Here is a 288,358-nt window from a genome sequence, read left to right on the forward strand (position 1 = left end):
ACTGGGATTTGTTTGAGTTGGGCTTAGTGAAATATGTGAATCAGGCCTTGTGGTTTTGCAAACAATGCTTTATTGTTCAGTGTAGATGATCCCAACCTATTGTGTCTTTTTCAACGAGAGCTGAGGCTTAGCTCAAGGTATGAATCACACCTGTCTCTGGCAGAGAAGATCTGCCTGTAATAGCCAAAGAAGAGTAGCATGGTTTGTAGAAAGGGTAGACAATTTTTAAATTCTTGAGCAAAAAAACCCTGGGTTCATGCGTTGTGCTAAATTGTAGCTTACTGAATAAGCCTCAGATGATTAGATTCATATCCTGAGCTATATACCTTGTCCTACAGCCCATAATGGCCAGCAGATGGTTGAATAATGTTTGCAAAAACCAACCAGTAATTTTCCTGTTCAATGTGCAAACTCTTTGCTGCATGTATCCACCCTTAATTTCTGATAGCTTTTCCATGTTTCAAAACATTTGCCATCCGAATTCCTTTTCCATAATGGTCAACCTAGAAGCCAACAAATTAGCATCCCTCCTAATTTCATGGACAAATGCTGGAAGAGCAGATAAAGTAGGAGATGACCTGGCTGAGCGTGAGGGAGGAGGAGTCAAACTTTGGTCACCACAAGAGATCTAAGTCCGATCCTCTTGAATTCCTTTGAACCTTATCTACTTCCAACTCGCTTTGACAGTTGGTAGTTCAGAAATTTGTAGAGACTGTTAGCATACAATTCACTTGAACAGCCTGGATTCCTGATATATCTGTGCTTGACAGATACTAGGTTTATATTTCAGTATTGTCAGTGGTGGAATTGTGGTTGTGTTGACATCAACAAATTCCAAAGAAAGTGCAATTCCAGAAGTCATCCGTCCTGAGATTGTAGACAATCTGAAACTTCAAGCAAAAAAACGGTGCCTTTAATTGAAAGCTTCCTGTTTCTAGGGTTTTGTTTCTTAGACCAGGTGCAGAATTGCTAATGAATTGTCTCTTTTTCTTTTTAAATATTTACAGCCCACCTTTTTAGATTGCAAGTGCTTTGTGAGAGGCTCAAAGCTAAAACATGAAAGCTATACAAAGCTTAAGAAATACATAAAACAATAGCTGTCGGTTAAGGCAGATGAAACAATATGGAACTCAATATATAAAAGTGTATTTAGTCGGCCTTTGTTCCCTATGGCTGCGTGGCAGAAAAAGTATATTAAATGATTGGTTTCTTTCCATTTTTCTCCATCTTCTCTTCTTCATTTCACATCAAAATAGGGCGATTGTGCCACAAGTATAACGCAAATATAGATGGCAGAGAACAAAAGCTGGCAAAATAAGAAGCAGTCAACATTCATCTCTCTCTCTCTATCTCTCCCAGCCCATGTACACAAAAAAGTAATGTTGTGGAAGAGGAATGACATTTTTCCAAGAAGCAACGGAAGACCCTTAGCCACCGAATTTGATGGATACAGAGCTACATTCGTGTGGAATCTCCATTTTTATTTCTGATGGTTGCAAGGGAGCCTGCCACAACCACCCTCGAAAATTCAACATTCAGTTGCAAGTTGTCCCAGAAGAATGGGGAGGAAAAGCATCAGAGTTACATCTCACAGCCCCATCTTTACCGCTGTAGAAGGGTCAAGATGATGGCATATTTGGGTCTCACTTAGTGACCATGGTGGGGACCTACAACTCAGTTGTTCAATGAAGCAGTCTCTAAGGGAAACCACGAGAGTGCTTATGACCTGCATTCAGCTTTCCTTTGCAAACCTGTGATGGTCATCAGTACAAGGAATTGGTTGCAAAATGAGTTTTTCATCACCGTTGTAGCTTTTGGTGGAATTTTGCTCCAGGTCAGTGCAGGAATTCATTGCAGAGGGCACTCAGGTGAGATTACCTTTTGTGCAGGTATTAATGAAAGATTTGTGAGCAAAACATGCTGCGTTTATTGCAGAGAAATTCCCATTTGATGGCGGTTTTAAAGAGTAGAATATCTTATGCATGGTTTTAAAGGATGTTTTAATGCCACCTTTCTGCTTAATAAAACTCTCAGGGTGGCTTACAATAATCATAAAAGTAATACCATTACTTTTTTTTTTTAAAAAAAGACTAAAATCTGTGCCAAATCACAATGTAAGCCAAGCTGGTAAAAAAATCATCCAATTAAAGCAGCTTTAGTTGAGCCTGCTAAAATCAAAAGTCCCTCGACCAGCATAGATCATAGAGCAGGCAAAGTTAACGGGGGGGGGGGGGGGAAGCACCACTTTTGATCCCCCTGAAAAGTGATTAATTGGGCCGAGAAATGAACCCGAAGCCAAGATCTGACCCAATATTGAGGAAGACTTAGCTGGGTCACCAACGTTTCTAGATCTACGTTGATGAATGTTTTGCAGACTGAGTTTATAACGCACCTTCGCAGGTTGACACCTACATCATTTTTTTTGCAAACTTCCCACTGCAACTTCCTTTCTTGGTTTCCATCATCTAATTGTCCTCAAAACTGATTCTGAGATTGCAAGCTGGACCTCAGTGAAAGCACAGAAGCTCTTTGCTCCCCGAGCTGTGTGGTGACTCCTAGGAAGGGAGGGGCATTGCAGGAGGGGAGGGGCCAGGTGGGTGAGGCCAACCAGGGGTGGAATTTGTGGGTTCTCTGAACTGGGCAGATTCTTAGCTGCATGCCCACCCTTGACTGTGGAACTATTAGAGAACCTCTTTGACCTTGGCATCTGATTCTTTTGATGAAGAGATACCACAACGATGGTTGCAACGACAACGGAAAGATTGTTCTCTGCTACTCTAGGAGAAGAGATGGGCATGCATGGCCAAACAAAGACCTCTTCCTGCTCTTAATCGAGGTAGCCAAAATTCATCTCCCTTACAAAACCAAGTATTTTCGGTATTAAAGAACAGATCTGAACATCGCGAAAGACTTTTCTTTTGAAAGTAGATAATGGGCCACAGTTTTCTCATGTTGCTTTGCAAACAGACAAGTGATTACCGATCTTCTGAGTGTGGGTGAAGTCTAGCAAAGCTGCTCATAAGCTAAGTCCCACACAAGCTTGCCACCTGTTGCAACTGAGTTGATGCCAAACGCATAAATTTGGTTGGGAAAAAAACCTTAGAAAGACTCACTGGAGGGCACTCCTACGTGGTTTTTGATCTCTCCTAGACGTTGATCATTTTATATTGGGGTGTCCTTCAGTAGACTGAGCAAGACTGAAAGTATACATGAGTCAATTTACAACGGGGAGCACATCTAAGCAAACTGAGTTTAGGAACCTTTCAGGAAATCTGGTTTGGCTAAAGTTTAGTCTCCTTTCTATGGATAACACAGGCAGGAGGACATCTGAGGACCATCAACAGAAGATGACCCAACTTCTGACTTTCATTGAAATAACGTGGGGGTTAAAAATCTACACAGTGTCAGGCCTGCAGCCATCTTTTCTTTTGGATCTTTGACCTGCCACACTTTCTATTATCCTACTATGCATTTTCTATTGTACAGAGTTAGATGATATGTATCCATAACAAAATTCTTTCTAGAAAGCCAAGGTCATCCTTTGTCTTTGCACCTGACCTGAACTGGATGGGTGGAAGCTGCCAGCATGGCAGTGGGAGATTGGACCATGGGATGGACTGGTGGGTGTGGGGGCAGGATCTTGAACTTTCAACTGAGTGGGGAAAACCGGGAAGTCTTCAGATTCGGGTTTTCCCAGATGTGCCAACATGGCTCTCTTCATCAATTGGAACTTTGAGGAATACTTTGCCTTGGACTGTGGTGTACTTTTGGATGCTATTTGGAACCCTGACCCCCAGCTCTGAACCCCCCGTCCCAGCTTACATAAAGCTGTATCAATACAATACAGTACAATACAATAGCAGAGTTGGAAGGAACCTTGGAGGTCTTCTAGTCCAACCCCCTGCCTAGGCAGGAAACCCTATACCATTTCAGACAAATGGCTATCCAACATCTTCTTAAAGACTTCCAGTGTTGGGGAATTCACAACTTCTGGAGGCAAGCTGTTCCACTGATTAATTGTTCGAAATTTCTCCTCAGTTCTAAGTTGCTTCTCTTCTTGATGAGTTTCCACCCATTGCTTCTTGTTCTACCCTCAGGTGCCTTGGAGAATATCTTGACTCCCTCTTCTTTGTGGCAACCCCTGAGAGATTGGAAGACTGCTATCATGTCTCCCCTAGTCCTTCTTTTCATTCAACTAGACATACCCAGTTCCTGCAACCGTTCTTCGTGTTTTAGCCTCCAGTCCCCTCATCCTCTTGGTTGCTCTTCTCTGCACTCTTTCTAGAGTCTCCACGTCTTTTCTACATCGTGGCGACTGAAACTGGATGCAGTATCTGAAAGGTAGAAGGTGGTTTGACAAAGCAGATGCATTGTTCTCTTTTTCAAAGAAGGATCTTTTCACCTGTCAAGCCACCAGCCTCATCTCTGAGCTGTTGTATCGTATTTGTTGTGATGGTATCTGTTAACTTTTGTGTCGGTTTGATACAAATATGAAGCAATTTTCCCAGCCGACAAGAGGGAGGTAATGCCCTGATATTCTTTCATCTCCTGGTGGGGTTTGACAACTGATGTTCCTGTTGCCCTCCTCTGACACTAATGTCATCCCTGCAAAGGAAAACGGAGCGGTAATTGCAAGACACCGACCGATCCTTGAAATGTGTGATTCAGAAAGTGGCTTGTATTTGTTCTGTCTCCCCAAATGGCAGGAAATTGCCACAGACGAGGTGGGATCCCACTCCCATCTGGCTTAATCCTGTCTATGCTCACTTGCTTTGACACTGCAGGTTTTTCAGTTGGAGGCTGTCCAAAATCTGTCGGAAAGTTTTGGGGAATGGATAGGTAACGCATACCGTCCTTGTGGGATCTTGATTGGTTCTTCACCTATCTGAATAATGAAAAGGGGCACGGTGGCTCAGTGGCTAAGATGCTGAGCTTGTTGATTGAAAGATCAGCAGTTTGGCGGTTCGAATCCCTAGCGCCGCGTAATGGAGTGAGCTCCTGTTACTTGTCCCAGCTTCTGCCAACCGAACAGTTCAAAAGCATGTTAAAAAATGCAAGTAGAAAAATAGGAACCACCTTTGGTGGGAAGGTAACAGCGTTCCGTGTGTTGAGTCATGCCGGCCACATGACCACGGAGATGTCTTCGGACAGCACTGGCTCTTCGGCTTTGAAATGGAAATGAGCACCATCCTCTAGAGTCGGGAAGGACTAGCACATATGTGCGAAGGAAACCTTTACCTTTACCTATTTGAATAACCAGTGATCTTACTAATTATTACCAAATTTTAATGATGAAAGTAAGGAGTGAGCCAGGATCAGTGATAGAGTTTCTGCTTTCATTATCCAAGGTCCAGTGTCAGACAATCAACTTCATAAAGTAAGGTTGGATTCCCATGTTAATGGGAAAACATGGTTTGTTTAACCCCAGTGTGCTGAATAAATCTCCATGTCCAATTTTATGGCAGAAGGTACTTGTGAGACTCCTGTATTTATTTACCCAAATGTGCTTTTTCAAGAGGCAATTGGACTTTCTGATTTTTCTTTGAAGACATTTCGCTTCTCTTCCAGGAAGTTTCTTCAGCTCTGAAAAAGCACCTTTGGAACAACTATGACCTGGTTGACTGAGAACCTCCATAGACATATTTATTTACGCTCAAAAGATCTAAGCACAGGTATCCAACCTTGGCAACTTTAAGACTTGTGGACTTCAACTTTTGGAATGCTAAGAATTAAGATCTACAAGTCTCAAAGTTGCCAAGGGTGGACAGGCCTGATCTAAAACATGAGTTACTCACAGTGATTCATGCTTGTCCGCCCAGTTGGATAACTATGATGCGCCATGCATAGATCTGTCTTGAAGAGCATTGGGAAGCTACAACTGTCCACAATACAACAGTGAAGGCATTTGGGGGTATTCCAGGATATGCTCAGGGAATATCTCTGCTCCATGAGCGATACCAGTTCAGCTCCAATGACTTGTGATGAATGAGAACCAAAACACCAAGGTGAATTCATGAATTAGAACTTGTTAAGAAAGCAGAGGTGGGGACAAACCGCATCTTACATTATAGCTTTATAGCTTATTTTAGTCAAGACTCTTGGACAAACCATAATACTACCTTGGTTTGTACATTGTGATAAGCCAACCACACATCCTTTATAGATTTCACATCCCTCAACTGAAGGAATGAGAATTTGGGGAGTTGGTCCACATATTGAGAGTACGTGCCCAGGCTGGGAAACAATCTCCTAAGCCATAAATCATGATTTATGAGCCACAATTGGCTGGCTTTCACAGCATGCTAAAACCGCAACAGCAGCCTTAGAGCTTAGTGCAGTGTGTAAATCTGAACAAGGTTGTGTCACTTGGATTTCCCATTCAGGCGCTCTTAAGTCTTTCAGCAGCAGATAAAAGTCCAGGGAGCTGGCCTCTGTGCCTTGCCTACACGTAGTTTTCCCTCTCTGCTTTTCTTTTTAAAAGGAAAAAAGAAAACAACAAATTATGTTTAATAAGATGGGCAAATTAGTTTACACTTGTCGGTCTGCTCTCTTTGACATGCCATCTTGCAGTTCTGATTATTCCCTTGGCAATCAAAAAGCAAACAATTACCTCCATTTTTCAAGCCTCTTTTTTAGCAGAAAGAACAGTTAATCATCTCAAATTATGTTGCGTGTTATGACAAAGGGGCATTTTCAACCAAAGCATTTTCTAGTATTTTAGGTAAAATGAAGTTACTGGTGGAAAATAATTGGGTTTCCCCCTCCCTCCAATTAGCTGAACCTCAGGCACCTTTCATTTAGTCTCTTTTTGTGTCTTCCTCTCCCTTTCCCAGTGTTGCCTCTTGTGAGACTATCACAACAAAATCTTCACATAGATCCTCTCCTGGGTGGCTCTGTGAATAATTAAATATAGAAGGGAGAAAAAAAAACATTGCACGGGCTAAGCTAAATTTCTGAGGATTGCATTTCTATCCATGGTTTTAACAACATGAGCAAGTAAGATGGGGCTGATTTTGCAAAGGTAGTTAGTTCAGCCTTCCTGGCATTTCGTGGGAATTATTTTCTAACTCAACGCTCAGCACACAGTCAATCCTGGACTTAACAACCATTTGAGTCTTGAGGTATCGATCTGGGAGGAGTTTGACTTGGTTGCCATCGAGGATTTGGACAGATTGCGTGGACGACTGCAACCCACCACATGTTTATTGGACCCGTGCCCCTCCTGGCTTGTACTGGCATCCTGGGAGGTTACACGAGACTGGCTCCTGGGCCTAGTGAATGCTTCGCTGAGCGAGGGGTCTCTCCCGGCCGCCTTGAAAGAGGCGGTGGTGAGACCCTTGCTCAAGAAGCCTTCCCTGGACCCTTTGGAGCTGGCCAATTATCGTCCTGTCTCCAACCTTCCCTTTTTGGCGAAGGTTGTAGAGAGTGTGGTGGCCTACCAGTTTCCACGACATCTGGAGGAAAATGATTATCTAGACCCGCGCCAGTCCGGCTTCCGCCCCGGTCACAGCACGGAGACGGCCTTGGTCGCGTTGGTGGATGATCTCTGGAGGGCCAGAGACAGAGGTTGTTCCTCTATCCTGGTCCTATTAGACCTCTCGGCGGCTTTTGATACCATCGACCATGGTATCCTGCTGCGCCGGCTGGAGGGGTTGGAGGTCCGGGGCACCGTTTTGCGGTGGTTCGGCTCCTACCTTTCTGACCGGACGCAGCGTGTGTTGGCAGGAGAAGAGAGGTCGACCCTACGCCCCCTTACTTGTGGGGTGCCACAGGGGTCGGTCCTCTCGCCACTCCTCTTCAACACATATATGAAGCCGCTGGGTGAGATCATCCGTGGTTTCGGGGTGGGATACCATCTGTACGCTGATGATACTCAGCTGTACTTTTCCACCCCGAACCACCCCAACGAGGCCATCGAAGTGATGTCCCGGTGTGTGGAAGCCGTACGGATCTGGATGGATGACAACCGACTCAAGCTCAACCCCTCCAAGACGGAGTGGCTGTGGGTACCAGCTCCCCGGTTCAGCCAATTAATTCCATCATTGGCCATTGGGGGCATTCAACTTGCCCCCGTGGAGCGGGCGTGCAATTTGGGCGTCCTCCTGGATGCCCGGCTGTCCATGGATGACCATGTGACAGCCGTGGCAAGGGGGGCGTTCCACCAGGTTCGCCTGGTGCGTCAATTGCGCCCCCTACTGGACCGGGACGCCTTACGCACAGTCACTCATGCGCTGGTGACGTCTCGCTTGGACTACTGTAACGCTCTCTACATGGGGCTTCCCTTGAAATGCACCCGGAGGCTACAGTTGGTCCAGAACGCAGCTGCGCGGGTAATTATGGGGAGTACTAGGTACTCCCATGTGACACCGCTCCTGCGTGAGCTGCACTGGCTTCCTGTGGTCTATCGGGTGCGTTTCAAGGTTTTGATAATAATCTTTAAAGCGCTCCATGGCTCAGGACCTAGTTACTTGCGGGATCGTATTCTGCCCCATACATCCCTGCGACCAATTCGCTCGCACAGAGAGGGCCTCCTCCAGGTGCCGTCCACTAGACAGTGTCAGGGGGCGGCGCCTGGGAGTAGAGCCTTCTCTGTGGCGGGCCCAGCCCTGTGGAATGACCTCCCTCCGGATATTAGGAATACCTCTGACCTCCGCTCCTTTCGTATTAAGCTTAAGACCCACCTATTCCAAGCAGCTGGCCTGGCTCAACTTTGATCCAACCATATCGCTCCTGACGGGTTTTTACTGGGTATTTTAATTATATTTAATTATCTAGGGGTTTTTAAATACTGTATTTTAATTGTTTTATTTATCAGCCGACCTCCTCCTTGTGTATGTCTCGGTATATGTCTCTGTTATATGTTTGTTTTGTCCACATATTTATTTCATATGTTTCATTGTACGCCGCCCCGAGTCCTTCGGGAGAGGGTGCGGCTAAGAAATAAATATTTTTTATTATTATTATTATTATTATTATTATTATTATTATTATTATTATTATTTTTATTGTTTAGCAACTGCTTGAAGTTAGTATGGTGCCGTAAACAGTGATTTACAACCAGCCTTTGTGGTTATGGCCATTCCAACCTCCCCGGGGTCATGTGATCAAATTTGCATGCACATAATGTTGGAAAAACCCAGAAACCCCTGCAGATGATATTATAATCCAAAAAATTCTGGAATGTGCAGAGATGGATAGGTTAACCCTAAGAATTGAAGGAAAAGAAGATTTAGATTATTTTATAACATGGGAACTATTCTACAAATGGTTAAATGACAGATATTGAGGTTAAGGGAGTGGAATTAGGTGAAATATGGTCTACATGAGAAAGAAAAACCAATAAGTAAATACTTTGATGGCTATACAATCGATACTATAATGGAAGACTCCCTCGAGAAGAGCCACGATGGAGGGCAAAAGAAGAAGGGAATGACACACAGAATGAGGTGGCTGGATGGAGTCACCGAAGGAGTCGGCGTGAGCTTAAATGGACTCCAGGAGATGGTAGAAGACAGGAAGACCTGGACGAACATGATCCATGCATGGGGTTGCGATGGGTCAGAGACGACTTCGCAACTAACAACAATAATGAAAGTTAGTATACATTTTAAAAATGTTTGATATTATTCCATATTTGTTTATACATTACCACATATTTGATGTATGTATGTATGTGTGTGTGTGTGTGTGTGTGTGTGTGTGTGTGTGTATATATATATATATATATATATATATATATATATATATATATATATATATATATATATATATATATATATATATATATATATATATATATATATATATATATATATATATATTCACGGGTGTAGGTATGCTGGTTTTGTCGTATTCGGGTCTTTTCCCGTGTAAGGTTGAGATTGTCTTTGCAACGTTTCGGCAGGATCTCACCTGCCATCTTCAAGCGTGGGCTTAAAATGGGAACGGAGTTGCCGTCTTTCTGTAAGTCTTGGTGGGAGGGGATGGGGTGCTGGCTTTGTTTCAGTAAGTGGAATGATTGGTTGTGTGGTTGTATCATGATTGGTAGATTGGTGCTGATTGATGCAGGCTGTGTGTGCATTGTTGTTTTGCATTGTAACGGCTTGGGTGGTGGGTGGTGTTCGTTTGTTGGCTAGGGCTAGTTTCCAGATGTTTGGTAGGCGGGAGGCATCATCATGTTTGTTCATGCTGTGGGGGTGTTTCTCTATTTCGATGGCTTCCATGATTATTCTCTTGTGGAGGTGTTCTGTTTTGGAGATTAACCTGGCTCCTTCAAAGTTGATTTCATGTCCTGTAGCTTTAAGGTGCTGGAAAAGGGAAGAAGTTTTTTCTTTTTTTCTTACTGCGTTCTTGTGTTCTGTGATGCGTGCATTTATCCTCCTGTTTGTTTGTCCTATGTATATTGCTGGGCAGATTTTGCATGGTATTTTGTAGACTCCCTGGTTTTCTAGCTGGATTTTGTCTTTGGGGTTAAGACAGGAACCGAGACACCACTCCTCTATGGTTGGGGGTCACCACAACAAGAGGAACTGTATTAAAGGGTCACGGCATTGGGAAGGTTGAGAACCACTGTTCTAAGGAAATCCCCCAACTTGATAGTTCCAGATGGATCAGGATTTCATGTACAAAGTGGTCCATCAGCCCGTTCAGGAATTCTGGGAGCTTTAGTGGTGCCAATCAGTGGTGAAATGTAAATTTTTTACTACCGGTCCTGTGGGCGTGGCTTGGTGGGCATGGCAGGGGAAGGATACTGCAAAATCTCCATTCCCTCCCCACTCTGGGGTCAGCCAGAGGTGGCATTTGCCGATTCTCTGAACTACTTAAAATTTCTGCTACCGGTTGTCCAGAACCTGTCACAACCTGCTGGATTTCACCCCTGGTCCCAATCGCTTTGAAGATGCCCAGGTTGGCCTGGAGTCGACCTCTTTCGTAGAACTGCTTTGAAATCTACGTTCAGGGGTTCAGCTGGTGGGCATGATTTTCCTCCAGAGGGTCTTGAGATGCTACATTCTGTCCAAATGTCTGTTGGGGACACGCCCCTCCCATTCCCACTGGTCCAAATGTTATTTTGAGTTTGGTTTCAATTTCAACCCCAAACATTTGAGGTCCGTGGCTTTGGCCTTTGGCAAGCGAGTTGGCTTCCCCTGTTTTCATGTCTTCGGAGTTGTGTATGTTTCCCATAGACAGCAAAGTAAAAACAGTGTTTACTTGTGTTTACATGTTGGGGGATAAATGAGAGAGGGGAGGAAAAACACCCCACCCTCAAGCATGCCTACTCTTACACACACATACACAAACCCTTCCACATTTTTTAAAAAAATGTATTGGTATTTTTCTCCCCCTAACCACAGTAAAAAGAACCCCTGTGGAAATGTGCACATTTCTCTGCAAAGGGGAAAATTAAAAGGAGGAGGAGGAGGAGGAGATAGAGGAAGGGAAAGGGGGGGGGGGGGGAGAAACAGCCTTATTTATTTTATTTGAAGTGGGAAAGAATCCAGATCCTCCACCAGCCAGCCAGTCCACCTTTTCTAGGCAGTTTCCGCCTGCTTTTCCTCCTCTTTCTCTCTCTCTCTCTCCCCCCACCCTCCCCAAGCATCCTCCTGGATGCTGTCTCTTGCACTGAACTATTTCGCTGGCCAGTCTGGGTGGAAGAACACAACGCAGTGCCGCGCCCGCCTCCCTCCCTCCCTCCCCAAAGCCGGGACAGCGCAGGGATCTGCTTGCTCCTGCCCGCGTGCTGAGGCTGGGACTGTCACTCATTCTCTGATCGGCTCCCGAAAGCAGCTCGGAAGCCGCTGGATAAAATAATAAAAAAGGGGGGGGGAGAAGAAAAAAAAAACCAAACTCATTTCTCCCTCCCGATAGCTAAGAAACGGGGCAGGTCTGCAGAGCGAGGTCGGTTGGGCCATTCCGGAGGTTTTGCTTCCCCCCCTTTTTTCCTCCCCCCCTCTTTCCTCCTCGCCTGGCATCTCTCCCGGGTTGACCCACCCAGGTCCCTATTGAAGAAGGGGGAAAAGAGACCAAGCCGGCAAGAGCCGCAGCTGTAGCTGTCCAGGGAAAAATAGCATCTATGCAGCGCAACTCCCGCGGCGGCCGGCCGGTGACCATGCTCCGATGCACGGACCTCGTCTGGACTTGGCTTCTCCTGGGCACCGCAGGTACCTCTCCTGCTTTATGGATGCGTGTGTGTATGTAGGGGAGGTGTATTTGCCAGAGGGGGCGACGCCGGACCCCCTTCCCTCCCGTGCCAAGCCCCGGGGGATGTTGGCTTCGCTGCCCGGTGGCGCCGCGGGCGCTTTGCAGGACGTCTCACCTGGGAGGCAAGACGCTGCCTCTTTTGGGGCGGGGGGGGGGGAGAGGGAGACCCCCTTGGCTTGCCTCGCCCTTGTCCCGTCCCCCCCTGCTTCCCTCCCCGGCTTGGAGGCTCGGTGCCATGCCAGGGCGCTAGCGGGCTTCGGAGGGCAAAATCTGGGACCGACCCCTCCTCTCCCTTCCTCGCCTGATCGTGGGGAGAAAGCCGCCCTGGCATCTTGAGCGGAAACAATGGCCTTGGCACCTGGGGGGGAGGGTTGGGGGGCACCCGTCGTGCCGTCCACCGGGCTCCGCTAAACGGGCTGCAGAATTGCACGCATCTTGCAAGGCGACCCCTCCCCCAAAGTGGGTGCGGGCGCAGCCGGCAGGGAAGCAGGGAGGACCCTCGGGACGGGGGCGTGGGAGGGGGGTTGGGAAACCCCGGCGCACCCCATCCACCCCTATATCCACCCAACCCCCGGCGTGCTGCTGGGTGATGCCCCGCTCCTAGCAACGTAGCCCTCATTCAAACCAGCATGCAAAATTGAGGGATTGGTTGGGACCGGGGGGTGGGGCGGGGGATGCTGGCGCGCGGGGGGGGCGTTTGACAGGCGAGGGCGGGGTGAGGGGGCTGAGAAGGGCGTGCAACAAGGGCGTGCGCGGGGCGGGGGGGGGGGGCGGGAGTGGAGACGGCCCAGGCGCCTTTTGGGGTGTATGTGTCTGTGTGTGTGTTTGTGTCTCTGTGTGTAAATCAGCTGCGCGTTTGTAGGGGGCAGGTGCAGATGTGGGGCAGGGGATTAGCCCCTCCGTGCGCGCGGGTGATGCCGAGTCTGGCTCGCGTGCCAACTGCAGACAATGGAGGGAGGCGGCGGCGGCGGCGGCTGCGTGGAGGGGTTCGCGGTGCCGCCGTGGAAGAGGGCAAAGGGCTGCCTTTCCATCCCCCCTCCCCTTCCCCCTCCCCGCCCCTCGGGTGACTGGCGGATGATCCCTTCTCCCCCCCACAGCCGTTGTCATTTCTCAGCGTCCAATTATCTGTAATTTAATTCATTAGCGGGGCTTGCTGGCAGAAGCGCCCACCTTGGCTTTGGGGAGGGGGTGGCGGCGGCGGCGGCGGGCGATTCCCGGGTGGGAAGAGAAGCGGAGGGCGGGTTGGAGTTTGCAAAGCGCTGGGCGAGGAATGTGGGAGGTGGGATTGGGTGTGTGGGGGTCTCCGGGGTCGGCGCCGGCGAAGCCAAAGGCGAGGGGTGGGGTTCAGCCGAAGGGGGCGCGGGGAGAAAAAAAAACTCCGTGCAAGCGGGACTAAGGCGAAAAGACCCCCTCCCCAAATCTATGCGGGGGACGGAGAGAGCAATAACAACAACAAAAAGGGCTTGTCGGAAAAGATGCGCGCCCCCGAGGCCGCCCCTCCTGGGTCTTGCGAGCCGAACCAGGCGCGCGCCTCCGCCGCGGGAAGAGCGAGCAAGCCCCGGGCCCGGGGAAGAAGAAGAGGGGGTGGGGTTAGGGGCGGGAGAGCTGGGCGTTTTTGACGGTTGTCTGGGCCAATCAGAGCGCCTCGGCGGCCGGGCGGGAAATGCCGTTGGGCTCCGCAGCTGCTGCGCTCGCGCCGCCGCGCCCAGGGTCTGCCCGAGCTTCTCCAAGTGGGCGCCCGCCTGAGCAAAGGCTCCCAGCTCGGCTCCTGCGAGCAGCTGAGCCTCTGTGGGAGGGGGAGGCATGGCGAAGACTTGCTCATTTGAGGGGGGGGGGACACACAAACAAAAGGACCTGTCAAGCGTCGCCCTTCCCCTTCCTCAAGGGGTCTTCTGGGCATCATTCAGAGCCCCTTGGCACCCCAACAGCTGGGCAAGCGAAGACATAGGCAATTGCCGCCACCACCACCTGTCTCCAAGATACCCCCAACCCCGAATTGGGTCTCCCCTGGATTAGCATACTTGGAGGGGTTTGACTGGAGTGGTGACCCCCCTCCCTATGGGACTCACCAGCAGGGCCAGTGAGGTTTCCTCAGATTGCCCCCTTCGATGGGAAGGGCTGGAGAGGTGACTCCCAGTCATCTTTCCATGGGCATAGACCCCCGCCCCCAAGTGCCCCTTTGACAGTCCTAGCTGGCGAGGGGGCCTTCCACCCAACTTTTGATGGACAAGGCCAGAGAGAAAGCCTGCAAATTGCCCTTCTTGGACAGGTGACCTCTCAGCCACGCCCTTCCCCTCCCTGGTGCACCCACAGCCCTAGTTGTTCTACTCCCACTGGGCTTACCACCTGCCAGGTGGGCCTGATATATCAGTGCCAGTCTTCCATTCAGTGCCATGGTCAACTTGCAATGTGGTGGTAACTCCCAAGCCTTCTCGTTGCGCGAGAGTGATGCACACGTCCCACCTGATACAGGTAAGGGCATTGTACAACTGTGCGTTGCAGCCACTGGCCTGTGTTGGAATTGTGTCTTGTCCCAAAGGTCCTTTTTTCAAGAGGCAACTTGAACTTTCTGGTTTTTCCTTGAAGACATTTCACTTCTCATCCAAGAAGCTTCCTCAGCTCTGATTGGATGGTGGAGAATGGAAGGATTGATACTCCTTGTAGACAGTTGGTCATTTGCATCCTTTTAGAGGGTCGTTGAGGCCACTTGGAAGCTTATCTGTGTCCTCAGGGTCACCTGAGTGGTGCAAATGGTTCCTGTGGTCTGCTAGGACCTTTAGCTATACAATTTGGGATGGAAACCCTTTGAATGGTTTGGGAGGAGGAACGGATTTTCAGAGGAAAAAAATACAGGAACCATTTGCACCACTCAGGTGACCCTGAGGACACACACAAAGCTCCAAGTTGAGATATTGGAACTCTGCTATCATGTCTCCCCTAGTCCTTCTTTTCATCAAACTAGACATACCCAGTTCCTGCAACCGTTCTTCCTATGTTTTAGCCTCCAGTCTCCTAATCCTCTTTGTTGCTCTTCTCTGCACTCTTTCTAGAGTCTCCACATCTTTTCTACATCGTGGCGACCAAAACTGGATGCTGTATTCCAAGTGTGGCCTTACCAAGGCATTATAAAGTGGTATTAACCCTTCACCTGATCTTGAATTAATGTTTGATAATTGTTTATGTGGGCATTGTTGGCGTCCCCTTACATTATTTGAGGACGTTGAAAATTTAAGAGAGTGGCCTATGTTATTGACTCTGTCCATGTGCCCTCCAAAGCATATCAGTTGGGAAACCCTTGGAGGGATTATCTCACACGGCTGATTGTTTATTTGGTTTTATTTTTTTTTCCACTGGAAGTTGCTTCCATTGCTTCTTATCAAGTCTACCGGAGTTCTTTGACATTATCTGCTAGCAGGCACAAGGTGGTTGATAGGCTACCCATGGTCCACCTGTGGTGCAGAGTTGGCTGCGCACTCGCAGGTTACGTAAAAAATTTGTACGTCAGTTAGCTCTAGCCTCTGGTGGCGATATCTCTTTGCAGCTTAGTATTTTGTTTGTTTACAGTTGATGTCCCAAAGGTGCTTTTTCAGGAAGCAACTGGACTTTCTGGTTTTTTTCTTTGAAGGCGTTTCGCTTCTTATCCAAGAAGCTTCTTCAGCTCTGAACTGGACAGAAGGGAAGGGAAGGATTGATACTCCTTGCAGACAGCTGGTCCTTTGCATCTTTTGAGAGGGTCGTTGAGGCCACTTGGAGAGATTTATCTGTGTCCTCAGGGTCACCTGAGTGGTGCAAATGGTTCCTGTAGTCTGCATTTTTTTCCCTCTGGAAATCCATTCCTGCTCACACCCCATTCAAAGGGTCTTCATCCCAAATTGTATAGCTATAAAGTCTGTAGAGAATTCTGAAAAAAGCACCTTTGATACAACCATGATCTGGATGGCTGAGAACCTCTACAGACTTTTATGGTTGATGGTACAGGTAGTCCTCAGTTGACAAGCATTTGTTTAGTGACTGTTTGAAGTTACACCGAAAAAAAGACTTATGATCATTTTTCACACTTACGACCGTTGCAGTATTCCCAGGGATACATGATCAAAATTCGGTGGCTTGATAACGGGCATGTATTTATGACGCTCGCTGGGTCATGTAGTCATCTTTGCGATCTTCTGATAGGCAAAAGTCAAAGGGTGAAGCCAGATTCACTTAACGACCGTGTTACTAACAGTAGCACTTAGACTTATATACCACTTCACAGTGTTTTGCAGCCCTCTCTAAGCGGTTTACAGAGTCAGCATATTGTTGACTTAACAATTTCCGTGATTCACTTAACAACTGTGGCAAGAAAGGTTGTAAAACAGGGGAAAGTTCACTTAACAACTGTCTTGCTTAAAGATGGAAATTTTTGGCTCAATTGTGATCATAAGTCGAGCATTGTGTATACCAAGAAAATACATTAATCTAGCTAGCAATCGTGTTCAGCAAGCTTTAGGTATCCAGCTCCTTCATGCTAATCAATTACTTTCCACAATATGGACAAATCAAAAAGATAATAGGAATAAGATGCTACTGTATCAGAAAGACACCGTTGTAACAGAAATCAACAAAACTAAATAAAAATGCTATAATTTAAAAAAACACAAACAACTCCTTGAAATGAGAAACATGCATTGTTGCATGAGCTTTTGTGGATCCTGTTGTCAAAACACAAAATATGTTACTGATTTTCTTCCCCTTGGCCTTTGTTACAATATCTAACCTTGTTGCGATCTGCACTTACACATCCCCAGGGGCCCTGATGCAGCTGCAGATTGATTGTGTTGTTCACACAGGTCTTCCTTCACTCCACATTGATAGTGTGATTGTAAGGTTGTTATTGTAATGTAGGGACTGATGAGTCAATATGAAATGCTTCCATCTACCTCTGCTCGCCTTTGGGCTGTATTGTTCAAATTATACGGTTGCTCTTTCTTGCTGCTTTATTTGTTGTCAAATAAAAGTTGTACATTTTGTGTATGCTATCATAACTGGGTACGTCTAGTCTTATGAAAAGAAGGACCAGGGGTGACATGACAGCAGTGTTCTGATATCTCAAGGGCTGCCCCAAAGAAGAGGGAGTCTAACTATTCTCCAAAGCAAACAAGAAGCAATGGGTGGAATCTAATCAAGGAGAGAAGCAACTTAGAACTGAGGAGAAACTTCCTGACCAGTTAGAGCAATTAACCAGTGGAACTGCTTGTCTCCAGAAGTTGTGAATGCCCCAACACTGGAAGTTATTAAGAAGACGTTGGATAGCCATTTGTTTGAAGTCATGTAGGGTTTCCTGCCTAGCAAGGGGTTGGACTAGAAGACCTCCAAGGTCCCTTCCAACTCTGTTATTCTAAATTCTAAATCCAGGCAGGGTTTCCATAGGATAAGGTTTAAAAAAAGTCAACCCATTAAAAGACACAAAAAAAGAAGCAGAAGTTTGATCAGTGAATAAGCCACAGAGGTCTTATATTTTCAGGGGATGGGAATGAATGGCACGTCCTATAAATTTCAGGTTGTTTTGGACTCTGGGACTAGGACCCCATCATTGGCAGGATGGTGAATATGATACCCAAGATTGGCCTCAACATGACATTTTTGCATGGAAGTGTTGGGGGAGGGGGGAAACAAAGTCCCAGGTTGGCACTAAGAATTGTCAACTTATTTTTCTTCTTGAAAGAAAAGCTAAACACAGATTGCATTCACTCTAGAGAGGTGTTGGCTTCTAAATGTGTCAGCTTCTAGATAATTTTAAGAACTTGGAATCTAGCTGATAACGGAAGAATCTTTGCAGGACAGGAGGTTTAGCCGATGTGAAGAAAATATGCACGGTATGATGATTCAATTGAAGGAATGATTCTTTTCCAGGGTTGTGAATTGTGCAGGGAGTCGAGGCAAAGTGAAGCATGACTTTTGCTCCAGGGAGTTGCCCTCCCCAAGCTGTTAGCATGCTTCTCTCTGTTTTTTTGTCATAGGTTTTGGGTCAAGTGAGAAAAAGATAGCTTGGCATAGGATTTGGGTAGATTGTGTTTTGTCATAATGGTGGAACACCAATGTAGATGCAAGATACAGTTCTGTGTTCTCCTAAAAATTAGCCATGGGCCAATAAAGGGGAATACCTGTAGCTCAGGGCTGAATGTGGGGTCTTTGGTGCTCTCTGAGCATGGTGGTTTCCTTCCAGACGTTTCATGACCCAACAGTGCACTGATGATGTTACTTAGTTGGGTCATGAAACGTTTGCAAGAAAGCAACCAAGCGGCCCTCAGATTACCATGGGGTGTGTGAGAGAAAGTGGGGCCTGGTTGGATGGCACCATTTCTCCCATGTTTCTCTGTCTAGTTTCACCATTTTCCTTATGCTGGGAATGAAGTACACTGTTTTGTTATGTGTGTTGCACAAGGCAGGGCTTCCAGTTTAACAGATTAACAGAGCTGGAAGGGACCTTGTAGGTCATCTGGTCCAACCCCCTGGGGCCCAAGCAGGACCATTACGCCATTTCTGACAGAGGCCAGTCCAGTCTCTTCTTGAAAGCCTCCAGTGATGAATCTCCCACAACATCCGAAGGCAACTTCTGTTCCATCTGTTGATGGTTCTCACTGTCAGAAAATTCCTCCTTATTTCTAGCTTAAATCTCTCCTTGGTCAGTTTCCATCCATTATTCCTTCTCTGGCCTTGTTCTTCTGATGTTGCCGCCCCCCAAATCCAATTGTATTCTTAACAATACACATTGTGAGAAGTCACCTGGGTCTCCTGCTTACTTTGGGAGACCCAAAATGCATGTGATAGACTTGCTAAGGGTACCAATGATTGTGCAGTTGTGGACCTGCACACTTCCTGAGCAGAAGGCTTTTAAAAAAACTGAATCACTTGAAATGGGGTAGGGGGGGAAGGGAAGGAATCATATGCATAATAATAAAGTATTTGGAGGACAGGATCCTGGTTTGAAGGGTGCTAAGCCATCTGTCTTGGGGAAGAGAGCGGAGGGCTTCTCTTTGAAGAGGGGAAGGGAGGCAGAGCAGCAAAGGAGCACCCCCTCAAGGTCATGATGTAATTAAGAAAAGCAGTCTGTCTTATTTACAGTAGGGTAAAGAAAGCCGAAATCTTGGTGGTTATTAGCTTTGATGGCAGCGTGACTGTCTTTGAAGGCCATCTGCTGGGTGATTGGTTGGCCTTCTGGTACAGTTGGTTACCCATTGCGAAAACTCTTCTGGACTAGAAGGGCCAGGGATCTGGTCCTGTAGGGCAGTGCTTATGTAGCAGCCCTGTTCTTAAGTAGGAGATAGAAGATGATGTGGTAGGGAAGCCTTCAGTAGGACTATGATCTTTGCTGGATGCCCCCTCTTGCCTCAACAGGATTTTGAAACCATTTCCCTTTGGTTGATGTGTTCTGTGTTCAGGGATATGGACACCCCAAGGTAGCATTCTGAACAACAACAACAACAAAATGCCAGCCTTTAATTTATGGATGCAGCAGGTGGGCTCTTCCCTTTCCATCTTCCCATTGAGCACTCTCTATATGTTCTTAACTGACAGAGATATTTGGATATATTGACATACAGATTTGGAAATCTCGGTTTTGTCCAGGTAACTTTTGAAAAGGACACTTCACTTAATGCTGATGGATGAATCTTAGTATTTTAAAGCAGGGGTCTCCAACCTTGGCAACTTTTAAGATTTGCGGATTTTAATTCCCAGAATTCTCCAGCCAGCAGAGCTGAATTCTGGGAGTTGAAGTCCACAAGTCTTAAAGTTGCCAAGGTTAGAGACCCCTGTTTTAAAGCATTCAGGGCTTTAAAAGACAAATTCCTTGTGTGTCCGATCACACTTGGCCAATAAAGAATTCTGTTCTATTCTATTCTAATTTCTTATTCTATTCCTATTCTATGCTATGCTATGCTATGCTATGCTATTCCATTCCATTCATTCCCTCTCCTCTCCTCTCCACTTTCCTCCCTTCCCCTTCCCTATCCTATCCTACATTGTAAGTGCTACCATCAATCTAAAGCAGGGGTCTCCAAACTTTAAGGTTTGTGAAATTCAACTCCAGAATTCCCCAGCCAGCATGGCTGATTGGGGAATTTTGGGAGTTGAAGTCCACAAGTCTTCAAAGTTGTTAAGTTTGGAGACCCCTGATCTAAAGAAGGAGCAAACAACCATTCCATAAGACAAAATCAAATTGCAGTGATTTAAAGAGAACCAGCCATCCTTTTGTTTATTGACCACCAAAGTTATTTGAAAAGTATGCAGGATTCTCTCTGTTTTTGTGACTTCTTGAGCTGATATCCACAGAGGTGTTTTGGGGCACAACCTGGATTTATATCTATTCCATATTCTCAATCCCTATTGATTTTAACTTTATTGTACCATAAATAAACATTAGATTTCTGTAGTCTGTGAGATACTCTCTTAGTGGATACCGAATTTCAGGCTAATTTACCAAAGCTAGTTCATTCAGATCACAAGAAAGTTTGATAAGTTCATTTACAAGGTGGTGAGACATTTACAAAGTCATTTTCTGGATAGGAAGTGTCGCTCAAGTGTCAGGATAAATAAGCAGAGATGTTTTGTGAAGAACAGATGAGTGCAGATGTAATAATAATATATAGCGTAGTATAGGTTCTCCTGCTTGATCATGGGGCTGGACTAGAAGACCTCCAAGGTCCCTTCCAGCTCTATTTTCCTCCTCCTCCTCCTCTCCATCACCAAAACCATTTCCTCCTCCTCCTCCTCGAATCTCCTGGTGTTTCCTATGGGAATTACTTCTGGTCAGGCTTCTAGGCTTCTGGTCCATCTCCAGTACATTTTGGGGCATGTTTGCAAATATTTCCAGTTTGGAAATATCATCCTTCACCCATCATTAGGCTGAGTTGTTTTTTTTTTTGTTAGGCAGAAATCCTGATTAGATTGTCCTGATAGCTGTCTTCGTTTTGTTAAATATTCAAAGCACTGGCATAAAATGGGACGGTGAGATTTGTGGTGGCTCGTATCCTTCCGTCTGAGAAAATACCGCACAGGGCTGAATCTTTGCTCATATAAAGGGATGCAAATGAATTGGAGTTTGTTGGTGGTGGTATTAAAGCCTTTTTTTCTCTCTATGTTGAAACGTTGCTTCTTTCTTGCAGCTGTTCATTAGGGACTTCGCCTTTGATGTTGCCACGAGTGCCAAATGGCAGGCTTTCAAATGCTTTTAATATGCTGCCTTTATAACTGTACCACAAAGTCTCTGCAAAGTGTCAGAACTTTTAAGTATCTGTCTCTATCTCTAACCTTTCGGTTTGCAGTGCAGGGGTCAGAATCAGGCTGCCAAAATGGCCAGGGACAATGTGACAAAATAAAAATAATAATAATCGTGGCTCACATGGTTTCCATAACCAACAGTTGCACTTAGATGGGGGAGATAAACACCCATGGCAATAGTTTTACTCGGTGACCATAGAGTATTTATTTTGCATTGTTTGAGTTGTATTTTTATGCTTTAGGATGTATGCCACCCAGAATCAATGGTTGAGGTAGGTGGCTATTGAAATAAAATGAATTAACTAATTATTTACTTCATTACTTAAGCCCGAGTTCAAAGGTTGTTTCCCACTTCATGGTTGTAGCCAGACATTCTCCTGATGTGGGTTTGTGCGAGTTGGGGGGCATGAGACCAAAAACAATTGTTGGGGAGGAGAGAATTCGAAGATAGAATAAAATAGAATAGAATTCTTTGTTGGCCAAGTGTGATTGGACACACTAAGACAAATTCCTTGTGTGTACAATCACACTTGGCCAAAAAATAATTCTGTTCTGTTCTGTTCTGTTCTGTTCTATTCTATTCTATTCTACTCTACTCTACTCTACTCTACTCTACTCTACTCTACTCTACTCTACTCTACATTCCTCTATTCTACTCTACTCTACATTTCTCTATTCTATTCTACTCTACTCCACTCCACTCCACTGCTCTACTCTACGTTGTAAGTGCTACCATCAATCTAAAATTAAAATTAAAAAATAATAATCGTTGCTCACATGGTTTCCATAACTAACATTAGGTTGTTTTTATGCTTTATGATGTACGCCGCCCAGAATCAATGGTTGAGGTAGATGGCTATAGAAATAAAATGAATTAACTAATTAGTTACTCCATTAATTAAGCCTGAATTCAAAGGTTGTTTCCCACCTCATGGTCGTAGCCAGACAGCTCTGCTTTCATCCTGACACATGCGAAGTAGCACACCAGCCTCTTGACTGACAAATTAATTAATAAATACAATTGATTGAATAAATAAATAAATTCTGCTTTTATGCTATCTGGAGCAGTTATATTTCTGATAGGAATGAAAATGGCAGGAGGAGCCAAAATAACCTTGGCTTTACTTTATTTTATTTTATTAGCAAAAATGTCAGTGTAGTTTAAACCAGAGAAAAGGTGGCCAGGCCAGCTCAAGGCAAGTTTGTTTATTTCAGTCTTCAATCAAACAGACGAAAGCTTTGGAAAACAGCATTATAGCTATCTCATAATGTAGCCTAAATGTTACAAAAATTGGCTAAAACATATAATCTCTCACACATACAGTATGCAAGTATATATCTCTGTGTGTAGAGAGATAGATAGATAGATAGAGATAAATATAGATAGCATATGTATGGATATGAATATATTCTTTTCAGAACAGGCACCAGAATTTCATTTCTTAAAGTGTGCCCGTGTGTTCACAGAGAAAAAGTGACAATAAAGATTGTCTTAAATTATAAAATCATGGCACTAATACAATTTTAGATTTAGCTTAAAAGACTTTATACGCTAGAGTGAATATCAATGGGTAGCAAACAAATTTCATAAATAAATAGAATAAAAATGCACGTTCGATTTTAACACTGTGCCTCCCAGAAGGGGGACCGGAGGCTAAGAAGAAGGGCTTACCCATCTTCTGCAGAAAGTCTGATAATCTTATTCCTCTAATGGACGGGGTGGGGGAGGGGAGAACACCTCCCTTATTAGAAGTTATTGGTGCAGATTGCAACACATTGGGAAGTTGAGATTTCCTGCTGGTTCCTATGTAGAGCAATAAAGGAGCCGTAGAGATCCGTGAAATAAGAGGGGGTCAGCCTGCTCTCGAAAGCCCTTGAAGGCAGGACACGAAGCAACGGGTGGAAACTAATCAAGGAGAGAAGCAACTTTGAAGTAAGAAGAAATTTCCTGACACAGAGAACAATTCATCCGTACTTGCCTCCAGAAGTTGTGGTTGCTCCATCACTGGAAGTTTTTAAGAAGAGATTGGACAACCACTTGTCTGAAATGGGATAAAGTTTCCTGCCGGAGCAAGGGGGTTGGAATAACAGAGGGGTCTCCAACCTTTCGGACTTCAGGAACCACTAAATTCATAATTTTAAATCCCGCGGACCACTAATACGAATTTTTAAAAAAGATGAAAAGTATTTAGGTAAAGGTAAAGGTTCCCCTCGCACATATGTGCTAGTCGTTCCCAACTCTAGGGGCCGGTGCTCATCTCTGTTTCAAAGCCAAAGAGCCAGCGCTGTCCGAAGACGTCTCTGTGGTCATGTGGCTGACATGACCAAATGCACAGAACGCTGTTATTTTCCCACCAAAGGTGGATCCTATTTTTCTACTTGCACTTTTATACATGCTTTCAAACTGCTAGCTTGGCAGAAGCTGGGGCAAGTAACGGGAGCTCACTCGGCTACACGACGCTAGGGATTTGAACCGCTGAACTGTCTACCTTTCTGATCGATAAGCTCAGCGTTTTAGCCACTGAGTCACTGCTCAGTGCAAAATTTAGTGCAATATAAAAAATGCAAATAAATATTTAGTGCAATGTAAAAAAATGCAAATAATTTTTCTGTGGACCACCAAAATTTTCTCACAGACCCCTGATTGGTGACCACTGGACTAGAAGCCCTCCAAGGTCTCTTCCAGCTCTGTTATTTTCTTATTTTTCTATTATTCCATTAAGGCCTTAGGACGGAGGCAGTGAAAGTGCATGAGCACCACAAGCAGCATCAGAAGGTGCAGAAATCTTGCAGCCAGGAAGTTGTGCGCCTCTTTTTTCGTAGCTCAGGGAAGGAATGTTTGAAAGACCAAGGACTTCTCCACCAACTGTTCCATGGGGCTCTGGGATTGGAGCCAAATTGCTGACACAGGAGCCTCCACAATGGGAACCGAATCCTCACAACTGGCAAGCTGTGATTGTGTTACTGAGTGGTGGTTAGACAAAAGTTCATGTTTTTCACAATGGTATTCTGTTGAAAAGAATGAGATAAGAATGTTTTACACTCCTCTTTTTAAAAAAAAAAGAATAGAGAGGAATTGTATATGGCAATTGGGGTTTTTAATTCATAGTGAAAGAATGATCTAAGAATAGCAGCATTGGGATTTCATCACTGTTAATCTAGGTAAGCACAGTGTATGCATTTCCAGAGTTTCTTGCAGCTTCTCTTTAGTTTCTACGCAAACTGAAAAAGAAAAGAATAAAAAGAAAAAGAGAAAGTACGGGAGCTGAAGTCCACAGGTCTTCAAGTTGCTAGGTTGGACACCCCTGTCTTAGATGAAATATGTCATGTGTTTGATGAGAAGCAGCTGTCGGCAGCCGAAAGCCACTCAAAACTCTTCCAGCCACAGTTGCTGAAGATCAATAGCAGAATTTAGGGACATTTGATGGATGACTATGGAGATTCTCCGTCCTCCAGGTCCTAGTTGTCCCAAAGGTGCTTTTTCAGGAGGCAGCTGGACTTTCTGGTTTTTCTTTGGCAGCTGGTCATTTGCATCCTTTTATATCCTTCCATTCCCCACCATCCAGCCAGAGCTGAAGAAGCTTCTTGGATAAGAAGCGAAATGTCTTCAAAGAAAAACCAGAAAGTCCAGTTGCCTCTTGAAAAAAGCACCTTTGAGATGACTTTGATGGATGAAATATATGAAACCTGTAAGGTATGGAAAAATGGCTACATTTCCCCCCAATCTCCAAGGAGAAACTTCCACCGGAGTACTAGACCTGCCCATCTAGTCTCCTTTCCATCATTGTTGCATGCAGGCAGCAAATACATTTAACAAATACAGTGGTACCTCGGTACTCTTCCTTAATTGGTTCTCGCTGCTGCGATCAGTACCAAAAACGACGAGTACCAAACAATTTTTTTCCTATAAGGAATAACCTAGTGAGTCATAAGGCAGCCGACAGAGACAAGTTTTAGCTTGTGTGTTGAATACCAAACAAACGATGAATAGTGGGACAAAAATCTTTGCATCAAAATGCGTCGAGTACCAAATTCAATTAGTTTCAAAGCACTTGGGAACCAAGATACCACTGTAAATGAAATAAATAAACTCTGCCCCTTCCAAAACTCTGGCCCCAAGCCAAAAAAGGAGAGCCTACCTCTGCTTCTCACAGAGAAGGTGATCTTGAAAATATGGTATGGAAGAAGAATTCCAAGATATGGAAATTTATTCACATTTTTTTTAAAAAAAAAACCTCCGGTACTGAATGGGTTTCCTCAGTTGTCACATCTGTTGTAGAAATCCTAGGCTGCCATTCTAACCAACCACTCCTTGCATGATGCCTAGTATTAAAATCACCACCATTGTCCTGTGTTTTGTCACCACAAACACTTTGAAGAAATCATCAAACATTCATAAACAATCCTCATTAGCATATTGATATTTAAATGCACTTTCTTGCAGTAATTCAAATATGAAATTGCATATTTGTTTGGGGAATTAGCCGTAGCTGGATTTGCTTTGTTGGATGTAAAAAAGATTAAACAAAATAAGCGAGTTGACGTGTGTTTACAAAATATTGACAAATTGGCATCTCTTGGTTTGGTGAAACTGAATGATCTTGCCCGCGAAAAGGAAGGGTGCGAATAATTGAAGAAAATGTGAGTTAAAAACAACAACAACAACACCCTTAAAAGAAATGCTCCGTGGTTTTCATGTGCTTTGGAGAAAAGCAGCCTCCCTCTGCATATTAATTGTGGCTTGAAAAGCGCTTTTTTCCCCATCCACGGAGAAGACCCACAATGTACAGAGGAGGGGGGGGGGAAAACAGGGCAGGAGGGGAGGGTGATTGTTTTTCTCAAAGGGGTTTTATTTCATTGGAGGTTCTTTTTTAAAAAAAAAAAGCTGAAAGGCAGAGAATTACTGCAATGTTTTGTAGGTGCAAGAGTGGCCAGTTGGTTGCTGCGTTTTACTAAGAGCTCGTAAGTCGCCTGGAATGCAGAAATGGCAGGTCAAGAGGATAGCAGGATGGGGCGCCTGCAACCCCTTGATGCAGGACAATTCCCCCCTCCCCAAATGTTCCATGGTTTATGTTCCCTCTCCATGACAACTGCTCCGTGATCTCATTTACAGCAGGTTTGGGCGAGCGATACCTAAAGTTATACTTTAAATAAATTTTTCGCCTCTGTATCACAGGGAGCCTCAATATTTGTGCTAAGGGACGGCTCTCGTGTTGGGCTTCCAGAGAGGAGCAAAATGCAGAATGAGTTTTGACAGAGCTACTATTTTGCCCATTGAAAGTCAGATTTCTTTTTTAAAAAAGAAGAAGAAGAAAGAAACGGGACTCCTGCCAGCTGCCTACAAAGTCCTGGAGAGCTCCAAGCTAAGTCTGAGAACTCCTGAAATCAGAGCCTTAACTCTCAGAGAGGTAAATAATAAGAGAACGATGAAAAAAAAAATCGTATGTGGGAAACGGTCTACTAACATCTGTGTGCCATTTCCCTCTCCAGAATTCCCTGAGCAGGACCTTTGATTCCTCTTTTGGCAAGAGCGATTTCTCAATATTTTTAGTGCTCAATATCTCTAACACTAAAATGTTTGCTCTGTCCTCAAACCTCTGCATTTCCTCTCTCTTTTTTGAACCCTAAGGCCAACTCCAGCCATTTCGGAGTATCGTATAAAGCTGAAACCAAGAGGGTAGAGGGGAGTGGGTTTCTACAGCCATGCGAACCACAGGAAAAGTTATTGGGGAGGAAGGAGATAATGTTGATTGGAGAAATTCAAGAGGGAAAATGTTTGTGGATTAGATCTACCCTTTGGGATCCAGGATGTAATGGCATTCTACTTTTTCATAATAGGCTGAAAGATTGCCAGTTTCCCCTTTCAGTTAGCAGAAAACGAGACTGTGGTGTTTCCTCAAATGCCCACAAAAAGAAGTTTGCTTCGGTTGAAGAACAGGAAACAATAGTTTACTGTACAATGAAGCCGAAAGCTGTGGATTCCCTTCCTTTGCGAGAGTGGGGGTAAAAAAGCCTTGCATCCAATTACTCTTAGTTGTCCTATGGCTGTTCACCTGGTACAATTCAACTTGTACTTTGTATTTATTAGTTTGCCAAACATGTACAAGATAGCAGGCATAAATATGAACATGGGCATGAACGAAAGAAATGAGTGCAAATAAATGGGGACCATAAGACAGGGACGGAAGGCACGCGGGTGCGCTTATGCACGCCCCCTTTACGGACCTCTTCGGAATGGGGTGAGGTCCACAGTGGACAGTTAAAGGTTGAAGCTGTGGGGGGTTTGAGGAAGTAACAACTAAGTCAGGTAGAGCATTCCAGGCATTGACCACTCTGTGACTGAACTTCCTAGCTTGCTCTGGTTCCATGTCTGGTGAGAACCTTTGATTTTCAGCTGGTCTGCAACTCTAATAAAGATTGGTGTCATCTGAAGGTTGGTTTTTAAGTGCAGGAAAAACTTGAGAAATTCTTGCACCATTCTTCCTCCTTCTGAGATGCTTCTATATTCCATATTAACGAAGGAGAATACTTGTAGCTCAGGGTTGAAATGAAGGATCTTTGGTGCTTTCTGAGCTTGGCGGTTTTCTTGCAAACTTTAAGGTGAAGGTTCCCCTCGCACATATGTGCTAGTCGTTCCCAACTCTAGGGGGCGGTGCTCATCTCTGTTTCAAAACCAAAGAGCTGGCGCTGTCCGAAGACGTCTCCATGGTCATGTGGCCGGCATGACTCAATGCCGAAGGTGCATGGAACACTGTTATCTTCCCACCAAAGGTGATCCCTATTTTTTCTACTGGCATTTTTCATGTGCTTTCGAACTGCTAGGTTGGCAAAAGCTGGGACAAGTAACGGGAGCTCACTTCGTTAAGTGACATTAGGGATTCAAACCGCCGAACTGCCGACCTTTCTGATTGACAAGCTCAGCGTCTTAGCCACTGAGCCACTGCGTCATTCCTACAGAATGACAATCCCTCTTTAAGAACATGCATTAAAAATTCAAAGCCATGAAATATATGAAAGTGAATTTTCTGGATGCACCTGAAACAGAGGCCTGCTGCTGTAACCGTTTCATTAATTTTTATGCGTTGGATTCCCGAAAACAGCTGCACTGTTTGTTCAGGCTCACACAGAAGCTTGGACAAAAAAGTCAAGGAATTGTTTTCAGGAATGGCAGGGAAGTGTCGCCTTTCAACAAGGCCTGAGTTATTTTTGAAGCATGCATACACCCTTAAAAGAAAGTTCATCCCAATGGCCAAGGGTGCTGATGGGTCGCAAAGCCATAATTTCCTCAGCCCTGTTCTGACCGAGGCTTCCCAAGAACATTTTTTTCGTCCTGACAAAAAAACCCTTTTATTAATTGACGGTGAATTCTGCTCGTTCACATCCAGCAAAGTCTTTCGTGGGAGGATTTACGATCACAGACTTTATTTGGCTGGGAGAGCTGCCAGGCCGATCGCTGCAGAACTTGGCAAAGAGCCTCGGAGAGTCACGAACCCATTAAGCGAACTAATTGTCTCCTGCAAACTCCACTCCCCTTTCGCTGATCGCTGCAGAACTTGGCAAAGAGCCTCGGAGAGTCACGAACCAGCCTACTGGGAACAGGCTCCAGCTGTTCGTCTGCCTCACTGATGTCTGACTCCAAAGGCAGCTGATAACTGGCATAGGGCTCTGACCTCCTCTCTGCCTCTGACACAGAGCCCTCCTCAGAGCCTTCCCCAGACTCCAGGACTGGCCCATCTTCCTCCCCAACCTCCTCACTGTCCGAATCTGCTGCCAGCTCTGCTGGGTGCTGGCGGGCCACAAAAACCCCACATCATGATTAATGAGATCCATGGCAACTTTTGGAGATGAGTGGCAACTGTTTCCAGGAGCCAAGAACAGGTTATTAAAAGGAAGAAGAGTGATTTGAGATTTAAAATGACAACGATGTTGAAGGTTGATGTACTTGGTCGGGGTGATGTACTTGGGACCAGCAATGTTTGTTGATGTCTACAGTTGGAAATGTGGCTGGGGTGTACTATAGTACAGGGGTCTCCAATCTTGGCAACGTTAAGCCTGGTGGACTTCAACTCCCAGAATTCCCCCGATGGCTGGGGAATTCTGGGAGTTAAAGTCTGTCTGGCTTAACGTTGCCAAGGTTGGAGACCCCTGTACTATAGTACACTGTTTCTCAACCTTGGTCACTTTAAGAGATGTGGACTTCAACTCTGAATATCATTTCCAAGGGCTTCATTCTTGGCTCATGAGCTCTTGAAGGAAAGGAGTTTATTTTGCTTGATCATAAGATCCCGTGTTTCTTTTCTACACCAGCCATTTGGGTGGTCTCTAAATCTGTTGGGAGCCCAGATCCCGATCCACGGTGGCTGGAAAAATCCTCTGGATTCAAAACCAGGGCTTTTCGAAGATTGCTCTGTGCACCCTCTAGTCCTCAGGGAACACAACTCAGTTCTCGGAGGGCTGTTTGGAGACCAACTGTCTGCCGTGAAATCTTGGCGCACAAGGCCAGCCCAAATGTAAATGAGTCTCCAGAGGAGCGACGTAGCAGGGCCTATCTGGGTCTATTTGGCTTTGTTGTCCCTAGCTCATCAATCAGACACAAAGGCGGCGGCAGTGGAGTGGGGGCTGGGGCTGGGGGGTGGGGTGGGGAGTTTGGAGGATGTTGGGGACAAATGGAAGGGTTGTTTTCTTGAACAGAAGGTTGGAATGCCAATTTATTATCTGGCATTGATGCCGGGTGGGGGTGGATGAAACAGATGGAAAACACATTCTCTTTTGAAAACGCGATGGGCCCTAACTTACATCTTATCTTATCTTTCTTTCCGTAACATTTGTTTCTTTTAAGCCTGTCTTAAAAAAGAAATTCTTTAAAAAAACGTTTCACTTGAAATCTCGGATAATTGCATGCCTGGGATTTGGTCCCGAAGCAGGGAGATGGTAGGGAGGAAATTAAAAAGAAAAACACGAGTGATTATAATTTGCAAGGGTTAAGCGTTTCCCTGGATTGCCAGCATTTGAGTTAATGGTGTCTGACTCACTCGGCAGCCTCCATGATGGTTTTAATGCATGCAACCATTTGTAATAAAGAGCTACTTGCACGCAGCTCTCCCATATGGCACGTTATTTCTTTTAGGGTTGAGTGTGACTTTTTTTTAATGGGTAGATAAGAAATAAAACTGTTATTTGCAGAGATTTCTATTGTGCTTCCATCTCCCATGGTGCCTTATTCAGCTTTTAAAAAAAATACCCAGCTTGTTCTGTTGTGGTAATACCTTGTTTATATGTTTCATGTAATCTGCCATTTCAGTAAGATGAGAATAATAGCTGCGCCTTTCTCGTGACTGCTCAGCTAACCAGGAATCGTGGTGTAATGATAGGGAAGTTATAGTTCCTGGAGCTTATTTGGATGGGTTGACATGACAGCAGTCTTATTCACCACTTCCCCGTGTGCTGTAAGATTACATTGCCCAGGAGTTTGAGTCTACTTTTAATGTGGACGTGTATTCTGGAAATGATATATCCATGATATAACAGTGGTGTGAGAATGGAGGAGGGCTGCCGGCAAAATGATATCTTAAAGCAGAGGTCCCCAAACTTGGCAACTTGAAGACTTGTGGACTTCAACTTCCAGAGTTCTCCAGCAAGCATAGAAGTTGAAGTCCACAAGTCTTCAAGTTGCCAAGTTTGGGGACCTCTGCCTTAAAGCTTATTTTGCTTTTTCCCCCCTGAAGATTTTCCACTGTCTTCGGTTAGGAAGTCTCACAATCTAGTTAAAAAGGTGTGTTGGCCATTGGAACACCACGGGCGCAAATGTCTCTTTCCAAAACTCTCATTTGGATGTTGAGTTCTTAGGGAAGCAAAATGAAGGAGGAAGAGGAGGCAGCAAGGGACTGAACCAAGTCGGGCCAACAAATCTGCGGCAACATGAGGCTCAGGATTTATCCGGCAGCTACTCCTCTCTCTCCGTCCCTCTAAACTCAATGGAAGGAAATCATGGTATGTAGGTGGCAGCCTTCAGTTTTAACATCACCGCTTTGGGTACTGTTTGAGATGTGCAGAGCACAGATGTTCACAATGCAGGGACAGCCACAATTCCTGTGTTTCCTTGTTTACAGTAAGTCTGTATGGTTCAGAGGCTCAACTAAGTCATTGATTCTCTGTCCTCTATTGTATATTTTTGGTCTGGTGGCTATTAATGTTTAATTCCCACAGTAAGGAGATGTTTTTCTCCTTTGTGGAGGGATAAGAGGTTGGTGCTCCCCCGCACCATTTCTCTGTCTCTCTCTGTCTTTCTCTGTCTCTCTCTGTATATCTCTCTCTCTGTGTGTCTTTCTCTCTCTCTCTGTCCCTCTCTGTCTTTCACTCTGTCTCTCTCTCTCTCTCTCTCTCTCTCTCTCTCTCTCTCTCTCTCTCTCTGCCTCTGTCTCTCTGCCTCTGTCTCTCTCTGTCTCTCTCTGTCTCTCTCTTTGTCTCAGTTTCCCTCTCTCTCTGTCCCTCTCTGTCCCTCTCCGTCTCTCCATTTCTCTCTCTCTCTCTCTCTCTCTCTCTCTCTCTCTCTCTCTCTCTTCTCTCTCTCTCTCTCTGTGTTTGTATGTGTTCAATGAAAATTGGAAGAGTAAGGCAAAAATGTAGGTAATGCAGTTCCTCCTTGTTCAAAGCTTAGCAGGTCATCTGATGAGCCTTGTCTGATTCATTGTAGATCACTGCTTTAGAATTAGCAAACTCTGTTATAAATCCCAATCTCATTCTGAGCTCATCAAATCCAGGCCAAAAGAGCCGTGGGATTCCTAGGAGGGCTGCCCTTCGTGAACAGCTGGGTCTTGAGTGGCAATCAGGGCCCACGTGGAGACGGGCAGGTAGCCATGCAATCTGATGAAACTTTTTCTCCAGCCCCCAGACTTAATTTTTCACAGGAGGGGCACAGCCTGGAATAAGCAAAGGGAAATCATAAGGAAGAACAGCTCAGTTGTCACTCGAAAAGAAGAGGATTCTTAAAAGCTATAGAGAAGGAAGAAAAGTCTACTTTGTTGGCCAAAGAGTTGTTGCTGCAGGAGGCTTGTCAGTGGGAGGAAGGGCTCCTTTTTGCCATTTGACAAAAAGAGATAAAAACCAGGACCTTAAGGAATTAGGTTCTACATCCTTCCTGGCCTTTCTTTCTTAAAACTCCTAGGCAAAGAAAAGAAATTAGCCTCTGTGAATAGAAGTGATGGGACCTGTCAGTCTATGGAGATTCTCAGTCATCCAGGTCAAAGGTGCTTTTTCAAAAGGCAGTGGGAGTATGTTTTTCCTTGAAGATGTTTCACTTCCCATCTAAGAAGCTTCTTCAGTTCTGCTGGTATGAAGAAGGCAAACAGTCAGTGGAACAGCTTGCCTTCAGAAGCTGTGGTTGCTCCAACACTGGGGTTTTTTATGAAGAGACTGGACAACCTTTTGCCTGAAATGGCATAGGGCTTCCTCCTGAGCAGGGGGTTGGACTAGAAGACCTCCAAGGTCCCTTCCAACTTGTGTTCTATAGGCTAAGTGCTGGAGTGTCCCCCTGTGTCATTGGAGTAGGGTGGGATTAGAGAAAGAAGCCGGCAGTGTATTTTCAGGGATGGCTAGTCCAGTGAGTTCTCATGTGGCGTTGATTTATTAACTCTCAAAGATCAGAGGGAACTTGCGTTGTGCAGATTATTCACAATTCCAGATACAGGAAAGACGGGTTACAAAAGGGGCTCTGTCTCTGAAAATACTATACTGTATTTGTTCCCTGGAAACGTGGACCTTTGCAGATCTCATGATTTTGAAATATGCCTCCGAGGGATTTCTGACTCAAGCTATAAAAATGATGCAAGAGGGAGGAAACAAAATGGCAGGTTGAAGCTTGGTGGAGGGAAGATGGCAAGCCGCTTGAATAATAATAATAATAATGCTGAATTTTCCCTGCAGAATTCAAGCTGTGTCGGTTGATGTAATAACAGTCTTGGGTTGTCTTTGTTTTAGACCAGCTCTCTGCAACCTTAATTCTCTGGCATACTGTAGAAATGACCTGGGTCTCAAGGATGGACCTTAAACAGGGCTTGTATCTCTGTTTCTAAAGACAGAGTGACTGATTTGGAAACCTTTCTAGAGCATTGAATTTATGTTTTACCGAGAAAGAAATAAAGGGAGACTCGTCTGTATTGAAAAGCTTTGTGTTATTTGCTGTATGGCGGAGAGACCGCCAAGACGGTTTCACCATGTTCAATTAAAAATTAAATAAAATAAAATAAAAGGAGACTAGCATGGATCTATTTCAAGCTATTTAGCTCTCATCAGCTAGGATTCGAACCCAGGCTACTTACATGTTAGCTAGAATGTATTAACCTCTAAGCCACAGGCCCTCCTGCTTTTGTCGGCTATACCAGGGGAAAGAATAAGTGTTTTTTGTCAGGGCAGCCGGGTCTACCCAATTATGGGATGGAGCATACTGCTTCCATTTTCACCTTTCAGCCCCAATCCAGGAGCCTTCACAGGCAATTGTTTTTGCGACAAACTATTTTTGTGTTCAATTTATGAATCCGTCCCATAATTGGGTAGACCAGGTTGCCCTGACGAAAAACACTTAATCTTTCCCCTGGTATAGCCAACAAAGCGAGGATAGCCCGTGGCTTAGAGGTTAGTACATCTACCTAATATGCAAGTAGCCCGGGTTTGAATCCCAGAAGGGCATGGCTACCTGATGAGAGCTAAATGGCTTGAAATAGATCCATACTAGTCTCCCTTTATTTCTTTGTCAGTTAAACATAAATTCAACAGAAAAATAGTTCGTCGCAAAAGCGACTTCCTGGATTGGGGCTGAAAGGTGAAAACGGAAGGAGTATGCTCCATCCCATAATTGTGTAGACCAGGCTAACCTGACAAAAAAACCCCACTCTTTCTATAGTAGGGACATCAATCTGTGAATGTTTTTAAGGCCGAGTATGCTCCTTTCCCAGGTTTAATTAAGTTTAGAAGAGAATGAAGGAGGCACCAACCTGGAGCTCTTATTAAGAAGAACTCTTGAAGATCCAAGAGGTGAGGGGTGGCCATTCTCCAAAGCCCCTGAGGGCAGGAAAAGAAGCAACAGATGGAAACTAATCAAGGAGAGAAGCAACTTAGAACTAAGGAGGAATTTTCTGACAGTTAGAACAATTAATCAGTGGAACAGAAGTTGCCTCCAGAAGTTGTGAAAACTCCAACACTGGAAGTTTTTAAGAAGACGTTGGATAGCCATTTGAAGTGGGGTAGGGTTTCCTGCCTAAGCAGGGGGTTGGACTAGAAGACCTCCAAGGTCTCTTCCAACTCTATTCTATTCTAACAGACTTTTCCCATCTTGAGGCACCTATTTTGAGATATTTGGGTGACACCAAAACTAATGAAGAAGAAAAAGGGCCGCAGATCCTTGCTTGGCATCTGAGCAATTGACTCTCACCAATATTAACCTCAAGGGTGACTTCTTAATATTATTCTAAGGCAGTGATGGATGACACAAGCAGGCATTGTAGGCATCAGCAACTGTTTTGCTTCTTTCTCTTGACAGTATCAATATAGACATTGTCTATGTGTTGTTGTTTTCATTTGAGAGGATGGGAAATAAAAAAATGCTGGGACCCACTGACAAGGATCAACGCACTGGCTACAGTTATGGAAGCAGAAATCATTTGAAGGCCCAGTTTACAGGAAGCTGGAGTGAGAGCTTCCGTTTTATTTTTCTCTCACTTATAGAATTGCATTCAGTTCCACGATGAGAGTTTATAATTGTCCCATTGGACAGAAACTGATAATAAAAAAATCATCCTATGTTATTTTATCCATCTTATTTAATGAGTCAGAGACGCAGTGGCTCAGTGGCTAAGATGCTGAACTTGTCAATCAGAAAGGTCGGCAGTTCAGCAGTTTGAATCTCTAGCGCTGTGTAATGGAGTGAGCTCCCATTACTTGTCCCAGCTTCTGCCCACCTAGCAGTTCGAAGGACATAAAAATGCAAGTAGAAAAATAGGTACCACCATTGGTGGGAAGGGAACAGCGTTCCGTGCGCCTTTGCCGTTGAGTCATGCCGGCCACATGACCACGGAGACGTCTCCGGACAGCGCTGGCTCTTCGGCTTTGAAACGGAGATGAGCACCGCCCCCTAGAGTAGAAAACGACTAGCACATATGTGGAAGGGGGGAATCTTTAACCTTAATGAGTTTTATAGATCATGTATGTGGGTGAGTATAAAACAAGTCATTTTTTCTGATATGTATTACCATATTACCTACGTAACGCAAATATTTAGCCTTAAAGCTGCGTCACTGGGAGGTAGCTTCTTGGGTGGGCGACCCCCCCCCCCTGCCCACTGTTTACTAGCAAAGATTTCTAAGTGTCCTTCTCTACCTTTTCATTTGGGTTGGATGTTTCCCCCTCCCACTATCCTGGGGAAAGTGCTTTAAATTGCATGCTAAATTATTCAAAATTTAACGATGCCTTCTCAGGAACAAAGATGGAAAGCACAATGACGTGTGCCCTCTATTTACCGCCTAAGACCCAAAGTCCCCCTCCCCTTTGTGTGCCCTGAACTTAGAGCACTACAAAAACAGGACTCTTCAAAGGCAGATTGAATGGCAAACTAAACCCTCCTCCTCCCCCGTTGCTCAAGGAGTAGGAAGCAAGTAGAAATGACTCTTATTGAAATGCAGTTTAAATCTTGATAAGAGTGCCCTGGGTAAAGAGAAAGATTGGAGGCACTTCAGCTGGGAAACCTGTCATCCTGGCAATTCTGGAACTGCCTTTCTCAGAATGCAAAATCACAGTGTGGTGTTTTGTCCCCCACCCCCACCCCACCTCTGTGCCGTGTGACTTTTTAAGGATCAGGCATGCCAGATGAGATTGGCTTTGCAACTTTTGGGCTTGTAGGTTGTTTTGCAGAGTGAATGTGCTCAGCTGTGCCATCCCTAACTCTCACCCATTAACCAATGTCAGGATTGGCATCTTGTGCTTTGAAATCCAAGACACTCCTTGGAATTCTAAATCAATCTAGTGTCACAAAGAGGAATTACCTTTTTTTTGAGTCGCGGGAAAGCTTAAATCTTGCATGTCAGGTAAACATGAGAAAATGAAGAGGTGGGGAAGCACCAGGTGGCAGGTTTAAGAGAGGCTGCCCTGAGACTAGAGCAGAGGTGGGATTCAGCCGGTTCCGATGAGTTCTGGAGAACCGGTAGCGGAAATTTTGAATCGTTTGGAGAACCAGCAAATACCACCTCTGACTGGCCCCGCCCCCACCTATTCTCTGCTTCCCGAGTCTCAGCTGATCAGGAGGGAATGGAGATTTTGCAGTAACCTTCCCCTTCCACACCCACCAAGCCATGCCCACCAAGCCACACTCATAGAACCGGCAGAAAATGTTTTTGAATCCCACCACTGGACTGGATGGATGCATTTGTGCCAGTTGCTTATCTAAGTTCAGAGTATATGCATTATGCAATGGTTTCCCCCCCCAATATGCACATATATTGGCAGAACTGCTCCCTAAAATACTGTAAGTAAACATTCAGGAAACCCAATATTGCAAGATTTGAACTAAGAACCAAAAACATGTCTAGATATGCAGAATTAAAAGCAGTCAGAATGTATTTTTAAAACTTATTTAATAACATAGGATGGCTATGTATATTTGCTCTTCCTCTTGACCCTTCCAAGTTGGCCTTTGATGTGATCAAGCCCCTTGCTTTTATCTCATACATCAGGTGTCTCCAAACTTGGCAACTTTAAGACTTGTGGACTTCAATTCCCAGAATTCCCCAGCCAGCATGGCTGGGTTCACACTTTAAGCCTCTACAGCATAGCTGGCTGGGGAATTCTGGGAAATGAGGTCCACAAGTCTTAAAGTTGCCACATTTGGAGACCCTTGTCATACATTAAAGGCCTTTCTTTTTGGACAGGTGCTTTTTTCTTGTTATTTTGCGGTAGGAATAGGATCAAAATTTAGATAAGCTGAGATTTTTTTTTGTTGGTGGTAGATTTTATCTGTGAGTTGCTTAGAGTTACAAATTGTGATCGAGATGACCTGTTTTATTAATAAAGTAAAGAAAAAAAATCATGCTGAAGAGCAGGAAGTTTCCCTCATTCCTGACATCCCTGCATGGAGTAGACTGTATTGTGAAATGTCCTGAAGTGCCATCAGTCACCTAACATTTAAGTTTATTCTCATTATTGTTTGACTTTTTGCAATAGTTGCCTTGCCTCTCTCACATAGTGGAAGTTAACAGAATAACAGAGTGGGAGGGGACCTTGGAGGTCTTCTAGTCCAATCTCTGCTCAGTCAGGAAACCCTAAACCATTACAGACAAATGGCTGCCCAACCTCTTCTTAACAGTCTCCAATGATGGAGCACACATAACTTCTGGAGGGAAGTTGTTCCACTGATCAATTGTTCTCAGTATCAGGAAATTTCTCTTTAGTCCTGGGTTGGATCCCTCTTTGATAGGTTTCCATCCATTGCTCCTTTTTCTGCCCTCAGGCACTTTGGAGAATAGGTTGACCCACTATTCTTTGTGCCAACCATCAGATATTGGAACCCTGCTGTCATATCACCCCTGGTCCTTCTTTTCATTAAGCTGGAGCTTCCAGAAGGAGTCTTCCATGGATCCCTTGGTAGTTCCACCAAGAGTGTCCCTGCCTTAGAATGGTCTCCATCTCTGCTCGACAGGAAGAGATGGATCTCGACAGAGGCTCCCTTGTTGCCTTTTCCCACAGCTTCCGAGAGAGAAAGAGCCGCTCCTGGTTTGTATGTGTCTGGAGTGGTGAGTCACTGGGGAGAGCATTGATTGGCGAGGCTCGGAGCCATTCAGGCGAGAGAGAAAATAATCGACTGCTATGAGAATTGGTTCATGTTTCCTACGTGTCTTTTGGGAACAAGAGCTTCAAACCACGGCAGCCCTGCCTGATGGCATCTGTTCCTTCGCTTGTGCGTGCTGCAGTGAGAAATCGGCTGGCAAAATATGGACATAAAAGATCAGACTTATTATTGTAATAACGGAGTGGGACCATTATTATATTTCTATATATAAATCTCTGCTTGCCCATGTTTGAAATATTTTGCATTTTGTAAGATAACAATATTTATTAGATAAGCATGCAATCAGAAATCCCCATTCCCAGGTTGTGCTAAACCATCATTTAACTGAAGCAGCTGTACTACTTAACTTTCTCGCTTTGTCGTTCCCACATTTTGCTTGCGGAAGAGTGGTGGACAACTAAACTCAAAACTCTTGCCTACTTTCTATATCAGGGGGTCGGGGTCTCCATCTTTGGAACGTTAAGACTTGTGGATTTGTAGCTGACTGAGGAATTCTGGCCATTCAAGAACAAGAGTCTTAAGAGTTGTCCAAGTTGGAGACCCCTGTTCTATATGACTTTTGATTTTCCTAAGAAATGTATCATCTAACGATGGATGGATTTAATGAGATGATATATTCTCCTGATTTAGCTTGTCCTTCATTTTGGTTGTACACGTGGGACCAAAATGTCTGTAATCTTGAGATGGTGGTTTTTTGCAGAGATCCAGATTTGACATCTAAATAAGGATGCGCTCCAGTGCACCTCTGCACGAAGGATGTCAGGGTGCTGAAAGGCATCTCAATGGGATCGCATGATTGCATCAAGATTCCTTTTTGTGCTGCAACATCATCATTATTGATCCTCAGAGGTGCACCACACACTGCCGTCTGACGTTAAGGATCATTTGAAAAGCAAATAGAAAACTGGAGGAAAGGGATTTAGGTGGCAAAATCTGTCAAAATATATAGATGATTGGCCATCACTAGCCGGTTGTTTCTTTCAGAGCTGGTTGAAGCAGGGTTTCCCAGCCTTGGAGTTGAAGTCCACTTGTCTTAAAGCTGCCAAGGTTGAGAAAAACTGAGTGAAAGTAATCTGGATGTTGTCCCATCTTGGAATTAGCCGACAGACCAGAGATGAGTGATAATAGATCCACAAAGGGCACATCCCCGGTGCTTCTACGGTAGATTCTTTCTGAAGGGATCACCGGGTGCTTTAAATAAATAAACTCCCTTTGCCCCAAATTTGCTTTATGTTCTTTGGTGTTTCTGACTTTCCTGTTTCTGCACAAATGAGATTCATTATCTGCTGTTTCTGCTATTTTTCAAACTTGTGCATCTGTTGATGCCTATAAAGCTCTCAAGGACTTCTCCTCATAAATAACAAGCAGCTTCAACCACCCATTGTTTGTGAAGTAAAAGATCCGAAAATGATTTTAGAGACATTTGGAGAAGGATCTAATTTATTTTCTGTAAAAAGGAGGAGGGGAGAATAGCCAATAGCCTCAATTTTCAGTTTGAGGACCTTTTATTGACCAAACTGTCATCCCGTTTCTTCAATTATTTCATCTCGACACACTCCAGATTAATGAAACTGTCATCAGGGCAACCTGAAGACCCCATAAACAAAACCAAATGTTGGATGTGTTCAATACTCCGCCAACCCTTTAAATTACGAATAGAGAGATTGCCTTTTCCCCCCTTTCTAATGGCTTTGATTTTTCTATTATGCCTACCTACCATTCTGATTTAATCTATAAAAGTCAGCACATGTTTTATGTTTACCCGTATTTCTATAAGGAGAGCATCCTAAGCTACTGGAACTCTTTGTATTTGTTCACTGCAATTGCTCTGTTTCTTTGTCATGTTAGACTAAAAAAGGGGCCCCTGGATGAAGCCCCCAAAGTCTGATGGTGACATCTCAAACTATCTTCTGTTAGGATCTAGAGTTTGATTTAAATAACTGCTCCTCTGCCAATTCTGTGAGTGGATTGAACATTTACGACTAGGGTGGATTTGATTTGAAGTTAAATCATGATTTAAATCACTAGTAAAAAGCCTTGATTTAAATCAACCCAATTTAAATCGTCATTTTTAAAGAGCCACTGCCATCTCTGTCCTGCAGCTGCTTCTCCTCTGACCAGCTGTTGACTCACCGACAGTCCCAATATTGCAGCCTCATGCTACATAACTAAGCTCCATTTCATGCTGAATAAACTAAATTATTAATGTATCTTAAATAGAAAACTATCTTTAGATAGATTTTTACTCTCAAAACATTTTATTAAAATAAATCTGATTTAAAATTTTTAAAAAAAACATCGATTTTTATCCAACCCGTTGATGACTGAAATGTAAACTCTCACTGCTCATCATACAGAGATGAAGATGCCACATGACTATGCAGCTTTAGTCAGATGCATTGATTGATTGATTGATTGATTGATCAGATGCTCTGGATACCTAACAGCAGGGGTGGGCATCTATAACAACTTTATGACCTCTGGACTTCAACTCCCGTTGCTATAGTTGTCCACTCCTGCCTAACAGGGTTAACCTAAAGCAGGGGTGTCCAAATTTGGGAACTTTAAGACTTGTGGACTTCAACTCCCAGAATTCCCCAGCCTTCTGGGAGTTGAAGTCCACAAGTCTTAAAGTTCCCAAGTTTGGACACCCCTGACCTAAAGTAAAATAATAACCCTAAAACCTCAATACATATAAAACAGCCCTAAATAATAAAAAGATCAGATAAAAGAAACAGTTGATCTTCTAATTGAAGAAGGACTTTTCAGCTAACTCTGCTGACCCCTTAAAAGGAAGAGAAGAAGAGTTGAATTTTTCTTAAGGCAAGGCTAAAGGTGGTGGAACATGAAATTACGGTTGTGGTCAACTGACAGCTGTGTTGAGCTATGCATTATGCGCTTGATTCTGTAGCGCAGGAGTGGAATGTGCGAATGTTTGGATTTTACTGAATGACAAGTGTCCAATATTTCTCCACTACCATTGGTGTGGCTCTTCTGCGCACAAGAACATCCAGAGGGCCACAGTTTCGCCATCTCTGCCACAGCCCATGGAACTGTTGCTTAAATGCTATGCAGCTCCGTAAGAAAAGCTATACCTGATCAGGTGAGAGGTTAGGTAGAATTTATGTGCAGGGAAGGGCAGTCCCCTAACGTGATCAAGATGCTCTCCTTGTGCCTCTGGGATGCATTTGTGAATAAAGGTGTGTGTGAGTGTATGTGTCTGTGTGTGTGTGTGTGAGCTATTTTTGTTCTGTGGCGCTCGCTTTCAAAATAATGGCCAAATGAGTCAAGCTGGCTTTAGAAAATGCCAGCACAGGGTAGTTTATATGGCAGGGTTTAACCCTGTATATCTTGTTCCTGGAACTTGTGGTTCCTCTGGCCTTTTGTCCATGTTTAGGGATTGTCCTCCTTGGCTGCTGTTGTCCTCTATTGAGGGCAAAGAGAACTGGGCCCATGGATTGTAGAGCTGTGAGAAGAATAACAAGGGTAGGAACACGGAGGAAGGTGAATCCAGGACACCGAGGCTCTTGAGGTCTGAAATTCTTGGGTTAGACTGGAAATCTTTCAGAATTAGTGTGTTTGTATGTGTCTGCCTTTGTCGATTGACTTTTGAAGGAGGAGGAAATATTGCTTGGAGATAAGAGGAGCCACCGAAATCAATCATCCGGCTTGTGTTAGAACTGGCTCAGCTTGTCAAAGAAAGATAAGTCAGGATGAAACCAGGAAGGTGGGCAGCAGAAATTTTCCATTTGTCTTTCGCAACTTGTAATTTCAGGGGTTTTTCCCCCTGACACAGTCAAGATTTATACTCATTGGGAAGTCCCACAATCTGACAGTTTGCCACTCTGTTCTTCCTCCTGGCCATCAGATGAGAGAGAGAAAAAAAATATCAAAGCTTATTCTGCTTGGTCCAATCCGATCAAATGGATATCAACATTTGGTTTGTGATACTTTGCCAGAACAAGTGGATTCTGCTCAGGGGTGGCTGGCTGCCAGTTTTACTACCAGCTGTTCAATGTAAAAACATGAAGAATGGTTGCAGGAACTGAGTATGTCTAGTTTAATGAAAAGAAGGACTAAGGGTGACATGAAAGCAGTGTTCCAATATCTCAGGGGTTGCCAAAAAGAAGAGGAAGTCAAACTATTCTCCAAAGCACCTGAGGGTAGAACAAGAAGCAATGGGTGGAAACTAATCAAGGAGAGAAGCAACTTAGAACTGAGGAGAAACTTCCTGATAGTGAGAACAATTAATCAGTGGAACAACTTGCCTACAGAAGTTGTGAATGCACCAACACTGGAAGTCTTTAAGAAGATGTTGGATAACCATTTGTCTGAAGTGGTATAGGGTTTCCTGCCTAAGCAGGGGGTTGGACTAGAAGACCTCCAAGGTCCCTTCCAACTCTGTTATTCTATTCTAATTTGTTATTTGTGCATGCTCAGAACAATTTACAGTGAACTGCACATGCGCAGTCACTAAAATCCAAAATGGTGGCATCCCAGCAGTGGCGAGGAAACCAGTTCAGGGGAGTGGCAGGCCAGCTCTGCGACCCAGGCCTGAATTCCACTACCCGGGCCGAACTTGGAGCAACCCACCTCTGGTTCTGCGTGAACCAATATCTACTGTTAGATAAAATCCAGTATGTGTTGTAGCTGAGAAGCTGCTAGAAAGTATAATTATTATTCTGTCCATACAAGCGGGCATCTCTCGCCACCCATGTCTTCTCCTGTGCTCTAGCTTCTTAATTTGCTTGCTATTTCTTGCCTCACTTTCAGAGTTTATGCTTCCGGCATACAGCTGTCAGACCGGTGATCTATCTGGCGTAGAATTAAGCAATTGATTTGGAACTTGTCTGTGAGCTGCGTTTCGGAGATGGAGAGATGAACTCAGCTGTCCGGTAGCTCTAATTCTTGTTAAGAGGCTTGGCTGTGGCGTGATGGCCCCATGGCGTCTGCCAGCCGTATCTGGTGGACTGTTGGAAATGCCAGATGAGTCCCTTGAGGCTCAGAGGAAATCTAAGACCAGCCTTCCTTGAATTCTATTGAATTCTTACCTACCGCCAATTTGCTTTGACCGTTAGTAGTTCCAATTATTCTAGAGTGCTTTGAGCCATGGTGGCACAGTGGGCAGAGTGCAGTACTGGAGGCTACTTCTGCTGACTGCTGGCTGCCTGCAAGTCGGCAGTTCGAATCTCACCAGGCTCAAGGTTGACTCAGCCTTCCATCCTTCCGAGGTGTGTAAAATGAGGACCGAGATTGTTGGGGGAAAGAGGCTGACTCTGTAGACTGCTTAGAGAGAGCTATAAAGCTACTGTGAAGCGGTATATAAATCTAAGTGCCATTGCTAATTAGCGTACAATAAATCTATACATACACCTAAACTGCCTGGACTCCTGATTTCCAGACCAAACACAGACCAAATTAAGAATCACGTTCCAGAAGGCCAAGCGTACCTTTATCGAGAGTGGCTATAATAAGATAATATTGCAAGTCTGATGCTGCTGTGCCTGCTCCCTATTTTATGCTCATGTGAATTAGGGAGGTGTCTGGCTTGTTTCTTGCACATATCTGCTTGTTTTGGAGCTTAAGCTATGTTGTTCTCTTGGTTGCTTTGGTTACGGCTCCAGCCAATCTCTGGGTTATCTTCCTTGCTCTCTGCTGGTCCCTGAGCCTTAATAGAAAGGGCATGGGTTATCTCAAAAGAGCGGGAAATTATACCTGATTTCTTTTTAGCAAGTGTGGATAGAGGAAGGTCCAGGAGCCACAAAAAAGGGGTGGTAGTATTGGAGCCACCAAATGGTGCCACGGAGAAGTTCCATTGGCTAGATTGGGATCTGGTAATGTGTTTATCCTCTAGTGGGGAAGGCTTAAAAAGGATAGATGTCAGAGAGGTCTTCAAACTTGGCAACTTTAAGACTGGTGGACTTCAACTCCCAGAATTCTCTAGCCAGCATAACTTGCTCTCTTGCAATCCCTTCCTCTGCAATCCCTCTACTTAGATCAGAGGTCTTCAAACTTGGCAACGTGAAAATTTGTGGACTTCAACTCCCAGAATTCTGGAAGTTGAAGTCCACAAGTCTTCAAGTTGCCAAGTTTGGGGACCCCTGCTATATGCTGTCAAGGTTTGGACAAGCAAGGCTGAGAGCGACCCCTGGAAAGCGGATAATAAATTTGAGAAGTCACTGAAAGGAATATTAATACAAGCAGGCGATTTAGCCTTCAGAATCCTTCAGCTGCTGGAAAGATGACATCTAAAGAAATGAAAGACGTTGGTTTAATTTTGGATCATTCTCCGACTTTACTTTTTTAGCCTCTGTATTGATTTTGAAAATGTGATTTACTCTCATCTCAGCGAAAAGCTCCAGAAAATGCTTTGTTACAGATACAGGGATTACCTATCAGTCAACTCATCTTGCCTTTTTCAGTGGCAAATTCTTTGTTCTGTCGGTCATCAAAAAATCTTCTAAACTGCTAAGGATTTGTCTCTGAGCCAGAGAGGCCATGTTTCTGACCAGACTTAGAAGGTTGGAGGTACTATTGTATTTATTTTATCTCTCTCATGCGTTTCAGTTTGCCAAATTTAATCATTCAGCGTGGAAAACTGACATTCGGAGAAGATGGCTTCTTTTGATTCAGATGAACAGAGTTGGAAGGGACTTGTAGGTCATCTAGTCCAACCCCCCACCCAAGCAGGAGATCCTACACCATTTTTGACAAACAGCAGTTCAGTCTCTTCTTGAAAGCCTCCCATGGTGAAGCTCCCACAACTTCTGGGAGGCAACTTCAGTTCCATGGTTTGATTGTTCTCACTGTCAGAAAATTCCTCCTTATTTCCAGGTTGAATCTCTCCTTGTTCAGTTTCCATCCATTATTCCTTGTCTGGCCTTCCGGTGCTTTGGAGAATAGCTTGACCCCCCCCTCTCTGTGGCAGCCCCTCAAGTATAGGAAGACTGCTATCCTGTCACCCCTGGTCCTTCTCTTCCCTAGACTAGCCAGGCCCAGTTCCTGCAACTGTTCATTGTATGTTTTAGCCTCCAGTCCCCTAGTCATCCTGGTTGCTCTTCTCTGCACTTTTTTGCAACTGGACTTTCTTGGTTTCTTCTTTGGAAATATTTTGCTTCTCACCCAAGAAGCTTTCTCACTTCTGTTTTATTCAGAAATAATGCCGTTTCCATTGTTACAAAGATTAAATGCAGGAATTCCACACGCTCCAATAGGAAAATGATTTGATGCATAAGTAAATAGGCCTATAACATTTCATGCATAAATTGTGATATAACTACTGGCCCGAAGCTTTAGATCTTCAAAATCTTTCCTCTTTACTGCTCCTTACTGCCTTCCCTGAATTTCTGAATTATGCAATTTATCCCCAGAATCTAACTAGCCAAAATTGGATCCCTCTGCAGAGCAAAACTACAATGTGTCTAGCACTTCGGGTTTTGTGGTCATGCAAATCCCTGATTTGCACAAAATTGAGTGGCCCTCTTTGCTCATTGCGGCAAGCTGTAACAAACTGCAAACCAAGATGGAATGAGAATGAGCATGATATGTAAGGAAAGTATGCTTCATCATAATTTGCTACTTACCTCGGCCTGGATGGATTCCTCTTGTGGCTACAGTTTTCCACTTGTTCCCAGTTCTCTTCCTAATAATAATAATAATAATGATATTATAATAATGCTGTGGTTTGGAAGTATTCCATTAGATTTTTAAAAAGATTTCTATCTCCCAGGACATTATGGTGTGTAATCCAGTCCTGTTTTGCAGCCTGCATTACAGGTAATCCTTGACATAGAACAGAAGATTTATTGACCTTTTGAAGATACAACAACTGCACTGAAAAAAAAGTGACTTATGACCGTTTTTCACATTTACGACCATTGCAGCATCCTCATGGTCACGTGATTCGCAGAAAAAACATTTGCTACCAATCTGCCTTCCATGGAGGGTCTGTAACACAGACCCCTCACATCATGGACATAAATTGTTTCTACTCCTACCCTCAAAATGACCCTATAGAGCACTGCACACGAGAACAACTAGACACAAGGATGGTTTTTTCCTGTACGCCATCACTCTGCTAAACAAATTATTCCCTCACAAGTGTCAAATCATTCACTAAGGCTGCATTACTATTACTATTAGTCTTCTCATCGTTCCTCTCACCCATCTCCTCCCACTTATGACTGCAGGACTGTAGCTTTGTTGCTTGCATCCTTACGATTGATATTGATATTGATTGTTTCCTGATTGATTATTTGTACCCTATGACTATCATTAAGTGTTGTACCTTGTGATTCTTGACAAATGTATCTTATCTTTTTATGTACACCAAGTGCAAATGCACCAAAGACAAATTCCTTGTGTGTCCAATCACACTTGGCCAATAAAGAATTCTATTCTGTTCTGTTCTGTTACATTACATGTAATGTAATATATATATGTGCTTTTATTTATTGTACGCCGCCCCGAGTCCCTTGTGGAGAGGGAGCGGCTAACAAATTTGATAAATAAATAAATAAAAAATAAATAAAAAATAAATATTCTATTCTATAGAATGTATCTTGTGTTACTAACTTAACAATAACAATAATTCACTTAATAAATGTGGCAAGACATAAAATGGAGCAAAATCCACTTAGCCAAGTCTCACTTAGCAGCAGAAATGTTGGACTTCTTTGTGTTGGCAAGTCGAGGAATACCATACTTGAAATTTTTATAGCGTGTTGATATTTTTGGCTGCACCAGAAAATTCTGCACTCGTGTTTTGGAACAATCTTGGTGGCATATCAATTCCTCCCAATTTTGCTTGCAAATGGATTCTTGTTCCCCCATGCATAATGTCTCTGAACGTGTTCTCGGGCAGACAGCTCTCCTCGCCTGTATGAATTACCCACTCATTTCTCGGTTTTGCGTCTTTCCATTAAAGCATTTTATGATACAGAGGCTCACAGATGTACAGATAAGTGTTGGGACGAGATGAAAGGAGTGCGTTTCTTTTAATGAAGTGACATCAATTCCTGTCTCAAGCATTTATGCTGATATGAAAGTGAGCTCTTTCAGATAACTCTCAAAACCAACTTTCTCCAATTTGATGGATTGCTGCTCCCAGTATTCCCACCTAGGATTTTCAATTAGGGTAGAGAAAAATAGATGAAAACCAATGTACTCTGTTTATTTGTTTGTTTGTTGATTGACCTTGACCATTGCTGAGTCCCATAGGACTCGTGTCAGCAGGTGATAGGGTACAGGTAGATTACCCAGGTAAATAGTAAAACACCAGAGTAGGCATTTAAGTAAATAGATACAAAGCAAATTAAAATTAAACTTTGAACAATAATCTAATAGATGTTTATGGTCTAACAAAACATATCACAGTTGAGATTAACATTCTTTTTTCTTGATTTAATTCTGGTTACTTTGGCTTATGGATATGGATAGTGGTGAAATTCAATTTTTTAAAATACCTGTTCTATGGGCGTGGCTTGGTGGGCATGGCTTGGTGGGCGTGGCAGGGGAAGGATACTGCAAAATCTCTCCATTCCCCTCCCCACTCTGGGGCCAGTCAGAGGTGGCATTTTCCGGTTCTCCGAACTACTCAAAATTTCCACTGCCGGTTCTCCAGAACCTGCTGGATTTCACCCCTGGATATGGATCAAATATGTAAAATAAATAACATCTCAAAACAAGGCTGAGTCTTGATTAAACATCTCCTCTGTGCTTTGGCTAAACAGAAACTTAATTCAACTTCTGTTGGCGAAAGCCCAACATTAACTAATATTGAAGGGGATTCACCTATAGGTTACTGCATGTCAGACTAGAATAGAAAAGGCCCCCCTCCTTCAGGGTCTTTGGCTTTGTTAAAATTAGTCTCTAGTGAGATATCAAGATTGTTTTTGGGGGTGGGGGGAGGGGATTGGCACCTGGTGCTCTTTCCATAATACATTTTTACATAATTAATTCACTGCCTTTGGGGGGGGGGGATGAAGATCATTGGGTTTGATAGCTGTAAGAGTGGATTAGGTAGGCACCATATATGGATAAACAGTGTTTATCTGTGTTGGTAACACATGTTTTTTTCCAAATAGTTTTATTAAAGTTATAATTACAGTAATAAGAAATTAATACAAACTAAAAGAAAGTTGGAAAAACTGAAAGAAATGAAGGATGAAACTTTAACATAAATAGATGTGAAGAGCTAAAAAGGGGGGAAATATGAATAACAAAACAGGTGAAAGATGGAAAATAGGAAGAAAAAACGTATTTGAATATTACAGTGATATGGGGGGGGGAGATAAAATAGAGATAGAAATAAGAGGGGAATAATAGTGTGTGTGTGTATTAAGATATATGAAAAACAAAAAAGGGGGTTTAGACAGTAAAAGGCATGTGTAAACATGAAACAATGAAAATGAAATGTAATAACTATGATTAATAATATTATGCTTATTTGTATTGAAATGTAGGATATCCAGGTATCAAACCATTCATGCATTGATATGTATAAATATAAAGTAAAAAATTGAACATACAAAAAAAGTGGATTAGGTACGTACCCTATATGGGTAAACAGCATCTGTGTTGGAAACACATGTCCCCCCCCAAATAGTTTTATTTAAATTATAATCACAGTAGTAAAAAAATTAGTACAAACTAAAAGAAAGTTGGAGAAATGGAAAGAAATAGTAAAAGGTACCCCTGGGAAAAGGTGTCTGGTTTGGTGTCCCTTTTCATGGTTAAAACATCAGCCAGCGTTTTGTGTGTGTCCATTGTAACATCGTTTTCCGGGGTCATTTTTGTGGCCTGCCATTTTTAGATCCACTTTCCACTCAATCTCTGCCTCGTCAGGTAAAATCTGTCCCTTTTTCACAACATCTTTTAGATGCAGTCTATCCATAGAGGCAAATATCATGGTTGACTTTGTTGTTGTTAAGTTCTGACTCCCATTTTTCAAAAGTATCCTTCAACATTTCCATTTTTAGTATATTTGTGTCAGTCTATAACTACCAGTCAAGTTTATGTATTCTTTTCTTTTAAATAAAATCTTGAGTACCCTCTAGTGTCCAATTTTTAAAATCTTTTGTTTAAAAAAGAAAATCAAAAGAAAGCCATATTCCCATAGGAAGGTTTTTTTTATAATTAATTCCAAAATCTTATTTCATATTTATCAGGATCTCATTTGTAGCTTTCTTAAAGTTTTAACCAAGCTTTTGATATTTATTTTTTTAAAATAAGTTTTTAAGCTTCTAGTTATTATTTTTTCCTTTGATTAAGGATTGAAGGAAAACTTCAGACTTGTCAATCCAAAGGTTTCTAATAACTGAAAGTACAATTTCTGTATGTGTTTGGAAAAAGAAGTGTGCAAACTTAGTGCCTTTTCAAAGGTGCGGACTGAGGTTTGAGCAAAATCGCTTCCCTTGTCTTCCAATGCTCAAAATCTCTTGTTTTGTGGTCTTAGGGTGAGAAATGTCCAGAGCACTTGTGGGCAATCTCTGGTTCTCTCCTTTATCCATAGAGTTTTGGAGGCCATCTACTCTCCCGCTTTTTGTTCTTCACGGCGGTTGTCCACCATTCTTCCTCTGGAAGTAATTCATATTATTGGCTAAATGGAGTAGCCCTCTTCTTTGTTGTTTGGAATGCTACCGGTATTTGCTGCCAGTAAGTCCTCATTGAGGATTTAGGGAACTATGGATTTCAATAACGCCTTAATTTAATCCAACGCGATTCCTTTTATGTTTGCTGCTCCTTTTTTTGGTGAATCCTCCACCACCACTTTGCATGCTGCTTGTTCCTCTGACTTAGGCTGAGCAAAAGATCTTGGAACGCTAGGACATTATTACAAGTAACCCCTAAGGGCTTCCTCACGGTTGGTGGAAGAAGGTCCTGATCCCCATGTGGGCGACTCTTAGTTCTCCCAGGACAAATAAAAGGACAAAAATGTAAGGCTAGGTGTCAAAGGAGAAACGATTCTTATTTTTTTCTAAACATTTCTGAGCAATTCTCCTCTCTATGTGCCAGTAGCCAAAATCCAAGCTGACATTTTTGCTAGATAGGTAGTTCAGAAAGAAAAAAAAATCAAAAAGTTGCCATTCCACATCTGATATGCCTGATGCAGTGGATTCATGGGGAGTAGACATAGAATGCACTGTTGGCCTTGAGACAATGGCAAGTAGAAGAACTCTCAAGAACAAGACAGGAAACTTCACCCCCCCTGTCCTCCTCCTCCTTCTCCTCCTCCTCCTGCTTCTCCTCCTCCTCTTCCTTCCCTTTCTCCTTCCCCTCCTTCTCCTTCCCCACCTTCTCCTTCTTCTTCCTCCTTACCCCTTGCTCCTCCTGACATTTTCCTCCCCTGAACCCTGCCTTCTGTATATCTACCTCAGCAAAAGGAAGCCTTGGTTTCTTTTCAGATGGAGTTCATAAACTCGCAGTTAAGAAGAGCGGTTGGGCACAAAGGCAGAGCTTGTTGTGCCGATTGTTTGCCTCCTCAATACGCGTTTCCTTAGCTTCGTGGAGGACTTGGCTCAGTGTTTGGCCTTCACGATGCACTGAATGAACAAGAAAGCCATTCTTTCCATCCCAGCATTAACTGCGGAAGCAAAATATGGAGGGAAAAGGCACCGGGGCATTGCGGGCAGCTTTGAAATATGGCAGGGCCTGTTGCTTTTTTCTTTGTTTCGGAGAATGTCCAAAGCCAGCCACCCTTTTCTAGGCCATTTCCTGGGAGGGGGAGGGGGACAGCAATGCAAGGTAAATTACACAATGTAAAATCAGGAATTGCACCATGGTGGCAGGAAGAGTGGGGCTTTCTGTGGCCTTAGATGAAAATGTGCCCAAGAAACTAATAGGGATCTCCATGAAAGGATGAGAAGATGATGAAGATGATGATGAAGAAGGAGGAGGAGATGATGATGCATTGCTTGATAATACTGGGTGTTCAGACCAGTTCAGGGAAGAAATAATTGCAGATTCAGTACTAAGAATAATTGAAAAAGGCCAGCAGCAAGGACTGCCATCAGCAGAGAGGATGTTGTAGTGCCCAAGAAACTAATGGCATTCTCCATGAAAGGATGAGAAGAAGAAGATGATGATGATGGAGAAGGAAGGAGGAGGAGGAGGAGGAGGAGAAGGAGAAGAAGAAGAAGAAGAAGAAGAAGAAGAAGAAGAAGAAGAAGAAGAAGAAGAAGAAGAAGAAGAAGAAGAAGAAGAAGAAGAAGAAGAAGAAGAAGAAGAAGAAGAAGAAGCAGCAGCATTGCTTGACAGCACTGGATGCTCAGAGTAGTTCAGGGAAGAAATAATTGCAGATTCAATACTAAGAATAATTGAAAAAGGCCAGCAGCAAAGGACTGCCATCAGCACAGAGGATGTTGTTATGCCTGGAAAAAGGACACACAGAATGTGAGAGGAAGGGTCTTGGACAGCATTCCAGCAGAAATGAATCTAAATTTGAGAAGGCCCTCACTGGTAAGTGGCGAACCTTCCAAAATCACAGTCACAAAGAGGAAGGCCTCCGGACAGGACATGGGGTGGGCTGGAGACGCTGTCGAGAAGGTCTACCTGAGCAGAAACTCCTCAGGGGGTATTTTGAGAACATCAGTCCGTGCCCTGCAGCACTTCTTGGTGCTGTCCCTCTAAACAAGACAAAAACAATTTTGCTTCTGGACATTATGGGTCAACTTGAGCCTTGTACTTCTGGGGAAATAAGCCTTTTGTCTGGCGTGGTTGAGCTCATCCTGGGTTTCTGTGGTCAGTTTGTTTTATATTTAGCTTATGAGAGCTGCATAGTAAGTGCTGCCCGCTGGATAGCAAATCCTTGGACATCTGCTGGAGTTCGGTGCTAAAATTAACCGATAAAAATAGGCCTTGGTCATCCAACAGAGGTGCAGAGAACAGTGATGGGCAGATAGTAGTGAGAATCACCCATCTGAGAAAGCTTTGGCCTCACAATTGCCAGTCTGTTTATTATGAAACTACCTTAAGGAGGAAGAAAAATCAAAGCAATTTTGTGATGTTTATAACTCTCTGGTTGGTGGTGGAAGATTGGAAGTTGCCTTTTGAAGACATTAGGAGAGCATCCAGATAGGATTCCATATCTTGCTTCGGTTTCACCAAACTGATCCATTGAACTGGCACTCCTTCTGTTTCTCCTTTTGTGAGAGAAGTACTAGCTGTAGAAAAATGGTTATTGTTTTTTACTTCATTCCAACAGACTTGCCTGCAAACCAGAGGTTCAAAGCAAAAGTATTACAAGCAGCAGCTGGTTGATATGTTGAGTTCAGAAGGACGGAAGTTCAGGTGATAATGAAGAACTTTAAATCCAGGTTGGACAGAGATTTAATTCCATAGAGGAATTAATCACCAGCACCAATGTTTTAGGATTACTTGTGATGTAAGAGTGATGGGGATCAGCTTTATCCTTTGTGTACCCAACTATTGAATGTCCATAAGCATCTGCAGGGTAAACCTCTTTTAAGGCAATCGTCCACTTTATGCTATTATTGGAAATAATTCTGAGGAAAAAGCATCCATGCTTCATTGGAAGTTTGCTTCAGGTGAACATTGGTGATCCCTCGGACGTTGGGGTGAAGGCAGGAGCAGATATTGCTGGGATGCTTGAGTTTCAGGAATTAATTGGCTTTTTTCTGCAGCCCTTAAAAATGAATGAATAAGAGAAACGGTGCAGTCCATGGATAGACAGTTGTTGCAACAGCTCTCAACTAAAACAAAGCAACAGAGATATATTTAGAAATGTTATTTAATTTAAGAATTGAATGGCAGTCTTTTGAAGGGAAGAAGAATATATTTAGAAAGGAAACGCAACTTTGAGAGAAATGAACATAATAGGATTTTGTTTCTGATCTAAAAAGAGCACAAGCAAAAGTGTGAGGGCCACAGGATTTGGAATACTTATCGTCTTATAGAAATTAGTACAGGCAGATGCAGAAAAAGATTAACAGAGTTGGAAGGGACCTTGTAGTTCATCTGGTCCGTCCCCCCAAGCAGACCCTACACCATTTCTGACAGATGTCAATCCAGTCTCTTCTGGAAAGCCTCCAGGGATGAAGCTCCCACAACTTCTGAAGGCAACTTCTGTTCCTTTGGTTGATTGCACTCACTGTCAGAAAATTCCTCCTTATTTCCAGGTTGAATCTTTTGTTCTCCTAGTGAATGGGTTGGTATTGGATTGGAAAGAATATTGCAACCAGGAATAGATAGGACCATGGACTGATGAATGATTAATCCATTTGGCCCGAAACATTTATGGTGCATCTCTGAATAAGAGCCCATCTTTTGAATTTCAATTTTTTTAGAGGATGTAGAGAGTTGAACGCAGATCAGCTATTTGCTGTTGGCTACACTATGCTGGCTTCCTTCCCCCCCCCCCACCTTTAAATCTTTTTAAAAGAGAAATGTTATCCTGCCTTTATTACTGTAACAGTTGCTCAAAGGCCGTAAACATACCTAATACCTATGGAGATGCTCCATCATCCAGGTCACGGTTGTCCCAAAGGTGCTTTTTCAAGAGGCAACTGGACTTTCTGGTTTTTCTTCCAAGACATTTCAATTCTTCATCCAGAGCTGAAGAAGCTTCTTGGATGAGAAGCAAAACATCTTCAAAGAAAATCCCAGAAAGTCCAGTTGCCTCTTGAAAAAACATCTTTGAGACAATCAGGCTAACGCTTCTCACACTTTCCCCCCCTACAACACTGTTGTCCCAAAGTTCCCCACTGGCTTTTGCGCCTAAGGCAGAACTAGAATTCACGGTCTCCTGGTGATTCTAAAAGTCACCTAGCTGGCTGTCAGGACTAAGGCAGGACAAGGGCTTTTTTTGGGTGGACTTGATTCATGTGATAATAACGGCATCCTTTTGAAGAATTTGGGGATTTTTTTTTAAAGGGAAAAAAGGAGTTGAAGGAATACTTGTGGCCAATAGGGTTGTGCAGAGACATAGATCTATTTCCCTGGAATCTTTTCAGAATTTCAGAGCACAGGTGCAAAAACCTGGGAAAAGAGGGGGCCGCGGGAAACAGTTTCCCCGTTAATGCTTCTGCGCATACCGGAGAACCTTATTTCCAAATTAGCCCCAACGCAGCCCTGGTGGGCCATAGTGGACAACGAAATTAAGAAAAAAGCAATTTGAGGTTCTGCCATGATGTCTCTTAATGGTCAGAAATGTGAGGAGCCAAGATGGCGAGTGCTTCGTTCAACGTAGTTTTAGCTTTTCCTTGGACTGGTTTTGAAAAAGGTCGCCTGATTTTTAGAACTCTGTAGGGAAATTTTTATGCAGAAGGAAAGGGTGAGGTGGACTAGCACTTGAGATGATTTAAAGACCTCACTTTGACGTTGCTACGGAAGGTAACCTTGGGCAGTGCTTGCTAAGCGAATAACCCGAGGCTGCAGAAGGAGAATGGCCCGCAACAGCTTTCAAAGTAGCCACCGAAGTACTATTTTCATGTGCGACAGTGAGAAAATTATTAAATACAGAGAGCATAATCATACGAAACTCTATAATCTTCTTCCTGGGAAGACATCTAGGACTGTCGGAAAACCCACTGTGGTAAATACTGATGATTTTGCAGATGACTTAGCATCAAGTAACTTCACTCAGTAAACTACAATTTGTGAATTTAAAGCACAACTGAAATTTCACTTTGCAGATTCCTTTACAGGGAAGCTGTAGGAACTGCCTGGCTCTTTCCTGAAGCAGTAGTGTTGCTGCTCTTGAAAATATTCTTAGGGTTGCATTCATGATTTCTCTGGGGCTTCAGTGTTGGGAGGGGGGGGAAACGGGTGTGGTCCCTTGTGTATTTCCTGGGAAATTTGAAACTCCCGTTCTCCCGGTTTCTAGGTTGATGCCGTAACCACTGCACCAAACAGGTTCTCACATTATTATTATTATTATTATTCAGTATGTAATTCAATTTATATACTGCCCGACTCCCAACTTTTCTGGGTGCTTAAGTGTTAAAAACAATACAACAATAAACAAAGGAGAAGATGGGAAGAGTTGTAACAAATTGAATTAGAGTAGTGTGGACGTTCACTTGATTTAGAATGGAGACCCAGAATAGTACTGGAAGGGACCTTGGAGGTCTTCTAGTCCAGCCCCCTGCTCAAGCAGGAGACCCTACATCATTTCAGACAAGCGGCTGTCCAGTCCCTTCTCAAAAACCTTCATTGTTGAAGCATCCCCAACTTCTGAAGGCAAGCTATTCCACTGGTTAATTGTTCTCACTTTAGGAAGTTTCTCCTTAACTCCAGATTGCTTCTCTCCTTGATTGGTTTCCATCCATTGTTTCTTGTCCTGCCTTCTAATGTTTTGGAGAATAATTTGACCCCCTCTTCTTCTTTATGGCAGCCCCTCAAATACTGGAATCCTGCTATCATGTCACTCCTCATCCTTCTTTTCTCCAGAACTAGCCATACCATGGACTGGAGTATATTTGGGGGTTCAGTTTAGAGCAGTTTTCTCAAGTGAATGCTGTCATTTCTCCCATGAAGTCTTGCTAGTGGGTTATTAATCATGCAGCCAATGTTTATACCTCACAAATTTCAGGCTTTTGTGCTCTTGCGGGGAGAAAAAAAAGTGTCATTAATGGTGTGTCATAAAATGGACTATAAATGCACAGAGACTGCTTGGCCAAAGAGGCAAGATGAAAGCAAAATGACATTTGAAATGCTATCAATGCCCATTTGTTGTTGAGCTTATTGTGTTGTGGTTGAACTGTTTTGAAACATGTTGCCTCCTTTTGTACCAGTGTATTTTCTGTGTGCAATTCCTCCATCTTTCCTTCTTCCCCCTCTTGTTCCTTCTTCTGGATAAAAGCCATTCCTTCCCCCACTGTGCTTTGTGGCAGAGGTTTCTTTCCATTCATCTTTGCTGTAGCTCCTATTAATCAGCCTCTAAAAATGCTTTCAAAGGACCGTAAAAAAAAAAAAGAAAAAGGAGAAGAAGAAGAAGAATTCACTGGTGCTTGAAACGCTGTGACTGCATGTTTGAATATCCATTTGACTTCTGTCCCCATCTGGTAATGGAGAGATAGCTGGCATTGAGGTGTGGGTTATCTGGCAAATGTTGGCTCAGAAAAGTTTCCTGTACTTGAAGAAATGGATTTTACAGTAATTTTAAAATACATGAATTTTCCTGTACACGAATACTTTAAGACTTGTGGACTGCAATTCCCAGAACAGGGCAGGCTGGGGAATTCTGGGAGTTGAAGTATACATGTCTTAAAGTTGCCAAGGTTGGAGATCCCTGATATAGATGGAGTAGCTGAAACTATGTGATCGGGCTTGATAAATTGACACTTACAGCTTGAAAATTAATGAGTATTTACAATCAGCCTCTCCTCTCCCCTTCTCTCCCCAGGCTTGCACCACAGAAGCCTCTCCTCTCCTATCCCCTTTTCTCTCTCAGGGTGGCCCCATTGATCCTCTCCAAACTCCCAGCCCGCAGGATGGATGAGTCACACGCTGGCCATGCCCAAGTGGCAGTTGGAACAGAGATCTTTTCAGGTGGGGTGGGGGAGTATAACGTCTTAACTCCTTAGCATCAAAGCGTGTTAATAATAATATAAGAAATACTAATGATCTGATGGTCATTTTGAAAAATCCTTTCTTAGCGAGCACCCAGAAGCCAAGAGGAACACATGTGCCAAATTTCAGGTTTATAGGCTTTACTGTTCTGGACATTTCGTGATGTTGTGTGAGTGGCATTTTGCTTTTATATATATAGAGAGAGATTGGATATTTGCTTTCGTGCATCCCTCCTGAAGGTTAAATACATTAGGAGTTAGGAAAGCAATCATGTTGTGGTTGTTGTAGCAGCAAGCATGTGGAATTGGCCAATAAATATCATCCTTCTGAGTTTTACCAACATCCAGAAACCGTTTCAGAACATGTTTATAGAAAGAAATTCTGAGCCAGCGACTGGATTTTGACTTCCCCGAGGAATTTGTAATTGGCTTTCATGAGCAAAAACATTGTGCATTTAAGCTTGTGTTTCCAGACCCTGATTCTCTCTCCAAAGGATGAATTCTTTGGGTTTATTATTTGTCTCCACCTGCTGGGTGAGAAACAATATTTGGGCTACCTAGTTTTGCTCAAACGGGTCTCTTAGCAATAAAAAATAATAAGTGGTTAGCAAACGTCAATGCCTTAATCTGGAGTTTTGGTAGTGACTCACTGACACTTGCTGGGTTTTGGCTAGCTGAATAGTGCAGAAAAAAGGAAAATAAGTTTTTGTTTCCTTTCTCATTTAATTCAGAACATGGTTTCGGTACATCAAAGAATAGGCAGTGCTTCAGTTTTGAAAGGTGATTTGGAGTTGGGAGAATGAATGTTGATAGCTCACGAAAGCAGCCGCGTGTCTCTCCAAGCTTTTCATGGCTGCTTCAATGAGATGTCATCTGGTCTCGAATCTGCAATCTCTGACGTTTTGAAATCTTTTTCTGGCAGAGTTAATTATTTACACATAAGCTCAAGTAACTCATTCATTCATCTACTCACCCTTTGCGAAAAATATCTGTGGAAAATTGTTCTTGTTTAACCTCAGAAAATGTTTGGGGAACAAAATTGAAAGCTTTTGGGGTGAGATTTTGCAGCAAAGGATCATCCTGTTAAATGCCTTTTCTGCTGCTTCTTTTGGTACTCCTCATTCCTCAAAAATTTTCATGTATCGTTGAAATCTGAGCTGGTTTTGCATGATGGCATGAAGTGATGTTGTCAGCGTGGTGTCTTTTTTCCATGCTATGCAGCTGCACTTGTCAGACTAATGGAAAAATCAAGTCTTACTTTGACCTGAATTTGATATACTATTGATTTCTTTGTGTTATGTAGGTGGTAAGGCAGGACATTGAATTCCTTAATCTCTTTGCAGGATAAGTCAGCAGTTGAAAGGTTATCGTCCCTGACATTTATTATTATTAATACGATAAAAGCAGGAGTGTTTGAACTCCCACCGTGCCACGTTTACTTTGATCTGGCCTTAACCCTTGAACCAGGAGGCCCCGCAATGTCACGCAAGCAAGCGCAGAGCAGGTCTATGTTGAAAGAAAGCAATGAGTTTGGAGACCCTTCCTCTAGCTAAATAACCAGTTGGTGAAATCAGAGTGGTCCTCTGAACTTGGTTTTTGTGTGATATGTTGAGATTGTTCTTCACGAGTCAGAGAAGGTGAGAAGAAAGGTTGCACCAGATTATAGAAAGGGACTTGAAGTCAAACATGTCTGGTTGGTGTAGGTTGAGGTGGCCTCCCCTAATCCAGTCAGCAAGAATAAAGATCTGTTCACATCAGTGGGTTCATATGGCAAGAAAGGATCCAAGTAAAGTTTTTGGGCGAAATGCTCCTTTCCCTAGTGTGAGAAAGAGAAAGTGGAGTCCAGGTGTTTCTAAGCATTCCTGTATCCTGGGCAACATCTGGCTTCCATTTCCTTGTGCATCTTATTGCTTCCTGTAGGACCTCTTGCGGCTAGCTCTTCTGGGTGCTTCCGCGTTGTCCATGTGAATTTTTGACCAAAGTCAGAACAGTGAAAACTTCTGTCCCCTCCTCCTGTTCTCCCATCCAACGTTCCTCTTGGCAGTATAGAATCCCAGCGCGTAAATATTTCAAACACTGCTTTACCATTAAGCATCGATTATGGACTGCTGCGTTTTTAATCCAGACAAACAGGATCTAAAAATAAAAGCTGCCCGTGGCTTTGATGAGGGAAACAAAAAGCAGGGCAGCAACATGACAGTTTCCCTACCTCAATCACTCGGGGAGCTTTTATCTGCCATCGAAAGGTTGTGGTCAACGTCCTCTTCTAAAGTTAGAAGATTGGCTTTTCTCCCAGCAAAGAGAGTTTTTCTCTTTTTAAGGAAAACTACCACCTAGTGGTGTTGAATGGCTCCTAATGTTGCTTCTCCGAAATAGAAATAAACAAGGCTAGCTCCAAAAGACACTGTGAATCAGAGCGATTCCAATCAGGGGAATCCAGAAACGCTTTGGAAATCCTTCGGTAAATCCAGTGCTGGATCCTGACGGTTTGGTCCCGAGGCTCCTTCTTTGCAACTAGATTGTGTAGAGATGTGTTTACACAAGTTTTCCTGTTGCTCGCTTTTGGGTGTTGGTGAATTTGGGAATGCGTTGTGAACATGAACAAGTGTCACCGGAGAAAGGGGGAGTGGTGGAGTTGGCCATGCTGATTGGATTGGAGAGAGCTGGAGGAGGCAGTGGAGATATGAAAGAAATGGTGGAATAGAATCATTAAAGAAAGGATGCAAAAGGAGGGACAGAAAGAAATGTGAATGGCAAAAAATAAAATATTTTTTATTTATTTTAAATAATGAAATAGAATCGCTAAATTGTCTGGTAGTGAGTTGTCCTGTGGTGACTTGCCCTGGTGAGTTGGCCATGGTGAGATGGTCATGGTGAGATGGTCATGGTGAGATGGTCATGGTGAGTTGGCCATGGTGAGTTGGCCAAGATGAGATGGCCATAGTGAGATGATCATGGTGAGTTGGCCATGTTGAGTTGGCCATGGTGTTGGCCATGGTGAGTTGGCCACAGCAAGTTGCCTATGGTACGTTGTCGAGATTTAGGAGGGGCTTAGTATAAGGCACTTTCACAAGGTGGCCTTAAGAATGCTTCAGCAGCAAGAGAGCAATCATCCCTTGGTACTTAAGGAGTTATGCCTGTAGTCTTTCCTTTTCTTTCTGATACCATGAAGTTACTGCTTTGGATTAATGCGATGCATTAATGCATTAAGCTACTTAAGATGGTATCACTATCCCTCCCCAGTCTCACCCCCTCAACCACTTTTCATGGGCGAGCCCCACTTTGTACATTACATCATTATCCACAGGTCTTGTATGGCAAGACCTCTTCCTCTTCCTGTGGTTTTTTGGTTAATCAAATGTTATCTTTTAAGTAAGCATCTGGTTCTACCTACCGACTTTCGTGCAAGCAAATGTGTTTTGCATTGACAGACTTGAGGAAAAAGAGGCCAGTCCTGGGGGCTTTAGGGAAGCAGGCTGGGTGCCAAATGCAACAGAAACCCCCCGGGCAGGGTCTCTGGTTTTGGAGGTCACTTGCTTTCCTCTTCACCATCATTGACCCAAAGAGTATTCCTGTCCTCTGAAACCAGGGGTGTCCAAACTTGGGAACGTTAAGACTTGTGGACTTCAACTCCCAGAATTCCCCAGCCACACAAGTCTTAAAGTTCCCAAATTTGGACACCCCTGTCTTAAACCAACACCAGATGACAAAAACTCTGTAAACCACTGTGCTAAAATAGCTGCTTTTCCTCCTGCTCGCTATAGCTTCTTCCACCAAGGTGTACCACTACAAACGATCAGTCACGCCCACTTCTTTCTCTCCTGAAGTTGGGTTCTCTTGTCTGTATCACCATCTCTAAGCCAGAGATATTCATGCTTTCCCTTGCCTAAATCTGTCTGCTTCTTGTCCCCTCAAAAAGTGGCCAATGAGGCTACATGTCCTTGCATTGCTGTTATTTAATTTAGTTGCAAATAACCTGGATTGGAATGGGGAGAAAGCTTTTCTTTCCAGCTAGAACGCACAAAAGGAGATATTCTTCTTTATTTTATGCTGTGATGATGTCATCTTTGTCTCCGGCCCTTTGGAGTGGCTTGCATAGATTATTTTTGACCCCTGGTTGCCTTGGAAACTGACTAATGATTAATTAGGAAGAAAAACAAGCCAGGATGTGGTTGAAAAGTTCCCCAAGCACATTGACACTTGTTTCAGTTAACAAATCCCCACGCCTGGTTCCTTTCGTTGCCTTATTTTTCTTCGTTTGGAAGGTGGCTTGCTCACTACGAAGGCCCAGACGTAAAGTATCAGCACTGAGCAAATAAACGGCTTTGTGAAGTTTTGCAGGTTGTCAAACACAACACAGTTCTCCGTGTGTTAGAAAGGAAGTTGTTTACACTGAAATGCGGGCTGTGCATTTCCCATTTGATAAGAAGTCCTTATTCCAAATGAACGGCATTCCACACAATTATTGAGGTGGTCTGTCTGTCTGTCTAGCAAACCTGGATCTTTCCAAGGGTTTCTGCAACCCTTGGATCTTTCTCTGACTCCAGATGCTAAGCTGATAATGGCTGTTGGAAGAAATGTCCTTCTGGGTTCAGTTCCCAGCGCGGGGAAAGACACTGGAAACATGGAGGCTGCATGGAAAGATGGTTTAATGGTGGACAGGATCGCATGGCTTGAGCTCCTGAACAGAAAAGGGATCATGTGCTTCCAGATGTTGGGGGAAGAAGAAAAAGAGGCAGAGATGCTGAAAGTCCCTGGTTTTATGCCCTCTCTGGCCTTTGATCTTGATCTTGTATTCTGATTGGTTGTCAGACTCCCAGGGGGTAATGCAGGGGCAACTCACTAGGCTGTGAGTCCATGTTTGGTTGAGCATTGCTTCTTCCCAGGTGCCCTGTGGTGAGATGGGTAAAGGGCTAATACCACCATGCTTTAATCCCATCACCCTAGATCTGAAGAGGGATCTTTGTTATGTAGAATAGTCTGGCCCAGACTTTTTAATGGCCCATTGACAAAGGTGGGGGCTATTAAGATTGAACCTGCTTCCTGCCTAAAAACATGTTTCTCCATTTTGGATCCAGGGAAACACAATATTCTGCCTTTTCCATATTTCCCAGGATATTTCATTCTTCTAGGAGAGGGGTGGGTGCTAACTTCCTACAACATGGTGTTTGATCTTCCTGGCATTGATGGGAATTAAAATAAGGGATAAGTCTGCGAGGTGCAAAGCTATCCAGGACTCATGCAAATTCTGAAAAGCCTTGCAACTTTTGCAAAAATGGTTCATATCCTTGAACCGAAACTACAGTGGACATCAGATATTCTTCCCCAGCCTACATACTTCAACTATGTCTGAGGGCCCCGATCGCCTTCTTTGCTGTGTGGACATTTTTCCGTTTATGGGACACAATGAATACTGATGGGAAAAGTTGAGTGTTGGGCCAGAAGGAGTGAAAAATCAGGTTATAAGGCCTTGACTAAGTATTTCCTGGAAGGCCTCTCTGGCTATGTTGACCCCAATTCCTTCTGCCTCATCCTGAATCACTTCCTAAGAATAGCATGCAAGAGAGGAGCTACACGCACAGTGTAGGATTCCTTGAAGGAAAAAGAGGATTACGACATCTGCTTAATAACAGTGGAAGTGCCACAACCTCAGACTGAAGAAGGTCACTGCAATAATGAGAAAATGCAAAGATGATTGCATTTCCATCCTCTTTGGAAGAAAGCTGTTAAGACAGATTTGAAGAACAGGCTGTCTCCTCGGTTTTTATTCGCAGAGAAGTTACCATATTTTTCGGAGTATAAGACGCACCTTTCCTCCCCTAAAAGAGCATGGAAATGTTGGTGCATCTTATACACCAAATGCAGCCATTTTTGGCCTCCCGAAGCCCCACCCCCACACCCCATTTTTGCAGAAAATGGGTGAAAAAGGGCTGTTTTTTTGCAAAAATGGAGGCGTTTTTGCCTTCCCTCAGCCCCCAGGAGCATTCTGCAGGCTTCAGCAGGGCTGAGGGAAGGCAAAAACGCCTCCCTTGTGAAAAAAGGCCCATTTTCTGCCAGTTACTTACAAAAATGGGGGCATTTTTGCCTCCCCCCCCCATCCCTGCTGAAGCCGGCAGAGTACTCCTGAGGGCCAGGGAGGACAAAAACTTCTTTTTCTTACCTCTTCAAAATCTTGGTGCATCTTATACACTGGTGCGTCTTATGGTCTGAGAAATACGGTATTTGCCTCTCCCAGGTTCAAGTAGCAGTCTAAGGCTAACTTCCCTACATCGCTTTCTTTGGCAGGACTCCAGCAAGATGATCCCGGTGCCTGAGAAGCCACGTTTGCCCGGGTTTTGACTAGTTCGGGGGTTATTTTAAGAGCCGAGCCGCTCAACTGCATGGAGCCAGCCGGTAGTCTGGTTTGGGTTTCACACTGACTGCAGAGGCCATACTCTTGTTGTTCACTTATTGAGAGTGTGGGCTGAAGCAGGCCATCTGTCCAGAAATATTGTCAGCATCACTTATCTGTAAGGCTGGGGAAACAGAGAGAGAAGTGTGTTTGAGGTGATTTGTGGAGAACAGATGCGGGGCCTCAAACATCAAGGAAGTCTTCTTGATGTCAACATTTCCACAACTCAGGTTGAAGTTCTGAACACGCTTGAATCCTTGGTACTAGGTAATCCTCAGCTCAGGACCCCAATTGAGCCCAAAAGTTATGTCGCGAAGTGAGACAGCTGTTAAGTGAGTTTTACCCCGTTTTACGAAGTTTCTTGCCAGAGATGTTCAGAGAATCACTGCAGTTGTTAAATAGAAAGCATGGTTGAGAAGTTAATCCAGCTTCCCCATTGACTTTGCTGGTCAGAAGGTCGCAAAAGGGGGACCCCAGGCGTCATAAATATGAGTCAGTTGCCAAGCGTCCGACGGGGATGCATTTTGATCACATGATCAGTGGGGATGTGTTGGCCGCTGGCCCCTCCAGCAGCCGAATCAGAGGAGGAGGAGGAGGAGGAGGGGGAGGCGTGGGTCGTCAGGGTCAGCATCAAGGCAACCACGAGAGCTCCGAGGGGGGAGTGGGAATGAAGCTGTCAGAGAGAGAGAGAGAGACAGAGGTGGAGCCTGGGCCGTCCATCAGCCCTCAGATGGAGGGTCAACAGCCCCCGCGTCTGGAGGTGGCTGATGAGGAAGAGGAGGAACAGCTAGGCACAGTGCCTGATGTGTGGATGCACAGAAGGCAGAGGAGAGGAGAGCAGTGGAAATCTATGGGCCAGTCTTTGGGATGGAAGAGCCACCGCTGCTAGCGAAGCCCCTCCTAGCTCTGGGGATAAAAGGCATGTGGCAGAGATGAATAGATGCGGTAGGCAACTATTCATCTTACGGCCAGCTGGACTAACCTTAGCCTGCCTTGAGCGAGAAACTTTTTGCCAAGGTTGTTGGCGCTCCTAATAAAGGAATTGGTGATTAAGTACAGAGGGTTGGTCGTGTTTGAGGAGCTGGGTCAGAATAGGGTGGTACAACTGTCATAAGTGTGAAAAATGGTCGTAGGTCAGTGCAGTTGTAACTGTGAACAATCACTGAACAAACGGTTGTTATTTGAACTTTGAAACCCAGTTCTTCCATTTCTGGATCCCTAATGAGAGAGAATCTTCCTTGAAATATCAGCCTGGCTGTTGTCCCTCCCCATTTCTCCCCATTTCTCCTGGCCCACAACCGCAGAGGGTTTGAGGAGGGAGAGTTACGTAAGAACTTCATTTATTGCCTGGAAAGAATTACAAGCATCCCTCGGAGATCTTGTGGCTTTGGTTCCCGTACACTGCCATAAAGCGAATTATCACAAAATAAAGCAAGTCCCACAAATATTTTGGCTTTCCCAACGGAAATAAAAGTAATATTCATCAGGTACTGCAGTCTATTAAGCGTGCGATGGCATTATGTCTAAACAACATGGTACATACCTTAATTACAAAACACTTTATTGTTTAAAAACACTGGTCCTCATCTGAGCGAATCGTATTCTCTTCCTGGTGGAGGGTCTTGTAAAAAAAAAAAAACCCTGCGAAGAACAATAAACTGAAGCGTAATAAAATGAGGTATGCCCGTACTTGGAATTGTTGAAATGCTGAAGGCATGTTTTGTGTCAGGGGTTGGTTCTATTGTAAACTGAGTTTGAAGGACCCAGTTCAACATTTTCAACTGAACTGGGTCCAGTTGAACCTAGTTTTCAGTATTGAAAACTTGAGTTTGAACCTAGAACTAAGGAGAAACTTCCTAACAGTGGAAGCCATTAGTCAGTGGAACAACTTGCCTCCAGAGGTTGTGGGAGCTCCAACACTGGAGATTTTAAAGAAGAGATTGGACAACTATTTGTCTGAAATAGGCAGGGGGGTTTTAGGTTTAGGTTTATTTGGATTTATATTGTGTCCGACTCGCTGAGACTTTATAGTCTCCAGGCTGTCAAGCACAGCTTCTTTCGGTTGTTGGATGTTCATCTTGGTATCAGTTTTGATGGTGTCAAGCCAGTGAGTTCTTTGCTTGCTCCTTCTTCTTGGTCCACTAACCATTCCTAGCATCATTGGCTTCTCCAATGAATTTGCACGCACGGCATGGCCAATGTAAATCAGACGTAGTCTTGTGATTTTGGTTTCTAGTAATGTGTCTGATTTTATGTGATTCAGCGCCTTTCTGCTGGTAGCTCTGGCTATCCATGCTATATGCAATAATTGTATAGGCACATGGAAATTAATAATAATAATATTAATAATAATTAAAAATTAAGGAGAAACAAAATGAAATGTGAATGGCAAAAATTAAAATAATTTTTATTTCTTTTAAATAATTAAATGGAATGGTTAAATTGTCCCAACACAGCAAGTTGCCTGTGTTGAGTTGGCCATAGTGAGTTGGCCATGATGAGTTGGCTGTAGCAGGTTGGCTGTGTCAAGTTGTCCCATTCCCCCAATGTGAACCATCTGCTTGCCAAACAACAGAGTACCTCCAAGTGGAGATGCAACATTGGGTTGATATCCACCTATGGTAGATATCATGATGACTTCTCCGTTCTGTTCTGCATGGCTCATCCAATGATCTCTTATTAATTCTGCACCAGCTTCCTGATCCATACCATTTATTGCACTTCATATTCCCTTGCTTTGATTAATTTGGTACTTAGCTTATCATAAGAGAGCCGAGAAATGAAATGCTGATCATTACTCAGATGATGAAAGGGGACATCACAGTAGACCCTGGGCTCTCATCGGTCGAAATGCACTCAATGCGTCCAAAATTGGGGCAGCAAAAAAGATAGGAAATGATTGAGCTTGTATGTTTCTTCACCACAAAGATAAATTAAGAAGGGGGGTGGGGTGGCCGAGGGTGTCCTTTTTTTCCTGAAGCAGAGGACAACCGTCTCATTATGCAGATAACAACACTGAGGACAGTGCAATTTTTATTTTGATGGTTGGGGCAATTGGTCTATCTTGCTTTCAGTTCCCGTTTTTTATGAGGAAATGGGAGGCTCGAGACAGATTGGAAGGGGCTGTAATTAATTAATTTATCAGGCCTGCTCCATCATGCTAATAGAATTAGCATACTCATTCTGATTCATTGCTCTACACCAGTCCTTTTGTGCATAAACAAGCCGAGGGGTGTAACCTTTGGTTGCAACCTTGCGTTCTTCATCTCATCAAGCAGGACCAGCGTTTGACTGATGAAAATCCCCATGCTCTTTTGGGACGTGTTTGACTTACAGGGACGCTGGGCTTATCGAGAAGGAAGAAAGCATATTTTTTTTAACCTCGTCTCCCTTTAGGGCAGGGGTGGTGAACCATAGCCCTTCTTCTTTTTTACTTGTGGACTTCAACTCCCAGAATTCCATGCTGGCTCAGGCATTCTGGGAGTTGAAGTCCACAAGAGTTGTGGCTGCCCAGCAGAGTTGGCAGCAGATTCGGACAGTGAGGAGGTTGGGGAGGAACCTGGGCCAGTCCTGGAGTCTGGGGAAGGCTCTAATGAGGGCTCTGTGTCGGAGGCAGAGAGGGGGCCAGGGCCGTCTGACAGTTATCAGCTGCCTTCAGAGTCAGACATCATTGAGGCAGAGGAACAGCTGGAGCCTGCTCCCTGTGTGCACATGTGCAGAGTTGCCAGACGAAGGGAACAGCTAAATAACAGGGCCGACTTGGCAGTAAGGCCACAGATGGATGATGAATGGCCCCTCCCAGAGGAGATAAAAGAGGAGCGAAAGGGGAGTGGAGTTTGCAGGAGACCATTAGTTTGCTTAATGGGTTCGTGACTCTCCGAAACTCCTGGCCAAGTTTTGTAGAGATCGGCCTGGCAGCTCTCCAAGCCAGAGAAGGTCTGTGACTGTAAATCATCCCTTGAAAGACTTTGCTGGATGTGAATGAGCAGAATTCACAGGATATTAATAAAAGCGGGTTTTTTGTCGGGACAAGGAGTTTGTTTCATGCCCTTGGGAAGCTTCGGTCAGAACAACAGGTCGTAAAGGGACCTTGGTTCCCCACCTCTGCTTTACAGGGGCAAATAGCTGGAGGAGGCTGGCCTGTGGGCTTCTTGGAGGCATCTGATCTCTGCAAAAAATGGTCTTCAGCTGCTCCAGGAGTGCCGCTCTTATATTCATGATATATATTATATGAATTTTGCTTCAGGACATGTTCCTTTGCATCGTAGATGCTCAAAAGAAGCTGAGAGCAATATGGTAGAGGTCACAGTGTAGTTCTTTCAGGTAAACGAGGGAATGCTTTGGTCAAGGTGAGTTTGTAGCACCATGAGTGTTTTGGTAGGACCTGGTGGTGTAGTGGTGGGAGTGCAGTATTGCAGGTGAACTCTGCCGACTGCCAGCAGTTCGATCCTGATAGGGCTCAAGGTTGACTCATCCTTTCATCCTTCCGAGGTCGGGAAAATGAGGACCGAGATTCTAGGGGGCAATAGGCTGACTGTAAACTGCTTAGAGGGGACTATAAAGCACTATGAAGTGGTATATAAGTCTAAACCCTATTACTATCTAACATTCTATTATCTAACATCCAACCAAGAATCCTGGTGGCGCAGTGGTTAGAATGCAGTATTGCAAGCTCACTCTGCCCACAGCCAGAAGTTCAATCCTGATTGGCTCAAGATTGACTCAGCCTTCTACTCTTCTGAGGTCGATAAAATGAGGACCCAGATTGTTGGGGGACAAGAGGCTGATTCTGTAAACCGCTTAGAGAGGGCTGTGAAGCCCTGTGAAGATATATAAGTCTATTGCTGTTGCTATCGCTAAAGGTACTTTCTTCCTGTCCAAATTCTTATTCTTAAAACGTACATTCCTGACGGTTGTTTCTCTCCAAATTCCTTCCATAAAAGTTCAGTTGGAGAGAGGTTTGGAGTCACCTGGGTTCTGTTTATTGGGGGCCTGGGTGGGATGGATGCAGAGACCAACTGTAGATTTGATGGCACCGTGGAAGGACAATTGGCTTGGACAAATTCCACACGTGACCAAGGGTGAAAGTAAGCAGGTTCTGACAGGTTCTGCAGAACCAGTAGTGGAAATGTTGAGTAGTTCAGAGAACTGGCAAATACCACCTCTGGCTGGCCTCAGAGGGGGGAGGGAATGGGGATTTTGCAGTATCTTTTCCTTGCCACGCCCACCAAGCCACGCCCACCAAGCCACGCCCACAGAACCGGTAGTTAACATAATTGGATTTCACCACTGCACGTGACATATTATCTCTTTGTATGGTTTCACAGCCTTGTTCATCAACTGCTTTCATATTTTACAGGGTTGTTTTTTGAAAAAGTAACAAATGAAACAGGCCAAAGAGAGAAATTTCATTTCAGTTCTAGAACAAAGTGTTTAGCAAAACATGAATGGTTTTAGAACAAATGTTTCTTTGAAAGGACAACACGACAATCTCCTTTTTGAGGAAAGAGCAATTAACCACGTGGGAACCTTTTGGTGAAACAGAACGAGAAGACAGAGTGTCTAAAGGTGGAAAACACAGGACACTTTCATAAATCTCCTAAATGAAACGCCGTTTATTTTTAGCTTTTAATATTTTATGCCTTCTTCAACTGAACTGAGAAAGCAATTTTATCAGTTGTTAGCCACAATGAAGCTGTGTTTTGAAAAACGATCTGAAGCTAAAAAGTAAAACTTATTTCTTCCATCAGAGCCACAAAGTTGTGATGGTGGAGGGAGAAAGTAACTTCTCTTTGCGGTTCTGACGTGGTGTTTGTAGAATTCAAAGTTTTTCGGACATTCATCGTGGAAATTTTTGCCTCCGTATGAGGATGCGAAGCTCAAAGCAGGCTCTTCATGCATTTAAAATATGCTTGGTTCTTCATGTGAAGATGGGAAATGGGGGATTGTAATGGTCCTACAAGGGACGCAGTGGCTCAATGGCTAAGGCGCTGAGCTTGTCGATCAGAAAGGTCGGCAGTTGCCTTGTAACGGAGTGAGCTCCCATTGCTTGTCTCAGCTTCTGCCATCCTAGCAGTTCGAAAGGATGTAAAAAAAATGTAAGTAGAAAAATAGGAACCACCTTTGGTGGGAAGGGAACAGTGTTTGGTGCGCCTAAGGCATTAGTCATGCCGGCCACATGACCACGGAGACGTCTTTGGACAGCACTGGCTCTTTGGCTTTGAAACAGAGATGAGCACCGCCCCCTAGAGTCAGGAACGACTAGCACATACGTGCGAGGGGAACCTTTGCAATGCTTCCTGCTCACAGCAGACGAGTTCACCTTCTGTCCTTTCCCACCTTGTGCCAGAGTGGAGGTAATGGATCTGGCACACTCAGCACTCCAGCCTAACGTTGTTGAGCCTCCAGCTATTAATTAAAGTTTCAGTTTTCATCAACCTGGTTGGAGCCATAGAGAAAAGAATAAGCGCCCTTGCAACACCTGTCTGAGAGGGAAGGCAGAAGCCACCAAGTCTCCCCTCTCCTTTTACTTTACACACCTCACTTACTGACGGAGATGTACTGACGGAGGGGAAAGGGATTGGGAGGCACCTGTCATTCATACTATTTGCAGTAATAATTCCTATGGTGGTACAATAAAAACAGGGCTCCCCAAAACCTGGCAACTTTAAGACTTGTGGACTTCAGCTGAGCCAGCTATCTTGTGGAGTTGAAGTCCCCAAGTCTTAACGTTGCCAAAGTTGGAGACCCCTACTTTAGAATACTAGAGTTGAAGGGGCCTCTAAGTTGGAGACCAATGTGTCCAACTCTCTGCTCACCGCAGAAATCCAAATTAAAGCCCTACAGTGGTCCTTCTGTTCAGTTGAAGACATGCGGCAGATTCTGTGCCTCGGAGGGACATATCCAAAACAATCGTTTTTGTTTTTAGAAAAGTTTTTTATTTTATTTTTATTTTCATACAAATAACCACATGTATACCGTTGCATCCTAACCATCTCTAGCTTGTATTATTCAATATTATATCAATTCCTCTTACCATCAACCCCAACGATTATCATTTGCTCTCCTGCTTTCCATACACCATATTTATACCCTCTCCGTCGCTTTCTTGCCTCCTCTCCCTCTCTCCTCCTCCCTCCCTTCTTTCTTCCCTCTATCATCCCTCTCTTCTCTACTTCCCCTTCCTCTCTCCTTCTCCTCTTTCCACTCCTCCTTTCTCTCCTCCTCTTTTCCCCCCTTTCCCCTCTCTCCTAACCCCTCTCTTCCTCCTCTCATCTGCCTTTCTCTCTTCATCTCGCTTGCATGGGGTATTTCAGCGTCTGAGCAGGCTCCATTTAATGTTGATGGCGTTAGTAATTTCATTTCTTTCATATTAATATTTTTAACATATATCCTCCTTTTTTTTAAAAAAAAAAAAAGGTTTACATATATAGCAACGACATTTTTATTCCCTCCCCCCAAGTTTATTTTTTGGCCAAAGTGTGGGCTGAAACAATAGTTATTGATGGTTGGGGTTTTTGGAGCTCATAAGCCAACATATCTGGAAGACATTACATTGGAAAAGGACAATCAAGGCCAAAAACGATGAAAAGACCAAAGGGGCAGGAAAACCAAGCTGGAATTTATGTAGGTCTCTTAAATTCTCCCAAAGGCATTTATTTCTTTTATATACTAGACTAAGGAAAAGCTAGATATGCCCCGAAGATTTGACATGCTTCTTCTGAATTGTTTAACAAGCCATATGCATTCTACCTTCTGTCCTGTTGGGGTTACAAATAAATTCCTCTCTTCCAACGTGTGTTTTGAACCAGATGGAAGCTGCAATTCATTGCTTTCCAAGCAGATGAAGCCGGGAAATTGTAGAAACACTTTTTTTTTTAAAAAGCAAACGTTCAGTTCAATGAATCATCTGTTCTTTTAGTAGGAGATTCTTAGCCTTGTGTGAGTTGTAGAGGCTTAAAGTGCAAAGACGGAGAGCTCCAATGCACTCTTCTCAGTGTTTCAAACTGCATCTCCCAACATCCTTTTCCTGATCTAATTTTCCTTACCTGAATCACAACCTGGGGGGCTGGGGGAGAGATGAACATTGCCATGGATTCAGTGGTGGGATTCACATTTTTTTACTACCGGTTCTGTGGGCATGGCTTGGTGGGTGTGGCTTGGTGGGTGTGGCAGGGGAAGGATACTGTAAAATCCCCATTCCCTCCCCACCCCACTAACCTGCTTTCCAGCTCCGTTCTGTGTAGGGCAACAGAAGAAGACCCAGCCAATCCGCTGGGACTTGGGAGGCAGGGAATAGAGGGGGGTGGAGCCTGCTAGAGGTGATATTTGCTGGTTCTCCGAACTACTCAAAATCTTTGCTACCAGTTCTCCAGAACCTGTCAGAACTGGTTGAATACCACCTGTGCGTGTGTCCCTTCTGCTTGGAAGCCACAAGAAATGAAGTTGATGTGTCAATGGCCAAGAGGTCCTTTTCCAAAGGGCAACTGGATTTACTTAGGTTTTTTTTTCCCTTTGAAAAATGTTTTACTGCTTCTTCTTTATCCAGCTTCTTAGATGAGGAGTGAAACATTTTCAAAGGGAAAAACAAAGAAAGTCCAGTGGCCTTTTGGAAAGGGATGGGATGGGACAACCATGACCTGGATGAGGGGTGCCCAATTAAGGCTACTTTAAAACTTGTGGAATTCAACCCCCAGGATGCTGGTTGGGGAAATTTGGGGAGTCAAAGTCCCCAAGTCTTAAGGTTGTGTAGGTTGGACACCTCTGACCTGGGTTGATTGAGAAACTCCACAGACATTTGAAATGTCAACTTGTAAAAAGTTTGCTCCAGCAGGGTGTTTTGGTTTCTTCATGAAAGCTTCCCCCCTTCCCGGATTAAGGGATAGAAACAGCTGCAAAACAGTTTATAACTGGATCTACTAAATAAATAAAAATGTGCTCTTTCTCTCTTCACGTTCCTTGCTACAGCGTGACCTTTTTAATGCCAGGCCCTTCTCAGTGCATGGATAAAATTCTGTGCCAATTGCCTTCCCAGAAATATTTATCATTTTCAACATCTCTGCTAAAAGATCACTTCGCTTTTTTAACAAGCCATATGTGGCTCTTCTGATTGCTCGAAATTCAAACATTTGACTCCCCTTCTCCCTTCCTCTCTATTCTTTGTTTCCCTTTGCATAACACCAGCGCTGCTCCGGAGACGCAATGCCCGTGTCTTACCCAGCGTGCTGTTAGTCATTTCTTGTAAGACGGTTCTTGTTCGTGGTCATTTCCCCCCCTGTTCAGTTCATGATGATTGGATCAAAATAATATTGAGCTTCCTCCTCTGACCCGTTCACTTTATGAATTGCCCATGGAGTGTTACGGCATGAATCTCAGTGATGGGAAATTAAAGGTTGGTTGTTGGCAGTAAGTTTGAGTTAACATTCACGGGGACTTTGCAGTGCATAGATGATTACTTACATGCTATTACTGACCCATAATAATGGGATGGGGGGACTGTAGATCTTATGAGGAGCAGTTGTGCATTCAAGGCTAATAAAACCAAGGAGAGAAGCAACTTGGAACTGAGGAGAAATTTCCTGACAGAACAATTAATCAGTGGAACAGAATTTGCCTCCAGAAGTTGTGAATGCTCCAACACTGGAAGTCTTTAAGAAGATGTTGGATAACCATTTGTCTGAAGTGGTGTAGAGTTTCCTGCCTAGGCAGGGGGTTGGACTAGAAGACCTCCAAGGTCCCTTCCAACTGTTATTCTATATTTCTATTTCTAATATGGGTTGGCAGGAGGAGCATTTTCTCCCTTGGAAGCAGAAAATATCGTGTTTCCCCCAAAATAAGACAGGGTCTTATTTTCTTTTGACTCCCAAAATAAGCACTTGGCCTTATTTTTTGGGGCGGTCTTATTATTTTTGAGGTGCAGGAGGCGGCGAGCGTGGTCACCTCATGGGTGCCGATTGGGCTTATTATACGGGGAGGTCTTATTTTCGGGGAAACAGGGTAGATGTGTATAGTGCATAGATTCGGAAGGGGATACACAGATCTAGTTGGATGGATAAAATTGACCAACGGGATGGTAATTTTCTGGAATTCTATCCTTTTTGGCCACATGGAGAACAATCCCTTGCTGAGTAACTATGGCCAAGGAGGGGCTACCCAAGTAGCCTTAAATGTGGGTGGATTTTCAGGATCCGATCTGAGTCGGTTCACTGGGACAAAATGTTTATTTTTCCCATGCTTTGGAGCTTGTACTGAAGCCCATCATCAGGGATCTTCTTTCTTTCTAGAGCAGGGGTCATCCAGGCTTAAAGTTGTCAAGGCTGGAGACCCCTGTTCTAGAATACATGTCTATATTCTGGAAATAGAGAGGTTTCCCTGATTAAGGGCTCTAGAATGAGCCCAAAACCTTGGAAGACTAAATCTTTGGTCCTGGTGACCAGCTCAGATCGGATCCTGCAACCTGATCCCAGGACAAGTATATTTTTACCTTCCTTTGCGGATGGATTTCTCACACAGATTTGCCCAAAGACTTCACCCAACTGCTCTCTTAACTCACCCACACATTCAGGGTGGTGGACCCCACTGGATAATGTTACAACGCTGTTCTCCTTTGGCCAATAATCCTTCACTGACGATTGGCAGCTCCCCTGGCATTTGTAGCTTCCCTGCTACTCAAACGGCATGAATATAAGGCTGGAATGCGCACACAGGCATTTTTACAAGGCTCCGCTTCTTTTCACAGTTTCTTTCCGATTTATTTATGTTCTGGCCTCCCTCCCTCTGCCCCCCCCACCCCGGCACAACAAAGGGGGCTTTGAGGCCTGTGTGGCTTTGGTCTCCTCTCCTTTCAGAGAATAGAGACCTGTGATTTACTGCTGGGGACCTGATCATCTCCCCTTCCCCCCTCTGCCTTCACTCGTTGTTTTCCCATATGGTAACAGGCCACCATGTCAGCGGGAAGAGGTGCTGGCGATGGCCTTTTCCAGTCCTGGGGGGAATGAGGCAGGAAAGAGCTCCTGGGACAAGAACGGGTGGGTAGAAAGCGTTCAGTGGTCCTTACAAAGAAATGTTTGCAGAGGTTGTGATGGCACCAAAGAGTCCATCTCTGTAGGCTGCAAGGGAAGGACTGCATGGCTTCTGGGACTGGTTTGGAAATCCTTTTGCCTTGCATTATAATACTACAGTGTGTGATTTGTTGAACACAAATCTGGGCAAGAGAGGAAGCGCCTTAAATTTAGAGAGGGGTGAAGATACTTTTCTTAAATCTGCTTTTATTTGTGCGTGTAGAAGTGCCGTCCCCTGTCTCTGTCACACAAGAATTGGATGCTAATAAAGAGAGAGAGAGAGAGAGAAATAAATTACAAGGCAGACTCTGAACTGTCAGGATGCCTGTTCCTTGCTTTTAAAACAATGCCAGCAGATGCCATGCCGGGCATATGGCTGCTCTTGGCTGCGGCGCACAGTTGCGTTATCTTGCTATTGTGCTGCCGAGGCTGTCGTTGTTTCTGTGTTAACATTTATTCAGGAAAAGCACAGCATGATCCTCGAAACACAGCTGTGGCAGAACAATAGTAGCACAGTGTGCGTGGCACACGGAGATCTCGCTGTCACGCCTGGGTGACTGCTACGAGACATGCGCCTTTGCAGGTGTTGCAAAGGCCCAGCCATGCATCTTTGATGTGCTGCGATATTTGCCGGGATTCCTCGTGGGCCCTGGGATGTTTTCTGCCCCTGGGAAGGACAAGGACAAAGGAGGAAATGGCAGAGGGCTACAGTAGCCTTTTGCAACCTGGCACCTGGCAGGTGTGGTCCCCAAAACTGGGCTCTTGCTTCGTGTCGAAGCCGATAAGTCACCAGACAGAAGGTGTGATACAGAATTTTACTTTTATTTTGGTACCAAGATATAAGGACCCCGGTTTGAAAAGCTAACCAAGGGCCAAGATTAGCCTCTTACAGCAGTTTTTATAGTCAAGGGATGGTCGCATTCAACCCTTTGCCCTTCCCCTAATAATGCATGCATAACAGATAATATTGATTGGTTATTTGGATTTCACATTGCTTGTCTTTCACCCCAGGTGATGGGTATCTTGCAAAGTGTGCCACCTCTATATGGGTTTTGGGGTTTTTCTTGTAAGCGAGCTATTCTTGTTCCTAACATCCTGGCTAGTGGTTTTAAGGTGCAAACTGTTAATGTGCAGGACCCCCTTCCTTCCTATTGCAGAGAAGAATAAAAGAACAGTTTTATCTGAGGCAGCTGCCCCCCCCCTTCAGTGAGAGAGACAGGAAAGGAGCAAAGTTCTTAATTGTCAAGGCAAAGAAATGAAGACAAAAGAAAATGTTTTATCAGAATTCATATTCCTCCCTCTCCTGTCCATTCCATCCACACCTGGGTCCTATCTCCACACATGACCCTTCCTCTGATCCTCAGAGCCTCATCTGTGCATACATTCCGCCATCTGATCCTTCACAGGGACTACCAGAGAATCACCAGCCAGCATGGCACACCCTCTATCTGCGGGGTGCTCGAAAGAAGTGTGGCTGGGTCAAGAATTCTGGGAGTTGAAGTCCACAGTCAGGTCGTAAAGTCACCACAGTTGCCCACCCTTGTCTTAGTTGTGCAAAAAAGTTGCATTGGGATGCTCCATTGGCATCCCTGCATGTCCCAAAGCTCCTATCTGGAATTGCACCTGATTTGCTGCTGAGCTCTGATCCTGGGTATCAAATGTTTTCAAACTGTAATTCACGCAGCAGCACCGGGAGGACAAGTAGCCGTTTTTCCAGCGTGAGAAGCAGAAGGAGTGATAACCATGGAGCAGGACAGTCCTGCTCCGTGGTTATCACTCCATGGTTATCAGGGACACGGTGGCTCAGTGGCTAGGATGCTGAGCTTGTTGATCAGAAAGGTCAGCAGTTCGGTGGTTCGAATCCCTAGCGCCGTGTAACAGAATGAGCTCCCGTGACTTGTCCCAGCTTCTGCCAACCTAGCAGTTTGAAAGCACATAAAAATGCAAGTAGAAATATAGGGACCACCTTTGAGGGCAAAGGAAACAGCATTCCGTGCACCTTCGGCATGTAGTCATGCTGGCCACATGACCATGGAGACGTCTTCGGACAGTGCTGGCTCTTCTGGTTTGAAAGGGAGATGAGCACCGCTCATCCTAGAGTCGGGAACAACTAGCACATATGTGCGAGGTGAACCTTTATCTTTACCTTAGCACAGTCCTAACAGAAGAGAAAGGACCTGCTCCTTCTGATGGAGGTGAGGAAGTCCGCGGTGCTGCAGTTGCAAGGCCTGAATTTGAAGGTAGTGATGGGTGAAGAAGAAATGTCAATTTCCCTGAAAGAAAACTAGCTCAGCTTTCTCTGCACAGCAGATTGGTTGTGGAGAGGAGGGGAATTAATCTTCTTCCTTTACGGTGTCCTCAGCAAACTAAAGACATAAAGGTAAATTATTTGAGGAAACCATCTTCCTTAGATTACGGTGATTTGGTAACAGACCAGAGCCAAAATCTGCAGCATAACATCTACGAAGTGAAAAGTTCACGGAACTTTCTCTAGGGTTAAAGCTCTGTGGTTTTGCTCAAATTCTGCCAATTTGTTTAATTCACAATAGTCCATTTAGTGCTAATGATGCTGAATCAGTCAGCATCCTTGAGTCATTAGGGACTAATGAAAACTGTATTTTTTCTCTTTTTTTTCTGCGGCTTCTTGCTCAATTTCGTCCGGCTGCTCAATTTTTCAAATGTGGCTGCCTGGAATGACCTCCCTCTGGCCTTACCTCTGGATGCCTCTGGTCTTCATCTTAAAAAGGTAAGACCTCCTGTAAACACAGTACGCCATAATTGAAGTTTTTAAGCCAAATGACACCGTCTTTTCTCGATTGTGCTAATCAATCCATTAATTAGAGATCTACCTGACATTACTCTCTATGGGCAGATTTTGAAACTGTTTTTTATTCTGGCATCATGATGTAATCCTCCGTCTGAAAGAATGGCCTAAAAGTTAATGTACAGCTAGGAGGCTCAAGCTAACATTTATAGACTTGAAAAATGGCCTTGGGTGCACAATTTTATGTGAGCTCAACTTGTCAAAGCTTTTGAACTCATGGTTTGGAGTTGTGCTATTCAAAAAAGCATCCAGCTGCGCAGCTATTTGATAGAAGAGGTGGGGGAGACCTGCACACACACTCTCGTAGCCTCTTCTTTCTTTCTCCCAAACACTCTGGTGCTCTAGAATAGATTGGGTCTCCAAATCTGGCAACTGTAAGACTTGTAGACGTCAACTCCCAGAATTCCCAGCCAACATGGCTCAGGATGAAGCCCACGGGTCCTAAAGTTGCCATCATTGCCCACTTCTAGAATATGCAGGCTGAGGAATTCTGGGAATTGAAGTCCATAGGTCTTAAAGTTGCCAGGTTTGCAAACCCTTGCTCCAGGGGTGTCAAACTCATGATGACACGTTGTCATGTGATGTATCACAACTTTCACCTCTTTTGCTAAACCAGAGGCCAGCCCGGGACATATCCAACCTGGGGCCTGTGAGTTTGACACCCCTACCCTACACAGATGTATCATCCAGTTATGTGATACACCAATGCAAGGAACCCTAGTTACAAGTAAATTTGCCCATCCTTAGCTCAGGATTTGATAATCTACAATCACCTATTAGATATTTCTAATATTCTGTTGATAAGGAGCTGAAGGTCTTCATGCTTACTGGCAAGCAGAACTATATCATCAGCATATCTTAAATTGTTGATCTGAACACCATTTACCAGTATCAATGTTTTCCAGCGGTTCGTTGAAAATTGTCTCAGAGTAGATAATAAACAACAGCAGAGACAAAATACAGCCCTGTCTGACTCCTCTTCGTATTTCTGCATCATCTGAATATTTTGCTACCTGACGCCAATATAGATTTTTTATGATTCAGATATCTTTGTCATCTCCCACTTGTTTCACGATTTGTAATAGTTTGCTGTGTCTTATTTTATCAAATGTTTTTCAAAATCGATGAAGGACATGTAAACACTGTGATTGACATCTCTACAGCTGTACAATAACTTGAATGCTGAATAGGGCATCTCATGTACCAAGATTGTTTCTGAAACCAAAGTGTGTGTTATTTAGACACTCCTCAATTTTGTTATATATTCTTGTGTGAATTATTCTCAGGAATATTTTAGGGCATGAAGCTTATTGTTCTGTATTTGGTATACTTCTTTGCATTCATTTTTTGATAGTCACAAAAGTTGACTTTTTGACTGTAACTGCATATCACTCGTGAACCTCTTTTGTAAGTTTGAACAGTCACTCAACGGGTAGTCATTAAGCGAGGACCACCTGTAATCTGTGTGATGAACAGAGGTTGGGAGAATCTGGCTCCGTTTAGGAGTTGATATGGCAGGAATATAAAAGGTCATCCCCCTGTGAGCTGAGTGGCAACAGAGGGACCAAAAATAGCCACTTCCTCATCCAGCATGCAATTAAATTATAGAGAAGGCTGATGGCTGCCAACGTAGGCAGCTCTAAAGGCAAATTAGACCAATTTATGGAGGAAAATGGTTTGAAGAGCTCCTGGTCACAATGACTAATCTTGGTTCCAGTATCAAAGGCAGTGTGGCCTGGGCACCTGTTGTGCTGATCTTCTTCTGTTTGAGGGCCTCCTGCTGGCATCCAGTTAACTGCTTTGGTGGGGGGGAGGGAGAGAGTGTGACCTAGCCAAGCTAATGATCTGATCCAGAGCGATGGTCTTCGTTAATGCGATAATGAGATGTCCTAGAGGGAAGAGATGGTGCAAGGTAGGAAGAGAAAGAGGCAATAGAAACCTTGCTTGTCATGCATTGGTTTTCTGCTAAAAACAACAAATCACCCAAAGTTGCCTTTGGATCCAGTTTAAGCTTTGCCCTTGATGCTGCTTCTTATGCTGTTAAACAAATGGGGAAACTAATCCTGTACTACTCTACGCACGATAAGTAACTTGGTTAAGAACTGGAGTTCGCTTTGGAAAGGCGTTTTCATCCATATTGCCCATCCAAGTTTCATTCCTAGGATGGAGGCAGAATAACAGAGTTGGACGGGACCCTGGAGGTCTTCTAGTTCAACCCTCTGAATGCAGAGAAGAGAAACAAAGATGATTAGGGGACTGGAGGCTAAAATATATGAAGAACGGTTGCAGGAACTGGGTATGTCTATTTTAATGAAAAGAAGGACTGGGGGAGACATGATAGCAGTCTTCCAATATCTCAGGGGTTGCCACAAAGAAGAGGGAGTCAAGCATTTGAAATGTGGATTTACAGGCGGCTGCTACATATGAGCTGGGTGTCAGAGTTCCAAATAGCATCCAAAATTAAATCAGAGTCCAAGGCAAAGTATTGCTCAAAGTTCCAATTTATTAAGAGAGTCATGTTGGCATATCTGAGAAAACCCAAATCTGAAGCTTCTAAATTTTCCTCACCCAAGTTAAAGTTCAAGATCTTGCCCCCACACCCACAAGTCCACCCCATGGTCCAATCTCCAACTGCTATTCTGGAAGCTTCCACCCATCCAGTTCCGGTCAGGTGCAGAGGTGCAGAGACGAAGGATGACCTTGGCTTTCTAGAAAGAATTTTGTTATGGCTACATATCATCCAACTCCATACAATCCCCCCTCCCATTTTCCCACAATAGAATAATAGAAAGTGTGGCAGGCCAAAGATCCAAAAAGGGATATGGCTGCAGGCCTGACACTGGGTTGACAAAATCAGAAACGAGGAGGGGATAAGCCGCCTGGGAAAGCCAAGGGAAATCATCAAAACCATTAAAAAGCTAAAGTTAGCATATTTCGGGCCTGTGATGCGAAACCCGGAAAAATACGGCATCCCTCACTTCATCCTCCAGAGAAAGATTGAAGGCAAATGAGGTGCAGGCAGAAGAAGAACTTCATGGCTTCAGAATCTAAGGGACTGGTTTGGACAAAACTCCACAGCACTTTTTCGTGCAGCTGTTGATAAAAATTGGATTGCCAACATGATCACCAACGTCCGATGATGGATATGGCGCCACAAGAAGAAAAAGTTCCAAGGTGAAGGGTTAGATTTACCTTTGGGAAGGTTGCTGAAGGTATGGGCGCTTAGGGAGATTGGTAGACCGACCTGTAAAACCTCCTCATCAGCTTATTTGCAATACTAGGCTCTTCCCTTACAAGAGTATATACGCAATTCCCCACTTCCATTGCTCATGGCCTAAATATATGGGTATATGGATAGTTTCAACTCTTCCGTGGTAATTTCACCTTGGGCATCGGCTTAAACAATAAAATTAGTCAGGATGCACCATGTCCTATAAAGCAGGGGACTCCATCCTTGGCAACTGAAAGACTTGTGGACTTCAACTCCCAGAATTCCCCAGCCGGAAAGCTAAGAGTTGAAGCCCACAAATCTTAATTGTTGCCAAGGATGTAAAGCTTCCTTCTCATTCAAAGTGGGAACAGCCTAAATAGTTGCTTCCTTTCCGGATCACCGTCTTGCACCTTCATCTGTCTCCACCATCAGCTGTTGGCCTGGAGCCAAACGTTTGCCTCTCTCGGACCACCCATCTATTAAAAACAGCTGCAGTCAGCCACACGTGTAGCCCCTAACCATTACCACCACCCGTGGAAAAGAAATGATGTAATGGGTTAAAGGAAGGATGCTCTCAAGCGTGGTTGGCTCAGGAATTCTGGGAGTTGAAGTCCACCAGTCATAAAAGGGCCATAGTTCTCCATCCTTGCCCTAAAGACAGGTGCTACTGCCTTTCTTCTTGTTGAGGAGCAATATTGGCCCACCAAGCAGGTCTCCCATCCATCCATCTTCTCATCGTACGGCTGATACAGTGAAGCCTTTCCCTGCTATTGCCCAGGAAAGTCTGCAGCCTCCCTTAGCATCCCTCTCTCTGAAAAGAATACAAAAATTGGATTTTGTTAAGACCAACCGTTGTCATCTTGAAATTAATTGTTGGGTGTATTATTTGCATAGCTGTGAAGCCAAGCTGCCTCGGATGTTGGAGAGTGAGGGAAGTAATAGCTACCCTGCCAAAAAAATAAAAATGAAAGGAACAAATATTGGTTCCTTGATTATCAGAATGAAAAGCTGGGCATTGTGGTAGAGAAATTGGAGAAGATTGCCTGTGTGCATCTCGGTGTTCCTTGGGGAATGTTTATAGTACAGAGCGATTAATAACAATAGCAGGCAATCTGAAAAGCTTTTTAGTAGTACTTATGTGCTGCAGTTTTCAATCACGGTGGTAAAATAATACAGCAATAATAGTATGCATTGATTATTGGACCATAAATATCTATGTGTTTTACAGCTTAATTTCATATTGTTGTTCTTTCATGCTCCAGTAATGCTTCTGATTGAACTTGTAGCATTTGGCATTCTGCTGCATTTTGAGCCTCACATATTTAAATTTTAAAAAATTAGAGAAAACCTTCCCAGAATATAACGGAATACAGCGGTTTGTTTGTTTACATGTTTATGAGCAGAATTTGTTTCTTTGTAAGTGTTGGTGGGCGTCCCAGCATGATCTGGGCAAAGGGATTGGGGGACTGTTCCTTTGAATTTCCTTTGTCATGTGCATCCCATAACAGGGAAAAATCAACAGATATTTCATTATTTCTTTGGAAATGTATACGGCGGCCTCTCTTGTACAAATAACTCTAAGCAGCTCACAACAATATTAAATAAAAACAGAATAAATAAAGTAAACCTGGCAGCACCACCTCTCCCAAACCCAGGGGAGCAACTTCACATGGCCTCCTAATGCTCTTACCTCTGGCTCACATCTGTCCTAGTCCAAGGACTGGGTGGGGGTCAGCTCTCTGGAAGGCTAATGGGGTGGGGTCCTCTGAATCTTGGGGGCGGGGAGATTGCTCCGAAAAGGCAGATACGAGAGCCTAGATACCCGTGATGGCAAACCTTATGCCCAAACTGGAATGTGCATCCATATGCTCTTGCCAGAGTGCTGGAAACCCGAAGACCAGCTGGCCGGTCCATGTGTGCCTATTCTTTGGCATTTTTCAGGCTGTTTTTCAGGCCAAGCCAGACTGAAAATGGACTAAACACGGCCTGCAAAATGGCCTGTTTTGGGGGCATTTTCTGGCCCTCCAGTGCCCATGAAGAGCAGCTGGCAATGGCACATGTGCCCACAGAGAGGGCTGTGTGTGCCATAGGTTCGCCATCATGGCTATATTCTGTAGGTAAAGGGATCCCTTCAAAAATAGCATCCAGAAAGAAATGTATTTGGTTTTCATTTCATTTAACACACCCATTCTCAATTTGCACTTGTTTGTAGAAATATTAATTTTGTAGAAATACTAATTTCCTTCAATGTTTACACTGCCTCACATTTTTGTTACTTAGCTTTTCAACGAAAGGGATGCATATAATGGTGTTTATCTTAAGGAAATGTGCGATTAATAGTCCAGGGAATTGAGTTGAGTTTGTGTTACAGCTTCAAACTCTTCAAAGGATCCAATCTATTTTGGGTGTCTGTGTTTTTGGCTCCACTTGATATACAGGATTAAACTGTCAAACAATGTGTGAATAAGGGTAGATCTAGGCTGCGTCCTAAGTAGATAATGAAGCCAAGAGAAAAACATTTGCATTAGGACAAATACCGGTATTAATCTAAACTGGAACTGTAATATTTAATTCCGCATAAATTCGAAGTACATCCATCATGGGAAGCCCATTCAGCCTGGCATATTCTTTATTTTATCCTTAGCAAGCCAAGTTTCCATTCCATAAACATTCTTGCTGGCAAAATGTCGGTGAGTTCATCATAACATCTTCCCCGCTTCGTGCCACTTAAGGCCTCCATCTCATGCATTAGGTAGAAGCAGAATTCGATGAAGGTCATTTGTCAAGATGCAGGGCTCCCTCGGCCAACTTTCCTTTGCTGGAATGCAATATGGCCTTTGGGGCAACGGGATAATTTTTGTCCCCCTTCTTTCTTTTTTCTTTAATTTTGCCCAGTTCTTGGAGTTCCTGGACAAGTCCCTGCAATTTTCTTGGCAAGGGTTCTTTGAGAGAGAGTGGCCAGCCCAAGGTCACCTAGTTGGCTTTATGCTAGGGAGGATACGACCTCGTAGACGACCCTCACTCTGTCAAGGACCTAGGAGTACTCATCTCAAACCATCTAAGCCCGAGAGCTCACTGTAACAGCAGTGCCAAAAAGGCATTAAGAGTTGTCAACCTAATCTTGCGAAGCTTCTTCTCCGGTAATATTGAACTGCAAACTAGGGCATACAAAACCTTTGCTAGACCAATCCTCGAATACAGCTCATCTGCCTGGAATCCACACTGCATATCGGACATTAATACGATTGAGCGAGTCCAGAGGTATTTCACGAGAAGAGTACTCCACTCCTCTACTCGCAACAGAATACCTTATGCCACCAGGCTCATAACTTTGGGCTTGGACATCCTAGAACTGCGCCACCTACAGTCTGACCTAAGCATAGTGCACAAAATTATCTGCTACAACGTCCTACTTGTCAATGACTACTTCAGCTTCAACCACAATAATACACAAGCACACAATAGATCCAAACTCAAGGTAAACCGCACCAAACTCGATTGCAGAAAATACGACTTCAGCAACAGAGTGGTCAACACCTGGAATGCTCTATCTGACTCTGTTGTTACATCATCAAACTCCCATAACTTTAACCTTAAACTGTCTACTGTTGACCTCATCCCATTCCTAAGAGGTCCGTAAAGGGGGTGTGCATAAGCGCACCAGTGTGCCTACCATCCCTGTCCTACTGTCCCCATTTATTTGTCCCCATTTCCTGTGTTGTTATTCATGTTTATTCTTATTTCTGTTATCTTGTACGAGTGGCAAACCAAATAAATATATGAACATAAACTCCCAGTCTCCCCCTTTCTAGCCTGGTGCCCTCATCACTACCCCAAGCTGGCTCTCCCAGAGTTTTTATACTTTTTCTGTTTTAGTGCCTACTTCCAGGCAAGAAAGAAATGGGCAGGAAGACACAGGGGTTGGGGGAGGGGGCTTCATAAATGTGAGCTCTTCGGAAAATGTTTATGGTTTAGTGGGTGGACACCATTATGTAGATTAACTGACTTTGCTGTTGCTGTGGTTTTATTAGCAATACTTATTTTAGCATTTTTAATTACTTTGTGTACCATGGACATTTTTTATTGTTTACGTGGTATATAGTCCTGCTGAGAACCTTTTGATTACGGAAGCATGGAAAAGCAACAAATAATTAAGGCAGCAAATGAAGTGAGAGGAGATGGCAAAGAACGAATTGGAATCACATATTTATAGAAAGTTCTTCTGTATAAGCTGCAGTGGGAGAGGATGGAAGAGGGCTGAGCGGAGGAGAAATGAAAATGGTTTATTGAGTTGAGAGACGAAGAAGGGCGTTTGGCTCTCCCATTCACCTCATTCTATAGCTGGCAAATCTTTAGGTTTCATATTATCTGCTGATCCCAGGGCTGGTATCATTCATGCTCAATGCTTCCTATTGATGTGCAGATTATGATATAAAAAAGGATGTCAATACTCTGGAAAGGGTGCAGAGAAGAGCAACTAAGATGATTAGGGAGCTGGAGGCTAAATTATAGGAAGATTGGTTGCAAGAATTGGGTATTTTTAGTCTAACAAAGAGAAGGTTAGGGGGGAGAAGACATAGAATGGAACGGAGCAGAGCAGAGCAGAGTAAGTAGAATAGAACAGATTAGAATAGAATAATTAAAATAGGAATAGAATAATGAAGAATGGAATGGAATGGAATAGAAGAATAAAAATGGAATAGAATAGAATGAAGAATGGAATGGAACGGAACGGAACAGAATTCTTTATTGGCCAAGTGTGATTGGACACCCCGGGAATTTGTCTTTGGTGCTTAAGCTTTCAGTGTACATAAAAAGAAAATATACATCCGTCAAGAATCCTAAGGTACAACACTTAATGATAATCATAGGGTACAAATAAGCAATCAAGAAACCATCAATATCAATCGTAAGAATACAAGCAACAAAGCTACAGTCCTGCAGTCCTAAGTGGGAGGAGATGGGTGATAGGAGCGATGAGAAGATTAATAGTAATAGTAATGCAGCCTTAATGAATGGCTTAACTGTGGTGAGGGAATGGTAGCAGAAGTGCCTTGTTGACTACCTCTGCCTCAATATCTCCTTTACATGGATTGAAGAGAATTTGTCCTTTCATTGCCTCTTCCCAGATCTGTTGAAATAAGTGCTTTCTTCAAAACAGATGGGTTTGAGCCTTCCACCCCCCTGCTGAAAACTTCCAGCCTGCAAGCATGAGCTACGAGAAGCCATCATTTGTGGACGTAGAGCAAGGCATTCTCCGTGTTTCTGCTGCCGAGGTGGAAAAGATGGTGACAGGGAGAACCAGCTATGAAGTCCATAATGTTCTGCTCCGCTCTTTGTTGTCAAGCAAATGGGCTCAAACAGCAAGCTGAATCATTTTGATTTGGGGGGAATTGCAAATATTGTAAACAAATCAACAAAACTCTGCACTTTAATCCCATTCATCTCATCTTCAGCGTGGATCGGGTTGGTTCTGTAGGGATTTTGGTCTTCCAGAGATTGATGGTCTCGACAAGTCCTTGAAATTTAATAAGACTAGGCAGCGTATTAGCTTTTTTAAAGAGCACTGTTTTAAAATAGAACCCGTTGCAAGTTATTCAATACTGAAATATCCCCAACAGACTGTTGGCCAGGTTCTGCTTGAAAATCTCTGGTTCATTTAACCTTCTCAATAATTGGTTCCATCATCAGACTGTCCCGCTTTGGGTTGAAATATGGACTTTCAAAAATTGAAATCCATTAATTATCGCCTCTGAGCAGAGTTCTGTTTGAGGAACTCTATCCTATCTCCCCTTTGTCTTTCCTCCTAAAGGCTAAACAAATACTGTTTCTTAATTGTTCCTTGCAGGACTTGTCTTCTGACACTCCTCCCCCTTCCCCCCTTTCGCTGACCTGATCTGAATGAGTAATTCGGTTTGTCTGCAATGCTTAGAATCTGACAGGTTATTTCAGGTGAGAAATGCTTAAGAATTCCTGGGGGACCTAGATCAATTCCAGCTGTACTTTCTACAGTGGCTTCTTGAAATGATAAGGTTGTCTGGCAACTTATCTCATTGGCTTTGCTCTTCTTCAACTCCCAGAATTCTCCAGCCAGCTATGCTGATTTGAAGGGAATCTTACTTTCTTATCCATCTATCCATCCAACCCATCCATCCATCCATCCATCAATCTATCCAACCAACCCATCCAATCCATCCATCCATCCATCCAACCCATCCATCCATCCATCCAACCCATTCATCCATCCTACTTACTTACTTACTTAGAGATGTCCAAATATTACTTGAATCCCTCCCGTGCCCAAATCCTTGGTCATTATCTACCGGATCATTGAAATACTGGATCCCTCAAGATAGAGGAAGAAAATCTAGATAGTGATTTTCAACATTGTATGGCAGATATCCTCAAGTTGTGACTCATTAAGCTGAGCATAGCCTCATCATCTGCCTGTTTTTCATTGTGTTCAAACAGCTGCTTGGCAACTTTACGGTTTTGTAATACCAGGCAGATGGTAAAAAAACTGACTGTTTATTATATCATCTAATATACATGATTTGTATTTGGCCTGGCAGGTCAGCAATTGTGCAGTCCTTGCTTAAGAAATGCAGTTTGCTGGAAGATTCTGATGGAGATTTACAGTGATCTTGGACCTTTGTCCAATGAATTAAGTGTGAGAGATTTGGGGGAGGCTGACAAAGGAAAGGAAGAGAGAGAGAGGACATAAACAATCAAGGGACAGCAGGAAGTCAGTTAACTCTTATAAACAGAACATAGATGGAAAAGAAATCCAGGAAAGAAACTTTTGGAATGTTTTTAGACAAGGGTCTTAATTAGTTGACATGGGAATTTCTAGTATGAAAGATATTTACTGAAATCTGAAAGCATCTGGTAACACCTTTCAGACTAACAAATTATTTCTACCTTTTCTTCTATTTATTTTAAAGATTTATATAATGACCATCTTCACTAGCATAATTCTGGCCAGCTTTTATTAGTCACAAATTCTGCCTGGGAAGGAACTATTAGACTCCTTTGGGGTTTATTTTTTTGGATAAACAGCTTTTTTAAAATTACCAAAACAGCTCTACTCCTACAGCACCTTATTAAAATTTGTGTAGTTTTTTTTTTTTTGCTTCCCTGATGTTGCAAAACTGCATGGGGAGTGACAATAAGGATAGAGAGGGCTTCTCCATAATGACTGCCTCTTTTTATATAGAGTGATATTTAGTTCTTTTAGAGCTGAAGTCTGAAGAATTACCAGGATGAAATAATTGGATAATATAGTTATCTCAGCCAGGATACAGTTATGCATGTATGCCAGTGGTGGGATTAATTTTTTTTTTACTACCTGTTCTGTGGGCGTGGCTTGGTGAGCGCAGCTTGGTGGGCGTGGCAGGGGAAGGATACTAAAATCTCCATTCCTCTCCACTCTAGAGGAAGGATACTACAAAATCCCCATTTCCTCCCGATCAGCTGGGACTCAAGAGGCAGAGGATAGATGGGGGCAGGGCCAGCCAGAGGTGGTATTTACCGGTTCTTCAAACTACTCAAAACTTCCGCTACCGGTTCTCCAGAACTGGTTAGAACCTGCTGAATACCACCTCTGGTGTATGCATCAGTGGTGTGATGCTCCCAGTTCGGCCCAGTTCAGCCGAACCGGTAGTAAAAATATTTGCAACCCACCACTGGTATGCATGAATGTATGTTATGAATGTATATAGGTCTGAACACTTTGTATGATAAGTTGTATAGAAAGAGAATTGTAAACCCCCAACTCCCCAAACCAAGCTAATGGTAAAAATGGAGCACTTTTGTGTTGTTCGTGTTTTCTTCAGTCCGTCTTTGTGCAACCATGTTGACTTTTATAGTTCAGCCGTAGAATCGCTCCTTCATCTGGATTTGGGAGGATGCTGTTGACAAGTATTTTTGTTGCGTGGAATAAACGTGGACCTTGAGTTTAAAGGGGAAGAGGCAAGAAATAGTTATATGTAAGATATTCTGTGTTTAGTAGAGCAAGCCAGTCACCTCCTGCTTCCTAGCTGTTAACAATAGCTCTCTGTTTGGATGTGGGTCAGACATTATCACAAATACTTTCTCCCTGTGCTCAGTTTCTATTTTCTGTCTGCGTCTGGCTCTTGGCTCATCCCACTCGTCAGAACCCAACTAGCCTAGCTTGCTATATCTTTCTAATGCTTGTTCAATTCCTTTAACATTTTATTCATTGCAGGGTTATCTTAGTCTGTTGATTAGTGGCTGGTCTCGAATGGGGACATTTCATCTGACATTTTCCAGCTGTTTTGATTGATATCAGCTGCATAAAATTGCAGCAGGACAGAAGATGACTTGCCAGATTCCTGACTCTTCTTTTCGATAAGCATATATAGAACAAAAACATATTCTTTGAGTCAAATTCTTTGCCACTGGGGACATTACTAAAATGAGGTCCCCATAATGCCAGATTCAAGGTGGTTGATATAAGTAAGATATGTTGGTGGAGGAATTCTGGGAGTTGAAGTCCACAGGTCTTAATGCCAAGTTTGGAGACCCCTGATAAGAGAGATTCGTTTCATAACCCAAACTCCTACTTGGATATATTCTTAAGAGCCATACTCTGTTGAATGATAGGACTGAAAACCTGGGGATAGAGGAGAAGATTCAGAATTATCCAGTTTCCAAAAAAAGAAATATGGTTGAAACAAACAAGCAAGCAAAAGCTAGACAGGGCCAAAACAAAATTATACTTGATTCAATTATTAAATGCAATTAATATGACTATTCTCTATGTTTAGTGGGTTAAAGTTAGTTTCAAATTGGTGGCAATGTTTATATAGACTTCAGGGAAAATAGGTCTTGGTTGAAAGGGCACATAGACTTTGGAGCTTCAGTCGATTTACTGCTGCTACAAAATATAGATTCCTTTTGGGGGAATGAATGTTATTCAAGCGAACATAAATTATTAAGGGAGAGGAGGCTGGAAAAGAGCTCTGGAAATTTGGCTGTCTGAATTTTCAGTGGTTTTCTAGATTAGTTTGGCTCCATTTATTGTTTGTCTATCTTCTAGCCCAAGGTCAACAGTTTATGATGGTCTTTGACTTTCCATGTTTTGGACAGAAAGACCTTTTTCAACCACAGTGGCTCAGCAATTAAAAGATGCTGAGCTTGTCAGATGAAAGCTGGCAGCCTGGGTTTGAGACCTGAGCACTGCATGATGGGGTGAGCTCCCTTAATAAAGTTCCAATTTATAAAGAGAGACATGTTGGCACATCTGGGAAAACCCAAATCTGAAAGCTCAACCCATTTGAAAGTTCAAGATCTTGCCCCCACACTCACAAGTCCATCCCATGGTTCAATCTCCCACTGCCATGCTGGCAGTTCCACCCATCCAGTTCCAGTCAGGTGCAGAGGTGCAGAGACAAAGGATGACCTTGGCTTTCTAGAAAGAATTTTGTTATAGCTACATATCATCTAGCTCCGTACAATCTTCCCTCCCATTTTCCCACAATAGAAAATGCATAGCAGAATAATTGAAAGTGTGGCAGGTCAAAGATCCAAAAGAAAAGATGGCTGCAGGCCATGCATCTTGATGTATAGTCATGCTAGCTACATGACCATGGAAATGTCTTCAGACAACTCCGCTTCCCTCGGATAAGAAATGGAGATGAGCCCCGCCTCCTTTACTTTTGACCTTTATGCGTCATTTGTCTATCTAGCCCAAGGTCAAAAGTTTATGATGGTCTTTGACTTTCCATGTTTTGACTGGAAAGAAGTTTCTCCTGTCCCATTAAAGAATAATGTTCTTAAAAAATATGGACGGGGATGCTATCAGTGGAATTAGGCTCTCCACGCATGCAAAGACTATTCTTCATAGGTAGCTGAGGCCCTTTCCTGGACATTTATAACTAGCTCTAGACCCTTGGCTAACTCCATACCGTCTGGATATTCTTTGGCTCCGGTTGTGAGAAAGATGACCACAGAGGAAGAGGCTGGGCCAGGAGGAAAGAGCTGGACTTCCACTGCCTGAAAGAAAGCTCCCAGAAGAGAAAACATAAGATTTTTTCTTACCTGTTCGCATACCTAGATGGCATTGCATGCTTTTGCACAGAATTCCCGGTCATCTGTAACAAGTATGGGAGATCCTCATGCCCAGAAGTACCAACTCAATGTAATTAGCCTGGATTTTATTTTTCATTTTAAAAAAAATAGATGTTTTTTCCACGACCTCTGTTTCTCGGGTCAAGTAAAGTTGAATGGCTTTGGGTCACAGAATTGTGAGCAGCCCTGACACTTGGTTGTAACTTGGTGCACTAGAAATTTTGACTGGCTTTTTTGAAAGAAAAAGGGAAAAACAGACGTGCCAATCGGTAGAACTAATGATTAATTGATCCATCAATTAATGCCACAGCCTTAACTATTAATCCAGGGGTTCCCAAACGGGACAACTTTAAGACTTGTGGACTTCAACTCCCATAGCTGTGCTATGCTGGCTGGAGAATCCTGGGAGTTGAAGTCCACAAGTCTTAAAGTCGCCAAGTTTGAAGAGCTCCGTATTGATCAAACATTCCAGTTTATACCTTTTGTTCCAAGTAATGAAAACCTTGGAGGAGATCCCCACAAGTCAGATTAACTTCTCCAGGTATTACAATTAAGCGATGCGCTAAACTGGGGAACTCACGTCTCACTTACACCAAAAAACAAATAATGAAAAACATTGGATGCTAGCGAATTGTGTTGCTTGGTTGAAGCATGGGGAAAACGAAAACTGAAGATCTGCACATTTGACTAATTATTTGGAAGAAACATGATCCTCTTTTGATTAATTGATCAGATCTCACATAATTAAAAATAGAAATGTCTATTTGAACAATAAACAGAATAGGAAATTGGTCTGTTTGGTGTTTTGAGAGCTCAGTCACACAGTTTCATCTTTCTTCGGCACAAAATTCTGGAGAATCACAAAACCATATCAGAAATGATGACAATAAATAAATTTCAAGATTTTCTTCCTATTTACTTCAGTCAACTATGAAATATGGCAAGCATTTTGCAGGGATAATCTTAATTCTATAGGCGTGTAAGAAAGTTTCTTTGAGGCAATTTTGATTTTGCAGTATCCTTCTTCCCAGGAGTGAGGAGGGAATGAAGATTTTGCAGTATCCTTCCTCTGCCACATCCACCAACCCACACTGGTTGGCTTAACTCAGGGCTTGATCAATGAACCATTTCCCAGTTTGGGGCTACAGGATCTGGGGCAGTGCTCCTGCATTCCTCATCTGAGGCAACACCCTAAAAACGTGGGCCCTGCAGAGCGTAGCACACACAAATCACATACAGTCCTGCGTGGAGTGTGTGCATGCAGGCAGATGTGCAAGGGCATCCTTCATCTCCAGCAGTCCAAATGCAAAGCGAGGGATCCAGGAAGCTTTTAAATCTCATTAATTTCCTTTTGAAATTTTACATTTTCCTCCCCTCCCCCTCCTGTTAATGCACAGAGGGCCTCTCTTGCCGTTGCTGTGATCTGAAGGCTTGAATGCCACTACATATGAAAAATTAATTTGCAACTTAAATGGAATATTGATTGCTGCTGGGGCCTGCCTGCGCTTGGCGGGAAACGGGCCAAGTTATGATGTGAGTCTATTAAAAGTCATAAACCTGTTTGCCAAACAAGTGGGCCGCGGCTCTCTGGCATGTGGGAGGAAGTGCTGAAACATCGACCAAGCATTTTCAAATCTTTCTGACACCAGAGGTGTGAGAAACACTCTCCTGGTTCAGTGTTTGCTCCAAGCGCTTCGGGAGAATGCAGGAAACAAAATCGCAATGCCAAATGCTATTAAAGAGATGCAAATGTGGTCCCTGAAAAACACACACACAGACCACTGGTTCCCTTCCCTGCATCAAGGAGGTGGCAGATCACTTCTTCCCTCAGGTGGGCAGTTTCGCACCTCTCCCTTGGCTCGATCGGGATCTTCCCACTGTACGTTAATAATCAGGGGTTGAAGGTGGCTTTTTAGGAACCAGTGATGTTAAAAGCATCTAATTTCTTGGCTAGAATCAACGGCATTGTTCTTCCTGGGAATCCAAAGATGTGTTTTCATGCCAGTGGCCTTGGCCTCTAGAAGGAGCTTATTTTATCTACCCTGTTTCCCTGAAAATAAGACCTCCCTGTATAATAAACCCAATTGGGCTTTTGAGCGCATGTGCTGAAATAAGCCCTCCCCCCAAAATAAGCCCTCTGCAAAAATATGGCAGCACAGCAGCAGCCATGAGGTGACCATGCTCGCCGACTCCTGAAGCTCAAAAATAATGAGACCTCCCCGGAAATAAGGCCAAGTGTTTATTTGGGGGGTCAGAAGAAAATAAGACCCTGTCTCATTTTCGTGGAAACATGGTAGCGCAGGTGTGGCCAAACTTGTCAACCTGAAGACCTGTGGACTCCAACTCCATGGCTGGCTGTGGAATTCTGGGACTTGAAGTCCATGTGTCTTTGAAGCCCACAAGTCTCAAAGTCTTCTGGGAGTTGAAGTGCATGAGTCTTTAAAGTCCAAGGTTGCACATCCCTGATCTAGTGGGTTGTATTTTGGAACGATATGTTCACAGTCAGCTTAAGTAAAGTAAAGGTAAAGGTTCCCCTTGCACATACGTGCTAGTCACTCCTGACTCTAGGGGGCGGTGCTCATCTCTGTTTCAAAGCCGAAGAGCCAGCACTGTCCAAAGATGTCTCTATGGTCATGTGGCCAGCATGACTCAACGCTGAAGGAGCACGGAACGCTGTTACCTTTTCACCGAAGTGGTTCCATTTTTTACGTACTTTTGAACTGCTAGGTTGGCAGAAGCTGAGACAAATAATGGGAGCTCACTCCATTATGCAGCGTTAGGGATTCAAACCACGGAACTGCCGACCTTCTGATCGACAAGCTCAGCGTCTTAGCCACTGAGCCACTGCGTCCCATAACTCAGCTTCTAACCTTCCAAATGGCTGTATTATTCTCCATTTGGTTTTTGCAGCCGTGTTAGTCTGAAATAAGCCTCAGGCCACCCCAGTGGCCAATAAGGCTCAGTTGCCGCTTGCGTGACCTGTTGAGACTTCCTTGCTCCTTTAGAAACCAGGACGGGTGAAATCTAGCAGGTTCTGACAGGTTCTGGAGAACCGGTAGTGGAAATTTTGAGTAGTTCAGAGAACCGGCAAATGCCATCTCTGGCTGGCCCCAGAATAGGGTGGGAATGGAGATTTTTCAGTATCCTTCCCTTGCCATGCCCACCAAGCCACGCCCACAGAACCAGTAGTAAAAAAAAATTGAATTTCACCACTGAACCAGGAGCAACCAGAAGCTCGGTAGACAATTGCCCAGAGGGGAAAAAATTGAGGTATCATTTGTCCATAATCACATTTCTGTTCTCTTTCCACCAGCTTCCAACAGCAATCAGAAGTTTTAACCCAAGTTTCTTCTCCTTACTGGAGGAAATACAGCTTTCTTTGTCAAGATTTTAATTAAGACGTGAAATGTAAAGTTTCTCAGCTTATTCCGCTGCAGGTGAACAAAAACATTTGCTATGGAAAATAACAAGGCTATTAGTTTTATGACCCTTTCTGCCTCTGAGCATTAAATAGCTTCTATCATGATTCTCATCAGGACAAACATAAAATTCTGTCCCTTGCAAACTTCTTGATAGCCTTCCGTGGTGATTTAACTGCAGTGGCTGCTCCTTGTAAGGGAAGGTTCCTCTTATCAGACATTTTGTTGGCATCTCCTTGCATTCAATGACATCTACTAATTACTTACTCACAAGGCCTGGATACTGCTAAAAAATTGCACTGCACTAAGTATAAATGTGAAATGCTTTATTGACACAGAAAGCACACACACACACACACACACAGACCTGACTATAATTCAGGAGTAAATACATTTGAATAATATATATTTTTCCCCTGGATCTAGAAGGGGTAGTCAAAGCTGCCAGGGAGAATATTCTGATAGGACTTGGTTTAGGTGCCTTATGGACACAGTGTTTTCTAATTAAAGCAAGGGTCTCCAAACTTGGCAACTTTAAGACTGGTGGACGTCAACTCCCAGAATTCCATGCTGGCTGAGGAATTCTGGGAGTCAAAGTCCACAAGTCTTAAAGCTGCTCAGTTTGGAGACCCCTGAATTAAAGGATAGCGCCAAACGATGATTGGAGAAAGACTGCCTGGAGCGATCCTTTGGGTTTTTGCATGTTGTTTAAAATTGTTTCATGGGTCAATGAGTTCCCACTTTTAGGCGTGGACAGATCGTTCTGCAGGGTGGAAGATGTGGAGTTTGCATGCTCTCTTTTTAATGTGGTGATTTCATAGATAGAAGGGTAGATTCTAAGCCAACTGAATCTACATAAATAAAGGGTTGCACATTGAGAGGAATGTTGTGAGTGGCCTATAGGTGGAGCTCTCGCCTCATAAGAAGGGGACTGTGAATTCAATCCTAGGTAGAGGCAGATATTTCTCTCTCTGGGCGTTGAGAATATATCTGCTGAAGATAACTCTGCATTGGCAACAGGAAAGGCATCTGGCCAGTAAACATTCAGCTCCATTCAGTTGCCCAGACTCCACCCTGCAAGGGATTATGGGATTGTTAAAAGAAGAAGAAGATGACATTGAGAGGAATGTTCTCATTTCAACCAAACTTTGCAATTATATCGCCTCCCCACAGCCCATTATTATTATGCTGCCATAGCCAGCCAGATGTTTAGATAGCATTTGTCTGCCTTTTGCAATTGACCGGTGAGGATTTTGTCAATGCTAACGGTGTTCAAGCGATCCTCCAGATGTTTTTGGATTGTACCCAAAGCACCTTTTTTGATTGATTCTATCTTTGATTTTTTTTTGCTTACTATTGCAATCGGTCACACAGAGAGTTGTTTAGACTGGATTTGGCATTTTTATTCCATCTATCGAGTCCTTCCTGGGATAGATAGATATCAATAGCACTAGCACTTAGACTTATATACAGTGCTTTACAGCCCTCTCTAAGTGGTTTACAGAGTCAGCCTCTTACCCCCAACAATCTGGGTCCTCATTTTACCCACCTGGGAAGGACAGAAGGCTCAGCCAACCTTGAGCTGGTCAGGATCAAACTCCTGGCTATGTGAAGCAAAGGAAGGAAGGAAGAAAGAAGGAGGGAAGGAATGAATGAATAGCAATAGCCCTTAGACTTATATACCACTTTACAGTGTTTTTACAACCCTCTCTAAGCAGTTTTCAGAGCCAGCCTCTTGCCCCCAACAATCTGGGTCCTCATTTTACCCACCTTGGAAGGATGGCTGGCTGAGTCAACCTTGAGCCCTGTGAGATTCGAACTGCTGAATTGTGGGCAGCTGGCAGTCAGTAGAAGTAGCCTGCAGTACTGCCCCCTAACCAGTGCGCCACCTCGGCTCTCATGTTGTTGTTGTTATTTGATGGTGTTAGAGATATCATTGCAGGATGTCGACTGTTTCAAGTCAAGTTGCCTTTCGCCATTGATTGATGGTGATTTTGTCAATGACGGCGGTGTTCCAGTGGTGCTCCAGATGTTTGGGGATTGAACTCAAGGTACCGGATCCCTATTGGGGCTGCTGTCTTTTACCACAGCCATCCCTCTTCTATTTGCAGGTCTTGGTAGGATCGTTGTTATCGTTATTTTGCTTGCAGAATAGGACTCTCCCTCCCTTGCCATCCTCATCCCAACGATTTGCTCCTTACGTAACTGGACTCCGCTTCGTGGTTGACTGCGGATTTGAAGCTCGGCTCCGAGATGCCCTCATTATCGCCTTTGCCCCGTGGGCATCCATTTCTTCCCCACCCGTGTGACGGTGCTGCTTGGGGAATGCTCCCTGAGCTTCCCTTCCTGACTCTTAATCATGATCTCTTTGATGCCCTGGTTTGGGTCTTGCAGTTCCCCTCCTTTGGCTTCCTGCCTTCCCACTGTTCCTCGTCCTTCTTCCAAACCACATTTTTCAGATCTGAGACTCCGCGTACCTTTGCTCTCTCCCTCCTCCCTCGGCTGTCTCCCCCAGCCCTCCTGGAACCACAGGCCTGCTTTCCAACCCATCAACCACTGGGCTGTTGCCATGGCAACTGGCTCTGCAGACTAGCAAGATCAATTCCCCTTCCCCAGCCCCTCCGCCATCCCTTTTGGTGGGAGGGGTGGTGGTGGCGGTGGTGGAATCCAGCCCCCTCTTTAACCAGGTACAGCAATTTTCATCAGATGCCACAGGGGGAAAAAAGAGGGTCACGGGGCTGGCTGCATCCCACCTCTCCTTATTTGCACCCATTTAAATGTAGAGTGAGTCCGTGGGGTGAAGGATTTATTCCTTTAAGAGTGTTTTAGTTGCAGTCCAAAGCTGTAATCAGCCTGTTGGGCCTATTTGAATCTCACACAGGCGGTGAGAGGGAGTCATTTTCCTTGACAAAATGGCCATCTAATTCTACCACATTAACTTGCTCCGTGCTCGGTGAAAAACAGCACACTTCTAAAGGAGTATATACATTGTGTTGCAATTAAAGCTTTCCGTCTAATGCATCTTTGTGTGTGTGTGTGTGTGTGTGTGTGTGTGTGTGTAGAGAGAGAGAGAGAGAATGGGAAGGAGGGAGGAAGGAAAAGAGAAGAGGGAGGGAAGGAAGGAAAGAAAGAAAAAAGGAAGGAAAGAGAAGAAAAGAAGGAAGGAGAATATAAACAGTTAATGCTTTTTGGGCAATGTTTTCTGTAAGAAATATTAATATAAATATCACTCTGAACTAAACTGAACATTCTATTTAGCATAGCAATAATTCTGGCATTTTCTTTTTTAGGTAATGCCTTGATATTTTAAAGGGAAAAAATGCCTATTTCAAATGCATGTAGTACATGTGCATGCCAATGACGTAATTCCAAAGAATCCAGGGGAAACGGAGTAAATCACTTCCAGTTGCTTCCATGTATTATGTTCCAAGTTTCTTTTATGTTTTTCTTGTGTACCCTTTAGAGAATTTCACAGCGATAAACTCCGTGTCCTTAAGCCGGAGATTTAACACCCTGGAGACAGTGGATAATCACTCGTAATCCAGTTTCCAGTGATTTTAAAATAGGGGGAGGATTCTGCAACTTATTCACGAGACCCATCCTCCAGAGTGGACCGAGGGGTGGTGGGTCACTGATTGAGGTGTGGCTCATCCCTGGAAAGCCACTTTCTTATCAGCCTTCAATTATTTGATGGTCAAGTAAGGCCTTTTGTGGGACGTTTGGAAGGGATGAATTTGACATTGAGACCAGGTTGTTTACATATTGAAGACTGCCGTCTTTTTCTGCTGTGGACTGGCTTTGGGGTGAATACTTTCATGCGGTTGCATGCATGAGATGTATTTTTGTACACGTGGGATTGCTAAGGATATTGTGCCCCTGTGGAATGCGATGTGCGTGTGCCCGTGGGATGACAGTCCCGAGAAATGCCTCTTTGCAAGATCACTTCTACGTCTCCCTCATTTCAATCTTCTGAAGGCTGAAGGGTTGACTTTCAGAAACGGTCGGGAAGACGTGGTGTCTAATCTCATTGGAACAAGCAGCCGCCGAGGCTAAGAGGTCACTTCCTAATATAACTTGACAAGTTCAGCTTTGACTGAGTGTGTGAAAACATTTTGACTTGCAACAGAGATTAGAATGGAAGAAAGTGGGGTAGGTCACTCCCAGACACCAAGCTTAAATGTTGGCCAGATACTTGATGCCGTTGAAGAGGCTTTTGTGAAGGTCTCTTCTGGAGTGCAAAACCTAAAGACCAGGGGTGAATTCCAGCAGGTTCTGACAGGTTCTGGAGAAACGGTAGCGGAAATTTTGAGTAGTTTGGAGAACTGGCAAATGCCACCTCTGGCTGGCCTCAGAGTGGGGAGGGAATGGAGAGATTTTGCAGTATCCTTGCCCTGCCATGCCCACCAAGCAACACCACGCCCACAGAACCGGTAGTAAAAAAAAAAAATTCACCACTGCTAAAAACACTTTAAATAACTGCACCTGAATTTGGCTTGGGTGGAGTTGGGCGTTTAGATCTTCCATTCAAGTCAAAATTATGATTCACTAGTCATCTCTTCCTTAGTCTTCAGCCCATAATATTTTTTCCTCCCATCCGTAGGACTCTTGCTAAGTATTAACTCAGCCTCCCTGACAAATATCCCTTTCCTCACCATCAGGATGGCAGACATTTTGTGCCTGACCCTTGAAAAGCTGAAATGTTTACGGCCATTCCGTTCCGTGGCATCAGCAGCACAAATCAATTACTGTCAGAGGTTTCACTATCCCAAAATCAATATCTGTAGATGTAATGGAAATTTCAGTTGAGGCCTCTGAAGGCGCCATCTTCTTTGGATCCGTCCTCAACAAAGGGAAATGGCTATTTCTGAAAATGGCTTCTTTCGATGTGGATATTCTTTAGATTGGGGGGTGTTTGGCGACTTTAAGCTCTATGGACTTCAATTCCCAGAATTCCCCAGCCAGCCATGCTTAGATCTTTCATTCAAGGTCAGAAAAACTCTTCGTCAGCCCCCACAACTCTCTACAGCAGGGGTCTCCAACCTTGGCCATTTTTTAGATCTGTGGACTCCCAAAATTCCCCAGACTTTTGATTGAAAAGTCCAAACATGGCTGGCTGGGGAATTCTGGTGTCAACCCTGAAGTTGGCCTGACTGAGGCCATTTTGAGTCTTCTGCAGTGCTGACACACTGCAGAAGAGGGAGGGGGGAGGGGGGAATAGAGATAGTTGGAGTGTTGTAGTCAAAACAAAATACTTTCTCTTGGGAACCAAGAACATTCGTGCAGGTACTCAGAAGGAGGGGACTGGGGTCACCTAGCAACTGGACAGCATCCTGATTGGACCATGTAACTGTTTGTGAAAACCGTGGGAATAATCAGAGTCGGTTTTCACCAGCCTGTGCCAATATGACATATCCAATAAACATATTCTTTGAGGAATCTATCTGCTTCAGGGTTTTGTTTGCTATGGGTATGTTACTTCGAACCCTGACATTTGGGAGTTGAAATCTACAGGTCTTAAAGTTGTTAAGTTTGGACACCCCTGCTTTAGATAATGATGCATCTCTCTCTCTCCAGATCCCCCCCCCCCAAAAGGCAGCCTTTCCTGTCCTAAGCTAAGCGGAACACATTTCATAGCTGGGATGCAAGGGCTACATACAACAATTATCCTCTGGCAAGCAGTGATTCTGTTGGAAGGGAAGGCGCAAGACAGCTCATGAATATTCACAGGCCTTCCTCTTTGAGCTGCCTTTTGTCTTTCCCCGAAAGGACGGCAAAGAGGAAGGAGCTGCAACCTCCATTGTTGGCTGTTTGTTTGTTTTCCTGAAGAAGCTGTTTTGCTGCAGGCACCTGAATGGCACCTTGGATGCAGCAAGAGTGGTCCTTCTTTAGACACTCGTAGCTCCCAAAGTGAGCAGGTCTGGCATTGCACGGGATCCTTTTTGTTTCTCTCATTTTCGGGGAAAGAAACAGAAAGTGGCTTGGGCTGCATTCCCTTTTTAGCCGTAGAAAATAGAGGGTGATTTCTGCATAATTTCTTTCTCCTCCCCTTAAATTGAAGCCCCAACGGAGCAGCTGCAAGTCCACCTGACAAATCAGCCTCACCAAAAATGGTTTCTGTCCATGAAGAAGAACATCTAACTAAGTGGTGAAATGCAAAGGTTTTTACTACCAGTTCTGTGGGTGTGGCTTGGTGGGCATGGCAGGGGAAGGATACTGCAAGATCCCCATTGTCTCCCCACTCTGGGGCCAGCCAGGGGTGGCATTTGCCGGTTCTCTGAACTCCTCAAAATTTCCACTGCTGGTCCTCCAGAACCTATCAGAACCTGCTGGATTCCACCCCTGATCTAGCTCCAATCTTCATACTCCCAAAATAAAAGAAATCACTCCCTGCCCAAAACAGCTTGTTTGCCTGCTGTTGTTTGTCATTGTTGTTGTTGTTGCACTGCTACAAAAATGTGCTGCTTCTCCCTTCCCTGGAGAGTTGCGGTTCTCCAAGTTTATCTTGCTCTTCTTTGGGGTTTTTTCCCATCCTGTTGTGGCTGGCCAGCAGAGCTGGCAGCAGATTCGGACAGTGAGGAGGTTGGGGAGGAACCTGGGCCGGTCCTGGAGTCTGTGGAAGGCTCTGAGGAGGGCTCTGGGTCGGAGGCAGAGAGCGGGCCAGGGCCATCTGGTAGTTATGTGCTGCCTCCAGAGTCAGTGGGGCAGAAGAAGAGTGGGAGCCTGTTCCCAGTGTGCACATGCGCAGAACTGCAAGGAGGAGGGAACAGCTAAGGAACAAGGGCCAACTCAGGAGTAAAGCCACAGGTGGAGGGTGAATGGCCCCTCCCATCCGGAATAAAAGAGGCGCGAGATGGGGGTGGAGTCTGCAGGAGACACTTAGTTCATTCCTGCATTCTTGCCAAGGATTGCGGCATCTGAAAGATATGCAGACAACTAAATGGCAATGGCTAATTTTGACCTATTTAACAATTTTGGTAGATTCTCCAGTGCCTTCTTTTGTGTCGCTGGAAAATCCATCTGGGGGAGTGACACAGTTTGAGCCTTACACTTTGATGAGGCCGTGTGCAAGAGAGAACAAACCATTTTACACACATTTTGCTGATACACTGCATGTGATCTGCCTGAAATTTTAATGGGCTGAAATGACCCAACAGGATGCTGGCTACCTCTCACTCTCCGTCTGCTCCTCCCACCTCAACCCCCCCCCCCAAAACCACGTATTTCTGGAGTCAGCAAACCTCAGAAAGAAAAGTTGATGCCACAATCTCTTGAGACGAGACTAAATTAGCTTTCTTATTAAGGAATCGGTTGTTAGAGGGCAGTAAAAGCCTGGAGTAATTGGGCCGTTGTCATCAGCAGGATGTCGCTATGGGATAAATTACGCATCCCAAATAGAAGCAGCTATGTTTCCACAAGGGGAGAGGCTCCCGGGCCTTTTTCCTTGAGAACTGAAAAGAAACAAAAAGAATGGTTGCCTATTGGACCCAGGATCAATATGGAATATGGCTCCTTGACCAGATGCCTTTGCCCAGTTGTTAGGATTGCCCTAGATATGAAACAACTGACATTGATATTTGTCCCAGGGTTTTGTGTTTGGGCAAAAAAGAAGTTGACCCTTGGATCTCCGATTTACTCATCCTCCATCAGTACTATCTTTGGTGATTCTTAGCAGGTATCTGTAGATTTCAGAGAAGAATCTCTCCTGTCACTGGTAGAAGTTTGATAGCACCTTTTTGACTAACAAATCTTATTAAACCACACAAAATTTCACTCAGGAAAGCATTTGCCTTTTAATAAAATTGGTTGGTGTGAAACAGGATTACTAGACTCTTTGATTTGAGACTACCATGGGCTTATTAGAGGCCCCCTTCCTACAATATCTATCACCAGTGGTCTTTTTAACCGGCGATTTAACTCTACATCTCTTTTTTTCTGACAACAATCCTCAAGTTAAGAACGAGGTCCATTCCTAAGCCTGTGTTTCACTCTTGAATTTGTCTGTAATGCTACTTCTATAATAGGACGGCCTAATATTAAAAATGGTGGATGGCCGTCTCCTTCCTTGAGCCAACGAGCCGATGAAGTCAAGTCGTGTTTCCATGAATCGCAGAAAACAACCTTTGTGTTAAAAAAAACAACAACCTTCAGTGGGTCAGGAAAACACTGCGCAGCTTCAGCGATTCGTGGGCTCAAGAAAGGAAGGCTCCATACGCCATTTTTATTATCTTAGGCAGCCCACCGGCGAGTACGAGCTGTCGGTAAATGGAACGCTCTTAACCGCCTGTGTATTTGCACTTCCCTGTGAAGAGTTCACGGCCCTCCGTGTAATCCTCTCTGCCTAAGACCCTTGTGCAAGGAGGCAGCTGCAGAGATTACGGCTGCCCATCGGTCACCTGGTGAGCTTCACGGCTGAGCGGGGATTTTAGTCTGGGTCTCATCTTGGGTAATCTAGTATTCTTTCACAGGCGTCCATTGTGTCCAAACAATCCATACCTTCTCCGCCCCTCTCCACACACCACACGCCCGCTCGGTAGTCATACCATTGCAACCCACTCGCTTTTGCGGTACTTTGCAACCTTCATGGTTATTGTCCCATTTTTCACCCCTTCCGTGGCCCGACCAATACCGCAAACCATTTTCTCTGGACCAGAAGAGAGAGAGAGAGAGAGAGAGAGAGAGGTGCTGAATATCTGAAATACAGGCCCACGAGGGAAAAGTGGCTCACAATAAATAACATTATGGATTTGTACAGATTCTCTTTTTCTGAAAATTCTGTTCAGGGGGAAAATAGGGGTGGGTGTGTTGGAGCAGAGAATAATGGATCCCACCAGACTGTGTTTATTGTTGCTCGTGTGTGCTTTGATGAAGCTCATTTTGGTAAATTGTACTGATTTGTTCTTCTGAGAGGCATTAGAGATTCCTTTGTAACCAAGCCAGTTCCTTGGAGTATCTCCATAGTTCCTCTCTTCCCTTCCCTTCCCTGCTACTCTTTCCTTCGGGTGCTTTAAAGGTCGTATGGGGTGCAGGATTGCAGCATGCCTTTTTAGGGAAAGAGAACGTGAAAGGGTCCTTGGTGCTTTCTCTGAGCTTGGGTTGTTTTCTTGCAGACGTTTCATCACCCAAACTAAGTAACGTCATCAGTGCTAGAAGGGAGTGTGGGGTTTGTGGGGAGGAGGAGAGGGAGGAGGAGAGGGAATAAGAGGAGGTGGGGGAGGAAGAGATGGAAGGGGAGGGAGAGGAGGAAAAGGACTGAGGATCCTTTGTGCCCTCTGAGCTTGGTTGTTTTCTTGCAGACATTTCATTAACCAAACTAGGTAACGTCATCAGTGCTGGAGAGCCTTGGGTGGGAATGAAAACGTTGCTTGCAGTGACAAGGTACATTTGCCTGTTTGAATTCATGTCCCTGTTTGGCAGCCTTCCCCAAGAACTGCTGATCTTCCATCTTGAAATGTCCCAGTTTGGGCAGCTTCCTCGAACAGTTCAACTCTTGGACTTCGGAGGCTCCTGGACTCACTGGTTCCAAAGGCCGAATCCACAAAGCCGTTCCTCGTCCTTTGGACAGCAGCAAAGGTAGTGGTGGTGGTGGAGGTGGTTAGGTGGAGGAAGGCCAAAATTACCCCTGGGGTCCTCCCTGCTCCACAACCCCTGGGGCATTCTGTGACAGAATTACTCCTTTAAAAGGCTGTAGCAACATTTGTTCCCCAAAGGTAGCAAAAGGCCAGCTGAGAGGATGAGTAAAAGGTGACCCATCCTTTTGCTGGATGTAATCTTTCCTTGCAAGTCCCTTGGACTGCAAGGCAATCCAACCGGTCAGTCCTAGAGGAGGACAGAAATGGTAGAGAATCTCCTGCTTGACCAGAGGGCTGGACTAGAAGACCTCCAAGATTCTATTCTATTCCTATTCTTCATTCCATTATTCTATTCTATTCTATTCCTATTCCACCCTATTCTACCCCAGTCCACCCTACCCTACCCTACCCTACCCTGTCGCTCTTTAGAAGGGCAGATCCTGAAGATGAAACTCAAATCTGTAACATTCCTCCCCTTAGAAGTGTGGTGCGTGCGTGCGCACACAGACCTCTCTGAAGGCTGAAGTCCTGGACTTCTTCATACGGAGGCTGCTGTACGCCACGTCCTTCTTCCCTGGAAATGTTACAACCGCTAACAACCGTTACAACCGTCCAGAGCCAAGTCTCCCCTTGCCTTCCATATTCAAATGTGAACAGATCCCTCTCTGGTTTGTTTATTTGCAAAAGCAGTTATGAATCTTTTCCGGAGGTGCCACTCTGAGCTTCAGAGCTCACACAGCCCTCATATTAAACAGCTGCAGCTCGCCTGGCAGCAGGCAGGAAGGGACCAGGGACGCACGCTGTGTTCTCCGTACAGCCTGTTCTGCCGGGTGGGGGTGGGGGGAGATGAGCCCAAAGGAATAACATCTACCTCCCCTTCCATGTTGCCCCCTCCTTACGCTTAACACACACACACACACACACACACACACACACACACACACAGAATGCCAAGTGTCCAAGGTGCCTCCTTTTGCGTGGACCACTTGGAAATCAATGCCAAAGAAAAAGAAAAAGAAATCTGTTTTTCCAAGGCTGGATGAGTAGTAATTAATTGTTGGGCATGATGGACAGCTCCTTCGCAAGCCGTAGTTGCTCCTCCAAGCACAGGAGGGATACGCCGGAGCTTTTCATTTCTGTTTATACCCCCGGGGGACCCCTGGCTGGTTTTGCTGCTGAACGGCCGCAGTCATTTGGTGGCGCAAAAGGTTTTCACCCTCTTCCCAGAGTCTGCTGGGCGCGGGGAATTTGACTGTGCCTTGGTCTTCGCTCGCCCTCTAATGGCTGACCTTAGCTTGGCATGGCTCAGCACGGTGGAGGAGGCAGTTTTTTTCTCCCCCCAAGACCCTCTCCTAGTTTTTGAGGTCCTCCTTTGGGAACTGGAGGGGGCTTGCAATCTTCTTCTGACAAGATGAAGCCGAAAGAGATTCTTCTCTCCCTCGTGTTGGCATTTTTGTCCTGCGTGAAGAAAGCAGGATCTTTTTCCTTCAATAATACACAGGCAAACAATCAATGCAAACTCAAGGTAAACCGCTCCAAACTCAATTGCAGAAAATACGACTTCAGCAACAGAGTGGTCAACGCCTGGAATGCTCTCCCTGACTCCGTTGTTCATCTTCAGTCTCAAACTGTCTAGCGTGGACCTCACCCCATTCCTAAGAGGTCCGTCAAGGGGGCATGCATAAACGCACCAGAGTGCCTTCCATCCCTGTCCTACCATCCCCATCTATTTCCTTTGTCCGTGTCCATACCTATACCTGTTATCTTGTGCACGTTTGACAAACTAACTAACTAAGTAAAATAAACAAACCTGTTGCTAGCACCTTTGCCTTTCCCAATGCTGTGGGGGGTTATTAGCAGAGCTCTCCGCTGCTGTCTGCCTCTTAGCAGGAGGGGAAGAGCAAACTTCTTCAAATCAGAGAGGAATTTAATCTGATCCCCTGCTAAAAAAAAACCTTATCAATTAGTTATGCTCTGTATGAAGCTGTTTCTCATGTTTGTCCTAAATCTCTGGTGAGACAGCCACATTGGAGGTCCGTACTGGCTTCTAACACGCACACACACACACACACACACTTTATCATCATCATCTTCTTCTTAACAGTTTACCCCAAGCTTAATGCTGCAAAATAGTTCTGGTAGGCAGAAATAGAGAAACGTGGAATCAATTTACCGTAGTTAGAACATAGGATGCATTGCCTAGGGAGGCTGTCAACCCTCCAGGTCATGGCTGTCCCAAAGCTGCTTTTTTTTTTCCAAATGGCAACTTTCTTGTTGTTGCTTTTCTTTGAAAACATTTCCCTTCTCATCCAAGAAGCTTCTTCAGTTCTAGACAGAATGCAGTGTCCCCTTTGCTGAGATGCTTTTGCCCCGTTGGATTTTGGAAGAGCGCTCTTTGTTGTGGGATTTTTTAAAAAAGCATTTTATGACTCTCCCCGTTTGGAGGCTCACGTCAAGGCGAGAGAGGAAGTCGGAAAACCAAGGAAACTGGAAGGAGAAATTAACGAGCTTGTAATTGACATTCAGGGTCTTGCGAATGATATACGCTGAGCTGGCCCAAGGCTCTGGGGGAAGTTTGTTCCTGGACCGGCGCAGGAAGGTCTGTTTATCCACAACGTTGGGCTTCTTGACCGTTACAACATGCCTTTATTGGTAGAACAATTAAGACCGAGTTTTCCCCGGAGGAAGATTGTGGCTGCAGGTTGGCGTTAATAATTCAAGGTAAAAGTGGTTTCCTTTGCAATCAAGCAAAGGCAGCCTTTTTCTCTCTCCACAGAATTGACTCTCCAGCTGAGCGTCTCACCTTCTGGAAAAGAGATGGGGAGGGGGCTGCAAATGGGTGTATTGCTGCACCTAGAGGATTATAGTTTTGCATGCATCATATGAATACTTGAAAAGGAATGGTAATTAGGTGCGCTGACAGGGCAATGCCTCAGGAATGGCTCTGCGTGCCACCTGTGCCATGCATGCCATAGTTTCGCCATCCCAGATCTTCAGCGTTTGAATCCACTTCCATATGGTACTGTTTCCCCTCCCCAAAGCCTCTGAAGCAGTTTGAAAGGCATCTCCTGCTGCCTCCTGAACGTGTTGCGATGAGAAATCAGGCTTCCTTCTGTCTTTGCACCCCAAAGAATCATTCATTCAGCCGTCCCAAAGGTGATTTTTTTTCAAAAAAACAGCTGAAACCTTCTGGCTTTTCCTTTGAAGACGAGGAGTATCAATCCTTCCATTCCCCCACCATCCAGTCAGAACTGAGGAAGCTTCTTGGATGAGAAGTGAAACGCCTTCAAAGAAAAACCAGGAAGCCCAGTTGCCTCTTGAGAAAAAAGCACCTTTGGGGCAACCAGGACCTGGGTGGTGGAGACTCTCCATAGATAATCATTCAGCCAGAGGGGGGTGGCTGCCAGTTTGGCCAAACCGGTGGTGGAATTCAGGCCTGGTTCTCTCGCCACCGCTGACATCGGCGCCATTTTGGATTTTAGTGACTGCCCGTGCGCAGTTCTCTGTAAATTGTTCTGCACAAGTGCAAAGAACAATTTACATTGAACAGTGCACGCACGCGTACCATGCATCTGATGCGCGCACCGGTTGCAGACTGGTAGTAAAACCGGCAGCAACCCACCCCTGCATTCAGCCACGGCCCCGACTCATCTACCGTGGTCCTAGAGGATCAAAGAAACTGTTCAGTGCCATAGGTTTTCTTAGTTGTGCTTGCAAATTATGGGGGTGGGGGGAGCTTTCTGAGCAAAGAATCCACTTGTTTCACTGTAGTTGTTTGCAAAGCAAAATAGCCTCTTTTTGGAAAATGTGTGTGTGTATAAAGTGGCTGTGGGCTCATGGCTTTTACTCTTTAATTCGCTGCTATGAATTAGCTACTGTATGTCTTCACAGATCATTGGTTTTTAGCGGATCCATCAATTACCCAACAATGGGAACCAAGAATAAACAGTAAGTGGGCTGAAAATTAGCCACAGCACTTAAAACAGTAGTTACTACTTCCAAAAGCATAACAGGGAATCCCCATTTGCTCTTGGATGACTTAGAGGTGGATGTGATGAAGCGCTTTAACGGATCGACCCAGAGGAACCGTAGCAGCACAGAGAACTCGGTTGGGTCACCTCCCGCCTTGTCTCATGCAACTTTCTGACTCCGACACCTGCCGGATCTTTCTTCCTCCATCTCAGATACTTGATTGCAATTCTGAGAACTCTCAGGTAGAAGCGAAAAAGGCAGGCGGTCTGGTCTAGTGGTTAAGGCAATGAGCTGGAAAGGAAAGGACCGTGAGTTCAAGTCCCCGCCTTGGCCATGAAAGCCAACTGGGTGACTTCATATCTCTCTCTTTGACAGCTGTCAGCCCTTTTGATACCAGAGCTGAACCAATAGAATGGCTGCCTTCTCCCGCCAGCTGGCTGCTCGCGTCTCAACCAATCAGGAGCCGGCAATGATAGTCAATGGCATCGTAGCCTCGAGAACTCACAGTCTCTCTCTCTCTGTCTCTCTCAGCCCAACTCACCTCACAGGGTTGTTGCTGTGAGGAAAGTTGGAGAAAGAAGGAGAATTGGGTATGTTCACCAGCTTGGCTTATTTATAAATAATAATAATGATGATGATGATGACGGCGGGATCTATATAAATAAAATAAAATAAAATAAATTTAACAGATTAAAAGAATTGGAAGGGACCTCTTAGGCCATCTAGTCCGAGCCTAAACTCAAGCAGGAGACCCTACCCCATTTCTGACAGGTGGCAGCCCAGTCTCTTCTTGAAAGTCTCCAGTGATTAAGCTCAAACTCAAATAAATGAGTTGGAGAGACTAAGGTAAAGGTAAAGGTTCCCCTCGCACATATGTGCTAGTCGTTTCCTACTCTAGGGGGCGGTGCTCATCTCCGTTTCAAAGCTGAAGAACCAGCGCTGTCCAAAGACGTCTCCGGGGTCATGTGGTCAAGCATGACTTAATGCCGAAGAAGCACAGAGTGCTGTTCCCTTCCCACCAAAGGTGGTCCCTATATTTCTACTTGCATTTTTTATATGCTTTCGAACTGCTAGGTTGGCAGAAGCTGGGACAAGTAATGGGAGCTCACTCCGTTACGTGACACTAGGGATTCGAACCGCCGAACTGCCCATCTTCTGATCAACAAGCTCAGCATCTTAGCCACTGAGCCACTGCTTCCCTTGCAGAGACAACAGCTCCCATAATTCTCAGCCAGCATGTCTTTGGCAGAACGCGAACATGACACCTCTGCTACGTACCTGTGCCGTGTGCCAGCCTATAAATGGCCATTTATCCATTGGAAGCAGCTCTTTTCGCAGCCCCCTTCACGGTTCCTGAGTCTCAGTGGCTTTGCCAGGCCCATTAAGGATGAAACTGATGGCTTCCATCCCCTCCTTCCTCCCTTCTTTGCAGAAGAATCACAAGCAAAGCCGTCACCGATTAGCTGTCCTTTCTTCTTCTCTTACATGCAGTGAGAAATGAGGGGATTTGGGTAAATTCAGCAAGAATAGTTAAATATTCACACATCGCTTCTAGCAACAGGTTTGCTTAAATATGCAATTCACTGGCTTTTGCAAAGTCACAGCTTAACCATCACCAATTTCATGCATCGCCCATGTCAAAACCAACCCAACCACATTATAGCATACAATAGGGGGTCCCCAACCTTGGCAACTTTAAGCCTGGCGGATGTCAACTCCCAGAATTCCCCAGCCAGCTACCTAGGGAATTCTGGGAGTTGACGTCTGCCAGGCTTAAAGTTGCCAAGGTTGGAGACACCTGGCATAGGACGCATGGTTGATTGGTGTCTGAGATGTATGCCCATCCTTTGGTTATATTTCATTTTTTAAAGGAAAGGAAGAAAGTGCACTTCATTTAGGAAATTAAACCCTTGGGTTTCATTCTAAGACTACCTAAGTTGCCAGATTCCCTGAAAACTAACTGCAGGACCGATTGAAGTTTATGCTTTAAACCATCTCAACTTTTCTAGAATCTTTGGGTTGGTTTGAAGCGAATACGGGTTAGCAAACACAATGTGGCTTCCTTCAAAGTGGAACTGTGTTTGAACAGGGTATTTCCATCCGGGGCATGACAATCTCTCCCCCCAATTTTTCAGTCATAAGTAAAGCAATCCAAGATGGCTCACGGCCTTCTCCCAAAAGAAAGGTTGAGGGGCTGTTTTCTAACCCTTGACTGGTTTTCTCCAGATCTTGTGCAAGATTTTAAACCCATCGTTTGGCTTTGATCAGTTAGCAAGAAAATCATCTGACTGTTGAAATATGTATGTATATTTATATATATTTGAATCTCACCAGGCACAAGGTTGGCTCAGCCTTCAATCCTTCTGAGGTGGGTGAAATTTAGGACCCAGATTGTTGGGGGCAATTAGGCTGACTCTGTAAACTGCTTAGAGGGCTGGAAAGCACTGTGAAGAAGTATATAAGTCTAATTGCTGTTGCTATTGCTATAATAACTTTATCTCTATATCTATCATTTCTATCTATCTATCTATCTATCTATCTATCTATCATCTATCATCTATCTATCTATCTATCTATCTATCTATCTATCTATCTATCTATCTATCTATCTATCTATCTATCTATCTATCTATCTATCTATCTATCCACACACACACACATGCATACACACAAATGGTTCTGCGTGATTTTCCCCACTAGCTCTTTGTCAGGGAGCTCTTTGGTCTTGCAAATTGCCTGAGATATAAAAGTATGTCAACCACGGAGCCTCGGAGTGCCTCTATCTGATCTGCTCCCAGAATAGGCAAGGGGAAATTGGCAGATAAGAAGAGAGGGCTAGAACTCCCTCTGTTTACCTTAATGTATTTATTTATTTTCATTGGGGAATGTGGGAGAACATTCAACTCATACAAGCTCCTAATCTGCAAGCCTAATGGTGGCAGAGCTGAGTCCTAAGGTTGCATGGAACCGGGGTTTCCATGGCCGCCTTCAGCTACATCACTGGCCAGCGCTTGCCACCTTTTCCTGGAGGCCCAGCATTTATATACAGCTTGTGCAGTTGTTTGTGCAATGGTATTGTGTCTGTATCATCTTTGGGATGCAGGGAGCCGGTTGTTGGTTTTTGGGGGGCAGAAAACGATGAAACATTCCTCCCCACCTTTTTCCTCCCAAGGAGGGGAGAAGATTAGCTGGATTAGCTGTAAGTAGGGCAGAGTAGACCGTTAAATATGTAAAACTTCTTCTGAGGTGGGAGTAGGATGTGAGACTGTGTGTCTGTAAATCCAGATGTTTCTCCTTTTCTGTCTTCCTGGGCTCCTATTCAGCAGATCACTCCGTAGGGCCAGGATAAGGGAGGAAGATTTGAACTATACTTTATTATCTATACTGGCAAAACAAGGACAACTCCAGCATTCTCCCCCCACCCATTTGTCTAGACGTTCAGCTGGTACAGCAAGGAGGGTCAGCTGAGGTAGCTGCTGCCTGGAGAAGCCATCTGGATTGACAAAGGCAACTGTTTGTCCCCCCAACAAATGACAAGGGACAGTGGAAAATAGCCTCTGTCTCAGCCGGCCCACTGCATTCCTGAGCACAGAGAAGGCCGGCTGGCTGGCTCTGGTCCTCTCCCAGTTCCATCCTCCAGCCCCGGAAAGCAGCATTCCAGTGGCCATACTGGTGAGACAGGACAGGCGAGCAGATGGCAAATGCCTGGTCTAATCATTGTCTGGAAGTAATCAAAGATCACAAACCCCCTCCCCCCTTTCACCTAGGCTCATGCATACATGCGGACGAGCATGTTGTTTTCTGAAGTTCTACCGTTAATTGTTAATTATGGAATAATTGTATGATTAATATTGAGAAAACTCAATACTCTAGATTTCCTTATCTTCCTTCCATCTCTCCCTCTCTCCTTCCTTCCCTCTTTCTTTCTCTCTTCCTTCCTTCCTTCTTCCTTCCTTCCCTCCCTCTCTCCTTCTTTCTTTCTTTCTTCCTTTCTTTCTCTCTTCCTTTCTTTCTCTCTCTCTCTTTCTTCCTTCCTTCCTTCTTCCTTCCTTCCTCTTTATTTCTTTTCTTCTTTCTTTCTTTTTCTTCCTTCCTTCCTTCTTTCCCTTTCTTCTATGAAACAGTGCAGCTGCTTGATTGGAGAAAGGACTTTCTTGACTTGAGATTATTCAGTCTCAGTTCTCTCAAGATCTCTTGGAACATATGAAGCCCGATTTGGAGGGAGCTTCTTAAGTTTTGGTATTTGGTGGAAAGCAGAGAAAGGATGAACTGGGTGCACCCATAACTGCATCAGAGCTCCAGTGAAAGCTCAGCCCTCGGTTTTAGCCTTGCCAAATGATGATCAAAGAGTTATTAACAGGGCAGTCCTGGGCATTTACCCAGAAGTGCTAAGTCCTTAATGGCTCCCTTCCAAGTAAGCTTTCAACTTGCATCTACTTAGAGCCAGCAATCAGATGCATTTCTATCAAACATCCGTAGATTCTGTAGTTCTCATTAATAGGAATTAATATAAACCAATAATTTCCAGGGGCCTTGATTGCAACTAAATTGGGACCCAACTCTACCCTGCTAATCATTGGGTGTGTGTGCGTGGGGGGATACTAATTTCCTATCCCACAGGTGGTTTTTCAAAAGGCCACCAGACTTTCTTGGTGTTTTTTTTCCTTGAAGTTGTTTCATTTCTCATCCAAGAAGCTTCTTCAGTTCTTCTTCAGAAAACTGAAGAAGCTTCTTAGATGAGAAACAATACATCTTTGCTCTCATTTCGCTTTAGTTCCATAATTCGAAACCCTCACTAAGGCATGATGAAGGCACGCAACAGGGGCCAGCCAGTTTTTCTTGGCCCTGGGTATCATTCTGTAATCCCATGACGCCTGACAAAATATTGGAGGATCGCCACACAAGTCAAGATCCTTAGATCTCTCCCAAGACTGTCCATCTGTCGTGATGCTGAGATCTTGTGTGTGATTTTATGAGATCGGTCAGAATATTCATGAAGTGGCAGAGACATGGTAACAGGTCAGCCAATGAGGTTTATTTGGAAACAGAAACTTAAGTAAGAAGTCTGGGCGTGGCTCAGCTGTATGAAACTCTGAGCTCTGAAACGAAACTGTTCTCTTCTGTTGGTATAGTGTGTCTGTGTGTGTGTGTGTGTGTGTGTGTGTATTGTATATAAAGAAGTTTCTTATTTAAATCAATCCTGCTGAATCAGTAATCCGTGTGTGCTTTCTGGATTTTATTTTTGCAACAAACTCTGACAAGATCCTATCCGTATTTTATGTCATTTGGTGGGAACAGTTGACTTTGAGTTGGGGCCCAGCAGAACTTGGCAAGTGCAGCTCTTCTGTGCAAGGATGAGCGAGATAGTGTACCATCACTTAACAGTCAGGTTAGGCAGGAATCACCTCGACTTTTAATCTTCCTATCATGAAACCAACCAAGGAAGGAAATGACTCAAAACTCTGCAAACAGGGGAATGGCAGCAGTCGAAGAAAAACGGAGATTCTAGAATCCAGAATTCCCTACTAAAGCGAGGTTTAATCCTGCAACTGGAAATGGAACTGACATTTCTGCAATATATTATTTGCTTGCTTGCTTGCTTGTTTGTGTATTATTTCATGCATTCCTTGGTTTCTGTTAGATTTGATTTGTGGTGTGTGTGTGTGTGTGTGTCTGTCTCTCTGTTTAGTTGATGATTAAATTTGTCACAGATGATGGATCTCATGATTAGATGCAACATACGCCCAGCACTTTCTTTACAGAATAGACAAAATACTTAATTCTACCGGATGCCTTCGTGTTTAGCCCTCACCTGTCAGGGGGCTTAATTTAAGAACTACGCATGGAAAATCTGAGCTCTCCAATTTTATAAGGAATGCTCACTCCAGAGCATTGATCCAGGTACATGAAAATAAATGCATGGGGTGCTTTTCATTACTTGATGCCATTTTAGGGAGGGTGTGGACCCATCTTTCCATCCCCCACGGCGAGAGCTCTTAATTAGGTAGAATGCCCTTTGATCTTGCTCTAGCAGGGGCTGCTAAAATCGGAAACTGGAACGTATCTGGATAATAAAGCCACACTTTGTATCATCTGTCCTGTGCAAGAAGATCTGAGGGCTTTGTGGCCATGGAGGCTTAAGAAGTATGAGCCGATTTGCTGATTCCAGATTTTGGCATTGGAATACAGATGTCCAGAGTGCTCGCTCTCTCTCTCTCTCTCTCTCTCTCTCTCTCTCTCTCTCTCTCTCTCTGTGGGTGTGTGTCTGTCTCTGCCTTTCTCTCTCTCTCTCTCTCTGCCTTTCTCTTTCTCTCTCTCTCGCACATGCTCATGCACACACACATACACGTACCAGACATGACATATGCATGCTGAATGACATGCATGGCTCAGCTGGAAAGGGTTTGTTTTAGAACAAGCCGCCTTGCGATGGTCGGTCTGGTTGTACCCTCTGCCATCTTTCTCTCCTGGGGAGAGACCTGACTGGCTGTTCAGCAGACAGGGGGAGAGGTCCTTGAGATAAGGGGTGAAGGAAAAGGAAAAGAGATGCCCTTCAGATTCAGAGGTTTAAATATACCCAGAGTTAGGGGAGGAGAAATGTCTGTAGAAACTCTGACTCATCCAGTTGATGGATGCTCCAAAGGTGCTTTGCCAAAAGACATCTGGATATTTTTTTTTCCCTTGTAAACCATGGCTAGTTCTGAAGAACTGAAGAAGCTTCTTGGATGAGAAGCAGAAAAAAAAACCCAAGGAACTCCAGTTGGCCTCTGGAAAAGCACTTTTGGGTCAGGGAAGGAGGGTCAAGCTGCCATCTAGCAACCCCTCCTGATGTCCTCCAGTGAATGTCACCAGCCTTGAGCTCCTGTTGTCTTGCCTCAATCACACACCCTGCCTTTGTCCTGACTAGGACCCCCCCCCCCCATGCAAAAAAGCCACGAGAATATTAAAAGGAGGCCTCTGAGCAGCCAACAAGGAACAATACTATTGGACGTTACGTTATTTATCTTCTAGCGTGGCATTTGCTTCAACAGCATCCTCCTGCAAGATCACGGTTGTTTCTAAATTTAAACCGTGTTGCGCTGGAAGGATATCAGTGTGATGAAAAGGGTCCCGTAATCCCTTGAGCCGTGGGATTACTGGTTTTAGGCCTACTTTAGTCATGTCCCTCGAATCGTGGGATTACTTTAGACACAGAGCATGTGGGAATCCGCCCCAAAGCAGCTCAGGGGCATTTTATCTGGCGTGGGCAAGAGAGAGTGTTTGCACTAGGTCTTCTATGGGAGCGGTATGTAGAGCCACCAGAAAGGGTTAGCAACTATCTGTTGTAGCATTTCCTTTTGCAGTAGGATCAGTTGTCACAGGAGAAAAGCGGGTCATGATGGCGTTGGAACCTGGATTATTTTCCAAATAGCTATACACAATTGAGCGTCAGGAACTGTTCATTGATCCTGGTTTCTCGGGTGGTTTTTTTTTAACCTTGATTACTCTTCATGATGAAATGCTTGTGGATACGAATCTAATTTCCTTGTTGCACTGGTTGCCATCCGGCATGGCGCAGTGGCCTAGAGGTGGAGCTCTCGCCTCACAAGCAGGAGGATGTGAGTTTGATCCTAGGTAGAGGCAAGTATTTCTCTCTCTGGGCACAATGAGAATATATCTGCTGAACAAAACTCCGCATTGGCGACAGGGAAGGGCATCTGGCCAGTCAATTCTTCTAGCTCCATTAAGTTGCCCAGGCTTCATCCTGCAAGGGATTGTGGGGTTATTAAAAGAAGAGGATGATGACTGGTTGCCCTCCAGCTAGGAGCCATTGCACTGTCCTCCGCGCTGCAGTCCTGTGCCACAGAGGCCTCCCTTGGGTGTGATCTGACCGAAGGATGCCTTTGGCCTTTCGCTGGTGAGGAGCACATATCAAACCCAACAGGGATGCTTTTTTCCAGCAGGCCAGCACTGTCGTCAGTAGTGACACCTCTTGTAGATCATCGTGGAAGATGGACAATCACGAAGACTCCCTCGGAAGACAGGAAATCAGGAAACGCAAAAAGTTTTTAACCTTGGTGCTTCCTGTTTATTTTCAGAGGGACATCCTCCGGCTCACAGAGAAAAGATTTTTAAAAGCCTCTCCCCTTGGAGTGAGGTTGTTTGCTATCCCTTTTCTGTGGCACCCAGTCAGTGCAGGAGCCAAGCACTTGAAAGCAATGGGTCTGTGGCAGGGGTGAAATGCTACCGGTTTCAGCCGGTTTGCCCAAACTGGTAGTAAAAATGCTACCGGTTCTCAGAACCTGTAGTAAAAAAATACTAAAAGAGAAAAAAGTAATGACGATGGCACGTCACACAGCTGATCTTTGGATTTTTTTTTTTACTTTTTAAGAAGTTTTTTTACTACAGGTTCTCTGGAAACACAAGGGAGGGGGGTCCATTTTTGCTCCCAGCAGCCTTCCTTGAAGCCTGCTAGGCTAAAAACAGGGGGTGGGGGTGCTGAGAAAGAAAGAAAGGAAGGAAGGGAAAGAGAGGGGGGGGAAGGGAGGGAGAGAAAAAAGAGAGGAAGGAAGGACTACAAACCTGGCACTAGACACAGCTTCAGAGGATAATTCAGGGCTGGAAGGCACCTGGAGGTCATCTAGTCCAACCCTGCTCTAGCAGGACATTGTTAAAGTGAGTTTCGGTCTTTTGATCCTCCAGTCACATGATTACATAGCCACACAGTCACATGACCTCCCCCCACCAAGCCACACCCACAGAACCGCTAGGAAAACAATTTAGATTTCACCCCTGGGTCCGTGGTCCAATCATCTCAAAAAGCAAGCAGCCAGTCCTGTAGGACTGGGCCCCTAAAGGGTGGAGCAGACGAAGCCTTTGCAAGGATGGAGACAAGGGGTGGGGGTGGGGGATGCTTTTGGCTATGCTGGGCCAAGCGCTTCTTTTATTAAGGTGATTGTTTTCCATCCAACTAATGAGTGCAATTTAGAAATTGCTCGCATTAAGGTCAGACTTTCTTGAAATCTTCCTCTGATCTGGACTTGTTAGGGCAGGAAGCTCCAGCAAATGTACCCACCGACGGGAGCCAGGATCCAATTACACCTCCTCTAATGGCTCATTACTTTTCACGAAAGACCACAAGGCTCTCCCGATGCCAAGGTCTGAGAGAGATTGTGAATGCCTTTTGCGGGCGCGGAGGCCATTAGGAAGGATCTCAGCCAGCTGCACAGAGAGGCCGGCGTGTTCCAGGGAGCGAGCGCATTGCAAGCGCCATCTGAACACGGGACAAAGCTGAGCCACGCCTTCCTCGCGTTTTTCATGGCAACCCTTATGCTCAAATTCGTATCGACGCCATGACGGTGATGAAAGCAGCCGTTCAGTTGTGTCCGATTCTTGGTGACTCGATGGGTCTCCCCACATCTCCCGATCTTGGACGACTTCTCTGAGGTGTCCGATGCTCTGTCCCCTGTCAGCTTTGATGGTGTCCACCCACCGTGTTCTTTGGCAGCCTCGTTTCCTTTTACCCCTAACTCTTCCAAGCATCATTCGCTTTCTCCGGTGAATTTTTGGCCTGATGTGGTTCAAATAGATGCCTTGCGGCTATTTATCCAGCACGAAGCAAAGAGACGTCACTGCTTAGAACAGTGATGGGGAACCTTTGCGGCATCGAGTGCCCAAACCGGAACATGTGTGCATGTGTGTGGATGTGCATGCACCGGAGCTGGCCGATGGGCGCATGCCTGTTTTTTTGGTCATTTTCAGGCCTTTTTCAGGCAGTTTTGGGGGCATTTACAGGCTGTTTTTCGAACTGTTTTCAGCGCTGTTTTCAGGCCATTTTGGGGCTGTTTGGGGGGCATTTTCAGGCAGTTTTTGGCCTGAAAACAGCCCACAAAGCAGCCTGAAAATGGCCCAAAATGGTCTGTTTTTTAAATCAGAAGAGCAGCTGGCAACAGCACACTGTATGCCACCTCTGGCAGGTGTGCCATAGATTTGCCACCATGAGCCTAGAAACTGCTCTTTGCGGAGATGCATACTTAAGACCAGAGTGGGCAACTACCACCTTTGGGCCCCAATGCCAAAGACCCCGTTGAGGTCTTGCCCTGTGTAGCCCAAAGGAGCTGGCCCTGCACAGCCTGCCTGAGAGAGGCAGGGGAGAGGCGAATGGCCCCAGGGTGACTCCTCCCTGGCTATTTAGGTCTTTGCTGCACTAAATCTAATCAACCTTTCAGTGGGAGAAGGATGATGTCCAGTCCTGTCATTCTTCCTGGGAGTGAATTATGCTAAAGGAGAACGGATGAGCAAAATTGGATTACCCAGAAATAAAACAGAGGAAAAGAGTAGCCAGAACATTATTGAGAGCGGGGAGGGAAGTCTCCCTCTTCCAGTGAAGCCCTGATGGCGGAAAGAATTAGAAAGAAAAGGACACTCTTCATTCTGATAGAGAAATCATCAAAATTTGCTTTTCTTAATTTTTGCAACAAGATGTATTCTAATTTTAAATTGCAAGGGTGGTCAGATTTAGGCCAATAATCTTGTTAGAAGCCCATACAGCAGGGGTGTCCAAACTTGGGAACTTTAAGACTCAAGGCTGGCTGGGGAATTCTGGGAATTGAAGTCCACAAGTCTTAAAGTTCCCAGGTTTGGACACCCCTGCCATACAGCGTCTTCACTACACTAACAGTCTTTTTACAGTATTATTAAGGTTTTATTTTGTTATATAAAACAAAGAAGAGAAGGAAAAAAAGGAAAATTAAAGGAAGGGAAGGGAGCAGGGAAAAGGAAGTGTGAGATACAAAAAGGGGGAGAAAAAAAGGGAAAAGAAGGGAGTGTTACAACAGGCGGAAGGGAAGGTAAATAAAGCAACCCAAACTCTATATTATAACCTTTTAGATGGAAAAACAAATGTATAAGAATGACAAATGTAAAGAAGAAGAATAACTATGTGAATGTATACTTGTATAATTGTATGTAAGAGAATAAAAAATAAAAAAATTCTTCAATTAAAGAAAAGAAATACTATGATTTAAATCTTGAGTTAAGTCTTGGGGTCTGTGGCCCCGAAAAGTATCTAAAGGGGTTCCATGGTGAAGAAAACATTGAGAATAAGTGCTTTAGGCTATTCTGTGCATAGTATTGATGTGGTGCCTGGTTGGGTGTGGCTTATTGATTCATTGGGGTGTTGATGGCCCCAGTTGTTGCTAAATCGTTGGTTGTCGTTTCCTTCTGCTGCTAAGACCTCACCTCCTAAGTACCGGATAAGCTGATGGTAAGCCTGTTGACTGTACCCTTAAACCAACCCAGAGTCATAGGCCTAACAGTCTTCTGAGGACATTCAGTTCTGCAATTTATATTAGAGGACACCCTTCCTTGTTTGGGGAGCAAGAACATCGTAACCTCATGGTGCTTCTTTCTGTCTTTCAGTCTCTCTTCAGGTGAACATCGTTCCAAATAAGGTGGAGGTGCCTGTTGGAGAATCCAAATTTTTCTTATGTCAAGGTGAGTAGCTGCGTAATCAACCAGTCTTGCATGGGAGTAAACCCACTGAATAGAGCTATATCTTCTCCTCGTGCAGTAGCTGAGTTAACTGACAGATAAAAGAGGGTTGAGTCCCAAACAGAAATAATAGCAGAGTAACAGAGATGGGAGGGACCTTGGAGGTCTTCAGGCAGAAACCTTACACCATGTAACCTGTAGCTGCTGAGAGTCATGCGCTAGGACAGGGATGGCAAACCTTTTCAGCACTGAGTGCCAAACTGGAACACGCGCAGAAGAGTGTGCCTACACTGGAGTGCTGAAAATCTGAACACCAGCTAGCTGGCACATGTATGTTTTTTGAGCTTTTTGGCGTTTTCAGGCCGTTTGGGGGGAATTTTCAGGCCAAAAACTGCCTGAAAAAGGCCCCAAAACGGCCTGAAAAAATGCCCGAAAATGGCCTGTTTTTTAAACTTTTCTGGGGCTGTTTTCTGGTTCTCTGGGACCCACAAAGACCAGTTAGCTGACTCACACCATAAACCAGAAGAGTAGTTGGTGATGTCACACGTACCAACAGAGGGGGCTCTATGTGCCACTTCTGGCACGCATGCCATAGATTCGCCATCATGGCACTATGAGACGGGTGGCCAATAAATTCACTGGATTAAATGAATGAAACCTGAGAAAACGTCTCAGGGAAGATCCTTCCTGGTTCTCATGAAGATAAAGAGAAGTGGAAGGAAGACCAAAGTCTACTGGAGTTGGGTTGGTCAATACATTTGAATACCGAATAAATAATTGTGCCCACAGACTTGCAAGAATCCCTTTCTAGATCTTTGCAACAAAATTAGCATTGTCCTACGTGACTTTGGTTCGGTCTCACTGTGTTGAAAGTATGCCAGTGCCACGTATACCCTAACCCAGCTTCTCCTTGGATTCCTTCCTTCGTTTCAGTCACCGGTGATGCCAAATCCAAAGAAATCTTCTGGTTTGCCCCCAATGGTGATAAGCTGACGACAAACCAGCAGCACATTTCCGTGGTCCGGTCAGATGATTCTTCCACTCTCACCATCTACAATGCTAACATCGATGACGCCGGCATCTATAAATGTGTGGTCTCCAGCGAGGAAGGGGAGGAAGAGGCCACACTCAACGTGAAGATCTTTCGTAAGTGGTTGGGCTGGAGAAGGAAGGGTTGGGTGGGGGAGGAGGCTAACCCTAACCCTAAATCCTACTTTCCCCTCTGTAAGGAATCCTGCTGCCCCATAGAACAGAGGTCTCCAAACCTGGCCACTTTAAGACTTGTGGACCTCAATTCCCAGAATTCCCCAGCCAGCCATGCCTTCCATAGAATGACCTAAGCAGATTCTGGGAGTTGAAGTCCATAAGTCTTAAAGTGACCAAGGTTGGAGGTGTCTTCCATAGAATGACCTAAGAAGAGATGCAACTTTCGTGATGGGCCTGTCAGTTCTGCTCCCTTCCCAGTAGAGTCCCTTCTGAAATAGGTACCTGATTGAGATAAGAAAGCCCAGCTTTCACTCCGGAGATGTGCATTTTCAATTGATCCATGCTTTTGTTAAGGTGAATGTGTTTTGTGTACTTCTTGTAGCTTCATGTCAGTGTTTGACAGGGTAGTACTTCCAGGATAGGGTGACGTGAAAAGCATCCATTAGCAGTCTAGTGGTTAGCTACTTGCTCCAGGAGCTGATTTGCAAGGCTCCTGGCTTCTGCTTCAGCTAAAAAAAGAAGAGAACAGAACAGAATAAAAAATAGAGTAGAGTGTAGAGTAGAATAGAGTAGAGTGTAGAGCAGAGTGTAGAGTACAGTAGAATAGAAAATGGAATAGAGTAGAGTAGAGTGCAGAGTAGAGTAGAGTAGAGTAGAGTAGAGTAGAGTAGAGTGTAGATCAGAGTGTGGAGTGGAGTGGAGTGGAATGGAATTCCTTATTGGCCAAGTGTGATTGGACATTCAAGAAAGAGGAGACCTCCTCCTCATCCACTTAGCATGTCTGCTGCATGAACTCTGACTGACTCGGGATTTAATCTTCTTCCCTTTCCCTACATCTACTTTCCAGAGAAGATGACCTTCCAACATGCCCCCAGCCCACAGGAGTTCAAAGAAGGAGAAGATGCAGTTATTACCTGTGATATTGTCTCCTCGCTGCCTCCCACAATTATGTGGAAGCACATGGGCAGAGATGTGGTCCTGAAGAAAGATGGTAAGTGTGTGCATCTTTGTGTGTGTGTTTGTGTGTGCGTGTTGTGAGGTGTGCAGGAAGCCCTCCACATGACTTGAATGTTCCAACTTGCTTCTGGAGAGCAAACTATCAGAATGAGTAAATCCTGAAGCCCCAGATGAAGCTACTGATAAGTCCATCTTAAACACCTGGGATGCAGACTGTATGCTGAGTCCAGTAACTGTGGTGGGATTTGATCGGCTCTTTCCAAGAAGCTCTTTCCATGTGTAATGAAAGGAGGATGCATGACACACCATGAAGCTCGCCCTAGAAGGAGAGCTAGGAGCTCCTGGGGGGCCAAACTTACATCTACCAACTTCTCTCTTCCATTCTTTCCAGTGAGGTTTGTGGTGTTGAGCAACAACTATCTCCAGATCAGAGGGATAAAGAAAAGTGACGAGGGCATGTATCGCTGTGAGGGAAGGATCTTGGCCCGGGGAGAGGTGGACTTCAGGGATATCCGGATCATCGTGAATGGTGAGCATCTTGTGTTTAGAAGGCACGTGAGCTTTGGCCGCTGCACCTGGTATTGTCCATCCCTTTCAGGTCTCCAGAGGTGTCTGGTGTCCTCCAGAAGGCCAAGGCCACCACTTCCACAGTTCCAGGCCAGGCCATCTCTGGTCACCTGTGACGAAACATCTGGAGAACATCCATTTGGGAAGGAAGGAGGATTCCTAGCTGACAAGTGGTTTCTTTCTGTTCCCTGATTAGAATTCAGATGCAGAGCTTATTTGGAGGCCTTAAAATGAAAGAATAGACAGAGAGGCCATTTATTTTTATTTTAACCCTTCTGAGTTATGGACCAGCTAGAAGATAATGGGGCAGCTGTCACTCCATGATAATGATTTCCAGGGCAGCTAGAAGAGATCGTCCTCAGCCACTTGCTCCTTGGCACTGGTTGGATCTCAAACAGGTCATGTTCCCTGGGCACCTTGACAGAAAAGCACAAATGTTGTGTTGGTACCTTCTGCTTCTCTGAGTTGATAAATACCATCCTGAACATTTAGACATCTCAGTTACTCAACCTCTTCGCTGCTGCCTCCGCCAAATGCACGCATGGATTGATGCTCTCTAGTCACCAGTGAAGTCATAAAGGTGTGAATGGGTCGTTTTAGGACTCTGACAGGCGATCACATAAACCCGAGCAATTAAAGTGGGCGTCCTTTTCAGGGAGAGCCGAACTCTAAACCTTTTATTTCCTCCTGTCGGGATCTGCATCAATTATGTCTTTAAGCAATAAAATGCAGCAATATAACCAGTATGACGCTAGCAAACCTTAAAGGAACAGGTGGCTCTTTGGACACGTTTTCGGATTCAGGCACGTGGGGTTTTTTCTGACAAGCGCCGTAGAAAGACGGCCTATCCAGAAGATAGAGCTCACTTTTAGTTTTAATTAAAAAAAAGAATGCAGCTAGCTTTGTTTCCATCTGGAAACCACTTCTGGACTTTCTGCTTGAGGTGGGGTGGGGTGGGGGGGAATAAAACGTTGGGTTTTGCTGGTTGGGTAGGTTTTTTGTTGTAGAAAGAGCTAGTTACTATTTAAAAGTAAAAAAAGTTGAGGCTGTATGTTATTCTCTTGTTCTAGACTTCTGTGCTTAAAACAAGTCAGACATCAATGCTTTTTTAAAAAAAAAACTACACTTTTTCCTCTTCCCTTTTCCTATCTTATTTTCCCATTATTTCCATTTTTCTTTGTGTTTTATATTTTGGCAAATGAATAAAAATTCGACATTTTTAAAAAAGAAGGAGCTTAGAGGAACGAGAAGCAATTGCCCCCAAATTCTAATCAACCTGTTGGAATCGGGTTTTCGTCCTGTAATCGTGCGTAGAAGCATAGAAGGGAGGCCCACAAACGAGTCCACTTCACAGGGGTGTCACCGGTTCCTCCTTTGCCAATGAAGGGGCCTGCAGGCCTGACTCCTCTTCCCGCTTTCCTTCCAGTGCCTCCCACCGTTCGCTCTCGGCAGGGGACGGTCAATGCCACTGCCAATCTCAGCCAGTCGGTCAAGCTGGTGTGCGACGCTGACGGCTTCCCAGAGCCCATCATCAGCTGGACCAAGTAAGAGGGGGGGGGGGGTCTGTGAGGTGGGAGGAAGGGAGAAGTTGCTCATTTATTTATTGGGATCCCATCATTATTATTTTTATAAATAACTCAAGAAGGAAAACGCATCTGACACATCTTCTTCCTCCCCCAATTTTCCCCACCATAATAACCCAGTGAGGTGAGTTGGGCTAACGTCCATTCCTGCCGGTGGGCTTTCTCTCCCGCAGGGACGGAGAACCAATAGAACGAGGGGAGGATGAGGAGAAATACGGCTTCAGTTACGATGGCTCCGAGCTGACCATCCACAGGGTGGAGAAGAACGACGAGGCCGAGTACATCTGCATCGCCGAGAACAAAGCGGGAGAGCAAGACGCCACCGTCCACCTCAAAGTCTTCGGTAAGGTGTCCTCACAGCTCTTCGGTCTTTCTTTTTGTCAAGTAGGTGCCATTACGCATGTCCACTTTGAGGGTTTTTTTTAAGTTTCTAGTCCTTAGTATTATAAAGCAAACCCTGAAAGGCTAAGGAGTGTGCCTAGTGAATTTCCCCAGGCTGCATAGCTTTTATTGCTTTTTTCGGGGGGGGGGGGGGGGGAGGGGGAGATGACAAAAACTTTGGTTGGTTGGTTTTTATCCCACAATTAATTAAGACCCATTCGAATATTCAGAATGTGTCCACGTATGCAAATTGCTTCATGTATTTTTAGATCACGTGGCACTTCTTATAGTAGCAAGTTCCTTAGCAAATCAGGGACCTCCTCCTTGACAATGAGCAACCAGGAGAAAGGGTCTATGGTCTCCAACTGGGGTCCTGTTTCTTTTTTGTTTAACCCTTCCTTTAGCAAAACCCCAGATCACCTTTGTGGAGAACAAAACTGCCATGGAGCTGGAAGACCAGATCATTCTGACCTGCGAGGCCTCTGGCGATCCCATCCCCTCCATCACTTGGAGGACCTCTTCCCGGAACATCAGCAGTGAAGAGAAGGTACGGCTTTCTCCTGGAGACCCACCTATTTACACCCCCCCCAGGTAATAGAAACCAAAGATGGAGGGGGAGATAAGCCAGGCCTTTGGATTTTCCTATCTCTGCAGCTGTGCACGCTGAAACCAAACTTCTGTAGGTCAGTGCAGATAATTGTAATTTGCGTTCAGGAAATATTAAAAATAGCTCCCGAACATCTGAAAGCACCTAGTTCTGCAGAAGGAAGCTTGCTGTTGCAGTGGAATTGGACCAGCAGAGAAAACCCACTCCTCAATGTGGAAATCTGGCCAGAAGTCCTGGCCAAATCAAAACTAAAAGCCATGAAACCTTCATCAGCTTGGAGGAGGCGTTAGTTTTGGGAAGGCCAACATTTGTTAAAGAGGAGCTTTATGCAGGGAATCAGGAAAGTCACAGGAAAAGAGAAGATCATCTCTATCCTGTCTGTGAAGTGGCAAGCTACAGGTCCAAGCACAGAGAGAGGGACTTCTCCTGGGAGTCTGTCTGGAGTAGTAGTCTAGCATAATGTAGAGCAGGAGTGTCCAACCTTGGCAACTGTAAGATCCGTGGACTTGAAGTCCCCAAATTCCACAGCCATTCTGGGAGTTGAAGTCCATAGGTGTTAAAAGTTGCCAAGGTTGGACACCCCTGCTGTAGAGAGTCGTTGGACTCAGGGAGACTTAGAAGGTCTTGGCTGAGAAAGGCTCTGTAAGCATCACTCTGACAGGGTGCAAATCTATTCTCAAGAAACCAGCCAGTTGATGCCACATGGTGTCGTCGTGGACAGAAGACCTCTGAGGCCCTGATGGTTTTTCATCCCAGAAGATGAAGTTGACCAACTCGTTATGCACCTACTTATTTTTCTGTAGTCCTCCTGATCTCGAGTTGAAACTATTCCAAAAGGGACTAATGTCGGTCTCCTAACCCAATGAATCCACCCTCAATGTCTTTGAAGAGTTGGCTGAAGTTGAGCCATCCAGCCATGACCAAAGAAGAGCCTTGCCACAGGCAAAGGGATGATTGGCATCCACTTGATTCCTGTTTTGGATGCTTTGGTCTCAGCGTGCACTGCCGTTCCAGCAGCTATTGCCAAATTGATAAAGTTGCCTTGAGGAAGAGAGCGGGTGAGGAGGGCAAAGGAGAACCAGAAAAAGTTCTTCTGGAACACCATTAGCTTGTGGATGGTTCTTTTCTCTTGATCGCCTGCATTTGTATTCGCGCTGCACATAATTTCAGGCGCAAAGCCATGGCTGCCTCTGTGTTTGCTTGTTACCTGTCATTGCTCACTTCTGGAAGTTGTTTCTGTCCTTGCTGGCAAAAATAATTAGCAGTTTGGAAAGAAGAAAAACAAGCCCACGAAATGGGATTTGGGCTTCGTCTCCTGCTTTTGGGATCCGGTTAGAAAGGCTGATGTTTGCAGACCCTGAGAGCGGATGTCCCGTAGCTACAAGATCAAACAGTGCTGTACTGATGCTCCTACAAAAAGGGGAAGGGGTTGAGATCTGAACTCAAAGGCTAATAGCGTCACAGCATCATAGTACGAAAGGACTCCCTCTTCTTGAGGGCTTCCTACAGGTCAGGATATTGCCTTGATAGAGCACACAGGTGCGCTTTTGGTACATCTAAGGCATCTTACTCTTTTCTTCCGTACAGCAAGGGTCCCCAACCCCCAACCCCACCCCCGGGCTGGGGTCTGTTAGGAACCAGGCCACATGAAGAAACCCACCCCGCTTCCCGGTCCTTGGGAAAATTGTCTTCCAGGAAACGGGTCTCTGGTGCCAAAAGGTTTGGGGACAACTGCTGTGCAGGGTTAATCATGGCACACGAGATGAAAGATTTCCGAGGACAGTACAACTTGGTAATGGACGAGTCGTACAAAATGTTAATGGACGAGTCGTACAAAATGGAGATCATTTTTGGCAAGGCCAATTCAGGGGGTCTAGTCTTTAGAACTCACGAGGAGAAATACATGGGACGTAGCTCAGTTGCAGAAATCCTTTTGACTCCAGCTAGGATTGGAAAGGATGATCAGATTTGATCCCATTGCCAGAGTGCAGAGTTTCGGCCTTGCCTGGCCATCTTGCCGGACAGGTATTCAGATAAAATAATCCAACCTCAGTTCAAGGAAGGCTAGCATAGACCTGAGCTAGCTAGGCCTGGCTTAAGGGGAGGCAGTGCCCTAGTCTTTCAGCGCTAATGACTTAGCGAAAGGATGATGTGTTTCACACGCAGAATAGTGCAAAGGAGCAAGTAAGTTCATTATTATGACATTTGTTCCCTTGAAAATACCACCTTTTTGTAGAGGACTCTTGAAGGAATGGCTGTCAAACTGCTAACTATTTTTGAAACATTCACTTCTATGGTTGGACAATTGATACTAAAGAACTGTGAAAGTTCTTTTTTTTTTTAAGGATTAATTTCTTACGTGGAGCCTGTGGGCTGGAAGCCTTGTTTGATGCATGCTGCTCAGAGCTGCAGCTGTTATTTCATTTTCAGCAGTGTGGCCTCTGCATTTTATCCTGGTTTGTGCATTTTTCAGTTGCCTGTGCTGTGGCATTCTTGTCAATGCAACCCTGCAGTTAATGCAGCGGAGTGATAGTGAGGGATCCTTTGGGGTCATCAATGCTTAAAACAAACAGCAACCATTGTTATCGATGGCTGTGTAGGGAGAAAAGAAGGGATCAGTTTATTACAGCCTTTCTCAATTTAGCATCTTCCAGATGTTTTGGGCCAATCTGGATGACAGAAGAGGCGGAAGTTAGGTTTATCCCACTACGCAAAATAATTGCCTTTGCTTTTCAGTGATTTTATGTTGCTTTATTGTTACCTTGCCATCTTTTGTCTTGAGACACCTTCATGGGAAGGGAGGGAATCTCTCCCTTAATTTTATCCTTGCAGGGGTAATCCCGTAAGATAGGTAGGGTAGAAAAAATACATGACTGGCCCAGAGTCACCCGGTGAATTTAGTGCTTAAACAGGGACTTGAACCTGCATCTTTCTTAGCCAACTACAGTGCCCTGCAGATGGGATCTCCAGTTGATGATGTTTCACGCCAGCAACAGGTTTTTCCCATCTTTGTTTGAGGTTAACTTTCTTCTGTGACCTCCCGGCTTAGCACAAGCCTTAGGATTTAGAAGAACGCTTCATCTGACAGCAGCTCGTAGATTGTTTTCATGAAACCTTCAGCCATAATTCTTTCTCTTCTTCTAACCATCAGACCGGGGGTGAAATACTACCGCTTCACATCGCTTCCAAGGATCGTGTGGCTCACAGCTGGTCTGTCCGATTGGTGGAAGCTCTCCCCCCCCACCCACTTTTTAAAGCATTTTTTCCCCTGCCGGTTCGGGCGAATAGGCAGGAGAAGAAATGCTTTAAAAAGTGGGGGGGGGGGGGGAGAGCTTCTAACGATTGCATGGATCAGCTGTGAGCCACGTGATTGTCGGAAGCCTTTAAAAAAAAACTTTTTAAAGCATTTCATTACTACCTACTCACCCAAACCGGCAGGAAAAAAATGCTTTAAAAGGTGAAAAAAAAGGTTCCCACGATCGCACTGCTGAACATTCCCCCCCCCCACACACACACATCTTAAAACATTTTTTACTACCAGTTCGGGCGAATAGGTAGTAAAAATGCTTTGAAAATTTAAAAAAGTTGGCCACACCCATCCAGTCACATGAGACCCCACCAACACCAAGCTACACCCGAGCCACGCCCAGAGAACTGGTGGCAAAATGTTTTACATTTCACCGCTGCATCAGTTGAAGGTAAATATCACATTTCAGCAGAAACAAGTCAAAGAACCTCCTCCTAGCAATTCTGTCCAGATGGAATTGAAAATATTAGGCTCCCAGGATGGCCGTTTCCAATTTTGAGAATCTAAAATTAACGGTTCAGGAATTGAGCAGTGGTGGGCGATCAAAATTTCTAGACCAAGGATGTCCAACCTTAGCAACTCGAAGTCCTGTGGACTTCAATTCCCAGAATTCTCCAGGTAGCATACAATAGCATAGTTGGCTGGCTAGGGAATTCGGGGAGTTGAAGTTCACAAGTCTTCAAGTCCCTGATCTAGAGTGCCAGAGTTTGGTTGTAACTGTTTGGGGTAGCAATTCTTTGTTGAATTTTGTGACCGCCAATGTAGGTAAAAATTGGTAGATGTTGTATGATTCTTCTTTTTTTAAAATAAAACTAGCAAAAAAATGTTATCTCTCAGTCAGGTGTCATGTTATAAAAAGGGCCTATAAATCTGGGGAAAATATCAGTAATAGAAATAAGCCTGATTCTCCTTTCCAGAAAACCTTTGGGGAAGATTCTTCTACCTCACTACATCATTTACTTGCATTTTACCACTCAAATTTGCCATGGTTATTTGTAAAACGGTACATAAATTTATGGCAGTTTTTATTTTGAACTTTCACCTGATTGGCGGTGCCTCCATTTGAAAAATAAATTACATATCTTTTTAAACACGATCTTCAAACATCCAGCTCACTTCTTCCCCCTCAGTATTGCCCGGATTCTTCTGTGAGAGTTATCCATATAAATATAATTTAAAAATAAGTAGCGGGCTTGTAAACTATGTTTTTCTATGTTGGAAAGTGCTTCCTATTCCTGTTTCTTATGAAAATTAGGCTCAATGTTACGAAAGTAGAGAAATGGTTTTTCTAAAGCTGTATAAGGTGTTTCTGAAACCTAGAACTCTTTGGTTCGTAGCTGACACTTGTTTTCAGGACGAAAATGGTCCTTTTCTGTGGTTCCCCCCCCCCCCATTATATTTGGGGAAAGCATCAGACAGGACTGAGTGCTAATGGCCCCTCGATGGATTTTATTTCAATTTTGTGTTGTTAAACTAATGCAGCCTGGAGGCCTTTTCCTCAGATGATGGCACTGAACTGTAACAATGAGATGTCTGTCCACATCTAACTGAATTTAAATTTCTATGTGAATATCTGGAGTAGTTGTTACTTGAGGTATGGACTGGATTCGTCGCTGGCGAAGAGAGTGGGTTTCCCACCCCTCTCGGCAGCCTCTAAATCTGGGGTGTCCAATCTTAGCCACGTAAAGACTGGTGGACTTCAACACCCAGAATTCCACAGCCATCTGGCTGGGGAATTCTGGGAGCTGAAGTCCACAAGTCTTAAAACGCTGCCAAGGTTGGACACCCCTGCTCTAAATCAAAGTTAAGACACGGTTTTTGTTTGTTTGCTAGAGGAGCTGGTGTTGTGGATGTGGCATGCGAGAGAGCAGTCATTGTTCACTGGGGAAGCCTTGGGGTAACCGTGCTGTGTTGGTCCCCCTCTCCTTCCAGCATCTCATTTGTCTTTTGGGCATCTGGTTTTGTGTCATGCTTGCTGATCATGGACCCCTTCACTGCAGCAGATCAAGTTGGGAAAGCAACAGGTTGACCGGCCCACAACCTGAATGCTTGTGAAAATATGAATCTCCCAGCATCCGTTTCCCTCCAATAGCTTTGCGGCATTGGATGAGTTGGGTCTCTGAAAAGAACCAGGAATGGAGGCTGCTTTTCTTCCATTTGTGGGTCACCTTCCTTGCACTTCCTGCCCCAGCTATTTAGATTGTGCATGCACACGGAATGAAGGGGGACACATAAAAACGGTAGTAACTGGAACGGTGGCGAAGGGGTGGGCCGGAGGGGGGAAGGACAGCGTAACCTATGTAAAGAAATTTATTATTCTTTGTGTGTCTGTGTGTCTGTATGTGTGTGTGTTTCTGTGTGCGTGCGTGTGTGTTTTATTTATCTATTCTTTCCAGGCTTCATGGACCAGGCCCGAGAAACAAGAGGTATTAGCTTACCGGACCAATAGTTCATTTTATCTAGCTTTACATATCTATTGTTTGTAAATATTTAGCTCTTGCAAAATAACCAATTGATTGTAGAAGTAACAAAAGCAAACTAAGGCTAGTGTTAACAACGTAACTTCACCGATGCTGAAGATATAAATTCAGCCGGGAAAAAAATATATATATGTATATATATCTCAATCGGGTAACTCAAAGATGCGTTCTATCTTAGTGGATGTTGGAGTGAGCAAGCATCCTCTCTTAAAACGGCTAGTTCTCACTTGCTCTTTGGGACGTTTTGGTGGATTTAAAAGGGTCCCACAGCTTTTCCAGGACAACGTGCAACATCAAATTCACAACGTTTGCAGCTGCTGAGGCACAAACGTCCGAAGCAGACTTCTTAAAAGAGTTAAAGCGCTTGCATTCCCCTGGGACCGAAGAGATTCCTCTCTAGCCACCATTCCATGTGTTTGCTCATTTCTTTCCAATTAGACACACTCTGTTCTCTTTTCATGTTTGCGTCACGTTCCTGCTCAGAAGTGAAGTCATGGCCCACTCTCCCAATTGCCCCCGTTTTAAAAAAAAAAGAGTCTGCAAACTTGCCAAATTTAAGACTTGTGGACTTCAACTCCCAGAATTCCCAGCCAGCAGGGTTGACAGCTGATGCTTTAAGCAGCTCCTTATTTTCAGGAAGAAAATGCCCCCTTTTCCATGGTTTTTTCCCCACCCCTCTATTGTATTTGGGAAAAGCATCAGACAGGACTGGGAGTTAATAGCCCTTTGGGTGAGTTTTATTTCAATGTTGGGTTGTTGGAATAATATCTAGCCTGGAAGCTGGCTGGCAAGGAAATTCTGGGAATTGAAGCCCTTAAATTTGCCAAGTTCGGAGACCCCTGCTCTAGAACAGAGTTACTGGCTCCTGGCCTGGATTTCTTGTGCATATTTCATGGTCCACCACATGTTCCTTAATGTAACCCAAAAGGACGAATCATGTGCGCCAGTTGCTTATCGAATTTGGATTTGGGGAGGGCAGCCATGGCTATTGGGGGGCTCCAGATTTCCACTCTAGGCAGAGGGACGAGACTCGAAAGCGGAAGGAGCCTTTGTCGTAAGGTGCTCTAAATCAGGGTTTGGGCAGAGAGTGGACAAATCCTGAATTGCACGAAGACAGCCGTGAGTGAGATGGTGGCCTTTATGTGGCGGATGGAGGTGGGCTGATCCCAGAGAGTCTTCCTCTGCCCACAGAAGGGATCCTGTCTGTTCGGTCGGTGTGTGATGATAACCTGGGGATGGAGCTGCTCCCTTGAGGCCATTTCTGTCCAGGTGGGATTGAAAATCTTAGGTTTCCAGGATGGCCGGTCCCTAATTTTGAGGATGTAAAATTGACAGTTGAGGAACTGAGCAGAGTTGGGTAAAACAGCAAAGGCCATTCCAAGGACGCAGTCCTTCAATTGCCCCTCCCAAGGTCATCGGCTGCATCCACAGGAGTTTGCAATGGGACCCCCCCCCTCCCTTGACTGATTTGCATGAGGTTGAGGTTGGGAATGGCTGCCAGGCCTCTTTCGGCATCTCTGCAGCGGCCATCCTCTGCCTGCATCTGTTGCCATGGCAACACCTGATCAAACCGGGCCTTTCAAATCTGTGTGCGTGTGCGCGTATGTGTTCCCTTTGGGGTTGCAACAAGCCTCTTCGTGCAAAGAAAGAGGAGGGAGGGGGTGACGGTTCCCTTTTGAAATGCTGATTCGGGGAGGGGGGCACACCTCTCTGGGGCTGGCCATCTTTTTTCTCCAGTGGATTTGGGAAGGATCAATAATTGCGCAGGTTTTGTTCGGGCACATCCTGGATCTTTACATTATCTGTGAAGGGAGAAAGAGGAGGTTTGTCCTTTTTAGCCAGCCTATAATTCCACCAAAAGAGGGGGGGGGGATTCTCATGAAACTGGCAGATTGGGAAGGAAGGGCGCTGAAGTCGAGGCAAGCCATCTAAAACCTAGCCTGGCACAGGTGTCATTGATCCAGTGATATCAGGGGCCTACCTGCACCACTTGAAGTCCGTGTTCCTTGCAGTTTGTGCCAGATTCCTTCTCCATTCCTGCCCACAATATTGCAAACCTTCCCTTCGTCCCTAATCTTAAACCCGGGCTCCTTCGTACTTTGCTTCAAGGAAGCTGAACTATCCTGGCTACAACATTTCCACAGACCTTCCCAGACATGTAAGAATAAAACAAACCTGCCGAATTTCAGGCAGCCGGCAATCAGCAGAAGTGGCCTGCAGTACAGCACTCTAACCACTGAGCCACCCCAGCAAGCAGCGTAGTCTGCAGGGCAGAACTGACCTGCCGAAGGGTTGGGTTTTGTTTTGTTTTTTGCATAACCGGCATTGCCTCTATTCCAGAATTCACACCACAGCCCCCTTCTGACACTTTGCCTCTCTTTCCTTCTAGACCCTGGATGGACGCATCGAAGTCCGCAGCCACGCACGCGTCTCTTCCCTGACCCTAAAGGACATTCAGTACACCGACGCCGGGGAGTACACCTGCATAGCCAGCAACACCATTGGGCAAGATTCCCAAGTCATGTACCTAGAAGTTCAGTGTAAGTTGAGTCATTCAACCCTCGCTCCTAACTCCCGCCTTTCTCCCTTCTCTTGCGACTCATGGGCGGTAGCGGTGATGATGGGCAGGATTCTTGAGATCAAGAATCAGAAGAGGCAAGGGTCGTTCTGAGCTGGAGGTGGACTTTCAGGGGATGGACTTTTATGGAATACCTGCGAGACTTGGGGAGGGAGAACGAGAGGAACTGGAAATTGGAGCATATAATCCACTGATATCGACTGGCCTTAGCTCTTAGCCCTTAGACTTATATTCCGCTTCATAGTGCTTTACAGCCTCTCTAAGTGGTTTACAGAGTCTGCCTCCTGTCCCCCCCAACAATCCGGGCCCTCATTTTACCCAACTCGGAAGGATGGAAGGCTGAGTCAACCTTGAGCCTGGTGAGATTTGATCTGCCAAACTGTAGCTAGCAGTCAGCTGAAGTGGCCTGCAGTACTGCACTCTAACCACTGCGCCACCTGGGCTCTTGTGGCCACTTATGGCCAAGTGGCAAGAGTCAAAGGCAACAAGCCAAACCTCATAAACTCAAGTCTTTACACTGATGAACTTTCTATTTATCCATTGGGTTGATGCCTATGGAGCTTTCACAAGCAGAGACAATGTACCTCTGTGGTGTACTTCTACAGCAGGGGTCTCCAACCTTGGCAACTTTAAGACTTGTGGACTTCCAACTCCCAGCTGGCTGAGGAACTCTGGGAGTTGAAATCCAAAGTCTTAAAGTTGCCAAGGTTGAACACCCCTGATTTAGAGAACCATTAGTTGACATGGGAGAATTATGCAAACAGGTTGGGTGGAAAGAAGAGATAAGAAGATTTGGGGGGCGGGGAGATGTTCTTCTTGATGCCTTCTCCTGGAGATGACTTCCACGTTGGTCCTCTTTGGTTCCAGATGCCCCAAAGTTGCAGGGCCCTGTTGCGGTTTACACCTGGGAAGGTAACCCAGCAAACATCACCTGCGAAGTCTTTGCTTATCCCAGCGCTGTCATCTCATGGTTCCGGGATGGGCAGCTGCTGCCCAGCTCCAACTACAGCAACATCCGGATCTACAACACACCAGCCGCCAGTTACCTGGAGGTGAGAGCTGGGAAGAGTGGGGGCTGCATCTGTGTGTGCACAGGAAGATGTGCAAAGGATGGCCACGAAGGACAGAGCCAAAGATGACATTGCAACCCCATCAGTTTAGGACATTTGTCCCAACTCCCACTTAACACATGTTTAATTTGCTTTGGACACTCACTGTGTGTTAGAAGAGAGACATGTGAGGGCAATGAAAGTGCCCTTCCCAGCATCTCAGTTTTGTGTTGTGCAGCCTTTACATATGTTGTGTTTTATCTCCCTCCTTCCAGGCTGACAGCTGGTTCACTGTTGTTCATCCTCCTCCATTAATTGAATCAGAATAGAGCTGGAAGGGACCTTTGAGGTCTTCTAGTCCAGCCCCTTCCTTAAGCAGGAGATCCTATACCATTTCAGACAAGTGACTGTCCAGTCTCTTCTTAAAAGCCTCCAGCGATGGAGCACCCACAACTTCTGGTGGCAAGCTGTTCCACGGGTTAATTGTCCTCACTGTTGGGAATTGCTTGGTTTTGATTATCCCAACGGTGCTTTTTCAAGAGGCAACTGGACTTTCTGGTTTTTCTTTGAGGACATTTCACTTCAAAGAAAAACCAGAAAGTCCAGTTGCCTCTTGAAAAAGCACCGTTGGGACAACCAGGACCTGGATGACGGAGAATCACCATAGACATTGGTTTTGATTAGTTATTTAAGTTAATAGGTGCCTCCTCGTCTCTTTCCAAAAATTCTATAAATTTGTTGTGTGTGAAAACGTATCTTCCTTCCTTCTCTTCTGACTCTGTTCCTAATCATCTTCACTGACCAGTTCTGGTAGCTTGAGAATGGCCAGGCTGCCCATTGCCTACCTATTTTCTGTGCATCGTGTGGACTTAAAGACAGTCTTTAAACTGTCTTTTTTTTCTTCTAATTGACCAAATCCAAAATGCTTCCTTAGTTTTTCTGCCTAAGGAACATTTTTCTCCAACTTACCTGGTCAATCTCCTTTTTTTCAGGTGACGCCATATTCCGAAAACGATTTCGGGAATTACAACTGCACAGCAGCCAACCGGATTGGGCAGGAATCCTCCGAGTTCATTCTTGTGCAAGCAGGTTTGTTTGGACTGGTTTTTCCCTTTCTTTGGAATAAATCAGGGGTTTCCAGACTTGGTGTCAACATTCCAAATAATGCACCCCTAGAAAGCAGAACTCTTGAGGCAGGCAGATTCCTCAAAGAACAATTTATTGGATGCATCATATTGGCACAACTGGTGAAAACCGACTTTGAAGGTTCCCGCAGTTTTCCCCTGATTGAAAAGTGAAAGTTCCCATTTCCCCCAAGTCATCAGTCACATTGTCCATTAGAGGTGCTGGCTGGTTGCTTGGTTACTCTACTCCTCCTCTTCTCAGCCACCTGTTGAAACGTCCTTTGTTCCCACAGGAACACTTTTTGTTTTGATTCCAAACCCCCAGCTAGCTATTTCCCCCTCCCTCCCTATCTTGTGGCAACCCTGGAGCCGCAAAGATGGCCTCAGTCAGGTTTGCTTCAGGGTTGACACTTGGCAACTTAAGAGTTGTGGACTTCAATGCCCAGAATTCCCTGGCCAGCGTGCCAACCTATTTTGTTCAACCTCAGCGACTGGCTACTGCTGGTATAAAAATCTCAGCCCACTCTATGTCTAACCTCCTTTTCCGCTTCCCTTCCTCCACAGACACCCCTTCTGCGCCTTCCATTGAGAAGGTGGAGCCTTACTCCAGCACAGCCCAGATCAGATTTGATGAACCGGAGGCCACCGGGGGTGTCCCCATCCTCTGGTACAAGGCCGAGTGGCGAGCCACTGGGGAGGAAGACTGGCACACCAGAATCTACGATGCCAAGGAAGGTGAGGGGCCAAAACCTGCCCTACATTATTTATTTGTTTGTTTGTAAATTGTCCATCTGATCTCAAGGTAACTCTGGGGCAGGGATGGGCTTCAAAAATTTTAGCAAAGGGTTCTCTGCCTGGTTGCTGGGTCGGCGTGGCCATGGGGGAGTGGCCTAGTCAGTCTCCTGCACCACAGGGGGGGGATTTTCACTCTCCTTGGGCTCCGGAGGCTTTCCTCGAGCCTCTGGGAGGACAAATGCAGCCTTCCCCGGACTCCGAAGGCCCTCTGGAGGCCAGAAACAGGCCCGTTTTCCCAAGCTCCGTTTTAGGCTGTGATGTCCTCCTGCAACCCTCTGCCAGTGAAAATGGAGCTAGGGAGGGCTGTGGGCGGTCCTCTCAAGCTCCTTTTTCACTGGCAGAGGCACCGCGGACCGGTCCTTCCCTGTTTCCAGGGTGGCCACGTGAGCCAGATCTAAGCACCTCACAGGTTGGATCCGGCCCCCGGGCCTCGAGTTTGACACTCCTGGTTTAAACTTTTGAGATATTCCTGGGCATCCTTTGGAGAACCTGTGGTGCATCTTGCAGGAGACCAGCTCTTTTAAGTGGACATAGCCCAGTCTTGTCTGCCCAGTTTTTACTGATACTGTGACTTCCTTCAAGAAAAATATCTTTTTTTCCCTAATAAAAGATGTCTACAAATGTATACCCAGAGCTATTTATGATCCTCTCCTTGTCTGCCATCTCTCCTGGCACAGCCAACACCGAAGGCATCTTCACGGTCATCGGCTTGAAGCCAGAGACCACCTACGCCATCCGACTGACGGCCATCAACGGCAAAGGCACCGGCGAGATCAGCTCCCTCTCCGACTTCAAGACCCAGCCAGTTCGTAAGTAAAGCCCTGCTCCTCCCCTCTCCCCTGCTTGGCAACCTCAGCCCTTGTCTCAGGCCAGCTGCCCATCCTTCACCTCTCACCTGGTCCTCCTCCGGACTCTGTCCAGATCCCCTCCATGCCCCTGGGATGGAACCTTCTTTTCTGTTTTCCTCTTCCAAGAATCTTTTGTTGTTGTTGTTGTTGTTGTTCAAATCCTTTTGTTGAGCTGTGAGGATTGGGGAGAGTGCACTATCAACATCTAGGAATGTGTTACAATACACTGCTACTGTTAGTTCTGTTGTTGTTTTTTTTTTTTAATGCTGGTCCTAATATCTTCTGGTTAATTAGGTCAGGTGGAGATGGGAGATGGATTGGAGAAAACAAAATACCGCTTCTGGGCGGATGTGGCTGGTATAAGAGATTAGAAATGTTAAAAACCCACCAGTTTAGCCTTCAAGCTTTTACTCTCTTGAAAGAAGAGGAAGAAGAGAACAAGCTGTTCTCCAAAGCACCTGAGGGCAGGACAAGAAGCAATGGGTGGAAACTAATCAAGGAGAGAAGCAACTTAGAACTAAGGAGAATTTTCCTGACAGTGAGAACAATGAATCAATGGAACAACTTGCCTCCAGAGGTTGTAAATGCACCAACACTGGAAGTTTTTAAGATGTTGGATAATCATTTGTCTGAAGTGGTGCAGGGTTTCCCGCCTAGGCAGGGGGTTGGACTAGAAGACCTCCAAGGTCCCTTCCAACTCTATTACTCTATTCTATTCTAAGATGGGCTCAAAGGCTACAGATAGTTCTTGGCTTACGACCATAACTGAACCCAAAACTTCTATTGCTAAGTGACACAGTTGCTAAATGAGTTTTGACCCTTTTTGCAACCCATTTTGCCACAGTTGTTAAGTGAATCACTCCAGTTGTTAAGGTAGTAACACAGCTGTTAAGTGTGTTAATCTGCCTTCCCCACTGAGTTTGCCAGCCAGAAGGTCGCAAAAGAGATATAAATAAGATGAAAACTGTTAGTATGTGTATGATGAGAATAATGACGTTTAATGTTGAAATGATATTATTACCAGACGATATGAAGAAGAAAAATGGAGAGTTCCATAATGTTTAAATGTTTAAATATATTATAACACTAATCTTAGGGAAATAACGTCAATATGAACGTGACAGATGTGGCAAAAGAGGAACGGTGTGGCACAGAGATGTTTGTACCCAGACGACACACTGCAGAAGGAAAGATGGAATGTTTATTTTTGTAACTAAAAAATAATAAAACTCTTTAAAAAAAAAAAGGAAGGTCGAAAAATGAGATCACTTGACCCCGGGACACTGCAACCGTCATAAATATGAGTCGGTTGTCAAATGTCCGCATTTTGATCACATGATCACGGGGACCCTGCAACAGTTGTGTGAAAAATGTTCATCGCTCACCTTTTTTCACTAATTTGGTCACTCCATGAATGATTGTAAGTCAAGAACCACCTTCAAAGCAGCTTCAGGCCTCGTTTGGAGTGGTTTTCAAGGCTGGGATCGCCCATCTCCTTCCTTGCACCAGATCCCAGCTCTGCTGGATCCCCCCTGAGAGGTCCATATAATCTGCTTCAGAACGGAGTCCTGTAGCTTTGGAAGATCAGCTTCGGGCGAGGGACGACACGGCTTCTCTCCGACGGTGCTTGGAGAGAAGAACTACGGCTGCTTCGCCCTGCCTGCCCCATCCTGTGTCCCTCGGTAGATTTAGCAGCTTCTGCGGACTCACTTAATTGGCTTTTAAAACCACCTGAGCTTTCGCCGCAGCTTCAGGGCAGTAAATTCAGGCAGTTTTAAGTACCACGTTTTCATTGTTTTATCCAACCTGAATTTCCCATCCATTTGTTTCCGGAAACGGCTGCTGACCAAGCGATACGGAAGCATGCATTAAAAACCCCGACTGGCCGAGGACAGATCGAGTGCAGTTCGGTTCAGAACAACATAAAAATGTCTGTTTTGCAAATAGCATGCATGAATGCGCTGCCTCCCACTCCCACATGTTATATGCTGCAAGAGCCCCCCCCCCCCCCCACACACACATACACACACACTCTGTCGAAATCTGGCAGAGCAGCAGGCGAGGTGGGGGGGGGGGATCCCGAGGGCCCTGCTGGTATATATTTTGTCCAGCCTCTAAGCCAGGGGTGTCCAACCACGCCAACTTTAAGAACTGTGGACTTCAATTCCCAGAATTCCCCAGCTTGGCTAGGGAATTAGAATAGAATGAGAGGGAAGGGATCTTGGAGGTCTTCTAGTCCAGCCCCCTGCTCAAGCAGGAGAACCCATACCATTTCAGATAAATGACTGTGTAGTTTTTTCTTTAAAATCTCCAGTGATGGAGCACCTACAACTTCTGGTGGCAAGGTGTTCCATTGGTTAATTGTCCTCACTGTTAGGAATTGCTTGGTTTTGATTATCCCAAAGGTGTTTTTTCAAGAGGCAACTGAACTTCCTGGTTTGTTTTTTTTTTTTTTTGAAGATGTTTCTCCTTAATTTTCTTTGATTAGTTTCCAACCATTGTTTCTTGTCCTGCCTTCGGGGTGCTTTGGAGAATAATTTGAAAACCCCCCCTCCCTTCTATGGGACAGCCCCTCAAATACTGGAATACTGCTCTCATGTGGCCTCCAATTCTTCTTTTCTTCAGATGAGCCCAGTGGTTCTCAACCCTTTTTTTGGGCCATCCTGATGCCCATCCTGTGACATATAATCCTTACTTTACTCAAAAAGTGAACTCTACTCACCTAAGAACTCTCTAGTACTTAGGCAGAGGAAGCCTGAAAGGCCATTCACTTGATTTAAGCAAGGTTCAAATGGCCCCCATTAAAAATCAAATTACCACTGGACTAGCCGGACTCAAATCCTGTAGCCAATTCTGGGAGTTGAAGTCCACACGTCTTAAAGTTGCGAAGGTTGGACATGCCAGCGCTAAGCTTCGCCTTCTTTGCTGGAGGAAGATGGACAGCTTGCAGTCTTGTTTAGATACAGTCCCTGCCTTGTATAATTTGTAAGCTCTGGGGAACTCGAGACAAATTGGATTTATCTCTGAGTATCTCAAATCTAAGCCCTTTGAATTTGGAGAGAGGCAGATTCATCTACGTAGGGCTGGGTCCCTTTGATCACATCTGGCTGACCCTCTGTCCTCCTTCTCCTAGCCTGGAAGACATCTCTACCCCATCCTCTCTGCTTCTACTACCTCTGGCAAAACCCGGTGGTGTGTGTGTGTGTGTGTGTGTGTGTGTGTGTGTGTGTGTGTTGCTGTTCTCCCACCTCTCTGGCATTCCCATCTCCCCTCCCTCTTCAGCCCTCGTAATAATTCATTAAGCAAGGGGCAACCGACCTTGCATTTCCGTCTGCAGCGGGGTTTTTTTTTTTAGTTAGAATCGCCTCCGGGTCTCTCGGGAGGCATTCTTAAACCAATGAAAACGTGAGATCTTGCAGACAGAGCTGAGGTTGGAAGGATGCCCCCCGCCCCCCTGTCAAAAGAAGGAAAAAAAGACAAACTCAAGGAAACTAACTAAACGAAAGGAAATGAAAGGAAACTAAAGGTGCTTCCTGCGTAATTCATTCATGCTTTTTCATTCACAATTCATTCACCTTTACGATTCCTGGTTCCTTCCCCCTCCTTAGTTGCCGTCCTCTGATGAGTAACCAGAATCCCAGCTCTTGCTTGCAAACGAGTTGAAAGGTGGCCCATTTTGCGGTTGTCGCCTTGCCCTTATTCCCCCTGAAAATCTGGTCTGCCTCCTGAGGAGCTAGTCCTCAGCAGACGGGCGGCCCAAGCGTTGCCTTATTATCAGCTCCTTCGTCCATCGTCTCCTCTTTATTTTATTTTTCATCTCTGTTGCCTCTTTTCTCTTTTGGGGTCTGTCTTTTCTTTACATCCGTCTTCCGCCTATGGGGGAACCGCAGGCCCTCCACCGCCACGTAAGTGCTGCTTCTCCGTTCCTTCCCCCCCCCTCCCCCCCGAGTGCCCCGGCTCTAACGTGTGTCCTGTAGATCCACGTGTGATTTCTCCTAACTTAGCTTCATTTCTGTCTTTGGCTTGGCTTCTCTTTCTCCTTGTCCGTAGAAAGAAAGTAGCATGTAAATCAGTTCTCCTAACAATACTGACGCTAGAGTAGCTGCCGTGTTTCCCATTAACACCTGGTCAAGGGGTGGATGCTCTCCATTTCCCCTCCCTCCAGAGCATGCATGTTGCCTGTATCTGCATGTGATGCAGTCGGAGTGGAGGAGCCTTTCCTTCTCTTTTTTCTTTTCTTTTCTCTTCTCTTCTGTTTCTTTCTTCCTCTTTTCTCTTTCCTCCTCCTCTCCTCCTCTCCCTCCTTCTTTTTCCTTTCTTCTCTTCTCTTCCCTTCCATCCTCCTCTTCTCTTTCTCTTCTCTTTCTTTTCCCTCTCTCCTCTCCTCTTCTTCTTCCATGGCTGTCTCAGACAAGGTTCTCAGACGAGGTTGCTAGATTCTTGGCTGAGGGGGAATTCTGGGAGTTGAAGTCCACAAGTCTTAGAGTGGCCACGGTTGGAGACCCCTGATATACAGTAACTGGCAGGAGTGGCCATTCCTATTCTGTCTTGGTTTGAATTTGGGAGACATCCTTGGATTAGGAGTCCTAGAGGCCTCATAGGATTCCAGACCATTGGAATGAACCCTTTACTCTTCTCCTGCCTTAAAGGTAGATGAGAATTCTCCCAGTTTGGAGCATAACGTGGCTCCCTGGCTTACCTTTCAGTGAAAAATATGTGTGCAAGAGCGTTCTGGCGGATGAGACCAGAAGTGTGGGAGATTGCCAGTTGCCGTGATCTCCAGGCAGCCCTTCACTGTAGATGGTTTCTGACAATGTGACCCGCTGCTACTACAGGACAGCGAGAACATGATTTATCTAGTAGGAGCAATGCCTATACTTGTGGAAGTCCACTTTATACAGTTTGGGTAAGACAAGAGAATGCAGACCGCTGAGAACTCTCAGATGGACACATAGAAGATCTCTTTCAGTGGGACATCTAGAAGGAAAAGATGCCATGCCTACAGGAACCTGGCCCTAGCAAGCCAGCCTGTGGCCTGCATGGAGACTTGCTTTCAGGTGACACCAGAACAGAAACTTGCATTTTTGGGGCAAGGGGTTTACCCTGTTTTGGCCCGCCAGGGACCAGCGGAGGTGGCAACAGATTCAGACAGTGAGGAAGTTGGAGAGGAAGATGGGCCAGTCCTGGAGTCTGGGGAAGGCTCTGATGAGGACTCTGTGTCGGAGGCAGAGAGGGGGCCAGGGCCATATGCCAGTTATCAGCTGCCTTCAGAGTCAGACATCAGTGGGGCAGACAAACAGCTGGAGCCTGTTCCCAGTGTGCGCATGCGCAGAGCTGCCAGATGAAGGGAACAGCTAAAGAACCGGGGACGACTTGGGAGTAAGACAACAACTGGATGATGAATGGCCCCTCCCAGAGGAAATAAAAGAGGAGCGAAAGGGGAGTGGAGTTTGCAGGAGACAATTAGTTCGCTTCATTGGTTTGTGACTCTCCGAGACTCCTTGCCAAGTTTTGCAGATATCAGCCTGGCAGCTCTCCAAGCCAGATAAGGTCTGTGACTGAATATACTCCCTGGAAACACTTTGCTGGATGTGAATGAGCAGAATTCACAGTCAATTAATAAAAGGGTTTGGTTTTTTTTGTCTGGACAAGGAGTTTGCTTCATGCTCTTGGGAAGCCTCAGTCAGAACATACCCTGAGATCCACCCTTTGGAGAAGGAACTTCGTCACCTGGGTAGATCTCACAATGCACAATCGGCAGTTTATGTATTGATTTTTTGATCACATTTAAAAATCGCCCATCTCCCTCAGAATTGCAACTCTTCAGCTTCAGGATAAAGTTCCCTTCCACTTTCCTTAAAAATAAATTTAAAAATGCTGTCAAATAATCAGGGCCAGATGGAATCCATGAAGCAATATATTTCATTAGGTTACTGATTGCAGTTTGAGAGAGAGAGGAAGCGGTTAGCAAAGAAATGAAGTTGCCGTGAAAGATTCCTCAGCTTCCTTGTGATTGATCTGTTAACCTTTTGAATGTAATTGCCAGGATGTTATTACCTAAATTTTTTCAGAGGAATTAAACGGGAGAGAGAGAAGTAATGAGAGATGAATTCCATCAATGGAAGGTGCCCAAAATAGAGATCCTGGGTTTTTTTTAATGTCATGATGAGCTATTCTGCTTCTTTGGGATTAAATGAAAAGATTGAGAAAGGAAGGCACAGAACAACCCTGAATGGCTCCTAAATTCCATCTTGAATATTTTTTTTTAAAAAAAAGAAAACTTCCAGAAGCTTTTGAGAGGTGGAACCTTTCAAATGAAATCATGCTTCCTTGATGTTTGTTGCCAAGATTTTGGAAGGAAATCTAGTTCAAGAGAGAAACGGAAACCTGGGAGATAGATTTGCATCATTCTGTCATTTTGTAGACAGGTGGACAGTAAAGCTGGGACAGCAATAAGTATCTGAATTCAGGTGAGTTCAGGTGAATTCAGGTTAGGTGACCTATCTACCTCTTGTCCTCCCTCCCCCCCCTTCCCTTTCTATTTTTCCTCCCTCTTCTTTATTTCCCTCTCCCCCTCCTTCTCTTTTTCTCCCTTCCTCCCTCTGCCTCGTCCTTATATTTTCCCCAAATTCTCGGCAAGTGGGTGACCTTGACAAATAGCCACATGAGCTGGGCTTTCTCCCAACTTGGTGTCCTCCACAGGGACTGAGGTAAGATTCCCATTATCCCCAGCTGCTGAGGGCAGGTGAGGGGGGGGGGCTCACGCAGCACCACTGGGGGACGCCAGCTTGAGAAAAGCTGTTGTAACCTTGACGCTCATAGTTGGTCTTTACACATTAAAACCCAGAGGGCAAAATCTCTCTTGCTTTATGTTCATCCTCCTCATTAGGTCTTGCCTCTCTTTCTCCTCTCTGCCTTTTATTTTCCTTCATAATTTATCTTCACAGCAGGCTTCACCTTTATGTGTCTTTATCTATCCTTCATGTTGCCATAGCAACCCAGCATCCCATCAAAACTGAATTTGCTGAACCAGATTGAGACGTGCAGGATGGCTTCCTCCCCTTTTCTCCCTCCCTCCCTCCTTCTCCCCACAGCTCTTCTCTGGCCCCTCTGCTTCACCACCACCCCATTTCCAGGGTCCCATTAGGGACTCTGCCTCCTCAGCAGTTGTGGACCAGATGTGTGTGAATTAAGGAAGGAGGAGCCTTTCTCCTCCCCCTCCCCCCCCAGGTTCCCCATGGGAGGATTTGTTTTGAAGACAGGCGTTGGCATGGATGTGTTTGGGAGCTTCAGACATGTTCCTGGGAGCCTTTATTCTCCTCACACTTCCCTTCCTGCATACTTTCTGAGTAGCTTATTGATCTTTGCAAACGGCAGAGATGAATTCAATTATATTAGTCCTCGTTTCAACATTGAGCAGGATGAATCTGAAGGGGCTCAAAGAAAACATGAAAGGACCCTAGGTTTTTTTTGCAAGTACCTCCAAAGCATCCGGTCCTCAAACTTAAACTGTGCTTTGGATGCAGGAATACCTGGGAAGGTCTGTGGGTGCTTTCTTCCCTTCGTGGGAAGAATATATATATATATTCCTTTCCACGGAGCTGCTCAAAGGCCTGGCTTTGAGTGACAGGAGTTTCATTTCAAAATGGCCTCCTCTTTCTTCCTCCTACATCCCCATTTCTTTCGGTACCCGCAAGCTGTGTATTTGAATGGGGACAAAAGCTTTCATGACGATGAGCAGGTATTGATGGAGAAGGGGGCTTGCGCCACAGCATTTCCACTGTGGAGGAACAGTGGAAATGCTGAAGACTTGGATGTAAACCTCTTGAGCAGCCAACTGTCTTACTTTATTACTCTCAAACTTGGAGTTGTTTGACAAAGGGCCCTTCGGTCTCCTGACGCCTCCAATTCTACTTTAAAGACAAGAGGGTTGATCTGGGCTGCTTTGACCGTGTGGATTTTGAGATGCTGCTGCAAAGGGATCTTTGCTTGTTTGTGAATGTATAAGATTTGCCATCCTGGGGCCCATATCCTGGGGGGGGTTCTGTGGGTTTCCCTTTGTTTTTCTATTCCTACAGAGAGGAGGAGATGCCCAAAGGAAGGCAGTCCCGCTCCATTTGTCTTAAATTTTAGAAACTTTGCAATGTCCTTTTGAATGAATGACCTGTTCCTATATTAAATCGCTTTTCCTTTCCTTTCCTTTTCTTCTCCTTTTCCTTTCCTCCCTCCTCCTTTCCTTTCCTCTCTCCCTTCTCCCTTCCTTTCCTTCTCCATTTCCTTTCCTCCCTCCTCCTTTCCTTTCCTGTCTCCCTTCTCCCTTCCTTTCCTTCTCCATTTCCTTTCCTCCCTCCTCCTTTCCTTTCCTCTCTCCCTTCTCCCTTCCTTTCCTTCTCCATTTCCTTTCCTCCCTCCTCCTTTCCTTTCTGTCTCCCTTTCTTTTCCTCATCCTTTCCTTTCCTCCCTCCTCTTTTCCTTCCCTTCCCTTTCCTCCCCTTCCTTCCTTTCCTGTGTTATGGCTGTTGCCAGGAATTCGTTGCGAAGAGGAAACCTTCTCTAGTCTTAGTGATGTTTTGTGCCTCTATCCCTGACTTGGTATTAATTAATCTGCAGCCCCATCACTCTGCCTAACCAAGCCAACCCAACCCCCTCCCTGCAAGGACCTCAGTGCTTGCGCTTGTTCAATAATAATCTTGTGGTTTTATTTTAGATCGATGGATTTTTGTTTTGCTCTGTTTTGTTTTTAACTGTCTGCTCTGGTGTTTCGATAGAATGGCTAATTTGATTTTGTTTAGACTTTAATCTGTAAATGTTGTTGATTCTTTTTTGCCCATTGTTTACATCCGTTTTTTTAATTTTTTTTTTTTTGTATTTTTCATGTGACTTCCTCCACTTTCCTTTCAACCAAATCATGTGCGTATCATGTGACTTTGTCATGTGGCTTGCATGGTGCTGATGATGTCGTCCACGCTGGTGAACAGAAGGTAAAACATTTAAATGACAGCAACGAAACAAAGGCTTTGTTCTGATTTAGTTAACAAATTCTGCACAGGACAAAACAAAACAAAAACAAATTAGAAACACGATACCTTTTTCCCCACCATTCAGAACCTCTGAATTTTCATCACTTAAAATTTTCCTTCTATAACCTCTCACTATTATTTTTTTAAAAGCTTTGTTCAACACATTGTGTCTGCATGCAACCCAACTAAAGTCCATCCTTCTCTTGTTCTTCTGCGAGGGCACCTTAGTGCTGGTCTTAGGGGTGCCAGGCTAAATTGTTTGTTTCCATTGTTCAGGGGCTTTTTATTCGTAGGTGTGTTTTCCTTCCAGAGCATATTGCAAACAAAAATACCTTCTATACCCATGTGGAGAACGGGATAAGCTGTAGGCCCAAGGGTTAGTGCAGAATTAAACAAAATATGGAAGCTTCTTGCAGTTACTGGTCCATCAGCTGATTCAGGTTATCCAACAATTCCTGGAACGCTGCCATGTTTGCAGACCTCTTAGGAATGGGGTGAAGTCAACAGTCCGATCAAGGAAGTTTGACGTTGCACAGAAGAGAAAGATTTCCAGCACAAGGTCTTGAGTGACCTCTCAAAGACGCATCTGGGCCTGGTTTTCTTGGACCAGGTCTGCCTAGTAGTAACCCACGGCTGAAGACCAGTTCTCCACTTCCATGCTAACAGCCATCGGTGAGGATAAGGGGCCGGGGCTCCATGCTATTGGCACAAGCAAACATACTCAGATGTTTAAAAAAATCTTTATTGAGTTTGTCTGCTCATTCTGCAGTTTTCATACTGGTCCATCAGCAGATCTCAGTTATCGTGCAATTCCTGGAAGGGAAGTCCAGGAATTTGTTTCCAGACAAATTCCAGACAATTTTGTTTTTGCTATTAAGTTAAAATAACTCATAAGGGAGAAGTTCAAAAGTCACATTAGAAACTATTATTTCACAGAAAGAGCAGTGGGAGCTTGGAACCAACTTCCAGAGGAGTTAATGGGGGGGGGGGGGTCAGTCATCAATAACCAAGCTTAAACATGCTTGGGATAAACACATGTCCATCCGCCAACAAAAATAAAATTAATAATTAAATAAAATACATAATTAAATGTAAATAAAACCCTCAGAACAAATCAATTCAAAGGGCAGGCTTCATGAAACACTGGGACTTTTTCTGGTTCAATTTTTAGGTTTCTATGTTATGAGAAGCTTGGAAGTAATGAGTATCACTCGAGGAAGTGCTGAGTATCACTTCCCTTGGAGTACAGTTGTCCTTCTGTTTTTTTATCCAACTGCTATTTCCTTAGACTCCTCTTCCCTAAACAGGAACAGGGAAGGAGAGAAAGCAGCAGAAGACAGCTAGAAAGTCAGTCACTTCTATAAACTATAGATCGGTCAAGAGAGAGTTTATGTATGTTTGCATGACAAAAGGGTTTGGCATAGTTGGTTCACCCAATGGGAATAAAACTGGCACAGAGGCAATGTTCTTGTAGGGCTTCCATTTGTGCCACTTTTGAGCCAAGAAGCCTTTGAGAAATCCTGCTAGAAGTATCCATCATTACATCCGGGGTCTGTTTGTTGTTATTCAAGAACACGGAAGCAAACAATTTGGCCTTTGTGCTGTAAGGAAGAGTGCTTACCTTCCCGTTTGAGTTGGTGGCCACAAGGAACGAAGGATTTCCTGGAACAGAAGACTACCTAGAACAGGGGTGTCCAATCTTGGCAACTTTAAGACCTCTGGACTTCAACTCCCAAAATTGGTGGATGGGGGAATTTTGCAAGTTGAAGTCTGCAGGTCTTAAATTTGCCAAGGTTGGACACCCCTGGCCTAGTATTTCACTTGCTTTACCCCCCGCCTGCCATTTGAGAAGGCCAACATCACCCCTTGGCTTTTTGCTTCCCAGAAGACCAATAGTTTGCTTGGAAAATGAGGCCATCCTCATTTCACCCCCATTTGACTCCCATCTCAGCTTCCCTTTGCGTACAAGCAGGGGTTTGCCAGGGAAACTAACCCGAGTAACTCAACAGCGTGTGGAGTGAAGAAGCCACTGTCCTGTTTTTCTCTCTCTCTCCTTCCACAGATGTTTGGGCGACATCCCCCCCGGAACAACTAACCCTCGGCCTCCTCGGTTTTGTGCAGCCCGTTGTCTTTTCACCCAACCCATCTCATTTCTTCGTGTGCTACTTTAACCTCTTCCTCTCCTTTGTCTCTTTCTACCTCAACTGTTGGCCAAACTTGGGATGAGTGCCCTTCGTGGTTTGAAACTGTGGCAGGTGCTTTTTGTCACAAGTTTTCAACCCTTTTTACACAGTGACCAAAAAAGGGGGAGGTGCTTAATGACATGGGAAGGTAGGGAGGTCTTTAATTGTGTTCCAAGGAGAAGCATGGGACCAAACATTTTTAATAGGCTCCTACTCAACATTTCTGAGTTGGGTCTACTCCAGAGGATGGTTTTTCTCCTTCCTGCTAAAGTGAAGGAGAAACGATGCTGTTTGCAAAGAAGAACCATTTCCTTCATGGCTTCTATGTCCCTCTTTGCTCCTGAGATACCTGAGGGGCAGGTGTGCTCCTTTCCCTCACCGGCTTCTTCTCTTGAAGCAAGAGGCAGGACTGGGCCCTCTTGAAATCCCCCTTAGCCCAGTCAAGGCTTATGGGTGGAGTGCGCCAAAGTCCACAGTCACCTGTCCCTGCCATCAATTCGAGAGAAATGAGCTACTGTGTAAAAGGAGGTGCTGTATTCCTTTTCCTCTAGGCTGCATGGACAAGCTCTAAGTGTGGTCACCTCCTTCTCCTCTCTTTCTCGGATGGGGGCTGTTTGTTGACTTTATAATAACCATAACTTCTTTTTTCCTTCAGCATTGGTCATTTGAGACTTGACACCACAAAGGTCCATCCTCAATTTGGTCCAGACTTTCAAAGCCCCTCCCCATGCAGATGTGAGGGTTCCAAATAGCATCCAAAAGTAAATCAGAGTCCAAGGCAAAGTATTGCTCAAAGCTCCAATTGATGAAGGGAGCCATGTTGGCACATCTGTGGGAAACCTGAATCTGAAGGCTTCCCAGTTTTCCCCACCCAGTTCAAAGTTCAAGATCTTGCCCCCACACCCACAAGCCCATCCCATGGTCCAATCTCCCACTGCCACGCTGGCAGCTTCCACCCACCCAGTTCCGATCAGGTGCAGAGGTGCAAAGACAAAGGATGACCTTGGCTTTCTAGAAAGAATTTTGTTATGGCTACATAGCATCCAACTCTGTACAATCCCCCCTCCCGTTTCCCCACAATAGAAAAATAGAAAGTGTGGCAGCCAAAGATCCAAAAGAAAATATGGCTGCAGGCCTGTCAGCAGAAGGAATAAAAGAGTGAAGCGGGGAGTGGAGAGGAAAGATGTTTACACGTTTTTTGGGAGTCTGGGTCCATCCTCGTGTCTATCCTGACTCTGAAAATCCAGCTTCCCTCTGTTGATACGATTCCTCCATAAGCCTTTGAGTTCTGTGGAGGAAGTGTCAAAAGCCGCTGGCAAATCTGGATTTAGAGTGAGATCAGAATTAGGAAAAGCTGAAAGTACAAAGTACTTTGCAGGACTGTTTACTCCAAAATAAGCTTCAGGAAGTTCAGGGGGAAAATTGTGCTTTTGATTGCAATTGTACTCTTGTAAAGGCCCCTTTAACGGATTGGCCTAAATGCACGAATGCCAAAGGACATCACCAATGGATGGGACTGGTGGAAGGGGGGGTGCATTAAGAGGCACTTCCACGGCAGAGCTGCATTTATTCATGTTGTCGGTTGCAAAAGTGGCATTGTGGTGGAAGGAAGGAAGGAAGGGTTTCACATAAACAACTTTGCGTCTCCCACCTCTAACCGGAAAGAAGCATGTTCAAGCCACGAAATGTTCTTCCCCGTGGCCTTTGTGGCACGCTCAGGAAGCTAGGCTGTGCATCCAACTTCTTTAATGGCACCCCAGCATTTTTAGGGTGGCAATGCCTCATTTTCCCTTTTCGGCTTCCCAAAATTTCCCAGGTGGTTGAGATAGTGACAACAAGAGCAAAGTACACTTAGCTGCCTCCTTCACCTGCCCAGATGTGGCTTTTAATCAAGTCCGCATTGAAAGATATTTATTATGAGCTACAGGCCAGCCTATCGATCTTCCCACTTTTGAACTACATGATGGCGAACCTATGGCACGCATGCCACAGACGCCATGCGGTGCCATATTTGTTGACACGCCAGCTGTCAGCTCCGTCACACATAAGCGCGCTGGCCAGCTGATTTTCGCCTTTCCGGGGGGGGGGGGGGTTTCACCTTCCCCAGGCTTCAGGAAAGCCTCCGGTGAAAAATGCCCCCAATGGGCCAACTGGAAGTTCGGGAATGAACTTCCAGTTGGGGCTTTTTTGTGCCCTCCCCAGGCTTCAAGGAAGACTCTGGAGGCTTCCCACCCACCATGTGCAGGTGGACGGGCATGCACGCCTGCGCAAGAGCACGTGTGTGCAATTTTGGCACACCGTAAAAAAAAAAGGTTCACCCTCACTGACCTACAAGGTCCCTTCCAACTCTGTTAATCTGTAAAATCTGCCCTGTAGAGGCAGGGAGTCCATGGAGATCAGCCCCTGATCTGTGCAGACAAACCATTAACCCTCCAGAGCATGGAATTATTAATATATAAAGTTTTTTTATTTTTTCATTTTCGTAACATATAACTACATGTATACTATTACATAGCCAACATTGTATTGTATTATTAAATGTTTACATCAGTTCATTTTACCATCAACTCCCCAAAACAATTATTGGCTCTTCTGCTCTCCATACACCCTATTTATCCTTATCCATCACTTTCTTCTCCCTTTCTCCTCCCTCTCCCTACCTCCTTTCTTCCCTCTGTCATCCTTCTCTTCTCAACTTCCTCTCTCCTTCTCGTCTCTCCCCTTTCCACTCCTTTCTCTCCTCCTCTTCCCCCCACCCTCTCTCCTTTCCCTCTCTTCTTCCCTTACCTCTCTCCTCTACTTCCCACTCTTCCTCTCATTTACTTGGTGTATTTCGGCTTCTGAGCGAGCTCCATCTTATGTTGATGGTATTCATCATTCCTTTTCAATATACATATTTAATTTTAACATATATCTTCCTCAGGGAATTATTATGTCATCCTTCCGGCAGGTGGCTGGAGAGACTTGCTTAACAAGGCCTGCAGGAACAAAAAATCCAATTGCCCAATTTTAAGAAAAGGAAAGGACGAGATTAAATGTTACAGGGGAAAAAAACCTGAACACAAACCGGTGGTAAACTATCCATATTCATCGTCAGTCATTAATCAAGAAGACTGTGAAAATAAATAAAAAGGGCCCAGGATAATCTCAATGGTTACATTTCCATTTGACAGCTAAAAATTAAGATTTTTCCAAATACATTTTAGGCAAAGACAACAAATCCCTTGTATCATAGAAATGGTCCATTTGTCTCTGACATTTCTGGGGTTTGGTTTTTTTGCCTTTTTCACTCTTTTCTAATGTCTTCCCCCTCCCCATAATTATTGTTTTAATGGATGCAGTTTTGTCTGCTTAAACAAAACAAACAGAAACCCACCTCTGTCTGCTTCATAGAATAAAAGTTTCTAAACATTTATCATCATCAGGTGATAATACCCAGTTTGTTTGTTTGCTTGTTTATTCAGCTGTTTGTTTGTTTATTAAATTTATACACTTAAGAGCTGCTTTGCTTGACTTCCTCCAGCCTCCCCCCCTCCCTTGCACCTCTCAGATATTCTAATGTCAGCAATGGGAGCACATCCTGGGTTTTTTTTTTCTTCCTAATGAGTTTATGGTACTATCCTGATTTTTTTTACAGGCAGTAGTTTTCCAGAAGTTCTTAGGAATCTGCTGGGTGACTTCTGACTGTTGAAAAGCAGTTCCTGGATTCCCTTCAGTTTCACTCTTGTCCTGGTGCAAATCTCTCCTCCCACCACCAATCTCTCTGTTTTATCTGGATAGCAAAACACACACACACACACACACACACACACACACCTCTTCCTCTATCTCCTCCTCCTCCTCTTCCTCCTCCTCTTCCTCTATCTCCTCGTCCTCCTCCTCCTCTTTCTCTTCCTCTTCCTCCTCCTCGTCCTCCTCTCCCCTCTCCTCCTCCTCCTCTTCCTCTTCCTCCTCTCCTTCTCCTCCCCCCCTCTCCTCCTCCTCTTCCTTAATTGGTTGGGCCGGGGAAGAGGGGATGGGCAATTTCCTTTCGGTTGCCTATTAACTAGCAAGCGAAGGGATCGACCTTTGAAAGGTGACCATTTTTCAATTGCAAGAACCAAGAAATGAGATCAGAGAGATCCTTTCACCTGAAGTGGTTTGGCATTCCCTTCAGGAGGGGGAAGGGTCCATTTTTTTGGCATGGTTTCTCTCTGGGTCCCCGGAGGAAAAAGAAAGAAGGGACCACTTGCCTTGTTTCTTTTCTTAGAGATGGCACGATCAGGCCAATCACCCTAAACAAGAATGGGCGTCTCAAGATTTCCATCTCTGAATCCTGGGGGAAATTATTTAGATAAAAGTCTTGGGATAGAAATTCCTCTTTGATGGTGTGGAAAGTTATTACCCATAGCAGACATGTAAATTCAGACTTCCACTCGGTTGTTGAGTTTGGCTACCCCATAAGACCTTTTCCCCCACTTCCCATTGGATGATACAGGTTAGATCTGATCAGAAAGGAGCTGTGACCGACAGCTCCTGGACCTCTTCTTGATGTTCTACTAAACATCTCAAGAAGGAAACTCGACCTCTTTCTCCAGAAGAGCCTCTGCTAGAGACTTGCAGGCCACTACTGCTATGTCTCCTTTTCTTAAGAACCTTGGAGTAGCTACTCTTGGCTTAGACTACGGATAAGATTTCCCTTGAATAAGGTTATTACTCTTTCCTTCCCCACCTTGCCAACTGAGGGGCTACCAGTATCTTTTCTGCTTCTAAACACACAAACAACTCTCTCTCATGACTGGTGAGCCTGGAAAAAACACTCCACGGACTATTATCCACAGAAGAAAAACTCTAGATGATTAGTTGCTTAAATTGAGAGGTTGCAGGCAGTAGCACTAGACCTTCTTTGGATCATCTTAAGACGGTCTTTCCTTTGGCCCTTTGGCTTTTGAGGGTTTTTTTGGGGGTTTTTTTGTCCATCTACAGGTAACCCAGACTTTTCCATGCTCATCCTATCCTCACTCTAGAGTCATTTAGGGCAGGGGACTCCAGCCTTGGCAGCTTTAAGGCTTTGGGACTTCAACACCCAGAATTGGGCTGGCTGAAGAATTCTGGGCGTTGAAGTCCACAGATCTTAAATTTGACAAAGTTGGAGATCCCTGATTTAAGGGTCTTGTCAGAAGAAACCATTAATGTGAGGCAGAGGTGGGTTCCTGTCGGGGAGGACAATAATTATTTTTCTTACTGGGTAGTTTGCAGGCGCTCCCTTAGCTCCAGTGAGGCTGGATCCCCCCCCCCTTCCCCATCTCAACTTTGCGCTACCGTTTCGGTAGGCATGGCTTGGAGAGGGGGTCATGTGACTGAGTGGGCATGAGTGATGTCAAGTTGGCCACACCCATTCAGTCACCTGCCCCCCCCCATCTAGCCACACCCACCGAACCGGTAGTAAAAAATTTTGAAGCCCACCCCTGATTTGAGGGATGTGGCTGCCTTATTGAGAAGAGCAAGGAAGGGAAACAAAATAGAATTCTCAGGATGTTTTCCTGAAAATTTGAGTTGGGTCTCAATTTCTCTTTCTTGTTGGCTTCTGTAAGGTCTCTTTAACTAGTTGTTGTAGTTTAGACTCCCGTAATGAAAGTGTGTGTGTGTGTGTCTGTGTCTGTGTGCACATGTGTAGATGAACTGAAACAGAAAGGCTGTTCAGATAGGAACAAAGGCAAACCTAAAGATTCCTTTACTGCAGAGGGCGGCATTCAATGCACGAGTCTCTTGCAGATTCCAGAATGTTGAATGTTGAAATCTGACAAGAAACCGAAGAAGGGGCTGTGTGATTGTCAACACAAAACTGTTGACAATCCCCCACAAAGCTGGTGGGGAGGGGGAGAAAATGCCCATGTGTTAGCCGTCCAGAAAAGGTTAGACAAAGGGATCATTGTATGTACTATTTTGAGCCCCCCAAGGAAAATGGGATATAAACACAAGCAATAAATAAAATATTTATTGACCCTTTTAAAATATCCAAACTCTGCAAAAATTAAAGCTCTGCCTACTCCCTTGGCCACAGGCTAAGGAGCTCCACCCAGGCCTCCTGGTTTCCAGACGGGTCATAAATCTGTCAGGCGCAAGAAATCAGGAACCAGGATTATTCCACGAAGTAAAAGTTGAGCCCATGCTACCTCTAAACGGGAATCTGAACTACTAACAGTCCAAGCCAATTGGCGGTAGATAAGAAGTCAACGAAATTCAAGGTGGGCTGGACTTAGAGCTCTTCTGGGCGGGAAGGGAGGCCAAGCTGGTGACATGCTTGACCCCGCCTCCCTCGGGCTCAACCTGGTCATCTCCTACAGAATCTTCCTCAACTCTTTTTTTCCTTCACAACAAACTTGTAGGCTTCTTTGAAAAGGTGGAGGCGGTATGGAGTTTGTGGTTTGAAGGTGGCCACAGGAGCATATTTGAACTGGGCCGATTGTGGGATGTCACTGTGTATTCGTGGAATCGATTGCTTGCCCCATTCAATGTGCATTTACACCCATTTTGGCAGGGGAGCCCAGTGCGCCAAAGCTGGAAGGCCACATGGGAGACGACGGGAACTCCATCAAAGTGAACCTCATCAAGCAAGACGACGGGGGATCCCCCATCCGCCACTATCTCATTAAATACAGAGTCGTAAGTCTGGCTGACGAACCTGGGTTAGCTTCTGGGGCTGGTTTTTAACCCTTGGCTGATACTGGAAAGAAACAACCCTTAATTACCATATTTTTCAGAGTATAAGACGCGCCTTTTTCCCTCAAAAAAGAGGCTGAAAATCTGGGTGCGTCTTATACACCGAATGCAGCATTTTTTGCCTCACGAAACCCCGCCCTCTTTGCAAAAATAGATGTACATAGCCTTTAGGAGGCTTCCAGAGAGCTCCTGGGGGCTGGGGAGGACAGGAATGAGTGAAAAATGGCCCTTTTTGCCCCTCCCAGCCCCCAGCAGCACTCTATAAGCTTCCTAAAGGCTATCCATGCCCTTTTTTTGACAAAAAATGAAAAACGGATCATGTTTTGCTCGTTTTTGGGGTGCCCCCTGGAGTATTCTACAAGCCGCCTAAGGGCTATTCATGCCCTTTAAAAAAAAATAAACGGGCCCATTTTCGCAAAAAAACGGACCATTTTTGGGAGGTTCGCAGAGTGCAAAAACTTTTTTTAAAAAATTTCCTCTTCAAAACCTTGCTGTGTCTTATACTCTGGTGCGTCTTATACTCCAAAAATACAGTCGTTCCCAGCTCCATGGTGCTTCATGCCTCCGTCCTCTTCCTCCCTTCCCCTTTCCTGCAGAAACATTCCCCCGACTGGAAGCCGGAAATCCGCCTCCCGTCAGGCAGCGACCACGTCATGCTCAAGTCGCTGGACTGGAACGCCGAGTACGAAGTCACTGTCATCGCGGAGAACCAGCAAGGGAAATCCAAGCCGGCGCGCTACGCTTTCAGGACCTCAGCCCAGCCCACCATCATCCCAGGTAGCCCCTCATTTTCTTCCCCCTCCTTTTCCGCTTGAACTTTTAATGCACTGGCACCACATCCTTTAATGCGCTTCCGTTTAAAAACCACCAAGAAAAAAGCAACCGAAACTCCCCGGCCGCTCGCTTGCTTTCCGTCATCCTCATAACTGGTAATCCATCTTAGAACGTAGCTCTTCGGCCTCGTACATACCCCAAGGGCCCGTCTGCGGTATGTATGCTCCATTGATGGTCGGTTTCTCCCTGGCAACTCTTGAGACAGTTGGGTTTGTTGCGCATGGCTTTTGAGTGAGGTTCTTCCAAGCAAGGAGGCACAGAAGCAAGCGGGGAAACCCACCAGTTTGGGTCACTGGTTTTTCTCCACTTGTCGCTTCCAGGGGCCCTGACGAAACCCGGTCAATGTTTGCTTCCAAGAACACCTTGGCGTTCTCAGCTAAGACTTCAAACGCTTGGCTACAAAGAGCTGAACACCAGGATGCAAATGAAGCATGCATTGATATTTAGCTCCTCTGTACCATTGGTTTTGCTTGGAGTGGGCAAGCACTAAAAATGCTGCAGGTTTTACCCTTCTTCTCTGTCCCCTGCCCTCTGGAGTTCCCACCCACCCTAATTCTGAAATAATTGAAGGGGGTGGAGGAAGATCTTATAGAACAGATGGTGATCTCTCAAGCTTCCTTCCTCCTTTCCCCCCCTTTCCTTTCCTTTCCCTCCCGCCTTCTCCTTTCTTTCTTTCTTTCTTTCCTTTTCCTTTGCTCTCCTTTCCTTTCCTCTCCTTTCTCTTTTCCTTTCCTTTCTCCTCCTTTCCTTTCGTCCTTCTCTTCGTTCTTTCCTTTCTTTTCCTTTCCCTTCCTCCTTCTCCCTCCCTTCTTTCTTTTCCTTTCCCATCCTTTCCTTTCCTCCCCTTTTCTCCCCCCCTCCTTCCTTCTCCTTTCCTTCTTTCCTTTCCTTTCCCCTCCTTTCCTTTCCCTCCCTCCTTCTCCTTTCCTTCCTTCCTTCCTTTCCTTTCTTTTCCCTCCCTTCTTCCTTCTCCTTCTCCTTTCCTTTTTTCCTTTATTTTCCTTTACTTCCTCTCTTTCTTCTTCTCTTTTTCTTTCTCTTTTTTCTTCTCTCTCTCTCTTTCCATACAATATAGGCTGCAATGGGTCTTTGATATGATTTGTCAGCCAAAGATTTATATTTCACTTGAAGGGAGAATTTCATTATAGCCACGTCCAGTAACATTCTAAAACAACTGACACTTCATACTGCCTCCCCCCCAACCCCCACCTTGGTTTCTCTGAAAGACAAATTGTGCAGCTCCATTTGAAATAAATCTCATTGGGGAGTGGAATGGAAGATTGGCTCCAGGTATATTTTCAACACGATTCTGTTGGCAAAAAAAAGAAGAAGAATCTACAGCTTCTTAACTTGTCCTGTCCTCTGGTCTTCATCTTGTTTTCCCAGCCCCCTGAAAACTCAGTCCTTCTGAAATGTTGACCTTCTGCATTGGCTTAGCAAGACCCTCCCCAGTTGGTGCCCGAGTCCCAGTCAACTCAGTAAACATGGCCAAAAATGTCAAGTGGTGAGGAAGGCAGGAGCTTACAACCTCTAGTTGCTATTTTAGGATTAGCAGGAGGTTGAATGACATCCTTGGTTGATGAATTTAGATAGGGAAAGCAAACGCACAAAGCCCAACAGGTGATATTCACATAGTTTGGGAACTCTAGTCTAGTCTCTGTAGGTGATTAAGATAAGTCTGGGCTGTTTCACTTCAAAGTGGCTGCGGACGTTGTGAATGCTCCAACCTGGGAGCTTTTAAGAAGAGTTTGGACAAGGATTTGTCTGAAACGGCGTAGGGCTTCCTGCCTGGTTGGACTAGAAGACCTCCAAGGTCCCTTCCAACCAGGGAATTCTCACAGCTTCCGGTGGCCGCCTTTGGCCCCACGCAAAGGGGGAAGGGGAGAGCAGAGGTGGTATTCAGCAGGTTCTGACCAGTTCTAGAGAACCGGTAGCAGAAATTTTAAGTAGTTTGGAGAACCGGCAAGTACCACCTCTGGCTGGCCACACCCCCATCTATTCTCTGCCTCCCAAGTCCCGGCTGATCGGGAGGGAATGGAGATTTTGCAGTAATCTTCCCCTGGAATGGGGAGGGAATGAGGATTTTACAGTATCCTTCCCCTGCCATGGCCACCAAGCCATGCCTACAGAACCGGTAGTAAAAAAAATTGAATCCCACCACTGGGGAGAGAGGACCAAGGCAGCCTGGGGCACTTCAACCATGACACGACCCCTCTCCTGTGCTGAGTCCCACTCGCTCCTTCCCCCGGCCCCACAGAGAGGATCCCTCGTCCCCTTGGTGTCCGCTGCTCCCAAATCCTCCCCCCATCCCCACCCTCTCTCCCCTCCCCCGCCTTACTGCTGGCTTCCCCGTCATGCTTCTCTATTACCATCATTGCTGCTGCCGTCGCTGCTGCTCCCACTGCCCTGTTCTTCTAACTTTTTGAACATTTTCTTTCTTTAATTTATACTGAGTTAAGCAAAGACTTTTTAAAATTCTTATCGGTTTTTCTTTCTGTATTTATGACCTTTTTTTTTCTTTTATCTATTTTCTCTCTCTCTCTTTCTCTCTCTCTCTTTCTTTTTTTTTATTCCTGATCCCTTCCCTTCGTTGTTCCTTTTGTGTTTCTGTTCTCCTACATGCCTACTTTGGATCCCAATGGAAACGTCCACTTTTCCTGCCCGTGCACTTTTCCTTCCCCCCCCCCCCCAAACAAAACCCCAACCTTTCCCCAACGGTCCTCCTTCCCTCCTCCTGGGAATCCTCCTTGGTTGTTGCAGCCACCTTGGGAAGCCCAGCTGCTTCGACTCCTTGGGTCTCCCTACTCCTCATCCCAGCAGCTCTGCTTCTGCTGTGTTAGGGACGCAGCCACTGCTTTTCGAAGACCCCCCGTTGTGTCCTTGAGGCCGGACACCCCAAGAGAGGATCTCTTTGTTTTCCAAGGATGGCATCTGTTTGAGGATGGGGATGCAGGAAGGGGGGCAGAAACACAAGGAAGGATTTTGCTGTTTTCTAATGAGGAAGGAGGAGAAAGTTCTAAACTGGGCATGTTTTAAGATTCTCTGCATGTCTGCCCTGAAATCCAACGGCTCTTCTTGACCCCTTTTTAGCCCCTGGCTGTGAAAAATAAAAAGGATCGCTTACACTTTTCAAATTGTGTTGGGGGGAAAGTTGGTTTTTCTGAAATGGGGAGGTTTGCTCACCGTTCCCACTCGCCGCTGGTCCTTTGCCCGTCGTAGGTAGCAGAAATACGGAAAAGTCAACTGCCAGGTCAACGGAGAGGCAAAAGGTCATCTGGCGGATTAACTGCAGAGGTATTCCTTGACTTACAGCGGTCTGTTTAGTGACCGTTCAGAGTTACAGCAGCACTGGAAAAAAAGGGAGCAGTGGCCATTTTTCACATTTATGACCGTTGCAACATCCCCATGGTAACATGATCAAAATTTGGACACCTGGTGACTGATTCCTATTTATGAAGGTTGCAACGTCCCAGGGTGGGGGTGGCGGTATATGTCACACGATCCCCTTTTGCGACCTCCTGATGAGCAAAGTCCACAGGGAAGCCAGATCCACTTAACAACTGCAGTGATTCGCTTAACAACTTTGGCAAGAAACTTTGCCATCAAAACTCACAATTGTTGAAATTTTCGGTTCAGTTCAGTGGTGGGATTCAAAACATTTTACTACCGGTTCCGTGGGCATGGCTTGGTGGGGGTGGCAGGGGAAGGATACTGCAAAATCCCCATTCCCTCCCCACCCCACTGCTTTCCAGCTCCCTTCTTCTGTGCAGGGCAACAAAAGAAGACCCAGCCGATCAGCTGGGACTCAGGAGGCAGCAAATAGATTGGGGGGCGGGGCCAGCCAGAGGTGGTATTTGCCGGTTCTCCGAACTAATCAAAATTTCTCCTACCGGTTCGTGAGAACCGGTCAGAACTGGCTGAATACCACCTCTGGTTCAGTTGCGGTGGTAAGTCAAGGACTATCTGTATTTGTGCCCATGGGAGAGCCCTGCCCTGCCCCCCCGTGTCCACTGGACATGGGGAGAAGCAGCCTGCTTCTCCCATGGAGCTTCAACCATCTCCTTGCCCACAGTGCCAAGCAGCAAAGTCCATTGTGTTCTCACACCTTTCCTCAACATGATGCCCACCACTTTCGTTGAGCTTTCGCTGCCATCGTCCCCCCGCTGGATGAAGTTGATGGGAGCACGCATCTTCATATTGTGTCCCAAGCGCTGCTGGGAAAGGCAGCTATCGGATGTCTATCCCCAAGACCGAAATGGGGCTACCAGACTTGCGGGTTTGAACTAAAAGGGCCCTTCCATTAGAAGGCTTCCATGGGGTAACAAGACACTGATTTGATTCTCCTCGCCCCCAGTGAAGTTGGTCGTGAAGAGGTCCTCCTACATGGAGACGAAGGTCCACGTCCACTTTGCTGCCACTTCCGGGTGGTTCTGTCTCCTGCTGCTGCATGAAAAAGACCCCCCGGTGGGAAAATCTGTTGGCTTCCATGTGCATTTAGCATTGCATCCTTCAGGGCAGGGGGTCTCCAAACGAAGCATCTTTAAGACGGGTGGACTTCAACTCCCTGAATATCCCAGCTAGCCAAGTTGCCAAATTTAGGAAACCCCTACTGGCTGGAGAATTCTGGGAGTTGAAGTCCACCTGTCTTAAAGTGGCCAAATTTAGGAGACCCCCTGCTTTAGGGCTCAGCACGAAGAGGAGGGTTGTCTGGTTTTTTAAGACAGATTGATCTTTCTTTCGGACCATTTTCCAGGATCTGTTTGAACAAGCTCTAAAAATAAGCATGGGGTGCTTTAGGTCCACACACAGTGTGTGTGTGTGTGTGTGTGTGTGTGTGTGTTTATTCCTCCCACATCAGATTAGTCAGTGGACTATCACACCCAACAGATTTGAAGGGAATTAGGCTGAGGAAGTAGGCTATGTAATAGCCTCTGTCCCTTTTCTTCTTTCACGCCCATTGACATGTTAATACCCAAACTATGTCTAGCCATCACACACACACACACACACACACACACAAACACACACACAAACACCCTACAGTCCTAGAGTCATGTGATCTCCGTTTCTGACAAGACAAGACAATGGGGAAGCCAGACTCACTTAACAATTAAGCAGAGATCCACTTAACTTATGTGGCAAGAAAGGACATCAAGTGGGGCAAAACTCACTTAACAACCATCTCGCTTAGCAACATAATTGTTGGGCTCACTTATGGTCAAGGGCCACTGCATATCATCCTGGCCTGCAGTTCCTAACATGGGTAAAATCCACAAGCTTCCACCTGCCCTCTCCTGGATCACTCTGGACAGTCTCCCTAAACCCGAGCTGTCCAAACTTGGGAACTTTAAGACTTGGGGAGCCTGGGGGATTCTGGGAGTTGAAGTCCATAAGTCTTAAAGTTCCCAAGTTTGGACACCCCTGCCCTAAATGCTATTAATAGGACAGTTGTGCTTAGTCACAGCAATTCTCTTTAAGCCTTTCATGATATTTGCACATTTGCATTAAAAAGAGGGAGGGGGAGGTTATATAAAACACCTGATTTTTTTAAAAAAAAATTGCATAGCTGTATCCAAACCATTTCCCCCTGGGCCAAAAATAGATGTTGGTTTTTTCTAGCTTTGGAGTAGGGGTGGAGGGGGTGGGGGTGGGGCGCAGATCAAAGGACTTTATCTCGCTCTGCAGCCATGAAAAGAAAAACATTTCATTGTCTCGTGGCAAACGGAGGCTCTTCTTCATGATATCTTACCAGCTCCTAAGAGATGGAGCAAAAGATTGGGCACACAACTGGAAGGATTCATTTTCCCAAAACATGTCAGGGTTGGCAGCCGAAAAAGGGCCTGGCACTGCCCTCAAAAAGGCCCCTAAGAGCATCTTAGGAGCCGAAGTGGCGCAGTGGTTAGAGTGCTGCACTGCAGGCTATTTCAGCTGACTGCTTGCTGCAGTTCGGCTGTTCAAATCTCACCAGGCTCAAGGTTGACTCACCCTTCCTTCCTTCCGAGGTAAAAGAAGGATCCAGATTGTTTGGGGCAAGAGGCTGACTTTGTAAACCGCTTAGAGAGGGCTGGGAAAGCACTGTGAAGTCTAAGGGCTATTGCTATCTTTCTTCCTCCCTCCCTCCCTCCCTTCCTTCCTTCCTTCCTTCCTTCCTTCCTGAATCCAGTATTGCAGGCTAATTCTGCCAATTGCCAGCAGTTCGATCCTGACCTGTTCAAGGTTGACCTGCGCACACATCAGGCCCGCAACCTGAAAGAGGAGTTGTAAAGGGGTGGATGCGCACGAATGCGCATGCCAGGAAATGAACTTCCGGTTTCCAGCACATGCATGCCCACCGGCCACTTAGTCTTCTTGCTACTGGCGTGCATGCATGCATGACAATCAGCTGGCCAACGCACATGCCCGTGCCGGAAAGCATTCCAGTTTCCAGCACTGTTGCATGCATGAAGGCCTATTGTTGCGCACGCATGCGCACCAGAAACCCAGAAGAGAAAATGGCCCTGCCACATATGCCAGGCGTCATGGCTCCTACACGTCGTGCCATTTTGGGCATGCGTGCCCTAGGTTCTCCATCCCGGATTTAGACCGTAAGATGGGAGGAAAAGGCATCTGGTGACTCCTCCCATCTCCTGAGCAGAGCAGATGGAGTTGGAGACCTTGGCATCAAGCTGACCAGGTAGGTGCATCCAGCTCCAGAGAATTTAGTGGGCTCCTGATGCAAAGGTCCGACTTCACCTGGCAGAGAGAAGGAGGCCCGATATTTTCTGCCTTCAACGGAGCTCTGAACTGCCTGGTGAAGTTGGCAAGGAGTCCTCTGGCTCCCTTGCTTTTGTATCCGGTGCCTTTGTGGGTTCTGCTAAAAACCGGACCCACAGCAGAACCCCAGAGGCAGCAAAATGGTTTTTCGGTGGGTCTTATACCAACCTAGGGAAAGATTTGCAACACCAGTTGAATGTTCCACACACAGGATGTCGATGCGGCCCGAACAACAGTATATGTAAAAACCTCTGATGCTGCAACAGAAACAAACAAAAAGGGTATAATTCAGAGGTCTTCAAGCTTGGCAACTTTAAGACTTGTGGGTTTCAGCTTCCAGAATTCTCCATCCGGCTATGCTGGGAGTTGAAGTCCACAAGTCTTAAAGTTGCCAAGCTTGGGGGACCCCTGATATAATTGCAGTAGAGCTGAGAGAGAGTTTTTGGAGAAATTAGGTAAATGCTCCTGAAAATGTCCCAAAATAGAGAGAGAGAGACATGGAACACACCAAGGGGGGGGGGGGGCTGCTGCTCTTTTCATCTGGTGACCTCTTGAGAAAGATTTGGGGAGCTCCTTCTCCCCCAAACCGCCCATCCAGGCCCAAGCAAGAGCTGCATTGTCTTCACTTGCTTTGCTTTTGGAGAGAGGAGAAATGTCCCAATACTGTTGGAAGAAATGTCCTTCTGGGTTCAGCTCCAAGTGGGGGGAAAAGACACTGGAAACATGGAGGCTGCTTGGAAAGATGGTTTAATGATAGACAGGGTCACATGGCTTGAGCTCCTGAACAGAAAGGGGGGATCACATCCTTCCAGATGTCGGGTGAAGAACAAAAAGGAGAGCAAGATGCTGAAAGTCCCTGGTTTTATGCCCTCTCTGGCCTTTGATCTTGTATTCTGATTGGTTGTCAGAGTCCCAGAGACAAATCTCTAAGCTGTGCTTTGAGTCCAAGTTTGGTTGAGCATGTCTTCTTCCCAGGTGCCCTGTGGTGAGATGGGTCAAGGGCTAATCCTATCATGCCTTAATCCCGTCACCCTGGAGCTGAAGGGGGGAGATCTTTGTTATATAGAATAGACTGGCTCAGGCCTTTTTATAGTATAGTATAGTATAAGCTTTATTGTCATTGTACTTAAATACAACAAAATTGGTTGTCAATGGCCAGTTGACAAAGGTGGGGGCTATTAAGATTGAGCCTGCTGCCTGCCTAAAAACTCCATTTCTGATCCAGAGAAATATAATATTCTGCCTTTTTTTCAATATTTCCCAGGATATTTCATTCTTCTAGGAGAGGGGTGGGTTTTTAACTTCCTTCAGTACTTTCCAAAAGCAAACTGGACTTCCTTGGGGTTTTCCTTCTCCTCTGGAATCCTTTCGCTTCCCACCCAAGAAGCTTCTTCAGAACGTCTTCCATCCTAAAGGTGATTCTCGGGTGAGAAGCAAAATGTTTTCTAGGGGGAAACAGACCAAGGAAGCCCAGACTTTGGGACATGATGGAGAATCTCCATAGACAAGGACAGAAGGGGTGTCCCTGGTGGGCGGAGAGGGGACCCTGGGCCCAGCAGAACCTGGTCTTGCCTCCTTGCTCATCCTGTCTTCTCTACTTCCTTTTGTGGTCCAAAGCCAGCACAACGCCGACGTCGGGACTGGGCACAGCTGCCATCGTGGGCATCCTCATCGTCATCTTCGTCCTTCTGTTGGTGGCCGTGGACATCACCTGCTACTTCCTGAACAAGTGCGGCCTTTTCATGTGCATCGCCATCAACCTGTGTGGCAAGTCGGGCCCCGGCGCGAAGGGGAAGGACATGGAAGAGGGCAAAGCTGCCTTCTCGTGAGTAACTGGAAGCCTGCTCTCCTCTTCCCTGCATTTGACCCACAGCACAGAGGGGCCCCAAACTTGGCAACTTTAAGACTTGTGGACTTCAACTCGCTGGCTGGAGAATTCTGGGAGTTGAAGTCCACAAGTCCTAAAGTTGCCATGCTGCTCAAGCAGCAGACCCTCTACCATTTCAGATCCGGAGGTCTTCTAGTCCAATCTCTTCTTAAAAGCTTCCATTGATGGAGCCCCCACACCCTCTGAAGGAAAACCATTCCACTGATCAATTTTTCTCACTCTTAGGAAATTTCTCCGTAGTTCTAGGTTGCTTCTCTCCATCCATTGCAAGTTAAGAGGTGCTTTCAGGGCGCAAACTGAAAGGCTTCAACTGAATCCTTCCTTCCCTCCCTTACAGGAAGGACGAATCAAAAGAGCCCATTGTGGAGGTGCGGACGGAAGAGGAACGGACTCCGAATCACGACGGAGGCAAACACACAGAACCAAACGAGACCACCCCGCTCACTGAGCCAGAGTAGGTTGGGAAGGGGGCCGCGTTCCCTGTAGGAGAACACCAGGGCGCTCATTGTTCTCCCAGCTTCTGTGGGCCTCTTGCCAGGCCTTGGGTGCCAAAAGTGAGTGCGGTTGAGAAGGGCGTGGAGGGAGCGCTGCGGACGCAGGCCCAGCATCTGGAAGTCTGGTGACCCCAAGGGAGAAATGGAGGTGGCTTATGGGCCTCGAGAGACAGCCGTGCATTTCTTTCCCTGTGTGGGTCGTTGTGGCTGGAGCCCATCTTATCCGTTGTCCCAATTGGTCTTTGGAGACCCTGAGCAGGGCAAGAGAGGAGGAATGTCCAACCCAGGATGAGCATCACCAAGAGAGAATATTTTTGTGTTTCTTTCCATCACCCTGTTTAATTACAAGCTCAGGATCCCACCCTGTTTGTAGAGACCGCTCCTGTGGGTGCCCTTGGGATGCCACAGTCATTGTGGTGTCATGGTACAAGTGAGATAAATGATTTATGTGGACCAATTGCACCGTTGGCCCAGGGGCGCCATGACACACGGGAGGTTGCCGTGCCTTGCACCCGATACCGGTGGCTCTGTCCTTGGCCTCGACCCTCTTGCCTCTGTTTCTCTCCTTCCTGCACCTTATTTGTGCCTAAATAACCGCATGCCAGTCCGGCTGTTGCATTGACTCCTCCAACCGCTTGCGATGTTGACGGCTGTCACTGCCTCTCTTTCTTCCTCTCTCTCTCTCTCTCTCTCTCTCTCCCTCCCTCCCTCCCTCCCTCTCTCTCTCCCCTCTTTCTTCCCACCCTCCTCACAGGCACCCTGCCGACACCGTGGCAGCCACAGAGGACATGATGCCGTCCGTGACCACAGTCACCACAAACTCTGACACCATCACAGAGACCTTTGCCACTGCCCAAAATAGCCCCACCAGTGAGACCACCACGCTAACCTCCAGCATCACACTGCCAGACACCCCCATGCCCAATGCCACCGCTGGGGCCCCCAACCAGGGTACGCCTTCCAAAACGGCCGCGGCCCCTTCGCCCCCCTCGGCCTCCGCCCCCAAAGTGGCCCCCCTGGTCGACCTCAGCGACACCCCCACGTCCCCTCAGGCCGCCGGCAATTTATCCTCCAACGTCCTCAGCCACCAGGGGGCGGTGTTGAGCCCCAGCTCCACCGCCAAGGGGCCCGAGGCTCCCAAGGGCCCTGCTGTTGCCTCCCCGCCCTCAAATCCAGCCAGCCTTCCGGCCTCATCCGAACCCAAGCAGGAGGCAGCCTCCAGTGACAGGAGCCCAGAGAAGGAAGCCGCGCGGAGCAGCGCAGCCAAGAGCCCGACGGAGGCACCGAAGACTGCGGGCCCCCCGAAAGGCGAGGCGGCCCCAGCGGGGACCAGAAACCCTCCTCAGAATGAGGACTTTAAAATGGACGAGGGGACCTTCCAGACACCTGATCTTGACCTTGCCAAGGATGTTTTTGCCGCACTGGGCACAGCGGCCCCCGCTACCGAAGCCCCAGCCGCAGCCCCCGCAGCCACCCTGGAGACCTCGGCATCGCCAGCGCCTGCCAAGACAGAGTAGGCCTCCCACTTGTGTCCCTTTGCGATGCGCCCCTTCTCTTTCATGCACTGGGGGGGGGGTCGCCAGCCCACTGCTTTGCCCCCTTTTCTCTGTGTTAACCTGGCTTTTTCTCTAAGCGAGCTAATCTCCGCCGTGGCTCCTTTACCATGACAAATGAAGTGAGAGGGGGGTGTTCCTCCCCATCCTCTAGGCCAGGGGTCTCCAACCTTGGCAACTTTAAGCCTGGCGATGTCAGGGTTCCAAATAGCATCCAAAAGTAAATCAGAGTCCAAGGTAACGTATTGCTCAACGTTCCAATTTATGAAGAGAGCCTTGCTGGCACATGTTTGTGCTGTTTAGCAAAAATCCACTTCCCAAACCCCTGGTCGTCCTTCCCCACAAATAGGAAACCAAAAGGGAATGTATGTTTTGCAAGGCCTGGCACTCCCCGATGGTTCCAGGTGGCATCTCCTGAGCTTTCTAAAACTTGTCCTCCTCCCGTCCTGAACCCAAGTTAGGAGAAGCAGGAGAGACAACGGTCCTGAGCTCAGGTGACCAAGGGCCTTCCATTGGCATCATGGCTGGATGGCCTGGACACAGAGCTTTTCACAAACAAGCTTGGCCAATGTTGTTTCTCACCAATTTCTTCTTATTTTCCCTGTTGGGATCCCCCTCCCCAAGTCCATTAAGTGCTTGCATTGTGGGATACACCTAAACCAGCCAAAAAGGCCACAGGAAGGAAGGAAGGAAGGAAGGAAGGAAGGAAGGAAGGAAGGAAGGAAGGAAGGAAGGAAGGAAGGAAGGAAGGAAGGAAGGAAGGAAGGAAGGAAGGAAGGAAGGAAGGGGAAGGGAAGGGAAGGGAAGGGAAGGGAAGGGAAGGGAAGGGAAGGAAGGGGAATCTCTCACCAAGCCAATTCTTAAGCAGTTCTTCTGGTGACCTCCAGATTATTCTTCCAAAAAGGGCCACTATTGATGACTGAAGCATCATCCATCATATTGAGTTCCTTCCTTAGCCTCCAAATTTTGGGTCCCTGCCCCTGGTCATCCCCCACCCCACCCTTTTTTCTTGAAACGAGTGTCACCAACTTCCCTCTTAACCCGCCATGTTTCTCTGGTTTCCCACACAGGAAAAACGCCGTAGAAGAAAAGCCGGCCGTTCCCGCCACGGACACCAACAACGCAGCCCCTGCGGAAGTGAAGACGGTCCCCAACGAAGCCACACAAACAAATGAAACTGAGAGCAAAGCATGATGGGCACCGGGGGCCAAAAGCAGAGCAGACGGAAATTTAAACAAAACAAAAAAAATTGACAGAACAGCTTCACCTGAGCATTTAAAACACAAAAAATACACATCTCATTCCTCTAGTGTCTTTGCCTTTTTTAAATGAAAACAGACAAAAAAAATGCATACAATGGGGAAAATGTGTTTGGTTATTACGGGGGGGGGGGGGTTGTTTTTATTAGGGCTTGGTTTTTTATTTTCCTGGTTTTTTTTGTTTTTTGTTTGTTTATCATTTGGGTAGGTTTGTAGAAAGGATCTTACTTCATGTGCACTTGCTTTTAAGAGGAAAGGAAATTCCCCCCTCCCTTTCCCCCCACCCCTTCTCCTATCACATCTTTGAGGACGGACCTCCGGGGTCTCGTTAGAACAGCAGACAGTCCGTGCAAAACACCCATCTCAATGACTGCAAATTTAGGGAGAATCAGAAACAGAATGAGCAATCTTTTATTTTTATATATTCCAGCTAAGTTGAGAAAAAAACCTGTACAGTCTTGTCAGTAAATTACCGTTTCCTCCCCTCTTTTCCCCCTGGTCGATTTCAGATTCCTTCTGTTCCCAAAGGTGTGTTTGTCGTGTTCCCCCTTCCCCTTAACTGAGTCCTGTTCTCATGTCTTGAACCCTGGGGGAGCCCACAGCCACTGTCTATCTCTGGGGCATAACTCTTGGCAATGAGCCCCTCGGTTCATTTCCGTGGGTTTCCTGGAAGATGTTTGCAGCTGACTGAGCCCTTCGAACCTTTAATTTCAATTCCTATCCTTGCATCGGGGAAGAATGTGCTGGGCAGCTTTGGGAGGATGAGTTTCAAACCACAGTATTCTCCGTTCGTTTGTTCTCTTCTGTTTTTTGTGGGGTTTTGGTGGGGGGAGGAAAGGGTTTTTTTTTCCACGTTCATTTGTTTTGCCAACATTTTTTTCTTCCAGTGTTTACAGTCAAACGAAATGTTTTTTTTAAAAAAAACTGTTGTGTTTAAAAGTCTATGTAAAATAGCTGCCTTTTTAGAGAGAGAAAGAAAGAGTGAGAGAGAGGAGAGAAAGAGAGAGATTGTCAGAGAAACTAAAATGCTATATAGATAATAGGTGGGCCAGCATGTTTGCTTTGCAGAGGGAGACATTTTAAAATATGGATGTTTTCCCTTTTATCTTTCTTTTAATTATTATTATTATTTTAAATTCTTACTAAAGTAAGAAAATCAAGTAACCCTCCCTTTTCCTTGATCCTTCTTTGGATAGAGATGGGCTAATGAAGGGCCAGCTGGTTGTCTTGAGAAACTCTAAGCACCCCGTTGAAGGAAGGAAGGAAGCTTGGGTAGACAGGAATGTCCTGTCCCCCCCCAGGGAAGATTTTACGAAGTTCTTGAGTTGAAGGGAGAAGATCCCCATGTGGTGCTAAGCCTGCCCCCCCCCCCGAATCCACAAAGGTTAAGTGGGCCTGGGGGGATGTTGAGACTGGTCCTTCTCAACACCTTCCACATTTTTTCCTGTAACCCCCAAGAGAGCATCTGGGATAGGTTGGCCGCAGAGGAGCTGTGGGACATTCCTCAGACTCCCCCCGCCCTCACCTGCTCTCTGCTGAAAAATAGAGAGATTGGGAACATTGGTAGGTCACTCACGTCCGGGTTGGGGGCAGTGGGGAGCGTCTCCTCCTCCTCCTCTTGAAAACGGTTCCTTCCTAACTTAATATATTTGATGAATTATATATTGTGTTGAATTTCAGGAGCCAGTTAACCGTGGCCTGTTTTGGAAGAATAACCGTACTGTAAATGCAAATGTCCTTGTATGCTGTTGGCCAAGTTGAAGCTTGAGGGTAATTTTATGGCCCTGGAAAGCGTCATTCCCTGGAAGTTTCTTGGAGTGAAGCCCAAATGTATGTATATAAATATGCCCTAAGGCTGAGATGTAAGAACTGTAAATCTGTCTTTAAAGAATGTATAGACTGAAGGGTGCGTCTTGGGCTGGACAGGGCTGGCAAAGACACAGCCCACCTCCCCAAAGGGCATCTGAGCTTTGGCAGCCGATCTGGTGGGCATCCATCCCGATTCCTGCCTGGGTGGGGGGTGGAGTGAGAAGCCATTCAGCAAGAGATTCAGGCTTGGTAGCCCCCAGGGGTGTTGATTCCCATTCAATTCAGAAAGATCTTTCCGGAGAGCAAAGTTTGACTTTCCCAAATCCATGTAGTTAGAGCCAAGATCTTCCTTAAATGGCCATTAGTGCATCGAACACGGACTTTGGCACGGCAAAGGGTCTTTGGGCCCTGTGACCACCTTGGGGAAAGAAGCAGTCGGCTTAGGTTGAAATCCCTGGTCTCTGGTGGTAGAGGACGTGGTTCCTTTTAGCTGGAGTATTTTGGCTTCCCCCTCCGGGACTCTTTCGTCAGCTCTGGAGGAGCCAAAAGAGAATCTGCACTCAGGCTCAAAGATATATATGTATATCTCTTTAAGGAACAGCAATTCCCTTGCCTAATGCAAACATCTGGCCATTAAGGAGGTTTGCAAAAGGAGTGGGAGTTCTAGATTGCATCTACTGATCTAGAACACCCTTAGAAAATCACCCGGGGTTCAAAAAAAAAGCCTCTACTGCAATTGGGGTTTGGATGCTGCTTCATGTCAGAATGTTAAGTGGGCCGAATAAAGTTTTTTCAGTGGTCTGGTTGTTATTTGCCAGAGAGAGTAGCGCTGTTTGAACACAAGGATTACTCCTGGGTCGTTGTAAGAGGCCGGTTGGTACAAACCCAGCATTCACACGTTTCCGCCAGGGCTCTTGTGCCTGAAAACTGTAATTCAGCAAGTTTTAAGAAATTATTCTTCTGCAAATGGGAAGTTGGGGGGAAAAAGGGGATAGATAGAGAAGTGGAAAAGGACAGCAGCCCTTTTGTAAAAACAAAAACAAAAATATATATCGTTTTCATATTTTTTTTTAAATCCTTAGATCTGCAAGCTTGTGCACTGTCGGTGCGTGAATATCTTAATGTGAAATGTGTTTTTTGTCATAGTAACTGGTTTTTTTTTAATTGAAAAAAAAAAGAGAAAAAAAAAACCTTCAACATAGTTCGGATGTGGAAAGTGTAGCAGGGATAGTTTGGGTGATCGAGGAAAAACACACACACACACACACACAAAAGATTTCCGAAAGAGGACCTCTTTGGGTTCAGGAGATGTAAAGAGAAGAGCTAACCGCTGTTCTTTGGCCACAGAGTAGTTCGTCTTTCAATAAATGTACAACCTGTGAAACTGAATGTGATATGTAACATTCCTTGGGCTGCAGGCACGGAGGGAGGGGGAGGAAGGGAGGGAGGGTGGGGGGCCAGGGGGAGACACAGAGACGCATCTTCCCTGCAACCGGCATCTCCAGGTGCGAGGCTGCGTCTCACGGTTAGCTTTCCAAGGGGAGGAGAAAGCAGTCTTGTCCTTTTGCTCATTGTTTCTTCAACTGTGGTTGTCTTCAGCTCCTGCAGGAAAGTGGGGTGGGGGGAACGGAGGGTCCTTTTTAGCCTTCCCACTCTTCTGACGCTCCCCCTCCTTTGGAGGAAGCCCCGGATGGCCAAGCAGGGAGATTTGGAGCCCTAGAAGATGGTGGCGAGAAGGTTCATGAGGGCAGGAATGTACAGGGGGTGGGGGGGGGGCTTGCCAAGGAGGGAGGGAGGGTCCTGAAAGGTTTCCCATCAGGCAAGCCCCTTTGGTCAGTCCTTCTCTTCCCCCCACCTCTCCCCATGTCCTTAAGCCCCCAGCAGCTCCCAAGAAGGCCAAGAGAGATGAGGATGGTGGAAATGTCCCCCTTTTTCCACACAGCCCTTCCTCTCCCCATCCATTTAAGAGGGACACCTCCTGCTCCTCTCACCTGGATGGAAAACTTGCCTTCCGGGGGGGGGGGGGTAGACCCAAACCTGGCCCTGTGGAGAAAAGTTGTGGGGCTCCTGAAGGCTTGGAAACCAAGCTAGCTTCCCGAACAGGAAAATTTGTTCTTCAGAACGTTCTGGAGAACATCAGCTGGAGATCCCTTAAGGTAGACATCTTCAAACTTGGCAACTTGAAGACTTGTAGACTTCAACTCCCAGCTATGCTGGCTGGAGAACTCTGGGAGTTGAAGTCCACAAGTCTTCAAGTTGCCAAGTTTGAAGACCTCTGCCTTAAGGAGAGGACACCATCTGCTGACCTCTCCTCTTCCTTCTCTGCAGGGAAAGGGCTGGGGGTTCTTATGGGGCCTCCTCCTTTTCCTCCTTTTTATTTTTTTAAAAGCCGAATCTTTGCGCTCCATGTTATGTTTATACCGGTGTATTTTTTATTTTACTTTCTAAGGAGATAGAAACTTTAAAGAGGGACCAACCACCCCCACTGTTTACAATGTGTACATCTAAGATATGTATGCGTCATACATATCTACCTTATCTATCTGGCATTCATACTTCTTGTAGTACAGTAAACGTGTTTTAATCATGCAATATATTAGAGGGGGCGGGGGTTAAAAAAGAGAAGACAATAGCACATTCTTTGCTTGGTTTCTACCCAAAAGGGTTTGTTTGTTTCCAACTGTGCATTTTCTTCTGCACCCCTTTCCCCCCCCCCAGCCTCCTCCGTCTGTGGGGCATCTCCAGAGCCCTGGTTCACTTTGGCAGTGGGGGACGGTGGCTCTCTCCCCCCTCTGCCCACTCCCCTCCTCCAGCATTCCTCTTTCAGGGGCCTTCTCTCTTGTTATAAAAAACGAAACAAAAGACAAAAAACTTTTTACCGAGTGAAACATGGGTACCACCTCTTTTGCCATTCTCACCAATGTAAATACTGGACACTAACAGAGAATTTTGACTTTGCATTCTGTCACAATACTTGTGTTCAAATAAAAATTACCAAAAAAAAAAAAAGGATTTTGCGTAAGCCTCTGTTGCATTGGTCTTGCCTGGCACTTCCAGGAAAGGGATATTCTGCAGGTGGCTTTGCCTTTGGCTAGGCATATTATGGGTTGCATGGTCAAGGAAGCACCAAGACGACTCCCATCAGCACCAACAGGACGGGTCTCTAACAGGTAAACTGAGAGCAAACCAATGGTGAAATGCATTTTCTTGTTACTACTGGTTTGGTGGGCGTGGTTTGGTGGGTATGGCAGGGGAAGGATATTGCAAGGATATCTCCATTCCCAACCCACTCTGGGGCCAGTCAGAGCCAGCCGGTTCTCCGAACTACTCAAAATTTCCACTATCAGTTTTCTATCAGAACCTGCTGGATTTCATCCCTGGAGCAAACCCCACTCTCTTCTAGCACTGATGAGGTTACCTAGTTGGGTTATGAGAAAACGACAAGAAAATCAGCTGGCACCTCTAGATGTGCCGGGACTGGCAGCTTCCAAAATATCTTCCACTCTACTAACAAAACCCATTTTGTCAAGTAGATTAGATCTGGTGCTCTCTTGAATTTGGTTGTTTTCTCGCAGACGTTTCATAATCCAACTAGGTAACCTCATCCGTGCAAGGAGAAAGTGGGGTCTTCTCTCTGTTTTTTCTGTTAGTGATCTGCCTTCACAGTTCTGGTGAGAGTCGTCTTGGTGCTTCCTTGATTGGTTTGCGGTTAGCTTATTTGCCTGAAGTCCAGTCTCTTTCTTCCCTGTTCTGGCAACTCTCCATGAGACCCCCAGGGTGGTCCTGCCAACCCCAGTAGTCAAACAGTCGCTAGCAATTTAGATCAGCCTTCCACCCTCTCGTGCTCCGAGATGCGTTTGCGTTGGGTTGAGCCCATTTGTCACAGCTCTTTCTGACAACTTCAACAAGGGTGCCCTTTCCAAAGCATCGTCCGTCTGGCACATGAATGCTCCTTTGGGGAGATGAAGGCCCGTCAGGAAGCTGAAGGCAGTTTTGACTCTTAGGAAGAGCTTTGGGGTCACCCCCACGCTGGACAGTTCCAGTTGCACCAGCCACCCTGGAGGTCAGGATAGGGAGTGAGCCTGCCAGAACCTCCCATGCACCTAAATAGGGGGCCATCTCAGCTCATGGGTTAGTTTTGACCTTCCAGAAATGGAGAAGAACTGAACTGGTGAGGTTGAAAAGAGGTTGCCCAGGGCAGGGGTCTCCAACCTTGGCCCCTTTAAGCCTGGTGGACTTCCACTCCCAGCATTTCCCAGCCAGCAAAGCGAGACATTTGTTGAGTGAGCTTTGCCCCCATCTTACAACCTTTCTTGCCACAGTTGTCACGTGAATTCAGCTGGCCCGTGGACTTTGATTCTCCGGAGGTCACAAAAGGGGGAATCAGGTGACCCTGGGATGCTGCGGCCGTCCTAAGATAGTCGCCAAGCGTCTACATTTTGATCAGGTGGCCATGGGGATGCCGCCAACGGTCGTAAGTGTGAAAGAAGTCACTTTTTTTTCAACGCCATCGTAACTTTGACACAGCCACTAAACAAAGTTTTGTAAGTCAACGGCTACCTGTATCTTGCTTTATTCCCCTCCTTCTCTTCCTGGTGCTCCCTTGCCCCACCAGTGCCTTACCCAAAGCCAGTTTTCCCACTTTCCTGCTGTGCTGCGAAAGGAATTGTGTGACCAAGCCGCTTCCCCAGGGGTGGGGCCTCTGGGGGTTCGCAGGGATTCGGGAGAACCTCGAGCTAAGATTCCCTGCAGTTCAGAGAACCCCCACTCCTGGCTGGCCTCGCCCACTCCTCCCCTCCCAGGAGTTCCCATGTGGCCCCGTTTTGGATGCAGGTAAGGGCAGGGTGCATGTTGAGGCTCAAGGAAGGCAAAAAACGACCCTACCGGAAATTTGGAAAGTCCGGAAATGAGCCTGTTTCCAGCCTCCAGAGGGCCTTCTGATCCTGGGGAGGTTGTTTTCACCCTCCCGGAGGCTCGAAAAAAGTCTCTGGAGCCTGGAGAGGGCAAAAATGCCCCACCATTGTGCAGGAGGCCAACTAGGCCACGCCCTCCATGGCCACACCCACCCAGCAACCAGGCAGAGAATCCCTTGCTAAAAATCTGAAGCCCACCCCTGTGTCTTCCCCAACCCTCCCATGACGTTGCTGCATCTGGTGAACCAGAAGAGAACACGTGACTCCAGCAAACATTTCCCATTAACTCATACGATCAAAGCAGATGCTTCTGGTTTTTTATTTATTTATTTTTGCTACTGGTTCCTTGGCCTTCTCTGGGCTCAAATGTTAGCTGCCATGAGGCTGCTTTCCCAAACACGAGAGGCAGACCTGCAAGTTGGGGAGGAGAAATACAAAGGATTGGTTTGAAAGTGATTTTGCAAATGGAAAAGGAGCTTGACGTTTCTCTCAATTCAATCCCTAACCGCGAGGACAACCAGTGGAACGGAGGTTGCCTCCAGAAATCGTGGGCTGGAGGTTTTTAAGAAGAAATTAGACAGCCACTTTATCTGAAATAGTATAGGTTCTGCTTGAGCAGGGGCCTGGAGTAGAAGACATCCAAGGCCCCTTCCAGCTTCTATTCTATTCCCCATTCTATTCTATTTTACATTCTATTCTATTCTATATTTCATCATTCTATTCTATTCTGTACTTTATTATTCTATTCTATTCTATTCTATTCTGTATTTTATCATTCTATTCTATTCTATTCCCCATTCCTTTCCCTTCCATTCTATTCTATTCTGTATTTTATCATTCTATTCTATTCCCCATTCCTTTCCCTTCCATTCTATTCTATTCTATTCTGTATTTTATCATTCTATTCTATTCTATTCCCCATTCCTTTCCCTTCCCTTCTATTCTATTCAAGTCTTTGCAGATGTTGTTAGTCCATTGTTTTTTTAGTCTTGGCAACTTTATGACTTATGGACTTCAACTCCCAGAATTCAGAAGTCCACAAGTCAGAAGGTTGAAAAACACTGTATTAGCCACACACGCCATCTGGTGGACAGTTTTATAATCTCGTTTTGTTTTCCACTCCACACTTTTGAGTTTCTGCTGCGGCTTTTGCTGGCAGTAATTTTTCTGTCAGTTTTGAAGTATTTGGCTGCCCGTTCCTTGCTAGGTTAACTAGCATTTGCTTATGAATCCAAAGTTGGGGGGAGGAGTGGGAAGGAGAAAAAGGTCCCCCTCCACAGCTCTCTAGCAAACAGCCACAGGAATGAAATTAAATAAGGTGATGGTTAAATGAGCCGCTACCGCCATCTAGTGGCAGGTGAGGGGATCCAGCATCCATTCTCCATTGCATCTGCAGCTGTTCGTCTTTTAACTGCTTTCTTCAAATTTATCATTTGATTTGGCGTATAGCATAGAAGAGACCATACATGGATAACAGCAATCAAATTGTGAAGAAAGAGCACATAATGCTACGGTACAGGTATGATGCGACAAAGTAGTCAATTTTGTAAGGTTTGAGGACGCGACTGGACAGGGAAACCTTTAGCTTTTATATTAATACCTGGGCCAGAATTTAGAGTGTAAAAGCCAAATGGCCAAATTGATTAACATTGTATAAAGGCAGGTATCTTTTTAATGGCTTTTACACTCTGACGATGTTAGCAGTGACTAATGAAAGCTAAGTGAGCAACATATTTTAAAGTTCTGGAGATTGTAATGTCTGTTTCTTTTATAACTACACCTGAACTCGCATTTTTACGAAAATTCTATATATATATATAAAATTGTATATATGTGTACAATAGGTAGTTATTACTCTTTTTTTTACATTTTACATTCTATAATACGTATATATTACATTTTATCACATCTTATCCCACTATAATATTATATATGCTTCATCTATCCTTATATTTATACTTATTCCTATTTTCCAGTTCCTTAATCATCTTTCCTTGTTAATTTCCTAATCTTTACATCTATTATCTAACCAGTTGTACCATATATTCCAAATCAAATAATATTCAGTTTCTCCTCTATCTTTTTTTTTCAAAATAATTTTTATTGAACGTTTTAATCTTTAAAAACAGAAAGAAAAACACAACAAGAAAAAACAAAACACAAAACATACATAACCATATCAAGCAATTATGCAGTCTTCTGTATCGGCTTTCCTGTTTAGCCTTTATAGTTCTCCATTCTGCATTGCCTTCCTATTGCTTTTACCTTGACCTATAACATAACAACAGTAGTGCTAACACTTATAATAATATCGATTATTTATATCACCGTATATTTTACATTCTGTATTTTCTGTTTTGGCTTTTCTTTTCCAGCCACTTATATTGAATTGAGACGCGGCCACTTTAAGATGCCTGGACTTCAACTCCCAGAATCCCAAGCCAGAAAGTCCCGCAAGACTTTGGGTTGCTGGGAACTCTGGGAGTTGTAGGCAACCGGGCGGCCCCGCGTGTTCCAGACGTCAGCTCCCAGCAGCGCCTGCGCAGAGCTGGTGGGAATGGCAGGCGCGCCTTTCCACCAACGGTCAGAGCGCCGCCTCTTTACCCGGCTCGCCCACCGCGTTCGGAGTTTTGCATAGCCCCGCCCTCCCACCTGCCGCCACGCCCAGAGAGGAGGGGATGCTGCGGCAAGCGTCTGTCTCCCGCCCACAATTTTGCATAGCCCCGCCCACGGTTGCCGGGGCGACGGGAGACGCTCCCGCGGACTTGCCCAGCCGGTTCATGGCTGTCCAACCGGTGCAGCTCAGCGCCAGCGGAGCCAGGATGTCGGGGCGGCGGGAGGAGCGGGAGCTGCAGGGCTTCTTGCGGGACGTGGACGAAGTCGGTGAGCCCTGGTGGGGGGAAGATACGGGGGTCCCCTCAGGGCAGCCAGGATCCCCCACCCGGCTCTCTCTGCTTGAGGAGGGGGCTCTTGGACGAGACCCCCCCCCAAAATCTGACCTGGTTGGTAGTATTTTTGCAGCCCCCCCCCAGATGAGAGTCTCCCCAAGAGGCTAAAGACTGGGAAGCCCCCCCCCCCCAGGCAGCCCCTTCCCCGCCTTGGAGGCATTGCAGGGGGCTGGAGGTGTGGGTGGGTGGGGGTAGCCGGGGTCCTTCTTTGTCAGGATAGAAGAGAAGCCCCTCATTGGTGGGTGCCAGAATTAGAGGGGAGGGGTGTCCAGTTGGATCACTGCTCACCCCCCCGGCTCTTTTCTGATGCCTTTGGGACCTTCAGATTTCATCTTTGCTTTCAGAAATCCTCCCCCCCCCCTCCCTGCTTTCAGGGAGCTCACCCTGTGGTCCACTTTCCCTTCCACTGGCATGGTGGTGACCTCAGTTGAGGGGGAATTTGGGGGGGAGGAATATTTGGAGCTGAGGTTCTCCCACCCCAAGCATCGAGTCCACAATGATCAAGAGCGCTGGGCTCCGGTGGCAGCTGCCATCTTGACTTTTTTGACCTCCTCTGGCAAACATTCCCGGGGCTTAGAGCTATTCTTTTTCCTGTTTCCAAACGGCCTCTTTGCCTTTCAAAAACCCTCCTTCTTAGCCGCCTTGATTGAAGGCCTGAAGTCCGAAGATCCCGCCGTCCAGGAAAAAGCCATGGCAGCGACGGAAAAGAGACTCCGGTCTGTTTCGGGCAAGGATGGGAAGAAGCCGAAGGCGAAAGTGGACAGGACGGTCATCAACACGCAGCCCTCGCCGGTAACCCTTGACCCTTCCAGAACAAATCAATTAAAGAGGGTCATTCTTAGCCATTTTAGCAGCTTAAGGGGACGATTGACTCTCCTTTAGGCTGATGGAATGGTTTCACCCACAATCCGGGGTCCAAAAGCATCTCTTAGGAAGCTTGTGGCTGTAAGAAGAAATACATCCAGTCCCCGACATACAACGGTTTGTTTAGTGACCGTTTAAAGTCACGCCACTGAAAACAGGGACTTATGACCGTTTCCCACACTTACGACAGTTGTGTCGCAGCATCCCCATGGCCATGTGATCAAAAATTGGGACGCTTGGCAACTGGCTCATATTTATGACGGTCACAGCATCCCAGGCTCCCATGATCCCCTTTTGCGACCTTCTGACAAGTGAAGTCCAATGGGAAGCCGGATTCGCTTAACAACCGGGTCGCTAACTTGGTGACTGTGGTGATTCACTTTTCTTGCTCACTAGGGCAAGAGAGGTCGTAAAACAAGGTAAAACTCACTTAACAACAAATGCCTTGCTTAGCAACCGAAATGTCGTGTCTTAAAGTGACCGCGTCTCAATTCAGGCTGGATCTCTCAATACTGTAATACACTCATAAATTAAATGGGGACTAAGCAGATCTTTAAACCGGGGGTCCCCAAACGTGGCAACTTGAAAACTTGTGGACTTCAACTCCCCGTCCTCAAGTCTTCAGGTTGCCAAATTTGAAGACCTTCTGCTTTGAACCTCTGAATTTCTCTGAACATTTCAAGTAGGATTTCTTACTTGCTCCACTCTCTGAACCGCAAATAATAATTACATTTTTTTTCCTATTCTTTATTAAGGACTTCTGGGCGTCCCTTCTGGGAGCACCCCAAATATGTTCCCCCCAAAAGGCTTAAAGAAATGCAAAGCAGATTTTAGACCAAGAATCCAAAAACTCCTATTTTAGGCCAGATACTGCTGAAAAAAACCCAGGATTGCTTGGGTGGGGGGTTGGACTAGATGACCTACAAGGTCCCTTCCAACTCTGTTAATCTATATCCTGTAGAGTAGTAGTGGCCCCACAAAGAGAATTGTTTGTTTTTTTAAAGATTCTCCTACGAAGTATAAATTGATGTGCTATTAATGCCACTGACAGTGTCTTGCCTGCAGCTGCCATTTGCCCAATTGAAGTGTGTGCAAAACCCTGGGCCACATTGATTTTTCTGTCCTGCGCCTGGCATGTTCTGGGCCTTTGGTTTGTTTTCATTCCACCTTTGTGGATTTTTAAGGTTATTGACTGAAATTAACTTTGACAGCTTTGGAAACACTTTTTGAGGTGTCTGTTATTGTGTGGTGGTGTTTTAAAAAATGAGCCTGATTCATTTTTCTCACTTAAGTTTTGGTCAAGCAAAAAAGGCAAAGTCTCCTTCAAGCTCGGCTCAACTTTGGGGTGGGGGGGCTTCGTGGAGACATCCCCGAACTTGTTCTGAGAGCCCAGAGGCCCCCCACCCTTCCCCCTCCTCCTCCTCCTCCTGCCGTGGGTGTTTGGACTGGGGCTTCTGGTCTAGTCACCAGACCTCTGGGCATTCTTTGGTGGTCACCTAGAAAGATAATAATTAATAGGCCTAATTAGTGGAATAATTAAACCTGACCCTACTTACGGTAGTTGACCAGCTTAAGTAAGCTGCTACTGTGAGGAAGTAAAGACTTATCTAATATGATCCCTAGTAATGTCACCAGCCTGAATTTCTTGTCAGCAATACAGAATTGATCTGCCTCTGCCTTCCTCCAAAAGGTATTTTCCCTCTTTCTTTCTTTCTTTCCTTCTTTCTTTCCTTTCTTTCTTTCTTTCCTTCTTTCTTTCCTTTCTTTCTTTCTTTTCTCCCTCCCTTCCTCCTTTCCTCCCTCCCTCCTCCACTCTTTCCTTCCTTCCTCTCTTCCACATCTCCTCCCTTCCTCTCCTTCCTTACTCCCTACCTACCTACCACAGCTCCTTTCTTCCTCCCTCTCCTCCCTCCCTCCCTCCCACCCTCCTCCACTCCTTCCTTCCTTTCTTCCTTTTACATCTCCTTACTTCCTCCCTCCCTCTCCTTCTTCCTTCCTTCCTCCCTTCCTTCCTTCCTTCCTTCCTTCCTTCCTTCCATGTCTCTTCCCTCCCTCCCACGTCTCCTTCCTTCCTCCCTCCCTCTCTCCCTCCTTCCCTCCCTCTCCTTCCTCCCATGTCTCCTTCCTTCCTCCCTCTTTCTCTCTTTCCTTCCTTTCTCCCTCCCTTCCCTCCTTCCCTCCCTCCTTTCTTCCTCCTTTCCCTCCTCCCTTCCTTCCCACAGCCCCCAGCTGACATCCGGCTTTTCTTCCCATTCTCCTAGGGATTGGCAAGTCAAGAGGAAACGATGAGACCAGGTAAGACCAATCATGGCAGCACAGGTGTGTTTGGACCTGGAGTGCCAGGGGTGCTTGCCTGTTCTGCAAGCCCTCTCTCCCCAGACCTTGTGGGAAGACCAGGGAAGCTCCGGAAAAGCTTTGCTCCTTTTCCTTCTCTGCTGGGAGGCGGCATGGAGGGAAAGCGTCTGCCATTGCTCGCAGGTGGCCTTGGGCATGAACCAGCCCATGGTCTTGGGAAGCTCCTGGGGTCCCTGCCTGCCCCTCTGCGTGGAGGGAGCTTCCTGCCTGTGGTGGATTCCCTGGGCTTCCTCCAAAGCCCAGGACCCTCCTCGTGGCATAGGGGTGGGAGAAGTGCCTTCCTTCCCTCCCTCCATGGGCCTGGCTTGGCCTCTTGCAGCCCTGCTCAGAAAGTTTTCTTTTCATCTCTAAAATCAGAACTGGCCCCAGTTAGCTCCTAAATGCATTCATTATCTTATGTCCTTATAATTCAGCCAGGTATATTTATCACCCCATTAGCCAGAAATTAGAGGGCTGCTCTCTCTCTCTCTCTTAGAAATGTTGCTTTTTCTTTCCTTTTCCTTTTCCAGAGCAGTGGCTGAACTATCTATCTCTGCATTCTGCCTCTCTCTGCAAATGGAAACTTTGGATTCCCATCCTAATTGGCTGCCGCCTTAATGAAACGGCCTTTTGTAGCTTTCTGCTTCGCATCTCCGAAATGGCTTTGCTCCGTAATTTGACTTTCCTTTTCAAACACCCACATCCTTTTCCCTTTGGGTTGAATTTCTCCATCTCTGCTTTACTGACTTCCAGAGAGCTTCCTGGCGGCTTTAGAGAAGGATGCCCAGGAGCGAGCCAGGAGGAGGAAAGAAAACGAAGCCTCGGCAAACGGTGAGGGTCAGACGGGGCTTCAGCAGAAGCAGCTGGAGCTCCTGGCTAGAAACCAAGTCCTAGGCCTCGACCAGAGGTGGGATTCAGCCGGTTCTGACTGGTCCTGGAGAACCGGTAGCGGAAAATTTGAGTAGTTCAGAGAACTGGCAGAAACCACCTCTGGCTGGCCCTGCCCCAAGGGTGAAATTCAAATTTTTTTACTACCAGTTCTGTGAGCGTGGCTTGGTGGGCGTGGCAGGGGAAGGTTACTGCAAAATCCCCATTCCCTCCCAATCAGCTGGGACTTGGGAAGCAGAGAATAGATGGGGACGGGGCCAGCCAGAGGTGGCATTTGCCGGTTCTCCAAACTACTCAAAATTTCCCAAGAGGGCCTACAAGAACTTGCAGCCAACTCGCAATGGCCAATTCGCTGCAGGACCAAACTTACACTAATGCCAAAACAAAGCAAAAAATAGTGCCATAGAATCATTAAGGAAAGGATGCCAAAGGAGGGACAAAATGAAACGTGAGCGATTAAAAAAAATAACGTTTTAATTATTTTAAATAATGAAATTGAATTCTTGAATTGTCCTGCAGCGAGGGTCCCAGGTGAGTTGGCTGCAGCCAGTTGGCTGTGATGAGTCGATGCTCCCTTCCAACTTTCCAATGTCCAAGCTGAGCATAACTCCTGTCACAGCCCAGTCAAGTAGAGCAGGCTAAGAGAGAGACCCTGCACAGAACCTAAAGCTGTTTTTATTAGAACCGATACAGGATCACGACCCTGCATGGCTAAAAGAGCTTCCCTGCCTCCCTTTTAAGCAACTTGGGGGCTGCTTTCTGGAGTCTCGTTTCTGGGATCCCAGCCTCAGTGGCAGCTCTTCCCTCTGTCTTTCGAGGCCATCCTCAACTACAACGACTTGGCTTTCTTTTTAAAAAAATGCCTTTGGTTCTTCCGCCTTCCCCGCAGCCCTGAGAGAGAAGGGGAACGACGCGTTCAGCCGAGGGGACTACGCTTCGGCTGTGCACAACTACACGGAAGGCCTGAAGAAGCAGAAGGACATGACCGCCTTGTACACCAACCGAGCCCAGGTCAGTGTGCCCGCGTGCGCCCGTTTCAAGGAGGCAGCCAGTAGGGACATTCAATTTTGTTTACTACCGGTTCCGTGGGTGTGGCTTGGTGGGTGTGGCAGAGGAAGGAGACGGCAAAATCCCCATTCCCTCCTGATCAGCTGGGACTCGGGAGGCAGAGAATGGATGGGGGCGGGGCCAGAAAAGGTGGCCTTTGCCAGTTCTCCAAACTACTCAAAATTTCCACTTCCGGTTCTCCGGAAGCTGGAAACAGGCTCGTTTTTGGACTTCTGGAAGGCCCAATTTTTGCCCACCCAGACCCTCCGCGAGGCCCCTGCACTTACCTGGCATCCAAAGACTCCTGGAAGGGGCGGGGCAGGGTGGGCAGGGCCAACAGGTCCTTTCAACTACCGGTTCGCCTGAACTGGCGCGAACTGGCTAAATCTCACCACTGGGAAAAAGGCTAATTTCATGGCTTGGCCTTCTCTATGGAAGCTAAGTGGAGCAGAATGAGTTTTTCTGATGCCCCGGACTTGCAGTAGCCTAGTCACAACCTTCCGCCTTATTTTCTCCTAAATATGGGGGGGGGGGGGACTGTTGTTGAGAATACAGCAGAAAATATAACATTTTGAGCCAGCAGTGCGACCGCCGTGGCTGCTAACTGAAGGTTTCCTCAGGCCAGTTTGGCTGGTGAATGACTCAGTTCTTCTGCCAGGAAAGCCCCGGCGGAATGGCTGGCATCTTGAAGGACACAGCACCACCTCCACTTAACCTGCTTCTCCGGGTTTGTTTCTGCATTAGGCCTACATCAAGTTGCAGAAGTACGGGAAAGCCATTCACGACTGCAGCTGGGCCTTGAGGGTAAGCCTCGCCTGCCTTCGTCCCCCGGCCTCCGTGAGAGGGGCAGAACTGGAAGGACCTGGGCTCTGAGGGGCAAGGTGGCATCCAGACAAAACGACAATTGGCAATGACCTAAATTGGCTTCAGCCTGTATGGTTCTCTGCTAGACAATATAAAGTAAATGGTCATTTTCTAAAAGGGTTGAAACGTTTTCGGTTTTCAGTAACAAGTTGCTACCATTGAAAGGTGTCTGCAGGAGGTGTCAGAGGTCAAAATGGGACAACTAACTGTGGCCAACTTGCCAGCTCCAACTGTCATGGCCAACTAACTGTGGCCAACTCACCACGGCCAACTCAACATGTGATATCTCGCGACGGGACAATTTAATAATTCTATTTATTTATTTTTTTAAAAAAATTTAAATTATTGTAATTGTTGCCATTCCCTTTTCATTCTGTCCCTCCTTTGGCATCCTTTCTTTAACTATTCTTTCCCACTCTTTCTTTGGTATTCGTTTAACTCTTGTCCCGTGGCGAGATCTCCTGCAGTGAGTTGGCCGCAGAGGCGGTCAGAAGCGCTCAGCCAGGACCCCCTGTTTACACACCTGCATTTCCCGGCTTCAGCCACGCAACTGTAGCCCCTGCCTTGATATGTTCAATGCCCCCCCCCACCAGCCAACAACAGCCCGGTGCCCTTTCCGTAGCCCTTAATCAGGGACATGGGACTCTGTGGATTTTGCTAAGCGATTCTCTTTAACGCAGTGCGATGAGAAGTGCACCAAGGCTCTCTTCCACATGGGAAAGGCGTACCTGGCCAAGAAGCACTTCCAGCAGGTGAGACCTCGCCGGGCTCAGAGTCTGTGCTGCACCAAGCTATGGCAGGTAGTCCTTGACTTACGACCAGAATTTCCATTGCTAAGCAAGGAGAACCATATGATCTTTTTTTTTTGGCATAGTGTTAAACGAATCTCTGGAGTTATTAAGTGAAACCTGGTCGTTAAGGGAAACTGGCCTTTCCTTTGGTCACAAGACGGCAATCCCATCACCCCGGGGCCTTATCTTTGATCACATGGCCATGCTGCGATGGCCATAAGCGTGAGGACCGGTTATAAGTAACCTTTCTCAGCGCCGACATCGCTTTGAACAGTGGCTACACAAACGGTTGTAAGTTGGGGACTACCTATATTGTGTGAATATGAGTTTATTAACGGGTTTAGATGGGCCGGTGGGACTCCGTCGGTCTTAAAACTGCAGAATTCTGCTCGCAAGCCTGCATTGTTGTTGAGAAAGAATAACAAGAAGATTAAATAGGTACGCCAAGGAGGTAGTCCTCAAGGAATCAGGCTCAGAATTGGTAGGCCAGACGCGTTTGCCCCTAGGGCAGTGGTGCCTAACCTTTTCCCCATTGTGTGGCAAAAGCAGGGGGGAGCGCAGGGGGGTTGTCCACGGGCATGCCCACACCCATAATTCTATGCGCTCGACCCACGTGGAGACCGAAGTCCTTCTCTTCTCTCACTTACGGGAATCAGAGGAGTTGGTTTTGCCATTTCAGCCTCTTCTTCATTCTTCTCTCTCTGCTTCTGTTCATTGATGCTGATTCTCCCTCCTGCTTCCAGGCCAGAGAATGCTATCTGAAGATTTTAGACATTGACCCCCAGAAGGAGAAGCTGTGCAAAGGTAAGACCTCCGGCCTTTCCACCTCACCCCGCTGGCGCTGGCCCTTATCCGGCTAACCACCAAAAGACCAAACGCGCTTCCTGAATAACGGGAGTGGCCATTGTCCCCCTGAGTTGCTTCGAGTCAGGATCATGTCATTAACCTCAGTTCATTTCACCCAGAGGTGGGATTCAGCTGGTTCTGACCGGTTCTGGCAAACTGGTAGCGGAAATTTTGAGTAGTTCAGAGAACCGGCAAATACCACCTCTGGCTGACCCTGCCCCCATCTATTCTCTGCCTCCCGAATCCCAGCTGATCGGCTGGGTCTTCTTTTGCTGCCCTGCACAGGAGAACGGAGCTGGAAAGCAGGTTAGTGGGGTGGGGGGAGGGGGATTTTGCAGCATCCTTCCCCTGCCAGGCCCACAAAGCCACGCCTATCCAGCCACGCCACGCCCACAGAACCAGTAGTAAAAAAAAATTGAATCCCACCACTGATTTCATCCCATGTTTCTCCTCTTCCTACCTGCCAATTCTACCTTTTCCCGCTGGCAGATTGCGTCAATGAAATAGACCTGGAGGAGAAAAAACTCTGCCAGGAGGAGAGAGCTTCGGAGGATCTCAAGTCTGGGAAACTCACTGCCGTTGCCGTAAATGAGATGCTTCAGAAACTCAGCAAGCCAGATCAGGACCCTCTCTATTACGCAGGAGGCATTCGGCTTCTGACGGACCTGGTTCAAGCCTGTGAGTGCCCTTGTTCTGACCCAGGCTTCCCCCCAAAAAGCACGAGGCAGAGTCCTGGTCCCGACAAAACCCCTTTTATTAAACGAATGTGAATTCCCCTCATTCACCTTCATTAAAGGCCTGGCAAACAGTATTTCAAAGGAGGATTTATAACCACAGACCTTATCTATCTTGGAAAGCTGCCATGTAAATATTTTCCAAATGAGGTGCTATTCAAGGAAAGACTGGGCACAGAGTCTGTGGGATTCACGGACAGATCTTCACACTCCTGAAATGAAAGAATGAACAAACAAACGAATTGTTTCCTGCAAACGCCCCCTCCCCTTTCGCTCCTCTTTTATTTCCTATGGGAGGAGCCATTCATCCTCCACCTGTGGCTTTACTCCCAAGTCGACCCTGATTTCTTAGCTGTTTCTTCTGGAAGCTCTGTGCATGCACACACACTGGGAACAGACTCCAGCTGTTCCTCTGCCTCACTGATGTCTTGCTCCGAAGGCAGCTGAGAACTGCCAGATGGCCTTGGCCCCATCTCTGGCCCCTTGTCTGAGCCTTCCCCAGACTCCAGGACTGGCCCATCTTCCTCCCCAACTGCCTCACTCTCCGAATCTGCCTGCAACTCCACTGGCCACTGGCTTGCCACAACAGCCCTGTGGAAGAGGCAGCCTCAGGCTGAACCCCCCATTTTTCGAGCGTCCCACGGGGGTTACCAGAGGGCCCTTTTACTAAGGGCCCCAAACCAAGGATCTTACCCAGACACCAAGAAATGCTCCACCCTCAACTCTTCATTTGCTTCCCTTTGAATGTCCTCTCTCTGTCTAAATCGGTTGCAGGCACCGAGCAAACTTTGTTTAGGACGAACGGTGGTTTTGGCGTCATCAGCGACAACAAAGTCATAGAACGGTAGGTGCTCTCGTCAGGAGCCAGACGGCCTTGGCCCCCTCTCTGCTTCCGATGCAGAGCCCTCGTCTGAGCCTTCCCCAGACTCCAGGACCGGCCCCTGCTGCTCCCCAACCTCCTCACTGTCTGAATCTGCTGCAGCTCTGCTGGCCGTTGGCAGGCCACAACAGAGGGAAGGTTTTGCCATGAAGGGTGAATCTCGGGCACCAGACTTGGCAGCTTTTTATTTTTCTCTGTCAAACACTCCAACTTTGTCTCTTTCAAAGCCCCCCAGTTAGAGGCCAGATCCACACAGCCTGTGGGTTTTGTTGCCCTGGGAAGACGAGCAGTTCCGCAGCAAGGAGCCGGCCGTCCTTCCTCGCGTAACCCTCCACCTTCCTTCTGCAGGGTTCTCAGCGCCAAGATCAACTCGCCTGCCGAACTGGAGCTGGTTTGCTCCCTGCTTCTCCTCTGGCAAGCCGCCTGCAAAGGGAACGGTAATCTACACCCGTCCTTCCTCCCCCAGGGGTGGGGGGGTCTGTGGGCTCATTTCTTTCTCTTTGGGGCGCAAGTCATACTGAGACACACGGCCGAAAGAGGGACAGATCAAAGGTCCTGGTGGCCCAGGCAGCACTGGAAGCAAACCTGTGGATTGCTCCACACACCCCTTCTTTTATGGGTGGCAAATCGCTCTCCTTAGCCTCCCATTAGCTCCGGTAGCTCCTGCAGGCTTCGCAACTCGGCCTCCTCTGTGTGTGTGTGTGTGTGTGTGTGAGTGAGAGAGTGAGTGAGAGAGAGAGAGAGAGAGAGAGAGAGAGGTGGTTCGGACCGGTTCGGCCGAGTAGGTAGTAACTTGGCCAGAGGGGGTTAGGAGGAGGACTGGCGGATCTGTTGCCTGAACCTTCCCTCTGGCTTTGCTTCCTTCTCGCTCCAGAGGAGAACCAGCGGCTGCTTCTGACTCACCCCAGTGTCAACGCGCAGCTTCCCGCTTTGCTGTGCTCGGAGGCCCCCGAAGTCCAGGAAGAGTGCATGGCTCTGCTCTCCCTCTACGCCCAGACGGAGCACGGGAGGGCCCTCTTAATCAGGCATCTCAACACCACCAAGTAAATGGCACAGGGTTACCACGCGGCTGAGCCCCCCGCCCCGCCCCCCCCCCCCTGCGCCCCAGCTGGGACTTCCTGCTGAAGCAGAGATTCCAACTCTGTTACTGTTAGGTTGCAAACTGCTAAGAAGCCCTTGGACAGCTCACAAACCTACTGAGGCTGCTGCTGACTGGCTGGCTGGCCTAGTGAGCAGAGCCCCAGCAAGTCTTAAAGTTAAGAAAAGGAAAGGAAGCGAAGGAGGAGAGGAAAGGGAAGGGAAGGAAACAATAGAAATAATGTAGAGTAGAGTAGAGTAGAATAGAATAGAATAGAATAACAGAGTTGGAAGGGATCTTGGAGGTCTTCTAGTCCAACCCCCCTGCTTAGGCAGGAAACCCTCCACCACTTCAGACAAATGGTTTTCCAACATCTTCTTAAAAACCTCCAGTGTTGGGGCCTTCACAACTTCTGTAGGCAAGTTGTTCCACTGATTCATTGTTCTCACTGTCAGGAAATTTCTCCTTAGTTCTAGGTTGCCACGGTTGGACACCCCTGCTCTAAATGGGAAGTTGGGAGATGCCACATGCCTGGCTGGGGGATTCTGGGAGTTGAAGTCCACAGGTCTTAAACTTGCCAAAGTTGGACAATCCTGATTTACAGCTTCTATCATGTTATTTTTAATACCCTTCTGAGTTAGCAAGAATCTATCCACATCATGGAAATGAGGATAATTCTGAGGGCCCTGGGGTTTGCCTCCTCCTCCTCCTCCTTTTCTACCCAGGGAAATGTTTTCCTTTGAAAAGCCGCTGAATGCATATTTTCTGATGAAGAGGATGTTACGCAGTGATTAGGTTACATCATCAAGGTTGGTTTAAAAAAAAGAGGGGGGGGGGTTATTTCTAATGCTGCCAGCAAGTATTTCCATGAGTCAGTCTCTTTTTGCCCACTTCTGTGGAAAAACCTGCAGCTGATATCATTTATCTGTGGAGCCCAGTGAATTGCCATGTCTCTTAACACATCCCTCTCCAATTCCCCAAGCGGCATCCTTAAAGGCCAGTTGGCATCACTTGGCAGGCAGCAGAGCTATTCTGTTTTTTCTCCTGGGGGCCCAAAAAACACATGAGTTGTTTTCTACAGTTTCTGCCCAGAGTTTAGGGCTCACTGAAGCCCTGGTCCCCCTCTTTCTGTCAAGCCACCCAAATTGTATTCCACAGAATTCATGGGACGCTGTAGAGCTTTCACTCCCTGGTGCAAGGTTTTCTAGGTTCCCCTCGCGCATATGTGCTAGTTGTTCCTGACTCTAGGGGGCGGTGCTCATCTCCGTTTCAAAGCCGAAGAGCCAGCGCTGTTCCGAAGATGTCTCCGTGGTCATGTGGCAGCCATGACTCAATGCCGAAGGCGCATGGAACACTGTTACCTTCCCACCAAAAGTGGTCCCTATTTTTCTACTTGCATTTGAACTGCTAAGTTGGCAGAAACCAACTGATACATTTCCTTAAACTTTACTCTGACCGGTTTATTGGAATTGTAGCTCTCTTTTAGACCACCAGAGAACATGCTTTTTCTTTTCCAGGTGGCTACAGACATTGATATCCTTAGTTAAAGTTGCTGATGGCAGGGCTGACAGCGCGATGAATTTGCTGACCCATTTAATCCCGGAAGAAAAGTGAGTGGCATTCTCCAGCTCCTCCGGGTCCAGGTTTGAGGCTTAATGGAATTCTGATTTGGGTATAAAAATGTCTACAAGGAAAGATTTAAATCTTAGATGGCCACATCTGTCTCTTGAAGTCCGGAGCTCAAAAGTCTTAACTCTCCGTCTTCCTTTGCTTACAGCTTCAAACTCCAGTGCCGTATCAAACTGTCCACAGAGGCCTTGCCAATTTTTATTCAGTTGCTGGTAAGCAAAGTCTTTTTTTTAATTCCTGAAATTTGTTCACCCAATTACTGTTTCATGGCATTGATTCACTGCAAGCCATCTTTTTCTTTTGGACTTCAGGCCTGCCACACTTTCTACTGTCTGCTTTTTATTGTGGGAAAATGGGAGGGGGGATTAAACAGAGTTGGGTGATATGTAGCCATAATAACATTCTTCTTAGAAAGTCAAGGTCAACCTTTGTCTCGGCACCTGACCGGAACTGGATGGGAGGAATCTGTATTCGTGGCCGTGGAAGATTGGACCATGGGATGGATATGTGTGTGTGGAGGGGGGGGGGGGGAGATCTTGAACTTTCAACTGGGTGGGGAAAACTGAGAAGCTTTCAGATTCGGGTTTTCCCAGATGTGCCAACATGGCTCTCTTCATAAATTGGAACTTTGAGGAACCTCTTGCCTTGAATTCTTATTTTCTTTTGGATGCTATTTGGGACCCTGACAAGATGGAGGGTTTATGAGAGAGGATAACAGGGGATTTAGGTGTTTGCTGGACCATTCTTCCATCCCAGAATTGCGGTGATGGGTTGAGAGGACATTAGCAATGATGATCATCCATCCCTTTCCCCATTTTAAATCGTCTGCAGTTGCCATCTTCTCATTCCACCTCCTTCTGCAGGAGTTGAGGTTGTAAATAGGACTCTTTCTCTCTATTGGAGTCTTTTAGAATCATGATTTTAGCCCTGGGTCTAATTTTACTGCCTGGGTGCACCACTCAAGATTATTTTCATGCCTTCGGGTTTCTTTCCCCGAGAAATGTCTCAGAATCCACTTCAAAGACTGCTTTGAGCTCCTGAAGGCTTTCCCCATCCTTCTTCCTTTCCCCCTATTTATCTTTTGTTTTGTTTTATTTATTTATTTTTAGTAAGTTAGTTTGTCACTCATGTACAAGATAACAAGCATAAGTATAAACATGGGCAAACGAAATGAGTACAAGTAAAATGGGGACAGTAGGGCAGGGACGGTGGGCACACTGGTGCTCTTATCCACGCCCCCTTTACGGACCTCTTCAGAATGGGGTGAGGTCCACGGTGGACAGTTTGAGGTTGAAGCTGTGTGGCTTTGAGGATGTAACAATGGAGTCAGGTAGAGCATTCCAGGCATTGACCATTCTGTTGCTGAAGTCGTATTTTCTGCAATCGAGTTTGGAGCGGTTTACACCTTGAGTTTGTGTCTATTGTTTGCCCGTGTATTATTGTGGCTGAAGCTGAAGAAGTCATTGACAGGTAGGACGTTGTAGCAGATAATTTTGTGTACTGCGTTTAGGTCAGACCATAGGCAGTGTAGTTCTAGGTTTTCCAAGCCCCAAATTCCAATCCTGGTGGCATAAGGGATTCTATTGTTTGCAGGGGAATGGAGAAATCTTCTTGTGAAATACCTCTGGACTCGCTCGATTGTGTTATTGTCCAATATACAGTGGGGATTCCAGGCAGATGAGCTGTATTCGAGGATTGGTCTAGCAAAGGTTTTGTATGCCCTAGTTTGCAGTACAATGCTACCAGAGAAGAAAGCTTCACAAGATTAGGTTGACAACTCTTAATGTCTTTTTATTGGTTTTGTTTTTCCTATTGATAACAATATCTCAACCCCACCCGACAGAAACCCGACTCTTCTCTCTAAGCACGAACAATTTCTGAACACTCTAGAAAAGTAGATCCGTGAGGGGGAATTTTTTTTCTTTTTGGAATATTCCAGCTGCCTGTGGTTTCAGACTCGACTGAAGTTCTTATTGGGGTGAACCTAACGGAGCTGTCTTTCTTTTGTCTCAAGAGCTCTTCCAAGCCCTTGAACGAGACGGTCCTTAGCCGCTGCATCGCCCTCATGGGGGATCTCTGCTCAGACGTCGTCATCCGCATGCAAATGACGGAAAATCAGGAATGCTGGCAAGCTTGCTTGAGCTTCGTGGTACGTTTGGCCGTCTGCTGCTGCTGCCAGTTTATTGTCCATTTGGCTGCTCCTTCCTTTCACGCCCCTCCTGTCCCCTTTCTGCTCCATTAGCCCCGTGGGAAGTGGGAAGATCAGCTGACAGATCAAGCCTCCTGAGTCATCGCTCCTTCCTTTTTGCCATAAAGCAGAAGTGGCTGTTTGTGGCCACCTGGCCCTTCTCTTGCCACATCAATGCTCTCGGTGGTGTTTCTGCTTTGCTGTTACGAACGGAAGGGCCCCCTTTGATCTCAGTCAGGCTGTTGGGCCAACAAGTTAGTCCTTCCTCAACGATCTACTGGCCGTCCGTCTCCCGATAGTTTCTGACTATCATCTCTGCCAACTTCGCCTTGGCGCCTTGCTGGCGTCCTGCCATTAAAGGCTGAGAGAGAGGAGGGGGACCTGGGGTGGGGACAAATGGGCAGTCAACATGCATGGAGCCTTGAGGGGGGATTGGGAGGGGGAAATGGTAGCTTGACGAAGAGCAGGAGAGCTCGGCACCGGTTTGTGCCAGCACCCAAGGCCGTGCACCAGAGGTGGGCTCCTACCAGTTCGGACTGGTTCAGCTGAGTAGGTAGTAACTCGGCCCTCCACACCCCCGAACCAGTTCTATCAGCAGCGACATAGGCGCCGCCATCTTGTTTTTTGCTTCTGTGCATGCACATATAGCGCGCATCAAGTGCACACGCGTGCAAAGCCCGTCCCTGAGCAGAGCAGCAGTAGAGGAAGCCGTAACCCACCCCTGCCGTGCACCCTGAGGAAGAATGCGAATTACCTCAAACATCTCAGTGTTCCCAAAACAGCTATGTGGGCTCTTACTGGCTGAAGACGGACTGGTCATGAGGGGAGGGCTGGGATGGAGGGAAACTTTCTATATCTTTTTTAGCACAGGGAATTTAATTCCAGCCTGACTCTACTGCGACCCACAACTTTTAGTACAACCAGCTTATTGCATCAGCCAAATGCAGTCGAGGGTCTTTCCTTCATGTGAGACCGCGCTGGGGCTGGCCTGACACTAAGAAAAAGAAGCCCAAATCCAGGGCTGATTTCGTAACAAGGTTTTGTTTTCTGCTTCTGTAGAATCAATGCTGCAATGAAAACAGCTCCGCCAGATATCCCGAGTGTTTGCACGCAATGCTAGGCCTTATGATGAACCTCTCCCTGGAGACCAACTCAGTCGTTGAGGTGATTTATAAACTATATAAACACTTGGGGGTCTCCGAACATCTGAAATTCTCCTCTGATCTATGGAGCAAATTCTTTCCATGCCGGTCAATCTTTAGGAAGGATCTTTTAAGGAACTCTGACCTGGGAAGATTTCCTCTTTGGCTTGAATGGGTCCAGGGATTTGGTGGGCTTACCCATTGTCCCTTTATCTACATCCCTGTGACATAGCAAGGGGCTGGGTGAAGCTTCCGTCCCCCAAGCTTTGGCTCTGAGCAGGTCTCAGCCCAGCATGGTCTTCCTGCGTCCCTCTGTCCTTCTGTCCGAGGAAGCTTTGGGGTTGCCCTCCAGCGTCTTAATGAAACTGCCCTTCTGCTCTTTGCACACTAATCCTGGCGGTTGTTTCAGGAACTGGCCGAGGAAATCTCTGACACGTGCATCTCTCTCTTCAACAGCCCGGATGGGAGGATCATCACAGTGAGTGTTAGACCATAGAACATAGAATAAGAGAGCTGGAAGGGACCTTGGAGGTCTTCTAGTCCAGCCCCCTGCTCAAGCAGGAGAATGTGGACCATTTCAGACAAGTGGCTCTTGTCCAGTCTCTTCTTAAAAGCCTCCAGTGATGAAGCACCCACGATTTCTGGTGGCAAGCTGTTCCACTAGTTCATTGTCTTCCCTGTTAGGAAGCTTCTCCTTAGTTCCAGGTTGCTTCTCTCCTTGATTAGTTCCCATCCATTGTTTCTTGTCCTGCCTTCTGGTGCCTTGGAGAATAGCTTGACTCCCTCTTGTTCGTGGCAGCCTCTCAAATACTGGAACAGTGAACGTCTTAGGCTCCCACGGTGGTGCTCTCTGCTCCTTGGGCCCTGGAATAAGCAAGATGGCAGAGAGCTGGCTGGCCGTCTTCCTTTGCCATTGACGTGACCAGCTGAGTCCTTTGGGAGAAAGGCGGCCTATAAACCCAATAAACAAACAAACAAGCTAGCCCAGGAACCCAGGGAAGCCAACTGGACAGCTCATGTGGAGAAGCATGCACCACGACCCCTTTCCCTGTGGTGCCCCATTTCTCCCTTGATCTCCTTTCAGAGAGCCGTGGGGCTTTTGAGTCACGTCCTGAAGGCAAGCCCGGCGGCTCTGGAAGAAGCTGTGAGGCAAGACGTGGTGAGGAGAATGATCCGGTTCCTGAAGGTAATTTGCCATTTTCCCGTGGCCATTGCCTGTTTCGGAGCCATTGTTTCCATCCCAGTGGCCTTGAAATGCTCCTGGCCAATGCCTGAGCAGACAACTGCTGTGTGCGGTGCCAGAAGGATGGAGCATGAAGGCCCAATTGGCTTGTTTTCCATCTTCTCTGGGTTAGTTGCACATTGCGGATTTTAGCTCTTCTTCTCCCCTGCAGCGTTCATCCTTTCAGCTCAACTCTGCAGAATCAAAGAGTAGGGAGCATTTGGCTGAGCCTTTCTATGGGGCCCTTGGTGCTCTCCGAGTTGGGTTGTTTCCTTGGAACATTTCATGACCCAACTAGGGAACGTCGTCAGTGCTAGAAGGGAGGGGGGTTTGCAGAATGGAGGAGGAGGAGGAGGAAGACGAAGAGGAGGAGGAGGAGAACTGTGGGGCCCTTGGTGCTCTCTGAGCTGGACTGTTTCCTTGCAGACATTTCATGACCCAACTAGGGAACGGCATCAAGGGAGGAAGGGAGAGGGATTACCTTCTGTTTATATTCAGTGGTTTGCCCTGTCAGTATGAGGTGTTACTTCCTTGATCGGCCTGTTGTTTACTGCTTGATTGTTGGCCTAATATTAATCTTGGTATTAACCTCTGCTCATCTGGCTCTTCATTGCTCTTGATTGAGGAGGTCTTTTGGTCTTTTTCTTTGGGCTTTTTGACCGTCTCTTTTAAATGGTATGTAGACGTTGTTTACCTCCATGTGCCTGTCGATGGCTGATTTGTCTGAGTGCCAAGAAATGTTCTAGTGTTTTTGGACTTGGCTTAGTCTAGGATGCTCACGGTTTTCTCTATTGCTCAGGCTGTCCAGGGGTTGAGCAACCTTCCGACTGCTAGTTGGTGCTCCTAGATACACGCCACCCGTCTTCTTCTACCTGTTTGTCCTACACCAGTGATGGCAAAACCTTTTGGCACCGAGTGCCCAAACCGGAACATGCGTCCATGTACGTGCTCCGGAGTGCCGGAAGCCCAAAGACCGGCTGGCTGGTTTGGCCTTTTGGGGGCAGTTTCAGGCTGTTTTGGGGGCATTTTGACCCAAAAGAACAGCCCCAAAACAGCCTGAAAAGAGCCCAGAAAACGACCCCAAAAACCAGAGTGTTTTGGGGCTGTTTTCCGGGCCGCCCTCCGGCACCTGCAAAGACCAGTGACAGAAGCCAGATCAGCTGGTGACGGCGTGCCCGCCCACAGAGAGGGCTCTGCATGCCAACTCTGGCATCCATGCCATAGGTTCACCATCACAGTCCTACACAGTGGCTGCTACAGTTTTCCTCGTTGTCCTGGTCAAAACAGAAGCACATGACTATTTCCTGCAATGTACCTTGCAATTAGTAGCATCTTCTTTCTTACCCTCTTCTCCTCCCAGCAGCCTTTCAGCTGGAGCTGCCAGGGGGAGGGTGTTCTGCTTCCCTCTCTGCCTTGGGGCAGCAATGACCTTCTCCTCAGAGACCCAGCTGTCCCCTGAGCTCACGATCAGCTCACGGTGACAAACTCCCTCGAGCCAGCGGTGCCTCTTCCGTTCCCTGCGTCTTTAATGCGCTCTTGGCTGCTGAACGGGGTTTCCTTCCTCAGCCGTTTCCCTCCCTCCAAAGAAACCTAGATTGATGGGCGGTCAGAGCGGGAAGGGGAGGGGGCTGGCCGAGCAAATACCCAGGCGATAGATGCGAATGGGCTCCTGGTGGCATCGGAGCAGCAGGGAGAAGACCATCTCGGTTCCAGGCTCACACATTGCCTGAGGCAGAATGCTGGAGGAAGAACATGGGGTGGAAAGGAAGAGAAAAGGTGGAATAGCATATTTTTCGGAGTATAAGACACACCTTTTTTCCTCAAAAAAGGAATGCAACATTTAATACACTCCGTACAGCATTTTTGGCCTCCTGAAACCCCGCCCACTTTGCAAAAATAGCCGTGCATAGCTTTTAGGAGGCTTCCAGAGTGCTCCTGGGGGCTGGGGAGGGCAAAAATGAGTGAAAAACGGGTCTTCCCCCCCCCCCAGCCCCCAGGAGCACTCTATGTCTCCTAAAGGCTATGCATGCCCTTTTTTTTTTTTTGACAAAAAACGGGCTGTTTTTGGGAGGTCTTCAGAGTGCAAAAACTTTTTTTAAAACATTTCCCTCTTCAAAATCTTGGTGCATCTTATACTCTGAAAAATACGGTAGATGCTTCTGGGGTCTTCAGGGAAGAAGAGAGGTCATACAGCTGGTTTTGCAGTGAGAGGAGGGAGGAGGTTTGAGTCCAAATCAGTGATGAAATCTAATTTTTTTGCTACCGGTTCTGTGGGTGTGGCTTGGTGATGGGGTCATGTGACTGGGTGGGTGTGGCCAACTTTTTTTTACTTTTAAAAGCATTTTTTTCCTGCCTATTAACTGGGAAAAATGCTTTAAAAAGTGAGGGGAAAGCTTCCGACAATTGCGTGGCTCACAGCTCAACTGTGTGATCCTCGGAAGTGTTTTTTTTACTACCGGTTCACAGAACCAACAACAATTGTCGCTACCGGTTAGGCTGAATCGGGCTGAACCAGGAGGATTTCACCCCTGGTTCAGATTCTGCTAGGTACAGATAGCTCTTTCCTGAAGGATTCCATAACTGTCTCATTAGGCACTTAATGCTGTGTTTTGCACACTTGGCTTCTTGAAGATGTGTGGACTTCAACTCCCAAAGATGGCGAGGGAATTCTTGTTTTTATAGTATATAGGGTTTCTGGAGACAGGTTTCTGCTTTTGATGGGAGGAGTCCAGGGGTGGCATTCAGCAGATTCTAACCAGTTCTGGAGCACCGGTAGCGGAAATTTTGAGTAGTTTGGAGAACCGGTAAATACCACCTCTGGCTGGCCCCATCTATCCTCTGCCACTCGAGTCCCAGCTGATTGGGAGGAAATGGGTACTTTGCAATATCCTTCCCCTGGAGTGGGGAGGGAGTGGAGATTTTGCAGTATCCTTCCCTTGCCATACCCACCAAACCATGCCCACAGAACCAGTAGTAAAAAAAATTGAATCCCACCACTGTCTTCGATCTAGGCTGGCGGGGAAACCACAACGGATTATGCCATGAAGGTCCTTGCCACTTGTGCCAAGAGTAGCCGGCTCGCTCCGATGCAGATGGTGAAACTGGATAAAAGTAAGTGTGATTGCCTTTGGCTCAATCCAGGGCAGTGTTTTTATTTTTAAACTTGTGTGACTTTCAGAGGGGGTTGGACTTCCACTCCCAGAATTCCCCAGGCAGCATGGTTGGCTGGGGAATTCTGGGAGGTGAAGTCCAAGCCCTCCGGAAGTTGCTACGGTTGAGAAACACAAACCGAAGGCAACCGCCCCAGGCTGCCAGAGAAGCCAAGAGATCTGAGATGTGGCCTCTGGGTTATGTCCCTCTCTTCCTTAAAAAAACAGCTCTGTGGGGCAGAAGCTGCCCACCTTGAGGCCACCCTGTATTCCTTTGAGGCATCTTCCCAGCTCCAGCCTGCTTAGAGAAATAGGACTGACTTTCCCAAAAGGATCCCCTTCCTTTAGGGAAGTTTTTCTCAGCTGGACTTCCACAAGAAGCCATGATCGCCAAAATTGAATATACATTTTATTTTGAACTTTGCACACCACGCAGTTGTAGCGCTCTCAGCTCTGGGAATTGTTACACTCCACAATTCAGCTACCAACTCGCCTCCTGTTGTAAAACACGGATTGTGTAGGTTAGAGATGAATGGTGTCGTTAGGTTTTTATCTGTCTTGTTCCATGAGAGCTGAAAATCGTTTCAAAGGTTTCCTCTGGGATCAAATCGTTGCGAAATTCTGTGGCTGCCTGAGAAAAAAAAACACGCTTATTGTAAGTTTTACTTTAGAGCATCTGTCCTGCTCAGGTGTCCTTGGAGAGAGAGCAGGATTGCTTCCTCTTCATTGGAGACTCACATTATGGAGGGAGAAAAAGGAGGAAAACCCTAGGATTTTGCTTGCTTCTCCTTTTGAAGGAAACTCACCCACCCCTTCTCCTGGCAAGGGGACTCATGGGTGCAACAAGAGCCAGAGACGGGAATGGGACAACCCACCACAGTCAACTTGCTGCGGCCAACTCACCATGGCCAACTCTCCATGGCCAACTCACCATGGCCAACTCTCCATGGCCAACTCACCATGGCCAACTCACCATGGCCAACTCTCCATGGCCAACTCTCCATGGCCAACTCTCCATGGCCAACTCACCATGGCCAACTCACCATGGCCAACTCACCATGGCCAACTCACCATGGCCAACTCACCATGGCCACCTTGCTGCAGGACAATTCAACAATTCTATTGAATTATTTACATTAAGTAAAAAATATTTTAATTTTGGCCATTCCCATTTCATTCCGTCCCTCCTTTTGCATCCTTTCTTTAAGGATTCTATCCCACCACTTCTTTCATATTAGTGTAACTCTTGTCCCGCAGCAAGTTGCCCCACGTTGAGTTGGCCGTGGTGATTTGTCCTAGACCCTCCAGAGACCCCCTGAACAAACGGGGCTTTCCGGCGGCTTCTGCCCTTTGCGATTGTGGTGACTTGCAGACAACAACACATCTTCTACCTTAACCCTTTTTGTCCTGATCAGTGGACCTCGTAGTAGCACAACAGAACGCAATTATTGTTGCTAGTTTCCGGACAAGATTGCTTAAGTTGCACATATTACGATCTTGTATTTTTATATTTTAAACGTTGCGTTGTAGCGCCTGCCTTGTTTTAACTGTGGTGCTTCTGACACGAATAAACCAACAACTCTTTCTGGAAAGCTGCTGTGGCTCTGTTCTCCAGCCAAAAACCTTCCTTCCTTTTCAGCCCTGGTGCCAGCTGGCTTCCTGGCCCTCTAATCATCTTGCAACCTCATTCCTCTGGGTGCTTCTGGAGGCTGTTGACCTCCTTGTCGACTGGTTCAAAGGTCTTCTTTTCTGGGATGGAGAGTTTAATTGGCATGGCCTTTCCCCCCCCCCCTTTCCCCATCTAGAGAATTGAGCTGTTCCTCCTTCCATCTTGCCTTTCCACAAATCCCTTTGGCACGGAGGGAATTAACCTTCCTTTATAGCCTTTGCTCTTCCCCGGATCTTATTCGGGCCTCTCTTGGTCTCTTCCCCCAGAATGCAGGCTGTTGACGAAGCTTCTGTCCTGCCCGAACGAGGTGGTGGCAGGGAACGCTGCTTTCTGCCTGGGGAAATGTCTGGAGGTGCCTGGGACAGCCACCACTTTGCTCGACACGGACGTGATCAGAATCCTGCTGAGAGCCACGACCCGCGGGGCCCAAAGGCCTTACGTGAAGGAGAACGCCGCCATAGCCTTAGGGAAGCTCTGCACCGCTGATGCCAGGCAAGTCTTCTTCATAGCGGGCAGGCCAGGAATCGTCCCCCATCCCTTTGGGTTCTTGGCAGGGGTGAAATGCTACCGGTTCTGGCCCAGCTGGACCCAGTAGTAAAAAAGATGCTTTTAAAAAGTAAAAAATAAAAAAGAGGTTCCCACCATCGCACTGCACAGCTGATTGTCACAGCTGATGAAGCTTTTCTTTTTACTTTTTTAAAGTAAAAAGCCCTCAGGCTTAAATGTGTCCCATGTTGTCCTCCTGATGCTCCTGGGATAGAAGGTGTAGAAAACGCCCGCTGCCCTCTCCTGCTTGCTGATAAATCTGCTCAGAGCCTTTAGTTCTGTCCCACCCGCATCTCTGATCCGGTTTTGCTGTCTCTCTGCGGTCTTTGCAGGCACACCAGCCGGCTGCGAGAGCTGAACGGAATGGCGGCCCTGACTGCTTCCATCAGGAAGATGCCAGGCCCTTAGGATGCCAGGAGGTGGTCCAGAGAGAGGGATTCAGTGCCCAGCCCCCGTCCCAGGTTGAAACTCTGCTTCCTTTTGACAATAAAGAAGATTAAAAGCGGAGCGAGGCAGCGGAAGAGAGAGAAGGTCATAAAAATACGTACCAAGGTTAATAAACCACTTGGAACAGTGCCTGGGTTAAAGTGGTTTCCCTGTGTTTGTAAAAATGCAGAGGCAATTCTAGGAGCCAATTCCTTATCCGGGTAGGAAATTGTCACTTTCAAAAGGAGCTGCTTCTTCAAAAAAAAAAAAGGGGGAGAAGGCATTACTTGAGATTTGGACACAGACCAAGTCTGGCTGGATCCCTTGGGATCTGAGCATTTGGGTTTTCACCCTTTCCTTCTTTCTGAGTGTTTCATGCGCTGAATCCTGGGTATAGATAGATTGCAGGCTTCAGGCCCAGGCTTCTCTTTCAAATTGTCCTAGTAGACAATTGTTTAAATAGGAGCCAGCCGTGTGCTGCAGCAGCTAAAAAGGCCAATGCAATCCTAGGCTAAACAGAGGGAGAGAATCAAGATCACGTGAAGGGTTAATACCACTTTATAATGCCTTGGTGAGGCCACACTTTGAATACTGCATTCAGTTTTGGTCGCCACGATGTAGAAAAGATGTGGAGACTCTAGAAAGAGTGCAGAGAAGAGCAACCAAGAGGATTGGGGGACTGGAGGCTAAAACATGAAGAACGGTTGCAGGAACTGGGTATGTCTAGTTTAATGAAGAGAAGGACTAGGGGAGACATGATAGCAGTCTTCCAATATCTCAGGGGTTGCCACAAAGAAGAGGGAGTCAAGCTATTCTCCAAGGCACCTGAGGGCAGAACAAGAAGCAACGGGTGGAAATTAATCAAGGAGAGAAGCAACCTGGAACTAAGGAGAAATTTCCTGACAGTGAGAATAATTAATCAGTGGAAGGACTTGCCTCCAGAAATTGTGAGTGCTCCAACACTGGATGTTTTTAAGAAGATTGGACAATTATCTGCCTGCAATGGTGTAGGGTTTCCTGCCTGAACAGGGGGTTGGGCTAGAAGACCCCCAAGGCCTCTTCCAACTCCCTTATTCTGTTATGTGAGTTGAGCTTTCTTGCCTTCCTAATCAGGCAATCACCTTGGCAGGAGAGCAAGAGAAGGAGAATCTTAACTTGATTTCAGATTCTCCCTCTCTCCCTCCTTGACTCTCTGAGACGGCCATTATGCCAAGATGAGCAGATGTGAAATTGTATGTCATTATCTCTTCCCGGGAGCAGTGGATGAGTGGCTAATCTACTCCACTTCACAGGAAGTAGGGCTTGAAGAGCATGGAAGTTTGCAAGGAGCAAAATCACCATTCCTGCCCTCCTGTTTGGCCTGCTTGCTCCAGATCCTGGGTTCCAGAGTTGCTGTCTTTCGCTACTGCACTGGTCTTAAAAATTAGGGGCATGCACGATGGGAACAGAACATTCTTGTGTGGGGCTGCTGATTTGACCTCAACAAGCGAGGCTCTACCACAATTCTGTGTGTCATTTGACAAGAATAGCTAATGAGGATTGCTGAGACTTTAGAAAGAGTGCGGAGAAGAACAAATAGGATGGTTAAAGGCCTGGAGACTAAAACATATGAAGAACGGTTGCAGGAACTGGGTATGGCTAGACTAGGGGGAAATGATGGTAGTTTTCCAGTAATTGAGGGGCTGCCACAAAGAAGGGGGGGGGGCAACTTATTTTCCAAAGCATCAGAAGGTAATAAATAATGGATGGAAACTAATCAAGGAGAGAAGCAACCTGAGATTAAGGAGAAACTTCCTAACAGTGAGGACAATTAGTCAGTGGAACAGATTGCCTCCAGAAGTTGCAGGTGCTTCATCACTGGAGGTGTTTAAGAAGAGTCTGGGCAGCCACCTGTCTGAAATGGTATAGAAATAGGAATAGCACTTAGACTTATATGCCACTTCACAGTGCTTTTACAGCCCTCTCTAAGGGGTTTACTGAGTCAGGCTCTTGCCCCTCCAACAATCTGGGTCCTCATTTTACCCACCTCGGAAGGATGGCTGAGTCAACCTTGAGCCGCTCAGGATTAGACTCCTGGCAATTGGCAGAATTAGCCTGCAATCTTGCACTAACGGAAGGAAGGAAGGAAGGAAGGAAGGAAGGAAGGAAGGAAGGAAGGAAGGAAGGAAGGAAGGAAGGAAGGAAGATAGCAATAGTACTTAGACTTATATACTGCTTTATAGTGCTTTCCAGCCCTCTCTAAGCTGTTTGCAGAGTCAGCCAACCTGGCTCCTTTTGGGAACCACTCCAAGTGATGGGATTCACCAGGTTAAAGCGTAATGCTTCTAATTGACTCTCAAACAGCTAAAGGAGCTTGTGGGCACCCTGGTGCTGAATACCAGAGCAGGAGAAAGGGGGAGAGAGAGAGGAAAGAGAAGGAGGGACAGAAAGAGAGGGGGAGGGACAGGAGAGGGAGGGAGGAAGAGAGAAAGACAGGAGGGAGAGGGAGAGAAAAAGAGAGAGGGAGTAAAAGAGAGAGCAGGAAAGAAAGAGAAGGAGGGAGAGAAGGAGGGAGGGAGGAGAGAAAGGGAGGGAGAGACATAGGGAGGGACAGAAAGTGCAAGGGAGGGAGAGAAGGAGAAAGAGAGAGGGAGGGAGGGAGAAAGGGAGAGGGAGGGGAGTGGGAGGGAAAAGGAGGGAGAGGGAGAGAAAGGGCGGGAGAAAGAGAGGGAAGGAAACAGGTAGGAAGGGAGAGAGAAAGGGAGGGAGAGTGAAAGAGAAAGAAAGGGAGGGAGGGAGAGAGGGAGAGGGAGGGAGGGAGAAAGAGAGGGAGGGAGGGAGATGTGTCTTATCAGAAGCCGCTTCTGTGCATTAGGACAGGCACCCAGGGGGAATTCTGCAGGGTTAGGCTTGGGACCGTGGTGGGAGACCCTTCTCTCTTCGGAGCAGGATTGAGGGAGCCTCTTTTCCATGGGTCAAATAAATGCCTCCTTCCACTGAACAGGCAGGATTGGGGGGGGGGGGGTTAATGGAAAAAAATGCAAATCCATAAAAATGCAAATCCCATCAACTGGGGAACAAGGTAATTAACTGAATTGGGGAAGAGGAGACGCAGCGAACGTTCTATATTCTGCCTTAGCCCGAAGCCCTTCCTCCTCCTCTTCCAACACCTTTGAAATACCTTGCAGGTGGCATTTGCACTGAGGAGAGGCTCCCAGCCCCCCTTGCAACTACTCTCTGGGTAAATGTTTTGAGGGTCTCTATATAAGTGGCTTGAGCATAACAGGGTAGAAGCAAATAGACACATGGAAAGTGAGGGTGTGCTTTCTTTCCCTTTCTCCCCGCTTCCCCATCTTTTCTCCATGCGATCGTTCACATTCCCACGAGGCCACGGAAAAAGTGTTGGCTGCAGATAACGCAAGAGGAGAAGAAATCGGGGGACGAAAGAGCTTCGGAATATTTTTAAGCAGAGAACATGGGGGAGGCATCATCTGTCCTCCTTTTCTCTTGATTTTTATTTTTATCCACACCGATGTCTGGAAAACAGGTTTTGCTCTTCAGACCCTGCAGCATGAATGGAGCAGCTCTTCATTAGAAAAACTACCCTGGGTTTTATTCTTGCTTCTCGGATGAGAAGCGAAACATCTTCAAAGAAGATGAAAAAAACCCCAGAAAGTCCAGTTGGTTCTTGAAAAAGCACCTTTCGGATAATAATCCAGCATATTACATCCTCAGTAGCCAACACTGGGACCGATTCCCACAGTCATTTTGCATTCTGGGCCATTCCTGAGCGAACACCAACCTCAGAGGAAAGGGTCAAAGACGTTGCATTGAAAAAAACCATGCAGAAAAGCAATCTACAGCTATTATTTAGACTTCGCTGTTCTACAGCCAGCGCATTATCCGCAATCTCATCTTTTCAAGTCCATTAGTTCCACATTTCATCAAAGGCAGTGTTTTTAGAAAGTTCTAGGGACCATCTTTAAAAATAAGCCCCTTTTGAAGATAACTGCATTTCATAAAGATGCACTCGCTGGTTGAGTTGGGTGTCTTTTCATTCCAAATCAACACAAGTTTTAAAAAAAACAACAACCATACACAGACTTGTTGTATTTTGGTCGATGAAATTTGGATAGGATGACCACCAAAGAATGGAAAATCCACAATGGTCTAAAACCGGTGTTCCTCGGGAATTCAGGGAATTCTTTTACTCACTGCCTACAGATCTTAAAGCTGAGAAACATGGGTCTAAACAGACTGCCTCCTGCAAGGTTGAAGAGTGATGAAGAGTGATGAAAGAAACATTGGCCCAGCTGACAAATAACCTTTAATGGAAAGAACGTTCTCGCTCAGTGTCAAATGGTGAGAGAAATAGGATGAGTTTCCTGTTCCTGCTACTTAAAAATATTGCAACCCTTGTGAGTTAATGGAAGATTCGTTTTTGTCCCTTTGGATAGCAGATAAAAGCTTTCCTGAAGAAGTTTTACCAACCACCAAGGACTTCTTGGCTTCAAAGGGAGAAGATGTGGATGAGGTTATCTTTTAGTTTGACTTTCATCCTTGAATGATACGGGCTTTACCACTCATCTGGTATAATTCTGTTTTAGTGCATGTTTGACTTTTTATCATCTGACAGACTAAAGACTAATCTTCCATTAGCAGATAAGGATTGCGTTACTTTTGTTCTGACCTAGGCTTCCCGAGAAAGCATAAATCACAATCTTAGTCCCCAAAACCCTCTTTTATTTATACGGCTGTGAATTATGGTCATCCACAGTCCGCAAGGCTTCATAAACAGTCTGTGAAGATTCCGACAGATGTCTGCTCGAGTTGCCACAGTCTTTCAGGGGAATGTTGATAAACACCCACCTTATCTCCCTTGGAAGGCTGCCAGAGACTTAATTGCCAAATTAGTTTTGCAAGGCCAAACCTAGCACAGAGTCAAACAGGACTTTTCAATGTTTGAACCGACCAGATGAACTAATTGCTTCCTGCAAAAGCTAACATCTCGTTCGCTCTTCTTTTATGTTTTATGGGAGGGGCCAATCATCTCCAAGTCTTACTCCCAAGTTGACTCTGTTTTCTTAATTGTTCTTGCCTTCTGGCAGCTCTGCGCATGCACATGTTGGGAACAGGCTCCCGCTATTCTTCTGCCTCGCTGATGTTAGACTCCGGAGGCAGCAAATAACTACCAGGTGGCATTGGTCCCCTCTCTGTCTCCGATGCAGAGCCTTCATCTGAGCCTTCCCCAGACTCCAGGACTGGCCCGTGTTCCTCCTCAACCTCCTCACTGTCCGAATCTGCTGCCAGCTCTGCTGGCACTGGCGGGCCACAACAACTTTAATCACTCTTCAATGCTTTCTCAAATCTTGTTTAAACTACACAATTCAACCCTTAAGCTATTCCCCCATCAATTAAAGGAGTTGGCCACCAGACCAAGTATTTACAGAATAGGAGCCTTAAGGAAGAATTTCTTAAGGAATCATTTATGATTCCTTCAGAAGAACTTGGACAGTTCTACTTTGCTTGTCTTCTACAACTTTCTCAGGTGCTGTATCTATCCAGGTGCCTATCCAACCAAGGTAGAGATGTTATTTATTCCCTCCAAGTAAATTGTTTTTTCCAAGGTTCTTTGCAATGCTGGATAGATCCCTTGGCTTCTCCATTGCTGAGAATAATAATAATAATAATAATAATAAATTTATTTCTTAGCCGCACCCTCTCCCGAAGGACTCGGGGCGGCGTACAATAAAACACATAAAAAACAATATGGACAATACACACACAGAATAAACGAACACGCGTACATGGAGGAGGTATGAAGATAAGAAAAGACAGTTAAAACATAGTTTAAAATCCCCTAATAAAAGTCTAAAAGTCACAAAAATTAAAAAACCCGTCAGGAGCAGTGTGAACGAACTATGGTTGAGCCAGGCCAGCTACTTGAAATAGGTGCGTCTTGAGCTTTATCCGGAAGGCGCGGAGGTCAGAGGTAGTCCTAATATCCAGGGGAAGGTCATTCCACAGGGCTGGGCCCGCAACAGAGAAGGCTCTACTCCTAGACGCCGCCCCCCGACATTGTCTGGTGGATGGCACCTGGAGGAGTTCCTCTCTGTGCGAGCGAATTGGTCGCAGAGATCTCAATCTCAAGGACTCACCTCAACTGAGCTTGATGCTAATGACTCACCCTGAAGATCACCTTCCTGCTCACTGACCCCCATTATCCTTCCTGGTGAGAAGTTTGAAGAGGCCGTGAGTGCTACTTCAGCTGGGAACATGAAACGGCCATTAGAGGTGGATCAACATCTCACACCTTCAGATCCCACATCCTATGACTCCATAAACACCAGGTTGCTTGGAAGAACTCTTTCAAAAGTTCAACATGTCCACAAACTGGTGTCAAGGTTTTTTTTGTCACTCAAGAACGGAAAGGGGCACATTGAATCCGTAGCCTCTGGTGAACTGTCAGCTGGATCTTCCAGATGGGATTCTTTTTGGATGCATGCTTGCTATCGACTGCCATAGTAACGGGGAGGGGAGCATGGCATTTGGGTTGGGGAAGTGAGCTGGTGAGGTGAAATCCCATGTGAACTGAAAGGGAGGTATGCTCTCAATAATTATTGCATGCATTGAGTAGAGTTGTTTACACCCTGTCAAGGCCAACCATCCTAGGACTCTCTGAATCCCTGAAGATGAGCCTCACGCAACATCACACTGGACGTTGATTGTACACTCAGCATGGGACCCTGGGGGGTGTGGATTTGGGGAAACTTTCCATTTGTAACTTTCATGCTTTTTGATTCAGATCTTGCCTTGCTTTCGCTGCTATCATTTCAAACTCAGTCAAAGTATCTCTTCTCTACTTCAATGGAGTCGGTGGGTTTTCCTTCTTGGGATTTGAATGGAGGTAGGCCTGACATGAACTCCCTTCATCTGCACCAGTTGCCTTTTCCCTCAACAACAAAAATATGTCCCTCCAGCCAAGAATACCTTATCCAAGATGTTTGGCTAACCATGGCCAAAGAACGGTTAGTTGGGTAGACTTGAGGGTAGGTCAACCACTCAAAACATCCACCTACACTAGCGAGTCCCACACCACCATGCCTTAAGCAGACAATGTAGTGTTCAGTTTTCCTACTAGTATGTGATGCTTGGAGAGAAACCAGACCAAGGAATGCCATCAAACACTTTCTTCAACTGGTCCTACAGGGGAGAAAAGAGCATTACTGTCAGCCTAGCTTTGATTGTCAGTCAACTTAATTTATGTTGATTACTTTCCTGCTTCAAGACTGGCATCTATATTATGACACACTTGGCCATACTGTGGGCCATGGTATGTTGCTTGTTTTCCTCTTGGCCACTCTGGCTCTTCATCCTTGATTGACCTGAAAGAGGCAGCAGTGGAATTGTTATAGTGTAAAGATTGAAACTTCACTTCGGTGGTCATTTTACAACAAGGTCTTAGGCAAACTTTGCTAGATGGGAACCTTTACAATACAGGTGAGAATGTCAAGAATGTCTTTTTCCTTCCAAAAATGGAAGCAGACGTTCAGAAATGATGCTGTGGCTAGCATTACCTTACTCACACTATCCATAAAAAGAAAAGAGAGAACGTTACTTTCTAAGTTTGCAATAGCTTAGGTTCCCCCCCTCCCCCCAATTTACTGCACAGGGATGTTTTAGTGCTGTGCTTTCTATGAATAAGTAATACCAACAAATAAATATCCGCCTCTGCATTGAATAATCCTTCCATTTCCTTTCTGGAGTTATGCAGGAAACTCAAAAAACCTGGCTGCAGACAAGTGAAGGTTTTTAAAGTAGATTAACAGTGTTGGAAGGGACCTTGTAGGTCATCCAGTCCAACCCCCATCCAAGCAGGAGACCCTACAGCATTTCTGACCAATGGCAGTCCAGTCTCTCCTTGAAAGCTTCCAGTGATGAAGCTCCCACAACTTCTGAAGGCAACTTCTGTTCCATTGGTTGTAACAGTCATAAATGTGAGTCCTCCACATTTTAATCATGTGACCATGGGGGTGCTGCAGCAGTCATAAGTGTGAAAAACCCCTCCATTTTTCAGGGCCATTGTAACTTTGAATGGTCACTCAACAAACTGTTGTAAGTGAAGGACTACCTGTGCTAATTTAACCCCAAGGCAACTGTAGGAGTCTTGAGCTTGTCTCATCTACAGGCTGTGGATGACATGAAGGCAATTTTATGGGTCCCCCGTGGGAAGTGTGCTGACACGATTTGTTTATGCCATGGTAATGGGCGAATGGGAATTATGGGACGTGCATTGATTTTTCATGCTACTTTTTTTACAAATTTTGTTTGTCAAGCATGTACAAGATCACAGGTGTAAGTATAAACATGGACATGGACAAAGGAGATGAGCACAAATAGATGGGGACAGTAGGACAGGGATGGTAGGAACGCTGGTGCGCTTATGCATGCCCACTTTAAGGACCTCTTAAGAATGGGGTGAGGTTCACAGTAGACAGTTTAAGGTTGAAGGTGTGGGGCTTTGAGGATGTAGCAACGGAGTCAGGTAGAGCATTCCAGGCATTGACCACTCTGTTGCTGAAGTCGTACTTTCTTCAATCGAATTTGGAGTGGTTTACCTTGAGTTTGTATCTATTGTTTGCCCGCGTATTATTGAGGTTGAAGCTGAAATAATTGTTGACATGTAGGATATTGTAGTAGACAATTTTGTGTACTGTGCTTAGGTCAGATTGTAGGCGGCATAGTTCCAGATTGTCCAAGCCCAAAATTTCGAGCCTGGTGGCATAAGGGATTCTATTGTGAGCAGAGGAGTGGAGGACTCTTCTCGTGAAATACCTCTGGACCAGGGGTGAAATTCAGCAGGTTCTGACAGATTCTGGAGAACCGGTAGCAGAAATTTTGAGTAGTTTGGAGAACTGGCAAATACCACCTCTGGGGATTTTGTAGTATCCTTCCCCTGCCATGCCCACCAAGCCATGCCTACAGAACCTGCTTTGGACTCATTCAATTTCATCACTGCTTTGGACTCATTCAATTGTATTAATGTCCGATAAACAGTGTGGATTCCAGGCAGATGCTCTGGCAAAGGTTTTGTATGCCCTATTTTGTAGTACAATGTTACCGGAGAAGAAGCTTTGCAAATTTCTCAATTTCTTCGCAATTTCTCTGTCCTTTGTGAGAAGGCAGCCAACAATACCACCCAAACCTGCAGTTTTAGAAACTATTAAAGACAACTTATTTCATGTACCAAGACGAACAAAAACGATTCTACCAAAGGAAATTGGGACATCTGCTGAGTAGGTGAAGCATTGGATTTTTAATGTGGCAATTCCCCTCCTGCCATCCAGTTGCGTTTGCATTCCTAGAAGCCTTTGATTTTGTGTGTGTGTGTCAATGTGTTATTATCTTCATGCACACAGCAAGCCTGTTTCCTGGCTTTTATGACATCTGAAAGATGTAACAACCATTGAGAAGAGGAGCACAGGTTGTATCTTACGAGCACACATTCCCTGGTGTAATGGTGAAAGAGATAAGAGCGGAGAAGGAGAAAAGGCAGGAGAAATAACTACTGTGCAGCTTTCTTTTGAGAAAAAAAATAATAATAATCAAAGTTTCAACTTGAGATTGCAAGTGGCAATCAACTGTGAGGCAGAGAGAGGGCCAAAGATGTTTTGATTCTGTTGTCTTCACTCAACTCGTGTTCATTGGAAGTGGTGTTCCTTAAAAAGACCATCTTCCAACAAGGATACCTTCCCCAATCTAGTGATACTTATTTATTTCTAATTATTGTAATGATTTCTCAGGTCAGGCTTGATGGGTTGAGAATATAGTGAGGTTTGTAGGAATAGCAATAGCAAAATGGAGGGGAGCTTGGAGGTCTTCTAGTCCAACCCCCTTCCTCACTCATTCAAGAAACCCTATACTTGTGATGGCGAATGTATGGCATGCGTGCCACAGGTGGCATGCAGAGCCCTCTCTGTGGGCACACTAGCTGTTGCCCCAGCCAATATTGCTCCCGATATCTTCCAAACACAACCCTGTACCAGAAAATACTTGGCAAGGAGTAAACAAATCTTCACTCTAATTAAGCGAACTAATGGCCTCCTGCAAACTCCACTCCCCTTTCGCTCCTCTTTTGTTTCCTCTGAGAGGGGCCATTCATCGTCCACCTGTGCTTTTACTCCCGAGTCGGCCCTTGCTCCTTAACTATTCCTTTCTCCTGGCAGCTCTGTGCATGCGCATGTCGGAAACATGCTCCAGCTGTTCTTCTGCCCCACTGATGTCTGACTCTGAAGGCAGCTGATAACTGGCATATGGCTCTGGCCCCCTCTCTGCCTCCGACCCAGAGCCCTCCTCAGAGCCTTCCCCGGACTCCAGGACTGGCCCAGTTTCCTCCCCAAACTCCCCACTGTCCGAATCTGCTGCCAGCTCCACTTGCCGCCACAACACAACCTACTTCCATAAGGCTACCAAGCTACACATCTCTGTCCTTGAAGCCATCAAGACCCAAACTCAGTTTGAAAGTGGCTTCCCTTGCAGGTCAACGTTTTCTTCCACAATCCTAGACTTAGTGGGCCAAAGAGCTGACTCAATTTCCCCAGAGTTATTAGCAGCGTCCTTCTGCCTTTCCCGCCCCTTTTTTGAGGTTGCATGTCAGAAGAGATGCCCTTTTCCTCTCAAGCACTCTCCTTGCGTAACCGACAAAATTCCCCCTAATTGAAAAATTAAGTGCTACATTATCACCACATTTTCCCTGATTAAAAAGCCAACCTAACACTGTTGGTGAGAGAATTTTAATCTCTTTCTTTTTGATGGATTTTTCCCCCTATCTTCAAAACCACTTCCTATGGGTAAAGGAGAAAAAAAATGTGGTTTTTTTTAAAAAAAATTAAATTAAAGTGTATATTCATTAAATGAGTGGCAGTTCATTAAAGCTTGCTTGTTAATTACAAGATTCATAAATTCCCCCGTATTTAAACGAGTGGCACGCAGGGACTGCATCAAACAGCTGCCTGTCAGGTTTAAAAGAAGAGCTCCTGGGGAGCTGAGGAACCAGGGAGGTTGGGGGGGGGGCTGGAGCCGGGGGTGGGGGGGGAGGCTGTGAGCATTTCAAACAAACGGAGATGCGAAGCTATTCTCCTCCTGTAAGATAGGATGTCTCTGTCCCTGCCAATTTCTTAGACTGGATTTTATTTTTGTTTGTTCATTCATTCATTCATTTTCCATTCTTTGAAGTGAAAGGTTCTTTTCTGTCCCCATCAATTTCTTGGAGTGCATTTTATTTACCATTTTGTATATAAATGTATATGTCTGTCTCTATCTGTCAGTCTGTCCATCCATATCTATCTATCTATCTATCTATCTATCTATCTATCTATCTATCTATCTATCATCATCTATCTATCTATCTATCTATCATCTATCTATCTATCATCTCTATGTGGCGAGAAAAATAGTAAACTGAGGCAAAACTCACTTAAGTGTCACACTTAGCAACAAAAATTCTGGGCTTCATTGTGGTTGTAGATTGAGGACTACCTCTATACCTCTTCATAGTGCTTTACATCTCTTCTTTAAGTTCTCTTCAGTTGTTCTTTGTGTCCAAAGAGTGTTATTTATATGTGCAAGGGGGTGAGAGGGAGGGAGGGAGGGAGGGAGGGAAGGCGAGAGAGAGGGAGAGAGAGAGAGCACGCACTAATGGAGGGGTTTGAAAAGGTGCGTTTTTGAGCCCAATGGATCTTGTTTTATGTTCTTCGCCGTAGACGTTGACCAACTGGTAAAATAACCTTTTTCATTGTTTCAGAATTTTGCTGCTGAAGCACTTTTATCATCTCTGTTTCTTTCTCTTTCTTTTCTCTTGCTGCTCATGAGTTATTCTGGGATGCTGCTCTGCATGTTTATTGCAGAAAATGTCTTTTCGTTCCCGCTTTCCTGTCTGCCCCCAACCAAGACCCACTAAATATGGGCCTATCCATAACATTCATTAAAAGCTACGAAAACAAGCCAGAAAGGACCTGAAAATGGAATTGGATTACAATTTGAAACCCATACATTGTGCAGCATTAATTATTAACTCACAGACTACATTTTAATGAAAATTATTATTAATATTGATTGTTTCCTCTGTTTTGCTAAAGCAAGCATTTGTTTCCAATGGTTTTTTTTTCTGTTTTGCATGAAAAACACCGAAGGGCCTTGTAATACATTGGAAACCGAAACATACATCACAGCAGAAGCTTTCCAATGGATTTTTTTCTGCTCACAGAGACCCGGGGAAGAGATTTGTTAAACTTGGGGGTTGCCTGTGCCATTCAGGCAGAATTAGAAGCCATTGATTTGGACTACATCTCCCATAATCCCTTGCCAGTGGCTACACCGACCACTGCTATTGGACATCATCCATCCACAGGAGCACGGTGACGAGAATGCCAGGCCAAAAGTTGAATGGAATGGAATGGAATAGAATAGAATAGAGGAATGTAGAGTAGAGTAGAATTAGAGTAGAATAGAATAGAATAGAGGAATGTAGAATAGAGTAGAGTAGAGTAGAATAGAATAATGTAGAGTAGAGTTAGAATAGAATAGAATAGAATAGAATAGATGAATGTAAAGTAGAGTAGTATAGAGTAGAGTAGAATTAGAATTAGAATAGATGAATGTAGAGTAGAGTAGTATAGAGTAGAGTAGAATTAGAATTAGAATAGAATAGAATAATGTAGAGTAGAGTAGAATTAGAATAGAATAGAATAGAATAGAGGAATGTAGAATAGAGTAGAGTAGAATAGAATAATGTAGAGTAGAGTTAGAATAGAATAGAATAGATGAATGTAGAGTAGAGTAGTATAGAGTAGAGTAGAATTAGAATTAGAATAGAATAGAATAGAATAGAATAGAAGAGAATAGAGGAATGTAGAGTAGAGTAGAATAGAATAGAATAGAATAGAATAGAATAGAATAGAATAGCAGAGTTGGAAGGGACCTTGGAGGTCTTCTTGTCCAACCCCCATGTTGGATATCCATTTGTCTGAAGTGGTGTAGGGCTTCCTGCCTAAGCAGGAGGTGGGACTAGAAGACCTCCAAGGTCCCTTCCAGCTCTGTTATTCTATTCTATTCTATTCTATTCTATTCTCTAGGAGATAGAAGCAAGTTGCTTTATTCTATCAAGTCAGACAAAGCCACCCTCAAGTGGTCCATTGCAGCCATGATCAGACAAATTTGAGGATATCTGAGAACCTCTTTGAACCTTCTGCCACCTGTTTCTGGGAAAAGGATCAAGACATCAAGTGTGAAAGACCAACAACAGGCTAATCTTCGTACTGTGTGGAATTAAATAGCCTTTTGTAGACGGCTACTAACAGGATTACATGCGAGCCAAAAGATTAATTCCTTCCACAAAGACCGGAAAATGGCAAATCCTTTCCTATCAGGAAACTGGAAATGCCAAATTTGTGGAGAGCTGAAGAGGCAGAGGAAACATCTTGTCCTCACTAGCTGTCTGGTTCAGGTTTTGTTTTACTCTGAATAAATGCACACCACCCTACAAATCAATTTGCCACCCTCTTAATTAAAAGATTCAAACACCATGAATGTCAAGGCACTGTGTTGTCTTCTTGCCATAAAAGCAAAGGAAATGTTAGCCCTTTCCTGCCCAGCCACTCCCGGGGGTGGGGGTGGGTCTTCACTACTGGGATCCAAAGTGGGACGGGTCAGCCAAGGGGCAATGGAGATGGTTCAGGGCAACAGGAAGGAAGCCGAAAGACTTGGTCACCATATACATTATAAAATTGTAGCTCCCAGTCAAGGCTCACTCTTGGCCTTTTGATTATTTTCCTCTCTCCTGAGCAGGGTTTTGGCAAGAGATGGTTCTGGAAAATCATCTATTGACAAAATGAACCATCCACAAAGAAGAAGGAGTCAATCTCATCTCCAAAGCAGCAGAAGGCAGGACAAGAAGCAACGGGTGGAAAGTCATCAAGGAGAGAAGCAACTTAGAACTGAGGAGAAACTTCCTGACAGTGAAAACAATCAGTGGAATAGATTCCACTCCAGAAGTTGTGAGTGCTCCAACAGACCAACACTGAAGGTTTTTAAGAAGAGATTGTACAACCATTATTCTGACATGGTTTCCTGCCTGAGCAGGGGGTTGGACTAGAAGACCTCCAAAGGTTCCTTCCAACTCACTTATTCTGTTATCCTTCCTTCCTTCCTTCCTTCCTTCCTTCCTTCCTTCCTTCCTTCCTTCCTTCCTTCCTTCCTTCCTTCCTTCCTTCTCCATCACTGGAGGCTATTCAGACAACCATTTGAAATGATCTAGAGTTTCTTGCCTGAACAAGGGCTTGGACTAGAAGACCTCCAAGGGCTCTTCCAACTCTGTTATTTTGTTAAAACGTTCCCAGTTCTCCAGGTGGTGGGCATGCTATTCTCAGAACTTTTCAAAACTCTTAAATGTAGACCTTCCAATATTTCTCAAAGGACATGGGGATGTGTCTATCACATTCTCAGGCTTTCCACACAACATCCCTTCTCCAGACTTGCTATGGGAAACGAATCAAAGTGGAGCAGCCTAGAGAAAGGTTTGAGTTTCTGAATTCACAGAAAGCTCTTCATTCTTGGTGACCCAAGTAATATGGGTTTGTGCAATATGCTGAATTATCTTTCGGCCAAACAGCCTGGATTTGTGCATGGTCTAAGCCATAGTTTTAATGCAGTTTGAAACTGGTTAAGCCTCCTGTGGGCCTAGTCCCATAACAGACTGAGTTCAGCCAGCCTTCTCACTAATCTAATCTCCTTATTTGTGGTTTTGGCAGCACACAATCACTTTTAGCGTCAAGAATCAATCATTTTGGAGAGTCCTCACTCAGGTGCCTGAATGCTTGGACCAGGAATGACTTGGTAAAACTTTAGGGTATCTTCGGACCTTCTCATTGTCCAGGCAAAGGCAGAGAGCATGGCTGCACTTCACCAGGATTTGAGAGATGTGTTCTTGGTGGCCATCTCAGTCCCATCTTCTCTAAGGTGGCTTTGGGGGTGTTTATTCTGTCCCGATTTTTTCTTGGAAAACTGGGAAATGTAGGGTATCCCACAACACAAATAGTTGGGTGGAGTTGAGTTGATTCTGGCCATGCTGAGCCATTTGCTTTTGAAGGTAACAACCCAAGGTAGAATGGCCTGGATCCAACAATATCTTGTGACCGCACTACTCAGAAGTACTCTAACCCATCGAAACATTAAGTATAATGGAGGAACCATCAGTACGAAGACAACAGAAGACAGAGAGTCATCTAAGGAAGATCAACTACAGCTTTGATTCTATGTTATGCGAGAAGAGTATCCTGGAAGATGGAGAAGGTTGCACAAGAGCCTTCAAATTTCTTCTTCCTAAGAGCAACTGAGATTGCCTTGGTTAGACTCCACTCTTACTCACCGCTCAGGTTCACAAATGAAATCCCAGAAAAAAAAACCCATTTCCATGTCATTTTATTAGTTGGCTTGTACAGTTTCTGCAGCATCTTACAAAAATACTGTGAATTTGGTAGAGGGTAACAATAACAGCACTGGCCACGGATGGGTTGACCATTCTCGCTGATGACTTGATGATGGTTTTTTTTTTTTTGTCTAGAAGGAGAAGTTGAAAAGGTTTCAGCAATTAGTGGTTTTCCCACCATCCCAACCAGAGCTAATGACCAGAAACCATGTGGAATTACTCGCTCCTAACTGACAGTTAGGATTTTTGTAGAGAAAAGGTAGGACATCTAAGAGCAGTCAAAATAGAAATATAAGATCTATGTGGACTTTATTTGGTTTCCCTAAGAAATTGCCAGAAGAATATTTCAGGAAAGTCAAAGAAGGATGTCAATACTTTTTAAAATTTAACAGAAGATTTGGGAGAGAGAGAAAAAACCCAAAATAAAATTCCTTCAACCTGGAACTGTGTTAGTTATGAGTCTCAATTTTCTTTTCCTAAAAAAACTTCTTGAAAACACCAAGGCCCAGATGTTCGGCTTTAAGGGAAATACAATCTTGACAGAAGTCAGCACGCCAGACAAAAATCATGTCAGATGCAGCTTCATCAAAATAACCTTTCCAATGACTTTTTCTCCTGCGTGGCTCGACTGGCAAAGTTGCACCACAATGGGAACAAAGCAGGTGGAATCCTGAAATCTGTCAATGTCATCACCAGGTGTGCCCACCAAAGAGTGCAGATGATGGGAGCCAGATCTTTTCTCATCACCCAAGAGATGTAGGGGACATGATAACATTGGGGACCAGGTGTCTCCATCTGCGTCACCCCTTCTATTCTTTTTTCCTACAGATTCCCCAGGACATCTAGGATAGTCTAGAATAGTCTAGAACAGGGGTGTCAAACTCAATTTCATTGAGGGCCACATCAGGGTTGTGTTTGATCCAGGCATGAAATCCTCTAATCTTTGCTATTGGTTCGGAACTGGGAGTGCACGCGGGTGGCACTTCTGCACATGCAAAGAACCTTCTGCGCATGTGCAGAGCATCCATAATGACATCTGGGAGGGTGGGAGGAGCCTCCCACTGATGCCACTAGCGGTTCACCTAAACAAGGGCGAACCGACCAAATACCTCCTCTGGTTTGACCTTGTTTGACCTCAGGGGGACAGGGTGGGCATGGCCAGCTCAACATCACTCATGTTGGGGGCACCTGTGGTGGCCTGGGTGGGGCTTTGGGATTCTCCTGCAGCCCTCTGCCAGTGAAAATGGAGCTCGGGAGGGCTGCATGCACACGCAATCCTCCCAGGCTCCATTTTCAGCTGCGATGGCCTCCTCCATCACAGTCAGAAGCAGCCCTTCCCTGTTTCAAGGGTTGCCCGTGGGCCAGATCTAAGCACTCCATGGGGCGGATTCGGCCCACGGGCCATGAGTTTGACACCCCTGGTCTAGAACAAAGAGAACCATATGTGGTTTGTAAAAAAAAAAAACAGAAAACTCTCTGTATTGTCATCTAGTGGGTTTTTACATCCCGGATAAGGTAGACATAACCCATGAGAGAAAGGAATGCCCAACCTTTTCATTCCTACTGATCACAGATGATTCAAACGATGTCTTGTTGTCTAATTGATCTACCTTACACTTAGAGCCAAGATCTCCTTCTCTTCCTGGGAAGAATTTCCTCAGAATTTCAGGCAGAGAATTTCCTTCTCCGTTTTTTAACTGGTTCTTTTAAATCCATGGGGTTTTAACTTGGGGTTAACATGGATTTTCTGCATGTATGCAAACCACATAGTCTACCTCTGAGTGAACACTTTGGCTTGGTTGAGATTTCTCCAGACATTAATTCAGTTTTAAGTGCCCGACAAGGTCCATATGTTTCCATCCATCCTTCCTTCCCTGTCAGATCTGATTTGTTCTCCACGAAATTCACTCTTGGAATCGGAGAAGTTGCCGTCAACCACATATGCTGGTGTATGTGAGCAGAGATGGCTTTTAGATTACAGTGCATTCCATGCAAAACGAGACTGATTGGTTATCACTTTTTTTTTGGCTTGGGCTTCTGCTCAGTTCATTCTGTTGAATTGTATGTACATTGGCATCGTATAAATAAACAATTTCACTTCTCCCCTCCGCCCTGAGATTTCATTCTCTCACAACCTCCCCCTCCCCTTTCCTTCTACGTGTCTGGCAACAATAGTGTGGTGACTACTCTAAGCCTCGACAGCAGCTGCATGATTTGGCCTCGGCAGTTTGATGGGCACCACAGTGTCCCTGAAGTCTGAAGGCAACACCCACGGAGGCGATTCCTAGGAAAGCTGCTTCTTCTTCTTCTTGAAGGAGGCCTCTTCCTCCTGGTGCAAAGCGGACAAGAATGGGTGCATCTTTGGTGAGAAATGGACCATAAGAGCAAGGCGTGAGCAAGTCATGGCCTCTTCTTCTTGGGCTCAGCTAAAATTGGTGATGACTCCCATGGAGATCTTCTTGATCCCATCCAATTGTTGGTGGTGTGACTTGGCTTGCTGGCTTTCTCCTTTCAGCAGAAGGTTGCATTTGAAGCAAACTCTCCCATCCAAGTCTTCCCCAAGTTTCACGTCACACCATGACAGCTGTGGTACCCCGGTTGTGAAAATATATTGGCATGGCACTCTCAAACTGGGTACTCCAACAGATAGCCTTAATCCGGCCAGGCGATTCGGACAACTGACCCTCAGGCAGAGGTTAGCAATGAAGGATCTTCATAAAAGCTTTCCGGAACTCAATGTTGAAGGTGGTGTAAATGATGGGATTGACGGCGCTGTTCACGTATCCGAGCCACGTAAAGGCGCTGTACATGACCTGCGGGATTGTACAGTTGCAGTGCATGTTCAGAATGTGGGTGATGAAGAAAGGGAGCCAACAGATGATGAAAACACCTGCAGGAGGACCAAGAAAAGAGGCCGTGTTAGGAGTTGCAACTGGTCAGGTCTGCCATCGTAATCAATTGAGCCTGCTTCGCTTCGCTGGGATCCTGAAATAAATGCCAGGAGGGGGACTGGCAGGATGGCAGGAACCAGAGGTGCCAATGCAAAAGTCTACCAAAAGGGTGCCCAACCTTAAGACTGTTACCAACACACTTCTTTAAATACAATTGGACACTTACAAACTGGTCAAGGGGAGAGGGGCCGGGAGAAGAGGAAAAAGCAGGGTTTATGTGGGAATAGTCAGATCTAGCTTTTCCTATGCTGTAACCACTTGCGTTTTTAAAAAGTATACCTTTTGCTACAAATGGAATCGAGGGTCTTTCTTTTTTAAGAGTCCAAGCTGGACAAGCCTGACACAACTGTTGAATGCATCTCCCTGCCCACCTCCTACTTGGAGACATCATAGCTACAACAGGCAGCAATAGCCAATGATTTGGGACTGGACACTGGCACATTTGTTGAGCAAATGTGCCACGTAACAACTAGCAGTGAAGTTCATTGTTTATGTCATGGAGTGGGAAACTCTTCCTCCTCCCTGTCCCAGATTTCTAATCTATAAATCCAGTGAAATGCCAAAGCGTAGCTTCCACAAAGGAGGTTGGACCAAACTCTTACCAAGCACAATGGCAAGCATTTGAGTGGCTTTCTTTTCCTTCTGTTGCGAAAATTTCCTCCTGCTCATAGTTTTGAGGGAAGTCCTGGTTTTGCCATTGGGCATCGTCTGAATCTCAAAGACCTTGGCTGCTTTGGAATTGTCTGTGGTATGCCCGTTCTTCTGCACAGTGAGAGGGCTGTTTTCAGGGGATGGCGGGGTTAAATTGGCACAGGGGATGGAAGCCCCTGGCTCGGCTGGCTCCATGTCACTTGGCAGAGGTGGCTGAGCATTGTTCTTTGGTGGACTGGTACTGGTGGCCATCTCCATCTCTTCCATGGGATCCATGGCCTCCTGCATAATGATCAGAAACATTGGGCTGTATAATCCAACCCCAACCACATTGAACAAATGCTGAGACAAGAAAAAGAAAAATATGTACGGAGAAAATCTCCTTCAAGTAAGCCAACGAGCTGCAAATCTCTTTTACCAAGGTGTGAAGTGGAACGTGGTTAATAGAAAGGAACAAGGGTGGAAATGTGGCAGCACAACCGTGCCAATTCAATGGAGCCCTTGAGAGCACGCTAACCAGAAGGGTGACTCCTGTTCGAATAAATGAAGGAGGGTCAAACCCTGTTGGAAGGGCCATCCTCCATGAGAGCAGTGAGGGTCTGTGACTTCTGGGATTAAAAAATATTAATAGCAGAACTGGAGAACTTTTGAACAATCTGGAACCAATCTGAACTCTGGTTTTTCCTCCCTGTGTTTTCCGGGACTCAAATAAAAATAAAAAACTTTAGAGAAGTCAGTTTCCTCTGTGCTCATGCAGAAAAGGAGATGGAAGGCAACACAATAGGCTGAGCTTTGGGGTAATCTCCATGGTAGAGCCAGCTGGCTGGAGAACTCTGGGAGTTGACGTCCACAAGTCTTAAAGTTGCCAAGTTGGGGACCCTTGCTCCATAGGGTCTTTGTATGGGGTCTCTCTCTGAGTGGAAGAAAGCCATCAAAGGACACAGCAGGGAGAAATATTAACTACCGTATTTTTTCGGAGTATAAAACGTACCTTTTTCCCCTCTAAAAGAGAGTGAAAATTTGGGTGCGTCTTATACACTGAACGTATCCCCACCCACCCACCTGCCCCCACCCTTTGGCCTCTGCCTCCCAGCAATTTACCTCCTTGCAGCAAACAGGAAAATGGGGCTTGCGGAGTCTGCAATAGGCTATAGCAATCCCTGCAGCCTGAAACAGCTGATCATCGGGCGGCCTGTACTTAAATTAAAATTGAAAGTGAAACGGGCTGTTTGCTGTTTGCTGCAAGGAGGCAAATTGCTGGGAGCAGAGGCAGATTTTTTTTCTTGTGCTAATCAGGCTAAACTGAAACAGGCTGCTTGCTGGTTGCTGCAAGGAGGTAAGTCAATAACTTTAAATGCCTCTAGAATGTTCAAATTATTAGACTTATTTTTTAAAGACTGCTTTATTGTTGTTCTAGACAACTTAACAAAATGAAGTAGCTTTTTAAAATAAATGCTTGATCTGAAGAGGCCCATTGCTATTGTATCTTCTTTTAAATAGCAGAGAATAGTGCATACTTCCAGAAAGCCACATCAATTTTAACAGCATCTGTACAAGTATAGTCTGAAATATAACACCACAAACAGTGTATATTGTCTGTAATATTTGCTGTTTCTGCAAGGAGGCGAATTTCTGGGAGGCAAAAGCAGAATTTGCCCCCCTTGTTTTCCTTCCCAAAAGCTAGATGCATCTTATACTTTGGAGCATCTTATACTCCAAAAAAGGTATCTTTTTTTGCTCTTATTGGGCTCCAGAAAGGCAAGCAGATTTTGGGGAAGGGGTGGGGTGGGGGAAATCACCAATGATGGTTTATGGGAAGGAACTGAGGTTTGTCATAGGTAGGGCACAAAGTCCTCATCCAAGTTGAAGGCTTGTTACAGTTTTGCATACAAACGGATATGCCACCCGCTCCTATTGGTATGGTTGGTGCTTCAAAACTCATTCAAAGCCAAAGGTGCCTAAAATGCAGCTTCTGTGTAGATTTGGGGTCCTTGGTGTGGAGACTCACCACTTTGCCCTTGTGGACAGGGAAGCTCCCGTTGCTCTTCACAAGGAGTGTGCAGAGCCTGACATCTCCCGGATGACTGCATTTCTCCTGAAGAAGAAGAAGAAGAGGAAGGAGAAAGAGAGGAGGAGGAGAAGAAAGGAGAAGAAGGATGGTTGGCATAAGACAGCAACTATCCAGAGTAGAACCAAGGACAAAGATCTGGAGATCAGGAGAAGGCCATGAACAAGTCTGTAGAGAAGGATATTGTAAAATCCCCATTCCCTCCCCACTCCTAGGGGAAGGATATTGCAAAATCCCCATTCCCTCCCCATTCTGGGCTCATCTAGAGGCTGTATTTGCCGGTTTTCTGAACTACTCAAAATTTCCGCTACCTGCTGAATTTCACCCCTGCATTGATTGGGGAGGAGGCCGAGGAGAGGGGAAATCTTAGGGTGGAAACCGTAAGTGGGGGAGCGGGGCGGAGAAGATGGAGATTGGGAAGAGGCAGCTGGGGGTTACCTTCATTGGGGCCTGCGTCTCGGCATCCAGGCCCACGTGGCTGGCGATGCGTTTGGTGTTGACCCGTTTCCTGCGCTTCCTCAACACTACATAGATCTGCACGTACACCAGCAGGGTGACAATGAAAGGAACGTAGAAGGAGACGATAGAAGAATACACAACAAAGGCAGGGTTGGCAATGATACACTCATTCTTCTCTGGAAGACACAAGAGAGGGCAGGAGTGTTGCCCCGGCCATTAGGAGCTACAGTCAGCCTAGGTGTCCAGAGAGCTGTGGGCGCAAGAAGGGCAAGAGGGGTTCCTTTGGAGGTGGAATCCCATCTTCTTCACCCTTTCGTTCTGAGGAAGGGGCCTTCTAAGGATGAGATCTTCCATTTGAGGGAGGGAACACTATAGCTTTTACTCAGATTTGAATAAAGAGCAATGGGGAATTGGGGGAGGGGGCGAAAGCACAAATAAGGCTTTTTCAGGGGTAGCAAGGTACTCAGATGCAAGCAACCAGCACAATTCGTGGACAACAAAAATAAAATCGGCAACTTTATTGTCTACCACCTATATCCCTGATGGCAAACCTATGGCACGTGTGCCAGAGGTGGCACGCACAGTCCTCGCTGTGGGCACGTGTATTGTCGCAAGCTGCTCTTCTGGTTTCCAACACACACATACCTGCCAGCCAGCTGGTCTTCACAGGTGCTGGAGCGCTGGAAAAAGGCCCGGAAAACAGCCAAAAAACAGGCCGTTTTCCTGGGCATTTTCCAGGGCACTTTTGCCCCCAAAATGGCCTGATCATGGCCCCCAAAGCCCAAAAAACAGGCATGTGTACTCCACCCAGCTGGTCTTTCGGTTTCTGGCACTCCAGCGCATGCACACACATACACACATTTTCCAGTTTGGTCACTCAGTGCCAAAAAGGTTTGCCATCACTGACCCATATTACAAGAATCCCACCAGACTCCTTGCTTTCATCCAGAGAAGACCTCGTGGATTTGGGGGAAGATCAAGCCACTTGCAGCCATGCAAGGACTCCAAACTAGATCCTCGTTTGACTCCTCCTTCCAGCCTGGCTGGCAGTTTCCCAACACTTTCATGGGTGGATGAGGGAAAGTTCCCCTTCCCCACCCCCACCCCATCATTTACACGGATATCAACCAAACGTAAGCCTAGAATAAGAGCCTCTTAGATCTGGATCAAGCTGCGTTTTCAACTGGAGAGGGTTAGAGTGAGTGGTAAAACAAGGGGCCTGGCAGGGGACACCAGGGAGGTCTGCAGTTACAGCTTAGCGTGACTAAAAGACTCAGAAGAATGACCTGCCACCCTTGCAAGGAGTCTTGATTTTTCCCAGCTCTGCTCTGCGTGTCTGGGGATTTCCTCTCTGCACATTTCTCTTCTCAGTTCAGAGAGGAAAGCACGCAATATTCAGGACAGAAACTGGAACCCCTAAAGCCATGATGGCGAACTTATGGCACATGTGCCACAGGTGGTACACGGAGCCATATCTGCTGGCACGTGAGCCGTCAGCCCCAGCACACATGCATGCACTGGCCAGCTGACTTTTGGCCCTCTGGACGCCCGGGGGAGGCTGTTTTCATCCTCCCCAGGCTTCAGGAAAGCCTCCAGAGCCTGGGGAGGGCGAAAACGGTCTCCCCCAGCCACCCCAGAGGAAATACCAAGCTTGGAGGCAAGCAGTGCATGGGGGGAGCATGGTTTGTTTGTTTGTTTGTTTGTTTGTTTGTTTGGATTTATATGGTGGTGGGGAGTTGTGCACACATGTGCTATACCTGTGTTGTTCAGCCCAAACATCAGAGGGCAGGAGATGGCGAAGGAGAGGATCCACACCACGGCAATCATCCCCGTGACTCTGCGCTTGGAGCTGTAACGGGTGTTGTACAGCATGGGCATGGCCACAGCAGTGTACCTGTGGGAAAGGATGCAACAACAACAGGGGGGGACATGGGGAGCACATCCCGTTGTCAGGGTTCCAAAAACCACCCCCAACAAAATAAAACTCTGAGGATTGGGTTTCCTCAAAGTTCCAATTTATTAGAGATGTCCTTTTGGCACATCTGGGAAAACCCGAATCTGAAAGCTTCCAAGTTTCCCCACCCAGTTGAAAGTTCAGGATCTTGCCCTCCCCACACCCACAAGTCCAACCCATGGTCCAATCTCCCACTGCCATAATGACAGATTCCACCCATCCAGTTCCAGCCAGGTGCAGAGACAAAGATGACCTTGGCTTTCTAAGAAGAATGTTGTTATGGCTACATATCACCCAACTGCATATAATCCCCCCTCCCATTTTCCCACAGTAGAAACCGAATGGTAGAAAGTGTGGCAGGCCTGAGATCCAAAAGAAAAGATGGCTTGCAGGCCTGACACCCATCTCTTGAAAACAAGCAAGAGAGAAGACCTTTTCTTGGAGATGTGGGTCCAGAGGTTGGCCAGGGCATGGAGAGAGGGGAAAAAAAGGGGGGAGCTGGAGGCCTGGCCTGTCAGACCCAGAGGGCATGTCTCACCTGTCAATGCTGATGGCGCAGAGATTAAGAATGCTGGCTGTGCACATCATCACATCCAGGGTGACGAAGATGTCACAGTGGATGCGGCTGAAGCGCCACTCACCAACCACCTGGAGAGAAAGAGAGGGGAAAGGGACAAAGGAGCAGCATCAGGCTAAAATTCAAAGAGGGTGAGTGTGGAGCAACTGCGGGCGTGGGCGTGCATGCCCCTCCCCCCGTGCAAAAGTGTGGGATTCATTCTCTTTTGCTGAATCTTTTATTCTGACATTGGCTGCAATCCTGTCAGGCAAGCATGTTATCAGCACTGGCTGGACAAAAGAATTTATGCTCTGCAATGCTAACAGTCACTGGAAATGAATGGGATGAGGGACCGGGACCTCCTCCGCCGCCCACCCCACCCAAAGCCCCCTCCCACTGGCCTGCCGTTTGCCCATGTCTCCAGAGATAATTTTGGTTCATGGGATACTTTGACTTGTATCAGCATTTTTTAATCAGGCTCCCATAAAAACCGATTTGCAAATATGGCTTATAAACCCGGTCTTCAGAAATTCAGAAAAGCAGAATATTAATTGCTTATGGCAATGATGAACCTTTCTCTCCCTGTGTGTCGCCAACAGATGCATGCCTAATCATGTAACCACACCCATGTTCACTCTGCTTCATGAATGCAACCAAGCGGATCCCAGCATGCATTTCCCCTAGAAGGAACAACAACTGTTGAAAATGCACAGCCCTCTGTGGAATAGGTGTGAGTGGGCTTGGGGTATGGATCAGTGATGGGATTAAAAAAAAATTACTACCAGTTCTGTGGGCGTGGCTTGGTGGGCGTGGCAGGGGAAGGATACTGCAAAATCCCCATTCCCTCCCCACTCTGGGGTTAGACAGAGGTGGCATTTGCTGGTTCTCCAAACTACTCAAAATTTCCGCTACCGGTTCTCCAGAACCTGTCAGAACCGGCTGCATGTCGGCTGGTATGGATGCTTTATTAGTCTCAGCAGGTGGAGGCACCAGGAAACCTTGCCTGGGCTTGGAAGCTCGATAGGGTTAGCATTCTGAGGACTGATTACTGTCCCATGGAAATCCCAGCCTGCTTGCTAGATTGGGAAGTCCAACAAAATTAGATCGCCTATTCCTACCAAGAAAGGTCCTGTTGGTTTCCTGAATTCACCAGAGGTTCTGCTCAGTTTGAGAGCACCTGACTTCTGGAGCTAATCTTTCTCTCCCAAGGAGAACTTCCATGGGTGAATTGACCACCTTCAGGAGACATTTCACTCCAGCCTTATATTTCTCTTGGTTGCCCACATTTTCCCTACAGAATTTCCTGCTTCCGAAGGAACCTTCACGGAATGCCTACAGTGGGCATCTGCCAGGCCTCCAGAAGATCTGAGGTTGCAACCGTAGCCTTCTTACCTCCATGTAGACCATCCACGGCATCACCAGAGTAGCCACGAGCAGGTCAGCCACAGCGAGGCTGACAATCAGGTAGTTGGTGGTGGTCTGCAGGGCTTTCTCCTTGGACACAGCCATGCAGACCAGCACGTTGCCGAAGACGATGACAAAGATGAGGAGAGTCAGCAGCATGGCGTAGTAGTTGTAGTGGGTGGGCTTCTGCTCCAGGCTGGAGCCATTGAGAGTCCTGTTTTCATAGCTGTCGTTGTACCAGGAGGAATTTGGGAAATCCATGGAGATGAAGCACCCTCGGTTTGGACACCTGCTTGAGATGAAGGAATACGTCAAGGTGTGCTTGGGTCTCTTATTCAAGACCAAGCCCACCGGCCCCCTTTCTCAGGGCACAAAGATTCCAGAGTGTAATTATTGAGCATGTGAAGGATCAGATGATGCAATGTATGTCCAGATGAGGCCCTGGGGGATCAGAGGAAGGGTCACCTGTGGAGATAGGACCCAGGTATGGATGGAGTGCACATGAGAGTGAGGAATATGAATTCTGATAAAACATTTTCTCTTGTCTTCATTTCTTTGCCTTACAATAAACAATTAAGAGCTTTGCTCCTTTCCTGTCTCTCTCACTGAAGGGGGGGGAAGTGGGGAGGTTGCTGCTTCAGGCAAAAGTTTTAAACTGCTTATACTTTTCTCTGCAGAAGGAGGGGGGTCGCGGGGGAGCTGCCTCAGATAAAAACTGTTTGTTCTTTTATTCTGCTCTGCAATAGGAGGGGGGTGGGGGGCTGCACATTAACAGCAAGACAGAAGTTAGCACCTTAAAGCCACTAGCCAGGATATTAGGAACAAGAATAGCTCGCTTATAAGAAACCCTCCCAAACCCACATAGCTGGCACATTTGCAAGATATCCATAACCTGGAGTGAAAAGCAGGTGACATGACATTTAGCTATTGAACATAACAATCGTAAGGATTTAGGGGGGCTGAGATCCAAATAACCAATCAATATTATCTGTTATGCGTGCATTATTAGGGGAAGGGCAAAGGGTTGAATGTGACCATCCCTTGACTATAAAAACTGCTGTAAAATCCTAATCTGGGCTCTTGGTTAGCTTTTCAAACCGGGGTCCTTATATCTTGGTACCAAAATAAAAGCATAAATCTGTATCCCACCTTCTGTCCGGTGACTTATTGGCTTCGACACGAAGCAAGAGCCCAGATTTGGGGACAACATATGACTACTCAGAACAGTTTACATCCCGCGATGATAACTGCAACACTCCCCAAACATCCACCTTTGCCTATCCCAAATCCTTGGGAAGGACTCAATAGATGGATGATAAACAATACCAAATCCAGTCAGAACATCTGCTGACTGTGTGATGAACCAAAATAATAATCCCCAAACATCTGGAGCACCACTTGAACATCGGCAGCATTGACAAAATCCCCATTGGTCGATTGCAAAAGCCAGCTTGACTTGGAACAGCTGATATCCTGTGATAATATCTCTTCACGCCATCAAATAACAACGTCTGCCTATCCCAGGATCCTTGGGAAGGTTTCAGTAGGTGGATAATGCCAAATCCAGTCTGAACATCTGGCTGACTGCGCCGCCACTCATAACAATAATCATTATTACATGTATTTATACATTTCTTGCGCTCATGTATGCCCTGAAGCTAGTTACGGAATCTGTTTTCCAGATGTGTACAAGCCACTAAACCATCAACACAGTGGTGAAATTCAACATTCTTTATTACTGATTCTGTGGGTGTGGCCTGGTGGGCGTGGCTTGGTGGGCATGGCAGGGGAAGGATACTGCAAAATCCCCATTCCCTCCCCACTCTGGGGCCAGCCAGAGGTGGCATTTGCCGGTTCTCTGAACTACTCAAAATTCCCGCTGCAGGTTCTCTAGAACTTGTCAGAACCTGCTGGATTCCACCCCTGCATCAACACAACTGGACAGACTCAGTTCACATGACCTCATAAAAGCTGTGTGGAAGCAGCCATTAAGCCTTTACCCAATCTTGTTAAGTTGTGAATTATGGTTTTAATGCATTGCATTCATTTATCACTAGTGAGTGGGTGAGAGGAAGCCTCATTCATTTCAGTTCCAAGGGACTTTTCTTTGAGTGTTGAGACCGGTGACGTCATAGGAGACACAGATACACACACACACACATCTATTATTACTACTACTATTACTCCTACTCTTACTACTGTTGGTGTGAGCTAGAAAATCTGTTAAATCTACGATATGTCTTTACAAAAGCAAAAACCTTTAGCTATAACAATTTGGGATGGAGACCCTTGGAATGGGGTGGAAGTAGGAATGGATTTCCAGAGGGAAAATTGCAGACTACAGGAACCATTTGCACCACTCAGGTGACCCTGAGGACACAGAGAAACGTCCAAGTGGCCTCAGCGACCCTCTAAAAGGATGCAAATGACCAGCTGCCTGCAAGGGATATCAATCCTTCTGTTCCCCACCATCCAATCAGAGCTGAAGAAGCTTCTTGCATGAGAAGCGAAACGTCTTCAAAAGAAAAAAACAACAAAATCCAGTTGCCTCCTGAAACAAAAGCACCTCTGGGACTACTTTGCAAGTTTATATTGTTGCATGCACCCAGCCAGAATTTAGGGAATACTTTTCCATTGAATGGATAAATGCTCCAATCCTGTTGGCATGTCTCGTCAGAAAGAAAGAAGTATTGAATTTTTTTTTTTTAAGTTTTCTTTCTGTTCAGAAAAATCTGCCAGAAAAATCCCCTTCCCAAGAGTTTAAGGAGCTGACATAATGGCCCAAAAAAATGTAGCCACCCAAGTTTGATGCTGTCTTGTTCTAGTTCGCTTTTGATGAGTTCAAGCACTAATTAAGCACTAGTCATTAAACAAAATTGTTTTCCAGAGGTTGATGCTATGACACTCAACGCCTTCACATAATTATAAGACGTAACCGAGAAAAGTACGTTTTGTTATTTGCAATTGTACAGCTTCGGTTGATGGGTGCAGAGCTGCTTTTGAGAAAGGGGGAGGATCCCTGCCCCACAAACGGTGGCAAACGCTTGTTTATTTTTCTGCAGTTAATCTGCAGTCCAGTTAATCAGGTGGCGTGACAAATCCGTTAGTGTTTAAGCAGATCTCAATTTGAGAACAGAGAAGCACTAACAATCAACAGTGATTTTTTCTAAAACAAACAATGCATACAGTACTTCAGGATGGGGCTACTAAAAAAAAGAAATAATTAAAAGAATTAAAATCCTCATCCTGCTATAAAGGGATAGCAATTAAGATCTTTCCATAGTATGAAAAAGGTTGTTGGGTTCAAACTCAGAAGACGTTTTGAGAGGCAGTATGGTGCAGTGGTCAAAGTGTTGGATGAGGAGACCCACATTCTATTCCCCCCTCTCCCTGGCAGCCATGGAAGCTTCTGGAGTGATTTTGGGCAGATATATAGAAAATATCTGCTATGGCAAAGAGAAATTCCAGGCAAATTGATCAGATTGGAAAGTCTATCTCTGTTAATTTTGCTCCAAATGGCATTAGATCTTCCTTTTTTTTTCTCCTGAAAAGTTTATTTTTTATTCTCTTACATACAATTATAGGTATGCATTCATATAGTTATTCTTCTTCTTTACATTTGTCATTCTTATACATTTATTATTCCATTTAAAAGGTTATAATATACAGTTTGGGTGCTTTATTTATCACCCCATTCGCCTGTTTTAACACCACTTTATTTTCCCTTTCTTTTCTCCCTCCCTCCCTTCTCTACTTCCTTCCTTCCTCCTTCCTCTTCCTTCTTCCCTTACCTCTCCCCTTCCCCTTCCTATCCTCTCTCCTTCTCTTTCTCTCCCTTCCACCCTCCTCTCCTTACCTCTTCCTTCCTTCCCTCCTCTTCCTCTCATTCTCTCCTCCTGGGGTTAGATCTTCCTTGAAGGAAAGCAACTTGGATCACTTCTTTCCCAGACTGAGCCAGTGCCAGGATTCTGGGAGATCCCACTAGATCAGGGGTGTCAAAAGTTGATTTCATTGAGAGCCACATCTGGGTCGTGTTTGACCTCAGGGGGCTGGGGTGGGCATGGCTAGCTTGACTTCACTTGTGTTGGGGGCGCCTGTGGTGGCCCAAGTCTCTACCAGCAAAAATGGAGCTTGGGTGGTTGCAATAGCCTCCTGCAACCCTCTGCCAATGAAAACAGAGCTCATGCGACCCTCCCGAGCTCTGTTTTTGCTAGCAGAAGGTTGCAAGAGGCCATCACAGCCACCCAAGCTCCATTTTCACTGATAGGGGCACCACGGGCTGGTCCTTTGCTGTTTCCACTGCGGCCCTGTGAGCCAGATTGAAGCACACACACACACACACACACGTCAGGCCTTTATTCTCTTCATTATTCTCTTTTCAGGATACACTTTTCTTCTGAGGAGAGGCTGCCTGTCAGGCCTGCAGTTTTCTTTTGGATCTTTGGCCTGCCACACTTTCTATTATTCCACTATGCCTTTTTCTATTGTGGGAAAATGGGAGGGGGGATTGTAAGGAGTGAAATGCAATGTAGCCATAACAAAAAAATTTCTAGAAAGCCAAGGTCATCCTTTGTCTCTGCACCTCTGCACCTGACCGGAATTGGATGGGTGGAAACTGCCAGCATGGCAGTGGGAGATTGGGCCATGGGATGGACTGGTGGGTGTGGGGAAAAGATCTTGAACTTTCAACTTGCTGGGGAAAACCGGGAAGCTTTCTGATTTGGGTTTTCCCAGCTGTGCCAACATGGCTCTCTTCATAAATTGGAACTTTGAGGAATCTTTTGCCTCGGACTCTGATTTACTTTTGGGTGCTATTTGAAACCCTGAACCCCCCAGGCCAGATCTGGCCCCTGGGCCTTGAGTTTGACACCCCTATACTAGAAGAAGCATGTCTTGGTATTCCTTTCCTCATCCTTGCTAAAGATGTCTTCCAGACCCTCTATGACCACATCCAGTTCTTCAGCTGGCCTTTCAAAATATTGCATAAATAATAGACGGCTGCATGATGAGCTTTCCTTTGAAATGCTCCTCTTAACTTTCTCTTAAATTAATAAATTGTGCCATTTTTCACATCTCCTTAGCAATCTAATTGCATCTCTGCTCCAAGTCTAACTGTCAAGGGAGCTGACATATGAAGAGTCGGGCAGACTGTGAAACAAAGGATTGGATAGCCAAGATAACAATTGGATGTAATTTTAATGTTTCTGAAGTTACGCTAAGCACTTAACCCTGGACCTCCAGCAAATATACAAGGCGCTTTGCTCCTTAAAGAAATGGTTCCGTCAGTAAGAAATGGCGGGTCAAACGTCTAAACTGCAGGAAATAAAATTGTTACAATTTCTGCCCGATCAGCTGGGACTCATGAGGCAGAGAATAGATTGAGGTGGGGCCAGTCAGAGGTGGCATTTGCCGGTTCCTCGAACTACTCAAAATTTCCACTACCAGTTCTTCAGAACTGGTCAGAACCTGCTGAATCCCATCTCTGGTCTTCACTGAGCCTTAAGGATAACAACAGGAGAAGGACAGAGCAATGGCTACTCCATTGGTAGTAGGAATGCAAACTGGTAGGAGGTTGAGGGGCACCTGTGGCACCTCCCAAACCACCAAACAGTCTGTATGTATTGTTAAGAGCTGCGTTGGCACAGTGGTTAGAGTGGAGTACTGCAGGCTACTTCTGCTGCCTGCCGGCTGCCTGCAATTTGGCAGTTTGAATTTCACCAGGCTCAAGGTTGACTCAGCCTTGAGTCCATCTGAGGTCGGTAAAATGAGGACTCAGATTGTTGGGGGACAATATGCTGACTATGTAAGCGGTTTAGAGAGGGCTGTGAAGCATGGTGAAGCAGTATATAAGTTTAAATGCTATTGCTAATAATCCAACAGGCTGGTCAGCCAAGGAAGAAAAAGTTCAAAACAATGACTATGATCATTCTATTGAAGCTACATACTTTTTACATGGGTAGCACATGTAAAAAGGGGTGTGGTTTGATTGCAAGGTTGCAGATATGATCTTATCCCTTTTTTATAAAAAAAGCACCCTCCAGCAGACATTCTTAGGGTCAATGTTATTCTAATGCACGCCACTACCATTGTTATTTTTAATCTTCTGGGGTTTTTTCCCCTGGCATTTGCTATTCTGAACCATTGGGAACAGGATAGGACAGAAATGTTTGTGAATAAATGAATTAGTAAAAAAAAATAGCATGAGAGAAAAGGCAAAGAATTATTGCAAGCATCAGGAGGAAAGAGTTGCCAAAAGTCTTGGGGAAAGAATTCTGAATAATTTAGAATGTGGCGTACTGTTTAGCATTTCCCTCCAACTTCAGCAAAATGGGAATAAGTAGGATGCATTTATCCTGCAAAAGCACAGACGGAGCAGCAGCTGATCTTTTCCTGGTCGGGTTAAGAATCAAAGGGGATGAAAAGAATTACTTTGAGGCAGGCTTTGGAAGGGACATATGTCTGTAATTGGGTCTTTCTGCCTTCTAACGAGAGGTTGGCAGTCTTGGAAATTAAGACCATCGTTGGTTGAAGGACCTTTCCAAAATATTGGAAAGGATCCAAATGATGATATTGAGTTTGTGCCCTGGCTGGGGACTGGCAAAGTTATTGTTTGGGAACAGGAATTTTGACAGTAATGATTTTGGTTTGGCCAGGCAGAGATAGCTAATAACATCTGTATAGTAGCAATAAGCACTTGGACTTATATACCGCTTCACAGTGCTTCACAGTCCTCTCTAAGTGGTTGGGAAGGGAAGGGAATGAAAGGGGGGAGGGAGGGAGGAAGGAAAGATGGAAGGAAAGAAAATAGGAATAGCCTTTAGACTTATATACCGCTTCACAGTGCTTCACAGTCCTCTCTAAGCGATTTGCAGAGTCAGCACATACTGCACTGGTGAGGTCACATTCAGAAGACACCTCATCCAGTTCTGGCCACCATGATACAATAATAATAATAAAATGCTGAGGTCCTACAAAGAACATACAGAAGAGCAACCAAGATGATCAGGGCTCCAGATGCTAAACTCTATGATGAAGGGTTAAGGGAACTAATGATTTCTAGCTTATGGCTTGGGGAAAACCTAAGGAGGAATTTCCCTACAGTGAGAACAATTAATCAATGGAATATCTTGGCTCCGAGAGTTGTGGTTGCTCAATTGTTGGAGGTTTTCAAGAAAAGATTGGACAATTATTTATCGGGGATTATGAGTCCTTCTGCCCTGGGCACGGGGTTGGACTGGAAGACCTTCCAAGGTCCCTTCCAGCTGTAGGATTCAGTGATCTTAGGTAGTGCAGTGAAGTCAATGCAAATCACTGAGAATCACCAAATGCCAAAGAAGAATGAAGGTATTTATCTGCACTTGGGAACTAAAATACATAATCTTAGTTTCATCTCCCTTTTCGGTGAAAAGAAGGAGAAGGAGAAGGAGAAGGAGAAGAAGAAGAAGAAGAAGAAGAAGAAGAAGAAGAAGAAGAAGAAGAAGAAGAAGAAGAAGAAGAAGAAGAAGAAGAAGAAGAATACTGTGTGTGTCTCAGTATATGTCTCTGTTATATGTTTGTTTTGTCCACATATTTATTTCATATGTTTCATTGTACGCCGCCCCGAGTCCTTCGGGAGAGGGTGCGGCTAAGAAATAAATATATTATTATTATTATTATTATTATTATTATTATTATTATTATTATTATTATTATTATGAAGAAGAAGAAGAAGAAGAAGAAGCACATGTGTGTGTGTGTGTGTGTTTTAAAAGGGGAGGGCAGATCGTAAAGATAGCAAAACATTTGCCCATATCAAATGATACAGTTAGTAATGAGGAGGGGTCTCTGCGGTGCTTTTGGGGAGCTCTGTCAGGGAACCAACAATATGGCACCTTTTGGAAACGACATGGTGTATATAAGTGTGAACTGTTGATAACTTCCAAAAAGCTTTGCTCGATTGTATTTTCAATGACAGGGTTCCTAATCTCCTTGCCATCTGTCAAAGTGTCACAAATTAATTAAATGTTAGCTCGGATGATTCAGTGCACCGAGGGCGGGACAAGGGAACCGAACACCAAGAGAAGATGCCGCATTTGCTTCCCCCTTGGAGCAGAGAGATCCAGAGGTGCTGCACCCACACCGTGTCCCTCCCTGACTCCACATCTGGAGGTAGTGAAAGCAGATGCCACAGGGGGCGCACAGCCTCCATTCCAAAGCTGGCCTTTCTGGGGTTGCTGCAGAAGGAAGCAGAGCGATGGTCAGAGGAGAGACTGGGCACCAGGAGATGGATCCACTGAGGTTCGATTGGCTTTAGATCAGAATTTCTCAACCGTAGCCGCTTGAAATGTTTGGACTTCAGCTCCCAGAATTCCTCAGCCAGCCGCGTTGAATTCTTGGAGTTGAAGTTCAAACATCTTCAAATGGCTACAGTGGAGAGACACTGCTTTAGACAGATAGGATAGGATAGGATAGGATAGGATAGGATAGGATAGGATAGGGAAGGGAAGGGAAGAGGAGAGGAGTGGGAGAGGAGAGGAGAGGGAATGAATGGAATGGAATGGCATGGCATGGCATGGCATGGCATAGAATAGAATAGAATAGAATAGAATAGTTGGAAGGTACCTTGGAGGCCTTCTAGTCCAACCCCATGCATAGGCAGGACACCCTACACCACTTCAGACAAATGGTTATCCAACATCTTCTTTAAAACGTCCAGTGTTGGAGTATTCACAACTTCTGGAGGCAAGGTGGCCAACTTGGTTAGGTCCAGTTTAGTAGGAGTCAAGGGCCAATTTGTCAAGTGCCAATCAACAATGCATCCAGGGAGTTAGGACTGCACAGTGGGATGCAAGTTAATCCCAGAAAAAAGCAAGATGAATTGGTTCTCGCCAGACAGGTGAACGTCGGTGCACCTTTTCTGGGCAGGTGCCTTGCTAGCATGGCCCGGTGTTAAGGGTTGGGGTCTGGTATCCCCAGGAATGATGCCGAATCTCCTCCTGATTCCCAGAGCGGAAAATCCCAGAGCGTCCACCCACCTGTGCAAATGTAAACCCCAATTAAAAGCAATTCTCATCATAGGGAAGGCCAGCTAGGAGGACGCTGTTCACCAAGGTGGATTCAGCCAAGCTCCCTTGGCAAATGCACGAACGAGCATGAAAGAGCTTCCGTGCAACCCAGAGAGAGGACAAAATCCCTCCTATTTATACCGCTGGTGCTGAACGAGGCCGGCGGCTGAAGACACGGCTGACTTGAGCGGTGGGATAGTCCCACTCGCCCTCCTCTCTGCAGATCCCAAAGGGAAAAATGTTTTCCTGAAATGTTGAGGGAATGTTGTGCTCAGCAAGGAAAAAAATCAAACAGTTTTCCTTCCAGAGGTCAAAATCGACAGTTGGAGGAGAGATGCTATTCTGCATTCCGATTTTCTTCCAAAATGCTCTCGGTGCAAGTCTGAATTACTCAGCTTCCTTTCCAAAAATGGGAATGAAACATCTGAAACCTGCTTGCTTTTCTTTTCCATTTCGGAATTGGGGCCAGGTGGCTTTTGAGCACATTGGGTTTAGTGTCACGTTCAGTTCCATCCATCGGCTGACGTCTTTTCTCCTGATAAATGCACGAACGGCAAAGACTGAAGGAAAATGCAGCGTTCTGTGATTTTCTGTGAAAGGGACGTGGTGGCTCAGTGGCTAAGACTTGTCGATCAGAAAGGTCGGCAGTTCGGTGGTTCGAATTCCTAGTGCCGCATAATGGAGGGAGCTCCCGTTACTTGTCCCACCTTCTGCCAACCTAGCAGTTTGAAAGCACATCAAAAATGCAAGTAGAAAAAAGGGAACCGCCTTTGGTGGGGAGTTAAAAGCATTCAGTGTGCCTTCGACATTTAGTCATGCCAGCCACATGGCCACAGAGACGTCTTCGGACAGCGCTGGCTGTTCGGCTTTGAAATGGACATGAGCACCGCCCCCTAGAGTCAGGAACGACTAGCACATATGTGCGAGGGGAACCTTTATCTTTACCTTATGATTTTCTGTATGATTCAATCAACTCATTCAGTCACTTGCACGGCTAATCCAATAGTGATCAGTCAGAACACACACAAACACACACACACACACACACACACACACACGTTGTCTTATCTATGATGAAATCAAAGCAGCATTTTCTTCACCACCCTGGTGTTTTATCAACCTGGGTTTCCAACATCCCAATGCACGTACAAAATGCTAATTAAAGTTGCAGCAAACTGTTTATAACCCTGACCTGAAATTACTTTTGGAAATTCCAAGAATTAAAGCAGAACTGAGGAACAATGTCATGCAACAGAAAGTGATAAACTGAAAGAAAGAAAGAAAGAACCAGAATGGAAAGCTAAATTGTTTATCTCTGCTGGGATATTTCGGGACTCTGTAACTTGGTGGGTTTCAGTGTCTCTTGAACAAGCTCCCAAACCTGGAGGCTGCTGAAGGGAGATCCACCAGGACGAGGGACATGGAAAAGGAAGGTTCAACTTATCTTCATTTCCTCCTCCCCACCTCCCGCCCCCAGCAATGGTTGCCAAGGAGACTGGGAAATTGGGAAAAAGATGGGGAGAAATTGACCAATGGGGAAAGAGCAGGAAAGTGGGAAGCAGGTGAAGTTACCTTGTACGGAAAGTTTGCGTTTGAACTTTGGCATCCAGTTGACATTTTCAATATTGGTTCTGTTTTCCAATTCTTGCCTTGGGATCGATTTACATGGTTGGAGCACAAAGTCACCCAAGCTGCAAAGTGCCAATATCAGAGGAATTGTGCTGGAAATGTCCATAATCATGGAGATCAAAGACACAGAACTCTCTGCCTTAGACATGGGACTTTTTTCTTTCACTTGAGTGAGGAAGAGTAAAAGTAACTCTCCATCAATGATAGAATGGGTTAACCAAGGATGAATACTCCAAACTCCTAAACTACTTTCTCTAGCATTTTCTTCCTCTTTCTTCCATCTTATTCTGCCATCAACTGAGGTGGCATCAGCTCCACCCATCTCCCAGGTCCCAGGGAGGCCCTGATGCTCCAAGAGCTTCATGGTTGATATTCTTCAGCCCTCTCATCCCAAATCCCAAACATGGCTTCATACCTGTCTTTTGGGATAATGAAAGATTGATCCCTCCAAAGGAAAAGCAAGAAACGCACCGTGTGTGCCCGCACTTTCCTTTCCAGCTCAAGGCACCTCCAGATGTGGTAAGCCGGCTAAACATCCACAGCCCAGCTCGTTGCCACAGCTGGTTGATCCTGTTCTCCACCCCCATCTCTGGTCAGCTTCAGCTGCTGATTTTCACTGTACAGTGGTCAACAGCTGGGTTGCTGTGGATGAGGAGGGGGGGAACGTGAGGAGGCAGTTTGAAGACTTGTGGACTTCAACTCCCAGAATTCCCCAGCCAGCAAGGGAACCTGCTTTCCTGTAACCATTATTTGGGGCACTTGGGATGCCTAGAAAACAGAATTTGGTTTCTACTTTCAGGTCACTGATCACCTTTTCCCAAGGCTCAATCTTCCCCCAGGGAGGCATCCATCAGTCTCCTGAGCCCCTTACATTAACAGGTTAAATGATCAGTAACAGAGTTGGAAGGGACCTTGGAGGTCATCTAGTCCAACCCACTGCCCATGAAGGAGACCTATACTAGGTATTCAAACAGCCAATCTGCCGATCTTTCTGATCGATGAGCTCAGTGTCTTAGCCACTGAGCCACCTAGCCTTCCTTGTCCCCTCCCTTGGAGCCTAATCCTATTTCCCTGAATCCTCCTGAGAGGGGAAGTGGGTACCCCAGACTAAAGAGAATGCTAAAGAAAAACGATGCTTTTCAGGGACTCCAACACGGATTTCTCTCCAATGCAACAGAGCGGAGGCTGAGAGGGGAAGAGAAGGAGGAGTTCCCTCTCACTGCCGTTCCTGCTGAAGCATAACTGATACGCCTGATTAGCTAAACAGCAGGCTTTCTCTGCTTTCTGGCACCAAGATACATCCAAATCAATTACTAACGGAGCCTCTCGGGGCCAAGGTGATGGTGGGGAGATGGGTTTTCAAGAAGGACAGTTCTGCAATGTTGGAAATCAGTTTTCTGCTCAAGCAGACCTCAAGAGATGCCTTCTTCCTCCCAACTTGTGCGTGGAAGAGTTTCTGCAAATTCACTCTTGGTTTAGCCCATAGGTTTAATATACAAAGTCCCAAATTCTCTTTTTTCTCCTCCTACGACCTATTATCTAATCACAAAGCAACCTGTTGTCCAGCAAGACCAAAGTGACAACCTCAAAGGGACACCTTCCGTGTCATGGTAACATTGTGCAAATGAAAGAAAGGATGTCATTCCTTTCATCTTTCATCACTAGTTACACAGATGATAATTTATCTCCCATCTATCTGAAATGGCTTCTAGGTACCTAAAAATGAGAATATGACCTCGTAGACGACCCTCACTCTGTCAAGGACCTTGGAGTCCTCATCTCAAATGATCTAAGCGCCAGAGCTCACTGTAACAGCAGTGCCAAAAAGGCATTAAGAGTTGTCAACCCAATCTTGCGAAGCTTCTTCTCCGGTAATATTGAACTGCAAAGTAGGGCATACAAAACGTTTGTAGACCAATTCCCAAATACAGCTCATCTGTCTGGAACCCACACTGCATATCAGACATAAATACAATCCAATGAGTCCAGAGGTATTTCACGAGAAGAGTCCTCCACTTCTCTGCTCGCAACAGAATCCCTTATGCCACCAGACTTGAATTTGGGGCTAAAACAATTTAGAACTTTGCCATCTTCAATCTGACCTAAGTGTAGTACATAAAATTATCTGCTACAATGTCCTTCCTGTCAATAAATACTTCAGCTCAATTGCAGAAAATACGACTTCAGCAACAGAGTGGTCAACGCCTGGAATGCTCTACCTGTTGTTACATCCTCAAACCTCCACAGCTTCAACCTTAGCCTGTCTACTGCTGACCTCACCCCATTCCTAAGAGGTCCTTAAGGGGTGTGCATAAGCGCACTAGCATGCCTTCCATCCCTGTCCTTGTGTTTCCTTGTATTCATATTCATTTCATGTATTCATAATCTTATATGTACTTATATCTGTTACCTAATCCGTGTCTGATGAAATAAAATAAGTAAATAAATACTTTTTTTAAAAAAGCCACAGGCACATTCTACTTCTACTAGAAAAACAATTTTGTGTATCCTGATACGGTATTCCCAACCTCAAAAAAAGTTTTTTAGAGAAGGCTGTAGGCCTGTGAGGGCAAATCTGTGGCACACGGAGCCATATATGCTGGCACGCAAGCCGTCAGCTCCAGTGTGCATACATGATACTGGCCAGCTGATTTTTGGCCTTCTGGAAGGCTGGGGGAGGCACTTTTTGCTCTTCCTAGGCTTCAGGAAAGCCTCCGGAGTCTAAGGAGGGTGAAAAATGAGCCCAACCAGCCAACTGGAAGTTCAGAAACAACCTGTTTCTGGCTTACAGAGGGCCTCTGGGTAGCTGTTTTACCCCTCCCCGGGCACCGGAGGCTTTCCTGAAGCCTGGGGAGGGCGAAAACGGCCTCCCCCAGCCCCCGGAGGAAATACCAAGCTCAGCGAGCAGTGCGGCACGTGTGGCAAGGGGAGCTTGGGGGGGGGGGATTGTCCGTGCGATATGTGGGAGCGCACTTTGCATTATGGGTGCAAAAATGCACCCTTGCATTTTTGGCATCCAACAGCAAAAAGGTTCGCCATCAATGCAGGAATTGGGGAGTGGGTAAAATCCGGAGGCAGCATCCTGATGTCTTTGGCTGCCTCCCCTTTTTTCCTCCCCCCCCAACACCAGAGAGGAATTAGTGGTAGGCAAAAGGTTATGAGATGCAGCTTCTTAAGCCGTTGGACTCAAAGCCCCCTTTTATTTGATCGGACCAAAGGCGGACCAGGGTCGGGGCTGACATTTAGACACTGTGGGTGCTTAAATAAGGAGAGATTGCCATTAAATACCAGCTGGGTTCTTGCCTTTCTCACAGGGCGAGACTGTCTGAGCTTTCTAAAGCTGCTGGGCTATTTCATGCCTTGGGGAGACAGGTGGCGGGTGGGGGCGTGGGTGGGTGGGTGGGGGGAGACCTCTTGGGAGCAGGGAATATTTGTGCAGACCATGTTGGAAAAAGGGATGCTTCGAGGGCGGAGTCAGATGCTCCCTTCCCAGAGATTTCCATGGGGCACTTTCTGTGTCTGTGGGTACCTAGATGTCTGTGTGAAAAAGTCGTGTCATTCAACCCCTCTGCACTGCAACAGACATAGAAGCATTTTGATTTTGTTTTGGACACCCCCTGCAGACCCTCCTGCCTCTCCCTCCTGCAGAAAGTCAGCACCCCCCCCCACCCAAGAGAATGAAATATTTTGGGGAAATATTAAATTGGGGGGATAGAATATTTCCCCTAAAGGAGAAATGGGGGGGTCTTAAGGGAGGCAGAAACCAGCACCAGTCTCCCTGCCCCAAGCAGAAAGTGAGGAGGCCAACTTTTAGAAATGCGGATTGGGTAATCCATTCAGAAAGACTGGGCCAGATGGAAAGTCCAGATAAGCAACAAGCCAAAGGTTGACAAGATTAGCTCAGTCAAACACCCAGGATTTCCATTTCCCCTCTTGCCCGTAGAGCCAGCCATGACCCCAGCATGACCCGTAGGGATCCAAAAGGTATAAAACCCACCTGCTCTCAATTCCATTTTGTCAGCTGTCTCAGAATCACATGCTCTTGGTGGTTCTGCTTCATCAACAACCCAACTTTCTTTCCCATCAGTCTCCATTTTATTCCCAACTTGGAACTGGATCTGGATTTTTTCCCTTTCCCTCTCTTTAAGTAGCAACACAATAGTTGTGTGTCTGTGTCTATGTGCCTATGTGCATTTGAAAAAGCCAAGATGGTGGCCACATCTTGGACTGAAGCCCTGTGTGATGCAACAGCCATATACCCCTACAGACCCTCCTGCCTCTCCTCTAAGTAGCAAATCTGCCACCAAGGAAGAGAACCAGGACTGGGGAGGAGAGGCTGATGGGGGAGCTTCCCCCCTGTTATCCATCTACTTCTCAGAACTCCCTGGCCAAAACTGGATGGGTGGAACTGCCAGCAGGGCACTGGGAGATTGGACCATGTGACGGACTTCTGGGTGCTGGGGCAAGGTCTTCAACTTTCAACTTTCTGGGGAAAACCGGGAAGCTTTCAGATTCAAGTTTTCCCAGATATGCCAACATGGCTCTCTTAATCAATTGGAACTTTGAGCAATACTTTTCCTCGGACTCTGATTTACTTCTCGAAGCTATTTGGAACCTTGACCTTGACTCTTACTCAGTTGAACTAAGAGGTTCAGATGCCCTTCCATGCTCAAAGAAAGAGTTCAGTTGGACATAACTCGTTGTAGGGAGGGAGGGAGATGTTCCTGTCCTCGTGTTGGGCCAATGAGCTTCCCAAGAGAATGGGTTTTGGCACCATGGAGCTAGACATGTGTATGAATCAGGATTTGTATGTTTGAGTCAAGTCTTTCCGATTGAATTTCTGAACCGAGAAGGAAAAAGCCATTTCCACGCATGAACAGAGGCTCTGGAATTCATGGGGAGGCCTTCCATTGGATTGTTTGAATCAACATTCCCATTTAATTCAGAAAGCTCCATCCGCTGAGAAATCCCATCTAATTGCCCTTGAAGCAAACTCATTTAACAAGGTTGGGTGCGCTGATCCAAGAAGATTCGTTTCTCACATCAAAGAGAACGCAAAGGTGCCTCTCTCTAATCAGGCAAAATAGAACATTATGACTGTTTTTCGTTTTTTTATAAATCCCCAGATGGTTGTTTGCTATTTGGTTTTTCTTCTATTGTTATAGTGCGGTGGTGTCTTGTTTGTCCCCCGCGAGTCTTCTGACAGGCAGCCTTGCAATCAGTCAATCAATCAAACAAGGAAATGCTACTGTCACTTAAAACAGGAAGGGGAAAAAAACCCTTGATGTTCCCAACAATTTTGGGGTGCCTTCTTTAGACCAGCTAGCTCTTCAAAAGCTATCCAGCTTTTTTTCCTTAAAACCCTGCTTTTTTCTCATTGGTCTGGGGCAGGGATGGCTGACCTTTTGTCGTTGCGTGCCGAAAGCGCATGTGCCCCCACACAAAAGTGCATGTGCCTGGACCCATAATGCAATGTGCACACCACACACACCCCGCACCCTTCCCCCTGCGCATGCATGCCGCACCCCCCCCCCTTCTGCCTGTTTTGGGCCTAGTAGGCCTCCCATCAGCCTCCTGGGGCCACAAACAGGCTGCAGAGGGGCACGCCACACTCCCCATGCTCCCCCATCCCCCATCCATTCACGCGCGTCTCCCACATGTGCCCTGTCCCCGCACATGCACGGCAGAGACCCAAAGATCAGCTGGCTGGCAGGAGGCATGCCTTCATGCGTGGTCGAGCTGAGCTGGGGCAATGGCTTGTGTGCCCAGAGGGAGGGCTCTGTGTACCACCTGTGGCACGTGTGCCATAGGTTTGCCATCACAGGTCTAGGGTGCAATACACAGTGCTGCTCCCCTCAAACAGCTGATTAGCACAGCCACCCCCAGTAAAATGTAAGGAAGATTATTATTGCTAGCCTCTGAGGAAGACGCGATGCTTAGGAACACTTTACGTAACTCAGTTTAACGAATGCCACAATATTTAGCCATCTCCAGCAGTTCATTGCTGGATAATTGCAATCATTTGCGGCAAGGAAGTCTTGTTCCATAATACAAGTTCATTTCCTAGACGGGAAGCCCTGAAAGGTTACAGAGAATGATTGGGAAAATGTTGTATATGTCAGCTTTGGTCCACTCAAGGGACCCTGCTGGCTTTGTCTGTGCTGTTCAAGGATGAGAAACCTCCCAGGTGTCATCAGAAAGAGTTCCTCAGAGCCCAACCCACCATGTTCCAAAAAGTACAAGAAAACTGGAAGAGAAACACCCTTAGTGGGCAAATTTCAGACTAGGTGGAGTTCTTGAACTCATGTCAAACTCAAGGTGCCTACAGAACAAACCTTCCTTGGCCAGAAAGGAGGGAAGACCTAAGGAGACTCAGCATCTGGCTACATTGGATTCAGTAATCCAAGTGGGTCAGGCGTGAACATCTAGGGATCCTTCAGAGAATCAAACCACTGAAGGAATGTCCTAACAGCAGGCTAAGCCATCCCTGTTAGACAACAGGAAGGAGGATGTGTTTGAATGCCAACTTTTTCCTTTTTCAGACCTTGTCCCAGAATTTGCATAAATTAAAGGATAGGAGGGCAGCCAACGTCTCTGCCAACCACAAGTCCTCATCCACTGACCAGAAACAAACTAGAAAGGCTTCTCACCAGAGCAGTGTTTCTTGATCTTGAAGAAACTTGAAGATGTGTGGACTTCAACTCCCAGAATTCCCCAGCCAGCATGAGGTCTTTCATCTGATGCAAAGTTTCCCTCACAAAATATTGTGTTTTGGACTATCATTAGCGTCAAATGTAGAGTGATGGGTTGTTGTTTTTTAATCTACTGGACAGCTGTAAAAGCCTGTGAAGTTAAAAGAAGCTACCACATTGTCAAAGCCACCATGAATCATCAAGATTTTGGAACTAAAGTCCTGTTTAAAATCTTTGTCCAAATCCTTTTAAAAGTCCAATACCTTCAAGAGATTTTCTCTTTTCAACATAAAACTGTAACTCTGTCATTCCAGGACTCTGAATATCCATCCTGACTGGGAATTCTGGGTGTTGTAGTCCAGATTTCAAGAGATTCTGTTTTGGAGAAAAGATAAATCGACAATATTCTCTTCTTTCTTGCAACTGAAGATCATTAATACATTCCTTGAGATAGAAATAATTAGGATCTTCTGCAAATTGTTATACAAAAAGTTCTCAATCTATAACCATTCATTTAGCGACGGTACAAGGTTAAAAGAGCACTTTAAAAAGTGACTAATGATTGTTCCTCATGACTGTTGCCATATCCCCAATATCATGTGATTACGGATATCCCTGCCTCCCATCTCTAATTCCAAATTCATCTTCAAAATTATTCTCATACCTTGAGAAATCTCTTCTCCTTCCTGCCCAGGCTGAAAGAGGTGGACCTCCCTGGTTCATATCTGCTCAGATTTCTAGGAAAGTCATGTCTTGGTGAGAGCCGAAGGGAATAAGCTTGGCGCATCCTTCTCTCTGCTTACCTCATTAGGGTGAGGAAGTGCAAATAAGATTCATGGGCTGGCTGTATCCTAACAACCATCTCCCCAGCCACCAATCTTAGAGCATAATTCACCCCATCAAAGCAATTTAGCTGCAGTGCCCTGTTAGGTTTCCCAGGGAGGACTTCAACAACGGACCTTCCTTGGAGGAGAGATGGGCTAAGCTCTTTAAAGAATTTACCCCTCTACACTTCTAACACATAACAGAAAGAATAAGAGGATAACAGAGTTGGAAGGGACCTTGGAGGTCTTCTGTTCCAACCCCTGCTGATGCAGGAGACTGTGTACCATTTCAGACAAATAACTCCCCAATCTCTTCTTAAAAACCTTCAGTGATGGAGCACCACAACGTCTGGAGGCAAGTTGTTCCACTGATTAATTGTTCTCATTGTTGTGAAATTTCTCCTTGGTTCTACGTTGCTTCTCTCCTTCATTAGTTTCCATGAATTGCTTCTTGTCCTGCCTTCAGGTGCTTTGGAGAATAGATTGACCCCACTCTTCTAGCACTTTCTGTAAGTTGGAAACATAGAATCTATATAAAATCTAAGATATCCATCAAGGCTAGATTTCCATACTATGACGTGGCCAGAGTCAGGAAAGCCACCCCTGTTTTGTGTTTCCACTGCTTGAGTAGAAAAAAGGAGTTTTCTTCCAGATGATCATTTTTGAAGTCCCAGAAAAGGAAAATCATGAAATACATGACTAGATATCAATCTTTGTTAAATAACTAACTATTACTCATTTCACTGCAGAGGAGATCAAATCAAATTGAGATTCTGGTCCCACCCAGGGAGAATAAAAACTGTCTTTCCCATCTTCTACTCTTTGATCCTGTCAAGGAGAGAGACGAGCTGGGCGTGCTTTTGAGGTCTTGAAGACAGGTGTGATCTGCGCATTCCAAAGCTTCTTTCCTAACTGAAATCCGAGTAGTCCCACAGCCCTTCTGGGGTTTGAAATGGGATCTTTTGCATGCAAGGCACACCCTCTTGCCCTTAAGCTGTAGCTCCTCTGTTTTTAGGTCATCAGGAAATTATGGGAAACTTCAGAAAGTTGTCAGCTCGGCATACTCCCAATGCTGCTTTTCCAACAACCAGGGAAACTATATAAGGTCATCAGAGCTAGAAAGATTTTGACTCAAGCCCAACTAATCCTACCTTCGTATGTGGCAGTACCAAAGCAGTGAAGAATCCCACTGGGATTCAATAAAAACCATTTCTGATTTTTGTAATATAGCCAAAGTCTTGGGAATGAGACCAAGGATTGGAAAGAACTTAAAGAGATGCATCATGTCCTTTATGGTCCCTGGGAGCAACCCCGCATACTTCTAGCACTGAAAATGTTGACTAGGTAGGTCATGAAACATCTGCAAGGAAACAACCAAGTTCAAAGAATCCCACAGTTCAACCCTGAACCATAAATATTTGCTTCTATCGGGACCTACAAGCAGTAGGGACAGAAGGTGGACCTTCTCGCAGGGTCACCATGCACCATGCAGGGCTGCCACGAAGGAAGAGTTGCTGAACTAAAACTACATTGACTCTTCCAGTTTGCTAAACACCTCTGAAGTTCCACAACCTCACAACCCCCCTCCCAAAATACACCATCTTCTCTCTGGTTCATCCAACATCTTTGAAAGCTGTCCATGCAGCCCATGAAGGAATCATTTGCAGAAATCAGTCAGTGTCTTCTAACTGCATGACCAGATGTTTTTAATGCTCTCCTGCCATCCATTTTGAGTAGACATGGAAGACGTGTGATTGAATGAGATGACATGCCATGAATCTATAAGAAGATAAGGTAAATCTCTCTCTGCCAGCTTACCCAAAGTCTCTGAAATAAGTAGATGTATGATGTTAGCCCTGGCCATAAGTGGGAATCCATGACACTTCCTAACCCACCTGGTTAATGATGGGGAATGTACTTCACGAGAAGGGTCCTCCACTCCTCTACTCACAATAGAATTCCCTATGCCATCAGACTTCAAATTTTGAGCTTGGACAATCTGGAACTGTGCCATCTGTGCTATAATCTAAGCTCAGTACAAAAAATTGTCTGCTACAACATCCTACATGTCAATGACTACTTCAGCTTCAACCTCAATAATACGCAGGCAAACAATAGATACAAACACAAAGTAAACCGCTCCAAACTCGATTGCAGAAAATACGACTTCAGCAGCAGAGTGGTCAATGCCTGGAATGCTCTACCTGACTCCATTGCTACATCCTCAAACCCCCACAGCTTCAACCTCAAACTGTCCACCGTGGACCTCACCCCATTCCTAAGAGGTCCATAAAGGGGGCATGTATAAACACACCAGCGTGTCTACCGTTCCTGTCCTACTGTCCCCATTTATTTGTATTCATTTCTTTCGTTCAGATCCATGTTTATATTTATACTTGCTATCTTGTGCATGTTTTGACAAACCAATAAATACAAATACAAATGCAGAGAACTGCCACTGACCAACATCCAAAGGCTTGCCTACTCGACATTCCTGATTTACACTTTCCACACCATGTCTATATAAATCAGAAAGGGCTGCAATTTCACCTTAAGGACAAGATATTCATTTCCATACAATCCTAACATCGAAAAACTTTCATTCCGTAATTGTCACAGTGGTGCCAACACCAATTCAAACACAATGGCTGTGAAATGGAAGCAAGACGCCAGCATCTGGTGTATGCATCCATTTGTGCAAACATGCGGTAAAGTCGATATTGAATTCTGAAATTATGATTCTACACCGCCAGGGAGGGGCTTAATTTTGCATTTTAATGGGGCAGCATCCCTCAGTGCAAATTGTCCTTGGTCAGCAGGAGAATTGGAGCAACAGTAGCCCAACTGCTTTTATTGCCTCATCAAAAAAAAACAAAAAACTTTGTTCTTCTCCCAATTCTCAATAAGCCTTTTAAAAACAAATAATTACAAAGTCTTTGCTGTCAGCAACCATTCATTTTCAAGCGGTGGAACGAGAGAAAGAACAGACCATTACACTGATTAATTCCAAATTGGTACCTTGAGGATGTGAAGCTAACATTGTGCGGAAGGATTCAAGCAATGGAACTTTGCCCCCCCCTCCACCCCATCTCCATCTCCCGCCCATCAAGAGATGGAAACGGGTTCTGTCTTCACTTAATTCCAAAAAGTCCTTAATGAGCTTCTATATATTCATTGAAAGTTTCCATCCCATTATTTGGGGGAAGTATAATCTTTCATACGCAGATGTCAACTGGAACATTAATGTTTTTAATTATGGGAGGTGGATTAGGGGTCCGTGTGTGTGATGGAGGGGAGAGCTTGTGGGGGAAGAAGGTGGGCATTCTGAGTGAAATGAACTCAATGGAGAGATCATGCCAACTTCGTTACAGTTTTGCATTAAAGACAATGACGCAAAGGAAAAACACAATTTATGTCAATGGTCTCTTTTTCTGCCTAAAGGATTTTGAGTGGGGAGATTGGTCTCGAACCATGAGATGCTCACTGAGGTCTCTATTCTGACTGAGTCCAGGAGTTTATTGATGGCCTTGTGTTGTTACATTTTGAATTTTTTCTTAAGCTCCACTTTAATTCAGATCAGACCCGCGATAATCTTTCTATTTGCATAGGTGGTCCCCAGGCGTTTTGCTGGACCTTTAAAGCTCAAAATCTTCAGTTAATTCCAGTTTCAAGAGTTGAGAGTCTATTTTATAATGCCAAGTATCCTAATCAATAAATTGCTTTTTGGGAAACACGCTATGAAGAATATATATTGTAGCCTCATTTTCTGAGATAGACAGGAATGTGTCTAGTTTAATGAAAAGAAGGACTGAAGGTGACATGATAGCAATGCTACAATTTTTTACAGACTCTCCCAAAGAAGAGGGAGTCAAGCTATTCTCCAAAGCACCAGAAGGCAGGACAAGAAACAATGGATGGAAACTAATCAAGGAGAGAAGCAACCTGGAACTAAGGAAAAATTTCCTCACCAGCTGTATACACTTTCTCTTTCCATTTCCTTCCATTCCAGAGCTGTCCCCACTTCATCAGCTTGTGGCTGCGCTTTTGTCGCTGGCTAGAAGAACTTCTCTTGGATCAATCAGGGACTTTGCGGGGTCCCTGAGATCAGCAAGACGTATTCTTCCCAATCACCATCTCTGCGCGACGGTTTAGGTCCATACGGACCATCCAGTGGCAAAAGTATCGACTTTGAGATCGCAGGTTGTGTTGTCGCAACGTCAGCTCCTCCCTCCCTAAAAATGTTGTTTTGACTACAAAGAGAGGTGGACAAAATTCTTGAGTTATTACTAGCGTGACATGCTGACAGAAACCTTCATTTATATTCCACCTATTGCTTTTCACAAAAATAGAGGTTTTAAAAACCGCCTATCATGGAAGCAGGAGTCGACTTGAAAACAGTAAAAGGATTTAAGGTTTTGTTTTAAATCCGGACTCCCTATTTTGCTTTTGCGTCCTTTCGTGAGTCTCACAACACGTTGCGAAGACTCTGGGCCTCCTCATTGTGTCCCTGCCTCTATTTTAGCACAAAGTGTTAGCTGCCTGAAGAGAAAGAAGCTCGCACTTTGCAGTTCGGGTACTGCTGTAATTAACAGATCCTTGTTTTAATTAAAGTCACAGAGAATGCCCGCTAGGTTTCTGGCACCCCGTCCTGGTGAAGCAAATGAGATGTGGAAATCCACAAGTCAAAACACAATGGATGTTCCGGATTTTCATTGATCCCGTTTGGGATTGTTGCTGAATCCCTTCAGTTCGAGAGCCTGGTGGGCTCTAAGCCACAGGTGGGAGGGTGGGAGCCTGAGTCTTGATCTGGCTGGATCGGGGCCTTATTCTGCGGCCAGGAAAGGATCGGGATCATGGGAACAAGGCAAAGACACGGGCAGAGCAAAGGCTGAGGTTCTTGGCTCTGAATAGCCAAGCAGAAGTTCCCTCCATAGTCAGCTCTCTGAAATGGAAGATATGAAAACCAAGTGCACTCTGAGAAACCCATTTTTCATTCAATTAGCAATAGCCCTTAGAATTATATACTGCTTTACGATGCTTTCCAGCCAATTGTGGGATTCAGATATTTTTTACTACTGGTTCTGTGGGCGTGGCTTGGGCAGGTGTGGCATGGCTTGGTGGGCATGGCTTAGGGGCATGGCAGAGGACGGTACTGCAAAATCCCCATTTCCTCCCAATCAGCTGGCATTCGGGAGGCAGAGAATAGATTGGAGCAAAGCCAGTCAGAGGTGGTACTTGCTGGTTCTCTGAACTACTCAAAATTTCTGCTACCGGTTCTCCAGAACTGGTCAGAACCTGCTGAATCCCACCTCTGTTTCCAGCCCTCTTTAAGTCTTTTACAGAGTCAGCCTGTTGCCCCCAACAATCTGGGTTCTCATTTTACCCACCTTGGAAGGATGGAAGGCGGAGTCAACCTTGAGCCTGGCGAGATACAAACTGCCAAATTGCAGGCAGCCGGCAGTCAGCAGAAGGAGCCTGCAGTACTGGCACGCTAACCACTGCACCACTGCGGCTCTGTATGTGTATATATATACATATAATATCCTATCTCTGATTTCTCTTCTGTATATAGAGAGAACAAAATCTGGAGCTGATTTACTGTAAAATGGATGTAACAAGACGTGGAAGCACAAAGCTCTCAGTTCAGGTGGAAATGAATAAATGGGGAAATGTAAAAGAGATATGAAATAAGATAAATATTGTCAAAGTTGGAAGATAAGAATTTCACATACTATTTGTATTATTATTGTTAATGTTGTCCAAAAAAGATTTGACCCAGTCAATACAGTGTCCACAAATTATGTGTGATTATTACTGGAAAGTTAAGAAAAACTATATGCAAAAAAAAAAAAAAAAAAGGTCTAAGTTCAGGTGGGAGACACAGAAATTTTTGTAAAACCGGAAAGCCGTTTAGAAAAACAGCAGCCCTCAAACAACAAAGCACAGATTGCGTATTAACTCCTCCCATTAAAAAGAGGGGGGAAGAGCATTCCTCCCAGGATGACGTCCCAGACCTCATAGAAAGCAATGCTGGCTAACTCATTTATTATCCCGTTTTCCCATTTTGAGACTCAAAGCTACCCAAATGGGGCCAGGCCCGAGTTCTCCAGTGCAGCTGCAAATCATGAGGACTGGATAGTTGGCAGAGGCCTTCATTTGCATTGGAAAGAACATGTTGACTTTTTGGCTGCCCCCTGAGAGCCAAGCTAATTGAAAAAGCTTTAATTGTTATTACAGAGAGGCTGAAGCCCAAGGAGGAGAGGAGCTGAAAGCTTCAAGCAGTCCATTTGGCTTAATTGCCAACTGAAGAGCCCACAGCTTCCCTGCAGCCAATGCAGTTATTGGGAGGCTTCCTTAACCTCAAGGTGCAGGAGGCAGTGCTCCTCTTGCAAAGGGACTTCAAGGCCCACATCGTACATTCGATGGGGTCCTCAAGTCAGTGTGGACTCCTGGGAACTGCCTGCAGGTTTCTTGGCCAGGTGCTTAGAAGTTTTTGCCATTGTCCTGGCATTCGTCTTGGGATTGAGAGAGAGAGACTGGCTCAAGGTCACCTCACTACCTCCATGGCCAAGGAAGACAAGATCTCATGGTCTCCTGGTTTCTAACATGGTGAAGCTAGGGAAGGGAATGATGATTATCAGCCCCCTCTACAGCTGCGTATAAACAGAGAGCAACGCTACTCCCTTCTGGCACTGATGATGTTACCTAGTTGGGTAACTTTCAGGCCATTTTTGGTCCAAAAAACAGCCTGAAAATGGTGGAAAAACAGCCTGAAAATGGCTTGGAAAGGGGTCTGAAAATGGCCCCAAACAGGGCCAAAAATGCCCCCAAAATAGGCCTATTTGCACCAGCCAGCTGATCTCTGGGTTTCCAGTTCTGGCATGCATGAAGACCACACATGAGCACTGGCCAGTGGGTCTTTGGGTTTCCGGCACGCCAGTGCGCACATGCACACACATGCCTGCCTGTTGCCGTTTGGGCACTCAGGACCGAAATGGTTTGCCATCAGTGCCCTCTCCCCACTAGAAGTCGCCCCCCCCGCCCCCCCTTTTCCCTATAGGAAAGCCGTTGGGTGTGTAGCCATCACTCCGTGGCTGCAAGGGATGGTTGTAGGAGACCAGGAGAAAGTCTTCTCCAACCATACCTGATTTCGACTAAGGCACCCCATTTGTTGTCTTCTGCCCAGATCTCACCCTTCCCTTCGAAACTCTTCCGACTCACAGCTCGGTTTGAGTGGCCTCCAGTTGACCTGCTGCTTCCCGCAGCCAAATTTCTTTTTGCCCACATTTCCTGGTTCAACGGAGGACCCCGTTTCATCTCAGCGAGTTCCCTCCACCAAACCTCGAGCAAGCAATCAACTCCGATTACCCAGCCCGACCTTCAGCAACCGACAATCATCCACGGTTCAGGAGGCACAAAACTCAACTGTGGATGTCCCCAGCATCTTTCAGGAAACAAGGTGTCCTGACGATCCATTCTGGGAAGGGATTCAAGATAAAGGAAGGAACTGGCAGGCAGATCAGGGTGACAGGAGAGGCAATGTCACTAAAGGCTATCAGAATTGGAGGGCACGGGGGGGGGGAATTGCATTATGCTCAAGCAGATAAGCTGCAACCTCAGTTGTTGGTTCCCTTTTTTGGCTTTTGCAAGGGCTTGGGGACATTGCAATCCCAGGTGTTCAAAACTCTGTGCTGTTAAAAAAACATCACTCCCTGTCTGTGACTGATTTATGGGCTCTGTCTCTCTCTGTGTTCCTCTCTTCTACCCTACCCCTGCGTGTGCCACTCAGGCTAAAGAGGGGGGGGAGGCATTTACATTTCCTGAATGGGCTAATCACACGTTTGTACTTCCCACGTGCGTGGAAGGCGTAGGAGGAGAAGGCTGGGGAATCAAAAATACAATATTGCTTTGGGAAGAGAGAAGGGGGGGAGATAATTAGGGAGGCATCTAAGGAGTTCTGTTGCACTGGCAGCTTCTGCTGTTGTGTTTGGTAAGTGTATGTGTGTGTGTGCTCACGCAAGAGGTGGGGGTGGGGGTAGAATCAGACAGAGCGAAAGAAGAGGCTCTTGGAGGGTGGGCCAAGAAAATACAATGGAGACAAACAATTGGGATAGGAGGGGATTCGTGCCAAGAATAGTTGAAAGTAGATGAGGAACTGCTTTAGACTTTCTCAAGGAGGGTTGACTTTGGAAGAATGGAGGGAATTGTTTCTGTTCTTTCTATTCAGTATAATTGAAAGAGAACATCTGTATCCTGATGCACCGTTTAGAGCCAGGTGCAAATTAAAGGTCACAGTTTAATGATCTCTCTCCCTCTCTCTCTCCCTCTCTTTCCCTCCCTCCCTCCCTGTCTCTGTCTCTCTCGTTCTCTCTCATATGCACACATACCAAGCTGAATATAGCAATTAAGCAAGCAAGCAAGCAAGCAAATAGGGCATTATTCTTCCAGACTAGATTTCCAGATGCAGGAAGGTGGAGGGTTTTTTTTTTTAATCTTATAGGAGGATCACTGAAACAGCCGGCCGTCTGCCATCTGCAGCCTGAACTAGGCCAACCCAGGCAAAGGTGAAGCCAAGGTCCTTTGAGCCCACTTCAAAGAGGCTCCCTTGTTATCTCTCTCTCCCGTTCTGTGGCTTGGACCCACATCGTTAGGGCAAGATTCCCTGCACCATCCAGGCCATTCGGCTTTGCTTTCTTTTATCCTGCCGCTCTTCACCCATGGAGTCTCAGCTCTCACAGCAGGAGCTTCTGCCTCTCTCTCTGCCTGATTGACTAAAGCATTTTGGAATGGCTAATTATAAGGCCCAGGTAAAGAGCGGGGGGCCCTTGAAAGGACTTTTGCTGATGCAACCCCAACTCAGTAGAGGACCTGACCCCAAAGATGAGATTCAATGTCTTTGGAAACATTTTAAGGAGGCAAGTATTTGGAGAGGAATGGCGTCCAGCAACAGATTTTGAGCTGGGAGCTCCATGGATTATTTTATGTGGGTCTACGATTTCACAGTGGTTGTTTTATTATAGTGAGCCGCTTTGAGTCTGGGGAGAAAGCAGCCTCAACATCCTTTATGAAATAATCCAGGTGTAGCCAGTGCTGATATTCAATTTATTTTACTACCGGTTCTGTGGGCGTGGCTTGGTGGGCATGGCAGGGAAGGATACTGCAAAATCCCCATTCCCCCCCACCCCACTCCTGGGGCCAGCTAGAGGTGGCATTTGCTGGTTCTCTGAACTACTCAAAGTTTCCGCTACCAGTTCTCCAGAATCTGCTGAATTTTACCCTTGGGTGTAGCCTTCCTTATCAAACAGGTGAAAAAAAATGGAAGTAAGCCAGGAGAACAAGGGCAGCCCCAGAAGGAAAGGAGCGTGGTGAGGGGCCTTGACTGTTGGATTGGAGAGAAGATGACGAGGGGAGAAGGAAAGGACTTCTTCTCTGTAGAGTCTTGTTGGGAACAGGTTTCTGTGAGCACAGTGGCGCTGATGCCCAGCCAAGTCTGGCACATGTTCACCAGCCACCTCAAACCTTCCGTCCACCTTTGACAGACCCATCAGTCACATCACATCAAAGCCTCTTTAGCGGTGTCAGACGCGGGGGTTCGGCCTCCAGTCACCCAGATCAAAGGCTGGAGAGAAATCTCAAGTGCACAGGCCTCAGGGATTCACAAATGGTTTGCTTGACCAACTCCTTTCTTGGTCTAGGATTCTGCCATAGCAGCAGGGGGGCCCTGCTGCCCTGAGGTGGCAGAGAAATATTAAGAGTCTGCTAGCATCTTTTGAGATTCACTACTACTCCTTTCATTTAAAGGGCGTCAGTTTTATGTAGAAACCATGCAGCTTGCTCCATCACAAGCCCGGAGTGACTACATGAATTTAGGATTTAAATTGGGATAAGGCTGGTTAGTGCGGGGCTGCAGGAAGGGTGATTATAGGCTGAGGAAGGTCACAAGGACCTGGTTCATTAACTGTTGCAAAGAGTTTAAAAAAAGCAAAGCCCGTGATGTTTACTGAGTCTTCCTAAGATAGAGCAACCTCTTTCCACATCTATAAAATCAGCACTCACTCACTCAACTGCGCTGGTAAAACAATCTTTGTTCTCAACCACCTACTTTAAAATCCGTCATTTGGTGCCTGGGGAAGTTAAAAGTGCTTTGATATTACATTGGCCTTGCTTTGAGTCTGGAGGTTTTTAAGAAGAGACTGGACAACCATTTGTCTGGAATGGTAGAGGGTTTCCTGCCTGGGAGGTCCCTTCCAACTCTGTTATTCTATTATGCTATCTTCCTTCCTTCCTTTCTTTTTTCCTTTCCTTTCCTTTCTTCTTTCCTTCCTTCTCCATCACTGGGGCTTTTTAAGAAGAGTTTGGGCAACCATTTGTCTGATATGGTGTAGGGTCTCCTGCCTGGGCAAGGAGTTGGACTAGAAGACCTCCCAGGTCCCTTCCAACTCTGTTATTCAGTTGAGTCCTGATGTCGAAGTGGTGCCCATGAATCCTCCTGCGTGAAGACCTACCTAACGCAACCATTGATTCTTCCACCCGCCTGCTGTTAACATCTACCAGACAAGAAGTGGATTTTTTTCTGCTGTATTTCGCTAAACCTGATCTATTGGAAGAGCTCTCTTTAAATATTTACCAACTACCAGCCGGAGCTGTTTTACTTTGACAGCAGTTCCTTTGTCTGCCCTGAGAACTTATGAACAGCCTTTGTTGCTGGTATTAGAGGAAGCAATCATTTGGCAAATTAAAATTATTTCAATTATGAGTGAGGTCTTGAGCCAGCGGGGGCTTCCTCCTGAAAACAGGTTAGGTACAGTAGTTCTATACCCTTTGTTTAATTAATAATGTATTTGCTTTATTGAAGAGCAATCAGTATGCACCTGAAACCATTATTATGGTAATAAGGAGGCTTCTGGGGCTAAGTGAGAAAAGTTGATTTATGGTGAGATCCGTTTTAACGCCGTAAAAAAAACAAGTAGACCTTTAGAGCTTCAAACCTTCCTTCAAAACACATCAATGGGAACAAGGGTTGATTTTTAATTTGGGGATGTTTCATTAGTTGCAGCTTGGTTTTCGATCTGGCCTGGAGCCTAGGGGAGATAAGCAGGATAGGTCACTACCAGGAGAGTGGGGCTGTGAGCCAAACTGGAAAAATAAGACCATCAATTAGTAAGAAGACAACGACACTTCCACACAATTGCTACGAACTCTGTACGGGCTTGTCCATGTAAGCCACCGAGAATAAGTATGACTCAAGGCCATCTGTTCCTGTTTACAAGCTTCTCAAGCAGAAGGTACAGAGGAGACCAGAATCTTACATGGTGACCAATAGTCCTCTTCGCTGCATGGACTCATGCCAACCAGCACCTCTAGAAAAAAATAGGGAGGACCTAGAAATGTGGGGAATAGACTTGTGCCTAGGTGCTTGGCCAAGGTGTTAGGGAAACTCTACAGAAAACTCTAGGAAATTCAGTCCTATACATGTCATATGCTGAAGCTTCCAGAAGTGGAGGTATATCCCCTTAGCTATGATTATGAGTCACAATGGGTCGGACAGAACTTTGCAACTAACAAGTTGAAGGCAACTCACAATCTCTGCCATCTGAGATACAGAATCACAGAGTTGGAAGGGGCCTTGGAGGGCTTCTAGTCCAACCCTCTGCTCAGGCAGGAAGCGCTATTCCATTTTAGTCAAATGGTTGTCTAATCTCTTCTTAAAAACTTCCAATGTTGGATCATTTACAATTTCTGGAGACAAGTCTTTCCACTGATTGATTGTTCTCACTGTCAGGAAATTCTCCTTACTTCTAGGTTGCTTCTCTCCTTGATTAGTTTCCATCCATTATTCTTTGTCTGGCCTTCAGATGCCTTGGAGAATAGTTTGACTCCCTCTTCTTTGTGGCAGCCCCTGAGATTTTGGAAGACTGCTATCATGTCACTCCTAGTACTACCTGATTCCAGCAACCGTTCTTTATAAGTGTTAGCCTTTTAGCATAGCATTAAAGCTAATGGAAGCTGCTTGGTTTTTCCTGGCCCTTACATAACTCACCTTCTTCATGGATTACTGTCTTGTTGTGGCGAAGGGGCTTGCGTAGCTCAACGAAGCTATGAGCTATGCCGGGTAGGGCCACCCAAGACGGACAAGTCATAGCAGAGAGTTCTGACAAAACGTGATCCACTGAAGAAGGAAATGACAACCCACTCCAGTATCTTTGCCATGAAAACCCCATGGACAGCGTTGCCCATGGGGTTGCGAATCACAAAGCATCAGACACGGCTTCACAACTAACAACAACAACAACATAAGCCATGTTATATGACTTTCAGCTTCTTGCAATCATTTCTGCATTCACACCCTAGTGTCGCATTGTTTCATCATGGCATGAAATCCTCTTTATGGGGTGCTTGTTTGCCTGCTTGCCTTAAGTCACCTGGCACCCGAGTTCTGATTCTGTTTTGCTTTTTCAAAAGTTGACGTTTCTTTTCCGTTTTGCAACTCTCCTCAGCTGTCCTTTTTCGTAGGCCAAAAGGTTTAGTCTCCTTCCTTTGCTTGGGAAGAAAAGACGCCCTGTCAAATCAAGTCAGCCAGTGCCCAGAAAACTGAAGGCTCGCACCTGAAGGGCTGGGCTTACACAACATGCTAAACCCAGGTAAATAAGATAAGCTTCTGTCCAAATATTGCCAGATCAATGCAGTTATGGCTTGACATAATAGCCTTATTTGCACAGCATGCCGAAACAATTCCTGGGATTCACAATATGATGTGCCACAATTAACCTTGTTTTACTTTGACTGACTTGTGTGAAGGCAGCCAAGAACTCATGAAGTCAAAATACCCTGCCCCCACCAAAAGCACCCTCATCAGAGATATCAAATGACATCCTATCTTTCCCAGTTGCCATTCTTTCAGATGGCATGGTTGGCTATCAAGGGAAGTTTTGTTTTATAGAGAACTGATCAACTTTGCAAGGTCGGTTAGAGTCCATTTTCCATTTTCTCCTGTGCCCCAAAGTTCTTGTTCTGTATAATTTTGGATTCTTGTAAAGTGAAACAACAACTGATTGGATTGGGTATTTAAGACAGGACTCCTTTCAAGGGTCACAAAAAAAAAATCATGTGAAAAAAATCCCAGGTATGGAAACAATTTTTGTCTCTTGCTGTATGCCGTGCAGAAAACCACAGTCTTCCAGGGAAATCATTGCTTTAATCTTTCTAACATTTTTTCAGATATTTCCTTTTTATGAACAAAAGGGCAAAACAAAAGCCACCAATTTAGGTTGCCAGTAGCAACCCACAAAGATTTGTCTGAAGCCCATAAATGTCCTTCAATGGGAGATGGCTGTGCTGTAAAAAGTCTTTGTGCGATTATATTTACATGGAAAAAAATAAGAGACCCACAAAGCTTTCCACAGAGACGACTACATGTCTGCAAAGAAGAGAGTTACGTTTGATTAGCAGCTCCCCTCGTTCCACAGAACTTCTGCGACTTCTGAACTAGAGTATTCAATTCTACCAGCACATTTTCACTCCATCTTATATCAGAACATTTAAAAATATACTGAGATTCTGTGCTAAGGCATCCTACACTCTGCCTCAGGCAATCTTCCCAGCCCCATAGAGGAATACCCTACTGGAAGAATGGGAGAGGACTACAATGGCACTGCAATGGGGACCTGAGGTGGCCCTTTCTCAACAAACACATTTTTTAGAAAGTCTCATGGCCACTCAGCTCAGATATGGCACCGTCTGTGCCGGTGGGCTTTCCCAGAAGCAGTCAAGGCTGGTGGCATGTAACAGAATTACTTAAGAAATAAAAACAATGAACAAAAAAGCAACCACCCCACGCCATCTCAAAAGGATTGCAATATTTTGACAGGTTTGCAAAGAGAGTTCTCCACTCCACTTGGGCCAGACTTATTTTACCCTATAGATGAAAAACAGTTATCAACTTTCTCCTGATTTCTGGAGAGGAAGAAGCAGCGGTAGGGCAGATATAAATACCAGAGAGATGGGTTTGCAATAAAAGTTATCCCTCTGCAGAATAGGAACAGAGATCAATGACCTCTGGGGAATATTGAGCAAAGCGAACTGAACAGCTAAAACCTTGGAGAAATCTAGCAGCATCGTTGGGTATAAAAATTTAATGAGAATAGACACAAGTGCAGAAATAGGGTTCCATTCAGCGGCCAGCCTGTCTGAAGATGTTTGGGCTGGCCCAATGGTTCTATTACCTTATTCCCCTGAAACAAAAAGATTAATGGCAACAAATCCTAACAGGGGGGAAAGAACCGTAATCCCCTCTTATATCGGTACTAAAGAATAGACAGCCTACCTTTCACATGGCAAATGAAAGCATCAGCATCCTATAAATATCAGAGCCAATTTGTCCTCACATCTATTCACACCGTAAAAGAAATGGCTTGACAAGGCAGGAGGATTGCCCTTCTAAAATTTAAATTTGACGGATTGGCATTTCTCCACATATTTCGGGAAATGGTTCCCTCTGACATTCATTGAGTGGCTGTTTGCGGATAAATTATGGTACAGTATACATTTGAATGGGGGGTGGGAATCTGTGCCTCCCCAGCCAGCCCAAACTCTAGACATTTTCTCTTCTGCAACGTAAACTCATCCCCAAAACTTGACAAACCAACCCTGCCGCTCTTTTGCCCTTACCTTCAAGCCATAAGAGTCGGGAGAACAAGGCTTCCTCCTTGGACTTGCTCTAACTATCACTTTCCGCCTTTCGGTTCTTCTCTTCCGAGCTTGTTAAGTGTCTCTGGCTCTCTGAGCGAGATCCCGGAGAGATGGGCAGCTCTGGGTCTTGCCAACCAAGCATGGATGAAAACCCCGTGGAGAAGAGCTGTCCCCCACCCTTTCCACCAAAAAAAAAAAAGGATGGCTCTAAGGATTGGGCAGAAGCCCCTGCGCCGCTCCCAAAGCAACTGAAAGGAGAGAAAAGGAGGAGGGGATTCTCTCTAAAGTCCAATAACTACGGTTCATTCTCCCTTGGAGTCTTCAGCCCAAATGGGGATGACAATTCCTTCTGCTATCCTGTTGTTTCGAGTCTCCCCCCCCTCCCCAACACCCCGCACGCTTTATTTTCTAGCAGTGTTAAAATACACGCACACGGAGGAGGTGGCGCGTTGAGGGGGGGGGGGTCCTTGGAACGAAGCAGCTAAGTCGCCGGAGCGAGTCCTGGCGGCGGGATTGGAAGGCGATTCAGCACCAAGGGGGAGGACAGCTCCACGGGGATGGAGGGAGAGCCAGGGTCAGGCAGCGAAGGGGGCGGAGGGGAGGGAGGGAGCGAGGGAGGGGAAGGGTTGGGTTGGGTGTCGGCTGAGTTGGATTGGATTGCGTGGTGCTGAGTGCCCTCCTGAGTGAAAATCTGCCCCTGACCCGCCATACCCAGCCAGTAGCTTCCTATGGGATGCAGCTGCCTGGCTCTGCCCCACCCCCGGGCAGAAGAGCCTGCCACCCCCACCCCCACCCCCACCCCCCGTGCAGCTGACTTGGGTGTCTGCGTCTGGCAGATGCACACCACAGAAGAAGGAGACGCAGAAGCCAGACAGGCGGAAGGTGGGGGTGGGGTGGGGAGCAAGAGGTTGGGACTAGATTGAGAGTAGAGATTGGATCCCAATTCAGACCCTGGACAAATGCCAAGGGATGTCAAGATAGAATCAATCAGGCCTGATAACGAAACCTCTGCCAATAGCATGGGTACATCCTGAATTGTTCAGTCAAGAATTTTTTTGGGGGGGGGGTGTTTCTAGAGAACAAAAGCAGGAGAAAAAAAGGATCAGATAGAACAGAAGGCATTTGTCAGAGAAAATGCCAGGAGGAGGAGGAGGAGGAGGTAGGTGGAGATAGGATGGCATGGAGCAGAAAGAAAGAGTTGGACTAGCAAAGCAGAATGAGAAGTGTATGTGTGTGTGAGAGAGAGGGTGGGGACAGAGAGAGAGAGAGAGAGAGAGAAAGATATATAAATAGATAGATAGATAGATAGATAGATAGATAGATAGATAGATAGATAGATGATAGATAGATCTCCTTCAAGAACACTTGCTGTCACCTTCACTGTTTCTGAGTGCATTAATCCCTCTGTCAACAATGCAGAATAACTCGGGCTATAGCTATCAAATATCAAAATATCTGCCAGGCTATCCCACCTCACTTACATGGATGATCCAAAGCTGTATGGCAAAATGCCATCTGAAATAGAATCACTGCTCAACACTGTCCATACATACAGCCAAGATGTTGCAGTGGACAGATGTGCCACGGTCACCATCAAATGGGGAAACATAGAGAAAACTGGAAATAACCTCAAGCCTCTGCATGAAGTTCCTCCTTACAAATACCTGGACATCCATCAAGCTGGCAACATTAAGCACACTGAAGCTAAGGAGAAGGTTAGCAGTGATTACATAGTAAGAGCAAAGATCAAACTCAATGGAGGAAATACCATTAAAGCAATTAACACCTGGGCAATTCCAGCCATTAGATGCCCAGCTGGAGTAGTGAACTATACTAAAGCAGAACTAAATGTCCCCAATGGGAAGACCAAAAAAATGATGACAATGTGTCCTGCCCTTCATCCACACAATCATGTTGACAGGCTCTACTTACCAAGGAAAATGGGTAAGTATGCAATGTTGCATCAGGCGGTTAAAGAACAGTGTTGGGGGGGGGGCATTGGAGGAATAGTGACAGACAGTGAAGGAGACACACTGAAGCAATATTAGCACTAACGTTTTTCAACTGCACTTCATCCATTTGACCCCAGCCGCCAAGCCAATCACAGAATTGATTGATCTTTGGTTGCATAAAGAAGCATTGAGAAATCAAGATCACAGTTATTAAATGATCACCTTGTGCTTTGATTTGCACAATAAAATAAATTTTGTTAAGTCTGTAAGACCGCAGCAATTTTTCCCCTGGTTTCCAGAAGTGGGGAGAAAGGGGGCCCTTCATGTGCTAAGAGAGAAATCTTCTCCTGTGCTTTATTTAACCTTTAGCCCAGGTTCCTGGCGCAGGCATTTTCCCATTGCCCTTTCCATCTGTCTAAGATAATCTGCCTTCCTTAGCAAACTGCATAGTTATAGGTCAACCCTTATTCTTTTTTAAAAAAATAAAAAATTCTGGAACATTATATCCTTTTCTGCTTCATGACAAAGGAAATGCATAAAAAAATTTTTTCCCAGTGAGCAATCGGCTGCACGATACAATTGTTGCTTTCAAATCCTTTGGCTTCTCATAAGCTCAGAAAAATCAACCTAATTATTTTCGACCACAGAAACCTTTAGCATCTCCCTGATTTACATTCTAAGTCCCGGAGCAAAAGAGGGAGAGCCAAGGGAGAAAAAAACGCTCTTTGAGAAGAAAAACAAAAGGGGCGAGGCAGAGAAAGACCGTGTGGCCCAGGAAGGCAGTTTGGCTTGCAATTGATTTGTTCTCCTGTGCCAAGACGCTGCGCCCAAGTCAATATGGCCTTTTTGATTTACAAGCTTCCCTAATGCAAGGGAGGTGTGGAGTTGGCCGCCCTTTAATAGCCTTATTTATATTGGCTGTCGTCCCATTTTTCCCTCTCTCATTAAGAGCAATCATTCAGGTCTTTGGATGGAATGGATTGCGAGCTGGCCACTTCCCTGAGGGGGTTGCGTTGAAAACAAGGGAGACCAGCGACCTTGTTCACCCACATGGGCCAACCCCGAAGCAGGAGAGGGCCCAGATGGGGGAAGCTGGGTTTCCAAAGATGGTGGGAGAGAATCTAATTACGGCACGGAGACTTACCTTTGGCAGATAGAAAAAGGCAAAGGGACTCGTGAGTTGGGATGCTCTATCTGCAGACTCAATTATTGGGGTGAGATGCTCGTATTTTTAAAATCTCTCCTTTCCGAAGAAAGAGGCAAAAGAACAGACTAATTAGTCATGACAGAGATAGTTGCTGAGGAAGGCAAACAGTGGGAGAGAATTTTCTTTTATCGTTATTATTTTTAAAGTGTGTAGGCTGCGCCTTCATTTAAACTCACATGCACACACACGGCGCACACAGAGGGGGATTTCAGAATGGATGCCCTGCACGAACATTCGATGCAATAAAACCTCACTGTCATAACATTAGGAGTATAAACACCCAAACCACTGCCAAAGGTTTGGGTGCTTTTTTTTTTTTTTTTTTGATGTTGAAGTAGATTGAAAACTTTTAATCTGGACATTGGCCACCAAAAGGGACCAGTCAAAGTTCTGCCTGAGGAGGACTTTTAAAGCTGCGATGCTATGGCCAATGTGCTGCTTTCCCATCTTGATGTTCTAGAAGATGGAAGTACCCAAAGGGCCAGCCTCTCATGCATGCTGTCCTCCAGATTTTCTGTGGTGCCTATTCTTGGACCGCCATGAGCCCCATCTCTAGGGAGACTGGAGCAGAGAGTTCTGGGTGAGCAGATCAACCTGCTGCTGTTCACTGGGCAATTTGCAGACTTCTCAATGCTTCTGATTGCCCACTGACCTAGTTCCGGGCGCAGCTGTATTGATGGAAATGTCATGCCCAAAAGGGAGCGGTTGGTACAGTCCAAAGATTTCAGTAACTCCATCTAGAGATCGATCAAAGCAGCACCAGGGTCCTCGGAGTTTGCACTGGAGAACCAGGAGTGAGGACAAGGCTAACTAGAACGACTCAAAATGGACAGTAACCTGAATATTTAGAGAGCAGCATCTTCACACAGACTGCATAAGCCCAGATTGTCTCATTGTGGCTTTTGAACAAGCCTCGGGGACTTCATTGGCTGATAATGCTAAGCCATAAACTGTGATTGATTAATTGTGTGCCTTCAAGGCATTGTCGACTCTTATTAACCAGATAGATAGATGATTTTTCCCTGTGACCTGGTCTTCAAAGGTATTCCAATGAGGAACAAGCCAGAGAAAAACATATATATGGATACAATACATACTACCATCTTTATTATTATTAAGATGTCAACACTGTACTAACTCACAAACACTTTCTGGAAGATCTTCATCTTGAGTGACTTCCAGAACCTTTTAGTAGACATGATTGATGGGTCAATCTTTAATTTAAGGCAGCTGTGACTAACTGGTGGTCTGCGAGAAAAATGTGGTGGTCCGCAGAGAAATAATTTGCATTTTTTTATATTGCACTAAATACTATTTATTTATTTTTAAATACATATTAGTGGTCCACGGGATTTAAAATTATGAATTTAGTGGTCCCTAAAGTCCGAAAGATTGGTGACCCCTGATTTAAGGCATGTGTGTGTGTGCATACACATTATTCTAGAGGACTAAAAGTGCAACAGGAAAGTACCACTTCCATGTGCAACTTCACACCTACAAAATAAACCTGAAACTAACTTTAACTTTAACCAATCCCATTGTATTTAAGTACAATGACAATAAAGATTATACTTATAACTTCAGTTGGAAACCATTTATTTAAAGTTAGTCCTTGACTTCTGACTGCAATTGAGTTGCAAAGTGAAACATTTGTTAAGTGAGTTTTGCCTCATTTTACAACCTTGCTTGCCATGGTTCTTAAGTGAATTATCTATTTCTTAAATTAGGAACATGGTTGTTCCTAAGTGTGAAAAAGATCATAACTCACTTTTTTCAGTGCCATCGTAGCTTAGAATGGTCCTAAGTGAACTTTTGTTAGTCAAGGACTGCCTGTACTATAATTTGAAACATTGACTACAGCCAAATTCACAGTTTGTACGTCTTTTAAGATGAGGTTTTAAAGCATTAGATTTCCTCCAAATTAATTAAAGATGCTTATTAAGCCTTAATATATAATCTTATTAATTTGACTGAAAGCTTACCATCTTGACCATTGCTAACATGATTTTAATATTGGTTCTTAAAAGTGCTAAACTGAGACTCTTTAAGTATCTTCCAATTCCCTGGAACAAGAATAATAAGAATAATACTTTTTGTTGTAGTTTTCAAAGCACATCTTGTAACGTCTCATGTAATTTTTATAGTTTGCAAATTCTTAATACATGCTTTTCTCTTTTTAAATTGTTTTCTTCTGTCCTACCGCATATTTTTTTCTAAAAAGAAATAAATAAAAACAGTGCAAAAAAGAAAAGAAAAGCAGTACTTTCTTGAATTTGCATTTGCATCAACATTTGTAACACTTACTGGGCTTTCATAATATTGTAGGAGGAAAGGAACATTACTTTTCTTTTCTTTTCAACAAAAGAAAAATCAAGAGTCTGGTGGCAGCTTTTTCTAACAAAATTTTATCAAAAACATCTGAACCTAATCAAACGGTTTGGTTGAAGAGGCGCCAACAGACTCCTCTTGATATTTTTTTGAAGGGGGGTATTAAGAATCCCCTTCCTCAGAGAGAGAGGCATTTCTGCTAACATTCCTAGAATAAAACATGAAACACACCCAATTCTCCTGCTATAAACAGATGAGGGTTTTGGGGGGGGGGGGATTGATAATGTTAACTCACCTGCCGCAGCTTGAAGGTACGTCCAATGATGAATTAAGTTGACATTATTCTACATAGAGACCTTTTTAAAAAAATAAGTCCACCTTAAATCTGTAACTACTTGCATTTAGAACAATTTATTATTCCTCTTGAATACTTCTCCTGCACCAAAGCAGCCTCTCTGCGTGTCCCTGGTCAATTAACTGGACTAATTTAACTGAAACGGTGGCTGCCTTAGAGTTTTGTCCTTAGGGCTACCCTCAAGGTCAAGTGGAAAGTGATAAATGGGAGTTGCTAAATGGGCATTTCTCTCCCCCTTTTGGGATGGTTTGGCCCATCGTTTACTTTTTATGGGTCGCCGGACTGCACATGGCCATATATCTATGTGGGAATTAATTTCCTCTTTGTGATAAAGGCTGACTGGATGTTAACAAGGGCACAGATACCAGCAGCTTCACCTCTGCTGGACTTCCTATCTAGCAAGATGAATGTTCTCCCACAGCCTTGCGCAAGACTTGCCAGGATAGATAACAGCTTTGGTTCCCGGGAGAAATAAGATGGCCCAGTATACAAAACTCAGCAATCATTTTTGGAGAACGGAGGCCAAAAAGCTCTTGTGGTCAGGCCTGCAGCCATCTTTTCTTTTGGATCTTAGGCCTGCCACACTTTCTATTATTCTGCTATGCCTTTTCTGTTGTGGGTAAACGGGAGGGGGGATTGTATGGAGTTAGATGCTATGTAGCCATAACAACATTCTTTCTAGAAAGCCAAGGTCATCCTTTGTCTCTACACCTTTGCACCTGACCGGAATTGGATGGATGGAACTGCCAGCATGGCAGTGGGAGATTAGACCATGTGATGGACTTGTGTATGTGGGGGCAAGATCTTGAACTTTCAACTTGCTGGGGAAAACTGGGAAGCTTTCAGATTCAAGTTTTCGCATATGGTCCAACATGGCTCTCTTAATCAATTGGAACATTGGGGAATACTTTGCCTTGGACTCTGATTTTCTTTTGGCTGCTATTTGGAACCCTGACACTTGTCTTGTGAAAAACTAGCCTTTCTGTACCCTTCGGTGGCTACAAACTGCAAGAAGAAACAAGGCCTAAGGAAGCTGCAAGGCTCAGCCAGGTGAGGAGATCCTTGCATGACAGATAGGGATGGGACAAAGCAACATTCACCACTGGTTTTCTAAACTCATCTACTACAGTAGGCACTGGAACAGCCTCACTGCCATGGGGTTATCTCCTTCCAAAGTTTGCCAGCAGTTTAATCTGCGTTTGCAAAATGGGCATCTGAAATTAGACCAGCCATGGTCTTTCCTCTTCTTCTTAGGCATCACATTGACTGTCTTCTTGTCTACCCTAGGTTGACACCATGACAGTATAGCCTTGAATCCCTTTGCCAGGTTCCTATGAGAAGCAAAGGTGAGAAAGGGCTTCCTTCCTTCCTTCCTTCCTTCCTTCCTTCCTTCCTTCCTTCCTTCTTCCCTCTCTCTCCCCCTCCCTTCATCAATATTCAAGTCACTCTTCCTTCCTCACCTACCTACCTACCGTCCTACCTCTTGTCCTCCCTCCATCAGCCTTCATCTTCCTTCCTTCCTTCCTTCCTTCCTTCCTTCCTTCCTTCCTTCCTTCCTTCCTGTTAGAATCCAGTATTGCAGGCTGCTAATTCTGCCAATTGCCAGGAGTTCGATCGTGACTGACTCAAGGTTAACTCAGCCTTCCATCCTTCTTAGGTGGTAAAATGAGGACCCAGATCGTTGGGGGCAAGAGGCTGTTAACTGCTTAAAGAGGGCTGTAAAAGCAGTGTAAAGTGGTATATAAGTCTAAGTATTATTCTATTGTTATTACCCTTCCTTCCTCCAAACCTACCTACCTACCTACACCAAGAAACCAGATTATGGCTGAGAGAAGGGTCTGTGCTTCATACTTACAACACGTCAGGACTTGTCATAGCTAGAGCTACACAAACTACCACAGCAGCTGACCAAAGTAGGGTCCCAGGTGTGGGTCTCCATCAAAGCCACCAATTGGAAGAGCAATTCCGAAGCATGAAAGGAGGAGATGACCACCTGACCAGCTTGTGCGAAAGGAAAGCGCCAACATCTGGCAGGGCAGGAGGGGCCTCCTTGACAGGTTCCCCCAGAAAGAGATGACTGTGAGAAGAAAAAGCCTCCAGGTTTGCCTCCAATCTGGACATAATGTAGTTTTCAGAGTATAAGACGCATCTTTTACCCCCTAAAAGAGCATGGAAATGTTGGTGCATCTTATACACCGAATACAGACATTTTTGGCCTCCCGAAGCCCCGGCCTCACACCCCATTTTTGCAAAAAATGGGCTGTTTTTTTTTAAACAGAAAGATTTTTGCCTTCCCCCAGCCCCCAGGAGCACTCTGCAGACTTCAGCAGGGCTGGGAGAAGGCAAAAATGCCTCAGTTTTTGCGAAAAACGACCCGTTTTCTGCCTGTTTTTTGCAAAAATGGGGGCATTTTTGCCTTCCCCCAGCCCTGCTGAAGCCTGCAGAGGGCTCCTTCGGGTCAGGGATGACAAAAAAACTTTTTCCTCTTACTTACTTCTTCGAAATCCTGGTGTGTCTTATACACTGGTGCGTGTTGTAGTCTGAAAAATACGGTAATTGTGTAAAAATTAGAAAAAGTGATTTGATTCAAATAAAGAAATAGGGGGGGGGAGAACATCCATTGGGAAGAAGGGGAAGCATGTACTCGGAGATATGTTTGGTTTGCTGACAGCTGATGTTTATATTCAGAAAAGAAATGGTGGTGCGGGGGAAGGAGACTCCTGGGGTAAGAAGAACTCCAAATTCCTCCTCTTGTTACCTCCAGAAAAGTCAGCTTTGTGAATAAATCATGGCTTTTTATGTTTATTTTATGGACTTTGAGTCAACTGCTCCCGTTCTCCGTGCAATTTGATGAAAGGGAATTTGCTTCAGGAACTTCTTTCAAAGGGGAAATGCTGAGGAATTCTCATCCTGGTGAAACACGAGCCGCTGCCGCACTTAAGACATCAAGAATGGAGTTCACACCAATTTTTATTAGGGATCACAAAAGAAAAATATGGCAAAGGTGGACTATGTTTAATGCTGCATATTTTAACGGCACCAAGACTGGTCTTCGCACAAAAATGGAAAAACAAAGAGACTCCCTCGGAACAAGAAATAATAAATAAGATACTGGCGTGGGCAGAAATGGACAGACTGACTTCAGAGCGCAAAGGGCGAGATGGAATACCATGAAATCTATGACAAAGGGTACAGATGATTAGAAAGGAGGGAAAAAGGCCCGGGACAGAAAAACACAGACAAGTTGAGAACTGGAGAACATGGTATTAAGATTAGGTGATAGGTAGGAATTTGATATATATTTGTATGGTTAGTAATTATATAAAGGAAGGGATTAATGGGTAGGTAATTCTGACTGGCTACATATAACGACATAATGGATATAAACTGTAATTGTTGTAAGATCCAAAACTATATGGAAATGCTTATGCCAGAAATATCACACTATGTCCAATGTTTTTAATGTTTACCTAATAAAAACTTTTTTTAAAAAAAAGAATGGGCCCTCCTCTAACCGACTCTCTGCAATTCTGCATCTGCTGGCCATTTTGGCCACTGGATTCCCCGTCTCCCACAATTAGGAAAACCACGAACCTTATTATTTTCCTATAAGGAAACATTTTAGCCTCAAGACCAGCCGTGAAAGTGCTGTAAGGACGGATGAAGCTTCCAATTAACCTGGGTTTCGTCTTCTTTTCTTTTCTTGCAATAAGGAAGATAATTCCACCGGGCATCCTAATTTTCTTCAAGCAATGACAGATTTAACCATCATTTGAGCTGCCTTACTACTCGGCATGACAGCTGGTAGCAATGCAACCTATTCACAGCAACAGATGGGGCATTGGCGCCTACATCCATAAGGGTTCGTTCAACTTAATATAAACCTCCCAGATCCATGCATTGCCTGTCAATCCTCCAAATGGCGTTGTGAGTTTTTGTTTCGCCCTTCGTGCAGATGTTCAGCATATGTTCTATTGGAGACCTTCCATTCTTCTAGTAATTAATTGTGACCAAACATCAACAAGTTCCCAGCAAAAAGGACTCCTGTTTTCTTTGTGGGAAGATAAAAATCTGTTTGTCTATTCTTGTATTTCCCATTGCTTTGTGCAATTAATTGCAAGAGAAAAAATAACTGGATTTAATTAAATCCTAGGCCTCGCCTTGTGAAGATGGTGAGTAAGGTTGATTAATTTGAAGCCTTTCAACTTGCTTCCCGCTGTCCCTGAGCAGAGATGAGAACTAAGGAAGATATTGCTCTAGACTTAATGAAATCTCAGCAATTTTGGGGGCGGAAAGAAATAGCCAGTTGAGGACAGTTCTGCATTTAGACAACTGCAGCAGGATAAAAAAAAGCCAGCAAATAGACCAGCTGCTTGTAATTCCTCTCTGGATAAGGAGAGGAACTGAGATCACCCACAAATGCTCCGTACAATTGCTCCTTGTGAGGACACTGCAAGACAATAAATGCTCCAACACTGGAAGTTTTAAAGAAGAGATTGGATCACCATTTGTCTGAAATGGTGTAGGGTTTCCTGCCTAGGCAGCGGGTTGGAAAGAAGATCTCCAAGGTCCCTTCCAACTCTGTTATTCTGTTCTGTTCTATTCTATTCTATTAAGATTTAGAGCTCTGGGAGATGAAGGAATACTATCTTTTTGCTCAAACCACAGTCAGTGTCTCAAATTACCCTTGATTTGCAGACTTCTTTTTCTAATCACTTTTCTAAAATCCTTGTTAATTGCTTTTCAATTATTTTCAAACCTTTGGATTGGCACGATTTATACCACAGAGTGAGTTTCCTTCACCCTTAGCAAAAGACATTTTAAATCCAAGTTTAAGGACTTTAATCATGGGGTTTTTTTGAATAAACAGCAAAAGGGTTATTAGAACTTTGACTGGGTTTGGTTCAAACCCCAGAATAGTCACCAGACCTGTTGTGAAGGAAAAGTGCCTCCACTGTCAGAGAATCAGAGCTAGAAGAGAAGAGTGAGGAGATCATGTCTAACCTTTGGCGTTTTGAGAAGGAAACCAAGAATTCAAGCTTCCCAACAGTGGGAGATTATCAAGATTATCACTTGACTGGACTGATGCTAAACCTTCACATGCTTACTACAGCTTCCAGGCATGTCTGGTGCAAACCCAAGCTACTTTGGCTTGTCAACCATGATGGATACATCTAGTCAATTCTGATTCACTGAATAAGCCTCAGTTAAACAAATTGTGGCTGGATGTGATTTATGAACTATCTTCCTATCTTAAGAGGTTTCTTGCTGTCCTACTGAGAACAGCTCCCTGAAGTCCATCCCATTGGACGGGTAGGTTTAAAATCATGCTTCCCTATATACAGACTTGAAATAACAGCAGGATTTATATGTGTTGCACAATGCAGTAATTCAACTTTGGAGTTTGCGAACAGCAGCTGTGGTGTTGGGTACCAGCCGGCACAATTCATGGAAGGCTTGGAAATCCTGCTCCTATTAGTTTAGAGCAGAGTTTTTCAACCTTGACAACTTGAAGAAGGGAGGACTTCAACTCCTAGAATTTCCCAGCCAGCCATGGTAGCTGGGAAGTTCTGGGAGTTGAAGTCCACCCATCTCCGAGGTCCTAAGGTTGAAAACTGCTGTCCCAGAGGCAATAGGTTATATGCTGAGAAACCGGTGGGCTTCCTTCTGCAGTCGGTTGGCTCCTGGGAGAACAAATACTAGATTGAATGCATCAGGAGTTCTGTTTGGCAGGACACCGTTTATATTCTAATGAAGAATTAATAAATTGCTGAATGCTAATTAATATACAAAATCACCCAGAGCATTTTAATATGCCTGAGATGCACTTCATTATAAACTTTGGATACCATCCAGGAAAAAATCTTCAACCAACTCTGAATTTCTAATGTGTTTTCTAAGATTGTTTTCCTGTTCACAGTTGTCTACTTCATCTTAATACAGCTGAAGGGAACTATTCTTATTATGCCACTTATTATTCCAGATGCTCAGAATTCAACCCTGCAACACCCAACAACTTTCCTTCAAACCATTGTGCCTCCAACTACAGTGCTTAACTCAAAGCTACACAGCACAAAATCACTTGGGAACAAGTCTTGTTAAACGGCAGTGGATAAAAATGACGTTGGCCAAATCTTGAGAATGTTGTAACTCCAATTCTTCCCTGGAGACTGGAAGGCAGCTGTAAATAAAATTCAGCCAAGGTTACATTACTAACTCCCAAATGTTAAATGTTATAGTAAGTGACATTTTCAATTTTTTAAAAAAACAGCAAAAAATCCAAAGCGTTTTGGTAAATACTTCATGTTTTGCAAGTATTAAACAGAATTGGCCTATAACTTTAATGCATTTATATTTAGCAACAATTGGAGGATGAAATGGCATCTTCTAAGAGAACTTACTATACTGCTGCTCAGCATTTTGGGGGTGAAATAGACATTCATTTTGTAATTATCCTCTCCTCTTCCTCTTTGTAGAAGAATATGCTGAGGAGCAGCTAATAGTGAGGAAGATTAATTCTGTATATGCAATGGAATTGTAGCGATGTTATCATGTCAGTCTTGTTGACTGCATTTAGGTATCCACAGGACAGTTTAATGACAGCTCTTCTTTGCTGATTACAATTTGTCAAAGTCAATAAAATTATGCAACTGAGAGGCCAAATTGGTTGGGTTTTTTTAAAAGAAACCAATTGAAATGAGTTGTTGATACTCTGGTATTAAGTTTCAAATGTTGATGTGTTGTTCATCAAAATTTAAAGGTAAATTAAAGGTTCCCCTCGCACAGATGTGCTAGTTGTTCCTGACTCTAGGGGGTGGTGCTCATCTCTGTTTCAAAGCCAAAGAGCCAGCATTGTCAGAAGATGCCTCCGTGGTCATGTGGCTGGCATGACTCAATGCCAAAGGCGCATGGAATGCTGTTACCTTCCCACCAAAGGTGGTTCCTATTTTTCTACTTGCATTTTTACAAGCATTCAAACTGCTAGGTTGGCAGAAGCTGGGACAAGTGACGGGAGCTCACTCTGTTATGCGCCTCTAGAGATTCGAACCACCGAACCTTTCTGATCGACAAACTCAGTGTCTTAGCCACTGAGCCACTGTGTCCCCATTAAATCAGAATTACACAGTGCCAAATAGATCTGTGAGAATCAAATGGAAGAAGATACTGGACTCCTATCTGCTTTGTTAACCAGAAGTCCACTTCCTTCTATATTTTTGATCAGGGAGGCCCGGAAGCACCATTTCACTATTCCCATATGCCAGGAATCTCGGAATTTGACAACTTTAAGTCTTGCAGATGTCAACTCCCAGAATTCCTCAGCTAGTCATGAATTTTGGGAGTCTACAAGTCTTAAAGTTGCCAGGTTTGGAGACCCCTGGCATATGCCATAGTCAGAGAAAAAGGATACTCAGAGAAGACTGGCGAAACAATCTTATTTTAAAACAGGTTTACTGGTAGACTGATGGAATGGAGGCTTCTTCTTCCAGAGTGAAATTGACAAGAGTTCTGTCAATTTCCTCTTCCAGTGCAAACCCTAGTAACTTGGATCTTCTCCTGACCCACTAGTCCAGATGGGACAGCATCAGATACAAGAAGAGATCAATGGTGGTGGGGGGGTCTCATACAAAAGGAATGCCCCACCAGAACCTGCCCACGGAAAAAAGTAATTGACCCTTCCCCTTTCCCCATATTTGGTGAGTGTGTGTGTGTGTGTGTGTGTGTGTGTGTTAAAGAAGCAGAGGAACCCATTTCCCAGGGGCTGTGGGGGGGGGGGCAACCACCTTCTGGAGAGAACAAAAGTGAAAAATGGATTTCAGTCTTGACAGCCTTTTCTTAAGCCTCATTTCTGCTCTCAGCCCAGCCCAAAGCAACTGTGGGCAGGGAAGCCTTAAGGCAAGGAGCATAACAGGGTCAGGAGCTTTTCTGAAGCTACATATTTCTACTCTCTGATCTTGAGAACAAAACACCAGATGCACAACTGGATTCCTCTCTCTGCGTTGGTTCCTTCCCATGGGTGGCATTTGAGCTGTCCAACTCCCTAAACCAGTGTAAAGAACAGCAAGTTGAAGCAGGTCACCCAGGGGATGGGAAGAAGGCCTCTGTCCAAGCAAACTGGCTCAGAAAATTGAGAAGGTGGGGGGGAAATCCAATTTCATTTATCTAAACTTTCCATTCTCCCAGAAATAATTGCTGTATTCTGCCTTTGCGCTAGAGTGCCAGCTTTATCTAATCAAGAGCTTATGACAATCCCCTCCTTCTATACCCACCAGGAAGGCAGAGTCCTTCTGGTGTAATTAGCTTGGCAAATGTGGATAAACATCTGCTTTATCTCACATAATAAATCCCCAACTTGACTGCCCTGCAATGCCAATCTTTCCCCATTGTTATTAGGGAAGCAATCTGCCACAGGAGGGGGAGGGGGAGCCTGGGCCAGGAGGGAAAAACAAGAAGAAGCAAACATCAAAAAGATGTTGAGAGCCTGGGAAAAGGGCAAAAAAGAGCAACAAAGATGATTTGGGGAGGGGGACTAAAACATATGATGAACGGTTGCAGGGATTGGGTATGTCTAGTTTAGAAGGATCAGGGATGACATGATAGCAGTGTTCCAATATTTGAGGGGCTGCCACAAAGAAGAGGAGATCAACTTATTTTCCAAAGTACCAGAAGGCAGAACAAGAAGCAACAGATGGAAATTTATCAAGGGTAGGACCAACCTAGAACTAAGGAGAAACTTCCTAATCAGTGGAACAGAAGTTGCCTCCAGAAGTTGTGGGTGCTTCATCACTGGAGGCTTTTAAGTAGAGACTCGACAGCTATTTGTCTGAAATAATATAGAATCTCCTGCTAGAGCAGGGGGTTGGATTAGATGACCTCCAGTTGTCTTTCCAACTATGATGTTCTATGTGTTGCATGCATGTATTTCTTTTTATCATGCATGGGCAAGTCATTTGTCTGGGCTTTGATAGCCAATTGATGGCCAAACAGTTGGACTCATTATGGCAACCTTGAGAGCTTGCACAGAAGGGAAGAGCTGCATTTTAAAAACTGGGATTTTGGGGCTGCTTGATTAAGAAGATTTCACAGGTACAGATTTTTCATAAAGAAAGAACAAGTGTGACCCACTCAGGTTTTCTCATTAGCTAATAATTTATTAAGCCAACTCACAGATCCTTGGAAATATCTGTCTTATTTATTTATTTATTTTGTAGGGTGTAGCAAAATGCAGCCTAGTGCATACAATTCACAGAACCAATATATAAAGTGTGTAATCAACATATAAAACACCAGAACAGTGAATTATTTTAAAACACACACAGTACGAGGGATGAATGCAGTGAAGAATACAATTAAATTATGCACGAGCAGTTACTAGAGTGGCTAAACCCATGGCTGGAGATCTAGATCATGTGGCCATTGGGCAGCACTGCCCTCAGGATGATGTAATTCTTGCAGGGATCCAGGGAATCTGCTGAGGGGCATTCCATCACAATATGATGTAACGTTTGTGGGACGTTCCCACAGTCACAGCTAGGATTAGACAAGATGGGTGTGTATGACCTCTGAACTGCTTAATAAGGGAATAATCTGATGTGGATATTTGGATTTCTTCTTCTAAGTCAAGGGTCCTCAAACTACAGCCCGTGGGCCCCATACATCCCACCAAAGCGATTGATCCGGCCCACACAGGACCACGAGGCTGCCCCACCCACTTCACCCCACCCACCCCCACCCTTCAGCCAAACCCAGGGACTTACCTTTGCAAGCCTGGTGGGCTGGAACTGGAAGGAAAGGCCAACATTTTTGGCCTGCAAAGATGTTCGGGAGGTGGGGGAGGTGAAAAAGGGGCCCGTGCCTCCAGAAGATAGACAGAGAGAGAGAGAGAGACCGAGGGAGAAATAGACAGAGGGAGAGGTAGACAGAGGGAGAGAGAGAGAGAGTCAGAGAGCAAGACAGAAAGAGAGATAGAGAGAGATAGATATATATAAAGCTTTAAGCCCAAAACCCAGCCTGAGGATGGCGAGGGAGACCTCGCCGAAACGTTGCCAAGACAATCTCAATCTTACATGGGAAAAGACCCAAATACAACAAGACCAGCATACCTACACCCGTGAAAATCTACAAACACACACACACAAAGAGAGAGAGAGAGAGAGAGAGGGAGGGAGAGAGGGAGGGAGGGAGGGAGGGAGAGAGAGAGAGAGAGAGAGAGAGAGAGAGAGAGAGAGAGAGAGAGGGAGAGACTTGTTGATTTTAAGCTCCTTGGGGCTAAGAAGAATTGCTGCAAAACTGAGTTTTCTGAAGTGGACCACTAGTAAAAAGAAAAGTCAACTAAAAGAGCAACATGCAAACAAAAGCAAAAACAACAACAACAACCCACCCTTAGGAGCAAAGCAAATTAAAATTTAACTTGTGTGCATTGTTTAATAGATTGTTAAATTGGTCATGCCCACCTAGTCTCCCGCCCAGCCGGTCTGCCCCCCCCCCCCAACAGTCTGAGGGACCGTGAATTGGACCCCTGTTTAAAAAGTTTGAGGACTCCTATTTATTTCTAAATAAATTAAAAGCATTGACAAAAAGATCAACTTTAAATACAGATCCTAGGCTCTTTGTTCTCCTTTCCTCCTTCCTCAGTTATAGCAAGGTTTTGAAATTGCTCACATTGGGAATTCAAAGACTATTGGCTAAGGATAAACCTGAGTTGCTAATGGGAATCCTAAGGCGGTTCTCCAAAGGAAAAGCAGATTTATTTTTAAATTGTTCCATCTTTTTTGTAAGTCAACAAACGCACGGCAAGAACCAGCCAGCTCCAATGAACTTCTAGAGGAAATGTATTTATTTATTTATTTTTATTTATTTTCATTTAGTTTGTCAAGCATGTACGAGATGACAGATATAAGTACAAACATGGACATGAACATAGGAAATGAGTACATATCAGTGGGACCATAGGGCAGGGACGGTAGGCATGCTGGTGGGCTCATGCACGCCCCCTTTACGGACCTCTTAGGAATGGGGTGAGGTCCACAGTGGACAGTTTGAGGTTGAAGCTGTGGGGGGTTTGAGGATGTAACAACGGAGTCGGGTAGAGCATTCCAGGCGTTGACCACTCTGTTGCTGAAGTCGTATTTTCTTCAATCGAGTTTGGAGCGGTTTACCTTGAGTTTGTATCTATTGTTTGTCCGTGTATTATTGAGGTTGAAGCTGAAGTAGTCGTTGATAGGTAGGATGTTGTAGCAGACAATATTGTGTACTACACTTAGATCGGACCGCAGGCAGCATAGTTCCAGATTGTCCAAGCCCAAAATTGCGAGCCTGGTGGCATAAGGGATTCTATTGTGAGCAGAGAAGTGGAGGACTCTTCTCGTGAAATACCTCTGGACCCACTCAATTGTATTAATGTCTGATACCAGTTGTTCCTAATCCTCACCTGAGGAATTCTCAACCTGAGCCGATCATGTCTGGCAAACTGAAATGTTAGTTTATGCTTTTGAATGTGTTCCTATTATGAGCTGTACCTATGTACAAGCACAGTGCAAATGAGAAAAGTGCTGAAAAAGTCGGTAAATCAGCTTATTGCTAAATGGAATTTTAAAAGCTATTTGTGAAATTGGTCCTTCTCAGAATACAACCATCCTGGAAAAGAATCTGGGGGAAGGATGGAGGGGGAGGGGAAGCAACATGTGTGGGAAAGGAGAAATGATGGCAGAGCTCCTAACGCATCTCAGCCCTTCCATAAACAGAGATTGGTAATGAGCAAAGAGAGCTAGGAAAGAGAGAGGAGGTTTGCAATGTGTTGTATGCAATCAAAAGACTCATTACAACACACAATTCCCCTGTGTGGAGGGACTTCGATCACAACTCCCTTGAGAAACATTGTTGGTTCTGAAGCTCTGGGAAGAGGCAGTTAATAAGTGAACACGGTGTTAAGCTGTGCTGCGCCTTGCTTAATTTTGACTCGATCTCTTGACTATGCTCATGTAGCATTAAGTGCCAAAACCAGGACTCGCTTCAATGCCCCCCATTTGGAAATGCTAGCTTAGCATGATGGATGCACTGGGCCATGGCATAGGCCCTGTCCAGTCCTGAATGCCTGGTTGATGTTTTGTTATCACAACCCTTGCTGTGTGGCAAGTCGGCACTCTAATGAGCAATTCTTGGTTGTTATCCAGTGCATCCATTCTGTCGCGCCTTGTGTGCCTTGTCTGCAGCTTCTCATATCCCAGATCCCAGGATTTTGACTGCAGTGGAGGAGGGGGGCTGGAAATTGACAGCCTCTGTTCCTGTACTAACAGTTCCTCTTCCTCCATCCTTGAGAAAAAACAGATTGTTTTAGCCAGAGGCTTCAGCAAACAAAAAACTCTCTCTGTGCTTGTGTGTGTGTGTGTGTGTGTGTGTGTGTGTGTGTGTGTGTGAGAGAGAGAGAGAGAGAGAGAGAGACAGAGAGAGAGAGACAGAGAGACAGAGACTACAGAGAGAGACATAAGGAGACAGACAGAGAAAGAGACACAGAGAGAGACAGACAGACAGACAGACAGACAGACAGACAGACAGACAGACAGACAGACAGACAGACAGAAGGAAACAGAGAGAGAGAATATAGTAACATAAAGGTTACAGCAGCTAACTATCATCTCTCAATACAAAAAGCTGTTGAATGCATCCTCAGGGGGCCGGTCCAGATGACAATTAGAATACAGTTTTCATTGAATTTTTTTTTCCATTGGGTTTCTGCCAGAGGCTGAGTTAAAAAGAAGTTGTCGGAAGTGGAAAAATACATCTGGAGGGAAATCTACTGGGGAATCTGTGGCCAGATCAAATTGGAAGACAACTTCCCACCATTCGCGTTTGAGATGTTGTAATTCGAGATCCAGAAGCTCCTCATTAAGGCTCCCAAATTTAGTACCCCTTTGAACCAATTTTGGCGCGACTGGAGAAGCTGACTTTCCACATAGGTCTGCGTGGCTTAGAGCTTTGGAACGTCCATGGCAGGTCAATCCCTGAGTCCAGCCTGCCCTGTCGGACTACGGCGACAGAAAGTCCATTCTAGAGTGGGAAGACCCTTGGATCAGAAAGCAACTTCAACCATTTCTACCGCCAATTCACCCCTCTGTTATGTCCCAGTGTGAGAGGACTTACAGACTGAGGCGAGACAAATGGTAAAAGTTAACAGTCTTTATTGTTAACATTTAAAGCTAACCGTAAGCACTAGTTTGACAGCTCGGCTAACAGGAGGAGCAGCTGTCAACTTTTTGACAGCTCCTTATACATTGGTGCCAGTTTCTCCTCAGCCAATCAGAGCTCAGCGGACTTCTGTGTCAGCCTGGACACACCACCCTCGTTCCCACAGTTAGCCCTGCCTGTCACCCAATCAGGGGTGGGCTTCAAAAATGTCAGCAATGGGTTCTCTGCCCAGTTGCTGGGTGGGCATGGTCTAGTCGGCCTCCTGCACCACAGTGGTGTGTTTCCGTGTGTGTGTGTTTTCACTCTCCCCAGGCACCGGAGGCTGGAAACAGGCCCGTTTGCGGACTTCTGGAACTTCCAGTAGGCCTATATTTGCCCCCCCCCCCCCGAACCTCCGCGTGGGCCCTGCACTTACCTGGTGCGATGAACGGACTGCTTGGAGACTCCTGGGAGGGGTGGGGTGGGCATGGCCAGCCAGGGTTGGCATTTGGGGGTTTGCTGAACTGGGCAAAATCCTAGCTAGAGGATTGCCCAAACCTGTGAAAACTCCCAACCGCCCACCCCTGACCCAACTATTAAAAACAGGCAGAGGGGGAGGGAAATGTCTTGGGAGAATTGAATTCCCAAAAGTAAAACTTTATTAGATGCACCACGTTGGTACTGAAGAAACAAAACCAGTTCTGGTTTTCCACGCAATGGTTTGCCCAGTTAAACAATACTTTATCCTTCTCTTCATCCCGAGATGATCACATTGTCCAATTATGATACATTCTTTTGTTATGGGAACAGTCTGTCTCTTTCTCAAGCACCTACAGTGGTGACCTTGATGGTTTCCATGTTCTTTCTCTGCATGCATTCTTCACATTCTGTTTCCCCTTTCCCTATTGGGACTCCTTCACCAATATCTGAACACACAAGTGCAGGCTTACACAGAGACAGATGCACACACACACACACACACACACACACACACACACACCAGAAGCAATAACAGTTGCCTAGCAAATGATTCCTTTGAATGATCCTGAAAGGACTAGGAAGCTGTAAGGTGCGAAGGTGCTGTATCATTAAATAGCTGACATACCACATTTACATTTGGTTTTCTGCCTGGGGCACTTTGTGCTGATTTTCCTATCACTCTGCTGACTAAAACTTTTCTGTCATCCTGCTTTCTTTCTTCAGAATTGGGGAAAAAACTTCTCTAGGTCACAGTTTCTCTAGGAAATAATTGTGGTTGGTTTTCCTACAAGTGCCATCGGTAAATGTCTGTCTACCTTGATGGCAGGATGGAACCCTGCAGAAGACTTTGGGGAAAAAATTGGGAAAGTTGAGAGGAAAGAAGTCTGCCTGCCTGCCTGCCTGCCTGTCTCTTTGTCTGTCTGTCTGTCTGTCTGTCCGTCTATCCATCCATCCATCCATCCATCCAACTATCCATCTATCTATCTAGTCAGGCTGGCCATAGTCAGAGTTCCCCGGAGTGACCCTCCAGATGTTTCCAGATGTCAGAGACCAATTTTTCCAGGGCTACCTGGAAGAAGATCAGCAGGCAAGATCAAGGCTATTGATGGCCTACAGGTAAGGTGGAGGAGACCATTCCAGAGACCCAGCTGCTGGCAACCCTTCCTGCATTAAGGGCCGCAAAAGGCCCAACCATCGGTCCCTGCATTCGTCCTCCCACCGATTCTTTTGACTTGCGTGGGGGGACCAGTCCTTTAGGGGGCGGGGAGAGTCACTGGGCTCCAAGCAAATTCTGGAAATACAAATGCAGATTAAATTAACCCCAACTGCCCCCTCCCCTTCCTGGCTTTCTTTTATGGAGATAAGCAGGGGAAATATTTCCTGATGGCCAGGCTGCTGTCACTGTGTGTTGGAGCCAAGGCCCCTTGACAACAGACAGGTTGGTCAAATTAGAGCCACTTTTTAATCTAAGGCTGCTTTTTCACGAAGGGTTTCAACGCTGCTCTTGCTGTCTTTGCCAAGCAAATAAGAAGCAGACGCACAAAGCCAGTTTCCTCAGCCTCTGGATGAATATTTGTAGGAAAACCCATGAATTACTTTCCCCTCGCTCGGAGGCAAGAATCAAGCTGGGCTGCTACCTTTAAGCATTAAATAATATTTTTTTTCCCCCCTGAAAAAATATCCAAGGTTTTTTTTCATTGCTTTATGTATCCCTAGCTGGTCTATTTACTTCTCCAAATGCATATTCTCATATTTGCTCAGTGTCTGCACTGATTTTTTTCCCCTGCCAGGCTGAGGCTCTTCTACAAAAATTAATATCTGCTGCCTGCAGCTTGTTTGCTCACAACTGCCCAAAGTTTGGATTTTCACAGGGATGCATCAGAATTGCTGATGGGCTGATCCGCGCTTTGGCTCTTGGAAAGGGTTTTGCAAATTTCAGGCAGCGTCGCAGAGGACCAGGGAAGTTCTGTTAGATCCGCAAAGAATCCCCAGAGAATCCCTGGGAAGCTTGCAAACGTTTCCGTCCCGACATTCAGTTGCATGATGCCATCTGAGGCATGGCATAGAAGCTGTGCTTGAGCAGGGCCCCCGGTATAGTCTGGGACACTACATATCCATGACTGATTGTCCTAGATACCATTGGGGAGGAGGGGGGCATCACGGTATCCGAAGGAGAACATCTGGATTCTCCTAATAGCTTTGTACCATCTAGTATCAACCTTGTGAATTCTCAAGACTCTTTTTTCCACTAGGCATTCAAAATGGGCTGTGATGTGTGTGTGTGTGTGTGTGTGTGCACGCACGCACACACCCACCCACACACACACACACATATATGTCAAAGCACCCGGTGTGGCCAAATATGGGAGGGAGCATACTGCTTCCCTTTTGCCTTTCAGCTCCACCCTGAAAACCATGATTTACTGTGTGGTGTGAGCCAAGTATTGGATAGCAGATATTTTTCTCACGCGGTTCTCTTTTTGTTCCTGAAGCATTTTCTCCTTCCCTGGCCATTTTTGGGATCAGGATTGCACATCTGCCAAATTATCACCTTGTGGTTATTACACAAAGCTATAAACTCTCAAGAATTTACATCTGCTGTTCACAAGGGTGCAAATTTATCAGAGATAATTAGGTATGAAAGGAGAAATCTCTTCTTCCATAACAAAACTTATTTCCCCAATCTACAATCAATGCAGGATTTTTAATTTGCAGCCCTTTGGGGTGTTGTTAGCAAAATATCTTCTTAAAGGTGAGGACACTGCCGCCCCCCCACCCACCCCCGAGGTATTTAGTTTTCTTTGTGGACAGAAACCGTTATTATTCAGCGAGCTTGCAAAAAAACCAAGCCATTCCTCCGTTGCCAGATTCTCGTTTCTAATCTTTGGGAAAATGTCATCCTCAAAATAATGCCAGCCGGTGAAAAGAAAGATTTTTTTTAAATGGTAAAGAAGGTTGTAATGAAAAAGCAGAGCCCCAAAGACAGAGATTACAAAAGAAAAATGCGAATATAATGATGTTGGCACCAAAAACCAGGCCTGTTTGGAAGTTGGGGAGAAAACAAGTCAATTTAAGAAGACATCGGACTTGTTTTTTCAGTAGAAATGCCTCTTCTTTTGGCTGCTTTTCAAACTATTACCAAGGATTTCAACTGCTTTTGTTGATCACATTCTGTCCGTCTCTAAATGTCTGGACTCAGTTGCAGAAATATCTGATTATTGTCGCAAGATGAAAAAAACAATATGGCATCTTTGACTCTTGGGTGCCAAAGTTCCTCTTTCAAGCTAGGAATTGTAAGGCTCTGTCTAGGCGCACACATGCTCAGCGTACATGTCTGCTTCTCCGAAAGGGCATTGGAGCGATCCCATCCTGGCCCAACCTTAGACAAAATATTCTTATCTGCACTTCTTGAATTAATATGCAGACCATAACTTGCCCAAGTAGCAAACCCTGCTGCGCAAGCATAACCTAATGTGCATTTAAATATGCATTTTGAAAGAGGAAACATTATTAAATACGCATTAAAATATGATATAAATATTCTTAGGCGTGACTTTTTTTCCCCATGCAGATTTTTGCAGAGATGGGTTTATGAGCAAAGAAATTTGAAGCACTGGCCCAAATTCCTCTCCAGCCTCATCGCTGCATCAATAGTCCTTTGTCTTTATTTCGGCTTTTTACTGGCTAATTAAGGACTGTAGACAGACTGGTGTCTAAAGAGGTGGACAAGGCTTCCCCATCACCAAATGGGTGGTCTAGGGTTTAAGCTGCCAGGTTTGGTCACCTTATTATACAAAGGATGTGGAGACTCTAGAAAGAGTGCAGAGAAGAGCAACAAAGATGATTCAAGGGCTGGAGGCTCAAACATAGGAAGAACGGTTGCAGGAATTGGGTATGTCTAGTCTAGTGAAAAGAAGGACCAGGGGTGACATGATAGCATCTTCCAATATTTGAGGGGCTACCACAAAGAAGAGGAAGTCAACCTATTGTCCAAAGCACCAGAAGACAAGAAGCAATGGATGGAAACTAAGGAGAGAAGCAACCTGAGCTAAGGAGAAATTTCCTGACGGTGAGAACAATCAACCAATGGAACAGAAGTTGCCTTCAGAAGTTGTGGGAGCTTCATCACTGGAGGCTTTCAAGAAAAGGCTGGACAGTCACTTGTCTCAAATAGGGTCTCCCGCTTGAGCCTGGGGCTGGACTAGAAGACCTCCAAGGTCCCTTCCAGCTCTGTTATTCTGCATTTTGCACTAAGATGCAAAATGTTTATATAGTTAGTTAGTTAGTTAATTAGTTAGTTAGTTAGTTAGTTAGTTAGATAGATAGATGATAGATAGATAGATAGATAGATAGATAGATAGATAGATAGATAGATAGATAGATAGATAGATAGATGATAGATAGATAGATGATAGGATAATGTTATATTATTTTTTAATTGCAAAAATAAACATTCCATCTTTCCTTCTGCAGTGTGTCATCTGAGTGCAAACATCTCTGTGCAACATTGTTCCTCTTTTGCCACATCTGTCACTTTCAGTTTAGTATTATAATGTATTGAGCATTTAAACGTTATAAAACTCTCAATTTTTCTTCTTAATATCTTCTAGTAATAATATCATATCAACATTCAACATCATTATTCTCATCATACTAAAATGTTTTGTTTTGTGCTTTATTCATGCTCCGCTGGTTGAAAAGCAATGAGGGAGTCAGTTGGAAGGGTGAAATGGAAGTTTTCCATCATTGGAAGGAATTCCTTGCTAATCCTTGGTGCCACAAGCAGCTTAATTCCCCACATTTCATCATTTCCAGGGGTTTTGGAGCCCCTCCAAATTGGGTGCAGATCATTACCTTCCTTGGCTCTATCCCCCGGAGACCCCTATTTTGGCTGGCAGGTTTTCATTAAGCTTTTTGGTTGGATGTAACTTCCTTATTCCGGATTTATCTCTCCAACAGTATCTTCAGGTACAAAAGAATGAAAAGTGGTTCATTAGAGTTTGAAAGAGATTCTTGGCAGCATTCCCACATATATTTAAATCACTTGCTTTGTCCCTTGTCTGCGTTCTGATTCATAAACTATTCAACTCCAGTGGTTGCTTCTGGCGCTTAAATTTCTCCATGTGCCTCCTGTCTTTAGGGTTAGGGGCCAGATAATTTTCCGGGAGAATGCATGATGGTGATAATGAAGCCACATCTGTGGAAGACTCATTTCAAATAGGGAGCTGTCTGCTTTGGGATGAGGAATGTTGAGTGTTTTACAAGGCCCAATCTTGGATTAAAAAGAAGGAGAATGTGGTCATTAGAAATATCCTATTTCCTGGCCAACATGACCAAAAGCCAACTTGAGGGCAGAAGTTTGAATCTGGGCCTGGTTTCTCTTCCCCACAAGGGACCACAGCCTGATGGCTCCCAGCAGAGCAAATGGCTTATTTTTGGCTTTCCCTGTTTGTTCCTGTTCAAGGACATTGCAGTGAGGCCCCCAAGTGGCCTGGGCAGAGATCAATACGGGTCATTTGAAGCCTGGATGGTGCCCTGAGGAGCAAGTGCAGGTAAGCAGTGGAGAAAGACCCCCTCTTCTCATTCTCCGCACATCTTCTGCTTCTCCTCTTTCTTCTATAACCCTCAAGTTGTGTCTTCCTGCCAGGCGTGCCAACGGCGCCTTCGGAAGTGATCTAGTAGATTAGAACATGCAACTCAGTGGTGGGTTCCTAGTGGTTCAGACTGGTTCGGCTAATCCGGTAGTGGTTTGGCGGGCTGGGTCGCTGGAACTGGCAGTGACCCAGGCTTACCACGCCCCCGAACTGGTTTCCTGGTTGGCACCATTGGCGCTGCCATCTTGTTTTTCAGTTCTGCACATGCGCAGAACAATTTTAATTGCACTGAGCATGCGCGGGCCCCAAGCGCATGCACAAGCGAACCAGCAGTAATGCTGGCTGGAACCCACACCTGATGCAACTCCACCACAATACTTCCGACAGTATCTGAAAACCTTGTCCCACACGTATCTCATATTTTGAATCTAACAAGAATCCCTCATGCTTAAAAGATCACCAGTCCATCCATTAAAGGTAAAGGTTCCCCTCGCACATATGTGCTAGCCGTTCCCGACTCTAGCGGGTGGGGCTTGTCTCAAAGGGGCTTGTTTCAAAGCCGAAGAGCCAACGTTGTCTGAAGATGTCTCCATGGTCATGTAGCCGGCATGACTCAATGCCAAAGGTGAAAGGAACACCGCTACCTCCCCACCAAAGATGGTCCCTATTTTTCTGCTTGCATTTTTACATGCTTTTGAACTGCTAGGTTGGCAGAAGCTGGGACAAGGAACGGGAGCTCACTCCATTATGCGGTTATTAAGCAACCTGTTGATATTGTAAACTGCCCAGAGAGTGCTGGAAAGCATTATGAAACAGTTTCAGAGGTGGTATTCAGCAAATTCTGACCGGTTCTGGAGAACCAGTAGCGGAAATTTTTAGTAGTTTGAAGAACTGGTAAATATTACCTCTGACTGGTCCCTCCCCCATCTATTCTCTGCCTCCTGAGTCCCAGCTGATTGGAAGGAATTGGGGATTTTGCAGCATCCTTCTCCTGCCACGCCCACCAAACCACACCCACCAAGCCACCCCACACCCACAGAACTGGTAGTAAAAAAAAATTCATCCCATCACCGAATGGCATATAAGTCTAAGTGTTATTGTGCCATTGCTATTTTGGAGAAGACAGGAAGTTTGGTGTGACGAGTTGAAGGCAGAAGGTTCAACTTGCCATGGGAATCAGCAAGATATCTAAATGACCTGATCTTCCCAAAACAAAGAATAGCTTTCTTCAGAGCCAGGTTTAACATTCCCCCTTCAGCACTCCTCCAGGGCAGATATAAGAGAACACCTATAGCAGAACGGGTTTGTATATGTGGTAAAGGAGAAGTGGAAGATATCTCCCATGTTCTATTACACTGTGAGCTATACAGAGCTTGTAGGTCTGCACATATTCTCCCCGTATTAGAGAGATTGCCAGGGAGGGCAGACAACTTTTATGTAGGCTTTCTCCTCCAGGACACAAACTTGGCTACCACGTATGCAGTGGCAAAGTTCTGTGTTGCTGCAATGTCCACAAGTAAAAAAAATGGCTACAGAAGTATAGTTGTCATCTTGTACCATTTATCTGGACATATCTCTAACAAACTTTGGACCATTGTATTTACTCCTATACTTATCGGCTTTTCAGCCACGTAAACCAGGGACTGAACACATTTGAGAACATGTATGTTATTATCCACTTTTGACGCCAATACTTTTAAATTATATTTTAATATCAGTACCTTTAACATATGGTAAAAAGTAATTTGTATTGCTGGTCTTTGACCGTAATAAAGATTTATTATACTCAACTTGCCATGAAAAATGCCGAAGCCCCCTTCATTATTATTTTGCAGGCTGACTGCAACGTCTTCTTTGGCTCTGTGGTTCATTTTAAGCAAGAGGTACCTTCTTCCAAATGTTCCATGAGAGGCATATGAAAAAAGCAGCACAAAAGTCAGACACAATTCAGCCCATTTGAAACATGTCTGATACGTTTTGCAATTAGGTTACTTTAAAACTTTGGTTCGGTGAGGCCTGCCAGCTCACCCCTCGGCCCATTACCTGAAACTTTCCAATGGATATTTTTCTCCCCTCACGCTTCCAACCCTGTTATTCTATTCTTCTGGTTAGAAGCCCCAAATAAGGGGCTAACCAGTGAAAAACATCCAGGTTCCCGGAGCAGACATTGGGGGTGGCACGGAGCTCGAAGGTGCCACGGAGCTCCCCAGTGGGATGCCTGACTAAGTACGATAGAGCTGTAATGTTCTCTCATCTGGCTTCAGAGATAAAGCTAACCTTTCAGACACACTCAAGCTATTCTCCTCTGCTCCAAATGTGTGTGGTGAGATGGCCAGGTGTACTTCTGAAGCCTGCTCAACCATGCCATCAAAGCCCTGCTAGTTTGCAATTATGGGGAAGATGGTTTTTTGGAAACAATGAAGGCCATTTCTAGCTGGCTTTTATCTTCTCCAGGAGGGGCCGCTGAAAGCCTTTGAACTGTCAGCTCTTCTGAGGGATACGGCTGACCCTCTTCTCATTTTACAGTTCACAGCCTTGGAGGGGGCTTCTTCCTTTTTGGGGGGGTGGGGGCAAGGTAGGAATGAGATCTGTACCATGGGCTAAATGTATTTGAATGGAAAGACAATAGAGCCAATGCTGCGCTGGAGATTACTATTTTTTAATCAGAAGTATAATTAAAATATGCCTCTATTGATGTTGAAAAATTAAGCAAAGTCTTTGAAGATGAGTTGAAAGGGAAATGAAGAAGAAATTGATCCCAGCTTCATAGGGCATGGGGTGAAGGTTGAGAGAAGGAGGGGATGCTACGGTGGGTTTGTGTTTCCATCCATGGTCAGAGGTCCTAGCAAAGATAATATCAGGGTTCTGAATAGCATCCAAAAGTAAATCAGAGTCCGAGGCAAAGGATTCCTCAAAGTTCCAATTGATGAAGAGAGCCATGTTGACACATCTGGGAAAACCCAAATCTGAAGGCTTCCCAGTTTCCCCCATCCAGTTGAAAGTTTGAGATCTTGCCCCCACACCCACAAGTCCACCACAAGGTCCAATCTTCCACTGCCACGCTGGAAGTTCCATCCATTCAGTTCCGGTCAGGTGCAGAGGTTCAAAGACAAAGGATGACCTTGGCTTTCTAGAAAGAATTTTGTTATGGCTACATAGCATCTAACTCCCTAGAATCTCCCATTTTCACACCATAGAAAATGCATAGTAGACTAATAGAAAGTGTGGCAGGCCAAAGATCCAAAAGAAAAGATGGCTGCAGGCCTGAAAGATTCATGTAAAAACTAACAGTGCTCTAGATAAGGGAAATGCTTGTAGTGTAGGTCATCCTGATGTTTATCCTCAACATCTGTTAGCAAGAAAATTATCTTTATCCAGAGATGATTTAATACAACATCTGGAAGCCTCAAGTTGTTTTGGAAAAATCTGGGAACCAACACACAAGCAGAGGACGTCAAATTAGGAAATATGGACATCAAAGCCTCCTTTTCTTGTGTGATTTCTATTTGTCTGTGTATTCTATAGGCACATTATTGGCAGATCTGGGGCCCCACAAGAGTCATCAATGTGCTAATCACACAACATGGGTGGCACAACATACAAAAGACAATATTTCTTTACAACATGTTCTTCACATTTCGTCAGCATGTTTAGCGTGTTGTGTTTATGTGGACTTGGTGATTGGAGACCTGTGATTTAGGCTCAGTGGGTTGCAAGATGCCAACGGCACCTTCGGAAGTGATCTAGTAGATTAGAACATGCAACGTGATTAAACAAGGCAGGATACATCATGAAATGCGAGTTGGCTGAACTTCAATAATGCTCTGCTTCTGTTCATGGTCTTCATTATGAGGTCTATGGAAATTCTCAGTCATCCAGGCCAAAGGTGCGTTTTTCAAGAGGCAACTGGACTTTCTGGTTTTTCTTTGAAGCCATTTCACTTTTCATCCAAGAAGCTCATCCAAGAAGCTTCTTCAGCTCATCCAGTCAGAGCTGAAGAAGCTTCTTGGATGAGAAGCAAAACATCTTCAAAGAAAAACCAGAAAGTCCAGTTGCCTCTTGAAAAAAGTACCTTTGGGACATCTTTATTATGATCATCTTAGATCACCAAAAGAAAGACCTACAGGTAGCCTTGTCAATCCCTAAAGCTTGCTTGCATAATTCCATTCCTTTCCTTTCCTTCTTTCCTTTCCTTTCCTTTCCTTTCCTTCTTTCCTCCCCTCCCCTCCCCTTCCCTTCACTTTCTTTTCTTCCTTCCTTCCTCCTCCTAAAAGAAGCCTCCTAGACTCAGGGAGAACCTCATTATGCTCCATGTCTGAAAATAAAACAAATATTGTGTGTCAGGGTCTCACCCCCAATCTTTACCCAGCTACCTAAATGAGCCGTGCTTTCTTTGGCAAAGGGCAGCCCAGCCTGCCTGCTGCTGCTTCCCCCGTTTCTCGAACAGGTCAGTGAAAGGAAACCAAAGACAATTGCTGGGGCCGGATCCTACAGAGAATTCACTGTCCATTTTGCCCTCCAGCTTTAGGGGGCTAATGAGAAACACCAAGCAAAAGTGTCAATATTTGCAGAAGGAGAGGACCTTCCTTTGCAAGGCCGACCGAGTCTCTCCAACATGCGGGGCTGCTTTCCCAGAGACAGACAAAGTAAAGTTCACAACAACCCCACGGCACACGCAGAGGGACACACACACCTTCTTCGCCTATTTGCTGGTGGAAGAAATCTTTCTTCCTGCGGCCTTGGTTAAAATAAAAGCTGTTCAAGGTTAAATGGCCTACTACAAGTAAGAGAGTATTAGGATTCATCCCGCGTTCCCAGGCTTCTGGAGGCCGAGTCTCCCTCGGTGGATTGACTGACTTATTCTTAGATCCAGCTTTGGCTTTTGGTCAATGTGGGGCTCAAGTCAGTGAACCGTCACAAGCATAAAAATTAAAAGCATAAATCACAAACTTAAAAACACGTCTATTAAAAAGAGCCAACTAGATTAAAACCTTGCCCCAGAAGACAGGCATCTCCTTCCATGACAGATGTCTGTTCTGCTTAAGTCAGAGGTCTTCAAACTTGGCAACTTTAAGACTTGTGGACTTCAACTCGGCTGGAGGGTCCAAAGAAAATGAGATCCATGGAGAACGTTATTGTGCACCTACCGTGTTTCCCCAAAAATAAGGCCCTGTCTTATTCTCCATCTGTCCTCTCTTGGGGTCTTCGAAGAATAGACATGCCTGTCCCTTCCCTTCAGGTGCTTTGGTTGAAGCTCCAGACTGCTGTTCCCTTGCAGTGTTGGTTCAGGTTAGTCCACAAGCCTGTTCCAGCTGCAGGTCTAATCCTGCCAACCTGTTAGGTACTCAGCTCAACCTTAAGAGTTCTTTTCCCCTGCTCCTAGACCAGCTGTTCTGTGTGGGGATCTCGGTGCTCTCTGGGCTTGGTTGTTTCCTTGTAGACATTTTGTGACCCAACTGGGTAACATCATCAATGCTAGAAGGTGGAGTTTGGGAGGAGAAGGAGAACTGTAAGGTCCTTGGTGCTCTCCAAGCTTTGCTGTTTCCTTGTAGACATTTCGTGACCCAACTAGATAACATCATCAATGCCAGAAGGTGGGGTTTGGGAGGCGGAGGAGGAGGACTGTAAGGTCCTTCATGCTCTCCAAGTTTGGCCATTTTCTTGCAGACACTTCATGACACAATTAGGTAACATCATCAGTGTTAGCAGGGAGTAGGGTTTGCTCTCTGTTTATCTATTAGTGGCTTCTCCTGTCAGTGTTGGTCGGAGAGTTCTTGGCGGTTCCTTGATTAGGCTGTTGTTTACTGTTAGCTTGTTTGCCTGAGCTGGCAATTCATTGATTGGGGTGTTGTTTACCGCTGGATTGTGGGTCTAATATTAATCTTGCTCTTAATCTCTGCTCACCTGGGTGTTGATTGCTGGCAAAGCTGAGA

General features: G+C 45.5%; 3 protein-coding genes across 8 annotated transcripts; 2 read left to right on the top strand and 1 right to left on the bottom strand.

Annotated features, from left to right (window-relative positions):
- Positions 1-11,751: 11,751 nt before the first annotated feature.
- NCAM1 (neural cell adhesion molecule 1) lies at positions 11,752-170,232 on the top strand. 5 transcript variants are annotated; one of them, XM_081960616.1, is made up of 20 exons: positions 11,752-12,158; positions 118,759-118,833; positions 119,764-119,976; positions 120,884-121,027; positions 121,385-121,522; positions 122,987-123,104; positions 123,317-123,486; positions 123,929-124,071; positions 129,835-129,864; positions 132,308-132,458; positions 133,364-133,548; positions 134,538-134,634; positions 135,234-135,404; positions 136,142-136,273; positions 154,036-154,160; positions 154,814-154,994; positions 163,422-163,629; positions 164,030-164,146; positions 164,941-165,699; positions 166,810-170,232. In XM_081960616.1, exons 1-20 carry the CDS (start codon positions 12,071-12,073, stop codon positions 166,931-166,933), a joined length of 3,369 nt encoding a protein of 1,122 aa, XP_081816742.1. In that variant the 5' UTR covers positions 11,752-12,070; the 3' UTR covers positions 166,934-170,232. The 5 variants fall into 5 exon arrangements, with proteins under 5 accessions (XP_081816742.1, XP_081816744.1, XP_081816743.1 ...); XM_081960618.1 differs by lacking the exon at positions 164,941-165,699; XM_081960617.1 differs by lacking the exon at positions 129,835-129,864.
- A 6,256-nt stretch (positions 170,233-176,488) lies between these two features.
- TTC12 (tetratricopeptide repeat domain 12) lies at positions 176,489-198,947 on the top strand (the record flags this gene model as incomplete). The annotated part of the gene is made up of 21 exons (XM_081960502.1): positions 176,489-176,603; positions 177,306-177,460; positions 179,794-179,827; positions 180,620-180,697; positions 181,644-181,765; positions 182,546-182,605; positions 183,346-183,465; positions 184,200-184,260; positions 184,792-184,980; positions 185,811-185,880; positions 186,265-186,353; positions 186,791-186,959; positions 188,512-188,604; positions 188,772-188,835; positions 190,638-190,772; positions 191,871-191,975; positions 192,363-192,431; positions 193,038-193,139; positions 196,187-196,286; positions 198,260-198,485; positions 198,872-198,947. Exons 1-21 carry the CDS (start codon positions 176,501-176,503, stop codon positions 198,945-198,947), a joined length of 2,220 nt encoding a protein of 739 aa, XP_081816628.1. The 5' UTR covers positions 176,489-176,500.
- Positions 198,948-214,405: 15,458 nt separating this feature from the next.
- DRD2 (dopamine receptor D2) lies at positions 214,406-224,845 on the bottom strand. 2 transcript variants are annotated; one of them, XM_081961375.1, is made up of 7 exons: positions 224,460-224,845; positions 223,050-223,159; positions 222,315-222,451; positions 220,537-220,733; positions 220,039-220,125; positions 217,982-218,312; positions 214,406-217,318 (listed from the first exon to the last, which is right to left on the bottom strand). In XM_081961375.1, exons 1-7 carry the CDS (start codon positions 224,730-224,732, stop codon positions 217,125-217,127), a joined length of 1,329 nt encoding a protein of 442 aa, XP_081817501.1. In that variant the 5' UTR covers positions 224,733-224,845; the 3' UTR covers positions 214,406-217,124. The 2 variants fall into 2 exon arrangements, with proteins under 2 accessions (XP_081817501.1, XP_081817502.1); XM_081961376.1 differs by lacking the exon at positions 220,039-220,125.
- Positions 224,846-288,358: the final 63,513 nt, after the last annotated feature.

The sequence above is a fragment of the Natrix helvetica genome (assembly GCF_964273705.1).
Source record: "Natrix helvetica genome assembly, chromosome: 8".
NCBI classification, from domain to species: Eukaryota; Metazoa; Chordata; class Lepidosauria; order Squamata; family Natricidae; genus Natrix; species Natrix helvetica.

Bases quoted from the DNA above. Each gene is read 5' to 3' on its own strand.
- NCAM1 (XM_081960616.1), top strand. From the start codon at position 12,071: ATGCAGCGCAACTCCCGCGGCGGCCGGCCGGTGACCATGCTCCGATGC. The intron at 124,072-129,834 runs GTACGGCTTTCT...TATTCTTTCCAG, and splicing joins ACATCAGCAGTGAAGAGAAG to GCTTCATGGACCAGGCCCGA. The intron at 165,700-166,809 runs GTAGGCCTCCCA...TTTCCCACACAG, and splicing joins CCAGCGCCTGCCAAGACAGA to GAAAAACGCCGTAGAAGAAA.
- DRD2 (XM_081961375.1), bottom strand. From the start codon at position 224,732: ATGGATTTCCCAAATTCCTCCTGGTACAACGACAGCTATGAAAACAGG. The intron at 220,734-222,314 runs GTATAGCACATG...TGTGTCTTCCAG, and splicing joins GTTTGGGCTGAACAACACAG to AGAAGAATGAGTGTATCATT. The intron at 220,126-220,536 runs GTAACCCCCAGC...CTTCTTCTTCAG, and splicing joins AGACGCAGGCCCCAATGAAG to GAGAAATGCAGTCATCCGGG.